We start from the raw sequence: 253,584 nt of genomic DNA, 5'->3' as shown, positions 1-253,584 counted from the left end.
CCGCTGCCCACAAACCTCACAGCTCCTGGTAAGCAGCAGGCTGAAAACTTTCTGAGCACTCGGACAAATGGCTTCAGCTTTTACGAGCATTTCATGAAGCTGCCTAATCCCTTTTCTCAAACCCTTTGATTCCCACACATCCTGTGGCAGCAGGTTCCACAGAATTTGTATAGTGTGGGAAAGTTTTTTATTTTGTTTTAAAACTTAATAGCACATACAATCCTGCCATAGGGAAGGTAGTTGGAGGGGTGCCACTGTTGCTATTTCTCTGCTTGGCTTCTTTACCTATCCGCTAAAGCATTTTTCTTTCTTGTGACATTGAGCTGTGACCTCTTTGGGGTCCCGCTCCACAGTATGTGCTCCTCTGCCTTGGTATGCAATTAGCTAGAGTTGAATGGCTGAACTATCTCTGCTTTTCGGCCAGCTTGGGAGCCAGCCAGAGACCTCTGCCCGACTCCATGGCTGCTGTGACACTGTGGCAACAGGCTGCGATGGGGAGAAAGCTGTGTTAATGGCAAATAGGGTGACCTTATCAGCCAGCCAACAATTACAGGGGCAAGTGGCATCCGGTCAGCATGGCCTCAGTACCGTGGAGGGCTCGGACGTAATGCAAACAAGTCAAGCCTGAAATGATGCAAAGCAGCCTGGGGCTGAATGCCAATCAGTATAAAACACAAATGCATCTCCCCATTTTTATTCCATTGTAAATCATCTGGAATCAATTTAATGCATTTTCAGAGCCATTATAGAATTTTAAATTGTTAGCCTGATAATTTGGAAAAGGGTCATGAGCACTGAACTTTTGTCATGTGGGAGAAAACATGAAAACAACAACAATGCCCCACAAAAATTAGCAAGGAATCATTGTCACTGTCCATATATAAATAGGAAGTGCTCCCCAAATCCTCAGGCTGATGAACTTTGAAGTGCTGTCTTCTTCCATCTTCTAAGAATGGGTACCAGTGTTGGGGTTGGTAGCAGGGCATTTACAGGGTGGACCCCAAATGGTGTGTCCTCGATGGCTGGAAGGTTGGTGTGGCATGTTCGACCTCTGCAGCCACTTCACATCTGTTTAGATCTGCTATTCCTATGCTGAGTTTCTTTCCAAGAGCACATATTCCATCTCACATGTTTGAAAATACACTAGAAAAACAGCCCCCCTGCATCCATCTTCATGGCCAATTGTTGGGAGTGAGCAGTAGTTTGAACAGATGCTCTTTAGGGTTATTTATTTGTAGGTTTTGTTGGTTCTTCCCAACCTTTAAGGTATAGTGACTGCACGTCAGTCACTCTAAGGGACAAAGGGAGAGTGATGCTTCTGGCCTTGCATTCTCTGCTGTGACACACTGCACATTGTCATGAGCTGCCCTACAAAATAACAGCAGGCCGGAAAAGCTGTTTTATTATCTGGGATGACCTAATGTAGGGCTTTCAGGTTCTCTGGTGTTCTCTTGTAAAAATGTAAGTAAGTTCTTTCAAGAAAGAGGAGCCTAGGAGAGGCTCTCTCTAGCTCTTCTGTCCTCAGGCATTTTTGTTGCATTTTACCATATCTCAGCAGAGGGAACAACTCTGGGATTGTCTTCTTTTCTTTGTTTTTCTCTAAAAAAATGATGCTTTGCAGATGTCTATGTCTTGGCAACTCTTTCCAAGTGGAACTGAACCAGCAGCCATCCAAAATGACAGTCTGAAATCCAAGAGTCTCAGATCTGAAGAGAAGGAAAAGCAGCTCTCATAGATACCTGGCACCACTACCTGGCCTTCTTGCCATTTTTTAAAAAAAGAGATGGCATATGTTCTAAATAACTGTGGAGTAGCAGGTACACTCATGTACTAAGGCAGACTGGTCCATGTATGGAGCCAAGACATGCAGGATGTGACTTGAAAGGCTTCCAGGAGCCAAATAGTCATAAGTGTATTCACAAGCCTTAAATCAAACAAAAACTCTTTGTGCAGTGCAGTTAGCCCTGTTTCAAAGAAAATTACTGTTTACTAAGATGCCAGCTAGTCCCATTAAACACAGACTATTCATTGACAGAGCAGTGCAGAAACGAACTCATGTTTATCCATTGCAACAGACCTAGGTAGACAAGGCCAAAAACAAACGTGGACCCAGACTATTTCATCATAACTTTTTCTACTGTAGAATAGGATACCACGTTACCAACTCACTGTAAGAATGAAATAGTCTGCTACTGCACTTTCATCGTACCTAGAACTTGGGTTTTCATGCTCTATTTCTAGCTGGTTGCAATGGCTGTTGCATAGATTGGTGTTACATTGCTCACATACTGATTTGAGGGTTTCATGCTTTCTGCTTGTCTTAAAAACAGAGGGACATCTTGTCTACACTTGCATTGTTCAAGTTAATGCTTACCAACCCAACCTTTCCTAGAGTGGAGTTAAACAGTTAAGTGAGTTTATGATGACAATAAAGACCAACCTTAAAAGATGCTTTTGAAAACAAGCGTTTAATTTTACTAGTTTAACTACAGTGACCTTGTGTTTGGAAGGCATTGCACTCTTAGCCAGCTCAAGGTCACATGAAGTTTTGTTGTGGGTTGCTTTTTTAAGCTTGTCTGTTGTACATTTTATAGAGCAAATGTAAAATATTTTTAGTTTCTACCCTTCTTACCTCACCTCATACATGGGAAGTGATTTCAGAGATGTACACAGTATTCAGTGCAAGGAAGTACATTCTTACATCCTCTCTGTCAGGATGGAGAATATAAAATGACCTCTTCTCAGTGCCCACTGGCTAAATTTCCACTGCAAAGAAGACGAAGCAAAAGTTGCTCTAGAATGAAGGCCCTCAATTTCAAGGAGGACAGTGTTGAGAACCTAATGACACAGCAAAACCAGCTGGAACAAAGAGCTCAAGAACTTAATTGCAGGGAAAGTTTGGAAAGTTGTCACATTTTAAAGTTGAGGATACAAAAATAACTGGGAATTTGCTCCCAAGAAAGGGAGAAGATCATGTAGTGAAGGCTTCAGGCTTAGTTAGAAGGACAGTCACATTAACAAAGGATGACAGAGGAAACAAAAAGACTACAAGCAATGGAAAAAAGAACTGATCAGCAAAGAAAGTTAGGCCTGTGAGAGGTGAGAGATGAAATGAAGACTTATCCAGCTAAGTCAAGTGGTAGAGGAAATCATAACAAACAAAAAAGTTCTACTACATAAATGAGGATGGAACTTGGAAGGAAAAGAACCACCATATAGTGAAAGCAGAGTAGAAACTGAAGGTAGTCTAGATACTGTCTCTAATGCAAAGAGTACTAAGTCTCATTTTCATGGTGGATAGTAAGACTGAACACACTGGATGATAAAATTGGAGACACAGAATTGGAAATGACCACTTCCTAAATAAGATCAAAAAATCAAAGAATAGATTGTGCTCAGATATGTTTCATCCCAGAGAGCAAATAGACTTAAAAGACCAGCCTTGCTTAACCACCACTTCTTCAATGACTGAATTTCATGGAGAGGGAATCATAGGGAAAGTGGAAGTTTGGTTCACTTACTAAGGAAGAAGATGGAAAGGAGAATTAGCAAACAGAGACAACATCAGACAGGCCAAGATAGAAAATGAGGTATGACTAGCAAGGAATATAAAGCATATGAAAAGGTTGTCTTTTAAGGACACCAGGAATAAAGGGAAGGAGCTAGTCTATTAACAAAGAAGGAGTAGGGAAAGGGGAGCTATTAACAGACAAACCTGAGAGGATATGAACTGTAGAGAAATGGCAGAGAAAAAGAATCTAGTATAAATATATAAATACATTGAGCAGCTGTCTCCCCTACGACGTGTTCTCATTTTTTTCCTGCTGCCAGAGAGCACTGATGTTTCTCATTCATTTACTTCTAATTACTGAGATGATCTTCCACTGATGAGATAAATGTAATTCAAGAGGCAGATCTTCCCTTCCTCTTTTCTCAGAGTGTCTCTCCATCATCTAAATCAAAGACACGTGAAAATGTCATCTCTCCTTACCCCACATCATCTCTCCCTACCCCACGGTCTCTAAGTCCCCTTCCCAAGCCCAGAACAAAGTCAGTGAGAGAAGCAGAAGTAGGAACCAAGCTGCCTGACTGCCAGGCTTTTGTCCTGCTCCACCGGACAACAGCACATCCTGCCAAAATATTATGGACTCAGTGGATGGGAAAGAAACAATGGAGAATAAGGTGAGACCATGCTGAGAGATCTAATGTAGGTAGTTGGCAGGGAGCACAGGAGAAGAACAGTTACTGCTAGTATTTGAGGCTGTTGTTTCATGGTGATGAGACATTATCTCTTTCTCTGGCCACTAGTGCAATTGCTCACCTTCACTTGTAAAGAGATAAAAGCCTGCACTTTACTGAACTGTGCTTATTTCTGCAAAGCAAAATCCCCTTTTACTTGTGGTATGGCCTCTATAAGGCACAAGTAAAATGTGGATTGTGCAGATCGCACACACACCAAGTGCTCTCTATCACTAGCTAGAAATAACCCATGTCATCACAACTTTGCTTTTAGTGCAAACTTCCTTGTACAAAGCCTTTCGGAAGCAAGACATCGTTGGCTCTGTGTAAAAGTGTGAATGTGGTCTGGCATAACAGAGGTGGAACCACTCAGAGAGTGATCTGGGACACGCTTGCGCCTTCGTTTCTCTGTGCAGCTATGCTGTATGTAGCAAAGTGCGTAGGTTGGACAGTGCGGTGGTGCCTGGTAGGAACACACTGATAGAAAAGCTACCAGGAAAGAAAAGTACTGTTGGAACAATTCAGACAAAATCTTGTCCAGAACAGGTCAAAATCTGTGAGTAGAAAAGTGCAGTAGGACTCAGCCAAGGGTACTCAGTTTATGGAGCAGTGATACAATAGCACATGCGGGAAGATTTCTGTGCATTGTTCCCCTTGTTTAGCAAACACATCTCCAGATACTACCAATACTGTTATCTGACAAGAGTACTTATCTAAACTCCTTCAATCATTCTTAATGGGCAGGACAAGTTTTCATCAAAAATACTCTCTCAGAATGATGTTTGTTTCCAAAATACAGCCATATTTGGCTGTTTGCACTGTCTCCATCAGCTGGAGCTAGATAAAAGGGCCAGTTGTTTGGCTGGATAATTCAGTTCTCTTTGGAGAGAAGCAACATATGATCCAGAAGGAAGGCAAAGGAAACAGGTTTGCAATCATTTATCTCATGCTTTCTCTTCTCAACGTACATTGTGAGGTGAGGAGACAGGTTAGTCAGCAGTTGAGAAGCTCCAAATAGTTTCTGAGGGACCCAAAGAAGTCACACAATGTATCCCCCTCTGCTCCATGCAGTCAGAGGTAAGAGCTCTGGGTTGGGACCAGTAATGTGAAATGAGGGTGTAGTGTAGGGGAAGGGGATTTCTCATTGTTCTGGTCCCATCCATTTCCAAACTGCAGCCAGGCTAGGTCTCCACTCAGGAGACACTGAATGCTTCTGTTTGTACATTGTTTGGTTTTGATGGAAAGCTATATTTTGTTGCAACTGCATTTTGACTGAAAAATTTGGAGTAGCTCTGGGAAGTACATACATTATTTAAACAGATCAAAAAAATAGCATGCATTCATTCTACAAATACCAGCCCTGTGATGGGCCCGTTTGAAGCAAGCCAGCAACGTAATTCTCTTTTTCTTGTCTCATCCATGCTTTACAGGCAGCGTGGCTTTCCTGATAATTTCCCAGGAGCCAGAGACATCAAATCACAGTTAGTAACTGCAGGGTATTGTTTTCAGCCTCGGTCATTTAGGGCATCTTCAGAATGGGATAGCCTCTAAGAAAGCATGAAAATATGATTTGGTGAGCTTTCTAAGGAATCTCTCAAGGTCAGAATTCAGCAACATGATTTTATGTTAAGTGAATGATTTTGATCATTTATAGTCAATAAGACAGAGTCATTGAAAGGGCAGCTGGTTACCTGGCAGCACCCAGAAGATACTTAGTTTTCTTGAAATTGTTCCTAGACCTCTATCATATCACTAGTATGTCATGATTCATAACATTGCCATATACTCTGCATTTCTGTCCTTATCACAAAAATTCATTATTCAAACAGGATAGTTCAGTCCTGTAAAAAACCTAGTAGTCACCGCACAAATAATTAATACTACAAAGATGCCAACATCATGAAAATCACCTGTCAAAACTAATGTTAAGAAGTGATACCAGCAGAACCCAGTTCTGATTTACTGGTGATTTGCCAACATAGAGACACTTGGTATAAAACAATGTAGAAACTGGAATTCCCTGTTTCTGGAGGAAAAATTTGTGATTTCAAGATTAATTTGGTTTTAAAACAAAACAAAAAACATTTTGATTTTCCCTGTTTAATTTAATGGTGGGATGAAGAGAACAGAAGAGGGGAAATGGTTAGGGTCAGTTGAAAGCCTTTTTTTAGAGTCTGCTATTTTTAATACATAACGTATTTCAAAAATTTAAAGAAAAAAATAATTTGCAAATAGCCTCCCTTACCCACGCGTTACATTCCTAGAACACCACATGGAATATTTCATCATTTTCAAAATAGCTCTTACCTAAGTGGAAGTGTCATCAAGACATGCAGGGTTTCTCAAGTTTTAGTTTCAGTGAAGTAATATTTTCTGATCTCAGAAGATTCTGCTGTCCTGTTTCAAATCAAGAGCTGTGTCTGTAAGGGGCACGGTGTCCTCTGTAGTTCTGTCTCTAAAGTGGGCATCTATGGCAGCGTGAATGCAATATAAACCATGGTCATTCAAGGCTGTGGCTAGTCAGGTCCATAACTGATAACAAACAAATCAACTGGCACGACAGGAAGGTTCGATTTGTCTGAGGCTATTTGCCTTCATCTATTTATCCATGCAATCTGCATGAGTCCTGGAGCTAAGCAAAGTACATTATGTACATGAATGCAATACTTCATGGGCGTGCCTGCTCTCCTGTCTTACTTAGATCTGGTGCAATGGAGGACACGTCAAGTCAGAAGTCAGGACAGAATAAAGACACACTGAGCTCCCTCACGCCAGAAGAGTCTCCTGTCCATCGTACATACATCAGGTTGGAGGAATATGAGCCTGTGGACCTCAGCACCCAGGATCTCATCCTAAAGAAAGCCAGAGAGGTCTGCCAATGCAATATTCAAACTATCATCACCTTCTTCCGTCATCTGTTCCCGGTGTTGGACTGGCTTCCCCGTTACAATGTCAAGACACAGTTGCTTGGGGATGTCATATCTGGGCTGCTGGTGGGGATAGTTGCCATTCCGCAGTCCATCTCATATTCCTTATTAGCGAACCAGGATCCCATCTATGGAATCTACACCAACTTCTTCTGCAGTATCATCTACTTTGCTATGGCCACATCGCGCCATAACTTTGTTGGCACCTTTGGTGTCCTGTGCCTGATGATTGGGCAGTCTGTGAATCGGCACCTTCAGCTAGCAGGGTACAGTGACGACGATGCTGACTCAGTGGCGAATTCCACCTCCTCCGCTAATGGGACAGATGTCTGTGACAGCAGTTGCTATGCCATCACTGTGGCCCTTTCCTTAAGCTTTCTGGTTGGTCTTTACCAGGTACAAATATTCACTACTGTGCTGTTTCCTCTGTTCTTTCTTTGTCTCAGTTCAGACTTGAGTCACAACAAACCTTGCCTGAAATGAGCAGTCTCTGAGACCCTTGAACTGTAGTGATTTAGAAAACCCCAAACACACCTGACATTGTGGTTGTGCTTTCCCCAGATGATAGGCCAGATCCTTAGATGTGTCTGAAACTTGCTTAGGATCAAACTTGGCAAGGGAGGGAAGGTAACTGTGAACCACCTTCCCACCATCCCAGTCCTGGACCTGGGCTGACTCCTGGTGTACTTTAGGGCTGCTCTCCAGTTAGAGCAAGTCCTCTAAGGACTATGTCATCAGAAGGGACTCCTCTAAAGGCCATGCTCCCTGGAAATGTCTCCACTGCCTGGGCCTAGCTGTTAGTAGGCAACTTCAGCCCCTTTCACTGGAACAACAAAAATTCACTGCATCACACAGTTTTTGCCACCAAGTGATACTCATAAGCTGTTTTGATTTAGCTACCCTTGAACTCTCAGCGTTAACTGCAGCCTTGTTTCTTGCAAGGAGACAGTGACAGGGACCTTCAAGTCTTCTCTGTATGGCATTTCTAGACACAGACAAGTCTTCTAGGTCTCTTTATAAGTTTTCCATACCCCAGACTAACTACTTAAGAAAGTCCTCTGTCTCACACTGAATGTTCAGCAGAGTAGCCAGGTATGCTAAAGTGGAAGCCACTGACATAAATTGCTAGTCACTTCTTCCAGCCTTTCTCATGGATGTTAAATGTATGATTGGCTTTCTTTTCAGATCCTGCTGGGGATTTTACAGCTGGGCTTTGTGTCTGTCTACCTGTCAGAACCTCTCCTCAGCGGCTTTGTGACTGGCTCCAGTCTCACCATTATCACTTCCCAGATGAAGTATCTGCTGGGACTGAAAATCTCTCGTCACGAAGGGGTGGGGTCCTTCATCTTGACGTGGGTTGACCTTTTCAGATACATCCAGAACACCAACATCTGTGACCTGGTGACCAGTCTGGTTGCTTTGGCCATCATTGTGCCTGTCAAAGAGATCAATGACCGGTATAAAGACAAGATGAAGGCCCCATTCCCTATAGAGCTGGTGGTGGTCATTGTAGCTACAGTGCTATCGCACTACTTCAACTTTGAAGAGCGATACAATTCTGCTGTTTGCGGGGACATCCCCACTGGTTTCAGGAAACCCACCCTACCAGATATAAAACTGTTTTCCAGCCTAGCCATTGATGCTCTGCCCATTGCTATTATTGGCTTTGCCACGACTGTCTCCCTGGCAGAAATCTTTGGCAAAAAGCACGGCTACGCTGTTCGTGCCAATCAAGAGATGATCGCCATTGGCATGTGCAACTTGATCCCTTCTTTTTTCTACTGCTTTGCCAGCTCTGCAGCCCTGACGAAGACTCTGCTGAAGGAATCCACGGGGACCCAGACGCAGGTCTCTGGCCTGGTCAACTCCTTGGTGCTGCTACTAGTGCTGCTGTGGATTGCTCCACTCTTTTACTCACTACAAACATCCATCCTGGGCGTGATCACTATCGTCAACTTGCGGGGTGGCCTGAGGAAGTTCCGTGACACCCCCCGAATGTGGCAGCTCAGCAAGGTGGACACAGTGGTGTGGTGGACGACCATGCTGGCCTCCACGCTGATCACCACAGAGATTGGGCTCCTTGTGGGTGTCTGCTTTGCTCTGCTCTGCATCATCTTCCGCACACAGAGACCCAGGGCCACGCTCCTGGGCAATGTCAGCAACTCAGAAATCTATGAGGACCAATCCACTTACAAACAGCTCAGCAGTGTTGCCAATATCAAGATCTTCCGCTTTGAGTCATCCCTTTACTATGCCAACAAGGACTATTTCAAGACTATTCTCTATCAGAAAACTGGGGTAAACCCTACTCTGCTGGCTGCTAAGCATCGAAAGGTGGAAGCCCAGGCAAATGCAGACACAGGCAAGAGCAAGAACTTTTTCTTCACCAGGTTTGACTGTCTGAAACCTGCCAAGAAAAGGGCTGAGAAATCTCCAGCAGATGTCTGTCCTCCTTCCATAGATATGCACACCTTAATCATTGACTGTGGGGCTATGCAGTTCATAGATACGGTGGGTTTCTCTGCGCTAAAGGAGATGCATCATGACTATAAGGGTATTGGTGTCCAGGTACTCTTGGCCAACTGCAACCCTTCCATCCGCCACCTGCTCCAGAAGGGAGGCTGGGCTGGCAAAACAGACTGTGGCAGCCAGTTGGCTTTCCACAGTGTCCATGATGCAGTGAAGTTTGCTGAAAGGTGGTACCATGTGCAGCAGGAGAGCAAGGAGAAAAAGGATGCTCTCCTGGACCCTGAAGACCTGAGCTTCCAGTCATCTTTGTAGACTCATGTGTGAAGAATGGTGGATGGGTTTGGTATGTACTTCAGGGCAGTTTTAGGACACTCAGAGCATGCAAAAAAGACTTCAATGAACAGCTAGAAGCAGGCACAGGGTAAAAGGTTTGGGGAAGGTGTAGACTTCAGATTACCAATAGGTAAACAATCTGAGAGGCATTTCAAGATCAGTCATGCAGATAAAAAGCCTAGATAGCTTTTAACCCTTCTCCTGCAGAGGCTGACTGGCATGAATGTGCTAGTCAATGCTGGCCATTCCTTGCTGGAGATCTGCAAAGTGAAAATTTCAAAGTATGGAGGAGCAGGAATAAAAATGCTCTGCGTATCTATCAAGGTAGGAGAAATTTTCTAAGGACCAGAAGAGCCATGGCATGGTTTTCTCCATTGGGGTTGCACAGTCATTGTCTGATTGTCCCATGGTGAAGTTTGAGAGGGGAAATATGGCCCTCTGATACAACCTAAGCAAGCAAGAGGTGTGCTGGGCATGAGAGAGGGTTACAGGAAAGGGGATGAGAGAATGGCAGAAAGTAACAGCTGTGTCAGACTAGTGCTCTCAGCACAGATGGATGCTTCTGAGCTGGAAGGACTTCTGCCTCTCCCGGCCTGACTTTGAAAATTGCCTCCAAAGGGGCATCCCCAATCCCACTTGGCAGTGAGTGAGGGCTGTGCAGCCCTGCTCTTGAACTTGAGTTCACCATTCATAGCCATGGTGTGAGCTGTGCCATCCCCATCCTCTGAGCTGCAGGGTCTGCTCTGCTTAAGTGCCACAGCACGATTCCTGCCACTGGCTGACAAAGCAGTGGGACAACCCTGGTCCAGGGCTGGGGGGGGGGAGGGGATGTCTAAGCTGTGGCCATCCTTTGGGTGAGCCTGCCTGTTGCTGCAGTATGAACCTGTGCCACGAGCGGCTGTGCAAGGCTAAAGTGCCTGTTGCTGGGGCTGGCCACAGGTGCTAGATCATGTAACAAGGGAACAGCGGTACTTTTCCCTAATCCATCAGCCCTCCCAGGGGCAGGCTAGCTTGGAGCTGCATCTGCAAGGGATTTGCCCTCTCCCTGGGAACGTCTGGCTGCTGTTGGAGGCAGGCCTCCTTCACGCCAGTCTTGTGTGTCTACTGCCCAAAGAAGGATTTTTGGAAAGGGCTAGGACAGCAAGAGAGATTGTGCAGCAACATGGGACGCTAGGCTTTCACAAGGAACATTTATAGAAAATGCTCCCTCCAGTGCCTCTCATCGCCCCTTGCATATCATCACTTTTAAAATGAAATACAATAAACCTGCCATCATTTTCCGCAGCCCTGCCTGGTGTTTGCTTCTCTGGTCCTGCACGAACACTTGTCTCCTGTGGTCACTGGGGGGCACGAGTGAGCTGTGCTGCAGAGCCTGGAGCCAGCGCTTCCCTCTCTCTCTCTCCCTTTGCTCTGCCCCATCCCTGTCCCTGTCCCTGTGCCCTGTCCCTGTGCTCTGTGCCTTGTCCCTGTGCTCTGGACCCTGTCCCTGTTAGGTGGAGTTTCCTTCTAGGTGCTCAAACAAGTGATAATCCTAGTGTCAATATACTGCGCAAACCAGAAGAATTAGGGAAAGAGTGGGAGTAGGAAACCCCTCTCATGCTCCAATCTCTTGGAAATTGCATTGGCTGCAAGGCCACTAACCTGCCTCCTGAAAAGTGCAGCAATGGGGCAATTATGGTCTGAGCTTGCTCGAACTGGGGTAAGAAGGAAGCCAATCTGGCAGGTGAGGCAGGAGACCTTCCCTTGGCAACGCTCAGGTCTGGGCTTACCCTGTCCCATGGCTGGCCTGTTAGGCCAGTGGGCAGGATCCCTGCCTTAGCTGTGCAGCGCAGGGCACCAGGCTTGTTTTTAAAAACCACATGCTCACTCCTTCACCTGCCCATGTGCATTCCTTGTTTGCCACCTTTATTTTGGGCTGACCTCTCCCACACATCCATTCTGGAGTCAGAGTGGGGAACAGATCACAGAGGCTCATGCATCTCTCAAACACCCTACAGCATAGAGTCTAACAGTGCCTCAGGGGCCACAAAACAAAAGCAACATCAAAGCATTTTCCTTAAAAAAAAACAAAGCAGTTTCAGAAAGCTGCCATGAGTTTGTTCAGATGATAGTTGTTGTGCAGAAAGTTTGTGTGGCTCAGGGCATTCTGCTTCAGAGGAAAAGAAATGCCTTTCCCTGCTGGTATTCACAGGCATGGATTCACATGACTTGCAGGAGTGAAATTACAGATTCTCTCTAAAGGAAATGTTTCTGAGATCACCTGCTGCTTTTCATAAATTGTAGATCAAGAGCACTTGTGCCATAGTTAGCAATGGCCACAGCTTTCCCAGTGTTTGGCATAAGTTGTGCTACCTTCCAAATACACAGCCCTTCCAGATCATGACTACGGTCAGAGACACAGTGCTGCAAGCAAGACCCTCGCTTAACTCAGCCAGGAGCGAGATGTGGGGATGAACTCAGGGAAGTTGTCCCTGGCATGCAGCAGCCCTGCTGTCAGGGAGGGCTGGAGAACAGCCATGCTTCTTGCCATCCCGCTGATGGAAAGCAGGAGCACCATGCCCGCAGCGCAGCGTGCGAAGTACCGCTACAAGAGCACTGCAAAAGAAAGCAGCAGCGCAGAACCAGACAGGGGACATTTTCTTTTCTGCTCAGCCTGGACAAGCAGAGTCCTACTCGATTCGCGGGGGAGACATCACTCTGTGCTACGAGGCTCTGCAGGATTGCAAAGTACCAGAATAACTTTTCTTTAGTGAACTCCATCTGAAAAAATACCTTATATTTTGCATATTGAATATGTGACTATTCCCCTTGCCTCGTCTAAGAAATGGGGCACCAAAGATGTCCAGCTGAAGGGGACTCTAGTTTTGAGAGCCCAGCGCGAGGAGATTGTTGTGCATAAATATGCATGTGGAAAAGGAAACCTGTTGTTTCTGCTCTGAAAAATTTCTTGCTGTGGTCATAAACTCTTTTAAATGGATTAAAGATTGTAGTATGCCCAGCTGCTTGCCCGTGCTTACTCCTTGCTCGGAGTTAGGTGGTAAGAGTCAGTATGAAAGTAAATGGACTGAAGAGGCCAGTACCAGTCTGGCAGTGCTGAGCGGGTGAGCATGGCCTGGGCATGGGCACAAGCGGGGAGCTCTCGGAGGTGCAGCACCTCTTTCTGAGGCTGGTCTTCCAAGGCCGCAGGAGCATGAGGCAACCCTGCAGGGAGGTTGCATCAGCCATTGAGCCGAAGGGCAAAGGGGCAATTTTTGTGTCTGCGTAGAAGAGAATCGGCAAGTCTTTGTTACCTGTGAGGATCATGAACCTTGTCTCCCCTTTGGAATAGCATTGGCATCGTTTCCCTCACAATATCATTTATGGGGAAAATTATATTGTTTTAGTTAGACTTTAAATACATTTATGATGCCACTGGGTCACAAAGCCACAGCAGGAAATAAAAACAGTGCTGATAATTCATGGGCACAGCCAGGCGCAAGATAGCACAGATGAGATTACTGTCAGAGCAGGGGTTCCCACAGCCATTCATAGTGGGAAACAGTTGTTTATTTAAGCAGTTCCTGCTCAGAGTCCAGAAGAGCTGTGAAAATGCCAAACAGGCACCTGGCAGGTTTTATGGGACACCTTCACTCCAAGCAGAGAACCGCAGGTGCGGGGTGATAGGGGACTGGGAGAAGGAGCTCAGCGAGACCTGAAGCAAATGACCCACAGAAGCTGGTGTTCACCCAGGTTGTTCATAGACTTGAGTCTTTGTTTTCCTGAGAACAGCTCTGCCATTAGTCCCCCTATTCCCATAGCCCCACAGATGTGACAAGGCCTGTGATTTCCTCACAGCACTGATTTCTCTTTGTTCACAGCAGTTCTGGCAACAAGGGCTGGGCAAAGGGGAAAGGGAGCATGGACCTGTCCACCTCTCTCACACTGATCACTTCATGATAAAGGCACAAAAGCAAGTGAAGGGCTAGAAGGGCTGTAAAGCAGCACTGTGTGTTACTAACACAATGATTTATTATTTCAATATCATGGACACAGGATCCACCTACCCCCATCTCCCTACCATTAGCTGAGTAATTTCCTGCTGGTCTTGTGGCAGACGCGAGTCTACAGAATTAGCTCAGCTGAGGAATTAACGAAGCATCCACTCAGCAAAGCTGCAGGGCCAGTGTCATACAGAAGCAGAGGGGCTGATCCTGAAGGTCCCTTATGACTTTACCACCTCAGACTCTGCACTGGGCAGTGAAATCACAAAGCCAGTGGGGCCGGATGGTCCCTGTGCATACTGGGAGGATGAAGGGCTTGAAATAGAGATGATGGACAGCCTTGCCATGGCTGGTAAAGACGAGATGTCTTTAACAAGAGAAACCAGTACCTCTCTGAACAAATAGGAGGTTCATTATGGCAGATGATGATCACACTGAACTTCCAGTGACATGTGGAAAGACTAGATAGCTCGGGATTGTTCTGCACTTTCAGATATATTAAGAAAAATTGCCTTACCAGTCACCCAGAAAAAGAGCAAATGGGCCTTGCTTGTGCCAGGCTGATTTCCTTGGTCAGACAGGTTTCCCCCAGGAGGGACACTGCCCTCCCCGATAGCTGCAGGAGCCCCCGAGCCTTTCTAACTGGGAAGCCGGTTGCCCTGGTATCACAGCAGTAGCACATTCCTGGTGAGCTGTTGTCATCGCTGCCAGAGCAGGGTCAGCTCCAGTGCTCGAGGTGACCATCCTCTCCATTGGAGATCGATGGATTTCCCCATGAAGAAACACAACTGTGTGTAAGGGCTGCGTGATAACCTCCTGCCTTCTCTTATGCAGTCCGAGAGCATCTGGGATTTCTCTGACAATTCTTGCACAGGCTGGTTTCCCAAACCTCCCAACCCATCAGCTCTAGCATCATTTTCCAGCTATGCTGGAACATCCTGGTGACCTGTCCACAGCACTACTCTGTTTCCAGTGACCTCCAGGGTGTATATTTAAGGTGGCTCTAGGATAACTGTCATTTTGATATCAGATCCCGTGAAAAGATGCTGGGTTGTAAATGACACTTGGGAGAGACTGGGAAGAAGGACAAATAACACAGTCCAAAGTTGGCTTATAATCAGTTTCTCAGGAAATCAGGTTGGTCTCACCTCCTGCACCTCCTGGCAGAGGCAGATATGTGTGTGAAGGTACCACCACAACTGTTGTCCCATTCCTGGTGAAGAAAAGCCCCAGGGGAGAGCACAGGGCACTCCTCTGCCCCCTGCACCCAGACTGCAATTGTCCCAGCCACTGCAGGTGCCCAAGGGCCTCTTTCACTACTGGCTCTGGCAAAGCTGCTGGGTAAAAGGCTGTGGCTTATGGAAATGTTCATGGAGAACCGTCTCTACAGCTCTCTTGGAGGATGTGCATTTTGGCAATATCTCAGTCACGGGAGTGTGTAGCACCCATTGGACTGTTCAGTTTACACCTTAGACATGTGGGTGTCTTAGCCACAGGCAATCAGTAGCCTGTGCAGAAGTGCACAAAGAACTTGGCCCTGGAACTGCTCTGACACTCATCAGCCGAACTGGGATCTCTCGTTGTCCCTAGCCTCAGAAAGGGAGCCACCCCATTTCCCTCCCAGCAGGACCCTGTCGGTGCGTCCCTGTTGCCAGACAAACAGGACTGGAGAGGATCTCATGTGCCTTTCTCTAAAGCTTTACTAGGGACTACAAGAAATGCCATGAAAATTAAAGAAAATGTTATCCTTCCTGGTAAGCAGCTCACCTGTTTGTTCGCTTTCTCTCTCTCTCCCCCCTGCCTTGCTCTGGATCTATAACTATTCTAGGAGTGTGACAAATAAAGGATTGCTGTTAAGGCTACATCAGCTGCAGTTGGAGCTGACTGTGCAACTGTTAGTTATGCCTCAGCAGCAGCTGGACAGGTTTAAATCCTTTTGATGCTTTAAAATGCTCCCTCTGGGGAAGTTTAAGGAGTAGAGGTTGTCATGGCTGATGGGTGTTTGCCTCACCTGCTAGAAAGCATACAAGAAACGGATTGCTGCAAGGAGGGTTGTTCCTGTGCCCCCACTGCCCGTTCGTGATAACATGTATTGTTTATATAATGGCAAGAGGTTGCCTCTGCGGATCTATAACTGCAATAAGGCATTTAGCATGTTCCCAGCACTTGACTAGAGCTTACCCCATGTAAGCTCTCCCTAACAGATGAAACCCAGTAGCAAAGAGAAAGCAGCGAGCTGTAGGTGGTGGCATTAGATTTCCTGAAGGATGTTTAGGGCCAGCATTAGTGCTTCACTGGAGTCTGCCCAGTGAAGAAGGAATCACTGCGCAGGGGTTTGGGGGTAGCACAGTCCAGCGGCAGGTGGAAAGCTACAGAGGTGTGTTCAGTGGGACCAGGGACTTTCCTGGGCGCCCTTCTCTCCCGAATGCCTGAGGAGCTTCCCAGGCTGAGCTGGGTGTGTTCCCAACTTCACCTCAGAGTTTGCTGCTCTGATTTGTCCCGTGTTCTACTTCTGCTTGTGTTTCTTAGAAAAAAGTCTCTGCTCTGACACATTCGTGTCAGCTTCTGAATTCTTCCACTCACTGAGCAGGGTGTGTGCACCACTCAGTTTAAATCCTGCTCTAACATTTTCAAAGTCATAGAATAGTCACAGCAGAAACCTTTCCAAATCCACTGGATAAAAATCCCTTCCTTTTTCCACAATTCATCTCTACCCCCAAATATTAAGTGATGCTGTGTGTATGAGTAAATCCTGGTCTTTCAAGTTTCAGTAGAAGATCTATTCTTTGAAATTTTTCTTCCAATTAGGACAAGAATACATCTCCAAATCACTGCACTGGCAGTGGAGTGGAAATGTCTGGGGAGCTCTTGGCTCCACTGAGCAAACCAGACAGTTTTGCAAGTAAAGTTGTTGGTAGTATTTCCATATTTTCAAACAGAAGCTCAAAGGCTAGGAACAGCAAGGGGAAGGGACAAACATCAGCTTTGGAGATGTAAAATTGCCCATTTTGCTTCAATGGGAAGGTGATTGATTTGTTCTTTCCACAGTGTATCTAAGAGAGTGATGTGCTTTTGAAAACAGGACTTTCTGTTCTTTTTAATGATATGGCTGAGTATTCTCTCCATAATCAAGCCATCTAGCACCCCTGGAAACCCTGGAGAAGCAGGAGTGACAGCTGTCCATCAAGCAGCCGCCGAGCTCTCAGCATTTCTGTTCTCTCCTGCTATGCCAGTGGAGTCCATTTACATTAGCAGCAGGAGTAGCACTTCTTATCTCAGGAGCGCCTTGAGCACCGGCAATAAGGGCAGTTGCAAGCTTGATTAACATTAGTGTCTCAAGAAGCAGAGCAGCAGGAAGGGGAAAGCAGTGCTCTCTTGTGTCTGTCAGGGGAGCGGGCGCCGGCAGGAGGTTCCCGCTTCCCTTGTCCTGGCAACATCAGCCTGGGCAGCTGCACCGAGGTGGGTGCTGGAGGCTGTGATGACGTCCAGGGCACAGCCACCTCATCCACTTTTAGACACATAACAGAGATTCCTGCTCTCTTCTTCTCAAACTCTTCTGTCAAGGGAGATGAAAAAGTAATTCAGAGACCTTTGAGGGAACAGAAGAGGTCCAGGGGGACAGGTCTCATCTAGGCATCACCAGTGGGTATGTAGAGAGTAAATAGTGCAGACATCCACCACACTCTGCTGCAGAATCTGCGCACTGGGGCCAGGCCCAGCTCCCGCTGCAGTACAGACTAGCGGCCTACATGAAAAATGCTGACACGTGGATACAAAGGAAGCTCCATATGGAAGAGATGACTTTTACTGGTCTGTGACAGCAGATCAGCTGCAAAGGAAGGATGGATTTATCTCATGTAAGAAGGGCTTTTTCACATAAGAATCTCTTAGCCTTGATTGAATTTCTCCCCAGGCCCTGCAGAGTCTGTCAGTATCACAACAGCTCTTTGCCATGAAGCAAAGGAAGGAAATGCTTGGACATATGGGGAGTTACCAGGAGTCAAGGGGGCCCTGTGGCCCTCCCTGGTCACTCTGAATGGTGCCTGCCATGGGTAAGTCCCATGGGACTGTAAGGACTGTACCTCACCCTGCACATGGGCACTTTTAGAAGTTTAGCCACTGGTAGTCTCACAAGCACAGTTTTACGCAGGCATAAAAACAACTTCTGCGTTATACATACCATGCTAGATGCTTTCCTGAGCACTCAACAACCATTTTCCTGGACAAATTAGCAGCTGATGCATGTAGATAATTGTAACTGCAAACTGGAAGAAGGCCACTTTGGAAACCTAGACATGGGCAAAATTCATCTCACCTTGCTTAGGCTATGCAAATCTAAATAAGAATGCCAGGAACCCTGAGCACCAATGCAGACAAACAATGGGAGCTTCATCCTGCCCCCGAACGGTAGCAAAAGCAGAGAGGGATGCTGGACATGCCCTTGGGGATCCCAGCTGATTATAGAGCTCAGCCCAAGCTGGCTATAATTAGGGAGAGGGAGTCCTTATATATGGAACCCTGCATCCCTGAAATGGGAGGCTGTGCTATCACCCCGCAGCCTGGCTTGTTTATGGCTATCACAGTGCTCCACAGTCACATCCTAGTTCCCATAGTAACTAATGCCACTTCAGAGGGGAAGGAGCTGTTAGCTATTGGGGAGGGAAGAAAAAGGAGTCAGGACAAAAATGAAATGAAGCTAGTGTAACTTCTAAGAGGAAAAATACTCAAGGCAAAATTCTTGCAGTGTCAAGGATATTCACAAGCAGTGAGTAGCTGCCAGTTGCTGTGATCTCCCACAAAACAGTGGCAGAGTGAAGTCAGCCTGTTGCTTTTGGAATCTTTCTGCAGTTCCCATTTTGCTATTGAACTAGCTCTACTCTTTGTTCCTTTTTCATCCTTGCCTGAGATGAATTGGACAGAGTCAATTTGCTCCACTTTGTGGCTGATCATTTTCTTCCTTTTAATCAGAGAGTCCATCAGAGAGGGAAAACTGATCAAATCATCTCCCTTTTAGCCACCACTGTAAGGCCCCATGCTCCCCAGTGAAGGCTCTTTAGTGACAAATAATGCTGTCCTCTGTCATTGCCCAGGAAATGAAAATTCACCACACTCACTTGGTGATGGTCCCTTCTATTTATAAGTTGGAGCTCTGCTTCTTGACATGCCATTAGTCACATTAGAGGCTCACATCTTGCTACTGCTTAAGAGACTTCACAGGGGAAGAAAAATCTGTAGTTCTTCCCCATGCTGGCCTTGAGAAGTTTCTTGGTTTGGTAGCAAACATATCCTTCAGCCTAGGTCAGACAAGGGAGGCACACAGCACTAGTCTGCTGAGATCTGCCCTGCACCAGCCATGGGCCAGCATGCATAGCAGATACCTTCAGGACAGCTTTTCAGAGGCCAAGGCGCACCCCTGCTGTAGAGCTCTGGGTCTCCAGCCTGTGCCAGGGCAGAGGCTACACCTCCCATAAGAGGTCTTCTGGGAAGTGCTACCAAATGTGGCGTGTCCAGGCTGCCTCTGGGAGGGCCTTACCCTGGCTTGAAGGGTCAAACACTGCCTTTTCCCCCAGGATTGCTTAGTTAAGAGGAAAACAGTGTTGCTAGCTTATGGTGTGAAGCTGTCACGACAGCCACAGGCCAGTTCTCAGTTAGATAATGGTGTGTTAGGGGAAGATGAGGGGAAGAGCAACCAACTGAGAAAAGCCCTTGATGTGACAAGAGGCTAGAAAAATAAAAAGCATGGAGAATTAAGGAGCAATAGAGGTCTGGTTAGTGTAGCACAGACAAACCAGTTCATGGCTGGGAGAAAGACGAATACCCATGAGCTGGGAAGCCTGAAGGATCCCAGGTATTAGCTAATGAACTGACTCAGTTTCTAATTTGAATGGACAGGAAGAACCAGAGAAGCCTCTGCCAGAGGGACTGAGACAAGGCAAAGAGGAGGCAGGATGCGGGGAGAGGGGAGGAGAAGGCTGGGCACATGTGCAGCGCAGCACCAGGAAAGGGAAGGCTGTAAATACAGCTCGGTACTGGGAGCACTGTGCTCTGCACTGCCTTCCTGGCAGCTGCCATCTGGCCAGCTAATTAGTGCATGTTATAATGTCCTTTGAGAGTTTGAAGTGCTTAACAGTAATAATAATACCAACAATAATAGGCAAGATGAAATATAATTAAGAAAGTAAACTGTACACGAGATTGGATGCACAATTGCATGATAATCCAGGGGATTCCCCCAGTTTCCTTCCTTAGGGACAAAGCCAAAACTACAAGGTGATGGTCATGGTACACCTGAGCGGGACAGAAGTTTGGAGAGATTTTAGAAGCTCCACCAAACCATGTCGCTCTGATGTATCGTTGTCCTCTCCTCCCTTGCATGCTGTTTGGCCCAAGAGCACCTCCATTTCAAAGAGGATACAATGGAGAAGAATCGATGACCAGACTCCTGACCGTGGGGACCCTCTTACCAGAGCTGGGGAAGCTAGTGAGCATGTTGTTGCCTGGCGGCTATGTTCGCTCTGAGAGTGGCAATCAGTGGGTGACAGTCTGCTGTTGTCCAGGCAGGGGGGTGGCAGATGTGCCCTTTCCGTGTGCAGCTTGGCACAAAATGGGGGAAATTGGGAGAGGTGACTGATGGCTCAAATACCTTGCAGCTGCTGGAAAATCAGGCTCTGGAAGCAAATGAAATTCCACAGGGGACTTAAGGCACAGATAGTGTTGTGAACACAGCTGACTCATGGGGTTTCTGAATATGTTTATCTAGTGAGAATGCAGGTCTCAAAAACTTCTAGGGCAAGCTCTTTTCCTTGGTGCTGTCATCACTGAAAAATGGGAGGAAAATAAATTGATTTTCAGGCCAGAACAGATCACTGTGGTCCTGCAGTCTGATCTCCTGCCTGATGCAGCTCATAGGCTCCTCCTGAATCAGTGGCAGCTTCAGAGCCACAGCTCTGGTGTCAACCAATCTGTCATCAAGGAAAACCTCAGAGATTCTTGGCCTCTAGGAAAGTAAGAAAAGGTTCAAAGCAGGGAAGGGAAAATGGTCAAAGGACGAAGAGGCAGGGAGGGGAACTGACGTAAGCTTCATTTGCTCAGTTTAAAATAATCTGAGAATTAGAGGAGGTGAACTTAGAGGATGAACTTTAAGCTGGACTCTAGTTCCAGCACACTGTTAACCTGCCTGGCTTTGGCACCACACCAGGACACCTCAGTTCTGTCAAGCCTTACCATTTTGAGGCTCTTTGGTGGTTGTCTGAACAGCCCAGCTCCCTGCAGTCATGAAAGCCCAAGAAGATATCTGTTGCATCTTTAAAAAAAAAGTATGTAGCCCTCCATGGAGGAAAGCGCAGAAAAGGTTATCCCTAGAAGCTGCAAAAAGAGAATTCTAACAACAAGAAAAGCTTCATTTTTCTTTATTTTTCTTTCTTTCTTTCCTTCTTTGTTGGTTTAGAAGTGTGTTTCAGCAGGTACAATTGTGGTTTCTTTAGTAGGTACAGACAAGATGAAACGTACTGTAAAATACATGCCAGGCCAGATGACAGCTGAAATTCGCAAAGCAAATAGTAGATAATAGATGTTAAAGCTCAGTAAAGTAAAGGAAAAATAACAGTGGTGAATATTGAAATCTCAAAGTTGTTCTCATTTCAAAACATCTTTGCAATGGAATCTGTTCATCAATTTTCTCTGTTACATTAATTTTTTTTTTAAGAACTTTTAATTGAACTTGTGAAATTCCAACACATGCTGGCCCTCTGTTCCAGGTCAATATTTACTCTAAATGCCTTAGTTGCCAGTGTCTAGTGTCCCCTTTCACTGAGACAAGGCAGATGAGGAAACTCATGTGGCGAGAGCGAGGGGTTGAGGAGCATGGGTGGCGCGAGGGAGGGGGCGGAAGGACAGAGGGTGCCTCGCTGCTTTATTGTATGCTGTTGGGAGGCTGTGGGGCACAAAAGAAAGTTTATTGTGGCTATTTATGTCTGGAGAGCATTTCCTTATTTTGAGAGGAGTTGGTGTGCAAAGAAAAAAGTAAGTAAATATTGTCCCACAAGACTTGCTTTCTAAAGTCTGATGATGACGACTTTCTGGTTAAGATTTTGTGATTTTCTGGTACCACACTTTTCTCGACAGGCTTTTTTGGAGCAATTGAGAGACCCAAAACCTTTGCTGTGCTTGGAGGCACACCGGACAAGCCGTGCAAGCCTACACAGCGCCTGAACTTTGCTTTTGCCTGCTGCCCTGCTCGCCGGCGTCGCTCGCCGGCGTCACCCGCCGGGGAGACCAAGGAGCGCGTCCCCAGTCCCTCCCTCCTCACCGGCCTCTGTGGCAAAAATCATCCTACGGGAATGGGTCAGCAGAAACCCTCCCTCTGGGTCTGCCCGTTGGATGGGTACGTGGGCGGGCGCCAGGCAGTGCCCCTCAGGGCACAGCCCGTCCCACGGGGCCGCTGGCTGCTGGATGGCATCCTTGTTTCACACCGCTGCAAGCTGCCAAGTCTGCCCTAGCCTTGTCTTAGAGCCACTGCAGGAGGCTGGACAGGTGTTTTGAGGAGAATTTATGGTTTTTTTCAGACATGACACAAATGTGGTTGTGGAGGAACCTTGAAGGAAGCCTGAAGGAAGCATAGTGCTGGGAGGATCTGCCATCATGGTGTCCAGGGAATTGCCTGGTCTGCCAGGAGGCTGGGCCTGGGGACCCGAGCCTCCAGCTGTGCTGGACCCATCTCACCAAAGGGATAAGATGAGAGCATTGCACCAGTGGGATCCACTAGCACTCAGCTTGCTCAAACCCTCCCCGCAGCCCTCAGGATGTTGTTGTCCTGGCTAACGACAGAGATGTTGCAGACACCGGAGCTGCCGTGTGTTTGGGCAACCCCCGGTGCTCACCTCTCACCACCATCCTTCCCATCCCCACCCGTGCAGGCCACCCTCCCACGAAAGCACCCGGGTGATTCCTCCCGGCGTCCCCAGGGGAAGGCACCTCTCGCCCTTGTGTGGCGGGAAAGAGGCAGCTCAGCCCGTGCAGCAGCGGGGTCCCGCCGGCGGCACCGGCCCTGCGCAGCAATTGCCCTGGGCGATGCCAAGCGGGTAACATTTGCAGGAAATGAAACTTCCCGCTCTCAGTGCATTGTAAGGAATGGTGGCACACAGCTCACACCTCCATGCGTGGATTGGGAGGAATGAATACATGAAAAGGAAATATTCGGCTGGAGGGCTTGATGCTTTCTTTGCCGTGTGAGCACCTAAGAGCACCTCCCTGGAGTGCGTGGGCAGCTCTGTTAGTAACACTGCTTTTTGACTAGCTGCATAAGCAGCTCTCTCTCAGATGAAGACATACACCTGTTCATGGGCTCTTAAGAGCTGTCAAGATCTCTGTATCTAGTGCAAGCACTCCTGAAGGAAATAAGAACATTAATAGATATTAAAGCATTAGCTTCAAGAGAAGCCCCTGGGAGTGAGCATGTGTTTATATGAATAGGGACTGTTCACTGAATCTTTCAGTACAAGCAGCAGAAAGCACCAAATCAAATAGGCAAGTTACGCGCCAATAAGCCAAGGGGTTCTTCACACGAAGGGTAATTAATGTAGGAGCCCCCCGGTGCAGGATGCAGTGGGTGATAGAAATGTGTTCATAATGCAGCTGGAGAAATTAATAGAAGAGTAATTAACAGACACAACAGTGTCCTCCCTGGCTGAGGAATTTCTTTATCCACATGCCACCGGAGGCCAGAAGAGTGTCCTGGGGAAGCAGTGCTGCTTGCCTGACCTGCATGCCCAGCTGCCCTGTTCTTAATCTCTTCTGTAGGTATCCACAGGTAGCCACTGTAGGAGATCAGGTATATGGTACAGGTTGGACCACTTTTATGTCCCAAGAGATACAATAATTGAGCCATATACTGCCGGGATGCTTTAAGTTGCTGTGGCTGGACTGTGGGCAGTAATTTTTTTTCTTTTTTTTCTCTCTTTTTTTCTCCCCTAGAAAACTATCTTCATGCAAACAGCTCAGTCCACGTGGCCTCCAAGAAGCAGCACAACAGTTCCCGATGGTAAAACTTGTGACTTCTCTCACCTAGCACTTTCTCCTCTGTGCTGTGTGTCCAGCCTGGGCTACTGTGCCTGTAACTTAGTTTAGAGTTTCTGCTGTACTGGGGAAGTTGCACAATGAACTTCTCTTCAAAACTGTGTGAATGTTGTGGTGTATTTAACCAAAAACAGCATGCAATTGCAGAAGGGCGAAGTGAAAATGGCACAGTAATGACCGAATGTTAAATGTGGTACAGCAAGTGAGGTAAATTTATGGTGGGGAAATTCCAGTGTTTGTTTCTTGGAAGTAAAAATATTTAACTGCCTTCTGCATTTATTACACAGACCTGCAAATCCCAGCCATTACTTTCAGTCCTAACAAAACTGGCAGGACTAGCCATGAGTTTGTCTTGTCAGACCCCAGTGAAAAAAAGGGTATCACACCTCTGAGATGGGCAGCTTTAGTTTAACTTTTATTGCACTGACCAGCTGCAAATCACTGAGCATACTGGAAACATAAAAGCAATCACCACGAAGCTTGCAAAACCCCTTCTTAGAGCTGCCAGCCATCACAACTGCTGTGGCACAGGACACTGGTCCTGGGCTCAAGCACTTATTGCACTTGGGTGAACATTTGCTGCAACTGTGCGCTAATCAAGCATGCAATTGCCAGGAAGAGTTTACAAACCACCTGTGGGCTTCAGTCTGTTCTTCCGTCTTTGAACAGCTCTGCTTTTCTCTCTCTCTCTTTCTCTCCCTCCCTCTCTATTTCTTTTCTTTTCTTTGTTTTTTTTTTTTTTTTTTTTTTTTTTTTAAGATTGCTGCTGGGTAATTACCGATGAGAAATAATGCAGCTCTACTAAGCAGGTAAAGGATTTAGGAAATAGGCCTTCCATCTCCAAGAGGGGCCTCAGTTTTCATTCCTGGGAAGGAGAGGGCACCCCTAAGCCATCCTGGGCTGTTGGTTCCCCCTCTCCTCTGAGGCAAACCTCCCACTTGCTAAATTACCATGACTCCAGTTGGCTCCCACCTCCGTGTTGACCTGACCTGACCTGGCTGCATTTCTGAGGCTGTTCAGCCCAAAGTCTGTCTGTGTGATGCCCCTGGACACACTGCTTTCCCTGTTGAGGAAACTCCAGCGACCCTGGAGAAACCCTGTGGGAAAAGCCACCAGCAGCCTGAGGCTTCCATCACCAACCAGAAAGTGAAGATTCCCCAAAGGTTGAAGAGTGGGAAGGAAAAAGTCACTATCTTGGTTTATTTTGGTTTGCATTTTATTAGTACGGTTGCTAACAAGTGGAATCGCCTAACTGCTGCCATGGAAACAGCAGTGTTCGGTCCCTAGCACAGTTTACAGCCATCTGCAACAGAATAATTGCTGGCCTGTTCGGGTAAAATAACCCAAGGCAGTGGAAAAAGACCCACAGTAAAAAAGTTCAAAATGTTAGGAGGCCTTTGGATGGTGTGCTGCACACTTACTGCTGGCCAAGGGGGGAGTAACACTGAAACACTGAAACACTACAGGACATGTCTGTCACATTGAATAATGCGACATATAAATACATGCAAACAGTATCCATAACATCCCATCTAAATAAGACATGCAATGCTAAACTCATGCAAATGAAGCTGGCTCAAATGAGTGTTTGATTCCCAGTGGCTGCAGCACTTTGCACTCAATGATCATGGACATTCACTCCGGCAGGTTTTCAGTTCATGCAAATACCAGGAGCTACAGGCAAGCAGAGATCTTTGTGCACAAAGAAAAGTGTTTGCTAACTGTAATTTACCGTTTGCCACTGGTTAGCCATCATTCTACTGTCTAAAAGGTAGAAGTCATCCAGCCAGGCAGAGACTCAACACTTAGTGGCCTACCTGACCAGGTAGACTACAAAAGGGAATAGTGTGCAAGTGCCTTGCAGGCTGCTGCTCCTGTAAAGTGGGATTTAGAGTGTTTTGGGAGTGGGAAATGGAGCAATGCTGAACTTTCTGCATGCAAACAGTCTGACTGAACACACCAGGCCTGCAAAGCTCTCAACATGAAGCACACACAGAAGCACCTTAAGGACCAGGGATGAGGCAGCATTTACCGAAATGGATGGGGACCAATCCTTGGCTTCACCAGCCTGTGGGCTGGGCATCGAAACCGTGAAAGGCAAGTTCTGTTCCCACTCAGCTGACCGACATGAAAAAGAGCCAAATGCATGTGAGAAATTGCAGGGAATAACCTGATTCACGCTAATCTCCTTGCTGCCGGGGCAGTACTAGTAAACATGTGATTGCTCTGCTGTCAGTATAACTTCGCTCACTGACCTAAATGCGCTGAGACACAATGCGATGTTGTGTGAGTGATGCTGAGATTTCACAGAGCCGCCACATGGAAAGCCACTGGGAAGTCCTGCTGGAGGAAGGTGTCCTTCCCCCTCTTGGCAAAGGCAAGGATGCGACTTGTCAGCTGCTGATGGGAGGCCAGCCCTGACCTCCACCCTTTGGAGGTACTTCACTGCCTTCACTACCCAGCTCCAGAAAGATGTGGATTTCTACATCCTTGCTATCTCTCTTGAAGGCCAGAGAAGGGCTACTATCCCTGTTTAACAAGAACGAAGAGGCTAAACACTGACTTTTTGAAAAGGTATTTGGATGTCTCATTCCCACTATTTTAATAACTTTAAAAAGCCAACGTACATGGCTTGCCTAGATTACAGAAGACATCTATAATATGGCAGAGAACTGTCCCTTGGCTGTCCCCAAGGATGGGCCCACCTCTCCTCTCTGCCTTGCGACAGGGTTGCAGGAACATCAGAAGAGAAATTCCCAGCTTTCCAAGGAATGACAGGACACAGAAAAGCTACAGTCATCAGCAGAGCTTTCCTGAAACATTTCGTTCCTCTTGTTTTGAGCTTTGGGCTAGAAAACACTGTCTAGTCTTAAACTGGGCGATGAAATCTGGGTGTAATACACAAAGCAGCAGAAGAAAATGAGACTGGAAGTCAGGAGGTGGGAGCAAAGGCAGGAGGTAGATATCTTCTGGAGGACTAGAAAAAGGAGACAAAGGAGAGCAGCTTGCTTTTGACTTTGTTCTGAAACTGCTGGAGGTCTTTGCACCCCTCGCTGAAGGCACTGGAGTTCAGGTGGGCTGGGAGTCCATGAGGAGATGAGGGCCCTTGACAGGGTGGTTCAGAGCCAGTGGCTAGCATGGGGCTCGGAGGCCACCTAGCTATTGCTTTCACCAAGGTAGGCTTTGGCTGGAGTGTGCAGTGCTGCGGGGCTGGTGGGGCGGCACTGACTGTGTGCGGAGGCCTGTGCTCCTCCATCGTGGAGGGACATGCAGGTCAGTCCAGCAGGACTTGGGGCAGTGCATGGGCCAGCGTGGAAATGCAGGATGTTTGCCTGAAAATCCCACGGAGGAGCTAGTTTCTCCTCACTGACAGAAAGAGGAGCTCAAATAGCCTCCGAACTTAATTTAAAGGCCTAACATGAATAGTATGCATATCCTCTCTACTCCCCACTTAATTGAAGAGCAGTCCCCATAGCAAGGTTCCTGTATCCATATTTAGGCACTAAGTAAACGACTATGTTTTTCAGAGCGTGGAGCACCTGCACCTCTAGATGAATGTGATATGCCTTGCTGAAGGAAAATTAGGTGACTCATTTAAAAGCTTGAATAACTTAAAGGTGGTGTTACACACCCAGCTTTGACAGCTCGGGCCTCAAAGATCCCAAAAGCTCTTACGGCTCCTATTTGAATTTGTGCTCATTTGTACCTGCATGTGCATTTAAACACCACACAGCTGAGCTTGCACACCCATGGTCTTTCCACTCCTCTTCCCCAGCAGCAAGTGCAGAAGGCTTGCTGGGCCCTGCCGGATACATCCAATGTTCATTCATGTGAACTGACTAATGAAACCCCGTCACTTCTACTGTCCCCCTGTTTGGTGCTCGCTTTCCTCCGAGATCCTCGTCATTGCACTTTACATGTGTGAACATTCAGGGGGAAAGATTTTGAAGCTTCTAGGCTCAAAGGCCAGATGAAAAGACATTTGCTTTCTGAGAGAATTTGCAGTGGGACCCTGACTGTAAACGTTACATTCATCCGCGCAAAGAGGAGAAAAATTACTTGGCTTTAATTTACTTCATCTCCAAAAATATTTAATGAAAGAGGGAAAATAAATGAAGGGGGGCTTGTGGGCATCCTGAGAGCAGAAAGAGAGGTAAAATTAATCATATCAATAATTCATGATGAATGATTCACTCAGCTCTTTTATTCACAGTTGCATATAGTTATCCTTATTCACTCAGAGATGCAGCACTCATGGAAATACATACAGATTATGCATGTAAATTATGAAGCCCAGAGAGGGCTCCTAAGCAACCAGGGTTACAGCTCCAGTACAGTTCTTTTATTATACACAGTCGTACGGACATGGCTTCTTCTCACCTCAGCATTTGCCACTAAGGAGCCTCAGGGCTATTAGGAATTTCATGAACTTTCTAAATAGATGCATGCTATGGCTTGGTTTCTTGTTGCTTGCATTTTCATGGCAAGCTCACCAATGCTGCTTTAGCTGGTAGGAGTAAGGGAGGAGGTCTGTGTAGCCTACCCTTGCAGTAGTCACAGAGGGGGAGCTTATAGGAAGGGCTAAAGAGAGTCTCCTCTCTCTCTTAGCACTGCCTGATGCCTGTGTCCAAAGCACTCCATGCTGCGGGATGGGAGAAGGTCGCGCTATACACAGCAGCCCTTGTCCCCCCCCTCTCAGCTGCATGCAGTTTGGCCCTCCACAGTGAGTCTTCTCCCTTTTGCCAGAATCACTTCTCTGGCTTCAGCTCTGTGGTCCCAGCCTCCTGACTGCAGCATCCAGTGTCTTCTGCAATGGGAGAAGACAAACATCCCACAAGGTTGGGCAAACATCCCACAAGACCATGAAGCTGGCTCCCTTCAACCTCAGAGGAGAAGGCAGGAAGTTAGCTATATTTCTGCCTTCCCAGACAGGTCTCTTTCCTCAAAAACTTCTCTGCGGGAGAAAAGAGCCAAACCAAACTGTAAACTTTTCATTAGAAATAGAATAGGTAAAAGAAAATGATGAAAGCTCCTATCACCCTTCTGAGGCCTGAGGAGAGAGAATTGAGACAGCTCAGCACTCTGAGACCCTCTCCCAGGAGGAACCAGAGGAAATGCCACAGGAAGGCAAGGAGCAGAGGGCACACACCCTCTTCTCCCTTGTGCTGCAGGAGGTGGGAGAAACTCTTTCCCCATCACTCACAGCTCCAGCTTGGGGAACACCATTACACAGCCCTACCATTAACTGTGGTCTCATCTGTGGCATCTTGTTCTTTCAACAGCTCCAGCATCTTCAACTGAAAGGAACTGGATGTGCACATTTGAGAGGAAAACCCAGAATGGACAAAGAGCCAGAACTCTCCTGAAATGGTGGCTGACCACCTCCTTCAGACGTGCTGCCAACAATGTGACAGAGCAACGCCAGCCTGCGAGGACGAACCCATGGGGACAGACGTGGCTTTCCTGGAGGCAGGAGAAGGAGGCAACCAAAGAGGACTGCAGCTCCACCATAGGTCCTGCCTGGTATCTTCACTAGTGGTGCTACAACTGCACAGGCATTTGTCCAGTCGAAGATACCCGTGTTTGCTCAGGCTGAGGATGTTTTATTATCAGCTATCATTTTGCTCTCTCTCATCCTTAAATTTCTGATGGATTGTTTAGTAGTTTCCAGTTCATAGATTGCAAATGGGGAATTTGTCCCCCCCAAAAATTGTCTCCCATAAAAAAGAAAGATAAAACTATCCCCTGATATCAGACTTAGTTAATATTCCATCTTGCCTGACTAGAACCAGGAAAGACTAGTTGATCTTATATATCTCCAGCCATTTATAAGTTGGGGTTGTGTAGTTAGTGGAGAGAGCATTTTTTCCAAAGCACAGCTCAATCCATCCATCTTGGAGGGGATGTCCCACTCTCTGGAGACCCCTCTCTCCCCAGTGGACAACACAGGCCGCCTACCTGGCCCTACACCAGGTCTGCCACCAACTCTCTAGCTAATGCTGACACAGTTGCCCCTTGCTTTGTTTTTTTCATTGGCCCTGATATAATGAATACTTCAAACAATCACGGTGAGAATACCTTTTAATCTTTGTAAAACAATTTTGAGACCCTCAGATGAAGCCTTAAGAAGCAAAGTCTGTACTACGAACAGTCACTGTTACACAGTCAAAAATGAATGCAAATGTTCTCCTTTAAAGCTAAAATTTATACCTGTCTTAAATTGGATTTCAGATTTGTATTTCTATGTAGTGTTATAAATAAAGTATGATGAATAATCACCTCAGCAAAATGTTCTCCTCCTGGCAAAAGCTGGATTAGCACGATGAAGAACAGAAAGGTAAGCAGGCATTCTCCTAACCTACAACAAAGCAATTAACACATGCATACCCACACAGGTACAAAGCCCAAACACACACCAGGTAAGCACAGACCACATATGGGATAGCTGGTCTGAAGTAAACAGAGCAAAAAGCCACTGCACTGAACTGAACACCACAAGAAAAAGTAACACTGCAGTCATAAAAGAAATAAATGTGAGTCCTTAAAAGCATCATTTAAATAGCAGGAATATATCTGAATCCATTCTAAAGCAAATAGATGGGTGCATTAGAGCAGACCTAGAAGTGATACTGGAAATGGGAGAGTTGTTGAGAACTGTCAGAGTCTTGTGTCTACCACAGAGATTATATCCAGACAATGAAGTTGACCTGTCGAGTGGAGAGCTGCTCTTTCCATAGTGACTTGATCAATCTGATGAACCCTTTAGACCACGGGGTCCATTGAAACTGCTGCAACTCAATGCCCCAAGAAGGTTGCTCTTGTGTTTCTGGTTGCATTCAGCTACCCAGCCAACACCAACCCTCTTTTGTATTGCAAACTATGTCTATATGAACAGCTCAACTGATTCTCAGGTTCTAAAAGATGGTGGCATCCAGCCGTAAAGGTTTTCGGCTTGCTTAAAATTTAAGATCAGCTCTTGAAATTCAGGTGCTGGAAATGTTGGCCTAGAACTTCCAGTGGGGCTCTTGACATTCTTCCTCGGGCCATGAGGACATAAGAAGAGCAGGGGCTCTTTTTTCATGTGAAATTCATCTGCTCTGCTGCTTTCTTTCCCTAGAGCAGAGCCATAACCCCTCTAATACCAGGAAGAGATGATGTGGAAGCTGACATTTCCAGAGTAGGGAGGCTAGTCCAGATGACATCTTCTCCTGGACAAGGTCAAGCCATAGGAAGCAGAGAATGATAGGATGAAGACTTTAGCTTATCTTCAGTGGTGGACCAGGGCTTATGGAAGAAACATTTGCAAACTCTAGTTCACTATCATTAGGTAGTGAAGTTTATGTATGGTTGATATAGTAAAAAGCATTTTTTTCCCAGCCCCAGAGCCTGGCCCCTGCCAATCTGCCTTTCTCAGTACATCAAAGTGCTTTGTAAATAGCAAGATTTCATACCAAGTGAATCTATTTCCTGTAATGATGTCACAAGCTCTGTTTTTTTTTCTGAACTCCTGCTGTTTTAAGACACTTCCTATAAGCCTGGTATCTTCCACTTTTAAAACGCCATTGGAAAATCTGGTCTGCATCCTACTGTGGAGTCATAAGGGGAAAGAGAGGTTCACCGCTAACACCAGGATGTTGCTCACTATCCAAAAAGGTTTAAATCATGATTAGTTGGTAATTTGGATGCATATTTACAGTCCTTGACCCCATGTCTGGTTAGGTGTCAGACTATGAGCACTTAAAAGGCCCATCTGTTTAGAAATCACTAGGATAACCTGTCCCAGGATGTGACCCTCTTCTTTTGGATCACCTCAGTTTTGAACCACTTCTCTTCTTATTTCAGGCTCAGCACTTGATCAAGAGTCCAGGAACCTGCATGGAAGTGATGTAGCATTCAGAAAGCTCCCTGAACTAAGTAATGGATCATATAAAGAAAGAAGGTGGTGACAACAGTGAGAAAGAATTCCAGTTTAGGAAGAGATGGTCCCATATCAGCTAATTAATCAGAGGTAGACCCAAATTTTCCTGGTGGTTCACCTCCTCACAACAGCCTCCCTCTCAGAATCCACCAGGATCCAAACCACCAAGAAATCTGAGGTGTTCAGCTTCCAGATCTGGACTTTCCAGCTTAGGTCTGGATGGTAGATCCATCTGGTAGATGTAGTAGCCCAGGGACAGTGCTTACTTCAGAGGTAACCACCAAGTGAGAGAAGAGGGAAACTCACATTTAAATTGGAATAAAAAGAAGGAAGAAATTCTTCCTTAGCAGGGTAGGAGGACTACCTGTTCTATGCAGGTGTAAGCCTAAGAAATATAATTTATTCAGGCTTTCTTTTTAATCAAATCCATCCCACACAACTGCGTAGAGGAGACCATGTTGTGTTCAAAGGGACCGTGCCATTGACTCCAAAAAGTCTCAGCCAAGTTGGTTTTATCTCCCTCTGTCTGTCTTATATCGGTGCCTGAAACTGCAGCCAGTAACCTAAAGCAGCTACAGAGTTACTACTGCAGGGGCAAAGACAGCGAATTCCACTGCATAGTGACTGTGATTCAGTCCTGATGAATCACTCAGACTTTTTTTTTCAACTAGATCTTCAGCTTCATTATTGTTACAGAAGAAAAAAAGGAGGAAGAAAAAAAAGGAAAAAACATCGTTTTTTTCTCCCTCCATAATCCTTCCCAATTTTTCATTTTAAAAATTTAATTAAATCTTTCTAGGCATCCCATTCAGGCTGAACAAACCTCTTGATAATCCTGGAGAGGATCTGCATTAAAGGGAGGTGTGATGTGATACAACCAAAGTGATGACAGCATTAGGGTGCAGCCTGACCTGTTATTGGGGTTCAGAAATATGCAGTGATAAAGGGTCTTGCATTCTGCCTCCTTCATGTACCCAAATCCATTTCCCACTCATGGTTTGCACCCAGTAAAGGAAAGAGAGTGCCAGGATCCTAAGACCAGCGATGAAGAGGAGCAGTTGCATACAACTTCCCTCTGCTAAGGGAATATTTGCATACAGGTATCTTTACCCAAGGGGATCAGTCATGTTCAAGCTTCTGCGAATGACCAGTCATGACACCCTTTGGTCTCCAAGAAAGATCCACCCTTTCCACTCTGCAGACAGCAAACACTTTGCTGCCTGAGGTGATCTGGTTTTGCCTGGGCAGAGAGGTTGGTCTGTATATAGCCAACACTCGCTGTGCAGAATATTACTTTCCTCCAAATATGGGCAATACAGGCACACCAAAGAGTCATAAGGTAAGGAACTGGGTAACAGAAACAGAACAACTAGGACCCACAGCTTGTGTGATGGAGGGGTGTAGCCTGGAGTCACCTGTTAAATGGAGGAGCTGCGCTTGTACCGCAGCAGAACATAAACAAACTGCTGTGGGGACAACACAGGCCATGGCTGATTCCGGCCACTAGGCCTGGAGAGACTGAGCCCTAAAGTGCCAAGTAGCAAGAACTGACCCTCTCACTGCAAGCTCTGGACTTCTGATGTTCAGTTCTCCGAAGCGCATTTCTCTAAAACTGCTGCACAGCCAGTAATGCTGGGACAGGAGGCTTGGGGGAGTTTGCTGCAGTGCTACCAGAAAGAGTTGTTCAACTCTCTTTTCCAACATTCCCTACCGTGGTGGATGTGTGTGAACAGCTTTATTCCTGCTCCACGGTGCTGCATGTCTTTGATCCAGCAAAGCATTTAAATGCCTGCTAAGCACACACACAAACCCATCTGACTTCGGTTTGCCTGGTCGAGTGCAAACTGGAGTAGGTGGTTAGCTCAGGGCTCCATGCTCTGATGTTTTCCCTTCTATTCCATTAGGCTTATTCTTATTCTTATCAGGCTGCTATTTGAGATCCTGACTCAGAACAACTACGAAGGCAAGTGAGCGGCTGCTCTGAGGACTAAGATTTTGTCAGGAAGAGCTACAACTGTTTGTTCCCATGAGCAGAGATCTAGCCAAATAAACATTGATTTAGCATTAAAGCCTGAGGCTGTAATAATGAGTGGTCCAGAAAGCCCATGCTACTGCTATGGGGAAGAGAATGGAGGCAAAACAAATTTGTTTCATGAATGCTTTAACTTCCATTTCAAAACGATCCTTCTCAGCCCCATCCAGACCAACCTGATTCAGTTTGTCCTTGGTGGTGCAAAACTGAGAGAATTCCAACTATCATAAGGGGTTTCTTCATGGATTTAATCCCAGTTTTACTTTTCTTCATGTTATTCTTAATCTGTCTTGCAGTTACTATAGTGATTGACAAAGGCATGCGACAAACAAGATGCCTGGCATCTTTGTAAGGCATGTTTTCATGCAATGGTCTTGTCAGAACCGAAAATACCGCCAAATTTTCAGAGAAGTCAGTGGAAAGATCTCTGCCAAAATACTCAGATCTTTTAAATATGTGTCCTATTACAAACAAGTGATAATAAATTGAGTTTAATATTTTAATATTTTTATTTTCAATATAATTTGAAACCTTATATATCTTTTCAACTAGCAACATATTTGGGATCCTTTTCCCAGCCGGAAGCACCTAAATTGTGATTAGAGGACATGAAATGGATAGCTACAAATCAAATGACTTTCCTGAACTTGTGTGTACAGCTCTGGATCATGCTGTCCCAGGCTAGCTCTCCCGGTGGCGTCCGGCAGGGCGACCCACAATGCCCAGGAGGTGCTACGTGAGCGCAGCAGCCTGCCTGAACTGATGCCGTGAACCTCACTCAACAGCTCCAGTCTCTTGGAGCCAGATCTGCTGACATTTGTGGCCAAAAGAAGTAGCATCAGGCTGGAAAGGCCAAAACGAAGGACTGCCCTGGGGGGTGGGTCACTTTTTGTGAATTATTGATATCAGCAGTGGCTGTTGTGTATGTTTCTTAGGGCACAGTATGGAGCCCATACACTTAGGGAGAGGGAACTGAGGACCTCCAATCTCACACAGACCCAGAGGTACTTCGTGGTGATGGAAGGAATACAGCTAGACCCTGCAGCTGAGCACTGGCAGTTGGAAAAATCTCTCTGCATTTTCAGAAGCAGGTCTGGTCAGAAATCCTCCCTGCAGCTATCAGTACTAGCCTCGGGGGAAGATGTTTACAGACACTTTTCAAGGAAGAGACTGCACAAAAGCACTGTTGCTTGAAACCCTTGTTTCCAACCGTTAAAAACAGAAAGTTCAGATCCAGATGTAGAAGATAAGCATACCTGAAGATGGAGCTGCTCAGATTCTGCTTTTACGCTCAGTCCATTATTGCAATACGTATTTTAAAAATTCAGATGATTCAGATAATGAGTTGGATCCTGGTTTCCACTTCTGCCAAGACCAAAGTTTGTATGGGTCACAGGGCCAGATTTCCAGCTGCCAAAGCTCTAATAATGTCAAAGGAGCAGGGCTGACACTGCAAGTAGAAAATGTGCTCCCAACGTTTCACTGGGCTCCGTTTCTCCCATCCTATTTCCTTGCACAAACAAATCATTGAAAGTGGCTTTTAAAAGCCAGGAGATGGAGAAGCATCTGAAAGTCTGTGCGGGGACGGAGGGAGATTGGCCCTACGCAAAGCGTTCAGAAAAAAAGTTGGAGGACATTTGGCGGGGGAGGCGTCGGAGGGAGAACTGCGGGGCTGCGTGTGCGGTGGGGAGCAGAGGCAGCCCCCGCCGGGGCGGGGAGCTCGGACACGGGCCGGCCGCGCCCGGGAGCTACGGGCCCGAACTTTTTCCGCGGGGCCGGGGCGCCGGGGAGCCGGGGCGCGGGGCGGGCTGGCCGCGCGGGGCGGGGCGGCGGCGGGCGGTCCCTGCGGCGGCGGCCGCGGCCGCGGAGCGGCGCGGAGCGGCCCCCAGCCGGGGGAGCCCGCCCTGCGCCGTCGCCGCGCGCCTCGGCAGGCAGCGCTGCAGCCCGCGGGCGCCGGGCGGAGAGCGCCGGTCGCCGCGCCGCTCCGCGCCCCTCCGCGCCGCACGGAGCCCGCCCTCGCCGCTCGCCAGCGCGGCTCTGCCCCGCCGCCGCCGGGATGAGGAGGCGCGCCTAGGGAGCCGCGCCATGCGCCGCCGGCGCGGGGCTCTCGCACGGCCATGGTAAGGAGGCGCGGACCCCGCGGGGAGGTGCGGGGCGGCCGGCGCCGTCCCGTGCGGGAGCGCGGAGGGTGCCCGCGGGTGGCGGCGCGCGGCGGCCCCGGGAGCCGCGCCGCGGAGGTGCCCGGGGCGCCCCGCCGAGCTCCCCGGCCGCGGGTCGTTGGTGCTGCGCGGTGAACACCAAGGAAGAGCCGGTCTCACTACGCGTGGCTTTGACTTATGTATTACTAATATTACTTATTTCATGCGCGAGATTCTTTTTTTTTTCGAACGGCACCTGTGAAAATGCACGTGCCTAATTTGGTTGTGAATGGCTGTCGTTGTAATTGTGCGTCCAGATGGAGAGAAACGTAGCTGTGCATTTGTATGTGGAATTAAATGGGCTTCTATAAGTGCCCGGAGCTTTGGCACAGAGCCCTGCAATTTTGGGCTGCTGCTTGTGTGGAGGTAGCCGGGGAGAGACAGTCTGATGTATGTGCGATGGTACAGAGAGCTAGGTAGGGAGTCGAGAGGATACCTCCTTACTCATCCGTAGGTTTTGTGTTGGCATTTGGTACCAAAGTGTGTGCCTGCTAGCTTCCATGCCACTGAGTCTGTTCAGCTAATGGCATTTTGCAAACTGCTGAACTGTCAGGAGTTATCCATAGGAAGGTGAAAAACACTGTGCTGGCTGGGACAGAATAGGAGTCTGGCTCCACTGGGAAAGTTTACCAGCAGAGAGGCCTGTCAGGCTTTGCAGGAATAGGAAACTTTGCGTAAGTGAAGGTGCTGGAGGAAGGTGTTTTCCAGGAATGGAGCTATGGGAACTCGGACAAATCTCTGCTCTGACAGTCATGTCCCAGCGTCTGTGGTGCAGAGCTCTCCCTGTCACATCTGAGCTATCCACTCTCTGCCTGTACCAAGTCTGTGTCGCTCACGCTAAGTACTTCATCGTTGCTGAACACTGACCTTGCCCACACTTACTCCGAAGCTGAGGAAAGTTAGCAGGAGTTTTTCTATTCATTTCTAAGGGCTTTGATTCAGGTACTGGGAGAGGGGCCAGTTTGTGGATATGACGCCAGGAGAGAGGGAACTGTGGCTGTAAGTGAAAAACTAGTGTCATTTCCTTGAACCCCCAAGGCATCTTTCCTAGCTCCAAAACAAACTTCCCCCATGGAAACTTCACAGAAGGTTGAGTAATTAAACATTACACAGCTGCAAGTTTCTGCTGTTTCAGAGCAGCTAGGAGGAGATAGTCCTGGTTTATCAGCTGTAAGCCCCTAGACGGCAGTGGCAATTGGCCTAGGCAGTGCATTGAAGGATGTGATGTCATAAGGACTTAATTTCTTTTTAAAATAAAATGCTTTTTGTTTAACAGGAATATCATCTTGTGTTTTTTGAAGGAGAATTATTTTTCTCTACCCTGTGTTATAGTAGTTGACTATTTTTGCTTGGGATAGTTTATGCAGGGTAGAGTTTTTAGGAGGTTGTTAGATTTTGTCATCGTACTGGAGAACGGTGAATAGCCAGGTTCAAGGGTCAGTCTCCAGGAGGGGTATCTGCGGCTGTTGTAGGGAGCTGTGCAGTACCGCTCGTGCAGAAGACATGTGGCGCAGCAGCCTGCAGCAGGTCAGCAGCCCCAGGGTGCTGACCCCTGCCCACATGCAGTGAGGGACGGGTGCCCCGAAGCGTCCCCACCAGGAGGGGGAAACTCCTGGTGGGTGCAAGGAGCAGCACCAGCCTTCCTCTTCTCTGGAAAGATCTTCTCTGTTGCCTTTCTCTGATCCCAGCCTGAGTTCAGCACTGTCAATAGTGCCCAGTAATTCTACTGAAAAACAAACATATGAGTGAACCTATGTGTTTGCTTAAATAATAAGTATTTACACACTAAGGTATGTTTATCTTATTTCCTTAAACAGTCCCCTACTGGGGATAGACATAAATAGTTTAATTTCCCCAGGACTTTGTAAACACTGATTTAAAAGTAACAGGAGCAGTGTACTGACTGCGCTTGTTCACTCATTAAAGCCCTCTAGGAAGTCTCCAAATTGTACATGCAGCTCATCTTCACCAACTGTGTTCCTGTGAGTGCCATCACTGTTTCTCCGCCACCTCCTCCTCCCCTGTGTTCTGCAGCCACCTGTCACGCCTCGAATTTTCCACGTTTGCTCCCCTCTTTCAAGTAGACCCAATCTCCAGGAAATCAGAGTGACAGAACAAAGAGCAAGGTACTCCTCCAGGTAAGGGTGCCTGCCAGCATGGGTGGAAGTCCTTTGGGGCAGGAACAGTCTGTTCAGACCTGTTACAAGGGCTTGCCAAGTGAATTCAACAAGCCATGCATTTGCAGCTGGCAGGGTGTGGTGAGAGGGATGCCAAAGAAGGGCAGATGGGAATTCCCCTCCTCTCCTTTGAGAAGACAACTCAGCGCTCTCACACTTTCCACACTCCTCCACTCCTGACCTGAGCGTGGTCTGAAGGCAGCTTGAGGCAGTGCTGGGGGTGGTGGAGAGGACAAGTGGGGTTTCCTGGCTCCCAGTCCTGTGGTGCATGGGAGGTGGAAGGAAACCAGGAGGCTCGTGGTGAGGATGGAGGTGTCCTCTGGCAGGGACTGACTGCGGTTCCTCCAGTCTCCTTCGTTGCAGAAGCAGCAAATGAAGGGTGTGGAGTGTATACCAAGGAGGTGTGAGAAGGCAACATATTGCCTTGCACATCAAACTGTCACGCTACACAATATGGAAATCTTTGTTGTGGGTTTGTGTTTGAAACCAAAGCTCTCATTAGTTTCTCATTTAGAAACCTGGTTGATTGCTCTAGTAAATGGAGTTTTTCACTCTGAACACTGACTGACTGAGGATGCTGAGGAGCAAGGGGACCCTTTCTGCTTGCCCTGCGCTGATACTCTAAATTTTAGCCCAAGTGAGGTCACCTGGTGGTGGCAACTTCTATCTCCAGGCAACTGTCTTGCAGCTTGTGGCCTACCCTTGCCCCCAGCTGTCTTGTTGTCTGATTCTTCCTCCTTGGTGATGTAGAAAAAAAAAAACCCATGTGGCGTCATATCTCACCAGGCATGAATTACTTCTGGAGTTGGAGAGCAGGGCAGTTCCCTCAGATGTCCAAAGAACTCAACACTGACATATTTTCTGCTACTTCCTCTTATACATGTGTAGGAATAAAATGATAGGAAGGGTAAAATCCACGTTTAGTTTAGGGCCAGCTGCAGCTCTGACGTTGCTGAGATGTGGGCTTACGTGACTGATGGTATTTACATAGACAGGCTGCGTTTAGTTGGGAAGAACCTCTTTGTGGTGCAATTTATGGCAGGGGAAGTACTTCTTGGCTTTCACATTTAATCTGCTTGCACTTCTGTTCCCTGGTGGTCCCTCTTCTCTCTGGTGCATTCTGTTGTGGTGCTGCCTTTTTTCTGAAAAGCTGGTGGTTCTCCTCATGATCTAACTTTTACCTCAGTGCAGAGGGCAGATTACCTCCCACAGGAGCCTTAATGTATGGGGCAGGAGATGGGAAAGGGATGAGCCATATGCTTATTTGCACAGCTAACATGAAACTGAAACCATTTTCAAAGTGCCTGACTTTAATTTGGTCATATGTGTAATTCCATTTGACGTATTGTTATTAGAACAAATAATCTAATTTAGGCCCCTCCTCAACCCCAATGCATTCGAGTGGCTGCAGACACATGGGTTGCAGTGAGAGACACAGGCAGCAATGCGCAGCAGAAAGCTAATTAATCTGTAAGAAGACAAATTAAACTTTGACAATTTTATTTGATTAGGGGAACAATTAGAGAAAATAGCGGGAGGTGCACTCACCCAATGGCTCACATGCTAATGGAGATGGGTGGTAGAGTGGCAGCTGCTCTCCAGGGGCACGAGTCACTCAAGCACGGGCAACATGATGCCGGGGTGCAGCTACAGCCCACTAGAGTCCTATTTTAAGGCAAGGGTGGGAGGATAATAGTGAAAAGCTGGCTGCTGGCCTTCTGTGCTGGGGTTGTTGGTTTTTTTTTTTCCCCCTGCAACCTGGTGCAGATGGGAGTGTTTGTTTATTCACAGATCATCTGGGTTTTACAAAGCCATGACTTGGTTTTGTTCGCTGCAGCAGGGGTTGGACCCAGACCTATTGCACAAAGTCAAGCAGGAAGTACTTTTTCTTCTGGGCTCTCCCTTCTCCTTTCTGAGATCCCTGTCTCTGTTTCACAGTGCTGAGGCAGGGGTTTGGTGCCCTGCCTTCTGTTTAGCACATCCACACCTACTCCACCATACCCGCATCTCCTCCGTCTGGCCCAATCTGCAAAGGTACTCAAACACCCACAGCACTGTTAAAAGTCAATGCGCTCTGCGTAGGCTCAACAACTCTGAAAATCAGGCCTGCATTGTCCCACTCACACATGCATCCTTATTGCCGTCTGCATCCCCCACGCTCCCTCTGCCTCCCTCCCTGATTTGGTGCCTGTCTTTCGATCTTTGGCTGGGCAAGAGTCATGTTCAACGAAACACTGCAAAGCTGAAGCCGCGGCCGGTGACTGCTATTCAGCATTTGTGCTGTAACAACATAAGCAAGCAGCAAGCACCAGAGCTGTTGTCTGCTATGGCAAAGCTGCAGGATGAGAAATCCATCCATCCTTAGAATAAGCAAAGCAGAGGGACCACCAGGGTGATGAAGGGGCATTTGCTCATTCCATCTGCTCAGGCTCAGTTTGCTCAGAATCACATTGCTGTGAGGCTCATTATTTTCTTTTACTTTTTTTCCCCCTTTCAGTTTGAGATGGCGAAGACAAGTTCTGCCCTTATTATAGTTCCCATGGAGACAGATTTGATGTCGTACATTAAAGGGGGTGAGGCAGGCACAGTCAGCTCTTCGTCTGGGCCAGCAGTTCCTGCTGGTTCCTTTGCATGGCATCTCTTCCAGTGGGAACTTCAGCAGCTTGCTTCTCAGCTGACTGGGCTCTTAGAGGGGCAGAGCATTGGGGCTTTGCTGGGTTTAATCGAAAGGCAGTATCACTATTCTGTTCATCCTGGTGTTGGAGGAACATTCCCAACTCTCCAAGCTGCCCCTCACCTTTGGAGCTAAGTTAAAACAAATCAGAAGCACTCAAGAGACAGGGATGTGAGATTTCTAAACTGTACTCATTGGTCCACTACTGTTCTCCTATGCTGCCCTGGTCAGTTCTCTTGCACCCTAAGACCAATTTTTTCCAGCTACATTAAGGATGTGGAAGGTGCCTCCCTTCCTCAGGAAGGAGGGGATTAGAGCTGCTGTCCTCGCAAAGGTCGCAGAGGGCTTGTGGAGGCCCTGCTCATCATTAGTCTTGGTAATGCTCTGGTTCATGTGATGTAGAGTAGGCTCTGTCCTGTGCAGCTGCCCCATGGCAACATGCCAAGTTTTTCTGGGAGAACGGTCAAATCACTTTGCACTTCACATCCAGATGTGACTGAGGCCCAGGGAACCTTGTGAGGTTCTTTGTCTTCAGAAGCAGGAAAATCAAGCAAACAAACAAACAATGTCCTCCTCTCTTACTCTGTGGATGAGGCTGCACAGGCATAGCAGAAGTGCTGACTCTCCTGTTGCCCTGGGGACACCTGTGCTGCAGCTACTCCTGCCTGGAGATTTCCACCTTCACACTTCAAAGTCCATGAAAGGAGTAAACTTTGATGTTATCCCTTTTAGCATCTGAGCAATCACTTCCATGGCATCAATGAAATGCTCACAATATGTCTTCAAATGCAGAAGGGTTGATCTATCAAATGCATTCTTCTGTGAGTCCTTGTTCATCAGGCAAGAAATTGTCCCGATCACAGTGGGTACCTCAACTGAATAAGCATGTGTAAGACTGGGCCCTGAACTCTTAAGCAAATGAAGCAGCAAGGCAAGATCCAGGCTGGTTTCATATGGACCAGAAAAGTTGCCAAAGAATATTCGTGGAAATTTGCTGAAGTACTGGCCTACTTTACTGTGCATCATGGCTACTTTAACATTAGGTCATAACTTCCACTATTAAAGTCTTCCTCAGAGATCTGCCTGAGAGCTCGTGAAGGATGCAGCTGATTTTAGAAGATGAGTGGAATGTAATTCCTTTCTTATGGACCTCCATGGGGATGTTTTCCCTAACATGAAAAATTGTACTGAGCAAAATTTTTCCCATTCAGCAGAGAAGTGAAAGAGGAAATAAAATATGAAAAAACAAAACCAGTCAGCATGTGCCCAGGAAAAATAAGGGAAGGTCACAGCAATGAATATAAATTAGAAGCTAGAACATGTAGGTGTCTGATAAGGGAGGTTAAAGGAGTCAATGAAAGAGTAATGAACGGGAGAGCTAAAGATGAAAAGAAACTGTCTTCCAACACATCGGAAAACAACACAATGCTAAGTCTGGCATAAGTCCTTTGCTAGATGCACATGATATAGTCATAACAGAAAAAGGAAGTTTAATCTAAATAAAATCCAACATATGGGTTATTGTCCACATCGCCCTTCTCACTGTCTGCCTTTGTTATCACCAGACTGCCAGATAAGAAAAGAAAAAGTATTGGCCAGAGATTCAGGTAGCATAAATTGTTACGATGATAATACCTAGATCTTAACCTAGTCCATTTTTTACTCCATGCACTTTATTGAGGTCTGGAGTACCATTACTTCATTCCTTCAGAAAGGATGCTGAAAAAGAGACTCATCTAAATCACCACTCCTGGTTAGTAGCAGAACCAGGAATAAGGCCTTATTCTGCAGGGTCCTACCCACGTGCATACAGGCAAGCGGTGTCTATAATACCAGGTGACATACTCTTACGTCAGTGCAGCTCTGCACTGATTTGTGCCAGCGAAGGATTCTGACCCAATGAGCAATTGCTCCGGAGAGGCACTGATCCATGGAAAAATGGATTCCAAAGTTGAAAGTCTTGCCCCTCTGAAGCCAGTACAATTATCACCAGTTTCATCTATGGCTTTTTAGAGCTATAAAAAGAGTTCTATGATCATCTTATCTACTCTCCTGCCTACACGAGAGACAAACAGAAGAAAAATTAAACTGTAGCTAAGGAAATGTCCATACTATTAATTCCAAATTATCAGAGGAGAATAATAAAAAATAAATAGACCAGTTGTTTTCTTTAATAACAATAATAATTTAAAAAAATCTCCAAACCCTATTTACATCCTTGTGAGGACTTAAAACAGCTATGAGAATTTCCAAACAGCACATATAAAAGTATCTGGAAAGACAGAATAAAAGGGAAAGATTTCAGGCAGTGGTTTGACTCCTTGTGTGCTCTGGGAAACTCCAAGCTCTTCCTAGGAATTTTATTCTGGGGCAGGACAAATATTCTCATTCTAGTGGGTGCAGTGCTGAACGAAGCATGTGTAGGGAGAGAAGAGAGTCAGGACTAGCCTCTGGAGACCCAGATCTGACACTCTTCTGCAAGTTGTATTGTACCTCATTTTATAAGTATGGCCATTCAAATTAGCAGAGTTCCTTGCAAAGTGAGATCCCATTTACTGCACAAAAGATAGGGAATGGGGCTAAACTCCTCTCCTTAGGCTAAGCCCACGATGAGTGGTGCTGGCCTTGGGTGTGCCCAGAAAGATAGCAGGCTCTGAAGGCATACCCTGGTACAGTGCTGCATGGGGATAGAGAGTGTGGAAAGCATTCATGGTCTGTTACAGCAAGCAGCAGAGCTTGCAAAGGCCCTGTGCAAGGCTCCTCAAATGCCTTGCTGAAATGACTTGAGTATCCTTCAGTCTTCCCAGCCAGCCCTGCCAGGGGACTACGCAGGGAAGATTGGTGCTATGCAGGCTGGCAGCCACGTATGTGCAGACAGAGTGGCTTTAATGAGAATTATCAAATAGAAAGTGTCAGAGAAATGCTCCTTGTTGATCCCCACCCAAAGTCAATAAATCCCTTTGACTTGAGAAAGGTTTCTTGTTGCAGCCACCTGCAGCTGTGATGGCAGATTGGCCAAAGGGTAGGTGACAACAGCTTGCGGAGAGGATGGTCTGACCCCGGGGTCTTGGGCATGGCTGGGCCAGGACCTGGGCTCACTACACCCTCACATGGTCTCTCTGAAGCAGAGACAGTGTGTGAAATTAGACTCATTCTACAGCTTGGGGTACGTCAGCATCTGTGGCTATCATGCTGGCACCTTGTCAGAGCATAAGCTTGCTTTGGGAAAGCTATTGAAGGTCGCTGTGTTTCATTGTAGGGAGGAGACAGTGTTTCCAGATGGAAGAGGGAAGCAGAGTAAAAAGACCAGAGTCGAGATGCCCAGTGACTGTACAGATGCAGACAGGACTGTTGTTTGGTGGCATGTTTCAGTTTCAGCTCTTTTTCCCAGACACCATGCATAACTACTGAGGCATCACTGTTGTCTTTCAGCTACCTCTAGCCATGCTGCCTGTAGAGCAGGATGCATTTCACAGGAGATGTGTCCCTGAGCAGTCCTATTCCTCTGCAGAGGAGCTGATGTGATGGGACATGCTGTGCTCGTGCCTACTCCCTGACAGAAGGTGGTCAGGCTAAGCTTTGCAGCCTTCAGCATGCCACAAATCCATGGGATGAAGAGAAGTGATGCTGGCACTGCAGTTTTCTCTTCAGGAGAGAGGCCAGGCCACCCAAGACTGAGGAGAAACTGCAATTCTGGGTGAGGTTTCCCAGCGAAAACTGCAAGAGGAGACAACCTTCAGAGCTGCCCTTCCAGGCAGTGATGCCCTCCCTCCTGCTAGCTGGGTATCTCCTTTCCTTTGTTGGTCTTCCCCATCCCTGGTGCACTTTATACCATCATTCATGCACAGGCTGAGCTCATTTTCACTCCTGCCTGCCCTCCCCGTTGCTGAGCTCATGGAGTCCACCAAGATATGCCAAGTTCTGCTCTTCCTAAGCACACTGCTTGGTACCTTGAGCCCAAGGTGCCTCTGTCAGGATTCATGGAGCAAAATCTGTTTGATACTGCAGTTGAGTTTCTTCCTCTTTCTGATGATCCAAAGGCTTTTGCTGAGAGCATCCGATGAGTCCAGCAGGGAAACCGGCGCTGATCAGTAATAATGAGCCCTTAAATTCCAGGATATCCAGGGCTTTGCAGAGCTGCTGCTGCTGTTGTGCCCTCTAGCTACGTGAGTTACACACTGTAACAAGCAGAGGGACAAAGCCTGTCAAAGACTAGCAAGCTCCTGGGAGCTGGTATTTAACAGCTTGTGTACTGTGGTGAGGGCACTTTCCCTGTGTATGCTGCCAGCCTCCATCAGAACCATACTTGCAGGATGAGAGGGGAGAAGTTGGGGAGAGGACTTGGAATGGTTATTAGTCTCATCTTCCACAAAAGGGAACTATAATCTGTATAACTAGTGCTGGGGGCAGATTTTACCTCCCCTTCTACAGTGGGCAAAAAGTTTAGGAGACAGTGAACAGGTACTGAGTGCCAGACTCTCCTAAATTTATGAAGTATACCCTCATAAGGCAGTTGGAGATCCTTCGGGCTGAGCTGACAAAATGAAAATAATTTGATTGGATATGGAAATGCAGTTACTTATGGAGTGAAAAGCAACAGCTGTGAATGCAGGTTAGTGGGTTACTGATGCGAGGGCCAGGAGAGATCAAACCTTCCCTCCCAGGTCGGCAGGGCTGAGGGACTTTGCCCTGTGCCCCACACGCAGACCAGCAGAGCATCGCGTTCATCCTGGAGCGCCTCCAGCCTTGCCTCAAAACTCCCAGTGACAAAGAACCCCCCTGGGCAGTTGACCACCAGCACTGAATGTACAGATAACCCCGACTGTGACTGACCAGCTGCTGATTCTTCTAGCTGAGGGAGGGGATTTTATTGCCCTCGTCCTGCCTATGCAACTGCTTTTCTGGGTGAAAGATGTCATTGGAGATACAGCACTGGTTACAGCGGTGTGCTGAGGCTCCGGACACAATCATCATGGGAAGCCTGATCAGGAAAGCAGTGCTGGAGAGAAGCCAGGTTCAGGCCGCAGTGCTGGGTGCAGAGAGCAGACATGGAAGCAGAACGAAGTTCAAAGAGCTGTCCCAACCTGAGCTGTCCCAACCTGTCTGTTGATGTAAATATTCAAAGGCTAATTGACTGCAAAGCACCCTGTGGTGGAAACACTGTTCTCTGGAGGTAGATACTGCATTTTCTAGGTGGTCCATCTGGCAGACCTTATGCTATACCATACTCTAAGGAAATCAGCCATGTAACTCCTGCAGAGTTGAAATATTCTAATGAAGGAAGGAATAGGGCAAATTAGCAGAGGTTGGGGAGGTGGCCTGCTTGTGACTTTACATGGCTGCCACATAGAGGGACCTCAACAGGCTATAGAAATTGGCCAACAGGAATCTCATGAAGTTCAACAAAGGTTGCAGAGCCCTGCACCTGGGGAGGAGTAACCCCATGCACCAATACAGGCTGGGGGCTGTCTGGCTGGAAAGCAGCTTTGGAGAAGAGGACCTGGTGGCCCTGGTGGACACCAAGTTGACCATGAGCCAGCAACGTGCCCTTGTGGTAAGGAAGACCAACGGCATCAGGCTGCATTAAGAAGACCATTGCCAGCAGGTTGAGGAATGTGATCCATCCCCTCTGCTCAGCCCAGATGAGAAACATCTGGAGTGCTGGGTTCAGTCCTGGGCTCCCCAGTAGAAGAAGGACATGGACATACTGGAGTGAGTGCAGTGAAGGGCCACAAAGATGGTTAAGGGAGTGGAGCATCTCTCATATGAGGAGAGGCTGAGTGAACTGTTCAGTCTGGAGAAGAGAAGGCTCAGGGGACGTCTTATCAATGTGTAGAAATATCTGATGGGAAGGTGTAAAGAAGAAGGAGCCAGACTCTTCTCATTGTTACCTAGTGACAGGACAAGAGGCAGTGAACTAGACTGAACCGAAATACAGGAAACAAGTTTAAACATAAAAAAAAACCCTATTATACTATGAGGGTGGTCAAACACGAACAGGTTGCTCAGAGAGGTTGTGGAGTCTTCATCCCTGGAGATATTGAAAAACTGACTGGATGTGGTCTTGAACAACCTCCTGTAGCTGACCCTGCTTTGAGCAGGGAGGTTGGACCAGATGATCTCCAGGGGAGCCTGCCAACCTCTGTGATGCTGTGATTCCATGATTCTGTAATAGCAGGCGATGGGGACAGGAAAGCTTGAATTGGCTGGAGGGAGATTTGAACCTCATGGTCTAAGGTGAACGCAGGTTTTCCTTCCAGTATCTGTTACCCATGGCATTATCTTGTCCAGTTTTAAGTGTCTCCAATGGTAGGCTGCCACCATTTGCCTTGAGTCTTCACTCCGTAGGCTCTACCATCTTGCTTATTAGAGCTTTGCCTTCGTATTCCATACAGATATTCACATTTCTGAATCACATCTTTTTTGTGGTTATTGTATTCTTTCTCTTTGATGCTTACCCTTAACTGTATATGGATAGTTACTGGTCATACCTGCCAGGGGGATAAGATTCCGCTTTTCACAATATTGTATGTTTATTCACTTATCTGAATTATTTCTTTTTACACAAAAGTGAGGGGAGTAAGCATTCAGCTTTTTTAAGCTTTTAGCTTTAGCTTTTTCATCTTTAGTCCATAAGTAAACATTTCAAAAGCATCTACGAGATTAGAAGCCTCAAACCTATTTTCTAATGTGCCAGGGTCACACAGAGCCCAAGTTTTACTGAAAGTTGTGTTGAGAGGTTTCGAAAATGCTACAGAAAGCTGTGACAGCCAAAATAGAGGGAGAACTCATTTTCTGTTTTGGTTTACTTTTTTGAACTATAGAAAGTCTTTATAAGAGTTGATCTTAGGGTGGCTTTTGTCAGTTCACCTGTTTTGAAAAGGAACTGATCTAAGCTGAATCTGAGCGGAGTTTTAAACCAAGTTTAGTTAGTACAATTGTACATATGCTAAGCATTAGAAAGCAAAAGATGTTGAGGGACAACTAAAGAAAAACCTGTCTCCATTGAACATGTTCAGGGATTTATTTGGAAGCCAGTGTTTTCTGGGATGAAAACAGAGTTAATTCATTGCTGTCCACTGGAGATGTCCACTGGAGACATGACCCATTCGATGTCTCAGAATGATTTCATGGGTCTGTCCTACCTAACCTTAGGCAAATAACTAAGCTTGTCATTCTGCACTTCCTCTACTGTCAGTGAGGAGAAGTAGGAGAACTTTTATGCCTCAGTTATTTGCTTGAAATTTGGCAGGAAGAGTTTAGGCCTGAGCACATCTGCTCAGCAGCTCCCCAGGAGTGGTGGATGCTGCTCATCCTTACGCAGCTCGCTGAGTGCCTGCAGGACACTGCTGTGCTTGCCTACCCCAGTAGTCATTGAAGGTGCAGTGGAAGCAAGGAGCAGCCTAGGTCGCCTCACAGTTCATCGTAGCATTATGCTATACAGGCATGTGGGACACAGAAAACTTTCTGCGCTTCTGTAAGCTACAGCCCTTTGCACCTAAGTGGCCTATAAGCCTAGAGGGGCAGAAGAGAGAGGAAATCACAGGCTGGATGGGGCAGCTAGCAAGTGATTGAATATTTGAGACTTGCAACGCTCTTCCTAATTCTAGGAGATTTCCATAGGAAACTTTCTTTTTGAGAAAGGAAAATACAGACAATACACTGTGGGATGCTTGTAAGGTCCTGGAAGCTCTTCTCAGTTGGATTTGCTTATGACGTGCCGAGTGCTAGGGGTCTAGGCTTTGCCCTCTGCCCCCACCCCGAGGAGGATGAGTGAGAATCTGAGTAAGAGAAATGGGAACTGTGGCAGAGGAACACACAGTGCAAGCATGTACGTGCCCATTGCTTGAAGCCGTTTGCTGTTGGTGGAAGATGAAGTTCACTTTCTCTCCTTCTCTTTGCTTTCATCCACTTTGTATTCTGAGTTATCCAGGTACTTGGATGGGACATTTGTCATGTCCCACATGGACCTGCTCTTGGGGACAGAGGGAATTGGGCATCTGGTTTTGAAAGTCTTTCAACAGCAGCCAGGGTAAATAATCCACCCTGACTGTTACCACAGGGGCATATCAGAGAAGTGCAGAGTAATCATCTCATTGCTGGTATTAGTTTAATAGCTTTGCTGGTTGGCGGAGATCACAAGAGCTGATGAAAAACTAATTGTCAAGATGTCTTTTATGAGTGTGTGCTTTTCTGTGCACTCAGCTTATCTGCATTATCTTATTGATCATATCCCTTCTGTATTGTAACTCATGAAAGAAAACAGGCCTATCATGTGCTTCTGTTTACATTTAATAAAATAAAGTAAGAATTACTTGCACGATGATGATTAACTAATAACCAGGAAAGAAGGAAATCAGAGGAAGAAGGGAACTTCCTCTCTTTTGCCCATCCAGTTCAGGATTTCCCTGATCTATCAGGCAATTGTTATCACTGAAAGAAGTAACTGCTAGAAGAGAAAAATGAGCTGTTCATGAGAGACCATCATGTGTGGGTGAGACATGGGTGACAGTCCGTAGTGAAGTCAGGGCAAAATGGCTGCAATCATCTGTGGAGAGCTCTGTGGAAGATAAAATTTTAGCTCATGGGAAAAAAAACCCAAAACATAGCAATACCACAGCTACATGCAGCAGGTGCTGAGCTTTAGCATTCGTCTTTCTAGACCCCCTCAGCATCAGAGAGCCTTGACTAGATCCTCCTCTTATATATGCAGCTCTCCCTTGGAATAAGACAGTGTTGTCATGTGTTTCGCAAAGAGGGAACCAAGTGAAGAGGTTTGCACGAGACAAGCAAGGATTTCTAGGGCAGAGCAGAGAATCCAGTTCTGTTCTTCCATGACTAAAGCTAACAACTTAACCCCTGAGACCCTCCTCTGTTCATAGCTGTGACTGTCGTCAGACTCCCAGGGCCCTTCCCTGGGCAGCTGCTGGAGCTTCCCTCCTGAATGCCATGCGTGCAACGGGTCTCTCTTCCTTTTGTCCTCCCTCCTACACATCACAGTGCTCCAACACGGAGTATCTCCTTCCTCCAGGGCTCCCTTGAGCATCAGATCTTGTCCAGCTTTCTCTTAAGCTGTGTTAGCCTCCAATGGCTGTGAGACTGGAGTGTCATTTTTCTTTCTTAAATGAGATTGATCTGATCCCCGGAGGACAGTGCCAAATCCTCTCCTTGTGACATATCTTCCTGCTGTGGTGGAGATGTCACAGCCGCAGGTGTGCTGTGAGCTGCAGGAAGGGCTGCATCCTGCAGAGCCGAAGTCCCTGTCTTCATGGAGGAGAGATGAGGAACAGGAAGAGGATGGAGCATCTCCAGGAGGTGTCAGGTCCTCAGAAGGCATTGCAGAAGGAGAGGTCAGGGTGGGGTAGACATGTGAGAGCAGGTCACCTCGCTGTCCTCCGTTTGTGAAGATAAAATGTGATGGAGCAAGTGTGATCTGGCATTGCAGGGATGGGGCGGAAAGGGGCTGGAGGGAGTGGACAAGCGCCTGCTGAAAGCTCACAGCTGGCACTGACACAGCAGGATCTGTCCAGGCCTTTCTCTGTGACGGAAAGGCAAGTCCCTCTTGGGGTACGGTTACACTGCAGCTGCGGCTCTGACATACCCACACTTGTCTTAGCTCAGGCACTGGTAGCACAGCGGCTGTAGCCATTTACATGAACCCCTTCCCGAGTCTCACAGCTTGCACCAGCTTTATGCTGCTGTGACTGCACTGCTGCAAATTGCTGGCATCCTCTAGAAACACTAATGCAGGGGTGATAGCTGCACGGATATCCCCTCACCTCACCACAGGAAGGAAGACCCATGACACACAGACCTGGGGAAGGGCCTGCACACCCAAAAATGGCTGGGTTTTCCCCAGTGTTCTTTGCTCTCTGCAAACTGTACCATGCTCATATCCTTAGTTCAGGGCTGGATCAGGGCTGTACCAATGCCACCCCGACAGATCCTTAAAAGAGACTGTAGATGCCTATGTGACACTCAGAGCCTCCTATGGAAACAGATCACCGTGACTCTTGAGCTGAGGTGGGCTGTGACAGCACGTTGCTTATTTGCCAGCATTTCCTCAAGACAGACTGCAATTTCTCTGCTTCTGGGGATAGCTCATAATCCCTTTCCAGACTGCTGCCTCAAAAAACTTCAAGGCTTCAATCAGTAACAATAACAGTAAACAATGGTTCCAAGCAGGCTTGTTTTGTAGATAACCTGTGCACTATTCTGGCAGTTGATAGCAGTGAGATAAGCCACCTTTGTGCTGCTGTGCATTGCACAGTTTGCACTCTGGATACGCAGGCAGCTGTTTAGCCTAATCACTCCTCAGAGGCAGGGTGTAAAGATTGCTGCTGCCGGCACTGTGGGAATACACAGCCCACCTCTCTCACCCGGATGGGGTGAGATGATGGGGTGACAACCAAAGGAGCAGGGTGTGACATTGTAAAATCCAGAGCTCTGCTTTTCCGGCAGAGAAAACAGTGCAGGGAGTTTGTATCATACAGATAATGCAAAATAAATAATTGGTGGTTCAGTGATGGATCAGGCCCTACAGTGATGCCAGAAAGAGGGATGTGGACTCTCATCACTAGGGATTTTGCAATTGAATGCAACATGTATCTTGCATGTGATATTTTGGGGGCTATAAACTTGTGCTTTCCTGAGGTGTCAATTTTTAATTTATACAGATGCCTTTGAAATGCTGACATAGGGATTTGGGTTGTCTTTACCTGGAATTGTTGAAAGCATCTTCAACAGTAACAGTTAAAATTTTTATTCTGGAATTATCACAACAGGGAGCCCACAGTGGTGTTTTACACTGTAATGCCATGACAATGGGATGCCAATAAACTGTCATTAAACTCACCATGGTGTCATTGTTTGGCGTATAAAAGCTGGTTGGTAAATATACATTGCATGAAAAAAATCTTGTACTCAGCAAATTGTGCTTCCAATTAACTACATAGGAAACATCAAAGAGAATTAGGGCCATATTAAGATCTAGTCTTTTCAAATTAATATTTTTTTAAAAGAAAGATTTGGGGCAGGCACTTTTTTGGTATAAGAGTTGAAATCATGAAGGTTAATATGTAAAACTGATTAAAAAATAAAAATGTGACTAAGTGTGTTTGCTTTTGAAATGGAATTAGTGTTATTAGTGGAATTAGCTGCCATCCTGCAGTCCTGCTTGTTGAAGCTGAAACCAGCTGAGAAATGTATTAGTCCAACCCTCCCTGCTCACATGGAGGGTGAAAGAGAAGCACATTTGAGTGACTTTCACATTTCAGCTTCTTTTTCACCCCTCCCCTCTCTCTTAAATGAAGATTTCCCTTTTGCTTGAGCTATAGCTCTTGTTCCTTTACATTTTGCCTGTGAGGGCTCAATCCTGCCCCGTGCTCAGGCCTACACTGCCCAGGTTATCGCCCTTTGAGCACGAGACACTGCTGGTGCCTCCCACTGAGGGTGGGGCAGACGCTGGGATAAACTGGTCCTCGGCAGAGCTGGGAAGGACATCTCAGACAATCCCCTTGTTCATATACCATCGAGGTCTGGAGCGGAGCTTATTTCATTTTATTTGAAATTAGTCATCATTCAGGCAAAACTCTTTGGAAGGGGAATGGCAGTCTGGCTGCTAAGGGCCGGATGGGATATCTGCGGGGGCTTTCCCACCTCCCGCCCTCCCAAAAGGGGCAGCAGAAATGCATAAGTCTCTCACTGGGAGAGGAGGCAGCAGTGCTGGGACACCAGTTCATATGAATAAATGGATGGGATATCGCTTCCCAGAGCTCATGTGTGCAGGGACTGCAGATGCAGTGCCTGGGAAAGGAGGCAGGCCGGGCCCCCGCCAGAAGGAGACGCTCCGCAACTGGCCCTGTTCCTCCTCTTCTCCTTCCTCCCATGCGCACGCTCCCTTAGGATGCGGCCCGCATACGCAGTGACTTCCAAGTCCAGGGTTTGGCCTGCAGGGTTTACTTCACTCTACCAGGGCACCGTCCCATTTTTGCTTTAAAGGTAATAGAGACCATAAGGGCACTCAGGCTGCCTTTAAGAGAGGAAGGACCTGGAGTGAGATAAGGCAGGGAAGACTTCAACATGCTGCCTGGTGTCATTAATACTTAACTAGAATGACAGACATTACAATAACTAGGGAAGATGGTAAGTGAAACAACCATGATAGCATATACTGGCAGCAAAATCGCAGAGAGAGAGCAAACGCTGCACCTTGGTGCTGAGAGCTAGAGACTCTATTAACGCCTGATGAGATTAGATAGAAGCAGGAGTGTTGCATGTAGATTGTGGTTTAGGTTATTGTTCTTCAAGATGGTAAATGAAGTAAAATTACATTTGACAAATAAATTTGATCTCAGCTCTTATACCAGCCCTTAAGCAGTGCCTTGGGACTTTGCCAGAAGACCTGTCTCAGGATGTTTTCAGCCTGGTTGTAGACTACACAGGTTATAAAGTGATGAACGAATCTCAAATGTCTGCAGGTCTGGTCAAACCTGGAGGCTTATTTGAAGTGAGGACATGCTGACCGCAGTGTAATCAGGAGACTGCTCAACTAGGGTAAGAGCTGAGCAGAACCATGATGTAATAGAAATTTCTTCTGTATCGGAAAAAGGGTTGGTTGCTTCTGCACAGGGAAACCCAACGCCTTTCCCTTGCAGGTATCCCTTACAGTCACATTTTCCTGTCTTTTAAACAGAATCCTTGGTGAATACTGTGGAAATTAGTAGAAAAAGCACTTCTTTTTGCCCTACAAAGCAGTATGCCTTGAATCCCTAGTTTCCAATGCTGTATCATGTTATCATTCAGTTCCGTAATGTGCTACAATCTATCTCAGGCCTTTATTGAACAGCAGCTATTTACAGCCACCCCTGCAGTTTTTTATCCTGCTCTAATGATGCTGTTCCACACCTCTGAGGACTTGAGCTCCTCTTCCCCTGTCCTTCCCTTCACACCAGCCTTACTCTGCAGTTGCTGTGCTTCACATCCCCACATCTATTACAGCAAGCTCCAGTAATAGCACATGGTTACTACTACTCAGGCATCACTAAGGCACAGTGTACTCCTCCCAACGGCTGATTTATGTCAGTGCAGACGTGGGTCTGCATTGCACTGGTTCTTCTTGGGCTGGAGTGCTATTGGCAGAAGGTAAAGGACCTTTGATTTGTTAGGGTTTTCTGGAGCAAGTGCAAACATTGCTGAGTACCTCTAGAAAAGAGCAAAAGTTAAGGGGAGGAGGCTGTGCAGAGCATGGGCTGTGTGTGGGTGTGCAGGAGGCTCTGAAACCTCCTGGGGAAATGAGCAACTCCTGGGACAATCTCAAGCCTGCAGATCTCCTCAGGATGGTCTGCGAGGGGAAAGCTGTGCCTCCTGAGCACACAGCAGCTTTCTCAGGATCTCATACACTAAATTAGTCTCAGGGAGACTGTCCAGAGGCTCTCTGACTGTGTGTGCTGACTAGCAGGGCTGCAACCATTCAATGTCAAGTGAGAGGAAGACAGGGTACATCATGGCTTGAGCCAGACAGTGCCAAGTTTAGCTTCTCTGCTCAACCTGTGCCTGAACACTTGGGGATTTGGGCAAGGATGCCTGCTTTGTCTTTGTGGGACAGTCTTTTCAACTTTGCTTCAACATCATTTGGGGAAAGAGCTTCTAGTTTCAGGACAGGCCTAGGATCACCTTCTCCAGAGGACAGCACTGGGGACCCGGCTAGCATCTCACATATTTTCAGGTTCCTCCCATTCACAGCCCATAATACCCTGTGTGGATGCTGCGACTCCTGTTGGGTGAAAGGGAATGTGTCCATTAATCACTCTGAGCCAAGTACTGTAAAGTAGAGATACTGAAATTTGCTTGATGGGGAAAGAAATGGGCTTCGAAAACTAATTTCTATTTCAGGTTACTTTGCAATCCTTGTGTAAATTTAATAATTGCATATGTTGAATTTGATCTAACATAGTTCCAGACCTTCCTAGTCCTTTCACCTTCACTTGGTAGCCCTATGGGAAAGATTTTGGAGCCTTTGACTTGGCTGGCAGTTGCTGTGGAGGGTGAGGGAGCCCAGGTACTTCTGTACTGGCTTGCTACTCCCTATGCTGCTTTGGCACTCCTGTTGCCAGCACCTCAGCAGAATTGATTTGGCCAAAGAGGATAGTAAGGAAGAAGCTTGGATGCTGATGATGGCCTACCAGTAACCAAACATCTTCCTGTTAAAAGGCACTTTGAAGATGAGAAGGACTGCGGTCTGTGAGCACTCAGCATTATTTATTATTAGCAAGGATGATAACAGTGGCAGAAGACTGACTGCCTCTCTTTCGCTTATTCGCATTTATCCCCCTCCCAAGAACTCCCTTCCTTTCCTCTGCTGCATCACTGTCTGACAGATAAGCGGTGAAGTATTCTGGGATGTTTGGCTCTGTAACATTTCCCAGGTAGTTCTCTCTCTCCCACAGCCACATCCCCCTTCTTTAGCAAACATCTGATCCTTCACTACTCTTGGGTCCCTGGTCATTTATTATTACAGCTTTTGTTTATTTAAAAACAAAAAAAAAGTAATCAGAGTCCAGATAAAGGAGCCAAAAATAGGGAATCCAAGAGAGATTCAAAGCTCTGTCTTGGCACATGAGAACATTTTTGGGTGATGAAGACTTGAAAAAAAGCCTAGCTAAAAACACCAACAGCAAAAAAAGTACCCCAAAGACATCTGAAAAGAAAAATGGCAAACACAGTGTGCGCTGATTATCATTCTTCACTGAAGCTCAAACCCTAGGCAAAAATAGTGTCAGGCACAGGACGCCGTGCAGCATAGCTAGCACTGAATCAAGTAGCGCGTGCAGCGGCAGACAGCCCCGGGCAGACCTTTCACAGCCTCACGTCGCTGCCTACGGGCCAGACCTCCTTACTCCAGGGGAAAGTTTTCCCTGGCGGGACTGTAAAATGAAATCCCTGACCTTAAGAGCCGCTTTCTGGCAGCCAGAGCCAACTGCGGGCCACTTTCAGGAGGCAGGGGACAGGGAGCAGCATGTCCCAGTGGCGCTGGTGGCTTGGCGTGCCGTGGGCTGGGGCGGCCTGTGGCTCTTGCTAGTGGTGCAGGGCCAGGAGCTACCTCTCGGCATCAGGCCAGCAGCGGAGGGGATAACACCTCCAACAAGCCATTAATGTCAGGTGCGCATTGTCTCCCTGTGGCCCCTCCTTAGTCTCCCAGTCGCTCACAGAAGCCCTCAAAGCCCCTCATCTAACTGCTTGGCAGGACGGTTGCGTGTTTCACAGAGATGGTTTGCAGAGGGCAAAGTTGAGTGTTGTGGTGGTAGGGTCTATGGTACAAATATGAGACATTCCCATAAGTGGTTGGGGTCATTACCGCATGGTCCACTGAGGATGAGATGAGGGAAGAAGAGAGGATGCACTTCAGCTTCCCACTGCAAGACCCATGGGGGCTGAGGAGCCATGACCACTGGGAAGGCACCAGGAGGCTTTCTGCAGGTCCCTGCCTGCCTGCCCCAAGTGGCCTCCTTCCTCCAGGAGTGTCAGCCTGGACCTCTGTGTCTCAGGACACTCCTCCGGCCTGGCACGGGGAGGAGGACACGCACCTCACAGCAGTGGAGCTGCAGGTGGGAGTCTCACCGTTCACAGAGGACGTGGCGTGTGAAGGAGATTTTCTTCTTCCTATTAAACAGTGAAATAAGAGATGGATGGCCGACGCCCCAAAAGAATTTATAATTTAAATCCAAGAGCACTGATAAGGATTGCTATGGAGCATGGAGTGATTTTATTTCCCTCCTTTTACAGCAGCAAGATGGATTATCCATATCTGTTGTGGAGATTTTATGGGGAAAAGTCTTCATCCCTTCTGTTTTCCTCTGGCCATCCGTCTACAATGGCATTCCTTAGGCAGTGAAAACCTAACTAAAGTTTGAATTCCTTTGCCCCTCTGCACTTTTTAAACAACCAGTGAATTAGGATTTCTTCTTGACTTAAGGAAGGCGCGGGCCCCTTATCTGCTCTGCAGCTGTGTTGTTAATACGGGAGACACTGCCAGACTATCTGGAGCCTGTTCTCTTGTAAACTTGTCTCCTCATCTATCTGGCTTTGCCTAGCAATGCAAAGCCATAACAGAAGTCATCAGCAGTGCTCAGAGTGGGCTAGGGAATGGACTGGTCTGGGGAACACTGTCTTCTGAACTCCTACAGTAAACAACTGTATGCAAAGTTACGTCTTAACGTAATAATGTGTGGTAAAGCTGTGGTCCCACAAGAGGACAAGTTCAGACTGAAGATACCGAGTAGCCAGTCAGAAACATAAAGCACCAAGCTGTTGCATACCCTTTCTCAGTCATCTAAGTTTGTCAAAACATTTTTAAATTGAATTGTTTTTGTTCTGGCAAGCTACATGCAGGGTCAGGTATTCTCTGTTCTGCAGCCAGCACAGGGGCTGGGAGAAGCACAGGGCTGGCATGAACGTGGTATCACATGCTCTGGCTATGTAAGGAGAGTGAGATCCTGTGCTCGTATCTCAACACCGAGATGCCATTTGCACTGCCAGGAGTGTACACATCCCATATGAATGAACATGAAGCCATAGTCATATATACAGGCTTGATTATAAGTACAGACACTTTTCCTACCCAGATTTTAAGACCACACTGCATTAGGGTTTCTAGTGAGTGCCTCCCAGCACAAGGCAGACTTCTCTCTGGGGAATCAATGGCATCTGCAGAAATCTGCCACTTCCACAGGCACACTGGATGTGCAATGGCCTCTAGTTACGGTGTGATCCACTCCCCAGTGCCACCAAATCCCATCTCCTCTTCCTTTTCACACCTATGTCTACAAGCAGCTCAGGTGCACTGCAGGCCAATGCACGAAGGTGGGACATGATTTGCTTCCATGAATATAAGGATTTTCACACTGGAGAGCACCTTCAGTTCTCTTCTGACTCCCAGACCATTTATACTGTTTCCCAATGAGGGAACTGGTTCCTGGATAGCACTGCTGTTTCCCTCTCTGTAATTAATAGATGCGACAGGTAATAAGCTTGAATTTGGCCATGAACCATGAAAATTTGCAGGAAGCCATTATGAGCATGTAGCTCTTGGTCACAGGTTTTCATACCCCACGCGGCAGAGATGCATGTGTCTTATGAAAGGAATTGGGTGAAGTGAGTCTGCTGCCTGTCAGCCCCCCCCGCCATGTGGGTCAACCTTATCACACTTCAGTGCCCACATCTCCTGACTCAGAGGTTATGAAGATGGATCTAGTTAAAAAAAAAAAGAAGAAAAACAACCCCAGAAATATATCTCATGAGACTTTCTCTAGGACTTATGCTGTATTTATCACAGGGTAACTCTGTCAGAGATGGATCTTCACATGAAAATTGATGGACCTGATGGCAATGAGCTGTGCTTAGGCAGGACTCTCTGACTGCACAAGAAGAGGATAGAGGATTATTGGTTAGAAAGATGTTGCATGGGAAAGGACCTGAAGGTTGTACTGTGTCATAAGTACAGAGCAAGGAATCAAAAAAACCCCACCAACTAATGCTAAAAAAGAGCAAATATAATAGCAGAAGTCACAGAGGAATGTAATGTGTAGGGCAGGGGAAGGAACCCTTCCTCTTGATTGTCTTTCCAGGTTTGGCAGTTACCTTCAGGAAAGGTGCAGAGCAACTGGAGAGATCTTAGAAGATGCCAACAGAAAAGAACAGAGGTCCGAGGCCCCCGCTCGGGTGAGCCGGGCTCAGTGTCTGTGCGGAGAAGACAAGGCTGAGGGGGGTTCATGGCACTGGTCTTCAGGTACAGAAGTTTCTGCAGGAAGGAGAGTAATAACCTCAGCTGTTTATGGACAATAGGAAAAGAAGTCACAGCAATGAACTGTAGCAAGACAGATTTAGGCTAGACCCTAGAAAAATCCACATGCACACTCCCCTCAGGAGACTGTATGCAGAGATCGTGCAGTCTTGCTCACTGAATGTCATTTACAGAAAGTAAAAATATAGTAGATTCTGATTAAATAAATCCTCAAGGTCTCTCAGCGCTTTCCCCCCCATGAGTTTTCTCTCCACGGCTTAAGAATATGTTTTCCAGCCTGTCTGTAGAGAAATGTGGAACCGAAATAACTGAATGGCAGACCTAGCAGATTTTCTTTGTAGTGTTTTTTTTTACATGAAAAATAGAAACTTCCGCTGGAAAAAGTCTGATTTCAGCATAATTTGTTTTTTGTGAAAAATTCAAGATCACAAACAAAAAACATGGGGAAAAATGGTTTACTTACTGGATCTCCTAAGTTGCGGGTAATGAAAGATTTTGAAGCAAGTATGCATTTGGATGTTCTTTCCTTCAATCAAAAACATGGTTAAATATAACAGAACTGCCACAGGTACAAATGACAGGAGAGGGGATTGTTTCAATTCAGCATTTCCTGCTTCTCTTTACAGAAGCCCTTTAAGCTAGTCGCCATGGGCATTTTTAAATTGTGCATTGTGTAGCAGCAGATACTGCTGCCTTCTTACTGAATGAATCAAGGATGCATATCCCAAATATCTTTTGGTGCTTATTCAATCTCCATTTCCTAAGCAACTTCGCTCTCTGTGTGAACCTGCACTTACCTAGGTGGTAGAGAAACAAAACTAGACAGTGCAGAGCAGTTAATCTTGTTTGCACTGCTCCTTTCATGGTGGGCTTTGGAAAACTCACACTCCTTTCTCCCCTCCGCTGCCTCCTGTCACAAGGCAAGGTTTGAATCGCCGGCTTCCTTAGAGAGCAGTCCTTTGGTGAAAATCGTGGGCTGTAGAAACAGCATTACATGTTAGCCTGGTGCAGGAGGAATCTGGGGAGCAGAGGCTGGGCACTATTTGCTCAGCCAAAATAAATGTCATGATAAATCACTTTCCATTTCTCTCTCTCTCTAGAAGGTGGATTTCTTTTTTTAAGTTCACCATCATTCACTAAATAGTGAGCTTTTATATGAACACTTCTCTGCTTTCTATCGTTAGTGATATATGTGCAGACTCAAGGTTTTGGGTAGTCACCAATCACACCATTTACTCCTTATTGTAATGTCCCAACAGTTTCCCTCCTCTCTCAATATCCCTAGGCAATTAGCAGGAAATTCAGCTGCTGCCTGAATGGACACATTTTCAGCAATCTTCCTTAATTATTTATTTACTGTAAAATAAGCAGCAAAAAAAGTGCAAAATCGGTTCCTCTTCCGAGGATGGATTAGTTCTCTTATCACATCTCAGACTGTCTCTCTCCTACCCTCCCCCCAACTGTATCCCACTTTCTGATGAGCTGTGATAAAAAGCAGGCAGGAAAACATCTGATTGTTGCACATAATCTCCTAGAGTGACAACATTTCAGAGGTAACTAGTGTGACAAAAGCCAAGCTATTCTCAATCAGCATTTGGAGCTGATAGTGTCTTTCCTGCACTGGACAGGCGCCTTGTACTAAGTGGACTGAAACTTCACTTCTGGATCAGACATGGCAGGACCTGATGTAATTCACTGCCATGCAAACAGAAAATTAAATGCCTAGTCTATTACTTTTAATAAAGGAAGATGTGTAACAATGGGGCTGGGATAAGTTGAAGCAGTAGAGGGACTGGATGAGGCAGGGAGAGGGATGGAAACAAGACAGCCAGTTGACAGAGAGTGCAAAGAAAGTAGTGTCTGATGTGCTGACCAGTATCTTCCTCTTTAAACAGATCATTGACTGTCACTGCTTCAGGAAGAAAATACTCTCTGCTGTGAGCACAGGCATCAAAATCTGGCCTCACTGAAAAGGGGCCCCATCAAAGCGAGATCTCACTGACATTTTCTTTTGAGCCTCTGCACAGCAGAACAAACAGTTCACAGGTCTTTGCAGGCATTGAGTTACGCTTGAGGGAGCAACTTCCCCAAGCTTTCCAAAAACAAGGACAGGATGGAAGGAAGAAGTCCGTGTTGCTGAATAGCCTTTACCCAGCTCTGGGCAGCTGAAAGGCTTGGAGGGCTCTCCCCTGCCCAGCTTTCAGCCTAACCTCCCTCACTCACCACTGCCCTGATTTCTCAGCTCTGCTCTGCAGAGAGCTAGCAGCAGCCAAGCAGTATCATACAGACCTGCAGGCTGGTGGCTGGGGGCAGCCCCAGTGCTGCTTTCGATGAACAGTGAGACAGTGCTTGTAATTCATAAAAGCATCTCTGGCTGTCTCCACTGAATGGAGGTGAGCATCAGCTCAAAAGCTCTTTGTTGGGCCCAGAGCTATGTAGAAATAAAAAAGCTATGAAAGCATGATGCATTGCCTGGAGTACAGCTTACCAGTGCTTCAGCCCGTAACTAGGGTCCTCTTCACCTCTCCCCCCCATTTCTTGCTCCTTTTATATTTACGACTAGACCTGAAGAAGGAGAGGTCCTTATTCCCAAGGGAAGGGAGAGTTGCTTCTCTGAATGAAATATGCAATTTGGAGTCAAGCAACTCTGGTTCACCCTCCCAGCTCTGCCAGAGACGCTCTGTGAGGTCTCCGCACCAGCTTCCTTCTCCCTAAATGCATATAGTCCTGACCAGCCTTCTCATGGCTGTTTGGCAAGTCTTGCAGCGTGCTCTGAACTGTAAATTAATAGTTAAGTCTAGCTCTTATCACTTATAAGCTGATTAAAACCATTCCGAAAGAATATTACCTTTGTTATAGATATGCAAAAAGGTAGACGTTTTGATTAGGTGTTCCCTTATCTCTGGTCTCTATTTAACAGGATCATCTGGGCTAGAGACTTACCTTTATTCTGATCTCTGTAACAAAGTCCAAGTGGAACTTTCTGAGAATGTCGTTATTCCCCAGACTGTTCCTAAACCTCAACCAAACCAACAGGTTGTGTTCTTGTAATCTGAGTAGCTGAGAGAACTGCATGAGAAGATATAAAAAGATTTAAAAAGAAAGATGCCCCAGAATGCTGGAGCTCAGACCATTTGGGCCTTTGAAAACCTTTGGTCTGCAACTCTAAGATAGCCATATTGCAAGCCTGTAAATTGCTGGATGACTTATCGCATGCTTTGCAGGTCTTGTGTCATGTGTCTTGTGTGGTTCCCAGGTAAAGGTCGGTGGAGTAATTAATTAAAGCTTCACCACAAGTGATGTAATAACCTTGATGACCCATCATAATGAGTTGCAAAAAATCCTACAAAATGCTTTCTTGCATCAGTAGTGATGTTGGAAAAGATCTCAGGGAAGTGGGCAGGAAGCTTTATTACAAAAGTTCCAATCAGTTATATACAAAGATCCACAAACTTTAAATTTACTAGCAAACTTCAGGCAGTGTGACCTTCCCTGTCCCTTCCCAGCCTCCTGTGTAGACCATATGCTTTTCAGCTTTTTTTATTGTTATTTATCTTTTATCACAGTAGTTTTGAGTCACACTGAGTCTGTAGCAGCTTCCTGAGGTAGAGAAGAATGGTGTGATTGTTTAAAGGCAATTCCACCGCACAGTGACCTGCGAGAAGGTTCAGTTTGCTGCACCACATGGGCAGGGCAGGCAGCTCGTCCTCTGAGAGGCCCAAGGGCCAAGTGCTCCAACACACCAGCGGCAATCAAGAGACATTCCTAAAGCAGCTGAAAACAACACTCCTGTCTTCAGAGCATCTTTCTTTGTTCTGAAAGTCAGTGAAAACCAATTTTGCAAACATAATGAAGTGAAGCATCTAATTCAGTGTGCTGTTACTCAAGGGGCTGTTTTATTCATGAGCATGTCCCCAAAATCTAGAAGTTACATGCACTAGTATGAACTGATTATGCATCTGAAAAATTCATTTGGGAAAGCAATATTTATGCATCTAATCTACATTACCTGCATGCCTTTACTGTTTAGTATTTATTTTCTGGAAAAGTTTAAGGCAACCAGCTTAGTTCCTGTCCAACTGTTTATCATACAAACAGCTGAGCCCTAGTGGCTTGTTAGTATTCATGGATTCTTCTGTTTTTATACCTTCCATGCCCCTGAACATGGAGAATAGACACAACACAATCTGAGCAACCAGTGAATGAAAAACAATGACTATTAATGTTAAAATGAATATAGAGTGCTTTGTATTCATATAAACTTTTGTGATGAATACATAATATTAACAACCACAGTTAGGATAAAAAAATCAATAAATTGGTACCAGCACTCAAAGATCTCTGAGCTAGAATTAATTTCTAAAGGATTTGTAGGGAGGTTACGGCCACAACATTGTCATCTGGATCTCTTGGGCTGGTGGAAATCATCTTAATGCTAATGAAGGAAATAGAATTAATTGATGTAGTGGGAGAATCAGTTTCATAGCTGAAATGTATTTTTTTCTCAAGTGAATCGTTTCTTGAAAAGGCAAGTTAGGACCCAATGAGAAAGTGTGGCATTATTGGAACAGGTGGATTTTAGCGTAAAATCCACTAGTTAATCTAATTTACTAAGCAGAAAGGTATGTGATTATAAATATATGTGCATGGAGGGATCTGGAAGGTTTGCTGAGAGCAAACAGCTCGTGCTGTGCTCAGGGGCACGTGAAGGGGCATGGGAAGAGATTCCAGCACAACTCGGACTTTCCTTGGACCCATCTGGAGAAAATGACAATTCTCATCCTGAAGAGTTTTCCTAGGAATGACAAATAGGGAGGGAAAAAGACAAAATGACAAATGATTAGTTTCAAGTGACCATGAAGGCTTTCTTGATTTAAAAGTCATTTTTACAGATGGTGATTTTATGTTTCCCACTGAGAGATAATAAACTTGTGCCATGAACACATGATGGGCCTTATGTGACCATCTCCTTTTTTTTTTTTTTGAGCTCATAGCATCAGGAATATGCTAAGGAAGAGATGGCAGTTTTTGAAGGGGAGGTGTTTAGTAATAAGCCTGAGAGACATGCGAGAGCATGGTCATTGGAGGACTGCCATTTCCCCCTGCACTTGGCACGCTCTCCATAGAGGATACCTGTTTCTTGACTCTGATGACAACTGAAGGTTGATGTTTCCTGTCCTTCAACGGTGACCAAAGAGCACAAGGAATCAGAGGAGGTTGATACTTTTCTCCCCTCCTGGTTTTGGACAAAAACATTGATTATAGCGGACTCACTAGTGATTTACTTTTGTATAAACAGGAAATAAATCTTAGTTAAAAGCCTGCCATGTAATTGCTATATAGCAATCCTTCCCCCAAATCAAATTTTTGCTGTCCAGGAGATAGAAATTACATTATATTTTATAACAGAAGTTTACAGAGTCTTCTAAAAGCTTCTCAAAGTTAGACAGGTGTTAGTATCCATAACCTTTCCAAAACACATGTTCATTTGCTCACACAATGAGTAAACATTTTAACAGTTACAGCCATCAAAAGGTGTGCTGGTTTTGTTTATAGTCATGTGGTCAGATGGTATTGAACTTGAAAGGACCTTGCTTGATACACCAGAGTGAGTTATGACCACTGTTCGCCTGGAGGGCATGAATTGTATCAGAATCAGACAATAAACCAAGAATTATAAATTCCAGTTGTGCAGTGTGAGAGGGCTTTGGTAGTTTGTTCTGGTATCCCATGCTCTAACACTGGGTGGCAATTTAACACAGAGGTTTACTGCTGCACCTCTGTATTGCAGGAGAAAAAGCTAATTTTGGGTCAAGTGACATACCCATGTGGAACATTCTGAGTTTATCATTTTAGGGGATGAAATCTACCTACCAGCTTCAAGTTTCTCCCAGATGGGTCAGCAGCTGTGAAGCTCTGGGCTGGTGAGCCTCACCAGGGAGCCTCCTCTGTGGCATCTCTAGAAGAAAAGTGGACAGTTCACCTGATGGAGGAACTGCATGCCCCCATCTGCATATGGCCAGAGCCATGAGAGCCATATAGAAGGAGAATCCTGGCATGGCTTGCATGAGGCAATGACAGAGCCTCCCCAGAAGTCCCATTTCTCCCCTTTGGGAAGAGCTGAGCTGTTACTGCTGGCTCCCAGAGCAATGCTGGCCTCAGCAGCCCCAGCCACAAACCAAATTAGCCAGTAGCCTTCCATCAGCGCAGCTCTGCTGACATTCACATGACATAGCCCAGACACGGGAACCACATCTGAACGGCTCAGGAGCCACATGTTGAGCTCAGTTAGCGAGAGGGTGTTAATAAAACTGTTCTGCAGCCATGGCGTACAATTCTCCATTGATGATTATAAGGTCACCATAAGAGACTAAGGCACAGCAGGTGACTTAAGGGAGCTCCAAAATCTGGTGTTATGTTTCATCCTCATGAGAGGATAGGACATTAACTCTTGCTAGTACAGATCTTGTGCAGACCCAGGGTAGAGAAATCCTGATTCCTAATCCCAGCTCTGCTACTGATTTCCTTCTCTAGCCCTAACAAGGACTCTGTGTGTCCAGGTTTTCCGCAGTTCAGTTCAAGTTTCCATAGCTCAATGTGCACCTAGGGCCCCTCAGCACACACCCAGAGCAGCTCAGTGCGCACACAGGGCAACCCATGCAGACGCTTGCAAGGCTTTTTGTTATAAACAGCACTTCTGTCCCTTGCAGGCAGATTCTTTTATAACTTGTACAGCATACAAAACAAGGAAATAGGTTTCTAAAATTCACTTTATAATAATGCTTGTTTAAGCTCTCTGTATTTAAGCTGACTGAAGGTCAAATCAACTGTGCTAACACTCCTATCACTTCCAGAGGGTAGGCAGTGCTCCCCAGATGCCCATCTACAAACAAGCCCCCAGAACCACAGGAATGAACTGTCTCCAGGATAACAGGGGATATCTCAGGGAAGGACATTCTTCTTCAAAAGGCAAAGCAAAAAGCTTTTGTACTGATCATAAAAGGCCTCATCCTGGCACTTCTGGAGTGTGCAGACAGGTATGTGCTGGCAGCAGCTACAACAGTCTGCCAACATCTCTTGCCCCTGAGCTGAGCCTCTGCAGGCTCCAGGAAGGAATTCAGGCCATTGTGCTGAGGGCATCGCAATGCAGACCCTGTGTCATCTCATGTTCAGCGGCAGCTTTCATGACTTGTACCTTCGACACCACAAACTGAGGAAGAAACTCAGTCCTTGCAGGCCCTTGCAAGACATCAGAGGGAGCACAAATGGGTCAATCGCTGCAAAGTTTCAGGTGAGGACCAAGAAGGGGGAGGGTTTGCACCTGTTCTCGGATCACTTCTGAGGGTTAGATTAGCACTTAGATTTCACCCTGCAAGAACTGGCTTCTCTGAGCTCCAGAGTGATGTGCCCAGCCAGCTAGCACAGGTGCCTTATGGCCTTGTCTGTGTGGGTCCCATTCATAATCTTCCCCATGGCAGAGGCCTAGAGGCCAAAATCAGAGCCCTCAATTCTGCCTCACACAAGGAGCATAGCATGATTCAGGAGCAGTAGCAGCTATGGGAACTCAAAGCTTAAGGTCCCGGAGCCCCTTTCATGGGGGACTTGCAGGTTGCCCTAAGAGCTCTTCTCATGTCCCAGTGGATTCGCACAGACAGCTGCCTGCCTGTTTCTCGTTTGGCTGGTTTCTGGAGTCTCAAAGATGCCAAACCTGTATTAAGCACTGTCCCATCCCTAACAAGTTTTGAATGCAAAAAATAAAAAAAAGAGAAGGGGAAATAAGCACAGAATGAATAAATTACTTTCCAAAAGGCGTGGATGACCCACAAGACAGATATATTGTGCCTGTAGTTGTCATAGCAGGTGACGGAAGGCAGAGGATATCTTCTGAAGGAATTTCCCATTTGGTAATTTAGCACCCTTTTGCCAACAGTAGTTCTTGGCCAGACATTTGTAAACATTTTTATTCGTAAGCAGGGTGCACATACAATCTCTCCATTTTTACTCCTTCCCTATGGCTTTTCACGTGGTGTCCCAATTCCACTCCCACTGTTGGCCTAAAGAAGTCCTGGCAGAGGAAGAGTTCTGGTCTTCCTCTAGACTTTCCCACTAGTATCATGCAAACCAAGCCCTAACCAACTTTTTTTTCCAGCCCTGGAAAACATGTCCAGGGACCATGAATAGAAATGCCTCCCAAGCTATTATCTGTCTTTGCTTCAATAACAGTGAAATTGCTTTCTCTGTATCCAGGCTGTATTGTAAACCCTTAAACACTTCTGCAGTTTCAGATAGAAGGAGCCTGGCAGACACATCTGGAATTTGTTTCACAACAAGAATATTTAGTTTTGATTAATGTAGTATGCTGCAGCTTCTTCTTAGAATAAGTAATTTTTTTTTTTGGTTAACTTCATGATAGACTGTTAAAATATGAATAAAAGTTGGTTGTTTCATTAGCAGTGAAGAAAACATAAAAACTCTTTTGCAAACACCCACATAGAAGTTTTTAAAAGCAGTCTCAAAAAACTAAACTACATCTGTGGGCTGCAGCTACTCTTTCTTTACGATCATGTATCCCTATACTCTATAAAGAGAGTACAAAATGACAGGAAATCACAATAGCAACTTTTAAAGCCACTTTTGTGTTATTATAAATAGCTACGCAATTTGCAGATCTATGCTGAATTGTACCCTGCATTGCTGTACTTACTGTACTGCCTTGTATGCGCCTGGAAACAATGAAGAAGAAATGAGAGAAGCTGCAGCATCCTACAGATGTTCTGAACAAAGTGTGAACACCCCTTGGCATCTTCTTACGGGAAGCTTGCCAATTTTTGCTTTTCTATTCCTATGGCATAATTCAGGTTCCCTGCAATTGTTCAGAGCTGGCCACACTTAGACCCCATCTGATGCATATTAAATACAATGAGAGTTCGGCATAACAACTACTGATATCACAGAAGAATTAAGCTCAAACACTTAGGCAGAAATAGGGGATTATTAGTAAAAGTTGAGAAAAGACAACATGAAAAAGAAGAAAACATAACCTCCATGGCCAACAGAGTCTCCTTCCCCACATCAGACTTCTGGCTCAAAATGAATCCTAAAGGGCACTCTATATCATGTTGCTGAGAGACAAATTTGTGGTCTATTCTTAAGCTGGTTTATCTGTTTGTCTTGTTTAAAATCACAGAATTTCAAAACAAAGAGCCTTGTTGATGCTACTTGTGCCCTGATCCCAAACCCCCTACCCAGTATCACAGATCATCCCATCAGCATCTTGCTGAAGTTGATCACGTTGCAACCTCCAAACTCATTTGGCACGCGAGGAATGTACCACGAGTGCAGTTTAGCTCAAGAATAAGGAAGACCTCACTGCCAATAGCTATGGAGTATATATGACTAAATACATATATTTAGATTCTGGATTAAGAAATTTCAGTTTAAGATGAAGATACATGACTTTGATTAACCTTGTTGGCAAGATGCAGAACTCTTTCCTTTTCAATCTGTAGAACATTCATTCCAGTTTTTTGGTGGCTAATATTCCAGCTATCATTACTAAGTTTCACTTGACATGCAAGTCTGACACTGTTTATGCCTTTGACCCGTTGGGTTGCTTTAGTGCCTAAACCAGGTGCTCACTGCTAATCCTTGCCTTGCAAATTCAGAACTTGCTTATAATGAATAGTGTACAATATTCAGTCAAAAATCTGTTGTTCCCATGAGCTTTCTTGCCAGTTAATGTGTTTGCTAGAATATTCATTAAAAGTGAGCCCTAAAACAAAGCATAGAGAGCCAAGAAACATGAGTTTAATAACTACGTGAATGTAGATTTGTGGAATGTTTTTGTAGTATTTACCCCACCGTAGTTTTAAACAGATTGCTAGAAAGGGGAGACAAGGCCGAAATTTCACTATTTCAACTATTTTAAAAACAAAGTACAGTTTGGTTATGATCCTTTTGCAATATATATTCTCCTAAGAGGAAAGGTAGGGGAAGACGGTATTACACACCTATGACTGTGCTAACCCTGAGATGGTTACAGCTGTTGGAAAGTCAGAGATTATTTGTACTTGTGAGTAAAAGATGAAAATTTCAGATTTTCTCATGAGCAGAGGTAATAATGGCAAGATGTTTTCAAATGATTTTTTAAAATTTATTTTTGAAAATTTAAAATGAAATTGAGCGTGGCAGTCCCTGCTGTGGCCACAGAGACGTGGGAGATTGGACCTCTGAGACGTCATGGCCAAATGGAGAACTGGGCAATCTGGGAGCCAGGGTTTTATGGACTCTTAGAGGCAGGAGCTTCAGAGAGGCTGGAAATGAGCTGGAGCTGCCCTTCTCCCCTGGAGACAGTCTGGAAACTCTGTAGTTGAACCCAGTAGGTCGTGGGGCACACTGCCTGGAAGGCATGCTGGGCTGGGCTGCCAGCCTGATTTGGCCAACAATCACCCCAAATGCATATACTGGGATGAAACATCTGGGGTTTGACAATATCAGTGTACCGCCTTGAAAAAAATTGTACTCGGAAAATTCCCAGCCTATTTGCCAGACCTCCGAGGTGCTCGAGATCTTTAGCTGCAGCCAGTCAGTTCGTACTTTCAGCTTCAGAGGATCTCGGCTGAGTTTGCGGTTTGTTGGCTGAGGCAGTGGCTGTCACATTTGCTCAGCACTTATATACATCACTTGCTATTAATGTGTACCACAGCGCTCCCACACCCCGCGGGGACTGACCTGAGCAGCGCTGGCTGGACAGCAGGCAGTTGGTTTTAATGGGAGACTGTTTACAGCATTGACTCAAAGCTGAATGGGAAATTAGTTCTGTAAACATTGCGAGAGCAGAGTGGATATTATTTATTTAGTACAATAATACAACAGCAGTGGGTTAGTCAAACAGTGATTAGCAACAGGTCATGCTATAATTGGCGAGTCTGTTGCAGCTGGCTACCTCTTGCCAAATGCCACCAGTAAGTCAGCAAGTATTTGGGGTAAGTATGGGATTAGTTTGGGAAGCAAGTGCTTTCAGGCGGTTAGGAGTGTTTAGGAAAATGCAGATCTTTTTCTTTGCCTCCCTTTATCAGAGCAATTATCATAACAGAAGGCTCTGAAGTGGCACTTGGTTCTCTGTTAGTTGCACAAAATCTTGAACAAAAGCTCCAAACAGCTCTCTAGAGTGAATAAATCTCATCTGAAAGAGCTTGAAATCTCATAGGGTACAAAAGAGTAACTCTTTTCCCTCCTCTAACAAAATGGGTGAAAAGAAAGTTCTGTTCCTCAAGCACAAGTGTGTATTTTACATGTGGCTTTTTTTTAAATGCTATTTTAAGAATCATCTTTCACAATTCTATTGTCTGAAAATCAGAAGTTTCTCTCGCATAGACAGGCAGTGAGATTTCTGTGCTTCGTAAGTGAAAGGAAGGAAAATCTCAATCAATTAACTGTGTTCACAGGTTTTTACTGAATCTTCCTTGCACTGAATGATTTGCTGTGTTTAAAGAATGAAGGACTGAAAGCGGTGACTAGAGGCAGCAAATAACTACTAGATAAATGCCACACACATCAGTCTGGATGCATTACTCAATCTTCACACTCCTGGATGCTCCTAGAATCCGCCTCATCTTTTCAGCCATAGTTTTCCCCTCCATTAGCCAGACTGTCCCAGGCTGGTTGCCATTCCTGTGCTCCTTTCATCAGCCCAGTTCACAGATTTTGCCTTGCCATTATCTGCAGAGGTTTGCCTCCCAACAGGAGTTTCTTTGGTCGTGCTGTGCTGCTTGACTATGACAAGCTACTAATGTTTTTCCCTGTTGCATCACAGATTTTAAGACGAGAAGGAATCATCTCTAACAGTCACAGGGGTTATAGATTAATTCCTGTTTAAACCAGAGTATTTTAGTTACCAAAAAGAAAAAAAAAAGAATCTTTAATTCAGGATAATGACAGAAAATCTATGAATCTCTAAGTTGTCCCATGATTAATCAGTACAAGTCAAATATGTGCATCTTCCTACTTGTCTGAAGTTGCCCAGCTGCAATGTTCTGCCCCTGGATAGGCCTCTGCTGCCTGAATAGTCTCCTCTCACCAGGGTCCTGTTTCTTGATCAGGTACATGCAGCACATACTCAAGTCATTCTTCAGCCTCTTCTGGAATAAACAAAAGATATTACTATCCATGAACATCCTACAGTAAAAACCTACCTTCCAGGTCTTTCATAAGTCTCATGGCTTTTCTCCTAAGCATTTCCAATTTTCAAATCCTCATGTAATACCAAGTCAAATGCTTTCCTGAAATCAGAGTATATCACAGCAGCTTATTACAGCAGTATTGCTGCTGTTGATCAAACTTAATTTTATTACCAAAAATATCAAGATGGCAGGATTTATTCTTCTTTAATCCACTTTGATTTGTCAAATTCTATTTCCCGTCTTTAATTCTTGATGAATTGTATTCTTTACAAGGCATTTTTTTATTGTGCTGGAGATCAGACTCAGACTGATAGGCTTATAATTACCTAGATTATCCACTTTATTCTTTCAAAATATTGTTACATTTTTTCTCTCAGTCTGATAGTCCAAGTTTACTGAAAATCAAGATCAACCATATGTAAAGTTCTTCACCGAGCTCTCTCAAAATTCTTTTTAAAGAACAAGATGCAATTATCTGGGCTTGCTAATTTTGAAGTGTTTAGCATTAGTAGCTGCTGTCTAACATTTTGTTTAATCTCTGCTGTAATGGAAGAGTTCATCACCACATAATATGGTTTCCAAAAATAGAACAGAAGTGTTTTCTGGCTATGTCTGCTTTTTTCTGAATCATGGTCAGCAATTCTACCATTTTCTAGCTGATCAGCATAACTTCTAATATTTCTTTTCTTCCTAATATACTCAAAATCAGCTTGATCTTCAGTCTACAGATTTTTCCTCAACTGTTGCTGCTGACTTTATAAGTTCAGACCATTTCCTACCTTCTAATATATAACCACAGCTCCCAACTTCCCCTCTCTTCTCTTTATAATAGTTTTTGAAAATGCTACACAGCCGTGACTTGCGACCCATGCCTCCCTACAGGGCTGTTGGCAAGGAGGCTCCTCTGTGCTGCAGGACTGTGACCCCATGGTTATCGCTCTCTACTGTCTACACTCTTCCCTCTGTTTTAGCTCATAGTTTCAGCTTTGTTAAAAACATTAGACATTGTCTAAACTCTTTAATACACACATCTGTCTCAATACATTCCTGTTCTGGCTTTTTTTTTCTATTTATATGTCAGAAACTTAAAGAGCAACTGCCACTCTCACAATTTCTTACTTCAGTGAACATTTCCTCTTAGTCTAGCACCACCATGTCCATGGCCGAATGCACTTGCACTCATCTATTCTGTGCGATTCAGCAGGACGACGGATAACCCACAGAGCCAGCCCTGTACAGCTAACGTTCACACAGGTTTAGCTGCTTGATCTGGGGTGACTTGCCTCATGCTTTGGCTAATCTCATCTGCATAGACACACAGATCCAAAAGACTGCAGCATTGCCAGAAATGAGGGATGAAGCCTTCTATGCTTAGTCTTGCCAGATTTTCAGTTCATTCCTTCCCTTGGGGATCTACTGATCCCCTGCAGGGTTAAGGAGAACGGAGGGAGTAGGAAACCCACCCTTCGCTAGCAACACGGAGCAAGGCAACCGCAGGCAAGCTACGGCCTGCAGTACAGAGTAGAGACCTGACAGAAACCAGCCTGAGATCATTTTTCAGGAACTAGCAGCCTGAAATGGGCAGACTTAGAAAAATGCGCTTGGTCAAAGTACATGTGGTGGTAGAAATAACTGTGCTTTATGAAACAATTGAAAATGAGCCACATGACATCTTGTGCCTGCCAGGTGTCTGATACCAGACAGAGTCAGTGCCTCAACTGCTTGTTTTACTTGGAAAACCTGGCTGATGAGCCCACATAAAGCATGTCCTGGCATTGTTACTTTGGAAATAGCTGTTTGAAAGCAGCTTGCCCTGTGAGGTTATTTATCTTTTTCCTCTTCCCATCAGGAATGCCATAAGGCTTGCAGTTTTAGCCCACCAAAGAATGACCTTGAGGGGCAACCCTCAAGGTCACGTAGCCCCAAGTTCAGTTTGGTTCTTTCCTTTTAGTAACCTGAGAAGGATTCAGTAGCTTGGTAATTTAGTTTAAAAGAAGCTAGGTACCTCAGCTGTGTTTTGGAGGTGCTACACTCAGCACAGTTTGGTAGGGAAAGGTTCTTCCTAAGCATCAGAGAAGCACCAAGTCTAGTTTCTACTCAACCTAAGCTACAGCTCTGACACTACCCTTCCTCCCCACAGCTCCTGGGCTGAGGCTGAGGCTGAGGCTCAGGCCCCCCTCTATAGCTCAGAAGGGCTGAGTGTGACTCACAAGCTCTTGCTCATTGGTCAGGTCACTCATAGCCTCTGCCTGGGAAGATGGATTGGTGAAGACAGCAGTGAGGGGGTTTGGTGGAGATGGTAGCTGAGGCACAGTCTCTCTTCAAGTGCCCCCTCATCCTGGATTGTGGTTGTCAGCACAAGGGCAGCAGCATGGTTGTCAGAGCAGTAGTGCAAAACAGCTTGGTTAGTGGCTGAGTACTGAACCTGCAGCAATTGCTGTAACTGTCTTTTCCTAGGAAAAATTGCATGCTGTGGTTGTTTCCCTCTGATCAGCACCAGAGTAAGTCTCTCTCTGCTTTCCTTTCTCCAGTGTGTAAAGGCCTATAATCTTCTCAAAGTACTCCTGCTACTGCTCTGAAATATTTGGAGCAAACTTTTCCCTAGGTAAGATAAGAACCTATGTGCTGAGAAAGTATTTTAACATGTTCTCTTTCATGTCACCTTCCCCTTTCTAAAAGGTAATTAATTAATTAACCTTTTGACTTTCCCTGGTGATGCTAGCTTCTTAACTAGAAGTGATGATGCCTGAGTTCTTTATATATTTTGTACAGATCTGGAGAAATGCATGGTCTCTTGGGGTTGGGATTGTTTTAGTTTGCTCCTAACTAACTAGTTTTTTAAGTGAGGCAGAGCAGGTTTAAGATGAATATGCTCAGCCAGTTTTCCATCTGCAGAATCTGTCATCTTTTAATGGAGTGTGAAGAAATGGCAGCAGAGGTATGAGTCGGCTGAGTTAGCCACATATATCTGTGGTGCAAGGCTCTGGGGATTTTGTCTGTGCTTCATTTTTAAAATGTCATGTGGAGTTGTGTGGCTTTATGCTGCAGCCCAGGGGTAGCAGGAAACTCCTGGGTCTGGTCTGCTGGAGTCAGGCAAGAAAGTTAATGGGAAAGTGTGAATGAGATGCAATGCACTAAACTGTGCGAGACCAGTGCCCTCACTCAGAGAAATGATCCTGTCAGCAACAGCTTCACACTTATATGAGTTTGCTTGTCTTAACTCCCCAGTGTCGGGGAATTTTTAGTGAGAGCAGTGCTTTGCTTGCACTTATAAATGACCAGGGATTTTCAGACCAGGTTTGTTGGTGCCCCTGGGCAGGATTTGCAGGAGGGGGCAAGTTCTGCACTTCCAGGCTTCCGTGCTGTGGCTTATAAATTTCCCCCTAAGTCTCTGTAAGGTGTCCTCTGCTGCAAATGTATTCACCCATGTGCACCCCAAAACTTTCTGTCGCATGTGCACCCCAAAACTTTCTGTCGGTGCTCAGTTTGGTCAGATAGAAGTAATAGGGGAATTTTTACAGGTGAGATCTGGAGCTTAAGCTAACCCTTTTGCACAGTGGAAGCTGCGGTAGATAACAATAGAGCACAATCATACTGAGCTCATTAGTCATAGCTACACAGAAGTAAGGGCCATAAAATGACACCTAGGCCATAAAATATTCTTACTTCTGAAGTTCAGGGATTGCAGAAGCATAAACACAGTGACTGGTGTGTCACAGCACGAGGCTTTAGAGCAGGAGGTTATTTCCTGCTTGTGTTTCACAAGCTACAAAATCATTTCATGGCATCAATAAAAAAGAAGTAGAGAAATTTTCTTCCAACACCATAAAGTTACAGTCATGCATGACATACAGATGGAGAGTGGTGCATGCCCACCACGCAATGATACATATTGGAATTTGGGTAGTAACTGAAGATAGTGCAAAATACAAGTTACACTCTCCCTCTCATTACGGTACAAATGAATCAGTGCCCACAGTGCGGTGTCAGCCAGGGAGGCCTCTGTTCTGCGAAGTGCAGTGAGGAATCTTTCCTGGCTTTCTCATCCGTTTTGACTCATTATTCCCCTCATTGGCCCAAATGATGCAGTACTATCAAGTGGGTTTTTGCAGGCAGCATGGGAATCTGAATCAGGAAGAAAACAGGCGAGAAAGGCTTGTCTGCACAGCTGGGAGAGCAAAGAATAATAACAAATACTAAAATGCTGTAACTGGGAGTGATTCCAGGTTCTTGTGCCTCTTTCGGTGGCATTTCAGGACTTGGATAGCAGTAGGGAGATGTTTCCTTTCACCGCTTTTTTCCTTGGCTGTCTCAAGGTGGCAAGTGCTAGCGTTCTCATTAGCGGAGCTCAGAACAATACTGCAGTGTATTCCCCTGATAAGACAAATGCCCACGTTAATGTGCTTTTTTTCATGGCTCATCTCCTGTTTGCTTTGGAGCAGGGAGCAGTGTAGCTCTTTAAATAAGAGGCGGGAGCCTGCTGTTGCTTAAGCTGCGGTAGCACTGACAGGTTCCTGTTGAGTCGCACAGTCACTGCACATCGATCCCTGCGCTCAGAGCACCACGCTCGGCGTGGTGTACACGTTAGAAAATGTGCTAACCTCTGCCATGAGACTGTTGGCACTTGTCTCTGAGTAAAGTTCATTTTCAATTGGAGGGTGATATCCTGGCTAATAATTTATTAGAGAATTGGTAAAAGCAAGGTTAGACAAAGTGCAGAATGGCTCTCGGCTGCAGTGAGCTTTGGGTTGCTGTGCATGCACACCTGCTGCTAGACACAGCGGTGTCGAATTAATCAACCTGAGTCCTCTCGCAGGCTGTGATTTCCCTTCAGGATCATCATGCCTATTTCTAGGCTGAAGGATTTCTCTTTTTCCTAACATATATATTGCACATTTCTCCACTGTGTGTTATGTTTAATTGATTGCAATCACAGAAAGCACAATCAGTGCCTTTCTCAGGCACAGATTTCCATACCCTGGGTCTGCGGTGTTGTGCTGAGAACAGAGTAGCTGCAAAGTGTGTATGCTAGGAAGGGCAAATTTACAGTGAATTATGGGGAAATTTTATGACAGGTGAGCAAGAATGAAACATGGTAGCCCTGTACAAATCCCCTTCAGATACACCTATGGCTCTCCCAGAAAGCTACCTGGAAGCCTGTGCTATACTGCCTTTTTTAGTCCTTTGTCGTGATGAGGGAATACTAACATTGTGGCTTGTCCTTATAAGCACAAAACCAATTCTGTGATACTGCCATGGAAATCATGCCCATCTATTTTTTCCATCCTCATTTCTGATGCACTCGCTGAACTCAATCCCCTCTTCTTTCCTTCAGCTACTGATTGATATCTCTTAGTGTATCTTGGTCCTTTTGAGAGACCCATAGTTTCATGCTGGATATTTTTAATGGTTTCCTGCACTGAGGCCGTGATATTGCAGGAAAAGCCTTAGAGCATTTTGATTACCAACTGATAGTAATTGCTAATGGTGAGAGCAGTGGGGTTTGAAATTTCGTAATAATAATGTCACAGTAAATAATGCCTTAAGTTTTATAGCTGTTTTCTCTCCTTGGAGCTTTTATACAAACATGGATTGCTACACACAGAGATGTTGTGAAAATGTCTCTGGACTGGAAGAAAGTCACCCTTGAACAGTCCATAAAAAATTTACTGCTGTATATAAAGAAAATACAAGTTTTGTTTTGCATTTAATCTTACTGTTACTGAAAACTCTAAAATAAATTTTGCTTTCATGTTCCTCAAAAGTATGAAATCATGAAACCAAGGGAAATACGTGATATTTTTTGCTATCACTTGCACACACAGACATGCAAGCAAAAGACAACAATTTTTTCTAGCCCAAGACTGAGAATATAATATGCTTGTAAAAAGAGTTCAATTTGTGAACCTTTGCAATTTAGGAGATGAAAGCATGGCACAAAGTGTCAATTCTGAGCCAGCAGAACTCTTGTAAGGTGTTTGGCAGAGCGTCTCAGAGTATTTCTGTTATATGCTGTCCATGGTGGGACCTCTTAGGCTGGATCTGATCAAAGAGAACAAGCAGGCAGAATTGCATCCACACATCCTTTCCAAAGGAACAGCTGTGAGTTTGGGGATGTATTGTTATTATTTTGGTACCTGAATGTAGACTTTAAACTCTTCTTTTTGAAAGTGCAGAATAACTTAGTGGTAAGGTTGAAAAGGCACGGAGGTAATGGCTGACAGGCTGTGAATGCCAGACTTGACAATGAAGAAAAGCCTGTCTGTCTGCAAATACTCTGGAGCAAGGTGCTCATTTCCTCTGTGACCTGTATGCCGTCTGTGGCTCCTGCGTCAGTGGAATATGAGCCAGTTAAACTTAGCACCTGTGGTTTGGATTTTCGAGCCAGAGACTCTCTCCATGAGTTTAAAGAGTCATTTTGTAAAATAGCCCTTCAGTGAAAGGACTTTCTTATGTCTTTTTTTCTATTTAAAGCTGGACTCTGTTTTCTTTTTCAGATGACATATCAATTCTATCTTTTCATTTTTTCCCATTTAAGCGAAGTGCTGCATTTTAACCTGCTGGAATGACATTCTTTCAAAATCAATTCAGCAATCTATCTCTGGCTGACAAGTGAGGGACTTCTTGGCAACTTTGTCCTTCCTGGGGAGAAAAGAGCCACAGCAATGACAGAGAAGGCAAGAAATGTTATGGGAGGGGGAAAATAGCTGTATCACAAATGGATAGTGGAAATGGAGCTATTTTATCTAGAAGCAGAATAAGTTAGATCACTCTGCTATTTCCTATTCCTCAAGTATTGTCTTGAGCTGGAAGAGGATATTCCCTTGCAACACTTGGAGGGTTTTGGACTGCTCTACAGTGATGAGCATGAAATTATATTTGGATTGAGGTGACTGCCAGTACAAGGTATCAGTTTAATGTAACCTGGAAAGGTCCTGCCCGCTTGACCTCTGTTAACAACTTCTGTTTCTCTGATAATGATGGAGATGAACTACAGTAAAAATCACAATCACAAATAAGAAATGTGAGAGGAATGGGGCAATGGCTCTTTTGTTCAATTCCAGCTTAGATTAAGGAGATGTTCAGAAAGTAAGGAAACTCCTGGAATCACAGATTCAAATGTTAGTAGTAGTCTTTATTTATGTTAGAGTGGTTCCTATGGCCTCAATCAGGAATCACAAATATTAGACAAAAGTTAAATGATTCCCTGTACTTCAAAGAATTTATACTCCAAATTGTGGATATTAACTGTTTCTAGAGGAATGCCTAACAGGCCTTCCAAACATCTGTGGCAGGATCTTCTTATTAGCACACGGCTGGGTGTTCTCCAGCAATAATGGGTGCCTGCAGGACACCTACACTGAAGCTGGCTTGCACCAAGTCATTGTCAGTGCATATCACACTCTGCTCTAAATAGACAAGACTCGGAAAGAATGAAGGAAAAGGGCAATTTTTTACTTTATTTATACCTTTTTACCTTATTTACAAAGAGAAGGGTGAAGTCAGAGAACTGTAGTGGTTAGTCCAATACCTCACAGAGAGCAGGAGGCAGACCCCGAGTTTAGGTGTGGTCCTTCTTTTACAACCTCACCCCTCCTCTGTAGTTCAGTAGTGGAGAAAGAAAGGCATAGTAATATGGATCTGCACGTAAAATGAAATGGCTTTTCAGACTGCTCACTCCAGCTGAGATGCCACTTCATTTAAGGTCTTGCAAATGATGAAGAAGCACAATCTAGCAATGCAGGAAATGGAAGGGTAAGTTTTCAGGAGAATGATTCAACTTTTCTGTTATCATCAGCTCAGCAGTGACAGAAAGTGGAACTAGATAGTGCTTGAGTGGGATGGAAATAAATTAGATGAAGAATGTGTCAGTGTCTCAGTTAGTCAATGCCTTACAAGAAAAATGTCTTGCAAGAATGGTTTAGCTATGGTCATCTGATGGGATGTTTTCATCCTTACCAAGGCTCCCAACAGCAGAATCAACGAGGACCACCAAATAGAGCAGGCGTCTTTGTGGTCAGGTAAGACACGTGGTTAGCTCTGCTGGCTACCAGATCACTGTGGTCTTTGAGAAGTGAATTCTTGATTTATACCTTAAAGTTCCTGAATGAAGTTTCCCCATGAGTCTCTGCAGCTTGGTTGGGAAGACACATTGGTTTATCCATCTGCTCTTTTGGATTTCCCTTCCTTACCCCAGTCACCATGGAGCTGAGGGGAAAAGGTGCGGACGGAGGGTGTCATCTGACAAGGTGACATAGTGATGTACCAGGTGAAGGAGTGAGGTACAAGTGGTGCAGCAGATCTTGTCTGGACAGATGGATGGTTTCTGATTTCCCTGGATGCCATCAACACAGCCTTGCTGAGACATATTACTAGATTGCTTTTCCCAAGTCAGTGCCAGTCTCCTGTGCAGTTAGTGGTGATTAGGACTAGTCATATATGTGTGGTGTAAGTGTCTTGCTCTTTTGTAGTAGCAGTGATCAGCAGAGAACAAAATAAGGTGAGGAATTTGTACCTCACAAGACAAGTCTATGGAGCTGTCCTGTCAAGCTTGATGGAGATGCTATGCCGAAATCTCTTTTCACTAAAAAGTTTTGGGTTTTGCTGAAGTGAAAATATTGCCAAGAGTACTGATTTCAGTCAAGTTTCTTTGGGGGAATAGGTCTTTGCAGAGGTCTTTTTCAGTTTAAGAATTCCAAGTTTGTTTGGTTTTTTTTTAATTCTAAAATTACGTTAAAATATTTTAAGCTCTATTTTTTTCTGATTTCCATGTTATTCCACAGCATTAGCGTGCACTACCATCATTTTCCCATTTCAGTGGAGGTGATGTGACCAACTAAATAATCCTCTTATTTTTTTTAAATATAGAATAAAAGTAATAGAATGTTTTGATGGGTATAGAGATCTGTGTTATAACATAATGATACAGGTTGTGTGTAACTTTAGTGCACATTAAAATGATAAATTTCTGTAGAAAAATAAAGCAAACAAAATGACCCCAAGCTGAATTCTGAAACACAAAATCACTGAAATTTTTCCTTTGTCTTATAGGAGTTATCAAAATTACTTTCTGTGCTGACACTTGAAAGAATGAAACCATTTCATTTCTCTTCACTCTGCCTTAACATAGCCCCTCATAGTACTACTTACCTTAGCCTTGGCCTAGGGTGGCTGGTTACTGATGTCCCTAAGCAAATTACTGTGGTGAACATTTCATTGCAGTTCCTGGTACCAAATCCAAAGAAACACATACGAGAAGACTCGTTTTGAGAAGTATTCAATGGGTGAGGGGAATCAGCCTGCCTCTTCCAGCAGGCTTGCATCTGAGAAAGGAGGCTATGCTAGAAACTAAAAATCAGTTTTATATTAGACATGAGACTGGGACCCCAGCTCCGGTTTCCCAGACATTGCAACTGTGGTGAGTGGGGCAGTTCTCAGCAAGCCCGAGGCAGCAGGACACTGGAGAGGACAGAGGAAGGCCTTGGCTTTCCAGGGTGGTTTCCCTCAGCAGGTACTGTGATGCAGAGACTGCTCAAGAGCCATTGGAAATTAGACTTTCATATGCTGGAAAAGGAGCAACTCTGACGTGGCTGAAGGTGCTTACAGCTCCAGTGTGCCAATAGTCTCTATTGGACACAACAGCAGAGATCTCTCCCTGAACTGCAGAGAAAATACGATGGTCTGCGTGATGTAAGGCTTGAGTTAGGAAGTCTATATTATATTTTAGAGGCAGAGAACAGCTTCTTAATTGAGTATGAGTAATCACTTTAATAACAAAGAATAGCACCAGATCCTCTATGTGAGCCAGATATATTTACAGAACAACTGTTAGGGTTTTTTTTAGTTGATGCTATTGGCATCCCTTTTCTTTCTTTATTGGAACTCCAACTACTGCAAAACTAACCACTGTGTTGTAATGGGGAGAGGAAGAAAAGAGATGATTCAATTGTAAAATCTAGTAAGGAAAAGCCCACAAAAGCTAAATAATGTCATTGTTTTAAGGTCCTTTCATTATATGTTCATTATATGCTTCATCGTGTGGGGAAAGATGAAAGTGCCAGCAGCCCCGAAAACTCTGAAGGTCTCTCTCGTACAGTGATATGATGCTGCTAATCCTGGAGAGCTGTGCAGTGTGGCACTTTAAATGCATTGCTATTTCAGACCTGGTTGTTGCTTGGGTCCATATTTGTGGGAAAAGATAATTATTTGTGGAAAAAATGTTAAAAAGGATTTGAAAAACTTTTTCAGAGTTGCAAAATTTAGGAATATTGGAAAACGAACAAATTTTATGTGAGGTGAGATATTACAAATGTGATGAATGACTCACACACTGTATGGGATGGATGTCATAAACACACATAACAGCACAGCAAGACGTGGTTGTATATTTTTGAACGGAACTCCTAGTTTCAGTAAAGTCCTTAACACCTTCATTTTTTTCTGTTTTGTACCAAACATTATTTCTACCATGTAAGAAAACACTAAAAAGCTGAAGAAAATCTTAACAGAAAACAAAGAAAGTTTCACTGTGTTTTTAAACATCTCATGCTCACTATGACTGAAGGAACAGAAACTTCGGTGCATACATGAGAAATCACATTTTGGTGTGTAAGTAAGAACATAGACTGGTGAGAATTTTGATTATGCTGAAATTATGAATTTTGCTTGTTTCAGAAACTTTCCCAGGAGACTCTTAAATCCCAATACTGAAGCAAGGGGAAGATCAGTTTAATGTCCTTATATTATGTCCAGTAGCTGGTTCTGCTTTACTCTGAATTGTCTTGGTGGGTTCAGACAAGCTCCTTGTGCCTCTGTTTCCTCCACAGTAAAAATAGAAGAAGATGACTTGTCAAAGGATGCTATAAGGCAGAACTAACTAGTGTTCATAAAGTGTGTTGGCCGGCAGAGAAGGGTTGAGATTTCTTGTGTTTTGACTGTGATCTATTGAGTGCTCTGTTTCATGTTTGTTGACATTGTTATTTCAAATTGAAATTGGAGGTCAGTGTGTACGGAGGCAGAGGTGGCTTGATCAGAAACTCTATGCCAGTCACCTTATATTTGCAAAATGAAGTGGTGGTCTTTAAGCTCTCACATTCCAAAGTCCCATTAGAAAGACCATTTGTTGACTTAAACTATAAATAGTTGCCAAGTTCTGTAGGTTTCCACACTTAGATAAAATATCATATAAAACATATGTCTATACATACTGAAGTACTAGTACTGGTAAACATTGAATCAGGCCTGGATAGTGGGTGTTCACTTACAGTGCAAACCTGGCATTACATCCGGAAGTCTGAGTCAACATTATTACAATCTTTTCTTTGAATCCAAGAAACCACAATAACATTACTTTTATTTGCTTTATTATTAATAGTGCCACAGTGATACCATTGTACTTGGCTCTCTACAGACACAACACAAGGGGCAATCAACAGTCTGAAGAGTTGAGAATGTATTTTGAAGATATGATCCGAGAAATTTATCCCTTTTTTTTTTTTTCCACTGGATCAATAGTAGCAAACACGAAAAGTCTTTATTAGCGTGGTATATTCATTTCTTTGGACTCATGATGGAATTCTGATAGAATTAAAAATCCCATTAATATTTATACCACTTAGTGTTACTGAGAGTAAGTACATTTGCTTTAGCCTGAGCTCCAAATCATTAAGTTTTTGTAATTACAGTACTGCTATTAAGTATTCACAAGGCTGCACAATATAGTGTCATAGGAAACCTATTTTAATTTAGTAGTAAGTCAATGTTTTAATTTCATGTAAAAAGAGAAACTAATTTACCAAGCATTCTCACTTGTCTTTTCACATCCAGGTTTTGCAAGCCTTCTTCAGTTGATTGTATTTGAACTATTTTAAATCTTGAAAGCTTGGAAGTTATCATGAACAGTCTTAGTCCTCTACTCAGTTCCAGTACGATTTACACATGTGTATGCTGTTACATATCTTTTTGCATAGGAGCATCTAAGCATAGGCTGGAAGAGGTCACTTATATCACACTACCCAGCTCCTCAGTACCACCAGCACTGCAACATATAATATTTTCATAAACTTCTTTAAAAGTTGGCTCTTGACAAACAAATCTCAGGAATGGTGCTAGTGTTGCTAATTTATGTTGCTTGTGTTTATTTCTAGAACTGACACTATTTCAGCTGTGAGAGTCTTTCACAATGTGTATAGATTCCTCTGAGGACATTGAGATTTTCACTCGCAGGACAAAAGACAGGATCGATGCGTGAATGGTGTTTTTTGGTGTGCCCCTTTCCACACCAGCATTCAGAGCTAATTGGGTGCAGCGTGGTATGCAGTGGGCACAGGGTATGATGCTTTGGATTCAGGTCTCTTGAAATTAATTCTCTAGTAATTCTTTTCTGGTAATCAGAGGGAATGGCCTGCCTCCATATGAGGAGAGACTACACAGACTGGGATTTTTTTACTCAGCAAGTAAAGCAAGATGTCTGCAGAGGACTGTGACAGATACCGTGTTAGATACTGTTTGTATCCTGTGCATTGTTTCTTAAGACTTCTTCCAAAGCAACTGCTCCTGACCACTATAGAAATGAGTACTAGGCCAGAGGAGCCTTTTTTCTGTGCCAGTGTAGCCGTTACTATGGTATTTTTCTAGCTGGCTGCAGCTGAAGCAGTCCTATGGTATCTAAATCCAAGAATTTACATGGAGGGGTCTCTGAAGCAGCAGCTGCGGGAAATTTCAGAAAGCTTTTGGGAGCACGTTGAGCAGCTCATTTGTGGAGAAAGCTTATGTGCTTCCTCTCTAGCTATGTTACACGATGTCGGGTCCCAAAGTAGGAGCATCACATTCGTCCAGCTGTATTTCATCTGATTCTGAACTAGGTCCATAAGACAGGACACAGTGCTGTTCACTGTGGACATGCTGGGGTCAGCTCAGAGAGCTTCACACACATGTCACTGCCTATGCGCAAGTGGCCACAGTCGGCAGGGAATGCTAAAACACCCAGACCTTTCTTTCATGAGCCAGCTAGTCAAGGAGACCAAGGCTTAAACTGTGCTACACTGTGTCATACTTAGGCGAGCATAGGATGGATTAAAGGTTGATCTTGGCTTCCAGGTGAAGACCTGTCTTTGCTCGTGCAAGTGGGAATTTTGTCATTAGTTTCAGTAGAGCCAATGTCCTATCTGGACCTTGAAGTACTCTGTTAGCCCTTTGTTAGGCATGAATGAATCTTGTATACAGTTGCAAATGGGTTGTCTGATATTTCAACTTGATTTCTTGCACCTTAGCATTGTGAGATACAAATATGTCCAAGGAGATGACAAAGAAAACTGTGTCATGAAGATTCTTTGCAAAGGCATGAGTTCATTTTGATGTGTCTACATAATCTGCATTCAAGAGAAGCAAAGCTGGCAAGGGGAAAAACAAAGCGTGTGGGGGTTTCTCACTAGGGTAGGCATGTACAAATGACAGATCCTTTAATTTATAACTGTCCTTTCTAACTCTTTCCACTGCAGGACAAGATCTCTTCTATGGGCATTGAACTCCCAGCTCCCTATGCCTATTGCCTGTGATGGAAGAACTTGATGTTAATGTGAGGTAGGATAAACTGCATTTTGCTTAATGAAATTTGTCTTGACTTTTTAATACCAGAAGTATAGTTAGATGCTTGGGCTATTGCCCTTTCTCTGTAAAGGGAATTAAGCTGCTGACATCAGGCAATTTTCTCTAGTCTTTTCCTTCCTTCCTCTAACGCCACCAGAAAAAATCTTCTACTTCTGACTGTGATGAAAAAAATTCCCCAATATACGTTTCATCATTTGCATTAAAAAATCACAGAAGGAAAATCTTTGAGTTCATCAACACTGAGAGGCACAGAGAAACACTGGCTCAGCCAGTGCCTGAACCACAAATGAATGGGAACACAGCATCTATACCAGGAGGGAGATATGATATCATATTAACCTTGACCTTACATTTTTTCAGTAACATGTGCTATTTGCTCTTGTTGGAGATGGACACTGAGTAGGTCTGACCCAGCATGGATGTCTTTTAAGTGATCTGGTGGATTTTTGTAATTCACTCTGGCAACAGTTGTAGGAGCCAAAACATCATTGTCCTTTTCTTCCTATTTTTGAGTGTCACTATAGTTCGTAGCAGCCCTCATCATGGTCCAGGCAAGGGTGATGGGCAGTACTATGCCCCTGCCCATTTATAGGATGTGATTGCAGGTGTGTGCGCTTCTGCTGTCTTATTCATGTTCCGGCTGCATGTGCCCGTGGTGCTCGATGATGAACAGACACAGAACAAAGAGGCTGCCACCAGCTGTCTCCAGGGATTTTCTGCAAAACTCTAAATAAAATCTCACTCCCAGACAAGCCCATGAAAACTAACAGAGAGTCACAATATTATGAATTAACATCTTTGAAAATTCAGTCTGATGCTTCTGAAAGCTCCTTGGCAACTTTTACTCGTCCTTTGCACATGAAATAGTCCTTAGGCTTGCGGCACCTTACTGCAGCTTAAGTAGACTGTTCTCAGTAAATAAAAAAACAACAAAAAGCTGATACCTAGGAGAATTAGGCTTTGTGAGTGCCTTGCCTCTGTCTGCTCCTAGTTGCAAGGCTTTCCAGTGCACTGTGGAGCCTAAGTGAAATGAGAAGTGCTGGGAGAACGGAGCTGTTTCGCTACCATGGGATGCTTCTCTGCCAGCTCCTCAGGAGCGTGGGCAGTGCAGAGGGGCAGCGAGGGCAGAGCTGAGGAGGGCAACTCTGTTAGGGCCTTTGGCCAACCTGCTGCAGAAAATGCACTTTGCAGCTGCCCTGGGAAAAAGGTTTTCAGAAGCAGTCCCACAAGAGACTGCCTTCTGGAAACTGGTTAGTGCCATCAGCTCATTTGGTCCTACCCTGGGAGAGCAGTGTAAGGATCTCTGCGAAGAGAATTCTGCTTTGGTAAATTACTTCATCTGTCTTCCCACTTAGATTTTAAAAGGCAACATAAAATATTCTTGGGGATCTGACAAATGCTAATCCATGGGAATTTGAAAGCTCTCCTAAACAAATACTGATCCAACATTTCCTAGTTGTTTGATCAAACACTGTGGTCAGATCTCACTTTCATTATACTTCAGGAATGGTTGTATTCCTTTTTTCCTAGTGGTTCTATTTCTAAACTGTAATAACAGTCCTTAATTTTGCATGATTGGTTGTATATATAGTAATTCTATGCATATATTTTTATTTTGACTCCACAGTCTTCCAATATATGAATTTTTGTTTTTAAGCACTTTTGTCTGTCAGCTACAATTAAGTAGCTGTTGTTTCTCCTTTCTATTCCCTGTTTTCAGCTTTTTTGATGTGAAATATTGAACTCTTTTTACTGAAGACAGGGGTTTCCAAATGTTGTTTTTCAGAGTTGCGCAAAGCCACATCATGAGTCAGAGAGATTAAAGCACTCCAGTCCTCACTCACCCTCCCTGAGGGGCTCAGAGATGCTCCAGTGGAAAGTCCACATACGAAGGGGAGCAAAACTCGGGGTAATGGGAGGTACTTTGACAACATGGGGACAACGGCAGGATGGCTAGATGGGGGACAAAACAATTTTGTTTTGAGCTGAGCGCTGTGAAAACAGCATGTTTCTCTTTGGATCAGAAGAACAAGTGTCTCAGTTATCCTAGTGATTTTGATGAGGTGTCCCAGAGGATACTAAACTTTTCTCATGATGAACAGCTTTACATCTCTGTAGCTACCTGAAGCATTGCGGGCAGATTCAACTGTGCAAGTGTTGAAGAGAATGTTTAATTTACATGGAAAAAGGTGGTTACAAATTTTACAAATGCTGCAGTTTGAAGTTAGAGAAACATTATTGGAAAATTTTAGACAGTCTGCTTTGGGACTTGTATTCAGCTGAGGGGTTGGCAGACCTCATTTTCTCTAATTCTAGGGTTGAAAAATAAATGACCTCGCAAGCATTTCGGATTTATATTTTATAGAATTTTTCTGATTTCTTATGACGTGGTGATTATTATTGGACACATTTATTATATGCAGTGGGTTAATGAGACACTGTCAAGTGGTTTGGAATGAAAATTTGAACCCTGCAGTGGATTAGAATATGGAGGAAAACTATTCTCTTTATTGTAGACAACTTTGCAAAAATATTATTTGGACACATCATAAACAAGAGTACGATGGCTCTTCCTGTTGACCAGCTCTAGCACAGCAGACACTTAATGAACACTGTCACCGTATGCTGTTTGCTTCTTATGCCTTCCTGCCAAAGGGCAGGAACTCCTGCAAAATGTCCTCAGCTGAACTCTCAGTGACACAAGCTTTGAGGAAGCTCCCACCCCAGCAGGGGAATTTTAGGTCTCCATTTATTCCCCTGTGAGGAAGATGTATTCTATGATGTGCTGGGTTTATCTATGCTGTAAATCCAGAGAGAAGACCAAGAGAGCACTTTCGTTTGCCCAAAGTGCACCAGCCATCCAGAAGACGGAAGATGTTTGAGTTTTTGACAGGTTTTGCACTAAACATTTGACTTTGGCAGATGTCTCTTCATCCATTTGAAGGTTATAATGCACCACTTTGACTCTTCTGTTTGAAGTCAGACCTGGTGCAAGTGTTTTAGCAAGCAGATTGCTGCAGTTTGTGCTGATGCCAGGATGTTTGCCTGAGGTTATGGTGAACCTGTATGAACTCTTAAAACATGTCTGTAGTTCTCTTTCAGTTTTACTATAATCTGGTCTATTAATCAATTTCATTTTCATACAACAACAGGTATTGTGACAGCCTTGGAGAGAGTGGAAAAAGGCTGACTCTTTTTGGGCGCAAAAGAAAAATGGTACCCGCTGAATATAAGCAGAGATGGCTTTGGTGCAATTTGTTTTACTGCGTCTACACTGGCATTTTGGTTCAGAGCATTACTGTAGTTTTGAGTGGATTCCCCAGTCACAAAGGAGCTTCCTTACACCAAGAACATCCCCTACAGACCTTGCTGAGGAAGCTTAGGAGGGAGGGAGGGTTCTGCGTCTGTTGATCACTTGCTAGTGTAGGTTGCAAACACGCTGTGCACAGAGAGGACTGAGCAACGGCCTTAGTAAATGCTTTTAAAGCCTTCCTAGGCCTTTGGTAAAACTTTCATCATCTCACTGCATACTGTTCCCTCTAGTCAGGACAAATAAGACCCTATCAGCATGCTATTCACTTCGTATCTCGCAAGAACTAAATCTGACTCCTTTATGCTGCTGGGAGCACAGACGAGTGAAATTCTGCGTGCCAGTTTTGGACAGCCTGTTTGGATAGTCTCATATGTTTTCCCCTCTTTGAGCTCCAACATGCACTGTTCATTCATTCTTCCCACTAATATGAATGCTGTTTTGCAAGTCCAATATTACCAGCTCCTTGGCTGCTTGAGTTTTGACTGACCAGGCATCTCAGAGTACTTTTCATGATGCAGCTCTGTGACTCTCTCACCACCCTACAGCTGCAGGGTGCTCAAATGCTTCGTTCAATACACTGCTCAGAAAAGCTCTGCTGACACAGTTTGAAAGCCATTAGCTTAAACATTCAAAAATGCTTTTGCCCTGGCATAGGCAGGCTCCGCTGTTGTTTACAACAGCACAAAAGGCTGGAGGGTTACAGACTAACTATAGGTAATCTGAACGCTTGTCCTTGAAATCTGCAAACCACTGTTCGTGCATGGCTGATGTTTCCATTAGACAAGCACCCTACTGGAGCATTATAAATGTTATCCACACAACTGTGTTTTAGGTGGCTTTTAAAACACTTCTGTTAGCCTTTGGCCCAAGAGGCTGTGCTCTGGACTTGGAGAACCTGATTCCCAGGGTCTCTACTTTGCACATAGACTCTTTGTACAATCTTGGGCAAATTTTCAGGCCTGATTGATTCTCCCTGCTGTGACAACCAGAGTCGCCCACAAGCTCCAGCACTAACAGCCTCTGCTGTTCTTCAGGCCCATAACTGGGAGGGAAGAAATGGAGGAAGAGCTGTCTGTGCATTTACAGCCAGGACAGGGTGAGAGGAACCATGGTTCTGTTGGCTGGAGGTCTTCTCACGTTCCTGAGTGGTGAGGTGAAATCTCTGCTCTCTGAATGAGTTCTTCTCAGTTCTGAGTGTGGTTAAAGCTATGCTGTGTACTTCACACTGTAAAAAAGTTTGTTGCTTCCTCAGGTGTTTGGGAAAGGCTGTTATGCTCTTGAGAAATAAGCTTTTGCAAAATATCACTAAAACGTTCAGTGCAAGTAAATAGCTTTTATATACGCCTTTTTATTGTAGCTGTTGGTGAAGGCAGACTCCTTTTGTTAAATTAACTATGGAAAAACTATGTATTATTTGAGTTTGTCACCACAGTAATTGCTTTTTATTTTTAAGCTGAGCCCCCAAAACAACTGAATTTTAGATTGATGTTAATTGCTTCCAAACTTGGCTTTATCAGCTTTAATTCTCCCATTTTGTTGCTGAAGGTATTTTGTGGCTTGAAATACTCTGAGAAATGTGGGCCCCTCCAGCCATACTGTGTAGCATTCATTAATCTTGTCTTGACTTTGAGAAATGAGAAGCAAGGTGAGGGAACAAGGAATCAAACTGGGCAAATTAGTTGTATTTGTTTGCAAGCAAAGAAAACATTTCATTATTTAATCTAGCTACCATTCCCAGAGCCCCCATAAGGAAGGACAGCGGACCTTAGATATTTCTGACAAACCACCTCCTTGATGATATACCCTCTTGAGTCAGGCTGTGTGTCCAAGTCAGTCCCAATTCTGGAGCCTTGCTGTGTTGCCCCAAGAGGCTTATTACTTCATGGACAGCATGAAGAGGAAGCAGTGCTGTTGATGGCTGGCTCTGGCAGGCATCTGTTACCTAAAACTGGTAAACTGGCAGGATGGCTGGTCATGGAAAGGGGTAGAAAAAGTGCTTGAGTCTCCTCTCTCCATCCAAAGCTGGGGAAAAGCAGGAGCAGTAGTCAGTAGTGGGAGAGTGACAGACTCAAAGTACTTGACCCTTCCCTCACTGAGCAGCTCACAAGGGAGTAGTTGTTCATAAGGAAGCTCTTGCAGAGAGCAGGGAGAAAATGATGAAACTAGCACCCCAGGGGAGGCATCAAGGGGTGCTGCAGGAGAGGAGTCAGTGTGTTCCCAAAGTCACCTCGGTCCCTGTGATCCCTTTGCTTAGGATATTGGCAGCCAGCAATGAAGAGGACTGAGGAGGTCAAGAACTGAGAAGTGAGGCAGGCCAGGCAGAAAACCGAGCTGAATGCAGACGTGGCCATTTAGAGGAGATGGAGGCTGTACTGAATGGTTGGAACAAAATCAGCATCTGATTTAATGACCCAAACTGTAGAAAATAGAAAGCTTTTAGAAGAGAGCTTGTGCGCTCTGCATGCTCTGCCAGTGGTGATTTGTGGAAAGCAAACAGCTTAAGATTCCTCAAAGAGGTTGCAATATAAGTGCTTATTCTTATATACACACAAGCTCTTTTCAAAACCTTTCCATTTTCTACAGCTTGGGTCATTAAAACATTGTTTATTTCAACCTCTCTAATCAAATTTCTGTTGAAGTGGGAAATACCAGGCTAAAATGTCATTTAATAGGACAGAATCAGCTTAGAGCACTCTTCCTTTCTTTTCTTAGTGCCCTTTCTAAGGGGAGATCAAGTCTAATCCTCCTATAATACCTGCTGCATCTGTCCAGAAAGGTATTCACTCATGCATTTCCACAGAGATGGACGCACTGACGTAGCAGATTTTCTGCCAAGTCCTGCCTTCTCTATCTGCGTCCTCCAGATAGTAACAGTGCAGCGATGAGAGGAGCAGTTAAGAGCTGAGTATTTTCATCCCTTGATCTACAAGTGCTACAGTGTCCTCTCCCATGTGTATGTGTTAAGCTGCCATAGACCATGGCCACATTCTCTCTTAAGAATAATGGCAGGCAGAACACGAAGTGCCAGAGAAGAGCAAAATAAAACCCTGTGGGTCCCCTATGAGGCAAAACTTCCAATATGACCATATATAAGCTGTGCCGTTGAAGAAAATGGACTATGTATAAGTAGCCATTTGAAAGCAGGTCAGTCACTGAGGTTTGTGTGGTTTAGCTGCTGTACCTCCAGCTGCGTCCCCTGGGGTGCTGGGGCAGCTGGGCACCAACACAGGAGCCCACCAGCTGGGAGCCCTGAATGCACTTGGCATTTCTGAATTTGCGGCCATAAGCTTCACAGCGCATTTCCCATCGCCTGACATCTGGGACAGGAAGGGGGCTAAGCAGGAGGGCACAAGGAAGGGAGGCGTGGTGTAGAGGTTCGTTTTTTGTGGTTTTGCACTACCTGCTGAAAATCATGGGTAGCCAAATCCCTGTGAAAAGCTCTCTGCACCAAAGTCTCCACAGAGCCCCGACTCTACCCAGCAGGAACAGTAGCTGTTATCAGCCTGGGTACTTTTCATATTGTTGAACTTTCTTCTGTTTCTAGGGAAACAGTTTATAGCACTATATTTATCAGAACATCTTTCCAAACACCTCCGCCAACACTTAATTAATGGAATTTTTAAGCCTGGCTCTAACTTCTGCAAATTAATAGTGGGCTCCCTTACAGCAGCTGTGGAGCAAGTGAGACATACATACTCTCTGTTATATGTTAGAAGGTGCAGATGCAGAGAGGGGCAGCTCCACAATTTGTCTGTTTGCTGAGCTTCCGTGAGGGAGATAAGGCCATAACACACTACTGTGATGTTACACTCCACTTTTATTAGTGTGCCCTGAGGAATCTTTACAGATGAAAATGTCCTTGACAAAGAGCTGGGCTGTAAAAATTAGCTTTTTGGGGACTTTCAGCACAGGCTTTCTTTAGCTCCAGTATCTCTCCACAGAATGGCAGCTAGTAGAGATTTTGAAGAGGGTTTAAAAGGCTGTTATAAGTATAGAAAATTGTCCCAAAGCCTGGCACATCCTGAGGCAGAGCTGGCTATAGGGGTTGGCAAAAATGGGAAGTTGTCCCAGAGAGCAGGAGATTGCCAAAAGCAGAAAAATGGTCTTGACCTCATTGCCCACTGGCCTACCCCAGATAAGGACAGGCAGGCTGGCAGCTGCTGTGGGAGGGGGCTCCAGGGACTTTCCAAGACTCTCCCCTTGACTTTTCAGACTTGACCCTCATCCTCAGACTGGAAAAATTAAATTTGTCTCTATTTTTGGGACTCTCTGAGCCCACCATGCTCAGAGGTCATGAGTGAGGAATCTGGAACTGAAAATTAGGGTGTGTTGAGAGACAGGACTGCGAAGCCAGAGCTGTGGGAGGCACAGGACAGATTAGCAGTGTTTGGGTTAATAGGCCATAGTGAGTCATATTGACAAAGCTGTGTTTAATTATATAGTAGACGTAATGTTATGTATCAAAACTAAGGGGTATTGGCATTGTGGTAGGTGGAAATTTAATGGCTCTTGCTCACCTCTCAGTTAGTTAAAATTCCCTGAGTTGCTTTTGGAAAAGTGTCAGAAGACAATCCTGCGGTCCTGGACAGACATCTATTCCAGGACTGCTGTCTTGGGAATTGGGGCTGCAATGTTGAAAGCTGCAATGAGCTGTTACCAGCTCCAGATCGCTGCTGCAGTGCTGCAGTAGTATATGCAGCTGCAAAAAGAGCCATTCACAGCTTCAGAAAAGGCATTTATAGTATCTCAGATATGAAGGATGCCATGTCAAAGCGTGTTCAGTGCTGTTTGCCTGGCTCTGGATTTAGGGCCTGCTATGGATAGTACAAATGACTGTTGTTAGAGTACTACCTTGGAGCAAAGTGCATCTACTATGCAGACAAGAACTGTACTCTTCATCTTGCCTAGTTCAGTGTTTCCACTATATATTTTACTCCTACTGTACTATGGCAATGAATCATCAATTATATGACTCTCTGATCTGGCAAATAGTTAGAGGTCTGCTGCTGTTACTGCTGTTTAGAATGAACTTTACTCACTATCTGCATTTACTGTCTTGCCCCACCTGTTAACCAAGGAGTTGTCATCATGTGTCCTCTGAGCAGCAGCCTCTGGCTTCTCAAAGTCAGGACATGGTTAGAAGAGGCAGTTGTCTGTTTACAGGCTTTGGCATCTGAGGGACAGAAATCCTGCAAAGCTGGAGCTTTCAGGGAGTGTTTGGCTGTTTGAGAATGAATCCATTGTATAGAAGGTGAAAAAAAGAAGCTTGAGGCACGCTGAAAATGTTGCAAGGCAAGGGGCTCTTCCTCATGCCATGGGAGGTGAAGTGCCTTTCGGCCTGTGAACAGCTAGGGCCACATTTGCAAAAGGACTTACAAAGAGGCATGTTCAGCTCTTGTGCTTGTATACCTCAATACAAAGCAAGCAACTGGAGGCCAAACTACCCCATTTTTAAGCCCATGAATCAGAGGTGGAGGGCCCACCTGTCATAGGTGAATTTTTGCAGTTGGTCTGGTTTCTGCTCTCTTTTCAGTCAGTGTAAATCCAAGTGCATTACAGAAATTAAAGCATATGTATATTAAAAGCATATTAAAGCATAAAGCTTTGTGCAACTTGAGTCTTTCTCAGGATATGGTAACTGGACCATAGGAAGAGTTTGATCCCACACTTGCCAGATGCCTTTCTATCTTCCATACTTGAGGAATAGTAAATCCAGAAGCTTAAAAAAATGTCCTTGCAGAAAAATCCATAGGAACATAATCTCAGCATGCTCCAGTGGTGCTGGAGACAGATGTCCAGCTTGCCAGCTATGTGCTGGAATGGCTGTGATGTAAAGATCAGCAGCTGACCTTTCGGCTGCACGTCAGCATTGCCATAATTTGAGAGAGCGGTAAAGGAGAAAATGCTCTGCTGGCCACTGGTGAGGGATGGGATGGGGTGAGCAGGATGCTTTTAAATATCTGACTATCTATGTGTTGGATCAGAGTGAAAGAGTGAGAGCGAATAAAGCAGAGCCTTCTACTTACCTGGGTACCTAGATTCATGCCTACCCGAGAGCAGTGAAGACATGCCAAAGCTGGTCTGGGGTCACATCTCTCTTCTGCCATCGCTCCCTAGGCTGGGCACTTATGTCAGAGCTCACCTCTGTCGTTCTGTGCATAGGGGTAGTGTATGCCTACCAAGAGTAAACATGGAAACTTTCCTTGCTTTCCAGTGCTCCCAAAGGCTTAATGCACCCAGTATCTGTTTGTCCTACAATGTGAGTTTCACAGCCTGAGTGCTCTCCCCCTGGGAATACTGGGTCACCACTCAAGCATGTGCCAGACAGATGTAAAAGCAGACTCCAACAATTATAATCTTGAGCAGGAGCATGTCCTGGTTCTGAGTTCTTTTAAAAGTCAGTTCCAGAAGTCAAGTACGTGTAAACAAATTACTTCACTGAGTCCCCAGTTCCCCAGCCTAATCTGAAAAATGACCAGAGCTCCCAGTTGGCTCCTAGAGCTCAGATGCTGTTTTTTCCATCTCCTTGTCTCCAGATATGTATCTATTGACATTTAGTTTCTCCTCAACTTTGTATTAAAGGCCAGAACCTAAAAGCATAGATGCTACTTGTTTCCAAAACCTTTCTACAGTGAGACCCACTGGGCTCTGGTGATGAGGCAGCTGGTTGCTCACTGTAATTAGATTAGCATGGAGACTCTCCAGAGCTTGCTGCTCTCTTGAACCTCCTGATTGCTCTGAGGGCTTATCTGAAACATGCTCTTTATCTGCTCAACTGGGAGTGTAATAGGAGAACAAATATATCCCACATAAGGAGAAGATAGGCAGGAAGGACATGGTTCAAGCTAATTTAGACAAGAAATCTCAGGACTGATTTCTCCAAGAGGCAAAGGAGCTGCCCAAAAGCTGTTTGATATATCTGAGCAGATTTAACCAGAGTCTTGGATATTTGGAGCACTAGTGCAAGCAGAGGATGTCAAAGGAGTCCAGATTTTGAGGTACTCTGTGAAAAAGAGACAGAGTGGGAGAGGCAAGGGCCATTCGCTTTCCAGACTTTGCCAGAGAAGCTTCTCTGGAGCTTGTGCATCAAGATATGAAGCCTCCTCCTCACTGGTACAGATCCCTGGAAAATAAACTGTCTTACTTCTTTGGGGATTAAACTGCTTTAGTGGTATTTTGGGCCATGCTGGGGTAGAAGAATTCAGTTTATCTCCGTCTCCAAGCAGCTGGGATGGATTTGGTCCCACTACTGCCATTATTTGCAATTTCCATTTGTATGGGCTGTAATGGGAATGTGATTCTCAGGCAGAGTTGGCAGCTACAATGAAACATGCATTTTTTATTTCTTTATTTCTTGCAGTTCAGCTACTGTTCAGTATGCTTTCCCAAGCTCAGCAGATCTGGGCGTACTCCAATGTAGGCACCTAGTGTTTTTGCATTGCTTATAACTTTTCTTGTAAGCCGCTCTCAGAGCTCTTGTTAATGCTGTCTCCTTGCAGCAATGGGAGGGTCTGTTTAGAATTACTCTAAGGTGATGCCTTATAAAATAGAAGGAGTTTTCGTTGAAGCTAAAAGCTATAAACTGTTTTAGCTAACACTGTCCTGCATCTGAAATGCCTATTAAAGTTTAAATGTCCAGAAAATTAATCACAAAATTGGCTCAACTGCCAACATAAACTAACTTACAGTACTCACCCTCAGTTAAAAGGCACTGTGCCAGCTCTTCAGATGCCCAGTGGCACTATCTTAACTCACTGGTTTTGAACACTTTCTGGTTGGCGGGTTCTGTAAAGTTTCCAATGGCTTTGCAGACACCTAAGCAATGAATTTAAGCCCAATGACAACAGACTTCCCTATTTACCTCTGACTGAGCAATCTGAATAGCTCAATACTTCCAGGGATCTGCAGACCACAGGCTGGAAACCAGTCTCACTGCTCTGAAATGGAACAAATTACCCATGAATACCCATGGTTGTTCATAGCCCTTTGTCTTTTTCGAGCCTTGTGCCTCTTTTCTTGGTCTGTCCCTTCTCCAACACTTCAACAGCAATAGCATTGCATTTGCAGTGTCATTTTCCTAGTGTATCTAAAATGCTGGTTGCAGACACCTCACATTTTACTACTTTATTTTTCTTAGAACTTTATATATAGCCCCCCATGATACAGCTGACGTGCCCAGTCCTCCCTTCCATTGGCTTTTAAACCCTCAATCTGCTCCTGTGTTTCTGATCTATTTTATCACATTTCAGCTCTCCAGATCTTTGCTTCTTTCCAATTTTGTCTAGGCAATAGCAGTTAACTTCTAGCAGGGCTCCTAATTTGTCTTCCATTTTGATACACATCTTACTAGCTTATATTCCAGTCTAAAGGACTTAGCATCTGATGTTGCTCACTCTTGAGTGGGGATCTCATTTATTAAGCAGTGTCATTGTGGAGCTACTGGCTTTATTATCTATGTTTTCCTCTTGCACTTTACTTTTCTTCTTTTCTTTTTTTCTTTTCTTCCTCACAGTTCTTGGAGCAGGTTCCTCAGTCTGTGGCAGAGAAAATTATAGACCTGTGACACTCAGCATATTAGGATGTAATTTATTTGCAAGTGGTCAGTTGTCAAACAAAATTTTAAAATCAATCTGTAGTGAGTGAATTGAGAGAGGCAGCAGCTGCCTCCCATTTATTATCAAACAGCAGTTCCTTAAATTTGCTTTAATTCATGCTTTATGGAGTCAAAAATCTAAAGTTTACTGAATGATCATCTGAAGGTCAGAGAACAATTTGTGAATGGGTAGTCTGCACTGATGACACGAAGTAACCTGTAGGTCATTGCACTCCCTTGCAGAAGAGGTACCTTCATTTGCATTGCTCTGTTCTCCAGGAATGTTTTTTTCTAGGAATTTCCATCAAGGGCTTCTGCAGATGAGCACTGTGAGACACTGCTCCTGGAAGCTTTTGCACATGCTAACCAAAGGAAATCACAACTGAGCAAACACAGAGCTTCTTAGGCAGGACGCAGTGAAATGTGCCAGTAGTGACTCCGGGTGGGATCTGGGTTGCATCTGAGTTGAGTGCCTGCACTTATCATCTACAAAATGGTCCCGACCGCTGCTTTTTCACTTAGGCTTGACTGTCCTGCTGCTTGCCCAGGTTGACATCTTCTCTTTGTTTATTTAAATTGAGACATGTGATGAGGCTTTTGTGGAGAATATTTAGAACATGCACTTAGCTGAGGACATAGAGGGAGGTTTAAATAAAACAAGAGATTTAAGTGCTCCCTTCTCTATTCAAGGACTTTCCATGCCTTTGCTGAGAAAGGACAGCTATCTGGAGCCTAAACATAAAAGCAAGATTCATACATAATTAATTGATGGACACACACTCTGGGGGTGGGAGATTTCTGGCTACAACCTCTGGAATTAGCATTTCCAAACTGATCTTTATGATAAAACACAATTTAAAGTAGCAAAGTAGGAAATGCGTGACCTCTCAAAAAATACTTTCAGCCTTTCCAACTGATTTGTGCTGTGTCAGGATACAGCTAGCTGGTTGGACACTTCAGAAATTGTCACTGGTGCAGGGACTAAAGAAACACCCGATTCCATGGGAAAACCAGTCAGTCAGTCAGTCAAATATTTCAAGGTGCAATCACCAAGAAACACTACCATTCTGTGCCTGAATAAAGCTCATATGTTGTCTTCAAAAAAGAAGTAAAAGTACTTCCCATGATTGTCTTGTAATGAGTGAGGTGTGAACTGATTTCCTTGTGGCTGAAAGCCGAGAGAGGTGACTTAAATAAAATGTATTCCTAAAATCATCGCATTATCTTGTCTCTACCAACTCTTCCGTTAGCCGGAGGAACAAGAAGAACCTCTTTCATTCTCCCTGATTCTTGAAACTGGGAAATTCTCTAGAAAACATTAGAAATTGGGCAGCCAATAGCTGCAGTTGTCTTTCATTGTCCAAGGTGCAAACAAGTAGTGAGAAAAGTAACACAGCCTGGATCTTTTAATATACAGGGTGATGGCAGGGCAGTTCCACCAGCCTTGACTGCCTGCCTCTCATTTAATATTAATTCCCTGAATGCAAACATTGCTTACAAGGCAGAGCAGGACTTTCATGCTTTTTGATTTTATATTCTTGTAGCACACCTGCAGGCCTTCAGTAAAGATGTAAACAAAGTTTTTCCCTGGTTCGAAAATGAGACCTTGGTACTAGAACCTGAGATATCTATGTGCGTGTGCGTGTGTGTAATAGAAAGTAATAGTTGTGATGTTACTTATGTCTCTGTACAAGTGAAATTATTTTACGTGATATCTAAATTACGATACTTTTTGGTCTAAAGTACTTGCTAGACTTTGTCTTCAACATTTATGGGATATAGAAGTGAAATGAATGGCAATTAATGTGAATGCTGCTAGGAAAATAAGTTGTTTCATTAAATCAGATCTCCTGAGCATAGCTGTGTCATATTTGTCACTTGACCGTAGAGCCTGCTCTGTTTAAGACTTACATGTGACGTGCAATAGGCAATAGCCACTTCTCTGGAAAACAGAGGATAATCACATTGTTCAGATAGCATACACACCAAAAGGCAGATTTATTTTCTTGTTTCTTTCATCATCTTCTGTGCTTTATTAAACTGACATATGTGCTTTGGTAGATGCATTGGGCTTACTTCTGAAGAGCAATTCTAATTAGGAAACTGATCAGGACATTTCTGATTAAAGGCATGTTTGATCTTTAGTTTTATTCAGCATTTACAAAGGAGAAATGATTGTTACAGCAGCTCTGCTGCACTTTGTAGTGTATACAGAAAAGGAGTGACATGACTGATGAGAAAGTGTTTGGCACAACGTGGCGCTTAAATTCCTACCCACGCTAAACCAGAAGTTTGATTTTTTCATAGCTTTAGAGTATTTGGTAGCCTCATTAAAACTAGTAGACCCGACATACCCAGAAAGTGTTATTATGTTTATGTGGAAATAAAAGGAGAATATTCAGCCTGAAAAGGGGGTATTGGCAGTTAAGTTTAAAAACTTGGAAGTATATTGTAAGGAGCAAAACCCTGTGCCAAGGTCCTGCAAACTCCAGGTAAATGTGTAGGATTGTCGTGTGTGTTTGTGCAGTGCTTTGCACAGGATATCTCCTATCGTAGTTGTTAGTGGATCCGAAGAGAAGTACCAAGAGTAATAGCAGCAGTTGCACTTCCCTCATGTAAACATCATGATCTTAATCTAATGTTAATTTCATAAATTAATTTTAGCTTATATTTTAGGTGACAGTCTAATGGTTTTTAAGGATTGTACTTACATGCATAAGTGTTACAGCAGTATCCTTTCATATGTGGGTGTAAATTATGTAATACTTCTCTGTTACTTGAGAAAGAGCAGAGCCAGGATGTTCATCCTTCATTTTATAAAAAGCAGAAACAGACCTGACTTCTAGACTCTGGTATAACTTCTCTACAGAGAGAAAGGCTTTAAAATTTAGGCACTGCCCCAAGACTCCCTAGATCTGTGTTCATTTCTGAGTGCTGTCACACATTTCCTGTATGACTTTGCAAACTGCTTTCTCTGTCGAGGCCTCAGACCTTCATCTCCATGATGAAGATCATGATGAAGAACCAATTTTCAGTCCCACATGTGATTTTTATGTAGAAAAGGCAGGAACTTCAGCTGATGTAAACTGAGGAAACTCCGCAAACAGGAAGGAAGCTCATTTTCCCTGGGATCGTTACCCAGAGCCTCTCGTCTCTTGACTGAGCCTGAGTCGTCTCAAAGCCTGAAATGCATGCAGAGCTGGTGCCAGAGCTCCGGGCCGTTGCTCTGACCAACATCCAGCATTATGAAGTCTCCTGAGGAACCACAGGCGGGTGGCATTTCCAGCACACACCTGCTATCCAAATGGAGAGAGCGTTCCTAGCACATACCTGATTGACTACGCATCCCACTCACAGCAATTTTTAAAACATTTAAATAGCCTGTCTTCTTTGCTTGTTCTTGACAATTCATTTTAATCAGTATTATCAGCTATTTAAACACTTAATTCTGTTAAGCACTATAGCATTTGGCCTTTAGGTGGTATGTGGAGTCGGGGTGCAATATCAGTGATGCTATCAGTAATTTTGACCGTGAGGTGCTGGCCTAAAATCCTCATTTCATAGCTTGTGGGAATGCTTCCTAGCAGTGCTGAGCTGGCTGGGTCCCAGCATCAGTCCTTTGCACATAGGAGCAATGATCTGACCAGAGCTACTGTTCTTTGCACTAGTATGGTGGGTTTTAAGTCCCATAGCACCAGTGGAAGCAAGCTGGTTTGCAGAACTCTTCTGAGGTCCAAACTAGCACAAAAGGAAAAAAAAACGCTATTCTCCTCCTCCTGCAATTTATTCAGTAAAAAACAATGCACTCAATTAAGCTAACCATACAACTGAGTTATTTTAATGCATGGAATGGCCTTTGTTTGTGGCTTGTCAATAGTTTAATTAATCTTGATCTGTTTCTAAAATAGAAGTGAAGTACGTAATTGATTTGAATCTGTTAGAAGTGGTCCTGCCATCTGCACAGTCTGAAGTGAAGCAGCACAAGCAGTGTAACATTTATATGCATTAAAAGAAATGATATGCTGCTTGATTAATGCTGACTTCTGATTAATATTTTTAGGTGGCAATAGAAAAGAATATGGTAACAGCTGGAAAACCGTAGATCAAATATTTTTTTCCTTATTGTCATGTTTCTATACAGACACACACGTTGTTAGGTTTATTCATAAAATAACTTAGCTTGATTTTTAAGTGTTTATCAAGCAACCTCTGATATTATGCCTAGAAATAATCAGGGCAGTGGGGAGGAGGGGAGAAAAATTGCACCTTAGTTGCGGTTAAAGACCTACACGAAGTACCATGTCACCAGCAGTAACAGACTGAAAGGCCATGGCTTGGTTGAGAACGAAGTGGACCAACTCCTCCACGCATTCCCTGTACACTTTGAGGCCACTGTTAAATCAAGCAGAAAGCTCTTTTCTAGGCCAGCCTGATAAAATTCATCCCCTGAAATTTTAGTCCTCTTCGGTGAGAATTACACATGCACCTCGTTACGAAGTATGTATTAAGGACCCTGCTATCTCGCTGGGATGCTCCGGACACCTCTGTGAGCAGAGTTATTCCCTCCAGTTTGGAAGTGGCTCTCTGGCCATCCAGGAGTCCTTTTTAATAGCTGCTCTCCTCTACACTCCAAAGAGAAGTCTTTTTTACTGTGCCCTCATTCTCTCTCTTTTGCTCCTGCATAAACCTCACAGATATCATCTCTTGTCTTCTCCTGGCCTGAGCGCCCCATGCTGCCCGTGCCGGCAGGCTCTGCTGAGCTCCCTGATGGGGCCAGAGCCTGGCTGCACACCCGCCTGCCCCCAGCCCAAACCAAGGAGTGTTGGGCCAGTGCCCAGGGCACTCTCAGTGCTGAACTATTTATTAGTGATTTTATCCCACTGCCATGGTGGGGAGGTCATGATGTGACATGCATTAGGAAAACCCAGGGAGCAAGGTATATGGTCTTACCGACATGACTGATCTCTGTGGTTTAATTGCTGCATAAAATATGCAAAAGCACTTGAGGTCATTTAGAAAAGTTGAGGTGTTTACAGGAAAGTAGAAATTGAGCTTGAAAAAATAATTACACTTTTTTTTGATAATAGTAATGACTACACAGACAAGCCTTTTAAATGCCTCCACATGTGGGTTTTAAGCATTCATTCCTCATCAGCTTTTCACCTTTTCCCTTAAGTGATTTCTATATTCCTACTAACCAACAATCATTCTGTCTGAATCTCATTTCCTCATAATAGCAAAGCCATCAATCTCTGCTTTATTAAACAGGGAAGCATGCTTGGTAGCTAAAGCATTCAGATTTGATCAAAGATGTTATGCAAACCATTGATTTTAATTTACAGCAATATCCACTTCTTTCATTATTAACAGCTTTGAATTACTGAGACTGAATAATTAACAAATATTCCTACTTGATGATAGATTATCCAAAAGGCAGATGTACAGAAGCATAATGCAGTTGAACATGCTTCCTGTACCCCCAGTGATGCACATGTCTATTGGACATTCCCCAGCGGAGCAATACAACATGGCATGAAAGAAAAACTCTGGAGAGATCTCACAAGCTCTCTTAAATGCTTCCAAAATTATTATCACATCAAATGCTCCACAGATGAGCATGTGAGGGCATGTTTCTAACCTGCCTATCTTCATTCAGAGCCCTGGGTTGTGGCCAGACAAGTGCAAATGTTGTAGACCAGAGCGCTACCAACTTAAGGGCAACCCTGTTGGTTTACTTCATCTGTGAAATGTGGCCTTAAAACACTTTCCTGTTTCCTGCTGATGATGCCACTTGCCACCTCCTTGTTAAACACAATAGATCAAAATATCTCAGTCTGTGCCTTTTAGAGATTTGCAGGGCTGTGGCCATCTATTGCTGAAGCATCCCTCAGTTTTCAAGCAGGGCAACATCTTGCAAAAAGTGTCTCAGTGCTGGCCTCCTTTGGCATTTCCAGAGATTGTTTTGACCAGTGAAATTCAAAATCTCTGTGCACCAAAGACCCGAAGTGGGGAATTCCCTTTAGTGCCTGTTCAGTTGCACAGATCTTTGCAGCTGAGGGGGCCGAGAGGGGTGGAGGTCTCCATCTCGCCCAGGAAGCCTGTTCATACAGGAAGGTGTCTAGATGCACGAGGAGGGAGTCTAAACTTTCACCTCCTCTTATGGCTGCTGTCCATAAGGGGAACCTTGACACAAATGAAAGGAAATCATCTGGGAGCCTTACAAAAGGAGACTGCCAACACCTACCCTGCAAAGACAGATCTCCCATCCACCCAAAAACACAAGCCTGCACACTGGGTGTCTTTGCTTAGCTGGGTGTCCTCTCCCAGCTGAAACTCAGTGTCAGTCTCCCATGCCAAAGGACCAAACTTGGCAAGTGATGACTTCAGAGTTATAACTTCTTTTCAGCTGTAAGAGTCTTCTCTTCACAGCCTCTGAGAGAAGGGAGTAGAAAATCCTGCAGCTAATAAAGAGGATAGAGGTGTCTGCAGCTATTTCTGTCCCAGCTGCGCAGTGAAAATCATGATTCCTCTCCACCTCCAGAGACCTTTTCTCTGGCATCCCCCAAGCTCCCTCCTCCTCCCAGGCCTGCAGAACAACCTGTATAAATCATGGCAAGGACAGTGTGGACTAAAAAGTCAGCAACACACAGGAAACACCCAGCTTTCCACCTCTGTGTTACATCACCCAGCTGCCTGGCATTTGGATGCTATCATGTCTGTGTAAAGAGCAGCTGAGGGTAAATCTTGACAAAAATGATCCAGCACTAGTCAGGGAGAACTGATGTGAAGAGCTCACCATGCCTACCTCGAGCATCGGAGCCTGGGGATAGGCTCATCTTTCAGGTGGCAATAGCAGGTAGTAGCCTTGATATTTATCTAGGTTTCTAAAAGAGGGAGATGAGCAGACAGTTTAATTCACTCGTGCATTTATTACATGTTGGCTTGATTACTGTGATCCTTTCATGTTTGAGTGCAAAATCATTTTGCCTTTGAGAGCAGAACAACTCTTTAAATTGACGGGTCAAATCAAAATGCTTCACTCCTCTTTAACTCCCTCTGTGGGATTAGACCCCCCCCCCAGGGCGCCCTCACAGCAAGTGCATTTCACTGGGCAGCTCAGCTGCCAGTCTGAGAAACCTCATCCAAGGGGTGGGGAGGGGCAGTGTTTCTCAGCAGGCAGCCTCAAAACCACAGAGCTACCCCCAGGCAAGACCCAGAAGGCTTGGTTGCCAGATCTGCCTCCCAAGGCACTCCCTGGTGGAGCGCCAAGTCCTATCCATGGACCATAACCAGTTCATACCCTCCTGGCAGGGCTTGGGGACAGGGAAGGTGTCTCTCCCCCTCTGTACATGCTACAAAGTAGAGAAAGATGCGAGGTGCTCGAATACCATGGTGATGAGTATTGTTTAGGAAAAGCAGGACAGGCAAAGCTAGATAAAAGAAAATATAAATCTAACTCTCTACCTAGCTCTGTATAAATTAAACCATCATCATCCTCATTATCCCTAAGACAGCATGTATGTGCTGCCATGCTCACTCAGGAGGAAAAGGAACATCTTTTGTATGGAGCTATTCAGCGTAGTTTGACATTTTGTTTCGCAGATGCAGTCATGGAGCAATGTTAGTCTATTATGAAGGCTCCATTTAGACAGGTGCAATTACAGGTCCATAAGGTGCCTTTGATCTTGGCACTCCCATTGTTCCTGGAGGCTTTTCACCCCCCCCCCCACATACCCAGCTAGGTGGCCGGTGGCTGAAACCTGCCTTTGAAATTGTTTCTTTTCCTTTTCCCCCTAAATTTCATGGGGTCTTCTTCTGCTGATGATTATTAATGAAGGCTCTGATGATCAGTTTTGGTCAAAATACTTATGCTTGGCAAGTGTCTAACCTTTCCCAGCTGTGCAAGAGCCAGCTGCACAAGGAGGGCAGACAATGGGCCAAGAGCAGTCTGTGCTGCTCCAACAGGGGAAAATTACCTTGTGCTTCCTGCTCTGCATAATGCACATGGGAAGGGACGGGCTCCCCCCCGGCTGCGCATTCTTTTCCAAAGCGCTTTGCTGCAGTACAGCTTCATGTGTCACCAGCTCCCAGCTTCCTGCCTCCCCAGATCTGAGGAAAAGGACTTCGTTTCTGGAATAAAGGAGATTGTTCAGGTCAGATGTAAGTGGAGATGGAAAGGAGGACAAGTGAGCGTATTTGTGGAGGGGGCAAGTGACAGACTTTTCCTAGGACCAGCCATGTGGCCAGTGACTGATTCTGTAGAGCAGCTTGAGATTCTGGGGCCAAGATAAGGAATTAGATTCCAACTGCCTTTGGTTTTGAGAAAAGAGTTTATCTGCAATTTGGAGTGGCCGCTGGCGACCGAGAAGCGCAGAAATGGATGTCACTTGCTTGGTTTTGAATTTGGCATGTTATTACTAGTCCTAGGAGGAAGGCTGCCCAGAGGGGTACTGGGCATTCAAAAAGCAGAGCAGAGAGAGGGAAGCCAAAGGAATCCACCAAGAGCTATTAAAAACAAACCCTCTGGGTCACAGACCCTTGGAAGATGAGGGGAGCATACAAGGGAAGTATTAGTATATGCATGTAGGCGTTTCATTTCCTGCAGGCCACTATTGGACGTATAATGATGGAGGAGACAGATCCTTTTGATCGATGTGGCTTTTCTTATATTAGATGCGAGAAAGTGTGACTGGACCAATGTAGAAAAATTGCAGGCAGCAATGTCAGTATAATTGCAATAACTGAAGAAACAAAACCGAATCATTTCGGTAGCTGTCCAAGAACTAATGACCCAAGGCTATGGGAAGCAGAGCTCTCAATAAATACCATGAAACCCACGTTTAGTTAAGGCAGAGGCTTGTTGACATTCCTGAATGGATGGAAAAATTTGCTTAGAGCTACCAGCTGCTCAAAAGGCATGTGGATACTTCTTGGGGCCTTAACTGCCCTCGTTGAAGTCATGCTAAGATCAGTAGAGAGCTCTTTCTAATTAAGTGCAAACTCTTTCAGATGCTGAATAAAACCCACCCTTTCCTTCTATCTCAGCATCCATAATTGGCTTGCACAAAAATAAGTGTCTTGTTGAGTGCAAGCCCATGGCTACATCTGACCTCTTCAACATAGCACCAGAAACCTTTCTCCATTAAGCAGGAGGGGATCCACTGACATTAGCACTGAAAACCATTAGGGTAAAAGAAGAACTCATGCCTTTGCCATGTCTGCTGGACCATTCAGCTTAATGCAAGACAAAGCCTGCTTCCTCACTGGGCACCTTTTGCCCTCAGCCACATATACCTCCTCTCCTGGTACGCAGGCAGTATTCCCAGCAAGCCACTTCCAGAAGGATATGTGGCTGACAAAGCTCAAGGACCTTTGCCAGAAAATCCTGCAGGTACACGGGATACACTCCATTGGCCACTCTGCATGAAATTTATGACACTCCTGGTTTGAACAGATGAAATTATGTGGAATTATGTGTGTGTGCTCTCACAGGGGAGAAAGCACTGTACGTGGCATACAGACATACATCTGTGAAGCTAGGATATGCAGTTACCTCTGTCTTATAGCCTAATTGCACTTGCTTTTGAACTTGCATATGTCTGCCTGATGCCTTATGTTTCTATGGAATGGCTGTGAGGCCAAGGCATCTCCTTTCCTCTTTCTTATTTGTTTGTGAGCATCCTCACCCATCTGGGTGAATCTATGCAGCAACATCGAATACATCTCTTTGTAAAACAGTAAAAATTAAGGAACTTCTAAGACACCATTGATGCTAAACATGAGCAGGCCACTTGCCGCCTCACCGCTGTGCAGAACCTCAATAGGCTCAAGCCTGATCCACTAACACAACTGGCAGCGCACAGGAACATCATACTCAAAGTGGCATCCCTTTTAGGTATAAAACGGATGTTCTACAATGCAAGTTTAGAGGGAAGTCAGTCATTAGAAGCTTATTAAAATGGTACAAGTATCAGTGTCAGAACTTCTGCAGAGTTTCTAATCTTTTCTAGCTTTTGCCAAAATCAGGAGAATTCAATGAGCTAAAGTGTAACAATCATCTGGAATGCATTTAGTAAATAAAAAATTACCTTAGAGGAAGTCAAACAAACAAATGAGACTAACACGGAATAACAGTTCAGTATTTCAATTACCTGAACAATCTCACGTTAATCCTGGCTGCTGAATACCAACTCCATACACTGTGAAGAAATTTCCCTGCTGAATCAATGTCAAGTGCTGCTCTTAATGTCAGTTTATCTCTAGTCACACTTGGTAGTAAGAACAAACACCCATTCTCACCTGCCTAATGTAATACTTGAAGTTACACAAGCAGGTGAAAGTTTGGGATGTCTTTTGTTGTGGACGCATAATTTGAAATAGTCTAAAAGGAAAAATTGCTCAAAAAAATTTCACAATAAAACCAATTTTATGAGAAATTGAATGCTGTTTATTGCGTGCTATTTATTGCCTTCCTGTTTTGCAGTCTCCAAAATGGAAAAAAAAAAATCGTAACATTTAGCAAAATATTTTTGGAAAAGCAAACTTAAAATATGTTAAATATTGTATTTTCATGTTATTCTTCCTTTTTCTCTTTTTTCCTCATTAACTGAGAGAAATTATTAATGTCATGGTAGGGGAAACTGCGTATTTCCTTTTAATTTTTTTTTCTTTTCCTGTGTTGAAAAAGTTTCCAACTTTGAAAAAGTTACTAAGTAGAAAAGAAGAAAAAAAATGCCACACTACCTCTTATTCTGTGGCACAGAGTGAAGAGAAGAGGGAACAAGGGAAAAGATTATACAGAAAAAAAGAAAAGAAAATGAAAATATTTCTGTATAGAAAATACCATTATTTATTGGAGTGAAAAGAGAATGAGAACATTTTCATCCAGAGATACTTAAGTGGAAGGGACTTTCAGAAAACAATGCACACCTGTTTAGTTATCTTCAGCACTCTAAAATGAGCTCCTTCTCTGTATTCATCAGTTTATCCACCAGTGGGGCAACATGGGCTGTCACAGATATTGCAGATATTCTCCATGCGTAGCCTTTCTGGTGACGGGTACAGCTCTCACAGCTTTTCCCATAAGTTTGAAATCTGCACTGTTAGATGCTGCTGAGATTTTGGTGGGGACGCTTTGGTGCTGGGATGGGATGGAGGACGTTGCTGTTGTGTATGCTTGAACGTATGCGCCTGCATGACGTCCTTTGCACTGCGGTTGCGGCGGGCAGTTCCCTTCCAGACTCCATTGCATTTTCTTTTTTGTGCTCCCCAGTTCGAGTGAGGGCTTCAGCGTAGCAGAGAAGATCGTGCTGCTCACCTTTATCTCAGCGGTTATACTCATGGCCATCCTGGGGAACCTGCTGGTGATGGTGGCTGTGTGCAGGGACAGGCAGCTCAGGTGAGTCCCCGCAGCACAGCCCAGTCCTCTCCCACAGCAGGGACTTACAGGGGCAGGACCACACAAATTGCCCTGCAAAATACCCTCTGCACGCAGCTGAGGACATACACCGCTGTGATGGAGAACGGTCTCCCTCCTCTGTCCTCTGCAGCTGTTAGCATCATGGCACCACCAGACTTTCTTGCTGTTCTCGATTTGTCTGGATTCAGGTTTATACTATGGGAGCATGATGATTTTAGTATCCATTCTCCACAATTTTAGCATTCCCAAGGTCAAAAACAGATAAATAGTAAAAAATAGAGCCAAGCAGGAATTCTGTGGAGAAGAAGGTCGGCCCCTGTCCCTTTTCTTTTGCTGTTTCAAATTGCCTTTCTAATGAGCCCATCAGTAAAGCACACAGATCAAGAGCCTGCTACAATTAGTATGTCCCACTGCCACAGCTTGGCAGTTGCTCCCCGTGACTTTCAGGGGGTCATCAGCAAAATTCCTGTCTTGGAGTTGCTGCTAACCATGGGATTTGTCAGACAAGCCTCAGGAGCAGAGTGAGCTATTCAACAACCTTCAGACATATTCTGTGTGGGATTTTTAATGGATTTAATTTTATTTTAGTGTTGTGATTTTAAAAGTGCTCTTCAAGTTAAAATTATAGCTTCAGTCTATAGTCTTCTCAGTGTTTTCTGGAAGGATTTTCTCAATTTACAACTTAAAATAAAATCCCCCTCTTCCACTCCCAACTCTCCACAACACCTCCAGTGCATCCCAAAGGCCTTCAGTGAGAAGGCGATGGGCTGCATCTGCATCCCAGCATGCAGGACAGCAACGGGCCAGTGGGTACCATCAGAGGCACCAGCTCCTTATGATCTATCCCAGGTGAGTCTAACAAACACAATACAGCCTGGTGTGGAGAGGCCAGCTTGGCACCCTGGAACAGTATAAAGAGAAAGGCATGATATGCAAGCCAAGTCCTGCCTCTGTGGCTAGTCCCGCTCCTGTTCTGGGGCTAGCTTTGGCACTGCTGCACAGGAACACATGGCATAGTGGAGGCAAGTGCTCCTGGAGCCATGGGGGAAGTGTAGTCTGGCCTTACAAATCCCTTTGGATAGTTGTGTGTCCCTCAGCAATTGCACATGGACCTCAGTGCTCAGGTTTCTTCTGATCCATCCCACACCAGTTCTTTCACTGCTTTTCGACCTTCACCAATAGCCCTCTCTGCTTCCCAGTCCTGCACCTCCACACAGCACATTTTGGCTTATCACCAGCCTCTTTTCAACTATAGTCACTCAGAGAAAAACTGAAGAAAAATGAGTAATCATTAACATGGTGGTAATAAGTTTTATTACACCCTATTGATTTCCTTATACTGCAGTATACCTAATAGTAGCACCGTTACAAAGAGAAAAATACAAGTTATTTGTGTGGGCTTTGGCACAATGGTGAAGGCTACAAGATGATAAGTTTAATGAGATGTGTGCAGTGATTGGGCAGGAGTATGTTAGCCAGATATTTCCTATGCTGGAATCACCACACAGGAACCTTCTTTTCCATCTAACCAGCTTTTGAGCTCTTTCGGACACCAGCAAATGAGCTTTAAATAGACTGCACGTTGCACAGGGAGCCCTGCAAAATGTTCCATAGGAAAAGTCACTTTTTCAGTTGTCTCACACACTCATTTAGAGCATCCTCTGACTTACCTCCCATCACTACACTTGTATCTGACTACCTAGGCCTCCACCACAGGTATTATAGGTGTTGACTCGTACCCAGAAATCTGGGAAAACTTAGTCCTTTACAACATAGACCCAATATTGCCCATTGACTGTAAGTGAAGAAGGTTTCTCTAGAACCACAGTGACCTTTCTTGGCTATAAATTGAAATCTGTTGCTGATTGCTAGAGCCTGCTGAGAGAATCACAACTTAGTGGGATGAAAAAAGAGGAAGGGGCGGCTATAAATTGAAATCTGTTGCTGATTGCTAGAGCCTGCTGAGAGAATCACAACTTAGCGGGATGAAAAAAGAGGAAGGGGCCATGTTTGAGACTCTCTTACTCCTGGAGACAAAGGATGATCCTTCATCCTTTGCCACTCTTTCAGAAGAGGATGGCTTGGAGGAGATGTAGTCTGGCCATTTCCATCGATGGAGCACTAGTAGGACACACAGGGCCTCCAAGCACCGTGCAGTGTCCAAGGAAAACACTTGTGTTTTCTCAACAGATTTAACCCCAATCTGCACGGGAGGAGGAACTCTCTGAGGGCCTACTTTCATGATAAATTTGTACCTGAACTTCTGTTGTCCACCTTTGAAAATGCAAGCTGTGAGGCTGAGCCAGTCAGGAGCTAAATGGCCAAAGTGCCACTTTGCTGATGCCAAGGCCTGTGAGCACCTATTGCCCCTCCTGTGTGAGCAGAGAGATGCATTTATGCAGGGAACGCAGTGGATGTTTGGCACTCAAACTAGGAATGAGCTAGGGGTGACTATGTAAAGTGAGGAGTACATTAGAGAGGACTTTGTAGTGTGACAGAGTGAATTAGACCCAATCACAGGCGGAAATCTCTGTCCACGTATAGAGGATGCTGCTTTGAAACAGTTCAACCATAATTTTATTATCTGTCTTGCAGGAAAATCAAGACCAATTATTTCATTGTTTCACTTGCCTTTGCGGACCTGCTGGTGTCAGTACTGGTGATGCCATTTGGAGCCATTGAGTTGGTTCAGGACAACTGGATCTATGGAGAGATGTTCTGCCTGGTACGAACATCCCTAGATGTTTTGCTCACCACAGCATCAATCTTTCATCTGTGCTGCATTTCACTGGACAGGTATGAATAGAAGAACATAGAAAATAATAGTATAATACTATAATAATTTGTTTTAAGTTTCTTCAGTGTTGTTGCTTATCAACAGTAGCTGAAGGGCAAATATGAACCTGCTGGGTTCTGTATAGCAATAAACCTCTCTTGGTAGCTGTTTTTTGAGGGAGGTCTCTGAAGCCTCATTGGTGTAGGAAGACTTTGAAAAAAACAGGATTTATATTGATAGAGTGAGCAGATTCTCAAACTGGCACAGTTCTTTTTGCATTATTGATCAGATGTGGCACAGTTTCTTCTTCAAAATAAAGAAAAGACATGCTAAAACATGAATCCACAGAAAAGATCGCAACTGTCACAGAAAGAGATGCATCAGGCACAGGATACTGTTTTAGCAGAAGAGCTATCCTCCTTGAAAAAGTCAGGTATTACTCACTGTGAGTGGCTGGAGAGAAGACTTGGCTTTTGACTGGCTTGATGTGCTGTGCCATACCCCAGGTACTGAGACACTAAATTATCTGGATTTCTCTTCTCCAAAAATATTGTATATATCTTATAAGTGCTGTCAGAACTGCTCTTCCTGTTGTTAGCAGCCACATATCCAGATGAAAACTGATATTACTAAAAGATACATTTTGACATATGTTACTAGATTATACAGAGAAAAATAAGAACAGCAACCCCCCAAATTTTAGAAGCTGTTTTTCTGAGACATCCATTTATATATCTACCCTAGTGAAGGCTAATAAGGAAGTAAGTAGAGGTAGTGAAAAAGGTGAATAGGCTTTGTGGGAGATTTAAACATTTTTCTTTTCTTTTAAAATTTTCTTGCAAAATTAAAATGAAGCCAAAATCCTAAAGAATTTATGGCAAACAGTTTTGTTTTATTTCTTGTTTGCACTTTTTCAGGGCAAAGTGCAGAACTCTTCAACTTTTTAACTGTATTTTGCTTTAAAAAACCTTACAGAATAACAACCATTTTCACTGCAAAAATACTTAAAGGAAAACATTTTGAACAGTTATTCTAATAAGCAACATTTAGAGCCTTCAGTTGAGTTCTGTGGAGAGTTTTCAATACCCTTAAAAATACTATTACTTAGTATAACTAACATGGCTAAAATAACCATAATCATTCTCATCATCTTGACAACAGATATTTAAATAGCATCTTTCATTCAAAGATTCTGTACCCAGCTAGACTTCAAAAGATGCTTGATTGATTAAATTCTCCACTGACTGGCAGAATTCCTTTGTTGTGGGAGACAGGGCCACCACCAAATATAATAGTGTATCCAGATAGAAGCTGATGGGTAATGGCTACAGCATATTTACTTATCTGGAAGTTTATACGGCTGGAACATGAATAGGAAACTCATTATCTTAAAAACATTGACCAGTTGCCACTTTGAGCCAATTATCAGTAAAGCAGATGTTAGGCATTGTGCACTGGAAGTAGAATTGTTATATAAAATGTTGGAGTTAGTTAGATTCTCCACGCTCTTAATTAAGCACAGGAGGGTTTTGTAGACAAGGGAATATGGAGGGAAGATACATTTCCTCCCCAGCCCTCGACCCCGGTCCTTGTCAGGCTCAGGGAGCTGCTCCGATGTGGTTCCTGCTGTGCGACAGCCTGACCTGTGGGTCCACCTCCCTCCTGGATGCAGAGGCTGAGGGTGGCGGCAAGCGTTTCTCTCCCTGCTGCCACTATCACAGCAGAGGTGTTGAAGCCATCTTGGTTCTACTGCTGTCAAAATCAATCGTTCAAAGTTAATGTTTTAGGGATGCAGAACAGAGATCACAGTTTTATACAGGAAGATTTTTGTTTTCTAAACAGACCTGAAGCAGAGCCTGTGTATACACAGCTCGTTAGAATGAACTGGAAATGGAAAAAATACCAGAAAAACCTAGAATGAGATTGGTAAGGTTATTCTTTATCAAATGAAACATTCTGAGCAGCGTGTGGACCTGGACAGTCCCTGACAGCACCGTTCCCTAAGTGCTCAACTCTAGATCTGCTTCCCGTCCCATACTCTTTCATCCTCTGATCCTGGGTGACTTGAATTATCTCTGCCAGACACAGAGCTGCCATAGCGAAGGGGTGCATGTCACTGCCTAGAGTAATGCCTTGATTTCTCCCCTGTTTCTCCCCTGTTTCTTGGGCAAAGAGAAATGAGGAGCCGAGACTGCGGAGCTGAACACTGAGTTCCCCCATCCCAGGCCAATGCTTTAATCACTGGACTATTACATAGGAAAGGAGTGGATATTGGGTATATAGGGATCACCACCCCCTTGCTGTGACTGTGCTAGGAGCAGCACTTCCAGGTGTTTTGATCTGTGATTGCTCCCTGAGAAGGGCAAGGAGATAATTTCATCCTTCACTTCTGCACTAGAGATGAGAAGTGAAAATATCCACCATTACATAGGCTGTCTTAAAAGAAACCAGAGCTGTAACTGTGTTTTGGGGGAGACTCAGCCTGTGAGCTTGTTTCCCGTGAGCCCTGAGGAAAGCCAGTGCATTAGGCTTGGGAAAGGCACAGCAGAAGTCTGAGAGAGCTGCTTCTCTCCTTAGGGGCCTGCCCCGGCATGGGACCCAGCGCCAGACTGGACTAGGACCCAGAGGGGATGGGGGCTTTGCCTGAAGGAGTCCCGTATCAGCAATGCTCCACTTGAACAACCAGGCAGCAGCTCGGGCTTCTGGGATAAAATTATCCTAGTTTTGAAGATTTCCACTTGCCAAGTCTGTGTTTAAACCTTTTGCTTGTGCACAAACATTCTTCCTATATCTTCAGGACTGAAAAAAATCTTGTAAAGTACAAGGAAGAATAGACACACACCCACGCACACAAGCTAAAGAGAAACAAAAAACAAACAATCCCCCACACTGATCTGGATGCCAAATTGATTGAAAGAAATCACCCACACGGCTTTGAATTTGAAGGTGTGAGGAGCAGGAGGTCATCTTAGGTGAATGGGTCGCAGCAAAAATAGTCTTTAGAAAATGCTTGTAAACTTTCTCCTCATGAATGCACTGACAGTTAGAACCTGATCTGCACTGCAGAGCTTCAAGAAATGCCAGAATATTTAATATTAGACTAAACAGAAGTAAAATTGCTTGCAAAGGAACAGAGGATGAATTCATTAATGAATCATAAGTGTGCTGAAGACCTGTGCAAGTTCAGGAATGATGAAGTAGCATAGCACTGGCTGGGACACACAAACACAACAGCAATTTTTGACAGCTGGCAAACCTGAATTTGCGAGATGTCAGGTAATTGTCTCCGGACACACAAATGTTCTTTCTCTTTCTCCTGTGTTTTCCATACATATGCTGTTGTTTGTTTTGAGGCAGAGCAAGGGAAAAAGTTCTGTAAGCTGATGACTGAATGCAGCCTGACACAGACAATTATTGCAGCATTTATCCTTTGTTTGGTGCTTTCATGTTAAAGAATGATGCCGCTGCAGAGTAGCTGCGGAGCTGATCTGAATTTTAGGTAATTCACCGGTATTCTGATTTCCTTGTTTCTCTTCTCAAAATGGCTTTCTTAAGTGCTTGTTAGAGCAATGACCACCACAGACAACACCATTACCAGAGCACTAAAAGAAAAATCCCTAAGAGAGGTTGCTGCTCTCCAAAGGCACTTGAATTTTCCATAGAAACTTTTCTCTATCCTCTAATCTCTGCAGGACATATACACCTCACCTTGCCATTACATCTTGCTGTAGAAGCTAGCCTAGGATGCTATTTTGACTCCATGGGTAGTCAGTGGGAGTTTTGCCACTGACATGAAAAAAGCCAGATTTCATCCTGTAGTTCTCAAAAGAAGGCACAATTATGCCTGTGTTTGCTGACAGTGAGTGTCAGCTGAAAGAGAAAGCCAAAGATCTCTCTGTCTCATGTGAAAAGGAGAAACCTAAATCAGCTGTCTGCCTTTCATCACTTTCTGTTTGATAAGATATTTCAGTCTAAATCCGATCTCAATCCCAAGACGCTGGGCTCTTGGCTTCTCCCAGGACCCAAAGCCATATTCAGACTAGCCACTGTGGGGCTTGAGAGAGGTGAAGGTGCCTTCTGTAGCACTGATGTTCATGGGAGCAATGAAAAATTCAGAGTGGTTCTTATCCTGGGCTGCTTGATCCAGGTGCCCAAGACATTTGATGGGTACTCATGTTGGGTACATACAGTGTGAGTCTGGCCAAAGTCCTTTATGCTGCTGGACAGCTGCATGTATGTATGTATAGGTAGTCACCTTCTCTGCTAGTGGGAGGAGAAGACAAAAATCACCAGTTTTCACCACCTACCAGTGGGGCCTGGAGGGTCATACCTGAATTTTGGATACTCAGCACAGCATAAAGACATCAGTACCTTCTGTGACCACATATATACCTTTACTGAGGTGTTCTCGAGCTGTCCTGAACTGTATAAGTGAAAATGTTATGGAGGTGAGCCAGTCCCTAGCTGTCTTCCTTTCTTAGAGCTGTATTTCTTCCTCTGATCGATTGAGGGGATTTACAAAATACAACTGACTGGGACACTAATAGGGTGCTGTAGCCATCATTGAAGTCATTTAACATACAGCTGGATGAAGTCCCTGCGCACAGAAACACTCCTAACCTGACTAGGAATTTCTGTGCTACTTTGTGGTCGCTTTCACATCCCAGAAAATCTGTTAAAGACGACTTTCTTCCTGAATTACCATTGTATATATTACTTTACATTTGTGCAGTGCTGACTCACTGGTATGGTCTAGCAGCCTTCAATAAATTAGAAATACCTTGTATGAAAGCAATTGCTTTCCATCACACAAGCAGCAGACCATGATAACGACAGATGCGAAACCCTGATACCTCTCACCTACTCAGAATACTGTCAGGTCTAAACAGTCACTAAGACCATCGAAGTTAAGAAATTTTCTTATTATGCCTGTTTAATAAACCATTTTCTGATGAAAATGAAACATGAGACCTTTCCCTCCATCTCTCAGAGGAGGCATTTGGTTGGAAGAAGACAAGGAGAATACAGACAGTTTGATTTTTGGCCCTTACCTGGTCCCTAAGAATGCAGCCCAGATGCATATTACACCTTGCCGTGTCCTGCTTCAGCTCACCCGGAGCTAACAGCAGTCCTACTTCACTCCCTGTGTCGTTTTCATAGAGATTACTTCACTTCTGCTGCCATGAAGTTGGCTATTGTTTCAAAGCTCCTCTGCAAGTAGGACAAAAGGGACTTTTAACAGCGTGGGCGGAGAGGAAGATTGGGTGGAGAGGTGGATACAAAATAGTAGATCCATTCTTCTTATAAAAAGAAGGCTGAAAAACACCTTTTAAATCCACCTTTTTCTCCTTTTGAATTTGCCACCCCCTGCTGTGACTATGCTGGGAACGGCAGGTCCAGGTGTGTCCTGATCTGTGGTCACCCCTCGAGAAGGGCAAGGAGATCATTTCAACCTTTGCTTCTGTGATAGAGATGAAAATTGAAAATATCAAACCTCAGTCACATTTTAATAGATTAAGAGTATAAAAAATTTCTAAATTCCGCTATTTCTTAAGCCTTTTGAGAATTCTTTAAATCCTCTTCCCTTTTCAAACTGAACTCAAAATGTTATGTTGTTTCTGGTGCAGATTAAATAAAATGTAGGTACCTGACAGCACAGTGTAAGAGTGATTAATGACTTGACAGAGTAACTAGTCTGTAATCCAGATGAGCAGTGTACCCACACATGCTGTTAATAAAAGGGACTTAACGCGCTAGCAAAGTCAACTATTTTCTAACTGCCATGCTAAAGTTTTAGGGACTTGGACTACAGGCTTTCTGAGCTTACCTGTCACCCACCTGTGCAAATATCGAGATTTGAAAAGGCTTCCAGATAGTTTGATTTTTGCAGTAGTCTGTAGTCATCTCCAAGCAGCTTTTCAGGTCAGCTCACTCTGATGTGAATAAAAGCAACAAGTCTTTTTTTTTCCTCTCTTATCTGCAAATCCCCACAGCTAAGCTTTAAAGGCTGTTGGCAGAAACTTGAATCTCTAGCAAGTTTTTGTTTGATCTGAGGTTGTTTTTATCCCTGGTGAGGACTCCTAAAACAGTTATTAGAGCATAGAGTAGATGGGGAAATAGCGGTGGATAGCCCTGAGAAGACAACAGCAGGTGTATAAGTGCCGGGGTTTCTGTCCAGGACAGGATGACTCAGCCCATCATCTAGCCTTTCTTTATCACTACTACTTCACCAGTCCTGACAAGTGGGTTTTGGAGGAGCACAGACTTTATGTCCTGGCATCTCACTGAGCCTATTTTGTTTTAAGCAGCACTTGACAGCACTGCTTCCTTCACAGTACTTGATTTGGTTTGTGCTAGCTGTTGCCCTTCTGTTCATTCAGACTTTAGGGGGGAGAATGTTTTTCCTAGCGTGTATTTTTTCTGTGATTCATACATCTCCTGCCTTCTGTTTTATTTCAAGGCATACATCTTTTCTTTTTTTTTTTTTTAACTGGGTTGTTGTACAATGCTCAGGATTCAGTTTGAAAAGTCATGCTGTTCAACATTTTCAGAAAGGGTTGCTTGAAAAGACCTTTATCTGATAATACCTTGTATCTAGTTTCATGACTGCCTCTGAAAAAACACATTCAGGCTTTAATTCTCAAAGGTATTTGGCAAGATCTTCAGAAAAATCTCACGAGATCACCAGATGAACTGGAAGAACTGATCTTACCAGTCAGACATAGGGAGCAAAGTACTGCAGAGACTTAGAGATATTCTCAGTCTCATCTCAAAACATATTTTTACAAGGTATCAGAGGTTCCTCAGGGCTCACTGAATCCAAATTTTGCTGTCACTACATTACACTTTTTCATCATTGTTTTGCTGTTCTAATATGAAAGAAATATTTAGCCTCAAATTATTTATTAATTTATTGCATGTTTTATGCATATCTATGCATTCTTTGTGCCTATGCAATAAATTATGCTGCATATAGAGCAAGAAACTGTGATAGAGTCTTCAAATACTGTTAACCTGTCAGGAATAGCAATTTTCTCTTCCAAGATAGAGTTTTGCAATGCAATTATGTCTCAAAATGCTGGGAAAAAAACAGAGAAACACACAGGTCCTAAGTGTTTGTAGGCTTGGGCTGAGCAAGACTCGAATGAAGAGTGGTCCAGGCCAGAGATTTCTGCCAACAGCTGCGCCTACCTAAATGCAAGGACTGTTGGCTTACTTATCCTGGAGTCAGACAGGGAGAGAGAGAGAGATGTCCCAGGCAGTCGGTGTTCAAAATGTGTATGGCTTTCTTGGTGAAGGCCAACACTTCCAGTCGGACTGGGAAGTGCGGTGGAACTGGTGTGGTTCCTGAGGAGCAGGTGGGACATTCCCCTCCCGGTGAGCATGGAGAAGTGGTGACCCTGCATCCTTACAGCCAAGGTCCCTGAATGCTCACCAGAAGGAGCCCCGAGCACAGAGGACACGGTGCCAGTTTCATGTAGGGGTGATAAAACGCCCTTTCTTTTCTCCTCAGCTAAGGGAAGAGGTCACAAAACATTTCACTGCACACAAATTGACAAGACCAACAGCTGGTTTCTCAGCAGGTGTAGAGGGAGGTGAAACACTGGAGGAGTTCAAGCACAAACCACACACTGTGAGCGGGCAAAACGCACCTCCTGCGCCTCTGTCTCTCGGCACACTGCACTACTTCACGGCTTCCTCTGTCCTCGGCTGCGTCGCAGCCAGCTAAGCTCCCCTCCAAACCTGTGCTTCTGATGGGCATTAGGAACACTGTTTGCCTGCAGTGTTAAAAACATTTGCAGATTTGCTATATGACATACACATAACAGACCTAGCTGTGTGTTTGTATATTCAGAACTAATCCTAATAGAATTCAAACACAACCACATAATCATTGATAAATAAAGGCTAAAGCAAAGCAGATGTATCCAAAGAGTGTTGGAGCACGAGAGTGACAGATGCTCATTGTGCCATTTACAAACATTAATTAACATTAATGTACTGTTCAGCTATCAAATTAGCACAATCCCTTGAGACAAATGATGTTTTAGAGCCTTAAAATTCCTAACGAGCTGAGAACCCTGCACTGTGCAGCGGAATTCCTCCTGTAAGGAGTCCCTTTCGCTGAGGGAGGTGGATTTTTGCCATTTCAGGAACGTGGCTATGAGAGCATTCACCCAGGGGCATGGTTCCCTGCTCGCCGTGTCTGCTCCCCTGCTTTTTCAGATGCTCTATCATACAGCTCTCTGTCTTCATTTATCTTTGCACTGTTCTATGGGTGACAAAGCTGAGGCAGAGGAAGATCAGCTGGCCGGCCCAGGAAGGACATTTCTGTCGCACTGGGGCTAGAAGCCGGGAGCTCCTGTTTTCCCAGCAGCTGGGACATATTGTCTTTCTCAAGGACAGGGAGAAAGCAGCTGCATCCAACGGTGCTTTGTGAAACATCTGGTAGCTGGCTAGCAGCGGAAGTGTTATTAGTGGAGAGACTTACTAGGTTTAAATATGTATCAGTCAGTAATGATTAGGCACTCAGCAACCTGATTATATGATACAAATTCCAGCTTTCATTTTGCACCAGGCCATAAATCCCCTGTACCCTTTTCAGCTAAAAAGGCATCTTGTCTCCTACAGCACCCACTTGCTTAAATAGTGCAGCACAGCACCAGCAGGGAAGGGGAGCTGAACAAGGATAAACTGAGACCCTGTCCCGAGGCAGAGACACGACACACAATGGCAGCATAGTCCATGTCAGCACTCTGCTCTGTGCCGCTTCTCAGCAAAAAAACTAACACAGGATTTGCAGACTTCAGGTCTGAGAGTCTTAAGAAAAATAATAGAGCAGATGGTCATGACACAGCCTGAGGGAAGCACTGTCCTTTAGTAATCTTTACAAACCCTCTAGAAATATGATAATTTATTTTGCCACTGTTGCTGCCAATAAGCCCCCCTCCACACGCACCAACCCACGTAGGGACCATGAAGGAGTCTTCTATCTCCATTTGGCAACATACATTTGTTTGTATTACTAGCTAAATTTATCCAGTTCCAATTAACTGTTCTCTTTAGCATTTTTCTCTGTGTAATTATCTCAACACCAGCAGGCCATTGTTTTTCTTATAAGAATTAATTTTGTTAGATATAATAATTTTAAGACATTTTTATTCTTGACCAGCAATGCATAACCTTGGTTTATTTGGCACAGTTAGAGACCATAGCTTATTTGCTTTGTGGAGAAAAGGAAAAGGGAAAGAGTTGTTCTCTCCAAGGAATGTAACAATCTGGTTATTTGGAGGCCAGATTCTAGTTTCAGTGAAATATCAGCAAAGCCAGTAGTGCAGTTTTGATTTTACACAGGCACAAATAAGCTGAGACTCTAGTTCCTTAGACTTCATAAGATTGTCAGGAGTCAGCTGAAGACTTTGATGCAGTCAGGTTTTATTGAGGGAGAGGACAAGTGTGTAGAACCATGTTCAAATTTGTTTTTGTGGAGCACACCAGCATAGAGCTCCAAAAAGACAAGTAAGAGGGTTTTCCAATGTAGCAAAATTATTATATAACATCAGTCCTGCAAGAAGAAGGAGCTTCTGTCTTCTGAAATAAAATCTCTCATCTAAAATAAAAGTACCCATCACTCACAAGAGTTTTCCAGCAGTACAGTTCAGTACAGAAGCAGAAGGCAGGATGTGTATTGCATCATCTATTCTGCTTTAGGTAACGGGGAAGTTAACATTTTCAGAGAAATGCACAAACATGGATTTTTATTTGATAATAGTAAGATTTAATATTTAATTAAACTTGGACACAATATTAATCGTGTATATGTATTACATTTTATATTAATCCATCACGTTGTATGAGTATGTAACGGATATTCTTCATGAGCACAGGAAAACAACTCTAGCTTGAAAGGAAGCAGAACCATAATAGCATAAGAAAATGTCTTTATTTCAGCCTTTGACTAGAAGTATTGATAATCTTAGAGATGTAATTACTTTTCTCTTAGTGAACAAATAGCTGTTTAAATGCCCAAACCATCACATACATCAAATCGTCAGCTGCTGCAAAAATTGGTGTGACTTCAACGACTTCTGTTAACATACACAAATTTCTATTATCTGACTCTCTGGGCCATTGAATAGAAGTCCTGCTGAGCTATGGAAAAGCAGAGTGCATACTTCTCTGCCTCACTCGCCATCAGCAAAATTGTCACCCACATTCTGATTACAGAACTTTATTACGGATAACGATGTAGAGGCAGAAGGAGCCCAGCTCGGCTTTCTGAATACAAGGGAAGTGCATGGTAGCAGCAGCTAGGGGAAAAAAAAATCTTTTGACACGTAAGTGGAGGAAAATTGCTGCCGAATCACTGGGAGGGAAGAAATACGAGAGCTTAAGATGTCATTTTTACGGGCATAATTTTTACTCTAATGATCTTTAATAGCATGTACAAGTCAGTGTAATGCTGTCAGCTGCAGCAGAGATAGAAGTACAGAAATGTAATAACTTGAACTGCTTGGAAGAATTGTTTTCCTGCTGTTGTTAATTAGCAACATATTGTGTTTTTCCTTTACTGTTTTGCTGATTCAACTGGTGAAAAGGTAACCGGACTCTTGGTCTTCCTCTCTCATTTATTTATTGAATTTCTACTTTTGCCCTTTCAGCAAATAAATGCAGTCTCTTGACACTTGCAGTAACTTGCTATCAGGTATTTCACAGGAATCTTATGATGTCCAGCACTGGATAGCACCTTCCAGAAGCTCTTTCTCAGATAATAAACAAATTAACACTCCAGATATATCTCCCCAGTGTTTGGAGTCACAAGAGCTGTTGCACATAATGCAAAGAGAAGCACCATCTGTCCTAATAAGTAGTTACCGAAAATACCTGTTTGAATTCAAAGGTCAGCTTATTTCCCAGGAGAAAGAAATGTAGAGAACAGGGGGAAATCCAAACTCAATAAGCTCTAGTAAACACAAGACAAGGTTATACAAACACATTGTGGCTGTTGTGAGATAGGTAGTTATCATAAGAACGCAGAAATATTTATTCTATTCTCTGAAGTCATTAAGATATTGCAGTTGGTTCATGATGATCCTTGTCTCATAGACTCAGAATAATTTAGTTTGGAAAGGACCTCTGGAGGTGTCTGAGCCAACCCTTTGCTCAAAGCAGGGCCAAACTCAGTGTTAAATCCATCTTCAGTTGGATCAGGTTGCTCAGGGTCATATCCACTTGATTTTTGAATATCTTCAAGGACGGAGGCCCTCTCTTCATCGCTTCAGTGGAATGGGAGAGCATTTACACTGAGCACTCATATGAGTCTTGATCCAGTCAAAGCAAGGACCAAAACTAAGTACTTCCTCTTACTGTAAATTGTTCAGATTCTTACTCTCCCTTGTGCTGCCAGAGTGATGCTAGGATCATGTCAGTAAAAAACAGGAACCAGCTTCACCGATTATCATGGTTGTTAGCATTAACACCACAAAGGGAACATTTCAGATAATTCTGTAAAAGAATAGTCATTGTCAAATACACAATGTCTTTGAAAGTGAAACTTTTCAGAAGAACATGCTGATTTTCATGCATACATGTATACACAAAACCAGGAGAGAATGTGGAAATGATCAAAGTGAAATAGCTCAATTCAACATTTTTCCCCTGTGACATTTTGAGACTTCTGTTTTAATGAGATTTTTAAAAAATGCTTTCTTTTGACATTTCAATTTTATTTCAACCCTTTGTGTGGAATGTGCAATCTTATTTTAGAAAAATAAAGCAATTCAGTTGACTCCACATGATTTAAAAAGAAATCATCAGTAAAATCTGGAAATTTTTAGATGTTTCTGCCTTTTTAGCACAGGCTAACATTTTCAGTTCCCAGTCAGGTCTTGACGTAATAAACTGTGCAACTCAAGGACATTTTATATATACAATGTGTGTGCATTTGTATATCTCTTATTTTAATGTGCTACTGGCACTTTAGAAATTCTCACAGGCTACTCCCTTAGGTTAGTGGTTCAGTTTTAGTGGATCTTTGCTAATTTAACTATCATAAGTCATTTAATCATAAATCTGTAACTTATGATCCTACTGACCTCATAAGACAGATGTTTATAGGCATTCTGCAGTGAGACTGCCTTCCCTCTCTCCACTTACACATAAGTCTTGATGCAAGACATTACACAAAAAACTCTCTTTGACAGAGATCATTCATTCCCATTAGAGAAAATATTTTACAGTTTTATTTTTAGAAGACCTGAAAGTCTCCTTCAGTGATGGGCTTTCTCTCGCTCTCTCCTTGCAGGTACTATGCCATCTGCTGCCAGCCGCTGGTTTATAGGAACAAGATGACTCCACTGCGCATTGCTGTAATGCTTGGAGGGTGCTGGGTAATCCCGACATTTATTTCTTTCCTCCCTATAATGCAAGGCTGGAATAGCATTGGCATCATTGATCTGGTGAGTAACCAAAGAGACCCATCAAACTCATAACAAGTATATTCTGCGCTGTGCATTCTTCTTTAAAAAACAACATTCAAAGACTGATCTGGAAAGGAGCAAAGAAACACTAAAGGAGAAATTTCTTGTTAGTGATGTAGAGGGGCTGCTGAATTTCTGGAAGATGTCTTTAAGAGGGTTTGAAAGGACTCTGTCCTGGGAAGATTTTCACAAAGACAGTGGTGACTCTGGGCAAGGATTTTATCTGTGTAAAGAATTTTACCTGATGAACCTGTGGTGACATTGTTTTGTAGCAAGAATACCTTCAGAAAACCCCTTTTTCTCCCAGTTATGTCCCCTGTTCCCCCAGCTCACATAAAACACCCCCTTTTTTCACTGCTGTCTCTGTTTCTGACACAAGTAATTGATCATGGCATGGCCTAGAGACTTGGCCCAGCCTCCTACCCCCAGGCTCCCGAGGCTCCCTGCAGCCTGGCCCCTTCACCATACCTTTCCTCTGGCTCTTCTCTAATGTACCTACAAGTCTTGGATGGATAAAATTTGTGTATCCTTGGTATAAAATCATGTCCTGATGAACACAGCAGAAAGCACAGCAAAAGCTGTGTTACTGCCCTTTGCTTTCTGTCTGAACTGGGCTGTTAGGCCAGTTTTCAATAGCCAGGTTGAAGCCCTCTCCAGCGTTCTGGGACTGCGGCGTGGGCTGTGACTTTGTCCTCAAACCCGGGCAACAGCAGCACTGGAGGGTCCACAGGGCTAAGCAGAGGCAGGAGAGGTAGCAGATGGGCAAGACCGGCACACCAGGGGACAGAGGGCACAGCTGAGATGGAAACAGAGGGTAGTGGAGGGAGTGTACAGCAAGCAGGCTGCTGTTTTGGGGGAGCAGTGATGATCTCCCTCTCCTGTTCTTTGCCCTTGCCCTTCCTTCCCCAGATTCAGCAAAGGCAGTTCAACAAGGCTTCCAACTCCACTTACTGCATCTTCATGGTCAACAAGCCATACGCCATTACCTGCTCAGTGGTGGCCTTCTACATTCCCTTCCTTCTGATGGTGCTGGCCTACTACCGCATCTACGTCACTGCCAGGGAGCACGCCCGGCAGATCCGAGTGCTCCAGCGCGCAGGGGCCCCCGCAGAAGGCCGGCAGCACCACCCAGACCAGCACAGCACGCACCGCATGAAGACTGAGACCAAAGCTGCCAAGACCCTGTGCATCATCATGGGGTGCTTCTGCCTGTGCTGGGCCCCCTTCTTTATCACAAACATAGTGGACCCTTTCATAAACTACACCGTGCCAGGAAAGGTGTGGACAGCTTTCCTGTGGCTGGGCTACATCAATTCAGGGTTGAACCCCTTCCTGTACGCCTTCCTGAACAAGTCTTTCAGACGTGCCTTCCTCATCATCTTGTGCTGTGGTGATGAGCGATACCGAAGGCCTTCCATCTTGGGGCAGACGGTCCCTTGTTCCACCACCACAATAAATGGATCGACTCATGTGCTAAGGTGAGTGTTTCTCAGACACTGCAGAATACCTTCAGTCACTAGAAAGAGTACTTTTCATGAGTTTTCTTGAAGCACTGATTTCTTTTTGCATTTGAGCTATTTGAAGGATTAACTGTTCAAAAAGGGGGGTAAGAGAAGCACCTGGACATCCTTTGGCTGCTCAGAAAACCTGGGTTTGTAGATATCAAATATGTGTTGGTGTGCACAGCTTCTCCAGAAGTATATTCAGGAAACAGTTTGGAGAATACAGAAAATCACATATGCATTTCGGCAAGTGCTGCTGTTTTGTCTGAGATGAAAACTTCACCCCATAGGGAGCTGCCTACTCCATTTTCTCTAGCAAAGGGATCATCACAGCCTCATCCACTTCTCAGGTGCTGCCTCTGTAACCCCACCAGCCATTGCTACAGCCTCTGAACTAATGAAAGGAGGAGGACTAAATTCCCCAAATGCCCTGATCTTTGCTGTGGCACTTTATTGGCTGTCTGGGAGGATGGGTAGTTACTGTTTTGTTTTATTAGCTAAATGGTTTAGCTTAGAAAATGCCTAGGTGTCCTGCCTTTTGCCATAAATGAGTCAAAGCCTCTGGATTCTCTGAATGTCACTCTGAACTTCCACCCCAGTGCAGATGGGAGGGCACAGTTCTGCTGGGACTTGAGCCTGGTTGATGCAGCATGTCACAGCTCTCGTCAGGAATGGCAAATGGTGAAGGGCAGATGTCTACTCCCTGAGCTTGTGCCAGGGTTGTCAGAGGGTCATCAAGACCTGAGAGCCCAGAGAGGTGGGAGTCATAGGCTGGTGTGGGGAAAAATCAGACTGAGGCTTTTGTGCCTGCCAGCAGCTCCGGGCTCCAGCCGGGTTTCAGGCTGGACGAGTCTACGTCGGGGTTGAGCCTCCCAGGGGAAGTGCTGCCTTCTCCTGTGCAAGGCAGCAGCAGCTGGTCCAGCCCTGCGGGAGCCAGATGGGCACTAAGAGATGCCGGTCCACAGTCTGGCAGTTTTAAGTCCAGGCAGTTTGAACCGCTCATGCACACATATATGCTGATCACTGCCTTTCATTTGGTGTGACATGGGTTATTGCAAGAGGAGAGTGCACACATGCCATGCACTGCTGGGTGCCTGGGGCCACAGGCAGAGGAGCTGGGAGAGCTGTGCTGCACGAGACACCCTCTCCTGTCTGCTTCCCCGCAGAGCGCAGAGGTGGGTGGCACAGCATCTGGGGAAGGGAGGGAAGAGCAATTATCCCCCGCATTATCAGAACAAACCGCATTCTCTGAAAAAACCACAGGTGTCTTTCTACATAGCTGTCTAGAAGAGATTCAGTTCTTTTTGTAAACAGATTCATGGCTGTTCACATACAAATAAGGGCTTGGCAACCAGATTTGTGTTCAGAGCTGACCCAGGCTCTGAAGGCTAGATCAAATGCTGAACACTTCCCAGCTGGGCCGGGTCTCCTGGTTCCCCAGGCTCCTTTCTGTTCTGGCTTTGCAATAGTCCTGGGCCACGTAACAGATCGGACAGAGGGCAAGGCCCATCACAACACCAACACAGACCTTTCAAGTTTTTTAAGCCATGAAGAACATTACAGCACATATATCTTCTGCTGATTGGAAGCTGTGTTTGGGGCTACAATCCCAGTGCCCTCTTTCTGTGATGGATGCATGGCAGGGTGCCACTCTGAGCCTGTGTTTATATCAGAGCCGTGTTCCCAGGCACAAGCCAAATGTTTCTCCACTTCGGTTAGGAGGATTTAGAGAGCAGCCACACTGTCCCTGGCAATGCATTTTCCGAAGCAGCTCTCCAGCCCTTAGCAAGCGAGCCAATAACTCTCACTGCGGTGGGAGCGCTGTCAATGTGTCACTGCGAGGGCAGGAGGAGGGGAAGCGCCGCGCTCTTCTGGGTGATTCACCCTGGGAGGCTCAGTGTTTTCAAGACTGTTCGCTTCTGAGGTTGGCCAGTGGGTGTATGAGGCCAGCCCAGGGCCTAACCAGGAAGAAGGCATCTATTTTGGAGAGTAAGTACAGAAACAAGACACTTTTTGTTAAGCTTACAAGTCTATGGGGTGCCTTTACCCTTAAGTAAGGATTTGAGATTCAGAAGGGAGAGACCGTGTTGGCACAGAAGGTGAATTGCTTCAGTCCATATTGGTGTTTGACCTCCAAGTGTTGCAAACGGCAATGCTGGTGCCTCCTCGTGTCCATGTTATCTCGCTGCTTTTGCACAGTGCTGTGCCAGAGCACTAAGTGCTAGGCTATCTCGCTGTAAGCCTAAGCCAGTGGGACCTCATGGTCCTACCGGTGCCATGTGGGAATTGCAGGATCAGTCAGCACGACCTTGGGAACACGGGGTAGTGGAGATGTGCTCTAGAGCGAGTGTCCAAGAAAGCTCTGCATGCCTTGAGTAGGGCTGAACTGCCGGTGGTTTCCTTGATTCTCTGCTGAGCATTCTGTCAGCTGACAAACTCCTCATTTTGAAACTCTTTTTAGACACATTGATTTCCCTATGGCCAAAGCAAAGGCAAAGAGCTGTCTTGCTCCCAGAGCTAGAAGTGGCCACAGCCTCAGCTGCCCCAGGCAGCTGGGGAGGCTCCGGTGGGCTACAGTAAAGGGTGGATCCCATCATGTAGCTGAGATCAGGTTTTTCTCATTTCCAATTCCTCTCTCCCCTTTGTTCCACTCTGCTCCCACATACAACTCCTCCACAGAAATAAGTAGCAAGTCTGAGGACTGTCTGTCCAGTTCTTCTGTGTCCCTGTAAGCCTGTCAGTCGAGATGTGACAAACATTACAAGATGACCCATAAGAACTAAATCTGCGCAGGTCCTCTTGTCCACTTCTAGCTTTTATGAGTTCCCTTATGCATCAGAGTGAGTTGCATCTCTTCAACATATTACAAAGTCAAATCGAATCTCCTGCCTTTCCATACCACTCCAGTTCTGCACAACAAAAATTAGGCACTTGTTTCCCATTGCAGGCTTCCCCTCCTCTCTGGATGCCAGAGAGGAGCTGAAAAGGAATTCAGCTCTGTGCATCATTTGCATCATCTGCAATTATTTTCTTTTTTTTTACTCAGTTTTGTAACTGATGAGAAAAGCATGATATATTTCCCTGGTGCAGATTATGCACTAACGATGATAAAGGTTTGGGGATTAAAGGAACACTGACTAACTGTAGTCTTTGGACAGCTAACATCACTTGAAGAATTTTTATTTTTTCAGTGCTTCTCTCTTAAGGACACAACATTTTGAACTCAACAAGGATGGAAGAGAAATTCAGTGAGGCAGGTTCTCTCAAGTTATAATGTATATTTTCTTTAGTAGCTTGGAAATACAAGGGGGTTGTGCCCAGCAGCTGAACACTGAAATCTTCCTGTATGGGTTGGTTTCCCAGTAGCCCAACTGAGAAGCTGTTCAGGGGCTGGGCCTGGTCCACACACTTCTTTTCTAGCCTGAGAGTTGTTTCTTCCTGGCCAAGAACTTCTGCAAATGGGGATGTCGGGCAATGGGAGCATGATGCCTGCTTTTTGTATTCGGCAGGGTGAGCAGTAAAGAGAAGAACAGAACCAGAAAAAAGAGAAGAACATAATTCAGCACCTTGTGCTGAATCTAGGGCAAAGTTCCTCCTCCAAAAACCGCAGAGAACTGCAAGTTTGTATTAAACTGACATGCCTTATTTAGCCTCAAAGAGAGTAGGAGTGATTCAGGCAGTAAGACTGGGATTTCTAATCCATGTCTATTTCCAGTCTTGAGAAGATCTGAACTTTCCTTCAGCTCTAACCATCTGAACTGCTCTATTTTTGATTACAATCAAGTCACCAGTGCATTCGCAAATGCAAAGAATATGTTTGCCATTATTAAAGATAAAATTCAGGCTCTTGGTCTAGGATGTGTCTGACTTGTAAGAGTGTCTTCCAGGGAAAAAAGCCATTTCTTCTTTTTCTCTTCTGGTAACATTAGTGTCAAAATGTTCTGACATTCCCATTTTGGGGTTTTTCACATTTATATTAGGAATGGGAAAAAAAGAAGAGGAAAAAGCAGAGTGCGATAAAACACGGCAGTGAGAAGAAGCAGACTCCCTCACTACACACAGAGTGAGAGACCAGTTGGGAGACAGTTCTCATTCTTTCTTTAATTTATTTTTCAAGTGATCTGTGAAGACTGTGGTCTTCTGGATGACCCAGGCAGGGAGAGACATTTTGACAACGTACCTGGGGCCAGATGCAGCCACAATGCTGATGGGGTGAGGGAGCAGCCTGCACAGTAGCTCAGCTGTTTAACCGTCATGTGAGGCAGATGTGAGCCTTCCTAATCCCCTGGCAGCCACCCCACTCTCTGCCTAAATCATGAACCGGAAGATGGGGTGAGGATTTCCTAACATCCATTTTGTTCTTGAACTCTTCATCAGCTGCTGTGAGAGACTTCCATTACCTGGGCTGGGTAAGAGGTGGCACAAAGCATGTTTTGAAGATGTCATGAACAGCCATGAGACCAGATTTAGTTAGAACTGGATCTGTGTGTACTATGGGGAAGAATATTAGAATTAAATATTCAATCAGCTTTGGAAAAGAATTTTGATTTTCCTGTTTTTGGAGTTTGCATTCTGCAAGTGCAGGAACTGCCAGAATACTTTTTTTCCCCAGGATGTTCACCTATTTCAATTCTGAAGTATATCATCAATTGCAAAATTCAGGCAGGACACATGCAAACAGTGAATTGAAGTCTGCAGGTGTGGCTGCAATCAGAAATTCATGCCCTTTTCATTTTTCAATGGCTGAGATTGTAACTCACATGTCATATACAAGGGTTTATTTCTCTGGTTGCAGCACAAATTGAGTAATTCATTATAAATATTTGCCGTTCATAGTTCTAATAACCTATAGTTTGGAATATTATTCATTGAAAGGGTTTGGGAATTACTTTGAATAATGAGTGGATAGGAGAACTTACAATGACCACTCAACTCATGTATGGGAAAATTTAGTACAATAACTCACAGCAATACATATGGGTTTCTGGATGACTGTAGCATGTGTTCAGGAGTGCTATGAGCCACAAGACTGAAAGCAAAATGGCATAATCATCTGAAAAATGCCGTCTTCCCCTTTAAACATATTGCTTGCATATCTTTTGCCTTGCATAGATATTTATTCAACACAAAACAACAAGCTCATGGCTTTTATGAGTCATTAAACTATCCTACATCACAAGTGGATTTGAACCTAAGTCAGCATTGTTTGAATTCTTGGATAAAACAAGTTCTGAAATTTTGCCACAGTGAAGATGACTTTGGGTAAAATAGAATTGAGCAATGATCAGAGTAGACAAACTCTGGAACATTTGGGTCAAGGAGGTCACTTTGGTATATTCCCCATTTCCTCTCAAAAGTACACTGTTCAGCACAGCACAGTCTATCAGTCTCTTCTGGGAAGGCTATAGTGAGTGGTTTATTTACTCATTTTCCATCACAGGGAGGCCTTCTCAGGCAGGATTGATGTTAATTTTATTTCTCCAAAATAAAACACACCCCAATTTTCCTTTTATAAGAGCCAAGAGAAACAAAGGAAAAAAAAGCATGCAGCTTGAGGGGGCTGGAAGTTCATCATCTTCATAAATACGAAAATAAATAAATAACCCAATCAACCACACCTGTCAGCACACTGAAAGTACATAAAACGCTGGGAGAACTGCATGGTAAATCATTGTGCGTAGCCACTACCCAACACCACCACACTGCTGTGGGGTCCTATAGGTCCCTACAGAGAACATAAATAATTGCGTCAGTAAATCTTCTGAACTCCAGCAAGCTCTGGTGCTTCCTTGCTGCTAGTTGAATAGACAATGTAGCATCTCAGCTCTTTAGTATTTAGAAGTGTAACAGTTTAATGGCTTACAGCTCTGTTGGAATAAAAATAAATCCATCCTGGCTGTAGGGAAGAGAAAGCCACAGCTGCCGCAGAGCAAAGAGGAACTGTGCGCTTACTGGTGATCCTTCCCCTGACGGGAGTGCACTGGGGGCTGGTCCTGCCCCATGATACAGACCTTGGAAGGGCGCGTTACATCTGGTTTGATCCTTTGCATATCTGCTTCCAGCTGTGCCCACGCGGGCAGCCATTCCCAGTGCATGTATACATTGAAATGGCCGGTGTAATCTGAGCAGCGACCCTTCGTCGTGCTGGCTGTGCCTGGTGGTGGGGGTCTCCCAAGGGCACCCTGTGCACCCACCACCCGGCTCCGCACAGCCGGGCCCTCAGTCGCCAGCTTGCTCCAGGCAGGATTTGCCATATGGGACTGGCAGGAGGGGCTGGACTGGAGGGGGATTTGAGCCTGCTTTTAGCTTTGTGTTGCCAGATTGTCTTGGCTTTTGCACACCAGAGCCATCCCTTGCTGTCTCCCAAGCTGAAAGCTTTCCCAGCACGGGCTGTTCATTGGCAAGGACATGTTTAGCTTTGGACTAGGGACTTGTGCTTTGAGTCTTGCCTTTGTTATCACACTCATGCACGGGAAAAACAGGTGGTCCCTGGCACTGATGGAGGAACTCGGAGAAAGGAGGGACCATGGCAGTGGGCTCAGGGGAAGAGTCCTGGCATGAGCAGGAGGGCTTCTCAGCCCACTCCGATGGAAATCCACATTTAAATAACATTGGAGAGATGCCTGAGGCCAGGTCATCCATTGCTAGCTAACACTAAATGTTTATCTCCCCTCTGTTTTCTCTCTTTCCCTCTCTCACACACACTCGCAGAAAAAACTAATCATGTAAACCAGGGGAAAGTTATTTCTGGAGAGCAGAATATGAAGTGTACAGCCTGTCTGAGCAGGAAGGTGTGACACTCCTGCTCTGAGAGTTGTGCCGCTTGAAATAGGATGGTGTGTGGACTCCTAGGAAGAACTTGAGATTTATCTCCAGCGTGCAACAGCAACAGGCCAGGCTGGGAAGGAAGGACTTCCTTGCCTCTTTAAAAAGATATATGAAAATGAGATATTTCGGTATATGCACAGCTTTGCTTGGACAAACATGCTAAATGATCTGATCTTCAGCTGGTCCAGAGATGAAAGATGATGGCTTGGATTCAAACTCTGCATCTCCTGATTAGTAGTACATACCTTCAGCTATAAAAGCCAACCATTTGCATTCCTCAGTCATTCTTTAGCTAGGCTGCCTGAAGGCCCCACCAAATTAGCTGAATGGGCAAAATCCAACATTTATTGGTTCTCCCAGAGTTTCTGAAAGTTTTTTTTCCTTTTGCTTTCGAGAAGAAATAGACAAGCAATAGGTAGGTACCTGGGTGCACAATACTCACAAACAGAACTGGCAAGGGAAGAATTCCAGAAAAGGTGTTTGAATGAAAGAAAAAATGTTAGCTTGGCTTGTTTTGACCAAATTTCAAAACAAAGTGGATGTGAATCTTCACTGATTCAGTTTTTAAATACAAAGGATGCAGGGCTTTGATTTACTATTGAATTTTTATTTTACCACTAACTATGGCATGAGTAACCTTCAGAATTTTTTTCCCTTCACCCAAACAGATTTTTCTGTATATATCCTATGATTTTCTTATCACCAAAGTACTATTTGGAAGAGAATTTTAGTGGCAGAATATCACTGCCCAAAGCTATACAGTTACTTACTGCAAAATCAAGTCACTAGGGCTAAAATTTCTGACTAGCAAGAGCTGCCTGGGAATTTTACTGATCCTGCAAGTTGGATCAGAGCTTTGTCTTGTATTATCATCTTCTTCACTAGCAAGGTCATTGGCTGCGAGATGGATCATTTGGACTTAATCTGCTGTTTCCTTCATTGCCTCATTTCTTGATGTTTTACACTGGATTTCCATAGGTCATCTTGGATGTACCTATGGAAATAGAAGGATGTATTTTGCCATACTTGTGAGACCTGGAGCAAGTACAGGCCACTAGGCTTTAAGGATGGATATTGTATTTTCTCCAGCAGTCACCTTATTGATAGGATCCAATAGATAGGAAATTTACCTGTTTACAGAGTAAACATCAGATAAACCACATTCCCACTAAGTTCTTTTCAGGGAATTTCTGAGCAAAGGACTGGGAAACATGACAAATTATGACATTTTCTCCATTCCCTGTAATTTTTGCTTTTTTATATAATCTCACTTTTTGACAGGAGTTTAGAGGAAATTCCATGAACCCATTGAGAGACCTGAATGGGTTTTATTTTCAGAGAAACTGATGAAATATGGTCAACATGCAGCTAATGTTTTTGTACTTGTTCGGGCTGAGTTTTTGATTTTTGCCCTTGATGGTGGGGATTTATTTTGTTTCATCTTAGCAAATAGAGGCAAACCTCATGTACATGCTCCTGTGATTAAATTAGTCTGGTTACCGGGACTGCAGGCAGCTACCCTCAATGGAGCAAACCCTGCAGGTGCATTATCATATTGCCCTGCAGTGGCTGGAGGACCATGAAGGAACCTACTCTTCTGCACTCTGTCCTTAGGGACCTTCCAGTGACTAGCAAGAGGCACAACTGAAAAGAGAAGCTAAGGAAAACTCCATTTAATAGACATAAGTCTGTTGGTGGACTTTAAATTGCAGTAGTATTGTTTTTCATCAGCATCAGGTGCATGGATAAGTTTTGTCAACATCACTGGTTGGCATCGGGCAGCCCTTATTACCAGTCTTGTACACTTTCCCCATTACAAGTCTGCAAGCACAGAATCAGGTATGGCTGAAAGTGTATCCTGCAAAGCATGAGCTCAAGATCTATTTTACAATCTGATAGTTTCAGCTCAAGTATCATTTCCCTCTGTTGACAGAAATCACACTGCGCAGCTTTGGTACGGGGGGTGGCTTGTTTAGTCTAGCAAAATGGAGCCCAAGAAGGGATCTGGTTGCTGCCTACAAATACATTGCGGGGGTAAAGACTGGGAAGGGAGGACAGTGATTTAAACTAAGGGATAACACTGTCACAAGAACAAATGGATATAAACTGCCCAGGAATAAATTTAGGCATGGAAGTGGAACAAAGTTTCCAAGCATCATCGCAGTGATGCTTTGAAACAATCTCTTAGTAAGAGTAGAAGTGGGGAAAATCTAAATTCTGCCAGAGACGAAGGTTGGTAGAGTTACAGAAGGGATGATATGGCATGTCTGTGAAAGCAGGGAACTGCCTCAGGACCCCACAAAGTCCCACTTTATCCTTAATTCTGACCCTTGTGGAAATCAAGAGCAGACCTGAATGGCTTCTGGTCTAATCTATACCTGACCACTCTACATAAATGCAACTTTCTTCCCCAGCCTGTTGATTCTCCATCCGTCAAGGAACAGAGAGAGAAAGAGAAATTGTCTCCATTTCCCAGAGGAGCTCACAGACCAGGTTCCTGTGCTTTCTACCTCAGTTTCCTAGCAGGGTTCTCAAGGGAGGGCAGAGGTTGATGTCAAATACTACCTGCAAGATGGCAAATGGGCTTTTCAAAGTCATAACCTTGTGGATCAGTTTATTATCCTGAGATCGCCACTGACTTGTGCCCAGAGTCAGGATTTGGCATAAAATCACACCCAAATGTAAATGGGAAGGAAGGAGTCTGTCCTTAAGTGATACAGTGACCTTCCAGACTGCTTGATATAGGATCTGATGCAAATAATCTGAAAAGACAGGGTAATGTACTTACCACTGGTAACCATGAGATTATGAAAAATAGATCTCAGTTCAGCAAACTGATTTGATTTATTTTATGAGATTGCAATCTGCAAGAAGTGTGACACATTTTACTTGGTATCTACATCAGCATGGTGTATATTAAATAGATCATCCCCATAGTTTCTAAGTCTTTATAAAATTACCATCTTCTAGCAGCTGTATTTCTAGTGAATATTCTTAAGGAATAGGTCTTGGCCCTAAGCTGTTTAATTTTAATCTCCTCTCTAGAGGAAAACAGAATAATAATTGATAAAATATACAGATACCACAAGATTACAGGAATAATAATAATGAGAAAGAGCACCACAGGGTTAATGTGCTTTCTGAATTGCTTGAGTACATGGAAATCTAGTAAACAGCCAGTCTGAAATAGGCTTCGATCCTGAACATAAGCTCCCATTAGATATTGTGCTTAAAAGGTGAATGTGGCCCTTCCTGCAGATATCTGGGACTCCTGTGTGGGAGCTGGGATTCAGTCCTGCCGCCTTTGCATCCAGCACTGGTAGGGTTGGCAGTGGAGTACCACATTTCAGAGGGAAAAACATGAAAAGGATTTAGAGAAGAACAAATAAAGATTTGGAAAAGAGGCCATAACAAAGTATTCCTGGAATGTAAGCTATTTATCTTATACTAGAGAAGGTAAAGAGATCAATATCTACTGAGGCACAGAAATCTAATGCACGTATAGCAAGAGCAGGAGCTGGACAAATTTGCATTAGAAACAAAGCATTCATTTTTAACAGTGAAAATCATAAGCCATGACAAAAGTTTGTCATATAACCAGTTTTCTGTCACTAGAAATTAAGATTCAAGACTGGCTTTCTTTGTAATGATCCCTCTAGTCCGAGAATAGGTATTGAACACAAAGCAAGAGTGAATTTAGGGAAAACTAGATGATCACAACAGTCTCTTTGGTTGAGTAATCTGGCCTCCAGAAATGGGATGTGCCATGCCTCTTTACTTAATACGCTGTTCTGTTTTAATAGCATTGAGGGTAGCCAGCCAGGAGCAAGTTTACCATTTGGTAGGTGCTGTACAACTTCCGAACAGGAAAACAGCCCAAACTCCAAGCAACTGTGCCTGGGTATAACCTGAGACAAGTGGTGACAGCCTGGGAGCAGAGGCATGCTGCAAGGCACGCTGAGCTGCTAGCTGGACAGAGGTCTAAGCTGACCAGCACTCTTAGCAGTATGAGGTTTTGTAAGCCAAAGGATTTTATAGCAAGCCCACAGTGAGTTCACTGAGTGATGAATGAAAGAACGGAGAAAATGTCTTCTACATCTGTCTCTGAAGTATTAGCAGAGAGAGCACACATATATTGGTTTGCATTCAGTTCAGCATGAAGGCTCTCAGTGACCTTAAAATAACCTCCATTAAGCTCCTAAATATATTTCTTTTGTGCCTTTGTTCTTATTTCCTGACCTCTCTGATGTGGATATTTGGTGGTATGGACATTACATGCAGACCTCTAATCTCATTCTGCCATTTAAACCAAGACTGGACAAAATAGTTAAAATTAGTTCAGGGAACAATCTTGCACTAGGGAAAATACTCAGAGAGGGGAATTAGAGTGTAACAGTTGTTAGGTCTTTCTTTTTGCTAATGGTGTTAATCTTAGTCAAGAGACAATTCAGTTTTCATTTAAGTTTCATTAGCTGCAATTCTGGAAAGGTATTCTATAAAAATATATGAGATCATTAGACTTGAAAACAAATAGAAAAGAGTTTTGTAATTTCTTGGGGGAGCTTTCTTGTGATTTTTTATGAAGCTTTGCCAATATTTGCAATCAAACTTTTGTTCCAAATTCCCCAGCACAGATTTACAACTTGGCATCAGTCATCTCTGCAGTAACAGACTTCTAGTGTAACAATCACAAATACCTAGATTGCTACTTGTGAGGGATCACAAGGCAGGACACAGAGAGCTATAAATATCATAACGTGTGTGGTAGCTCTAACAGGAGATATGGCCTGAATCAGGAAGTGCAGGGTGAGGTTGTACAATCTGTTATGCAGAACGTAAGAACAGAGGAGCCTGGGGATCTGGGAATTTAGATGTTCAACAGCAAAAGCTATCACCACAAAAATAAGAGAGTTGCACACACGGCAAAGGAGTTGGCCATGTGTTCTGTGCAGCATCAAAGCACCTACAAGCTAAAGATGAGACATCATCATCTGCACAACTGCCTTGTCCTTCCTTTCCCTTCATCTGAAGAAAGTTGCATGTATTTCTGTTTAACTTCTACAAATACATGTATGCACTAGCATATGCATATATATGCACCGTGATCGTTTATGACATTTAAAGTTCTTCCAGGCAGCTGATGTGCTCCTCACAGAGGCTAAAATCCTGGACAAAAATACTTGCAATGATCAGAGCACACATACCGTGCAGGAAAGTGTGCATGGACATGCAGGTGGCACAGCAGCCTGCACCTGTAAAAGGGCTGTTCAATGCTGCAGGGAGGGCTCTCTTCCTTTTCCATGAGGCTTCCTGCTGCTTCTCCTTGCTGGACATCCTGCTCTCTCCTTTCACGAATGTCATTACTGAGCCCTGCATCGCCCACCTTCTGAGCTCCTTCAGCGGCTTTCTTCTCACCTTTAAACCAGGAGAGTTAAAAAGGAAAGCGGGGAAGAAAGAATAGAGAGCCAAGCCCACTGCTATATCCAGTCTAATTGCTTCAGTTAGTGAAAAAGATTAAGAAAAATGCCTGCTTGTAACAGAAAAAAAAATCCGGTAAGGTGCAATACACACACACTTGCAGCTGAGTGTAAACAGGAGCCTGCACCAGTGGAGGTTTCAGCCTCTGTTGCTTAGCAGTGACACCAGACACATCTCACAGGCTTCTCCTGTCATCCTGAAATGTCATCCTGAGGGGGATGGAGCAAAAGCTGCTGAGAGAGTTGCTGGGCCACTTTCGCACTGAACTGCCTTTGGGCTGTCATGGTGTGTAAACACTGCACTGGGGAGGCTGCGCCACGTGTGTCATTAGTACGAGCAGCTTCCCACATCATTTGAAAAACAAACATCAGAAAAAGAATCACCCAGGACAAGATCTTCAAAAACGGAAGGGAGACTCCAGCACAGTTTGGAAAATACAGAGCATGATTTGCACCATTAATTGAAGCCAGAAAAATTGCAGGGGGAAGAGGGAAGCTGGTGGCTAGAAATGGTAGTAGAGAATCTCTCTAAACTGTGCTCAGTGTCTAAGATATAGTCCCTGCTTTGCTCCTGTCACGGTCTCGGGGAAGGTAAAGCATGTCTGCAATTACAGAAGCAAAAAACCACGAGCATTACAGCATACAATGTTCCTCCAGTTTGTGCAGGGGCAGTCTTATTTTTTTATTGTGGGTTTTTTCTAAAGTTATTGCTGAATCCTTTCTTTTATTTGTAAATGTAATAGGTTCTTTATTGAAATCAGGCTATCCCCAAAGTAGGAAGTCAAGACACTGTTTTCTTTTCTGTCGGCTTTGTCATCTTGGGTAAGGTCCCTTCTCCCACCCTTTCCCTGTTTTTTTCTTTCCTAGTGGCGTGGGCTAAATTTAAAAGCTGAACAGTTCTTAGTTTTTTCTTTTTTTCTTTTTTTTTTTTTTTTTAACTTCAAGTTCTTCTGCAAAAAGATAACATGGGTAGGAGCAAGTCTAGGGGAAGGGAGTGCAATGACCTTGGCTTCCCTTCCCTCCTGTACATCACACTGGCTTTCTGAGACAATGAAACTCTGGTGGCATCATGGTGGCCTCTGTGCACACACCTCTTCCATTCCCTGGTCCTCACTAACTAGATATCCTATCCAAGCCCCTGAAACCTTGGGCCAAGCAGACTGTATGTACCAGTATATACCAGCTCCTAGTGAGACACCTGCACTTGGGTAAGCTGATGCCAGCATCTGCCCTGTGTCTGAGGAGATGGGTACTTTCCTTTGGCCACAGTATACCTGTATTGCCATTGATGAGTCAGGACACTCTGCTGAAACCTGGTATGCAGCACAAAAACTGTTTCACCAGAGGAAACGGAGAATTTCTGATAAGAGGAAAGCTTCTTGTAATTGCACTGAATGAAATCGAGATATTTATCTCATTTCCTACAGAGGAGAGAAGGGATTAGGGTTTTATAATACCACAGTTTCCTTCAATTTTACTAAAGTAATCTCTTTCAGTATGTCTGTATATTGGAAAAAGAGATTAGAGCTAAGATAAACTCCTTTTTGTTATTTGGCCTAATACAAGATTCACGATCGGAACTTCAACTCTGCATCACTTTGCTTCTGGTAGGGAAGCCAAGGTATTGAAGGGCACCTTGAGCTTGGAAGCAATTGAAATATCAACTCATTCTTGTCTATTTTTAACTGCATGATGTGTGCTTTGGGTAATGAAGACAATCGATGTATTCTGGTGGGGCAGGATCCCTATTAAGGCTTTCCTTCTGGTCTGAGATTTACCTTTGCTGCTTATTGCCCTGACTTATATCTCCCTAGAGAATACTGAGGTCCTAATTAAGTAGCTCCCCATTTGCTGTTTGACCCTTATTATTTGTGGGTTTCTTGGAAAGCCCTTTCTGCGGGAGACGATGGGGATTTTGTGCTACATGTGCCATTTGGGGAAACTGGGTTCAGTCCAGTAACTCCTGAAACTGCCTGACTTCCTGAGTCCTGTACTCAGTTTTTCTATATACAACAGGTATATCACCAGTAAAAACTTTATAAGCAGACTTCTGGCTCAGCCCAGTTACTCTCTGCAAGGCATCAATTAATCCATCTATTGTTTATGAAAAATGTAAAGCAATTTGGTTTACAGAAGTTTGCAGAGAATCAGCTGCCAATAGCCTCTCCAGTGCTGTTGGAAGACAGTGATGGAAGGGTGAGGTGCCTTTATGAAAAGCAGAAGATAAGAGAGGGAAAGAAGCAACAGGAATAGCTAGTCCTGCAGCAGTTCAGTATTTATTCTGTGTGCAATTATTTTGAGTTTCACTTCACTGTCTCTTTGATTCAAATGGAAACTTTAAGTAACTTACATTAATTGTTGTCTTTTCCAATTAAACCTCTCTGGTCTTTGACACGCATGACTGTTTCTTATTCCTCTCCACTTTGTGCAGCCAGCTTGCATAATGAACATCATGTCCCCAGTATTTTGGAACTGCTGGCCTGGAATAGAAATGTGATTTCCACATGGAGCCCTGGAAAGCCCTGACAGCGCTCTCTCAAGGGCTTTCTAAATACATCCCTCCAGATGAATCCTTAGCAGCTTCTCCAGTTCTCCCATCTGCTTTCCTCCTGTCCAGCCTCTGTGGAGGCAAAGCTCAGCATTCACTGTGCATCCCTCCTTCATTCATTAGCCTGGGGAGGAGGCCACAGCTTTCCTGGAAGCTTTCTTTCTGCTCTCCTGCAAAATACAGCGTAAGGAAACAGCAAGGGAATGCATGACAAAAATAGGAAACTCATCTATCTCATGGGGCTCTACAGTAAAAATGGGCTAGATTTCCACACATTTACTTTTTCATCCTTCTAGGTCTCCTGACAGTAAAGGCAAGCAGATTCTGTTCTGCACAAAGCTATTTGAATTGTATTTTTAATTGGTTTGGAGGCTTTGATGAGAAAGCAGGACATTATCTGTTGGGAAAAACACTAATCTGATTTCACTTGAGTCCTTATCAATACCAAGTACTGCTGTTGGATGGCCTAATTTAATCCCAGCCCAACTTCCTGAATCAACATTATGATGCTAGATATTTACTCAGGTTTATCCACCTAAAGTGGAAAACTTCCGTTTGAAAATGAAAACATCTGTTGAAAAATGAATTCTCTCTCATGTAATGATATTTATCTGGACTTCTCAACAGCAATGAATCCTGTATGAGGAACACAACTTTTATAACAATCTGAATACCTGGGGCTGGGAGTGGTGTGGTAAGATGGATAAAGATGCATGCAGGTTTTCTGCCTTCCATCTCTAATTAGCAGTGCATTCCCCACTTCTAACAGAAGCTGGGTACCATCGACACAGAGGTGCATTAGGTATGTGTATTGCCAGATATAACAGTGTTTTCTCCCTGCTGCAATGCAGCTTAATAGCTTCTCCCATTACATGGCAAGGCACAGAGCTATTGAAACCATATCACTTAAACAATTAACATTTATGTAAATACATACATGTCTTTTAATACATATTCACATTTTGAATGTGACTCAAAATCCGTTGGGACTCTCTCCATTCATTTCGGAGACCAAATTAGGGGCTTAAACTGGTTTTGGTAGCTGAATAAATTCTATTTTGGGTAATGACTTACCATCTACCTACTCCTCCTCTGTTTCAACTGTGTACAAGAGTTTTTGCTATCTTTCAGCCTAGACCTTTGCACAGCTTTGCTGTATGCTGTATGAAGCACTGTTTCCCTTCCCTCCAGAGACATCTACCTTTCATCAGAGTGATTTTAGACAATGCATATCAGTATTTACAAAGAGCTCCACAATTATTGTTACATTGTTATATAACATTATGGGAGTGGACTTCCTTATCTCTAAAACTCAGAGCTAGCCATTTAAGTGCATTTTAATTTTAGGTTAACTTTTTTCTTTTCATTTTTTAAATCATCCACTTCCTTCCTGACTGCTGTAGGAGAAGCTTTCCAAGTGCCTCTTGGACAATGATAGCGATTTTTGAAAAGCTTTTAATTTAGCTAGATGCCATAAGGAGATATCTTGAGAATATTTCACAAGCCATTCCTCAAGCTTTCCTTCCTAGCATAAGAAAAATGTAGCCATGGTGAATAGTAATCAGAGAGCTGGCACCTTATAACACGGAGAGTGTTATAAGGCATGTGTTTACAGAGGTAATGAAATGAAAGCAATTACAGAGAGTAAAAAAACCCAGCCAACCAACCAAACAGGCCAATACAGTGAAAGTTCCATGATGTTCAAGAACTCTATATTTTTATATTTATATCAGGGAAATGCATAAATCTGGTCAATCTCCCACCACCACCCAGGCTTCTTCCTGGAAACACAGGTTTACAGCTTCTCAAACTTTTTCTGCTGTGAGTTCTCCTGCGTCAGACTTTCCCTCCTCTTTCTTCTCAGTCCCATCTTATCATGAGCTGCCTCATCATACCCGTACCATGTTTTCTTCTGATTTTGTCTCCATCAACTAATAAAAAGCAGAACTTGTCATTTTGTTTAAGAGTACTAGAAGTTTTTGTTGCTGTTGTTGTTTTAATAGAATCAGAAAAGCCTTATATTGAGCATATAGTAGCATTATATGCTATTTGCCTTTAAGGTAAAATCTGGCATCCTTCTGTGGTTACTGTATGTGACATTATACTATGGCCTTCCTGTGCCGGGGTTGGCACACAAGGTAGACACATCTCACAATATCAGTGACTGTTGCTTGACGCATGGATTAGCATGGGTTTATCTGCTGCTTTCTCAACATATTCTGCCATCTCTTTTTGGTGCTGTTGCTTGACATCTTGGTTTTGAGGAGGTTTATTTTAGCATAGTTGATTGTGAGCCCCACTAGATTTTCTCATTTTTCCAGAGTGTCAGTCTTAGTTTATAAATTCTGGTGGAGGGCAGGGCCAAGAATAGGAAGTATTTTTTAGCACAACACCTCCTGCAAAGTGTCAGTCTCCTAGGTCACCTGCCCATGTTTAAGTTGTCTAGACACATTATTTTGCAAATATGACAACGGTGAACAGCAGCTGAGGGAATGCAGGGTCGGCCCTGAACCTCTGTCTAGCTATTCTCCTTGTTGCAGCACACTGTGTGGATCTACTCACCCTCTGTGATATTGGCAGCTTTAGGTGGATCTGCACATGGCTGAAGAATGGTCTGCCACATGTGCCCATGCAGACTACCAAATGCCTTTGGAAAGTCAAGGAAATTGAGGTAAATGGGGTTCTGCCGCTCCATGAAATCTTCTGTGATGGGCGTTAATGTGCATATCAGATCTCTGGGCCATGAGTCCAGAATGATTGTATTTAGACATTGCGTGCACTGCCTCTTTCACTCTTTGTAAACTCACACTGTAGAAAAGCTTTCCAGTTGCTGTAGTTAAAACTGCTACAAAGGCCTTCAGGACATCTGGTAGAGAGAAGAGGCCTGTTTTTTGCTAGACATTTTGGACAGCTCTTTGGTATTCTCAGGAAGGTGCCAAGGGCTTTCAGCATGTCTGCTGCAATTTAATTGCCTTTTGCCGTTTTGTCACTTTTGGGATCCTTGACTGTTGCCTGTATTTTTGATTGGATGTATTGTTGGGCAGGTGTTAGTGCCAGCTTGTCTGGTTCACACGCTTCATCAAATTCAGATATAGGCATCATTTAACCTGCTGTGAACCTATCTGCAGCACTCATCCACTTGTGTTTTCAGCTCTTAGTCAGCTGTAAGCATCTTTCCATCTTTTACTGAAAATTTTAAAACAGAAAATTGGTCATTTTCAAGTTTTTAGAGCTGTTTATTTGGCATCACAAACATTAAAGTTGCTGCTAAAATCTGCTATTCAGTATGCATTTACATGTTAAACAGATGACCTTATTTGTGAATTGATGCATATGTGGTTTTGTCTTGTTTTTGCCACCAGTAAAGATTCAGTACTTCCTTATGTATGCCTTTGGGAGTGCATAACGTCTTGCAAATACTAGATCAACCATTAGACACAGCTCAGTATGTCTATTACTATATTAGCTGATGATTTCCAGTCTTCACTTTTCCATTATGCTGTTCTTTGGTTATTGCAAGCTACTCCAGCATTAATATCATCCATCACAGAAGACAGCATTTTTTAAATCCAGGTAAGCACATTCAGGAGTCAGTTTTAGAACTCATCTTTGTTCTTGTTGCTATGTTGTGCTTTATGATTGACATCTTGATGAATGTGATTTATAATCTGGCATATCTGATGCCTCCATTGATTGGGACCCTATATAGCAAGCTTGCTACAAACGGTCATTCTCCCTCTGACTGTTTGTCTTCATTTAATCCTGATGAAATGACATTATTTCTCTTACTTTAAGAGATCATTAAACTGCACTTCTTGCCTTTTGCTCACTGATGACAATATGTTGTCATCTCCTTTGAGATATACAAGGTCCTGAACATCTCAAGCCTTGCTCTTACATTGCAGGGATAAACCTGGATATAGTTTTTTATCACTAATCTCAGACCCTCTGAAATCTTATAAAATATGAAGGCTCCTAGTGAAATCAGTCTTCAAATTACAGGTTTTGTAATCAGACAAGTAATGATATCTTAATACACAAAATTAATAACTCATGGCTGGGGAATGCTGTGGCTTAAGTTACATTAATGGTTCTGAACTGTGTCAGAGTCCTGAGACTTTTGCCCAATTGAATCACCTTATGGCCTGGCTGGATTTTCCTCTTTGATTCTCCAGTTTACCTTCAGAAAGGCTTTACCACAACTCTTCCCTCCAGCCAGAGGGAAAGGTGAAAAGCCTTTTGGTGAGCCTTCTAGTTTTCATTATTTTGGGATAGGGTGAAAGAAAACCCAAAGTGAAATGAACAAAGCCTGAGCACCAGCTTCAAAGGGCTTCCCAGAGGTACTGGAAATTTTCCATCTCAGGTGCATGAAGATGCAGCTCATCATTTTCTTCTTCCAGCCATGTGCTGGGTCCAGCTGTCATAGGGACAATCCTTTAGTGCACTGTGTAAGTCAATATTTATTCAAGATGAAGGGACAAAGCCTCTTCAGTAAACCCATCTGTTCACAGCGGTTCTCTTTGTTGTAATAAGTAACGACCAGTAACCGACCAGGCTGGCAAACAAGCTGGATAAACAGTTTTCTCAAGTGGTGGCTACCACAACACATTGTTTCTGAAAAGTCAGTTAAGAAAATCGGAGCTTATGATGATCCAAGGTGAAATGTGGCCTAGCATTTTTAAATTTCTCTGAGTTCATCTTTTGTAAGAAAATGCTGAGATTTTACTATCCACCTCACTGCAGCTCTTTGCAGCATCAGCATGGAAGTCACTCAAAAGGACGCCACAGCAGGCAACACAGAGGACTTTGATGCTGCTCCTCCCTTCATTAGAGAAAGGAGAAATTCTCCCCTTGCCACTTGCACTGTGCTAGAGGCTTCCCCATGCTGCAGGGGTTACAGCAGTGCAAAGCAGAGCATTGAGCTGCCTTCAAAGTGTCCCCCGCACAGTGGGCATGTCACGCTGACCCACCACCCAGTGTGCTGCCCTGATGCTCAGGGCACCCCCCTGAGACAACTGCAGTGCTACAGACTGGGAGAGGGCTCCTCAGATCCAGAGCCCTCCAGAGGTTTGGAAGCACACCCTACATAAGTCAAGGATGACTCATATTTGACCACTGGTGCAAATATGGAGGGGCAATGACAAAATTATCTAACCCAGCTCCAACTTGATCAAAATCATTCACAACCCACAACTGTGCCACCTATTTTCAAATTTAGACAGACAAAACAGATTCCTTGCCCTCTGTAGTGCATTAGAAATATTAGAAAATCATTTCATGATTTCTAATAGCTGTAAGTGTTCAAGTTTTTCTTTAAAAATCCCTTTAATTTCTCCTGTTACACCCTATTGATTGGTTTACCAAGTATTCTCTCACTTCTGATGTTTATATACTTTGCATCTAGTATCTAAAGTCTACATAAGTGATTAGTACAAAACAAGTTAAACTCCCTCTATGTTATGAATTCATGTTTGAATTAAACCTATAAATTCTACTTCAAAACCATAGCCTATGAACTCCTCAAGAGATAAATGAAGCATAGAAAACATTGCTAGCACACTTGGCATCAAGTGCAATTTATTGCACTGCAAGATGCTGGAAAAAGGCAACATGGGGTATAGTCTTTGTGCAGCTAGAGTGAACTTTTCTAGTAATTTCAGCTATCCTATATGAATTTAAATTCTCACTGGCCAGAGGCAGCAAATTAGCAGAAACAGCATAACAAATCCAAGTGTGAAGGGTAATCAGGAGTGCTGACCTCCACACCACAAAGCACAGAGCTTTCCTGAGCGATGCTGCGAGGTCGTAATCATGCCCTGGCAGGAGTTTGCTGGTGGTCTGGAGTCCCGAGCAAAGAGGTTTGAGACAAGGGCAGACTGATTTGTTCGGATTAAAGGAAATGATGTCTTCTGGAAGCTCAAGTGCATTCCTTTTTTCAGTAACAAAGGATAAATCAATAGTGGGACACACTTGCCAGTCTCTGTGGAGGAACATACATTTGTTTTTTCCTGAAAGATCATTCTGAAGAAGTGATAGCATGTAAATATCTGGTCATAAAAAGGAGGGTTATTTCTTCTACAGATGTGATATACTTGGAGTAAAGCAATGTTCAGCATTTCCTACTGAAAACGTTCATAAATTAACTCTCAGATGCAGGGACATTCTTACCCTGGAGGAGAACTGGAGTAGGTATCATCAGACAGAGGAGGCTGAAATTGCTTGAATCTAGTGCCTTCACTGTAGAAGGTGCAGGGATTTTTGAGAGCCAGAACAGCTTTAGAATTTTCCTTTCTTCCTAACAGTTTATCCTGTTATATATAAGTGAGGAGGTAACTAGATGATAGGCTAAGACTGATATTTTCTTCCTTTCTTAATCAGGGGAGGAAGACAGGGTAGCTTTGGTGTTGAAAAACCAGAAACTCAGTAAAACTGTCTGTGCTTCCACCTATAGCAGAAGTAGGGACTCGTGCTGTGGAGCCTTCAGCTCCATGGTAAATGAAGTGGCAAGGACCACCAAGTACCACCGGTCAAATGAAATTTTGCACAACAGAGCAACTCTATCCTTCAAATACAGTTGAACTGTATTACTTTTCTTTGCTTGAATAGTTCTGTGCTAGAAAGGAAGAACACTGTTTTGGTCCATCCTGCATTCATTCTTTTTTCTGAAGCTTATTTCCACTTACAAAAGTCAAAATAACCATCTTGCTTTGTTAAAGCTTTCTCAGAAGTGACTGAGTCAGAAGTTTCAGAGTCAACTGAATTACTTAAGCAAGGCTGTTGATTTTGTCCAACACTGAAGAACCCAACAGCAGTCTTTGAAGAGATATTCTTGCAGACTTTAACAGAAGGGTTGTTAGTCTGTTGATTTGTGTTATTCCATAGACCTATCAAATAGAGTGCAGTACTTCTGTAAGTAAAAAAAGCACATGGTACTAAAGAGCATTTGGCTTTACCTACAAAGCATTATTAAAGACCTGGAAAGACTATGAAACAGCATTACCTTACTTATATGAACACTTTGGTTCACAGTATAAGCCAATATTTGTTAAGATGTTGTGGCAGCAGCCTTTATTATCTGTAGCAGCTCCGTTAAATAATGATATTAACTGTAGCCCAGCTATGTGACTCCACTTTGAGGCTTATGCAGGTAGCTGAATCATCTGCAAGTGCTATTTTCTCTACTGTGATTTCAGACCAGCTGTGTTGGCTTTTAGGATCTTTGACTCAGTCAGTTCCAGTTCAAAAGATGCTCTTCCAGGGCAGCTCTTGATCCTTTCTGAAGCTTTTATCCATGATTTCATTCAATCCTGTGGGGAGTCAGTGCTGTAAATGGTGGTCCACTGGTCACTGACCTGGATGTCAGCTTGCCTGTGCCTGGATGCAGGCTGGAGCTCACATGGCCTTCAGCAGCCACCAGGTGTTAGCACTGGCATGGCCTTTGCAAGGGCATCAGACTGCATTTTCATACATATTTCCCAGACACCTTGCAGGCAGGTACAAGAGATGTTCAGGGCTGAAAGGAGGCTAGAAGCAGCAACATGCAACAGTAAAACATTTAGTCAGGAGAGGAGTCGAAGCAAACAGCACTCTCTTGGAGGAATAAAGAGGAAAAAATAGCTTTAGAAACACTACTGAGAATAACCCTCTCCAGTGTTACCACTCCCCAGTTCCACTTTCCAAAACCACTTTCCAAATCATCTAACACAACTATGATTGTTAGACTGAATTTAACTTATCTATCTTCATGTACAGCCACTCACATGAAAGAAGTGGTTTACATCCTCTTACATACTATCTTTTTTCCTCCATTTTTGTTTTTTGCTTAGGTATGTCACATCATATAACGTGACATTCGTAGGATTATTATAGTGCTCTGAAACCCTCACATCCCTCAGAATACCAAGAAACTGCAGAAATTTCCCTAGCCTCAAAAGAATTTAGCACATTTTAGACAGGTGGCCCTTTTTCACTACTGAAATCAAACCACTTTTGGAAAGACATAACAGCTGTTTGTGTGTAAACCAAAGCAATACACTGGGTTTTGACAGAGGAATGGTAGGAAAGCATCATATATAGTTTTTGGAAGAAATGCAAGGATGCAGTGTTGTTACCAGAAATGGAATGGAGACAAACAGGTGAACTTGAGCATTTGTACAAAAAAGGAAAAAAATGGTAATATATTAAGGTTATTTATGGATAATTTTACCACTAATTGATCTAGAAGTTGCCTGATAGCCCACAATAACAGTAACAGCTTACATTTATATATGATTTATTCAACAAGATTCATGACCTATGGCACATTTGTGACAAGTTTTATAGCACCATAGTTAGTGTTTACTAGCATTGAAAACAGTATTTGAGACAAGAACCACACAAACCAACTACTTCGTAGTCAAGAGAGCAATCACAAATGACACTAGTGTTACTGAGAGATCTTCAAAGAGCTTAGTTTCATACTATCCAAAACACAGCACATGGCAGTGGCACATTGCTGTCAGTGTAGAATATGGGAACATTTGTTGAGCTCCACCTAAGCAGGAGTGTCACATCCACCTCCCCAACTGCTTGATGCACTTTCTGTTGTACCTTGGTGTGCCTGGAGCTCTGCTTTATGCACAGCCTCATTTAGTTTGCAAGATCACGTAGGAGGAAAGATGCTCTCTGCAGGGTACGAGAGGGGGTTCCATGAAATATGACCCAAAGAACTTATGGAAATGGTGCACTTCAATTACACATCTTTCTGTTTTGGAAAAACTTTTCTCTTAAGAGATTTTTAAACAAGCCTATAAAAAGCCTTTAGAACAAGTTGTAGGGTAAATTAAACCTGTGTGAACCCATGCACAGGAGAAAGATGTTTTTAAGGAAATTACTTCAGAAGATTTATAAAATTGTGTATGCTTACTTTGGGCTTGTTATTTTCAGGTTAATTAATGGTTGAGCAGTACCTACTATTGTGCTTTTCTAGAGCTGTTCTTCCTTGTGTTACATTTGCAGTCAGTGGGCACACGCACAGTTTTACAAGCAAATATTTCAGAGCTCCCCAGACAAAATGCACAGGCTCAGATTTTTCCATTGGCCTCCAGTATAGTCCTAAGTGCTTGGCTTTTGGAGGCAATCAGATCCACAGTGATCTTCAAAATCCATGCAAGTTTTTAACTAAAAATACATATAACTGGAAGCACCAGTGAGGCTGGACAGAGGCTCACCTTTAGGATATCTCAAATATCAAACATAAGATTTCTATATTAAGGGATAACTCTGAGTTACAGACTCCTAACATAAGGAAAAGTATCTAATTCAGATAAATTTTTAGAGGCATGAAATTTAAGTTCTTCGCCTATCCTAATTCTCAGCTGTTGTTCTTGGAAATGTCCCTATAACAACCTGAATATATGGGTGGGAATACTTACCCTAAGACCAGAAGTCTTGCAGTAGGGTGGTGTTCACCCCACTGCAGCGAGATTTCAGCTCACTGCTCCTCTTAATTCCACAAAGCTTCCCTTTTGGGCTGGTGTTGGAGGACCACAGTCTACTTCTGTGGTCCTCATGAGTTATTTGTAAAAGGAGTCTTACAGGAAGAAAAAGGTCTGAAGAGGATCATGCTGTGTGTAAGGGAGGACAGGCAGCTGAACACAAACAGGACAGCTCAACACAGCTGTGGGTCAGAGACACAGCAAGTTCACTCCTGTCCATGAATGAAGAAACAAAAGGAACATTAAGCAGAAATAAAGTGACCTCTGTTTGACATGGTGTGGTCACAGGATATGGTGTAGTCAGTTCTGAAGTGCCCAGACCAGGAATGTGAAAAAACTAGAAAATTCAGAGAAAATAAAGCACCCAAAGTAACTGAAATATTTGAAAGCCTACCTTACCATAAGAAATTCAAGGATGATCTCTTTAGTGTCTACAAGGAAGCTGATCTTTAATCATAGCTTCCAGAAGACAGTCAAAGACAATCTTCAGTATAAAGGCAGTGAAAAGAGGATACTGTGACTGAAAGCTGAAACTAGAACATTTTTAGTGAAAATAAGACAAATTTCTAACAGTGATGGCCATTAGTCACTAAATTACTAAATATTATTAAATTATGCACAGCATTTCTATTACTTATATTTTAAAAAATTAAAGATTAGATCCCCCCCCCCCCCCCAAGGATGCAACAAGCACAAACATTTAGGGATTTCTTACTGCCTGTGCTAAGCAGGAGAGCAGCCTAGATGAACAGAACAGTAGCATTAAAATCTATGGTGAGGACCAAGGTCTGTCTGCAAGTCTCCAAACATCTTGCCAATGGGAAACAAACGAACAAGTCAAACCCAAGGAAATCCCAGTTTATAAGAAGGCCTAAAAATCCCTCAACTTCTCTACATGAGAACTGTTACTGTTTACACAGAAGTTGTTCGTCACTGTTGGTATTTTATTGGGCTCTTGTCAGCTAATCAGGAGAAAAAATACAAGACTAAGAACAGGAAGTACAGGTGTTAAGTACATCACGAGGCACTGGTAATTCCCTGGTAGACTTCAGAGGATCCATGAGGAGCAGCAGTACATTTTTCACAGCCAACAGCACTATGTTTTTAAACTTTGTACTGGGTGCTGGCTAGTAGCCAGGTGCAGTTGAAACTTTAGTAAAAATTAAACAGTAACTGCCATATACTTGCACTGCAATCTGACAGGTTCAAAGAGCTCAACGACTGCTTCTCACACATGTATTTAAAAAAGAAAAACACACATAGACATCCAACATGCTAGAACTGCCAGGGACCTATAGCAGGACCACATTTCCTCCATAAATCAAATTTCTTAGGACTTGACCTTTAATTTCCACCCATGATACATTACAGGACCTAAATATAAAACCTTACTCCTTAGACTTTTGTTTAGAAGATGCAGGCTGCTTCCTCAAAAGATCCTCTGTTGGGTCCGAATGTGCTGGCGTTGATGATGAAACTAGCAGGAGGGAGGCTCCATGTAGCTGCCGGATCCCATCCTAGACCAAAACTGGAGAGCTTTAGAAGACAGGCTTAGCAAAGCATTTCTACTGCAGAACATATCAATGAGAAGGCAAAAGGATACTCTTGGAAAGGAAGGAGGAAATACTGAAGGATTCCCAAAATGTTTATAGGGGAAAAAAAGAAAAAGGAGCCTACTCAATGCCTCATACAGTTCTAACCCAGTTACCACAATTACTATAAAATGATGTTTCCTTTCCTTTGGTGGGAGGTTTGGGGATGCGTCTGGAACTCTGACACTGTTGAAACATTTTCTTGGTGTTTAATGTCAGGCTAGCTGGGGAGCGTTTTCCTATTAACCATCTCTGTGTTTCTTTCCTTTCTCCCCTTACTTTCTCACTGTGTGTCTTTCCTCCTTTCTGCACTAAAAGTGGCTGTTCCTCTATCTCCAAGCTCCTCCTGCTGTTCTGCAATAGACCTGTTCCTGTCTAACCATGACACATGCTCTGTAAGTCCTTTCTTTTATTACTGTAGGGTATGTGCGTGTGTGTGTGTTCAGTATTCATTGTAACGCATTTTAAAGCCTCCCTTAAGGTATGGCTTACAATTTGCAGGGGTAGAGGCAGAAGCTGCAGCTGAATGCACATGTTTTGCCCCAGGACATTGAGAGCATGAGTCCCTGAATGCAGGAAGCTGCAGACAGTGGCATGCAGCAAGAATGCTGCCTTTTGGCAACAGTTGTTCTCCCTCCAAGGATCTGCAATAGTGCAGGATCTCACTGGTAGGTAGCACACAGGAGAATATAACAAGACGTAGGGGACAGTAATAAGCTGGTATTGATTTCAAATTGAGTTGCACAGCACCATATATCAAACACTATTTGGGGCAGAAGAGCTTCCTATAGCTGGGCTGGACCACCTCTGACCCACACGTAAAGCATACAAGACTTAATTCCTAGAGTTTAGATACAGCCATAGGAGGTTCACATACAGACAAAGAAGCTGGAAGGCTCCAATTATTTCAGTGCCTTTCTTCCTTGAGTCGGTTATCCTCTCTGACAGCTCCTAGGCTTCCTCTTCCCTAAGCTAGTGCATAGGGTTTTCAGCTAGGTTCTAGCCACAGCAGGACAAGCATCATAGGACTGCTTCAGGGACTAGGCACTTTCAGACATGCAGCTCCAGTTAGCTCAAAATCAAAAACCAAAATAGCAGGAAGTATCAAATTGGCTTCCTACTTAAGGTGGTTCTGGAAAGGGTGTAGGGAAAAGGAGCAGAGCTCATTTTTGGAGCAGGAGCATCCTGATGGTCATAACAAAAGCCTCCCTATCTTGAAACTGGAATGATGTTGATATGGAAGAATTAAGCCCACCTGACAAATCAGAAGAGTTAATGCTTGACCAGCCTTTTACATCTTCCATCAAGATAAACACAGAAGGTGTGGCCCTTTACACAGCATCACAAACCCACAGCTATTCCAGCCTCTCAGCATTGCTGATCCCTCCATCCTGCTCTCCTGATCATGCCTTCCAGGTCCAGCTGATGGGCCCCACAGATCCTGAGGAGATTGCACCTCCCAGTGCCCACCCAGAGACCAAGAGATCCTGACAGACTTGTGGCAGGCAGGCAGGCTTCTCCTATTCCCTTCAGTGCTTTTGTTTGCTCTTCATTAGGACACTCAGATATCTGAAAGACACACAGCAGATTTTAACAGTTGCTTTAGTACAACAGAGTTCAAATGGAGGATGCAGTTTCTGTTTCTGCCATCTGTAATTTTCTCTAACCAAGTTCCCTGGATAGGCTGCAGCATATGCAGAGCCAGAGCCAGGATCAGGCTGCAATCTGCTCCCTGTATTGGGTCTCAGCCTACTTTCAAATTTTTCACTTCAAAATTCCCAGGGAAATCACTGTCAGGGAACTGACACCATCCCTTCAAAGGCCATAAAAAATCCTCAGCAACAAGGGGCTGCAGAACAGCCTTTTTGAATGCAGTTAGTGAAAGCCACATAAGCTACCAGATAAGCAGACTAATGCAAAGCAGGAAACTCAGGCACAGAGAGGGGCTCCCTAACTAAATAGGACATGTAATGTGATCTCAGCATTCAAGAAAAAAAATAATGACTTCCAGCATCCTCTAGTTCTTGTCCATCAACTGAAGCTTGAAGAATTAGCAGCAGAAACCTGGGTATTTATTGGACTATCCCATGGGCTCATATCCAGGTACAAAGCTGCCCATTGATCTCAGTTCCTCAAAGGATAGGTATTGTGGGACAACTCAGAGTCAACAGGGAGGTTTCCAGATCCTAACCTTTAGTTCTTGCCTTCCCATTATGCTTCAGATGCATACATCTGTCCCAGCACCTGCATTCCCATGCCAAGAACATATCCCTCTGCTCATGGTAACTTTCCTAGGCCTTTTCACAGGAAGAGCCAGGGGGAAGGTGGCAGCCCTCAGCAGTGACCATCAGCACAGCACAGCTCCCTCTCAAGCCAGGACAGCATCACCCCCAGCTGCACCTCAATTTTTCCCCTCAGAGGTCACAACTAGTAGCTCTGGATTTCAGCCCAGAGGCCAGGGCACATTCAGCTTCTTCCCCAGCCATTTACAACTACACAGGCAGAAAGAGAGGGAGCACAGTTTTTCATTTGAAAAAGAGGCAAGCCAAAGGGAAGTATTTTGAAGAGCCCAGGTACAACCTCTTGCCTTTTCAGCCATAAGGCCCCCAAATCCCAAAACCCACAAAGATCACCTGCTCCAGAATACATCAGTGAAAACCAGATGAGCACAGCTACCAGCCTTCTCCTAACTGTCTTTTATAACATCTTTCTATCACTTGTTCAACACCAACCTGGATAACCAAGCACTAAAAGAGCTCCTTCAATCACCACCTCCACTCCAGCATCTAGGACTACTCCTCTCCCACTCTTGTGCTTTTATTTCTTTCCCTCAGCAAGGCAGCACTTGCTGCTAATGAGTCTCATTAGCAACCCTGCTGCCCTGCCCATCTTCGTGAGTGTTCTGCAGGTACAGCTTTCTCCTTTAACCCTTTCCTGGCCAGACTCCATATACAAGCACCCTGTAGCCACAATTCAGCTATGAAAAAGACCCTGCTCTGCAGTATTGAAGGACACCATAACCAGGCAGCATTTCAGTTCAAGGAGACCTCCATTGCTGATAAGCTCTGTCACTGAGGATTACCATCTTAAAACACACTCCTTCACCTGAGCCAGTAGATAGGATGTGCTGGTTGTCTTTTTAAACTTACATTTGCATGCCAACTGGGGGACATGCACAGAAAGCACAGCATCTCAGGCCATCTGACGCTCTCACCTGCGTCCTGTGCTCACGAATCCCCTTTGTGAGGTTTTACCGTGAATGAGGTGCAGAAGGCAGTTCAGCCTGGTCCTCCTCAGCATCTTCTGGTGCTGACGCACCACTCAGTATTGCAGTATTTACACAGTCACTGGCTTAGGAGATGGCACTCAACTCACTTTCCTTTTCCTAAGCAGGGGCACTAGCCACAGGAGTTAAAAGGTCATCCTGCCTTGTGTGCCTTTTTTAAATACTTGTGCAGGATGGGAAAAACCCCAACAGAAAATATGAACAGGAATATGTACCCAGAAGCTGTTACTCATCTGGAAGTGATGGGTCATGCTGGGATGGGGGAGAAATAAATTCAACTCCTTCCGGGAAAAGGGACCTGTAGGCTGATCTCCTCCAGCCCTTTCTCCTCACTAAGCTGATGCCAATGTCAGCATGTCTGAGCTGACAGGAGCAGGCTGGGAAGGCAAGACTGACTCAGGAACCTAGATTAGGAGTCTAGCGCAGTTTATGCACAAAGTAGGCTCATAGCTCTTCTGACCTGCCAGGATACAGTTGTTTCTTTGCATTTAGGTATCTAAGGGACTGTATTGAGACTGCATATTAAGACAGGGGCTGAGCAGGGAGCTTGAGGGTCTAAATTTTAGACATGTGTCTAGAGTGTCCATTAGTCCTTCAGTTCTTTGTGTTAGGTGTTTGTGAGATGACCTCATGTGAGTTTTTGTGTCTGCTTCCCTCCCTCTGACAAATTTTACACTGCCATTTTTCTATCATATGGTCACACGCCCTTATCCCTACAGAAACACTCCTGGGTATTTCTGTCACCTAATTGTACTTCATCATCACTGCAGTTCTTCCAACAAGCTCAACAGAGCAGAGTAAGCAAAAGCTGAAGATAGTCTACAGTCTCCACTTTCATCTGCTGCTATCTCTGTTTTACAGTGAAGTAATTAACTCTGCGTGAAACAATCCAAACTAATTGCGGAACTGACAGATCTTGTGACCCATTAACGCTTGAACATAACACCTTTCCACAGGCTACAATAGTTTCATGTTGCCCGTGTGTTTTTAGGGAAATGTGTGGATCTAAGGTTACAGAAACAAAACAACTGCCTTGAAAAGAAAACAGAAAAGAAAATACAGGATTGCTATGAATTTTTTTTGCAAGAGGGATCTTTATGTTTAATTACTGTCTTATCCATGCTTATGCTTTTACCTTTTTGCTTGAAAACTGTCCTCTGTGAACAGAGACCCTCCATCTCTCTGGCCTTCTCTTTCATCCACAAGGAACTGGACTTTGTTTGGGGAAATCTCAGAGTGAGAAGAGGCGGGTGAGAGCTGCAGAAAAACTCTTGATCAGATTCTTTGGCCTAAGAGAGTTGTAAATATGCATATATTTAAGCACAAGATGTTTGCAGCTCCTGGATTTCAGCTCCAAAGGAGGACCAGATTGGGGTCCAGAGGACCTCATAAAACATCTAGAACAGTCTAACGCATCCTCTAATTTGTGTTGAATGCTCACAGCTACCTCTTCTCTGAGGACACTAGTGTGGCCAAGGATGGCCAGGACATAGTCATGCCCAATCCCACAGCTGCTACTGGTGAAACTGTGAAGGAAGCAGAGGCAGAAGAGCAAGAAAAATAACTCTGCTGCTAATGACTGCCCTGAGCAGGGAATTCCCATGGGAGTAGAAGCTTTTCATGACACCAGAAGGCTAGGATCTTACTTTGTTTTTCCAGAACTGCTGGACATATCCTGCTCCCATTGGCAAAGTAGAAGCGTTGTGACCATATTGCCTGTTCTCACATATTGGTCCTAATCAGGAATAGCTTCACAGAAGTCAATGCAAGCACTGAATCAGGTGCAGGATTTGTCAGTGCAAAACTAGTTCCTCTTAGCCATTGTGCATTACTGTTCCCTTCTGCTAGGCTTCCTCTACACAAAAAACATTGTGCGTGATTCCTAGTATCCAGCAACTGGCAAAGCAAATTTAGTCTGCTTCCTTCCAGTCCTGAGTGACAGTGAGCCCAAGGTAACAGCTTGCTCCAAGAAAATATCTGGCAGTGTTTTGGGAAATCCAGCAAATGGTACTCCTGGATTTCCTGCCTTCCCTTCAGTAACTGGGCAATTGGAAAGCCAGTTAAACTTGGCTCTCACTTGCTCTGCTAGTCATAGAGAGGAAAATCTTGATTTTCCATTATTTAGTCAATTGTATCTATGCTAAATAGTTATGAAATGTTACCAACCTGGTCTGGCAGGATTTTACACTCTCTTGGTCGAAGTGAAAAAAATATCCCTGAAGGACAGGACAATAAAGAAAGTAGCTCAGTTTTGGAAAGCAACAGGGAGCAAGGACAAAAAAAAGCAAAATGCCACTGGGATAAGCCAGTTCACACTTGCGTAAATCAGCACAGTCCATTGCCTTTTCTATTGCTTTACCTAACTAACAGCAATGAAGGATCGGACCCCATGGCTTGGCAGGCTACTTCACTGGATAGACTCCTGCTATCCTTGTTGTGAGATGTGCAGAGCTGTATTTCACAATTTGACATTGATAAAGCCAGCATTTATTTATCGCAGCCTTTAAAGTCACCACTTCTTTGATTAGGGCCTGCAAAGAAAAACAAGCAGATTGCCAAAGCAGTCTCTGAATCAAATGATTCATTCAGAAGTAAATTTAGCTGTTCCAAAACATGGAATTATGATGAACTGAGAAATGCTGACAAGATGGGATGATGGAGTTAGTTAAGAATGGTAGTTTGGTTTGGGGGCTGCTTGCCTTTGTCATGTGAATTGCTCCATTTCTTTTGTTGTCATTTAGGAGGTGGGTGGCTTAGCCTCAGTGTCACTGGTGAGAGATAATTAGAATTTCATCAGGCAGTAATTTCACATGCACAGGAGAATATATAGTTTTAGGGCTAAGGGTTATGTTATGGTTACCTCACAGAAGCAGGTAATGTGCTGTCTGAGCCTCATGGGGGTTTGGTTGACACATACAAAAGATGGTTTTTGTCATTTCTGTAATTTCAAAATGTTCAATTTTTATCTGAAATGCTTTCCATAGCATTTTATATTTTGTTACAAATGTACTTAGAAATGGAAAATCATTTTGAACCAAGATCTGAGCCTTTACTTTTTTTGTTTTGAAAATGCCAAAATGATTCATTCTGAAAATATCACATTTTCAGGGTGGGGGGAAGAATTTTGATATGAGGGGTAACTTTTCTCCATAGATCAGTTCAGTTTCACAAAATGGCTTTTTTCACTGAAAATCTCCCCACCTGCTCTCCAGGCTGACTTTGTTCCCCATCCTTTCTCCAAGAGAGTTCATTTGTGAATCAGGGCAGAGATCTGTGAGCATCCTGACAGAACAAACCTGCTCTACGATATTTTGGTTACTACTATTCAGCAGCTAAAAACGCTTTTACTAGGTCATTTGGCTAGGAAACTATGCTTTATGGGGTCCCCAAATGGAAGTCCGGAGAGATAGTGAAAGGGAGGAATTTTCCAATGTTAAGCAATTGCTGAACTGTGAGCATTGGCTACAGAGACAGAACAGCACAAACACACCCTACACTTCTGGTCCCTGATACCATCTTTACAAAGTTTTGACAGCACATACTTCCTGAAATACTAGAGAAAGCAGAGCCATGGCTCCAGAAAATCCTACAGTCAAAAAGGAGAATTGACTGTGTTTCTGAACAACAACTTCATAACAAAATACCTCAGCTTGCTTAATAATATTCCCTTCATGGACCAAGTAAATTCAAAGTGTTGCCAAGTCTTTAAAATGAAACTGCCACTTAGAAAATTCATGTTTAAAACTATCCAGAGGTTTTCTCTGAGGAGGGTTGTCCTTTAGACCCCTTCATATTATACTATGAACAGAAAATGAAGTACTTGATATTTCTATAAGATAAATGGACACTCTAAATGCTATTCTAGCCTTTGCATTAACCTCGCTTTAAATATCTGAGTTACCAATGATGCCATCCTGAATTGTTGAACCAAAGATAAAAAATATACAGGGTAGGGACACTGTGTAGCTGAGGATGCAGCACTTGGGGAGGGTGTGTAGCTACTGCTAATGAGAGACTTGAGAGGTGGTGGGGATTTCCAGTGATAGGGCTGGTGTAGGACACATCTCAGAGCTGTGCTGGAGCTGTAGTGTCCAGCCTAGCTGTCCTGAAAGCCAAAGTCAATACCCAAAAGATGTTGTCCCTCCTCTGCTTCCTTCTCATGGACATGGCACAGACCAGAGCATGTCAGGAGTCTTCTGGCTGACCCAATGGGCCACTCTCACTGACCATCGGTTATATCAGCCTCAGGGCCAATTTAACATAGGCTAGAGACAGAAGCAGGATGATAAAACTGCTTGCTGTTCTTCTGTTTCTCTTTTTGTCCTTGTTTATGTCCCCTAGTTGATTTTGTCACAGCTATTATTGATGAGGTACTCAATGAGGCTGCAGATAAGTTATCTGAGATCCTGCCTGGTCTTTTTGAGGCTTAAAAGCACTGAGAGGAAAGCTCTTTGTGCCTGTCGTAGGAACACAGCTGATTCAAACACTTCAAGTTTAAAAATCAGACAGCATAAAAAGTATTTCTAATTTGTAGCACAAAACCTTTTCCCACAATCATCCTTGGAGACCGCAGGTAGGACACAACTGCCAGGGAGCAGGACAAGCTCCCTTTTGTCCTTCTTCCTCTTTTAGTGATCCATTAGTGTGATGAGGATAATCTCTGGTGGTAGTTATGGCTGTAGTCACAGGGCAATTGTCTTGGGAAAATGCTTTAGCAACACAAATGAGGGCCTGCACAATTTTCCAAAATGCAAATATTTCAATTTTGAAGACTACTCTCAAAGAGCAACTGCAAATATCCAGCTGAGAATTGGCTTCCAGCTGGAAAGGGCAGTAATAATTATCAGCACTTCATTTCAAGCAGTCCACTGGGATCAATTGGAAAGTGCGTATCTGGTAATTTACTCTGTAGGTGTAGTGTGCACGTTGAGCCATGCAGATTTCCAGGAGAAATTAATGCCCAAATATTGTGCTGCATTTACGCACCATGCTAGTCCAGGAGAGGAGTGCAGTACACTTCCATTACAACATCCTGACATTAATTAAAAGCGAGGGGAAGATAATGTGCCAAAACACAGGACGAGTCAGGAAACAGAGGAAGGTTTCCCCTCTTTTCCCTGTTAAACTGCAGAGTAAAAGTGGAAACTGGTGTGTGTGCATGTGCGTATGCGTGTTTATGTCACTACTTTTCATCTGCACCATCGTGACACGCTCCTGAGCATCTGCCAGCAATAGCTTGCAGACGGCTGGTGCTTTCCCCAACTGCCAGCTGTAGTAACAACAGCAGAAGACTGTGCAGGCTGTATCTCTTTGTCACCCTTTTCTCCAGGCAACCAGAACAGGAACTAGAAGGGTGATTTTCCTTTAAGATGGCAGGGATTTATCAACCAAAATCATGTCTCCATTCTCATTTATTTCACTTTAGTACCCAGGAGTTGCCTTGTGTTTTAGCTGGAAAGTTGAGCACTGTAGAAGAGCAGGGCAAAGAACTTGTGCTGCCGCAGAACCGCTTCCCGGGGATCAGACCTGCTGCACCATGGTGCAGATGGCAGCGCCATTTCCAGAGCTATAAACAGTATCATTGTCATAGCTCTTTGAATGGTACTGCCATATGTACCGGAAAACCAGCATTTATGCTTGTAAGGGCTTTGGGCCAGCTGGATTATCTCCCCATTTGGATGAAGTCGATTCCTGAAGTATGAATGAAAGCTTCATGCTGCTCTGGAGTAATTCCCCCTCAAAACTTATTCTTGAGTCTCCAAGGATCATCATGTTCTCATCTGTCTTCTACCCAGCAAAAAACAAGTGTCCTGCATGTGGAGAGATTGTAAACCTCCCCTGCTCAGTTCAAGAAGCAGCAGAAAGTTCATGGAAATTTTGATAGCAAATTAGTCATGCTCTGCATGTTTTTCTTTAGCAAGTAATGTACTTTTATGGTAAAGTATATTTCAGTGTGTGTATATGTCTGTGAGGGTGGATGGGTGGAGAGAGAGCGCTCCTCTTAAACAATCAACCTTTGGAAGCTGTATACCTACCCTGGTTGCCAATACAGTTCACACCGTGCCCTCCTCCATTTGTATTGCTGAAGGAATAGCAGGAGCAAAGTGAGAAAAACAGGATGACAAAGGGTGCCACAAGTGAAAAACCAGCTAGAAGATGTTAGAACTTGTTGCATGCAGAGCAGCACTTGAGGAGTCTGAGTGCAGCCTGGCAGAGAGTAAATATTTTAACAAAGACTGAGTTTCCAGGCGTGTGTAGGCAGCTAGAGAAATTTAACAGCAGAGCTTTCATTTTCTAATGATGTATTTGTCTCTTTCTGCAAATGGTTTGTAACAGTACTTGACTACAAATGCAGTTCCAGCCTAGCAGCATAGCTTGAGATGGCAGAACCAAGTCTTGCAATCATACACGGTCCAGCTTCTGAAAACTGGAAATAAGGATTTGAGTGCTGCTGGGGAAACCTCCCTAACCCCCCCCAACCCAGCTCCTCCCTGAACTTTGAGTGACTTTGGGACTGATGTAAAATATGCAGCCTATTCTCTTCCTCCTGGTGATCACAAATCGCTGCTGGATAACAGGCACAACAGCGGGGAAGAGGCTGCCGCAGATCAGGTGGTAGAATACAGGAAAGCTTTAGTTCTGGTAGGGGAGAGGACAAAAGAAAACAAACTAGTGGTAGCACATAGTCCAGTCATAGCCGTCTGTAGGAATAAGTTGTTGGGTGAGTAGATGCGAGCAGAAACAGTTTTACTGGGCTGAAAATTACTGCTTCTTCTGCCTGAGAATACGTGACAACGTGGTATCAGGAGCTCTGTTCCTTCTGCACGCCAAAGGACCCATTAGACCTTGGAAATCGCTTTCTTTTTTCTTGTGTGAGTTTGCAAATCCTAGGCCACTGCCTCCTGGAAACCCGTGTGGGTAATTCTGCAGAAGAGAAAGGTGAATCACAGGTAAACATGTATGAGGGGCTTGGGTGTGTGGAAAAGAGCAGAGTATTTGGATCCATGGGGACTGGGATCCAGTCTCAGTGCCCTCAGCACATCGCCAGGGCATCGCCACTGACGTTTGTGATTGTGGAGGGGACACAGCACCTCTCCGGAGGGGCGCAGGGGCACAAACTGTGTTCCCGTGCCACACAGTTTGTGCCACAAGAAACCCTGGAGAACGTAAATCCTCACTCCATTCTGCACTGCCCGTATGCATTAACCAGGATCACGGATGGCGATCTCTGGACAGCCTGGCATCAGCAGTATAGTACATTTTTGTGCAATTCTGACACTTTACCAGAAAATCCAGTTGAAACCGAGTGGCAGGTTTAAGCACTGTACCAGTGCTGGTTATCCACAGGCCACAGATTGCAGTCAGAGTTGCTGGAGTTTGGTACGTTTTTTAAAATAATTTCTCACCTTTCATGGGCAGATTTCTCTCACTGCTGGGAGCAGAGCAGAGTCCAGGGGTGCAGGGGAGTTGGGATCACGCTGCTGCGGGAGCTCAGAGCCTGCAGCGTGCTCGTGGGAGTCCTCTGGTGCTGGCAGCTAAGCGCTGGGACATTGCTGCTGCTCACCTTGGTCCTTGCTGGGAAGGTTTTGTTGTAGTGTTCAATTGTCTGCTGACCCTGCTTCTTTTGGCAAGGAGAAGGGGGAAACATTCAACTCTGGACTTTGCTGAGAAAAGAAACCAATATGGTTTCTGTAAAGGTATGCAAGCAAGAAATAATCTTTGCCAGAAAATCGCCAGTTCCTGCATTTCTGTTTCCCTTTGTACGGGGGATTATCTGAGCCTCCCTTGGAGAAAACTGGACTTTGTTTTCACCAGCTTCCCCACTGGCAGGCGGTAGGGAAGGGAATGTCATGTTTGCAGTGATGCCATCTCACACACTGAAGCGATTTTCCAGGAGCAATGATCTTGCGCGGGGCAGATTCTGTTCTCAAACCAGCTTACACTGGTATACCAGCTTTTTCTGGGGAGTTAGTCAATTTTGTGAAACGGATCAGCCCATAACACAATATAGCCAAGGATGCAGAGAGGAGCCAGTACTCAGGGAGTACACGTTTATGGAACAAGAGTAAACTCTCCTGGGCTGCAGCCAAGTCTTTCAGCTGACAAGTGCCAGATATCTCTGCTCAGTATTAATCTCTTTTTTGCCTCAGAAGAGCCCACAGGGATTTGAGACCCACAGAACCAGGCAATGTGCTTCTGATTCTGTGTATATAATATCAGCAATAGATGACGATGACTAATGAGTCCAGGCATTTGTGACAAACATGCAGCTTGTTTGGCCACCCCTATAGAGACATATGCTGAGAACTAATTAATTCTCTTAGTTGCTGGATTAAACTATTGTGCAAAACATCCCATCAAACAGAGAACATTATATGGTATGTTACTGTAATTAAATAAAGAGATAACTGAGCTTGAGAGATGCCCGCAACACTTAATTAGGATTAATTAAGCAGGATGATTTACAGCTGGAGGAGATGAAACTGAGCAATTCAAAACTGGCTAGACAAAGCAGCTGCGACATGCTGCATCCATGAAGGCACATACCAGGAACATGTTGTTCAGTAAGACGGCTGCAGCAGCCTCACTAGCCGAGTTTATTTAATGAAGCTGTGTTTAGCCCCTGGAACACACCCATTTTTTGGCCAAACACAGACGCAACTATTAGCCAGCTAGAAGTTAAGAGCTTGGCAACTGGAGACTTGGAAAGGCAGATAAAGTACTGCCAAAATATAAACAAAATTTCCTTTCCAAGCCCTTCTTGAGACAGCAGATAGATTAGCATGTTCCTTATTTCTCTGATTTTTTACTCTGATAGCAACACAGTTTATCTGTGTAACTGAATTATTACTCCTTGGGCACACAAGCTGTATAAAATGGTTGGAAGAAATTAGCATATCTTGGACTACTCAGAATGAACAGATAATTCAATAGCGTCAATGGGTCTCATTACAGGAGCAGTTGTTTCTCCCATAAAAAGACAGAAACTTAGTTGTTCTGGGTCAGACTAAAAGGAAAAAAAAAAGTAAAAGTAAGCTAGAGGTTCTTTTTACAAGAACTGAGGAATCCCCATCCAGAAGTCCCCATGTGACCTGTTACACTGTCACACCGCCTGTGTCGGAGCTATGCTGCGCTTGCGCAGTACCTTGCGTCAGGGCATGTCCCGTGTCCCAGGCGCATCCCAGGCTTGGCGCCGCAGGCAGTTTTCGGCAGCTATTTCTTGGGTCTCCTGATACATTTTTTTTTTTCAGCTTCTGGTTTTACAAGCCTAATGCCTATATGATAGATTATCTGAACAGAGAGGCTGTCTGGATAGAAGTAGGTTCAAGAAGAGAAGAATAAAAGTGTCAGCTCCAGTATTGTTTCTGAGCTACTGACAAATCCAAAGCCAGACAGAGTGTTATATTTTGTGAATGGACAATGAGCCAGGTTCCTTATAATGACTTTCAGCAGAAAATACAGAAGAAATTACCTAAAGGTAGGATACATTTTTTTTTGCATATCTATTTGACTGTTGCTTGGGTGAAATACATCAAGTTACTGCCCCTTTTTTGGGTCAGTGTCTTGGGCATGCCAAATTCTTCACATTCTTGTGCCTTTCCATAGTGGTGACTATAAGGGAGAGCCAGCAATGATCTCCTGATCCTCTTTTAGTTCTTGTTTTTCCCCTTACTTTACTGTAGTTTACACAGCCTAGAGTTTTTAAGTCAGCTGGGCTATTTGTGATCTTAGGAGTCAACAAGCCATATGCCATGAGAAAAGGTAAACTGAGCTATGTGAAAGGTGCACTAGGCTCGTGTCATGCTGTCTCTCAGCACCTTCAAAACTCCAAGGCCCCTCCCCTCACTTCAGTGTAATTGTTTTTATTTATTTTTGTCCAGAGAATACTAGAATTTAGAAAGGGATAGGTGAGGTATATCTCCTCCTTCAGACCAGCACTAGCATGGATAATACTCTACTCTGTATTTGTTAGTGTCCAAAATAACAAATGTTCCCTTATTTTCTTGTTCCACAAAATAATATTAAGTTTATATTTTCCATGTGTTCATATCTAACCTAATCTATTTCCCTTTCCTTCTCTCACACTCCAGTCATTTGTGGTCTCATGCTTCCCTTTCACCTCCTAAAGTGAGCAACAGGAGCAGAACCGCAAAGCTTTCAGGCTGAAGTCTAGCTCCAAAACAAGAACATTGAACCAAGAGCTCAGGGCTGATATTCTCCGTATCACAAGGGATGTTTGGGAACATTTGATTTGACTGCTGAATATGGTTGAAATCATACTTCTCAAATGTGCTCATTAGCTAAGGACTTGGCAAATCCTCCCAAGATAATATGAGTTTCAGGTAATAGTTTTAAGATAGCACAATTCTGGATGGAAAACAGTGCTACAATTCACAGACCCAAAGGTAAATATTTGGGTTTGGTCACATATAAATAAGTGATAACAAGCACAAGCAAAGGGCTTGGAGGTTCACTGTGTGAAAACCACATGCCTTGGCAAAATCAGAGGTCTCTGCTCTAGAATAAATTGTTTCACATTTAAAAATAAATAATACTGACAGACCATTCTAAACAGCAACAGAAATACAACTAAAGGATTTAGGATGAGCATTGATCAAATAAGAAAGAACAAATGTCTGTAAAGTACAGCACAGCTCTTACTGTTTCTTTTATAAGGCCTAGAACCATCCTCACGTTTTTATAGAATCAGGGACAAGTTTACATAAAAAGGGGACAAAAACCCATTATATATTGTATGTGTAGCAAAATCGTCTAGGTGTGTGATATTTTGCTAAATTATTGGGCAAAGTACACCTTAGGTTGCTTCAATGTAATGCAAAGAAATGTAGGTATGAAACTGGGTTTATTTCTTAAGAGGATCGACAGATGATTGTTGTAATCGAGACAAAACTTAAGTCAGTTATATTTGAAACCTGTTGGCTAAAATGCAATTTTCTGTTCTATTTGCTACATGTATCTGCTTTGCTTTTCCTCAAGAATGGGAACAAACATAAATCTGAGCAACATTTATTTACCAAGGCAGAGGCTAAGACAGAGATTTATGGAATAAGTTGCCTCCTCTGAAGCAGAAAATACAGAGACCCAAAGGCAACCAAGGAAGGGGATATCACAACCTTGAAAAGTTTCAACTTACTTGTTTGCTTTTGCACTTTAAATTTGAAGGCGATATATAAAGCAGTGGATATGTAGGGGCTGCCAGTCTTGTGTGCTCTGAAAGAATACGCATATCCAGAGAAAAAGGGAAAGAAATCTCAAAATATCAAAAGTAGCCCAGTGTTAACAGCACGTATATGCAAATATATTTACACACACCGGTACAGACATGAAGACACACACACAGAAGGTGATATTCCACTAGCTTATTGTATATTAAGACTCAGAAGGGCTCCAGTTCAGCAGGTTCGATGATGTGTTCCAATAACTGTACAGCACAGGACATCAGGTCCATAGGTTCAAGGGCTGGGGTCACCAGTGAGAGATTCATTATGTGAAAGGAGAAAGAAATCACCTAATCTGCAATTAGCCTGGTTTAGGGAAAAGAGCTCTGCCTGAAGGAGTCAACCTAAAAGGCTGTGTGTGCAGATATTCCCACTGCAGTGGCCAATGGGACAAAAAGGCAAATTTGATCTCTCAAGAAGGTTTTATAAGCCTTTATCTGAATCATCCCAGCACGTTTTCATGGCTTTGTGTGCATGCAGTACCAATATTTTCTCTTTAAACATCCTCCTCCAGCACCAACAGCCTCTGAAATCCCATTAGTTGCAAAGACAGGAGCAGATCTCAGCCAGGTAAGCAGATGTCCTCAGTGAAAATGCATCACGGATATGATCAAGGTCCCACCCAGGAAAGCAAACCTGAACAACACAATCTCAATTGCTTAGCCTGAAAGACCTAAAACAGCATAAACTGAGGAAAAACACAGATGGGGTTTTGCTTACCTTATGTCTGTTTTGAGTTTTACATTTTAGACATTCTTTATTTAAATAAGAAACTGGTATTTCTTGTGCTGGATAGATAATAAGGAATGTTCTTAAGTATGCTATTAGCAATTCTTATGTAGATAGAAGCTTTATTTGGGGATCAAAGGGAATTTTTGCACCTGAGGCTCAATGCGACATCCACTCTTATTTCCAGCAGGCTGTGCTTCAGTTATTGTGCCTTGTGAACTTACTCCTGCTGTGGAGAATTTTTGTATCTGTGCTAAAAAGTGATTTATGAAATTTTGAAAAAGGTGATCTTGCAGAATAGAATTTGCCAGTTGGAAGATTTGGTGGCTTTTGGCTTATCTGTTCCGTTAGAAGTAAAGCAGCCTCTTCATTCAGAATTTGTATAATATTTAAAACATACAATGAATATTGCCACAGCACAAGTGACAAGTATATGTATTATCTGTTTTGACAGTTAGCATTCAGATTTAGGTACCATGTACTATTGCAGTTGTTCTCTGTCATGTGCATATGTAAATATGACATGTTACTTGAATGCCAATGAAAATGTGTATTCCATAGACACATTCCAGCAAACTCCAGAGCTTCACAGAACACTTAAGGGGCTCAGACATGACAGAGTCAATCCAAAGACTCAATATTCATAAAATATATTTTAGATTGTTTTCTGACAGCATTTCACTTTCTGTCAGATAGAATAATTGAATAGTTTCACCTGAAGCCTAATTTCCCAAACTTGCATTCCTGCAAAACTGAAAACTTTAATAGTGTCAGCAGGGGAAAGAATATGACTTTTCCTGCAATTATTGTATGCATTTTTCCTAGCTAGTTGCCAGATATTTTGATTGCACCAGTTACCTCATCCTATGACCAAAATCAATGCACTGATCAATACAGCCCGTAAATATCATGCTACAAGGAATTTGTATAATAGAGGATCTGAAAAGCAATTGTCTATGGCTCTTTTCTTTATGAAACCCACCAGAGAATGAATGTAGTTCTCCCATTGTGCTCTCTAGTTTCTTGGATTCCTCCCTACCCCACCCCCCCCCCCAAAAAAAAAAAAAAAAAAAAACCATAGTCTTTGCAGTCATGCTCTTTTCTCTTTAGATTTTTCCTCTTCTGACTTTTGGAGAAGAGCCCTTGGGCATGGTGTATTCAAACATTCATACTGAGCTTGGCATTTTTCATCTGGATATTTTAAGAAGAGATGAGGGTCTGCTTTTTATAATACTCAACCAAGAAAACTTTTCCTTAGGTTATTTTTGCTCATGGCAGTTCACAGGGTCTCTTACTTCAGAGGGGAGAAGAGGCTGGCATCACACATATACGATCCTCGCTAGAAGGTGTTCAGGAATAGTCCTATTGAGATCAGAAAGGCTGCAGTCAGATAACAGACTATCATCACAGGATGTTTGTGAATACAGCTAACAGAAAATGGGGACTTAGCAACCTCTGAATCATGCTGAAATGAAGAGCCATCAAGGCACCTCCTGTCCTTCTCAGCACATTCCTGAAGACTATCTAACGAGTCAAATAGCACTTGGCAGGGAAGGGGGATGAGCAAATGAAGCCTCATACTTCCTGAAGAACAACATAGGAATGAAAACACAGCCACTATGCAATATGTAGTTATTGGCTTATTTCGGTATCAGTTTTGTCCAAGCTGAAAATGAGGAGCATCTTCCTATGAATGTGATGGGGGGGACAAATGCTTGTAAGTGAGGCATTTATGAGAGGAGCAGAATAGCGATGGGGAGCACAGAGGGTCTGCTGCCCTTAGTGGACCGAGGGAAAATGAAGTGTGCGTTATGAAACCAAGATTGTACACAGAAGAATATGGAGATTTTACTCAAATTAAGCACCCATTCCAATGTCACTGTCTGTGGTACGACATTTAATTCTGATAAGATGCTTACAAAATAAGACCAGCTATGATCGCAGTTAAAAAATGTTGTATTAATATTTTTTCTAATGTGTGGTATAAACTTTTACCAGTTCACACCTAGAAGTCTGTAACATAGATGCAGCCTGAAGCCAGGAATGTGCTAGTTAATGCATATCATAGAAATATTAATTAAGAAACCTTAAGGAGGGGAGAGGAAAGAAAAAAGGCAACATCCTATTCAAGACAACACTGTGAAAAATGTGCACTGACAGGATGCAAGGAAGGACATTTTCTAAGTGAAGAAGCAAACAATTTTTACATTGAAGTGGCTGAGGAGGAGGATCAGCAACTGCTTTAGCCAAAGAAATTTTATCCTAAGTTCATGAGATACACTACAGCTTAACCTAAAATGCAGTAAATACTAGTTGAAATGCTAAGGGTGCCAGCAAGGATCTTTGTTATCAATCATAGTCTTAATGCTGTATTTAAGTTTTGTGTCTTTCTTCCATTACTGAAAAAAAACGATTTTCAGATCTGACCATCAGAATGCAAAGATGCCTTAAGATATGAGCAGCTTCTTAACATCACTTTCACGATATCCAGAGGTTACCAGGATATACCAGGATATACACCATAGACATTACACAGGCATGTGCATAAACTGGCCTTACAAAATGCAAGAAAGGATGATACTTCTCCTGATGACCAGGAAAACCTTACTGGCAGGCAGTAGAGTAGGAGGGAACATGCCTGAGCCTCAGCTGCTGTGAGGAAATTTGTGATAGTTTGCCGTTCAGAAACAAAGTTAAACTAGTGCTGAGATTAACTATGTGCGTATGCTAGACTTTTGTTATAAAACACATAGTTCTTTATAAAAGGTCTTGTTTTGACACAAAAAAGTTCCACTTTTGCACACACAAAATAGATGCATGAAATGATGAAGATTTTTTTGCCAGAAGATTTCGACAAACTGGGATTGTCATTTTCCACCAGATAGTTTTACTAGAGAGAAACTACACATTTCCCAAATAGCTGTAATTAGACTGTGGCACAAGTTAGAAGGCTAATATCTGACTTTCAGGCCAAAAAGGTGCTAGTCTGTCCCTATCAGCCTTATAGAAAGTCTTAACGTTTGATGGAACAAATCTAGCCCTCAGTGTCAGGGCTCTTGACTGATGGTCTTTGGCCTGCAAACTGTTTGGGAATTGTGATGTCCCCATTGCGTAAGAAAACAGCTCCAATTGCTTTTGTCACCATTTCATTCCATAGCTTTGACAAATGGCTTGTATTTTTTCTAGTAGATGAAAGATCTAATTATGCCAGTTGCAAGGTCTCCATTTATGAACAACATTCATTATCTTCCATCTGAATTTTCTTAATTGATCTTCCTTGTACTTTAGTAATTAAAACACCTTACTTAAAAAAATAAGAAGCCTATTATGAGCTATTCCACCTGTAGGTAGTTATAAATTCCTCTTAATGTGATGCTGTATGTTTCTAACACAACTGAGCACTTCCAAAGACCTATTAGTACTCTCCTAATTATCAGCATTGTGCCTCTTATGAATGCTGCAATAATTATGGCACATAGATGAACTGTAGGCCAAAATCTGGAGGTAATTAGAGCGCATAATGTAACACCAAACTTAGCCTTAATGAGACAAAAATGGAAATACAGAGTCAACATGAGAAAAAGGGGAAAGTGCCTACCTTCTGTAGCATAGCACTGAATGGCCTGTCTCTCTCATTTGCTTCTTTTTCCTGGTGTTTATAATTAAAAAATGAACTTAGATCATTGAACACAAGTAGTTTTTTCATCAATTTTAAAGTTAGCTTAGTTTCTCCCTGTCAGTGCCCAAGTTTCTATTTCTCTTCTGGATACATCAACTATTATAACACTATTAAAATATTGTGAATCTGTGCTTGAAAAAGCAAAATCTCTGGACTGACATCCATCATCTTAATTACTGTATGGATCCTGTTTTTTCATCATCAGTCTTTGCCACATCTGTGTTCATAATATCCAAAGCCTTTTGCTAAAGTTGAGCAGAACATCCTGTAATGGAAGATAGGGAACCTGATAAATATCATTCAGATCAAACATCTGAAAGAGAAAAGTACATAAAAAGCCTGAGAAAAAGAGATATCTTTAAGATGGAACTTAGGACAAGACTAAGAAAGATGACTATCAGCAAAGCCAGTGAATGGTGATGTCTATTAGCATATAGAGTAGTCTCTTGAGGGAAATGTTGTAGAACCACCCTTTCTGATAACTAAAATTGCATGCAGTATAGCCCTGTATCAGCAGAGAGGTGGTTTGGAGAAGCCAGTAATCTCTCTACTGTCTCTAATGCCTCCATTGGGCTGTTAGAATGAGGAAAAAGTGTTTTCCAGCCTGAGTGCCTGGGACCCTCACGGGTGATGTGTCCCTCCATCCCCGCTTCCCTCTGACACCAGATCCAAGGCTTTCTCCTAAGATTGTCTCAGCAGCTCTCAATAAAAAAGCAAATTATTTTTAAAATACTACAACATATGTTGATATTTTGCAATATTCAAGCTCAGCCATCAAGCTGAGCGGTCTTTGATACCAAACAGGGGGCGGTGGTGTTGGGTAGCATAGTCTTTCTGGTTAAGACCCACTTGGACGCCTCCACAGTGATGCTTGGTACCTGGAGCTGGAGGGCAAGATCAGGCTGGTAAAGCCTAGGCATGTGAGCCATCTTCATCAGCAGCTCGAGGTTAGCAGAGGACTCCCAGAGGCAGCACTCACTTGCACAGCCAGAGTCGGGTGTTTTTCTGTGTAGGAGTGCCTGAGATTCTTATCCTCTCACCCAGGAAGAGGTGAGATGCAAACTGCTAATCTTTTTAGAGAGGAGGGGCGTGACCTGTTTGTGATGTGCCAGGGGAACATGGCAGCTATTATTCTAACAGAATCAAAACTGTTAGTAATATAATGAGGCTGATTATTTTTAAGTGAGTTTTGTGGTTTGAAAACTGACACTGTTGACAGCTCCGGAAGGCACAAGCGCCTGTTTATACATGAAAAGGAGAATGGGATTAGGCAAGGAGCCACTGGAGCACAGCGGCAGCAGCAATGAAAGTTTATCATCTACTTGAGGAACAGAAACTTTGTTCTCATTTGAACATTGTTTCTTAGGTGAGACTGACAGCAGAGGACAAGGTTGACAACAATGACAGTGCATTTTGGATACGTGAATATTTGGCTTATTTAAGGTCCAGCTGATCCCTGTCGGCTCACATCAGCAAGCCCACCCAGGTACCAGTAGTTCAGTGATCCTGACTCACAGAGGAGACTTGGTAATCATCTCCCAAAGTATTAACTTTCTCCGCTGTGACACTGTTTTATGTCAAACAATTCAAAATGTTCAGCTGTGTGCTGCACTGAGGACTTAGTTTATAAGACAGAAGCTAGGAAATGTGCAGGCAGGTCAACCACGAACAAACATCAGATGAACGTTCGGAGCAATCTCCACTGAAGGCAATGGAAAATAAACCTGTTCAGTGTGGGTCAGGGCCAACAAGCACAGTGGCCAGTTTCAACAGTTTCCTTTGTCTGAAATAATATCAAGTAAAACTGAGATGTGAAAGCCACGACAGGACATCCATATTACGTGGTCAGTAGAAGAGGGGTGAGCTGCAGGTCCACGTGGCTCCGTGCAAAGGGAGCTCAGCAGCAGAGGGTGCAGGCCAGCCCTGAGCTCAGCGGTGCTGTGCTGGGTAGCGCTGCAGGGTGACCACTGCACCATGGGGGGCTTTACCCACAGGCTAAATACCTGTGAGTGGCCAAGTGAGCGTTAGAGGTGTTTGTTGTCCTATTAGTCACCAAAATCAATGTGAGCCAAAAGCTATCTGATTTTTGCTGCCTGCACACCACACGTACAAATGATACACAGGCATGCAAATACATTGTGTTTTTGCAACAGATGGTCTTTTTTTCTCTTCCCCCAGAACACTGACTTTTGAAATAAGTTGTGGCTATGGTTCAGGTGGGAACTCTTCTGTGAATGCCTGGCAATAACGCCATAGACATTTTCGAGTCTTGGAAAAAAAACAAGAAAGAGCTGCTAAAAGATTCAGAGCACAGGTGGAAGCTAGTCACTGTGACTCCATGCAGTGAGAAACAGGAGGCTCCAAATCATATTCAATCATCTCTTTTTTTCTATTTAGCCAGCCTGAGGACATCATCAAGGTCAGTGAAGCAGAGGCAGGATATTCCCAGGCTGTGAGGGTGTGGAGGATTTAGTGGAGGAAAGAAATTGTTCAATAAACAGAATACCTCTTCTACAGCTGTAAATTGTGTTGTCCTGGAAAGTATTTGCTACATTTTTAAATTGAAACGAACTATTTTTATGCAAGTGATTAACTATTGCTACTCAAGCGCCCAAAACTTGAACAAAGTTTTGACTTAATTGTACCAGACGCTATTCGTGTCTGTAATGACACATCGTTTGTTCCCAGGAAACTAAAATCTAAAGACAAGGCATACAGAGGAGGTAGTATTGTCCCTGCTTTATATAGAAATATAAGGCTCAGAGGAATTGTGTGGTTTGCCCATGAGCAAACAGGAATTTCTGGAAAAGCCACCTCTGCATTCTTGAGGTGTCTTAAATCCCTGGTCATCTTCTGTAAATAATTTCTTAATAAAAGTCACTGAACAACTTAGTGGGTCTTTATTATTATTAGCACCTGTTCAGTATTTGTCTATCTGGTTAGCATTGAAATAGTTGTAGTCATGTTCCTGTTTTTAACTTTTGATGTCTATAAAGAATGTAATTATCATCTTAAGAGTTCATTATTCAGTTGCAAAATGAGTGTTTATAATATCATGCAAAAGGTTTTAACTGCTACCCAGATATAATGGCATACAAAAATGTGTTCTTTCAGCTCTATTTTTCTTTTCAGTTTGAATCATTGCTTCCTTGCTGACCTACGCAAAATGCCTTGACTGACTCAGGTCAGACTCCTTATTAGTTATCTTTGTTAATCTCTCTCCCATCTATTTCTTGTGTCAAGCAGAAGATTGTGTTTAGCAACCTGCCAGGGAGACCATGATTTTCTTCATTCATGGAATGATAGTCTTTTGAATAAAGGAGTAGTGTGATGTGCTTAGCTGTGGAAGTTAAATTAACTTTAATGGGTTTCCATAATTTTTCTTAGACCAAATCCATTAATAAAACCTGGCAATAAAAAGAATAAAAGAAGGAGAACATAATGAACTGCTGCAGTTCCGAGGAAACAAACTGATTAGGTCAAATTCAGTAAATGCTTTCAGTGAAAGAAAAAGAAGAGAAACAAGATACTTGAGTGTTTTGACATTATATTTCAAAACCATATTTCAGTTTATTATTTGCCTACACTTTCAAATGGATTTAAACATCCTCCTAATAAAATATTCTCCTACTGTAAACACAAAAATAAATGAACTGGAAGGTATTTTTATCTTGTTTTGCTGGAAGAAAAGTATAAAACATTTCTATTTTATGTTAACCCAAATCAGTATTCCTTCCTGTCTGTAATTACAGTCACATGTCCAATGTGCATTATTTGTACACTTCTACTTTTGGAGATAAGGACATCCTTCATGTAGCTCCAACGAGTTTCCTAGAGCTGTACCAGGAATGTCATTGACCCATGTCTAATTGAGACAGCCTGGGAACACATCTTCAGACTGCAGTGAATTAAAGCAAGTAAAAGCCAAAGCTGGTCTGTAAGAGTGAGAGAACAGGAGAGCTTCAACTAATACAAACATCCTCCAAAAATGATGGAACAAAGAGAAAAGGAAGGAGAGAAACAGACGTATTGATAGATGCTTTCTTTGTTTTCCATGACTTGACAGATGCAAAGTAAGTATTTTTTTTTTTCCCAGTGGTATTTTTCTCTCACTCAAATGCTTTGGTTATGAGAGAGCCATCTGCTAATTTTAAGACTGAGGATGCATGTAGAAGGCTTACAAAATGTACCAGAGGCTGGATTATGTGGGCTGGAGACAGCTTTTTTAAGAACCTCTAACTCAAATTTAGTAAAGAATGATGAGTACTTACTTCCAGCTGACAAGGTCTGAACAGCATTATTTGATTTAAAGACAATTAAGATATTCAGCATAACTGCTCAAGAATGGAAAAAAAAATAAACACTTGTCAAGAGATAGAGACAAATTTGTATTTACATTTGACTACAAAGAACTTTAAAATCAACACTGCTGTCAGATCCATCTAAATAATTTTGCTATCCAAACGTTTTCCTGAGATATGCATGTTCACCCTTCAGCTGCAATGGAAAAATTGCACTTGATATTTCTCTGGATTTTACCCAAGTTTTCGCAGTGGATTGCATCATCTGTACAGGAGGAATGGCCCACGGATATTTACTCCTGTTTATTTTTAAAAATCTAATCAAATAATAAGTCTACGACAGGCCAACTATGCCTTTAAATTTGGCTAGAGCTTTTTAGGAATTTAGAAATGTTTTCTGTTTGGGGAAAGACTGATGTTGCCTAAAGCATCGAATCCACTGTCTAGGTGGGTTTTACACAGAAATAACAGATGATCTTTCCCCAAGATCAGAATAAAAGACACTGGTCAGAGGAAGGCAAAGGAAGTTCCCTACTTTGAGGCTTGTTGCAGAGTGCGAACTTCATTTCCTTCACCATGCTACTGTGTTTTCCTGGCCCTTGCTACAAGGGGGACAGACAGATACTGACCGTGTTTGATGGGCTGTTTCTGTGCCAGAGCTCCAATAGGTGGTTTAGTGAATCGTCTACCCTGACCTCTTTAATCAGATAATCATGCCGTATCTTTAGGGGCTCTGCAGCCTGTCAGCTTGCAATGAAGAGAAATGGTCATAGGAGGGGAGGATGGAGACGCTCGTCTGCCATCCAAACTAAGCTCCCAACCAGAGCAGAAGCAGCCTTAGTGACGGCTTCCCCACCATCATGCCCTGGCTCGTCTGGCTTAAATTCTGCTTCCTCCAGCCTGCTTGAGCGCGTAACCATTCACTTGAGAGCACGTGAGAGACAAACGCAGAGTGCGTCTCAGTGGAGTTACAGGAATATACTTGAAATTTGAGGGAATTCACTTCGAGCAGTTCTCACTGTATTTTCCCAGTTTACACACTCTTTTTAAATTCATTGGTATCCCATCTGTTTAGAAAAGAAATTCTCTCTGCATTTGCCACTAGGTAGAAAAAGCAGATCACAGGATAGTCACGGTTAGGTGCTGAGACACCTACCTGTATTGAACTCACCTTTGGCAACATGCTGGCCTGCTCCAGGTTGAAGGAGGTTAATCAGACACAGAACAAGGATGATGTAATATTAGCTTAAATCTTATTGTTCAGAAACCTTGCAAGCGTCTTGCTCATCTCCAAAAAAAGAAGAAATGAAAAACCTGCAGAGAAACAACAGGAGCTATTCATCCTAGAAGTGTTAAATATATTGCTAGTTTTGCAGCATGGAATATGAAATCAGTTTAAGTTGTTCTGCAGGGTTGATACATATCAACAAGAAGACAGAATGAGTTTGTAATTTACTGCTCACTTTTGCCCCAGGGATTGTGTTCCGTAGGTGGGGGGGGGGGGAGGTTCCTAACTTGCTATAATGATTTTCTACTGATGGCCAAATGTGGAAGTTCAATCTAGTGGCTGCAAGCATGAGTCATTCAGCCCAGAGAGTAGAGTTACTAGAAGCTTTTAATTTCATGGAGTCTGCAAACTTTTAATTATGAAAGAGGGACAACTCTTCACTGACCTTTTAAAAACTAAACATGTGGCTATATTAAAATCAAATGTTTCATGAAGATACATTTAATTTGGATTATATACTATATATGTTCATTTTTCATCAGAAAGTGGAAATTAAACAATGTATTTCATTCATATTTAATTTTGATGTTTTGTGTATTTTAGATAAAAAACACATTTTTTTTTGCCTCTATCAAAATGAAAAATGTCACAGACTAACATAACAAATTCCAGAGATTCTTGGTTTCTGACGCTTTTCTCAATTTTCTGATTGTCTACCAAGATTTCTCCATTTTCCAAAAAGTCAAAAGCATCTTTTCAGGGAGAAAATAGCACTGCTATATTTACCTTTAGCTCCTGCAGCCCTAGAGGGCTCTCCTACGTTGCAGGTGCTTTCCTGCTGTTCTGAAACACATTCTCAAAGTTTATTCATGGCCCACTTGTGATTCAGGATGATCTGTGTGATCTCTCTTGGGTCCCTCCATCATAGATATGGTTATGTCATGATACCAACCAGAAACCATGCTGCACTTACTATGTCTCTGTCATCTACAGACAGTCATTTACTGTGGATTAGCGACTGCCAGAAAATACTGAATTAAAAGGCTATTTTCTTCCTGTTCCTGAAACAGAATAAAGTAAGCAGATGCTTCGCTGTCTGGAGTAACTAACAGACACAGTCATCTTAAGCTGTTTTCTCTCTCTCTCCCTCTCTCTTATGATGCATTTATGAATTATGCTGCTTGCATTTATAATTACGGGGCTGAGCAGATGGTGGAAGGCTTATTTCAGAATGGTGTGTTCATCAAAATAACCTACTCTGGTCTGCCAAGTGATTGTTAGCTGTAATCCCAATGCGATGTAGAAGAGGGTTATTTATTCTTTCTCTAAGTCCATCTAAAAGAAATGGAGCTTTGAAATGGACACCATTGGGTGTGAAGCCACAATAAGGATGCTGTATATATTCCAGATGGGAAAGCACTGAAGAGATCTGAAGCTGTGCCAGCCCCTTGAGAAAAATGCAGGGAAAGAGAAATTTTGGACTAGCACAGTTTTGAACTTTAAGAGAGATTTCAGTTCTTTATTCGCCCTCAGAGCTAAATTCCACTAAAATGTGGCTCCAGGCAGCTAAGATTTATACTCAGAATCTCTTTCTATGGCGTATCTGCACTAGGTAGCTGGGTTCAATAATGGTAGTTTCCATTATTAAAGATGGGATCCTCTGCTCAGGCAAGACCTAAATGTTCCATTTATGACATTTTGCTGCCTTTCACATCTACATGGTAACATTTTGTCTCTCTCTAGTCACAGTGACTGCCTCCTGGGTGCATCTGGGAATAACAAGAGATTTCATGATAAAATTGGGAGTGGTCATCCACCCCTTGGCCTTCCTTCTTTGAAAGCTTATTCAACTAGCTTCACTTTACCAGCTTCATCATCTTGCAAGGTGCATAATGGATATGCAGACAATTCTTTGCACTTCAACGCTATTAATGTATTTTATTTCTGAGATCTCCTGCCATGCTTTTTTCACATCAGGCCATCAGGATCTGTTCTGAACACAGATGATAGTGGAGATATAGTTTCAACCTTTCTTTCTTGGGAACAAAGGCGTCTCTATTTCTCCAAGTCTGGCCATTACCCAGGCACCTCTTCCCTTGTGCATACTTCCCACCTGGGCTACTTTGAGATGCCCAATTGCAAGTGGCAGACCTTCTTCAGCAGGAACTCTGAGGGCTGTCCTGAGGTGAGCTGTTCAGAAACACTATTTACAGCTCTCCTGTGGCTGAAAGCTTTGCTCTTCTGCACCAGAGCAATCGGCATCACTTGCACCCCACAGCTGTGGCATAACCACAGGGTCCACCAGAATTTCACAGGAAATAGTGGAGAAGGACATGTGAAGGAGTGCTATCCACGTGTCTGAGCCCACTGGGGGCAGAACTTGAGGTGGGAGGAATCGGAGAGCAGCAGCAAAGTTGATGGTGCTCATATGAATAACTGGAAATATTAATGTTTTCTGGGTTGCTCAGAAAACATTTTCATGAGAGCTGGCCAGGAAAGCTTTGGAAAAATAGTTCCTCATCTGAAGTGCCACTTGGTATAAATCACTTTGGGGCCACTCGGCTGGAGTGGTGGAGAGCTGAGGCTGTGTGAAAGGCTAGAGAGAGGACGTGTCTCCCAATGCCGTAATTCCCTCTCATATTTAGAGCATTTCTATCTCATCTTTTGCCCTGCCCCCTGCCTTGCAACCACCATTACAGCCTTCAAAGATGCAAACTGGCTATGCAAAGACTCTTACTGAGAGGTTTCTGGGGTCCTCAGTGGAGTTCCTAGTTACAAATGAGGAAATAAAATTATTGTGAAATATTTCATTTCACTATTTCATTTAGAGTGCAGGCAATTAACAACAGGAAGAAGGAGAAAACCAAAGAGAAAGACAGGTAGATCAGTGCTCACTCATATAAAATTGCCAATAACACACTGGTTAGGTTAGTCACCTTGACGGAAGGCAGAAAAAGGCCTAAACATGAATTTGAGTCTGCTTTTTTTTTTTCTATCCTGAGAAATTGCAGACCTGCTCCAGATCAGAAACAGGGAAAATATTTACAACTGTGAAAACTTTTGAACAATGGGAAAAGCATTTTCTATGCCACTCTGATTTTAGCTTGAAACTCATTATTTTTGAGCTAGTGAGTAAGTCTTTATAATAGCATGTTTCTCTGATACTCTGTTCTCCCTTAAACTTCTACTCCAATCTTCTGTTAAACCTCCTAGTTGAAAACTAAATTAGCCTATACATTTTTTCAGGGCACGCATTGTCTTGCGGTGGAGCTAGCCAGTGCTCAGCTCAACAGGATTTCCGTTTTGGTTTGGGAGAGGTGTTCAGCTTTTGCATACAGCTGGGTCTTTATTGATCCTGTGAGGTTTTGTAGCTCCTCAAAACTTTTTCTGTGACTTCTTTAGTGTTGGGATAATTTTTGGTTTACCAGTGATGCAAAAATAGGATGAACATCTCATGCAAGCTCAAATCAGTTCAATCAAAAATTAATCCCTCTGAGTGCAATGAAACATTTTGCTTGATCAGTGTTACACAATATATTTTGATTTTGTTGAAATTTAATTCTAGATTGAATTTGAAATTAATTAAGGCAATTGACAAAAAATATTAATAAAGGACATTTCCCAACAAAGACAAACTGAAGCACCTTTAAATGAAAATTTCACTTCTTGACATTCTTACAGAGTTATTGCTTTTATATATATATATTTTAAAAGACAAACTCAGAGAAACTGGCATGAATTAAGGCAACTTTTCAGTGCCACAGAAGCTGCACATTTATTTCTTTTCTTGCCAAAAAGTTAGCAACTTATCCAAAATTATTGAGAAATTCACAGTTAACACTGTGCTCCTTCAGCCGGCTCTGCCATGCCTGAATTCTCTCCATTAGTCCAATAGGGAGCCAATAATGAAGCACTGGCAACAAAACCCGAATCCCAGTGAATGGATGTCTAAGGACCACAGTTCTGTTTCAGGTAGGGGTCATTTTACTGAATTGTGTCACTGTGATTGGGGTCAGTAAGAGGATGTTGCAGGCTAACACATCTGTAAACCCCAGCAGTTGCAGCGGGGTAGAGTGTATTACAGGCTTCAAGCAACTTAATATGAGCTGCTAGGAGCAAGGCTTATTTCACAGAATTTGAAATGAGGTTTTTACCTCCCATTCTTGCATTACCAGGGAGTACTTAAAAACTCAGTGGTGAAGGTGCTCTCAGGCCCCGGCCTGGCTACCTGGGGCAGCACCGAGCTTGCCAGGCTATGTGGCCTGAGCTGGCAAGGGTAAGGCTCAAGCTGAGACAGCCTCCTCCCTGTGTTTAAGTGTTGCCACTTAAGTCGTTTGGCTCATCCTGGACCAAAGCACAAGCGAGACCCAGCAGGTAGATGGGGGCGAGTGAGGAGTATGTGTCCTCAGTTAAGTCCTGAGCTATCATGGCAGGACAGATACGATCTTAGAAGTATATAACATGTATGTACCCATCTACCTACTTCTGCAGTAACATTAATCTCTCCATGTGTGCATGCGTGTACAATCTCTTCTCTACCTGGTGATAAGGTTTCCTTCGTTTTCCAGGGTGGAGGGAAAGTGGAGTTCAGGTGGCAAGGGCTCCAGGGAAGAGAATTAACAATCCCAAAACCTACCACACAAAAACACATGCTTCCTAGTCCAGAGACAGTTGCAAAACCTCACATGCGTCTCCAGTGACTGTCAGGACAACAGGAACCACCTCTGCCAATTCAAAGCAGAAGAAATTAGTGTAAGCAGGTGTGTTGGGAAAAGACTGCTAAACAAAGAGCAAAGACAGTTGCACCATCTACCATAGGCTTACGGTGCCTCTGGTTTCCTCCATTAATCTACCTTCAGCCCAGCTGAAAGCTTTGACATGTTTGGACAGTTGTCGGCATTTATTTTTTTTAATTTTTCTCTGCTACTGTTATGAACCTCCAGGTAAAACTATTTCTCCTCATCAAGGTTAAAAGGACAGAAACTGCTGAGGCAACATTAAGCCCAATGTTTAATCAAAGGCTTGGAAAGTGCAGAAGACATCTGCTGCACAGGTCCTTTAGTCCATTAGTGAATCAGCTCTAGCTAAGCAGGGCTGCCTTTGCTCTCTGTTCATTGGTTGGTTTGTTTTCAATGTGCAATATCTACTAATGTGAACCAAACCCTTGCAGGTTTTTGGTAGAGCGGCCCTCTGTCCTTTGCAGTAGCCAGTGGGATTAACTGCCTGCAGGATTATAAACTTGAGTTTGCAAGGAGCTTAGAGAACAGGAATGGATATGAGTGCTCGGTGGAAGGACTGTGGTTGAAAACCAGGGGAGTAGTTCATGGCTGTCATACCATGTTTCCGCTGGGATAAAATGGCTGCAGAACTGCAGCTTTGCTTCCCAGGCAGCTCTGCTGGCATCAAGAAGCCCTGGGTGGGTATACTTAGTGTTGGCAGCTGTACACAGAGTCTCAAGCATAAAGGTGTAGGAGGGCAGATGTCCTTCAATTCCCCAAGCCGTTCCTTGCTGTCCAAAGGACCCCGTGCACCATCTCCAGACAGCAAGGTCCCTTCTGGAAACTGAGCTCATGGCTGTGAGGTCTGATAGAGGGGTGGCACGAACTTGTCACCAGGTTGTTATTTCCCCTACTCCTGGGCCATATTCAGCATGAGGAAAAGGATGCAGTTAGCCTTTGTGTTCAGAACCAGGAACTCTGACCCAAAATTGCACTTCTTTCTGCCTTTATGTCTTCATTCTCCTGGTTAACACACTGCTAGCTTCATTGCGTGGCTGCAGCAGCTTTCCAAGTGGGTTTCTTCCAGGCAGCAAATCCTGTCTCTGCTTCTTATGGTTTGGCAGACACAGGTATCATCGGGGGACCCTCCAAATAGCGACAGAGCTGAGCTCCAGGGGCTTTGCTCATCAGAAGGAGAGGGCTAAGCAGGACCTCAGACTCAGTGGAAATGGTGACTGTCTTGCATTACAGTTAGGGAAGTCAAAGACCAGCAAATTTTTGGCTTTGCTTCCATAATGAATTGCACAAGTCGGTGTGGGGGATAGATCTACAGGGAACAAAAGTGAGATAACTACAAACTGCCACTGCATCCCATTGGTGGTTTCTCCCCAGCTCTTGTTGAGTTCCCAGGATAATGCTGCAGCTTCTTGTTCTGGTCATGGGCCTGAGGGTAAAACCACACAGCTCCCCTCTGCTGTGCTGAGAGCTAATCCAACCAGTTAATTAAAGAGGACTGTCAGAAACAGCATGAGATACAGAAGCAATTATCTCCAAACTGGTCATCATCACAATTAAAGTACCATTTGGCAAGTATGTGAATAGCCTGCAGCAGGGTCCCTTTATAGGTAGCAGTGCCTTTTCTTTACGGGGCTTTATTGCTGGGTGGTGGTGTTCATGCTCAGAGTAAAGCTGTCAAGTGACAGCAACACTCCTCTTCCAGGTCTGGGAGGAGGCAAATGCAGAGGGACAGACAGAACAGGATGCTATTTGTAATCGATCTGGGTAGCCTAAAATGCCATTGAAGAAACTCATTGTCAGTAGGAGAGCTGAGCAACTAATTTGCTGCAGATAATTTATTTAATGCATTTAAGCCTTTTTTTTTTCAGCTCACAGATCATGACTTCCTCAGATGTATTCATTACTCAAACCTACTTGACAAGTATCTCTTGAAACACTTAGCCCACATGCTCAGAGTCCAAGTGTTGTTTTCTGCTTGCAGTTGGTAAGATAAATCCTGCAGTGCTTGGCTGGGTGCAGGTACACTAGTGTTGGTGAGGTAAAACTCACTTTGGAACTTGCTTCCTGTAGATACTGATGCCTGAAAAATTAATTGTATTTGCAGAGAGCAGATCAGTTAAGACAGTGGTGTGAAAAAGCAGCACTTTTATAATCCTGTCCTTTACCTGACACTGAACTGGTGCCATGTAACTGACAGCTAGCTTTGAACCTTCATTTGAAGGGAGAAACTAGAGAACATGGAAACAAATCACTGCAACACAAAATCCCACCAGTGGAGGACTCCTTTAACAGTTTACTGGAGGTCTTAATAAGATTCTTGGAAACCATGTGCCCATGCATGCCCATCACACCCTCGGTGTAGGCTTCACACCCCACATACGTATGCTCTTTCCTCCTCTCCTATCAGTCCTCTTTCCCCACAGGTAAACAGCTGGAAGTGCTGTGCTAACTGCTAGAGGCTTCAGACAATTGCTTTCTGCCACGAGAGATTTGGGGACATCTTCTGGACTTCTCTTTAGCTTACATGCATCTTTGTAACAAATGCACCACCTGCTAAATTGCTGATCTTGCACAACTGTTCTCTGATTACTACAAAAGAAGAAGAAAGGTCTGACTGGATATCCTCTTATGAAATCAGCTTTCAGTGCCTGTTTGTTCTGCTTCTGAGCAAGCCGTGAGTTGCTCTGAAATATGTCTGCCTTGTTCTCCGAGCAAGGGGTCTTTGGGATTTCATCCTCTGTGTTGCCATTTGTAGCAGAGATACTGTCTTGCTATAGGTTTCCTTGGTGGATCACCTCACAAAAACGTGCCATGTCTCACTTGGTATATAAAATTAAAGTTACCATATGATTTGTATGCTTCATAGTCATCTACTTGGAGTGTCTGTTCAGTGTTGGATGCAAAACGTCTTTTATTGTTTCTTATATCAAGTCTGTATCTTGCCAGTAGAACTAGTGTGCCTTTTTAGAAAGTTTTATGATCATTATTTAAAGTGATAGAGTGCTGAGGTATGATGTTTCAATGGATATATCTGCACATAGTGACCTGTATTAAGATGACCAAGCCTGACGATGTTGAAAAACAGTGTCTCGTATGCTGGAAAGCAAATTTCCCCAGGAATATTCACGAAGATAAACATAGATGGGCAGTGCAGTTTATATGCTAGCTTTCCTTCTGAGTCCATGATCTACTGAAACTAGTGGACAGATCATTTGTAGGTTATTCAGATTATCTGCTTCAGACATCTCAGTTGCATTGTATAAGCACCTTACTGTAGGATCCTAAGTACCGAGTGTACTCAGAGATATGTATCCACTTAAAACCCCAAGTAAAATAATGTCAAAGTAACAATCTTTGAATATATATAAAACAGGATTTCCTGACATTTTTTTCTAATGATTATACAAACATATCCTAAGGTTCAAGCTACTACTCTCCCTTCTGCAAACAGCAGGAGAACTGATACATTCTTTTATTTTCTTAGGCTTTTTTAAAAATCTTTATTGGGATGCAGATATTTCAGATATGTTTTGGATGTTTGATATGAAGGGAAATAATATAGCTGAGTCAGTATAAGACTCAGGAGAGGAAAGTCTTAACACAGACCTTATTTTCTTACATGATTTCTCTGAGATGTATTTGGACTAAGGAAAAATATGTTGTTCCAGTTACTTTTGCAGCTCCCTGCTTCTGGACCAACTCAGAGGATGGTTCAGCTTTACTGTAAATTAAATGGACTGCAAAGGGAGAGTACTTGGCTTGCAGGGATTTTGCAAGCAAGGTTGATTAGACGTGAAATGCTGGAAAGATGTGCAAAATAGTTTGACTCCAGTTAGCTGGAATTTTGCCTATCACCTTAGACCTGCATATTCCTACTAAGCATTGCACACCACTTTGTAGCACAGGAATGAAGCTGGATGTCATCAGCAAACTAAATCAACGGATCTTTTCAGAAAGCCAGGCTGAGACAGGCAACAGGAAATGAGCTGGTAGATGAGGCACAGGATAAGAGAGAATGTGGAGTTCATTATAATTGAATTCTGCTTTTCCATTTATGACCCAAAGCCAGGAAAATATCAGAAAGGTATATACATGCCATGATGCCTCCACAGGACATTAAACCTGGAGAGCACTGACCTGAGAAGACATACAAAGATTGGCACTAAACCCAGCTCTAGCATAGACAGTGACTACTTTTTTAGTAAGTGGAAATGTCCTGAAATGTTGATCTTTGTCTCATGATAATTAGCATTCATTTTGCAAGTTGGTCTCAAGTGATTCTCTAAATGTTGCATTGAAGATATTAACTGAAGTGTTTTCAGCTTAGTCCATTCACAGATGACCAGTGTTTCTTAGTTCATTGATCTGGTTTTCTGTCGTTACCAGCTGCACCTTAGATAAAAGAAAAACAGCAGGTTCTTGTTTTTCAGGGATTGTCTTGAATGAATCAAATTGAATATTTATTTTCCTGTCATGGGGCAAAGTAGGGATTCACATTTTGATTAATGTAGAATCTGGATATTTGGAATCTTCTTAAGATGTACTTCTGGGTTTTCAAGAACTTTTAGATAAGCCTGACCTTTTAACTGGCACTAATTAATCTTTATGTTTTTCCACTGCCAGGTACACTGTTTTACATAATGGGCATCATCAGGAACATGAGAAGCTTCCCATCCACAATGACCCAGAATCCCAAGAGTCCTGTTTCTAATCAAGATCCTAGAAGAGGAATGGCCCAGTGAAAGAACAGATTCCTTTCAGGATCCCTAAAGGATTCCTGGACAGCAGGACTTTTATTCAAACTCATTCATCTGCATTTTCATGGTGCCTCCTGCACTGACTTCATGTGAATGCCCAACCGTGTGCATGTGTAGATCGATGGGAGCACAGGAAGGTATACAATGAGCAGAATGACTGAGGAGACACTTCTGTATCTGCAAGGACATCAGGACTATATTACTGCATCAAAACTTTACTGTTGGTGCTCTCCAGGAGTGAGCAGATTTCTGTCAATGTAAAGAAACAACACAGATACAAGCCACCACAGGGACTCCTGTTACTCCTTTCCAGCTGCTGTCTTTGTACAAGCCACCTCTTTGTCCTGTGACACCAGTATCATGACCTTAAAGATTTCAAGTCCTGGCTTGAAGCCCTAACATTAAATGAGAATAAATGCCTGTTTTATCTGCTCAAGGTCCTACTCACCTGTGACTGGATGTTGCCAGGAAAGAAACAGCACTACATTTAGATAATAAAGAGGAAATATTTGCCTTTTTGATTATCGTTACTGGTAAAAGGTTAGCACAGCTTTCTTTGTAAATGCTTTTATTGTGTTTCCTGGGCAAGTTCATTGGTGGAAGTTCACTGGCAGAAGTTCATTGGCCTGAAGAGCTGAAGCGTGGCCTACACAGACGTTTCACAACTAACAGAGACTGCAGGGCCCAGCAAGTGCTGCTTGAACTCCAGCCCAAGTGTTAGAAGACAGTGGCCATCCTCTGCCATTTGCAGCCAGTGGACTGGATGCAGCCCTCAAAACCCAGGGAACCTGCCAGCGCAGTCCTCATCTGAGCGAACTTTGGGCATTCTTATCGAGGAGAAAGGTTGGTCAAGAGACAGGGTCAGTCTGTAATAGTTCACTAAGTGCCATCTTGAAAAATATATCATCTAAAAAGCTTTTCTAGCTCCATTAGGAAGATGGACTCCTACTTATGTTTTCCATCTTTATTTTTATATTTGTTTCTGTTCTCTTCCAACTCCGAGGCAAGAAGTTTCAGAACTTTCAAATATTACTGTATGCACCCGATTGTAAAAATCTCAGTCTCTAGCTGCTTCTTGCATGTAGATGTTGCTACGTTCCTTGTGAGCATCTTTCACCTTTGCATGTTAGTGGTAGACAAGGCTGTAGGCTTAGCAACTTTGGGAGAATTATTTTCACGCAGTGGGAAATATGCAGGATCAAGACTATAAACCTCTGCCCTTTCTCGATGAAGATCTAACCCAGAGATGCCACCCTGAGCCTAAAAAACAAAATTGTACTTTGTTACATTGTGTAATCATGTACAGATATTTTTAATGTAAAGAAAAAGTGACATTATTTATTATTATTTTTTATCAAGAATGTGTGTTTTTTTCATTAAAAGCTTCTAGACCCAGGAGCTTAACATATATATATATATTATTTAGTAATGTTTCTGTTGCTATGTGACAGGTATTTACTGTAAACAAACAAACAAACCCTAGTTTGAACAAGCAAAAATGTTGCTCAGTATGAAAAAATTTTGTGCAGAAGAACTTCCATGCCATGATGTCTGACTTCTTTAAAATATTCCTTCCACTCAGAATAGAGTCATCGATAAGGCTTCTCATACTTTTCCTTTAGGATTCAACAGAACACTGCACAGAAACAGCTCTAATTAGGAGGACTCAGGCACTTATTAATGTAGAAAATCCCTAGCAGTTAGAAAGAGACAAAGAACTGATGTTTGAGAACATAGGTGTTGATGGAAAGAATACAAGGTGTTCTAAAAGAGAGGGTGAGATACAGAGTTTGAGGCAATTCTTGGTTCTGTAATGACCTGTTCTTACAGGGTTGTGTTTCCAGAAAAACTCCATATTAGCTCAACTCTATAGCTACTACTAAAACAGACTTCAGTGGGTGAAAAAAATAGGGCATTGTTGAGAGCTTTGGAAAAAATCCATCCAAAGCTGCATCAGTCGTATGATTTACACCTCTATGGAATTGCTCATATGGATTTTGTTTGGATTTGGGTATGAAAGACTGCAAAACAAGTTGTCTTAGTTTCATCCCAAGCATCAAATTTCTTAAAGAAAATCCTAACAAAGCTTTTCTCTGTCCCCATTAAAAGGCATCAAAATGTTGGTGAAGATTTCTGTTAGTGATGTACAACCAGCAGCATGGGGATGCAATATAATGGTTTTCCTTTGTTTCCACTGTTGTTCTTGAAGGGTTTTTTTTCCTATATTTTAATGTGCTTTAGTAATATATCTCTTCTTAATTTAAAATGAACTTCTCAACACTGAATTTTATTCATGAGAGATGTTCGGAAGGGTCTGTCAAGGGGATCCTTAGCTCACCAGCCAAAATGGTCAACAGCTCTCATACAAAAAGAGATCCAGTCCCAGAACCATATTTGCAAATGTTCATGTTCTGTGTCATCTCTGGCTAATGGTTGGTCAGACCCAACTAACTTGTCATGAGCAATCTGGCGGCTATTGCTCAGTAAGTCAATAATTGCAGCAATGCTTCTGTGAACCCAGCAAATGATATTGTCCGTCATCAACGAGTTAGCATTTCTATAGAAAAGAAGCTGTCTCATGGAAAGAACCTGTACTCAGTTTCCTTCCTTCTCCAACAGTAGCTGCTCCAGCAGCCTCTGAGTTCATCTTCCCATTGACCATTCTGGCTAGTGGTTCTGGAATCTCTGCCTGTGCTGAATAAGATGTGTTGCATTGGCTGTTTCTAAAAGTAAAAATTCCTCTATGTAAATTAAACTCTGGCTCATGCTCATTTCTTTTACGGTTTTCACTCAAAACATAACATTCTGCCAGGTAATATGTTATGCCTGCTTTGCAATACACTCAAATAGCTATTACAGCAAGGGAGAATCTGGCTGCAGTGCTTTGAAAATACTGAATGACTCTTGGGTTATCATACATAGTCCTAACATTTCTTTATCTGCCAGAACAATCCTGCCTCCTGCACCAAGTGTTCCAGCACCTCCCTCTTTCTCTTCACATTTCTTAGATTGCTACTGAGCCCTCTTTCTCCTTGCCTAGGCTGTGTCCACTTCACCTCTCACTTTATCTTATACTGACATTTCATTGGTATCAGCAGGACTCTCAAGACAGGCATTTGTGAATGAGGAGTCAGATAAAATTTTGTGTTGCTCTGTCTGTTTCTCTGATTATACCAGTGGATTTGACTGAAGAAGGAGGTTCCTTTCTTCCCTCCTTTTCCTCTCTTTCCTCCTGTCTCACAGAACCACTCTAATAACTATTCTATTTCCTTACATAAATACACTAGTACTCATCAGCAAATTATTGCACTGCCACATTTATATTCTAGTGACATTTTACATTCTTTGCATGCAGTTAAGCTTGATGTTTACTGTAGCTGTTTTCTTGGATTACAACTGATTACACTTTTTTCCTGGCCAGAGATAAAGTGCTAGCAGAACAGCTAGCTAATAAGAAATTGGCTGGCTGGGCCTTTGCTAAACCATCTTCAGAAGGCTGATCTGTTAACACAGTTGTATTTCCAAATTTTTCTAGGCTCCAGAGGAAACATTTCTGAGCTCTTGCATGATATTTGTTAGCAGTTTGTGCCTAGACATGCAAATCCAAAGACTCATTGAGGTTACTTGGGATGAAAGAGGGAAGCAGAGGAACAGGTTAACTACTCTCAGAGGCAGATGAAAAACCTGTGGGCCAATTTCCTTTAAGTGGGCCTTAGAGAGTGCAAGGGTGAACAACATCATGAGAAAAGCCATCTTTTCTACTGAGGAGCTTTCCACGTCTCCACTATTCTGTTTACTCAGAGAGAAAGTAAGTTGGAGTCATGCTGTAAGTGAAATTCAGAGGCATAACAAACACGTCACCAATGGAAAGCTGTGCCCACAAAACGGAAGCTCCAAGGAAGAGTGCAGAAGAAGCCACACATAATTAGCTGATTATCAAGACTGTCTGGAGGGATGTGAAGCAATAACTGGATGATATGTGCTCTGTAAATGTCAGTGCTTGAGGCAGTCAGCAGCTGTGTTGCTTAGTGAGATGCAGGGAGATATGGCTGCAGCCCAAGTGTACAAGCAGGTCATGCTCATAATCACCATGCAGAGAGATGAATCCTTATGGGGAAATGTCCCTTCTACATTTATCCTTCACAGTTCTTTCAACACTGAATATATTTTCAGTTTTCAGTCTTGGAGAGGGCAACGAATTAGAAAAAAGGAGAAATAGTATCTTGGTAGAACAATTAGAAAAATACTTTCAATAAATTCTCAAAATCTTTTTCATTTAGTTCAGAAGCCTAGAATGTGACCTCCTTCTACTGAAGAATCTGATGCCTGTCTAAGCACAAAAGTAAATGAAAACATTTACCAAAGTGGCTTAAAAATGAAGGCAATAGCTTCCATTTGCGTTACACTGCAGTACATTGCCTTTGTGTCTATACTCCAGTTGAAATGTATTAGCACAGCTGAGAATGGGGTCACAGAGGAAACAGAAAGACAGTGATGGAGCTGAAGGGTATTTGTAGAGATGTGTGGGAAGCCTTACTCACTTCTTGCCCACCTAGTGCCTGACTTCAATCTACATTTTCCACATGCAGTTTGTTTGAAGACTAAAATTCCCCCAGATCTCAGTATAGGAGTGTATGCCTGAAAGGGAAAGAGTGTACCTGGAGTGCACATGCAGAGGATTTGCGTGGGGGGGAGAAAAAAAAAAAAATAACACACTGAAAACCCCTTTCTCACTGTCCTGTTCTCTATGCACTGTTTTCTAGTCAGAAGCAGCAATTCTCAGCTTATCAGACACATGCAGACAATAGCATGCATACAACCATTGTTTGCCTACAGAGATACTGCCATGCTAATAAGCTTCATTTATTCCTATTATAATCATAAACAGTAATAACGAAGACAATTCACTTGCAACCATAGGAGCCTACACCTCAGCCTAACATGCTTACTTGAAGAGGTCACAGGTTTGAGGGTCACCCTGATGCTGGTCCAGCTTACAAAGTGACTGCAATTGAAGTAGAGTCATGTGAGCAATGAAAGCCATTACTAGGGTCACCTTGATTTTAAGCAGTGTGAATCCCTGGCTTCAGAGAGTCTCCTTCTCCTTCGGCCAACTCAGGTCCTCCATGAGTCTCTGTTGGAACAAAGGACACTTCAGGGAGAGCGTACATTGGAAGTGTGTGAGGTAACCACTCAAAATTTGAATATGAGTCAGAGCTGAGAGGGCTAAATGATACTCACCTTGCCTTGGACCTCAGCACACTTCAAACTGGCTTTTGTTCTGTGCTGCCTTTTACAGTCCCCTAAATGGAATCAAGGGCTCCAGAACGATCAGCAATAAATACTGTATTAGCTGTACTTAAATGCTTTTGTTCCTTTCAAAATACCTCTCAATTTAGGTATTACAAAAAACTAATATTTGATCTAAAGAACATCTGACTGAAGGATTGTGGCTATTATAATGAAATACACGCAGAACTGGCCCTGCTTAGTAAAGATGTGGAAGAAACAAAGGGTATTTAAGGTATTTATTGGTGTCAGCCTGACTTAATAGTGTCCAACAGAACTAACTAATTGGTTCCAAATCTTGTCCATTTTATTCCTAGTATAGATGAAAAATAGATAATGATGACAAAAAAATAATGATTTCTCAGAGCAGTTAGCCCACATACAGCAGACTGAGTCATTCTGAAGAGTATTCCTCACCTGGCTTTATAAATCCTAGAGCCAAGGAGAGCATTTTCATTCTGTAACTGTCAACTGTAAATCCTTCGATAGTTTAGGATCCAATCTTTTCCTCTGCATTAGATTTTCTGAGCCATCTCTGAGTATTATCATGCCAAAAGGCACTAAATCTGTTGGTTTTTTCTACTGAACTACATAAAAATATACAAAAGCTTTTAGTTATTTCATTTTTAAAAATATTTTAAATCTCTCTGAAGCCCAAATAATCACTTCCATTCACTCAGCATGTTATAACCACTTACCTTAACTTAGGAGCTTTCTTATCTCATAAAAAAAACAGACATAATTTAACTAGAATTTACCCAGTTAAAACTTTAATGGATCTGAGTTCTACCACTTCTCGTGAAAGCTTCCTTTGCTGAACTGTAATTGCCTATGCTATTAGACTTCCTACCAAATATATGCTCATAACTTAAAACATTTTGAAGATTTGGTAGATCTTACTAATGTATTTTAGCATACACTATTTGCTTTGTCAATTTACAGATTTTTGTCATTTTTTAACAATTTTTATTGACCTTTTAAAGTTCTTGAAATTAATCAGAAAAGAAAATCAAACTCTATATATCTTCCTTGGACCACATCAGAACAGGAACACAATGTCAGCTGAAGGTCTCTACACAGCAGCAGTAGTGCCAGGGTCTGTACTCTCTTAGAAATGCTGTGAAGCAGACTTTTCAGTCCTCTGGGACAAGAGGGACATTTATTTCCTTGCTGAGTAAGGAAATTTATTTCCTTGCTTGGCTTCCACTTCCTTGAAGACTTCTTTCAAGTCAAGACTTAGGGAGACCCTAAGTGGAGACCTTAAGCTGCTGAGGGCTGTGCTTGAGCTAGGCAGTGATCCAGAGTATGAGAACTAAATCCTTGCCCAGCAACCTCAGTGATGAATTTGTTTTCATTTCTTACAGTTGCATCCCACCTGCCAAACAGGGCTCTTGACATAATGTATATAAACCATATCAACAGTCATCTTCATGTCAATAATCTCCAAAATGCAACCCCTTTCAAGGGCATCCCTCTCTTTGTAAAAAACAGAAAACATAAGGAGAGTCTAAAGCATTATTGCAACTAGCATGGTACTAGTAACTGAAAAACTGCTATTAATTCAAGGGTTACTTTAAGGACTACATAGATCAAAACAGACAGATATGAAAGACCACACAGATTAATACAAACAGATATGTCTACTTAGTGCCAATTTCCATGACCCTGTTGGGACACTACTACACTCAGCCATTATTCTTTCTGAAAGAGCTGATTCACTCATTGCCACCTTTAGAGCCCTAGCAAGGGGTCCAAGATCACTACCTTCTCACAAGAGTTCAAGCTGCAAACACCTGCGCTCCGCTTGCAGTAGTCTAAAACACCCAAGAGAGGAGTCATCTACCTCATCAGTCCTTCAGCATACAGTGCTGAGAGCCGTTAAGAGCTATTACACTGGCCCATTATGCTAGAGAGTGCATGGCAGAGGACAGCAGCTCTCAGTTCCTTGAGCACAGGAAACACTGTGTTCACATTAGGCACTATTCATTTATTTCCCAGTCAACAGAGTCAATGAGAAAGGGCAGAAAACAACTCAGGGAGGAAATTCTTTTAATTCCTTCTTAGCTTCTCTGTGCGTGCAGAAGCACTTCACGGCTCTGAAGAAGCCACAGCCTCCCTGAGAGCCTACAATGAACTTCTGCAATGCCAGCACTTCCTCCCTGTGGACAATGTTACCTGGTACCACAACTCATTTCCCATTTCGAACTACCACTTTTTTTTTTTTTTTTTTGTCCTTTGCTAGAAGAGGCACGTTTAAACCAGTGACCTCCAGCTTGCTTCCTTGCTTGCCCAAATACTGAGTTGGAAAGAGCAGTATAGTTCAACTTTAACATCAAACACATGATTTTAGTCTCTTTTCACTCCTGGAGGAGGGAGTGATCAAGAGATGAATACAGAGATGGAGCTACCTCAGGAAATATTCCCTAAGAGAAATCCACCTCAGTTACTGAGCAATCCACTGGGAAACATGATCTTACATTATGAAAACCTAGTGAAAACATTCCTGCTGATTTTTATGATGAAAGTGCAGCCCTTATCTAATATGCCCTAAAAGATGACCCCTGCCCTGCCTGCTCCCTCTGCAAATGAACAGAAGCTGCCAAAGTGGGACCAGCCTTATCACCTCTCACCCTCAGACTCTTATCTGCAGACCTCTAGTTCAGCAACAGATTTCATAGCTTGTCCAGGGAGTATAATTATATGTGGCAGATAAACCCTGCCACCTCTCGCTTCTGTACCAGACCTCCAACAAACAACTTCTGTTCTTTGCAACTCTACTTGTAAAGGCTCAGATCTGAACTTTAGACCACCACGGGAGATATTTGCTGAAGAACAAACTGACCTCTCCTATGCCTCTGATTTTGATCCATCAGTCTGTGGAAACAGAGATGTTTTCACAGCCCATTCTGTTGCAGTCCTGAGTAATTTCTTACAAATAGCTGCTCTCAGAAATGTGTTCTCCAAGCATCTTCCTTACCAGAAGTAATCCTATTTTTCAGGTAGCTCTTCTTCAGAATAGCCTATCCCTGAAAAGTGGGGACTGGTTTTTTTTGGGGGGGGGTTGGTTTTTTGGTTTTTTTTTTTTTTAATGAAGCACTTCAGAACAATAAATCATTGTACTGAGAGCTCCCAGCTGAAGGTTTCTTCTAGGAGGAAGCAAGGTTTTGGGATACCTCCAAGAGTTAAGTGCTTTTTTTGTTGCTTTGCTAACAGGTTGCACATTTCAACTTCTTGCCCCACCCTTCTCTGGAAGACTGTGATATAGCTGTACTGGCTAAACCAAGGTAAGCCTCTGTAGTTTAGGTTGGGTAGTTCCCAACACTGAAATGTTTCCTCACCCCTTATCACAAACAATGTCTTAGCTTCTATGCATGGCTAATGCTCTCACACTAAATGGAGTGTTTCCTGCTTAGATAACACCTTTGGAGACATCATACTATGGGAAGCACAATTTCTTCCCCACAAACACAAAGCTAGTGGTTTTGTTCTGTAACAGCGCTTTGCAATAGAGAAAGCTTATCTCAACTAGAAAGAACCATTAATGAGCTGCAGGAAACTCTCCGGTTGTTGGGGCCATAGTTTGAGTTTTGGCTGTCATGTTACCACATGCAGCACACATGGGTTCATGCACAAATATCCCATTCTCCTCATGACAAGAGATTAAACTTTAATTGTTTGGACTGGCAACTGAGAACAAAAATCATGGGCAAGGGAATGAGTCCACAGCTGCTTCTAACAAACTGAACCTTCCTGAAGAACCATAGTCAGACCAGAGATAGAATTCCTATCCTCATCAACGTCTTATAGTTTTTTTTTCAAATAAAAACATGCTTTCAAGAATCTTTTTTTAACCCAAATATTGATTTTGTTTACCTTTGTCCTAAAATTGGTGAAACATGACATACCAAAGTGAAAATCAGCATACTGCCCATCTCTGAGAGCCAGCGTTCTGTGCTCTTCTCTCCACAGGACCCACATCACAAGCATGCTCTCTGCTTTATTTACCTTATACACTCTTTATTTAGATTACATTTCTCAGGTACTTGAGCAACTCACAGCCATGACCACCTCATCCTTTCTAAGGATATGCTGTTACCCTCACTTGCTGTGGGAAAGTGAGGCACAAAGCAGCTCTGTGACTTGCCTGCAGTGGCACAAGCTGTCTCAGACTCACTTTCCCATTAATGGAGATCTAGTCAATACCTGTATTTGATCAGCTGAATCATACCCCAGCAGTGCTTATTTCTCCTCACGGACTGTCAGAGGAGGTCTCTGTGATTAGCCACATGCATCTGCACTATAGGCATACAAATTTAATAGAGGTATATCCCACACAGAAGACCCTTAAGTCAGTGCTGACCTAAGGAAGGCAATCCTTCCCACTTAAAGCTTTCCCTTAAGCCACTGTGGCAGACCAATGAATGATTTTTTTTGCCTTAAACATTTCTTGGTGCATGGGGTGCAGGCAGGCCATAACCATGAACAAGCCATCTGTCCCTGGCAGAAACAGGACTGGGCTGCTGCAACCCCCCGGAGATGGTCTCCCTGCAACCACCCGGGACACACCGAGCCTGCACTGAATGAGACCACAATCAGGCAGAGACTTTGGGATCTGGACTGTAAATTATTGTCCGTTTTTAGCGCAACTTCTGTGAAACTTGCTTGGCATGAGTGGCTGAATTTGCTGGAGCCTTGGGCCGCACTCCCTAGTTCAGTGAGAAAAGGGCCCCAGAGCTGGTGCAGGCGGGAACGATAAGGGAGTTACCAGCAATTTGCATCTGAAACAGTGCTAATTGCTGGAGTTACCAACTCTTTGTCAGGACCTTGAGAGACAATAGCAGAACCCGAGGAATGGAGATACACCTGTGGAAGAAACTGCAGCAAAAAACAGCCTGCCTAGGAACAACGATGAGATCCAATAAGGAGCAGGAGACCCCAGACCCAGAAAATTACTATTGGTCCAAACTACCGCGTGAGGGGTGGAGAGCTTAGATTGGAAAGTATAATTGTCCAGGGATTTCTTTGTTCGGGGTCCCTCTTCGGAGGTACCCAACTCGAGCTGTGTGAAGAGGACCCACCTACCACCAGACAGAAGCGCCCCCCCACCCCCACCGCTGAGACTCCCAAAGGAAGAGGACCAACGGGACAACACTGGATCCACAGGTGGTGATATCTTCTCTCCCCCCCTCTTTTCCCCCCCCCTTTTTCCCCCCCTCTTTTCCCCCCCCCCTCTTTTGTTGAATCTGTTTGAAACATGTGGCACAGGACTTGTCTAGCTAGCTGATCCTATTTGACCAAATGCCTTATCTTTGTGTTAATAAATCTTAAAACTGGTTGGCTGGTGTCGTTTCATCTTAATTCAGTCCAAGGGCATCACGAACTTGGTTGTTTGGTCCTAAGGGGAGGGAGGTCATCCTGAACGACTCCCTTCGGGCCGCGACAGCCACACACAAGCAAAATTCATGGAGGAAGTAGGGGACAAAACTTATTCCATGTCACAGTTTCCTTTGTCATTTTCCTTACCTATCAGATTTAACGTTTGCAAAGCTGTCTTTGAACTCCAGCAAACAGCTTGCTTTGATATTCAGATGCAGTTATCATTGTTTGTTAAGTGGGCTGTAAATGGATTTCATAGTTCATTCCAAAGCTGTCACTCACTAGCACAGTAAAGCTAAAAGTCCTACCTGGAGTTTTCCGTTGTGGAAAGATGAACAGAGCAGGATCGCTCAGCCATCTTACCTGCCATGACAGCAGCCGCCTCCTCCTGCTGTAGACCAAAAGAGAGGTGTCAGATTGGACCTCAGCAGGATGAGGCAAGTCTGTCACATACAGGGAGAAAGCATCTGGGCTACTTCCTGAAGAAAGTTTAGAAACTAGGTAGAATCTTTTCTTGGCCTCCAGGGTTTGATGTGGCAATTGAACAACAGACTGTCCCAAAAGGAAATAAAAGGGAGGGACGAGGGAAGCTCAGACAAAAAAAGATCATATCCTTTTACAACCTAGATATACAACCTTTTGGTCGCAAATGAAGCAGCAAACTAGAATTTCTCAAGCCTAATATATCTACATCAGCTTCTATAAATCTGCCATAGCTCTTCATGTGGTATATGTGACCTTTTGGAGATATATGCAGGGCCTAAGAAAATGGAATGGACATAAAGCATCATCATCTTTTACAGATACTACAATATTAATTTTAAGAGATTGTTAAAATACTTGGTTGTTTGCTCAATATTTAGGATATATGTCATACTTTTAAACATCTAAATACACCCTATTGTACCTTTTGTGACCTCCTAGAATCCAGTTGCTCAAGCATCAAAAAAGGGAATGGAAATGATTGATTTCCACTTAGGTTACCTACAGCTCTGGTGGAAGGGAGCTTATTTATTTCAGCTGTTCTTTGCTGATCTTAGAAGCTCAATAAGAGGTTATGAACCCACGTCATGAAAAGAAAACTTGCATCTCTCACCATCAAGGAAATGGAAAGTGTTTCTGAAAGAAAAAAGAAAATCAAGTTCCATCTAAAGTGAGAGCAAGACAGCAATTCTTGACTTGAATGACTTCTCATGCTAAGCCTCTCCTTGCCCAAAGTAGCCAACAGATTTATGCCAGAATTTCAGAAAACTAAAGCATCTGAAAATTCACAAGAGGTTTTGCTTTATACAGTAAGGTGCTCCTGAAACAGACTTTGCATAGGAAGCCACCTTCCAAGAAACTGGACTGGAGCAGGGGCCAGGTCACATAAAGACAAAATTAATAGGAGAAGGCTAGCTTTTACACACTGAAGCACCATCCTAACCTACCGAAGTGACCCTAACCTCAGCTGTTCCAGAGGCACACAAGAGCCACGCAGCGCCAACAAAAACGCGCTCCCGGTCCTCCTGCCAGCTTTCTGATTCCGAAATGGGAATTACAAGAGCAGTGGCTTCTTCCACAGCCCTCTCCGCTGCGGAAAGGAGGACAGACGCGAGGAAGGGGAGCAGTCCCCGCGCAGCGTTACTGCACAGCGGCCCCTGCGCTGCAGCTCCTGGCGGCTCTGCCGCTCCATGCCTGCAGCTGCTGGGGCCAGAAGCTGCCGGCCAAGAGAGGGAGTAGGAGCAGCATGTGAATGAAGCTGAATCAAGCTCATGTTCACTACCAGCTTTCAGTTCCCTAGATTTGCAGATGGTATTTGTATGATCTGGTTAGCCCTCTTCAACTGACAAAATTAAAAACAACTTGCAAAAGAAAACACCCATGATTACTACACTGCCAAACAGCAAATTTGGGCTGGTGTCACAACAAGCTTTGCTAGCACCGATTCTTAGCTCAGTGACTCAAGAATCCACAACTAAAGAAGCCAGAAATGACAACTCCAGTTTTTCATTCTTCATTGTGGAAAACAAATCAAAACATTTTTAGCCCTTAAAATCAGGATAGCCTTTCAGTGTGAGGTGATGCAGTAACGAACATGTGTGCTTACCTTTGGCAGAACACCACTGCAACTAAACACTGGCAAACAAGTTATTTTTTGCACAGCAGCTCCTGCTGACATGAACTATACCCATTCATGTACTAGTAATAACACTTTACAAGTGGTATGTTAAAACTACTGTAATGTTCAATGGCTTATAATAAGAAATACTGAATACAAAAAGTACATAATTGATATAAAGACTTCAGAAGGCTAAAGCTGGAGATACCAGATGGAAGTCTGGTGCACTATTCTAGAAATGCAATATATTTTCCTATACATGCTGTATTAAAGACGGCAAACAAGTGTTTCCATGACTCAGCTTATTTGAAACACCTCTAGGATGGGTCACAAAAACTGTTATTTTTGTCTGAATCTCACTGTATTAGCTGTGATTAAATGTACTTGTTAGGACTAAATATTAGCTTTGATCTTGCATTAAAGGAAGTGTCTTAGCAGCATTCACATTATCTGATGAAGTATACCTAGCACTCTACATCCTGCTAAGGAGTAGAGAGAACACACTAACTAGTCACATGTGGAGGAAAAAAAATGCTACTTTACCAAATCTCTTTCTGCTTCCACTAGATACCACTGTCTTCCTCCTATCTTCTTCCTATACTTCAAGTGTCAGATACCCTCAAGAATTTCTGCAGAGGGACAAATGCAAAGAGAACTAGCATTGGCTTTGCTACATCAAACAGTTTTGCCTCTTCAATTTTACAGAGCTAAAAAAAATTCCTGTTAGGCCCATTTATACCAAAGCAGTTAAACTGTTGTAACACTGTGGTTCAAAAAAAGTGAAATCGGAACAGTGATGTGTAAAATTGTATAACAGTATAAACTAATCTACTCTAGAGCTTTTACTACAGTAAGTTAGTAAACAATGCCATTTGTTATACTGATAACTCTGCAAACTTAAAAAAACATTAAGGATCGATAAGGCCATAGCCGATGGTATGGCACATCTAAAGGTGCATCTGTGACGGCACAGCTGCGTGCACAGAGCAGACATTGTTTCACAGCAAGGCAAGCTAGTCTTTAGGGAGTCTCATGCTCCCACAGGGCAGTTACTAACAGCACCCAGGCTAGCTAGTTTAATACTAACTTCTGCATCTTTATACTGTACTGATAACACTCCTGTGACTAGTGTGGATTCATCTCTTGCATTTTAAAGATATGAAGGTTACAATACACAGTAAGATAATCAATCTTCAATTGAAAAAGAGGGTTATGATTTGTTACATTATAAGCAGAATGTTAAAGAAAAAAAGTAGTATTTGCCAGTCTAGGAAGGATTTCAGAGTCATATATATATATTCACTTCGGTTTGCCATGCTGACATTTGCCTGAACACATCAAATCCCTATCAGCAGGACTTCTGTAGGGCACAGAGTATGCACCACTTTTATACTGGACTTGCAGCAAATTCTGGGCATGCACACAAAACATGTACAGATGCTGAAGGAACCAGAGGCATTTTCTGTTTACAATAAAAACCAATGTTCAGGGCAAAGAGCACCAGTATTTACTGATTGTATAGAAAATCTGCATTCATGAGTGAGCATGAATCAGCCTGAAAGCTGAGTCAGATGAATCCTGTGCTTTTCCCAGTTGCTGCCATGTCAGTAATTACACATCCTCTTTCCTTCCCATCTCATGTGAAAAATCAGTTTTGAGCCAGATAATACATGCAGATTTATGTTAAAGGGGTGGAAGCAACATTTAGCAACTTTTCTTATTACAAGAGTCAAATACACTACTCAAATGAAATAGATAGTGGTAGAAAATGCTTTAGAAAATATTTTAATTCCCAGCTGCTAAGTTTTCTCCCCAAAAAATATTTCCATGAAGCCTGGAAGATTCCAGAGACCACTAACTCTTTTTTTTCCCCTAGCTTTTGGCATTCTTTGCAACAGCCGTAGAACAGTTCTCTCCTTTTGAAAAATGCACACAAGACACAAAGATTGTGCTCAACAGGTTTACTCAGACTGGACTCTTAAATGCTCAAGAAAAAGGCACAGATTAAAAGAGACTGACTCTTTTGAACACAGCAAATGGGGTTTTGTTTATAAGAAAAAAATACTGCTATGAATTGTATGGGCTGAAAAATTCAAATATTTCTCCCTGTTCCTAATTATTGGCCTTCATTAAAATGGAATTAAATTAAATTGTATAAACATATGAAATAAAGTCTCAGTATTAGGAAGTTTTTCTTTTGTTTCCTCTATGTACAAACCTTAGTATACAATTTTTACTTTTCATTATACATTTACTACATACTCTTTTCCAAACCGAGTCAGGGCAACTGCAAAGTATATGTTTCAAGAAACCACATTGCAGTCAGAAAGAATCCACCTGCTTTCCTTGCCAGCAGTGCCAATCAGAATTTAGGAAGAGATGACTGGTTTTGTGGGAGATCCACTCAAATGTAATCATCTTCTACTGGTTCACCGTTGACATCACAGTAATGGATGAAGATAGCCACAACACGCTGGAATACACCTTTTTTCATCTGGCGCAGTTCAGAGATCTCTTCTCCTATTGTCTCCATACAGATGTCTGCAGACAGCTGTCCCTTCCTCCGGGGAGCATAAATAGTAGCTGTGGAAGGCACAAGACAACAAAAATTACAGTCTTTCCTAGAAAGAAACTCACAAATGAATCTGTTTTGCAGTAAAGGAGCTGGTCTTTGAAAACAAAGCAAATAAATAGCATGAAGGTATGTCAGATAAGTCAGGTAAGTAAGAACACATATCCATTTTTTCTAATTCAGGCTATGCACTAAGCCACAATCACCGACGCTGAGTCAATGTCAAAAAAAATCATATAAGTATATAAGCAAGAGAGACTTCTTCCCCATCCTCTTGAGCTTCATTCACTCAAACTGGAGGTAGGTAAGCACATCTGCAAGCATGGCTATCAAAAGTCTGTACAATTTAACAAACACCTCTGATCAAAAGAGATTCCACAATCTTTCTAGTTAAGTACTGGAAAAAACTTTATCCCTGCTACGAACAAAGCTAATCATTTCCCACTCGAGCCCTAGCAACTGCCCACTACAATATTTTCAAGAAAAGCTCCTTACACTCTGAACCCTAGGCCTAGGTCTTTTCTGTTCCAGAGTATTCAAACACAGTTCTTTGCTCTTTTCTCCCAAGATTCCATGAAATTCACTCCTCTCTGCTGGACTCTCCTCAGCTTGCCTTAATAACACTTCTAAAAGCAAAACCAGAGGCAGTACTCCAACTGTGTATTGACCAGAAATGCCAGTAAACTCCGGAGACCACAAATTGTTGGGAATACACATGGGTACACTGGATGCCAAAATGTGCATGTCTCAACATTAGTTTTATGTGTTTTAGATACACTCCTTCCAGCTAAAACAGTCAACTTTATCTTCCTTCCTGTCCACACTATGAAATACCACTGCACAGGATTTATTTTGCTAAGACTACTTGCATGCTAATTCTCCCAACTGCAAGTTGGTAAGGATCATTCCTGTGACTGTGACTGAAAGTCATCACAATTTTAGGCTAAGCATTCGACTGGCTCTGATTTTGTCAGCACTAAGCACCTCCAGATGATCACTGCAGTACTACAGTCCTCTCCTCTGATAGCCCCTGCTCGCTGTCCAGCTCTCAGCATTGTTATAAGTAGTTATTTATCAAACATAGCATAAGAACTAGAAAGCTGAAAAATAAAAGGAACATATTGTCAGCTTGGAACCAAGCAACAAGTTGAAGTTCTTTGAATGTGTCAAAGAGTACTCACTTCTCTCATCATCCTCAAAATCGTATCTGGCATAGCTATTTGGCTCTGCTGTTCTAAGTGACCTCAACCACGGGAAATCAGTAATCATGGAGTAAGGGGCTCCATCCACAATGCCTAGAAGACAGACAGGATGAGGATACAAGGAAGATGATGTCAGTCCTGCAGCATCAGCACTCTTCATTAAGTAAGCTTCACTGTTATCACACAGGTCCTCACTTTAATGCAAAAAGCAAAAAAACAAAAAAACAAAAACAAAAAAAACCACCACACACTTTCTCACTTCAATTCCCCCACTCTATACCAAAGGTCTTCCATTTCCCTCACAAGAATAATTATTTATGTCTCTCGCAACTTGATGGAATCTGAGTCATTTATCTTGGCAAGAGACAGATATCAGCCTTCAAATCCCTACAAATGCTCACCTTCTAGAGTGTAAATATCTCTTCCCCAAGGGTATTTAGTGTATTTCTTCAGATCTTCATCAGTTCGTGTAGCTTCAGGGAAGAACTCATATTTAATAAGCTCTCTAGAGACAAGGAGGAAGACATTAGAGCCAGTAGCGATAAGAAATGTGAAGAGGTGAAGGAAAAGAAACAAGCGGGAAATTCTATTACACAGCCTTCCCTTTAATGAGCCTGAATCCATAGAAACGCTCTTCTACGACCCTCACACAACCTCAGTATGCAATCCCTTACTCTTGAGAGTAACCACAGAGAACAGGTAAGGTTAGGCAAGAAACCAATTAAGCTATCTTTTATGCATAGGCTTTCTGAAGGAACAATCCACCACAGCTGCAACTAAGCAAAACTTTTTTAAAAAATTCTTCTTTAATCACTATAATAAAAGAATCATGAGAACAGAAACACTGTTTTAATGTAGTTGGATATGAGCCACTGTATACAATTCGCTGTTCCCGGGAATTTTTGCTCTTCACTAAGGAGCTGAAATTGATTACACATCTTTCTCCAAAACTAACCTCATTTCTTGGAGCCAGTCTTTCTCTATTTTAATAAGTGAAATTGTTTTCTGATTTGAAGACACTCCTCAACCATCCTGACTACCTCAACACTCAACTATGTTACTGTAGTATGGAATAGAGCTGTAGAATTTTACAGTATTTTTCACATGGTTAGGTTTATTTAATATACAAGTTTTATGTTAGATGCACCTTGATATTGAAATTCTACCACCCCAGCCCACCATTTAGAATTCAACCCCTGCAGCCAATGAACCAAGCCTTTTATTTGGCTAACAGAATACAGCAAGTCTACAGCTGCTAACTGTACCTTCTGAATCAGGATTCAGTACCTTTTCTGTATAGCTACTGAAAGACAAGTACTCACTGGTTAATATTTGCTATTGTGTCCATCCAACTCCGAATGCGCACCTTGTTGCGGACATTAGGTGGGTTACTGAATTCATGAATTATGCAAATGTGGTATGGATAAGGACCACTAAATATCTTTTGCTCTAGAGTCAATGTGTCAACCTGTAGAAGAAGGCAGACAAAGACTTGCAACCAAGAGAAAGGAAAGGATGGAGTTTTAGAGTCAAGAGCAGATATCTACCAAAACTCTCAAATTCTGGGGCAAAATGTCCAGAGAAAGCAAATTTTAGGCAGCATACATAACCAAATACACAACTGAACAGATTTAAAACTTCCCTAGTACAGCTTTGCCAAAGAATCCTAATTTGGACAGTGGAATTTGCTGGGAAACTGCAATTTTTCTGATGCATTTCGCAATTCTGTAACATGTAAATAAACTTTCACAAAATTACATTATGGCCTCAACTATGTTCATTCTCTCAGAATTTGTCTCTGGCTTAGGATTATTATTTTTAATAGCTTTGGCACTGGCCTCCCAGAGCTAAAGCAAAAGATCTAGTTTTAAAGAAAAGCTAGCTTTTATACTAAATGCCTCTCCAACAAGGGAGAACTGAAACTAAGCCACAGAAAGCATTACTTTGCATGACAGAAGCAGCACTACAGAATAATACAGGACACTAGCTAGACAAAGTCAACAAAGCATTCTGGATCTTACGTTAAGTTCTCTTATTATTTGTCAAATGACCTCAACAAGTGACTAAATGTTAATGCTCACTTCTCCTACATGTAATCTGGGGGCGGAAAGGGTGGCTCCCAGTGCCACAACTGCCTTGCAACACTGGCTAGCATTAATCAAAAGAGGATGCAGCTTTCAGTAAAGTAGTATTCAAAACACTGTGCTGTTATTAAATCTGGAAAGACATGTTTCAAAGATTTCAGATAACTATTCCTATGCCATGTTTGTGATTAGACACAAATACGAACTGCATCAGCAGCATCTAGGTTCTTACAGTTACCTTTAGTTATTTAATTTTGAATTCATTCAATACAGCATGAATTTTTACAGTATCTTCTAATGCAATGAATATTGGAGATTATAACATAAAGTCTTAAAATTCATTATCATCCAAGTTCCAGATTCTGCAGGAGAAGCCTTCATGGGATATGGCATCAATAAATGAGTTTCCCTGAGTTATGTTACTGTAACATTTACATTTTCTGCATTAAATGAAAAATGTATAAAGCCAAAAGAAGTGAAAGAATATTTGCAGTACTTCAGATGTATTCATGATTAAATGAGAGCTGCTTGTGTACCTGCTGCATTGGACGAAGATAAATGATCCGATTCCTTTCTGGTGGCATTCTGAGAATCTGATCCAGAACCTGATCCATGTTTAGCTTCTTGCACTGGGCATAGTCGAACCGATTGACAACTGGTGCATTTTCTACTTTTAAGTGCTTCAGTACACGGCACCTTGTAGCTATAAATCAGCAAATAAAATCATTACAGTACAGTGAAATATAATACAGAAAAGACCTGAAGAGGCTCCTTTCAGAGATTTTCAAAGCAGACTGTTTCAAAAGAAGAAAAAACAGTAATGCAAGTAAAAGACAACTAATGAACTAGTTTGGATAGCTGGCAACTGAAATATATTGAAAAAATACACTAACTGTTCATTTCTTCCACATTATGATCAAAGTTCTCATTTATGAACCTCTAAGAGGAGTCCTTTCAAGAAGCTCTGTTAAGTTTAATCTGACCAACAGCAAGATTTTTCCCTTTGCTTCTCTTTTAAAAGCCCCTTGAAATAGTTTGTGGACCCCCACAATTAAAAGCCACCAGCTTAAAAATCAGATCAAATGCAGAGTACTGTGAAGCCACATGATATAAAGATAGCTGTTTCCTTTCTAGTAACCCATGTCCACACCATCAAAATTTAGTTGAAAATAAATGTATGTTCCAAGAAGTACTTTGGAATATAAAAAGGAAGAATTCCATCATTCTCTGCTAAGTCTTCATATGAGATATCTCAATTCAGAAGAGGATGTGCTACTAAGCATAGATATTGCAGGAAACAATAAATGACCCAATGCTTCAAAACGGAACCAGTCATACACTTTGGAACACAAATCTAAGACAGCTTAAATGCCATAATTTAAAATAGATTTTTATCATGTCAAGAAGACATAATTCTGTCAGTTAAATAATCTCCGTAGAGAGCAGGAAGAAATAAGAGAACAAACAAGGTGCTCCAAAACTCATTTCATCAACTTCCAATTACTGTATTACAGCCCTTCAATAACTGTCTCTACCTTCATAACTGCCATATAACTTCATCTGCTGATTTTTCAGATATTAATCTTTATTAAATCAGTTACAGCTTATAAGGAAGGTGACACTGAAACTGAGAAGCACTAATACTTGGTGTTCTAAGCATCAGTCTGATGAATACAAAATAAGCAGTGGACTGACTTTAATTCTTCCAGAAACTTTTAATGATCCCAGATGGAGAGAAGATATCAAATGTTTAAAGAAACAGAGTAGAAAGCCTTGATAGGCTATGTGTCTTGATGACATTAACTACATACCATGTATGAACATCATTTTCGGGCAGTCTTTCAGTACCAAGTCTGTTATTCCACAGTTAGTCAAGGTGATTCCAACAAGGTTTTTAGATTTCAAAGTCAGTACCTGGTGAAAGTTAAAAAACATCTATGAGAGGGTAAAACAAAGGGAAAAGCTAAATTTAAAGAGGTACTGCCAACAATGAAAACAACTGCTGTTAGAAACATTAGAAGGATATTAATGGGATACTAACTGATATACTACAAATCCTGTTCACAACAGGTATTTGAGATGACTAGGCTATTGCTGGCAGTGAGACAAAAAGGCTACCTGCTGACTGGCAACATCACAAAACTGAAAAGAACAACTTCACAAGAAAAAAAGTCGTATCAAAAAGCACATTTTTATCAAAAAACAAATCCTAATTACCACCTGTCAGGAACTTCTACCAAACTCTACCATTCCAATTCTATTTTTCAACAACAATGAGAAGGAGAAAAAAAAGGCAACTCAGGATAATGACTCTGTTTCAATACAAATAAAGGTATGGCACAGAGAATCAGTTTGAACTTCACCACTGTGCCTCAGAGGAATACCTCATAGACAGAGCTGGAAATGAAATGTGTAACTTTTTCAAACCCCCATGTCCACTATCTGTGTTAGAAAAATAAAACAACTGTCAAGCTTTACAACAAGATGCATAAGCAGAATAGTGTTCTTTCAAAAATGGCACATTTTAACAAGACAAATCATATACCCAGAAATGTCTTTTATGCTAATTATAAAAACTGTAATGCATCCTAATAACCAGAGAAAAATTATGGGCTACATTCACAAAAGCTATCTAAAACTAGTGAGGATAAGTTCTTTCACTTGACAGAAAGAAAAAGAAATACAAGTAGGCTCCTCTGCAGCAGGATTCAGAAGAGAAGCCTAATTTAGATATTCTGAGTTGCAGTATGAAGGAATCTCTTGCTCAGCTGGAATGAGAGCTGTGGGTAAACACCCTCACTACAGTGGAACTAGACTTTGTGATTTCTCCTTCCGTGACTGATCTTCACTGCAGAAGAATTAACTCAAGTTATTTACACACACAGAGAACCTCCACCCTGCAATTCAACATATGAGCTGCTATGTCATAACCGCACTCACAGTTAACAGGCAATTACATTTTTTTTTAAACAAACAAACAAAAAAACCCACACCAGTAGCCTATGCTGTGCTTTCAAAAGCAAATGCCAAAGAATAAAAGCTTTCCTCTGCGCATCAAGAAGGGCACTGTGGAAAGCCAAGACTTGATGCATCAGTGTTAGCCACAAACATATGACAAACCTCAGTAAGTACAGTTTTAGTTTGTACTTTGCTCTTCTTGGGCCAAAGTATTGCTACACCTGAGACAGGAATTTCCTGCATAAGGATAGGACCAAAGAAAGCAGCAACATCAGTTGTAACTCAGCTAGCTCCACATCAAACACAAGCTTGTAGCATATCATTGTTCAGGAACTCCTGCAGCTGAGAAATCTGTAGCAGAAGAAGAAAAAGGCCTTACTTGAACATGATCATCCTCAATAACTGGGTCACTCGTGCTTGTGGACTTGTCAGCTGTCCTTTTCCGCTTCGTAGTTTGTCGCGCCTTTGGCTTGGCCACCTCTGGAAACAGAAAAACAGTATCTTTCATCTGTTGACATTCCAGTAAAACAATAGAGGCATTTCCCAGCTAACAATTCCAATAAGACCATGTATTTGTTAAATAAATTAAATCAAAATACCTGTCTTGAAAACAATTGTGCATCTTTTCTAATACAAAAATGCATTTTCAGATTTGTCGTCAAAATCATTCACGTTGAGTAAAGGAGGGAGGGTGGTTAATAGATTAAAGCACAGGAATGCTGAAACTACTAGTCCAACATCACTCAGCAAGACAGATGCAGAGCCAAGAAAGGAACAGATGCTGGATTGTTAGGTCACACTTGGTCCTCTACAACAAACAAAACACTCTTTGACAAATACAAGAACCAAAATAGCTGTAATGTTTTAAATAATAGAAATAATCTTCTTCAAAGTCTGCTTGCTGCAACTGTCGCTAAGTTTCTCCTGATGTTGTAAAGGATGCACAGGTTTAAAAAACTCTGAGGTTCCCAAGCTGCTTCTCACTGTTTAGTGCACCAGTGACATGAAATTCTTGCCGTATTTTAAAAGACAAGCTTTTGAAAAGAAACGGTAATAGATCAATTCTTACATTAGAAAAAAAATTAGAATTTTCTGTAATTAACAGAACTAAAATGAGCTATTTTATTAAAAGTGAAACTTCAACTTTTTCTTTTAAACAGATGGCATTTTTATAGATTCACAATCAAAATAAAAATGCAAAATATTAGAGACAACATAATAACTACTTTGTGCTATGCTACCAATAATATTAAAGATTATCTGTTTCCTATGCAACATCAAAATCCACCCATGCATGTAAACTATTAATTACAGCTGACATTCACTAGGCCTGTGAAAGTGCAGAATTTAGGCTCCTCCTTTAGGGAATCTACAGTTTGGAAAATGTAAAGTAGCCAATCTGTGGTACATATGCATCATCAACATTAGGGTTTTTTTTGACAATTCCTAAAATAGCTAGGAAGTATTTCACTATCTGTAGATATGATGTTGGAGAAACATTTCAATTTAGTCTTGAATGGTTCAAGGCACACACCTACATCAAGAAATATTTACAGAAAGTTTAAGACAATATGCTTTTTAACATGTAAAAAGCTTGCTTCACTGCAGATGAGAACTAGAAGTCTAAGCAAAAAAACAATAAGAAAAAGTATACCTTGTATTTTTACTGAGGTATCACGCACTTCATTAGCCCTTTAGCCAGCTAGTCTGTGGTAACACCTAAAATTTCACTTCAATATTTCACCTGTTCCACTGCTTCATATGAATGTATAATTTGAAGAAAAATAATTACCTCTATCAAACATAGCTTTGTTATAGAAGCCAGAAATCAATGTCATTTATGCCAGAATAATAGAAAACAGTGATATTCAAGGCACATTTTTAGACTATATGTGGAAAAAATATTTCCAATTCTGTAACAAAGTATTTGCAAGTTTTACTCTAATTGTAAACAACTAGTATATTCTGTTCTAGAGAGGAAAGAGCATTATAGTGGCCAGGCAGAAGAAACTTCACTGTTTTCTGTATGAAGCAACTATTTACAAGATCAAGATGATGCATCAAATCTCATATCCTGCTTCAAGCATCAGCTAATACTTGATGTTTCAAAGAGGAAAAAACTGCATGAAGATGTACATGTAATTCTGTGGAGCTGGTAAAAAAAAAAAAAAAAAAAAAAAGTTCTGCCTTGAGTAGACAAATCAGCTTAAGGCTAAATATAGGAAATACCGAAAAATTTTTCTTCATGAACAAAACAGATCTTGCTCCCGACTAACAACATGAAGACAGAGCTACTCTCAGGATACTCTAATTTAATACCTAGATCTGACTTACTAGCAACAAAAAAAATGAAGTGAGTGGATGAGGATAAAGTCTTTTCTTCTGTTTTCAGTAGATTACTAGTCATTATGAGGTAAGCAAGAAAGTACATATTTTAAATTTAATAGAAAGACCATGTCATCAATCTGAGATGCATTTAGCTACGGAACAGCTTCCTAGGTGATTTAAGTTTCATTAACACTTGGGAAATTGAGATAAAGTGGAAAGACACTAGGAAGTACTGTGTTTGAATCATTCCATTTTAACAGATATGAAACTGATTACTTCAGTCTTTTCTACCTCCAACACATGCAGCTCTGTAACTAGCATGTTTAATTTTTCAGTTTCATTTTACTTGCCAGATAGTCTCAGCAAAGGATCCTGGATATACAAAGTAATTGTGAAATGTGCTATGCCAGACTAAGATGATTATTTTGGCAAGCAAGTATACTAGGAAGAAACAGAAGATGTCAGCAACTTCGCCTCTCACATCTATTTTCCCTGTCAACATTTCTGGCTTCATTACAGCCATTCAGAACTTTTTGTTAGTTTTATTGTTTCTATCTTGTTTTATATGATGTGAAATACAACTCTAATAAAAAGACAATTTTCAACCAGTTTGATGGTCATGCCTTACACACTCAGAAGTAGAATCCAATATGCAGGTGCACAAGCTTCTGCAGTATTACAGCTCAATTATAATTATGTCTTTCTTTAATAATTGATACTTTGTCAGCAAATAACTTCTGCCCTCTTGCTAAGATCTGAGCATACCTGCTCTCTTCTTCCTTTTCTAAAGGGAGAATTTTAATAGGGGAGACAGCCTTATGTTTGAATGAATAATAACCTTCACAGGAAGAGAGACGCTCTCAAAAGAAGTTGCATTTGGTCATCAAATGAGCAAATCAAACACCATTTAGTATGCAGGGGTAATGCACGCACACACATATATTTGCACAGAGAAAGAAGTCATTGGCACTCTTTACAGAGAGATTCATTAATTTACTTAGCATGGCAGTGAAGTCAGATGTTTTTGTTCCATCAATATACTTACCCTTTAATTAATCAATAACATTAATGTTTAACTTCATTATTACCTGTGGGTGTTGCTTTTATTGAACAGTTTCATGCCAATACAGCAGTTTACTCAGAAATGAACATATGCTTATGGGTCATACCTGACTCTGACACCAGAGGGACACGGGACAGCTTGCTTCTAGCTCTTGTTAGTGGCCGGCGTGGATACTCTTCTTTGTACTCCCGCTCATAACTCCTTGGCTGTGAGCCAGCGCTTTCCTGCTCACTCGCAGGCCCACAAGCATTCCCACTAGTCCTCTCATCACTCATCTCTACTGGAGACCCACAGTTTGGCAGAGTCCTAAGTGCAAAATCCGACCCAGCGCTGTTTGGTCCACTTCTGCAGGCTCCACTTGTGGATGGGCATTCCCCATCACAACACCCACTAGTCCTCCGTTGTGTGTCCTGAGGCTTATAGCAGGAGCACCTGGAACAAACAGAGCTCTCCTCAGTCTCTCTCTCACTGGAACCTTCACTCTTACATGGCGAGCAGACACACTGCCTGGACTCATCTGCAATCGCTGGACTGGTGCCAACAGAGTGGCTATTAGCTGTCTGCGCACAGTCAGGTCTAGGAGAAGCAGCACTGCAGGAGTTGGATGTTCCCGTTGATCCTGTAGCATTACTGCAACCTGGGTAAGAATCTTTGCTTTTGTTTCTTTCAGGCATGTCACTTGCTGCTTTCATGTCTGCTTTAATCTGCTCACTTGTTACTTGACAGCCTTTCTCACAGCTGCTTTCCTCAGTATGGAACTGCTTTGTCTGGCCCACTTGGCTGGCACTACACCTCTTCCGCAAGGGCGTCTTGCCTTTACCACTCACTGTTAATGAAAGAGTAAGCATGAGAGAACAATGGGAAAACCTAATACACAGCTGAAATAAATGCTGAGTGCTACTCTGCTAGCGGCTACTTAAAACAAGAGGCAGCCTAGAGACCAGTGACAAATCTTATGGGCACCGTTTTCATATCCCAACTCTTTCCGATGCTGTGGGAATTAAAGATCATTCCAACACTTCCTGAATCTCTATGATGTCTTGAAGCTATTTTTGTAGTAATGTACTGCTGTATGTGCCAGTAAATGAGATACATATTCACCAGAGAGGCTAATACTTCCACACAGCAGCTCACTGGTTAAAAAGGTCAAAGCACAAAAACATGAAATGAAAAACACACTGAAAATAGGCTTTCATTTTCTTAAATATGAGGAACAAATCTAAGGAATTAAGTAGTAACATAGATGTGACTGAACCTTGTTTGCATCAGCAACCCTTATCTCTAGTTCTGGATATGAAAAATGGTGTGAATAGGTAGTATTAGTCTCACCTTACAGTTGAATTAAAAAAAACATACTGAATAGTGTCCAAATCATGATCAGAACTTAAACATCTACTCTGTCTTAATCCACTCATCCAATTAGACTAAGCATTAGCCAGTTAGCCTAAAAAACATTAGAAGCACTAAAAAGTTTCCAAAATTAGCTTTTAGCTATTACAGGTTATTTCAACCCCAAACAAGAACTGACCTCACCTTTATAGAACAGCACTCTACAAGTTTCCAAGCTGAAACCACCAGTCTTGAAGTGTACCAAAATGACAGGGGGGCTGATGTGTAGGGAATATGCTAGTTACAAACAGAAATCTACTTGTTTCGTTACAGCTTTGATTTGCCCTAGGCTTTGCAGAAATAAAACTAGTATTAGGCAGGAATTTTATGTTAACTGCTTAGCTAAATACTCATTAAGGCTTAATACCACGTGTACTTTATCTGTCAATTATTTAGAATTTATAATTCAACCTTGACTTCCTCCTCAGTTGCGTATGTTACTTAGAATACAAACCACAAGAAATAGCAAGCCATCTGTGTTCTTGGAAAGGCAGCACTTCCTAGGGCATCAGATACAGGAGTCAGACTTGGTATCACAGATGTGCAGCTTATAGCTGTAAATTCTACAAGACAGAAAGCCTTCTCCTGTCTCTACAGTCGTCATACTATTATGATGCCCCAGGCCTCTAACTCTAAAGGATGTCCCTGAGTGAGCGTTGCTTGACAGTGAAGGCGACAGAGTACCAGACACGACACTGAATTCTAACCAACTTCCAAAGTTCCCATCAACAAAGTGTCCTCTTTGGGACACTCCTGCAGAGCATGCATAAACCTAAAGATGACCAGATCCCCTCATGCATTTGCCCCAGAGGTCACATTTTGTATTAGCAGCAATGCTTTGACAGATGGATCACAGACAACATAATTGCAAATCTGGCTTCACAGACTGCATACACTTGCAAATACAGAGCAGCTGCAGGTACAGTAGTGCAGTGCCACCATTTTTCATTTGCTTCCCTACACTGACTACGTGATCAGAGTGCTTAGAAGGATGAGCCCCTACATGTCCATTCTAGCTTTATAACAGGGAGGAGGAAGTTGGGGCAAACAAATAACCATGCATTATACAAGGCTGGAAATAGAAATCAAGCTAGATTGTTTTCTAATTGGAAAACTGAAGCTTAACAATAAATTCTGCCCAGCAGCACCCAGCCCTTACCCAACTCTTTCACACCTGAAGGCTCTCTGGTTTCCACTGGATCTCTAGCTTTCTCTTCTCCATCTGAGTAATTCTGTGCAATGCTGCTAGTGATACAGGCTCTTGAAGTCCCCACGTTTTCTTCCTCATCCTCACTGTCTGAATCATGGACAGTAATAGGTGCTGCTTTTACAACAGGCTGAATGCCACTTGGTCCTGAAAACAGTAGAAAAGTGCCAACAGCTCATATAAAAAAAGCCAAGCATATATTAGAGCACTGAAGAACTAAGAACTGCTTGGAAAAGTGACAAAAAGAGATCAATTTGGTTGAATTTAGCCACGATTTTAATTTAGCCATCCTTTCTGTGGATGCCTCATTAAAACCAAAAATTATAGCACTCTAGCTTGCAGGGGGAATAAGGTGTTAATGTAAGACAAAATGTAGGCTATAATGTTTCTCTGTTTCAGAACATCTAAAAGTTCTTCTACAATAGTAAAAGTAACTGCAGAACTATTATAACCAGTCCCCGAAACCTCCAGCAAAGATACAGCAAAGTTGGTCAGGACAACTGCAATTATCCTTCACCCACAAAAGTAGGTAAGATCCTCTCTCAACAACCAGTAAAGGTGGACAGGAAAAGGGCCCAGAAAATTCATCAATCCTTCCCCTGATAGCATGAGTTGTCACCTTGAATACAAGTGTGCTTTATTAATTAACACTCTTGCCTATAACCAAAAGCATGAGCCAATCACAATGATATACCTGCCTGCAAATAATGCAAGAAATGAATGTGAAGTAAAATAACCTTTTCAGGAGCTATCTTGAGAAAGTGAACAGATCCAGCATATCTGTATGTCACTTAGTGTTGCTGGCGTATCTACTAGGCAAACATGTTGTCCAGCAAATGGTAGATATAAAAGAAATCAAGACTGCTTAATGGGTGTCACTAATACAAATTAAATGAACACTAAAACAAGCTGTTCTGGCTTGAATGCAACCAAAAAGAGATTCCATAAGTTATAGCGGAAGAAGTGAGGCCATTAACAACAACATCAGAACAAGAAAAGCTTATTCTGATATTTTGAGGCTCTTGTTAAACTCAACACAAGAACAAGCCTTTAAAACCAAGATCTTTTGCTCCACATGCAGAAGAAAACGGGAGATTTTAAAAGCAGTTTTAAAGTAGAATAAAATTCCTTTGCAGCAGTAGACTGTGCTAGCAGCATATTTCAAATACACCAGATATCCCTGCTGAAGAAAACCATTCAAAAATCAGACTTACACTGAAGAATTCAACCCCTCAAGAAGGGGATACTGAAAAGTAATTTCCTTCCAAAACTGAAATTACCTGCTTGCTCTTCATCGACCTCCATAGGAACAACAGCCTGGCTTTGAGCAGGGACCTCATTCTGGCCTTGCGCAACAGCCACCCCTTCTTCCTGTGCTACCTCCTCCATCTCATTCAGTGCTGAAAAGATTGAGATAAGGTCAAGAAGAGGAAATGGAAGGAACACAGCCCATAAGCATAGCAGAGATTCAACTGGTACCCACAGAGACATAGAAGAGACACCAAAAAATAAGTAACAGCTGCCTTGATTCCTTCAAGGAGTCTCAAAGGATGCACATTAAAGCTTCTCTCAGACTTGTTCTACATATTCTCCTTCGCTAAGGCCCCAGCCTAACTTTTGAGTTTACTTCTCCCGGAAGTTCCACTCCTCAAAAGCCTTGTTTTACTGCAGTAAGCAGTATATCCATGATTTCCATATTCATTCCTTCAAAGGACTGCTGGTAAAGCTTAAAAATATACCACTGGACACTGTGATGCACTCCCAGCCCCAGAGATGCCTAGAAAACCACTTGCATAGACCAGTATAATACTGAAATCAGTAACACCTGTACCACAGTAAGTTACTGATGGAAAGTGTAATATGTATTTTATCTAGTAGCTAATACAGGCAAAGATGCTTTTATCATACATACAGATATCAGATGTGCAGACAGCTTTCAGAAAAGCTTAAAGTTACATACCAAGAACTGTAAGAGTAATAAGTTTTCAATGTATATTCATACCTTCTCTAGGACCCCATGTAAATTGCAATGCCAAGTAAAAGCACTCCCTGCAAAGGTTCAGAGATCAGTAGTTACCCTCAGCTGCGATTTGCTGTTCTTCAGCCTGCCCATCTTGCCGCAGCTCATTCTCCTCATTCTGGTCATTTGGGTGTTGGTGATTGTTGTGGTGGATGTTGGGATTATTGTTGTTCTGGTGGTTATTGTTGTTGTCATTGTCATTGTTAGAGTTCTGATTACTGACCAAGGCAGATGAGACACCGATCCCTGTGCCTGCACTTAGGCCAACACGAGCACAACCCTGAAACAAAGAACAACTATATCAATTTGGAAACACTGGTACTTACCTACACAACATATTCTAAAGCCAACAAAAGAGGCATTGTGTCAGTATTATCTAGGATGGCAGAACAACATGCACACATTGGACAAAAGACTAATTCTAATATTTGCTTATGCTACACATTGCAGAGATCCGTCCAAGCCTGGCAACCCCAAAAAACTCCCCCCTCTGTCAAACTCCTATGAAATGAAACTCCATAAAGCATATGTAATCTCACTTTATTAAATGTGATTTCATATGCTATGGGATCATAGTAGATCAACACAGATAGGAGATTATATACAATCTTCCCAGAACACAGTGGCCTCAAGACAGAATCAATGAGGAAAAAAAGCAGTTTTCTACGCAACCAGTATTCATTACAACAACTGTTAGGAAGACTTGTGTGTTACAGCACAGGAAGAGAAGAGGCAATGTGAAGAAATAAGATTCCTAAGCTTTGAAAGCACTCAAACATGGGAAGAGTACCCCTTTTTCACCAGCTACGAAATCTTAAGTCCTTAGCATTGTGAATAGGTCCCTAAGCATGAAAAAGAAATCATATAAAAAGCAACAGTAAAATCATACAGCAGCAGAGACCTCAACAGAAACAGAGACCATTCTGGTCTTATTTTCTCATCATATATTCATTCACGATCATACCTCACCACTGCTCCTGTCAAGAAAAGGAATTGCAATGCTCTCCCTAACATACTATATTGATAGTATATGTAAACTTGATCATTTACTTGCCAAACTATTTAACTAATTACAACTTTAAAAAGCATGTATAACAGAATTTCAGTAAATTTTAGATGAGCTGCTAACATTAAAATGCAAAACCTTATCCTGAAAGGCTCACCTTAGGAGGTTCACGGAACATCTGGTCAAGAGAAATAAATTCTAAGCTTGGCAATAACTCAATGAACTGACTGAAAGAATCTAGTTTTATCGCATGGCATCGCACCAAGGTGAGGTCAACCAGCCGGGTCCATCTTGAATGATCTGCGGAAGAGGAAAAGATGCATTTCTTGGAAGATTCCTACCTCACCTATTTTCCATTATAACCTTTCCAGATTTGAGACTGGGCATCTTTGGTATCTCCACTCCGACAGTTATCAGCATCATTATGGTTCCAAACCCTACATTATCTCTTACACTTGCTGATAATAAGCAGTAGCATGGGAAAAAAATACCTATTATGTCTTTTTCCATGTCCCACCAGTTTTTAAATTTTAATCAAGGAAACAAGTTAATTCTGTGGATGTCTAAATTTGTTACACTATGTTACCCTGCATACAGTTCCTATGAGCAATGTCACATGCCATTCTATTATATTATTCAATGATTACACAATATGAATTTGTATTTTCATGTTTACTTTATAACATGATCGTATCCAAGTGACAAGAACCCCATTCTCTTTCTCACTGATCTCTAATACTTTTATCATCTCTCAAAAAAGGAAAATAAAATCAAATAGGCCACACACAGTTTACAATCTTCTTAAATGCTGATGTTTGTAGGTCTGGTAATGAGAAGTATTAACTACTTAAAATACACATATCAGAAGTGGGATAAACTGCCATTTTTGTCATGTCTTGTTATACTTTTAATTAAAAAAGATTTCTTCCCCATGTATCAGTGCAAATAAACACGTCTACATTTATATATGGAAATTCCATACACAAAGCATGCATGTAGTCAATAAATCTTGCAGTCCTGTGCAAGTACATTTCACCACCTCAAGCTTCCCTTTTAAAATCTAGCTGTTATGCTTTTTCACTGCGTAGTTTAAAAGGCTGAATTTAAAAATCTCAAGTTTTATGTGAGCTATTCACACAATCTCTAAAATTTCAAAAGTGTACTATACCTGTGATCCAATTATTTGGGTTGTGTAGATGTGGACAGTTGTAAATGACCAGATACTTGATGCAAGAAAACACTTCATTTACAGCTTTCATACCAATGTCTGTAATAATTCCTGGATTTTCAACCACATCAGCCAAGCCGTACTTCACCAAGTCCCCATTCGTCATTTTACCTATGGAAAAAACAGCAGCAAATACAGCAATAAATTTCACTAACTTGCCTTTTACAGCATGATTTTCTAATTCCATATTTAACCCAGTTTGGACTAAACAGATCAGATTATTACTTCAGCTCAGTAAAGTTGACACTTTCCCGGTTTCAGTGAGAGTTTCAAAAAGTGAAGGAGAAAAAACACATATATGTATATATATGGCTGTATAAGATCTGAAGCCTCAATAAGTGCATATTTATGTTCTTTTATGTTCATTTATGTTCTTTTTAATCACTCAGAAAATAATTAAAAACATAAGTTTATTTTATCCTAGTATTTGCCAAATAATTTAGTGACTTTAAAAAAAAAAAAAGTCATACACTGTAGTAAAAACTCATCAACATATCCTAGATGAAGAGTTTCAAACTGTGGGAATTCCAGCTCAGCCATCTTCAGAGCAGAAAAGACACCATCTTTGGTCAAGGAAGGCTGGATCCGCACTTCATGCAACCTGAGAGCAATCAAGCATGGTTCATATTAAAAAGTGCACCAAATCACAATTACTACAGAGGCCACTCAAGAAGAGGCTCTCTGGTAGCACAATAAAAATATTCTTTTAACAATAGCAGGATTAAGAGGATACTTGTATCTTTATGGCACTATTTGGCAGTTACGTGGCAGTTATGTAGCAGTATCAGTCACTGAGCTTACTATGATACTAACAGCATTGAACTCTTCTGACAGAAGCCCGAGAACAAGGCTTATGACACGCAGTGAATCAGCAGCAGACAGAACTCCAATTATTTTTCTAACCACACAATATTCTTGTCATATAAAGTTTACAAGTACTTTACTCCTTAAACTTTTAAAGGTTGCTCTGCTTCTTCATGCTCTTGGACTTCATTACTAAGATAATTATTTTGACAAAGGAGAAGAGGGAAAAGAAAGATCTGAAGGCCCATACCTTCGTGCAGCAGTTATGATGAGGTAGCCAAGATCCACTTCAAGGGCATTCTTGCAAGCTCCCAGAACTATAGTGTGCAAATTCCTAAAACCACCTGACAAACAAAAGCCATTCTTTTACTTTAGTCACAGATCACAACCTTAAACTTTATAAATTTCTCCAGTGTCGTCACCGGAAGTGGATTAGTGACAAAACACACACCTTTTTTAGCAAAACAATATAAAACATATTTCCACCCACCTCCCTCAAACCCTGCCAGTTCCATTCACCAAATGCAATTGGAAAGGTTAACTTACTAGTCAAGAGATAATTCCAGGCAAAAGATTAAAACAATACTCAGTACAGAGTTATATTTAGCACACTACAGATTATTCCAACCTGATACCTTTAAAATAATAACTAAGAAAGGATATGCTACGGAAAAAAAAGCTAAGCCTAATAATAAGGGTGTTTTTTTTTTTTTTTGGAATACAGGAGGACAGACATTTTCATACCTGATCTCCAGCTGTCTTCTACCACATGCTGGATAAGTCCTCCAAGAAAAGGAACACGAACAAGTTCTAAATGCTCCAAATTTCGGGCAGAAGCCAAGCCCGTCACTAAGGGTACATACTTCAAAGAATTTGTGGGTCCTACAAAGGACAGACCAATACAAAGAAAGTTGCTCATTTAACAAAACTGAACATAACATGTTAAGTCAAAGATGCCCATATAAATCTATCTGGATCAGAAAGTCAACAGAAACATGCAGCACCAAAAACAGTACAGGAGAGGAACACATTTCCATCAAACATCATGAACAAAACAATGACTTCTTTTGGAATATTGCATAACAAAAAAAACAAAGACTAAGATTTCCATTTGCAGATTTAACAGAATTAGTAGATCTTCTACATGCTAAAACATTCCCTCCGCAAATGAATTCCTCTCTCTTACCTGCACAATTCCTCATGACAAAAGTGCGTAAGCTGATACAAAGGAAATCTTTAAAAGGTTGTGGTTTGGTGAGTCTCACCCACTTCAGATAAAGGTGCCTCAACATTGGGATACAAGGAATTTCAGGGACATTCACTCCTAATAACATATAAACAAAATAAGTTCAAATCACATACCATTTTAAACAAGCTTTCAAGTATAAACTCCAGGATAAGTTTCTCAGGATTAATTACCTTGGCTTTAAAAGAGATGTTTCCTTTGCTACTGGACATATGGGAAAGTCGTAACCTTTTTAAACACGAGTTCTTTACCTCAGTTTGTCAACACAGTTTATCAGCATTTGCGCTTTGGACCTATTATATATATGGTAACTAATAATTCAAAAATGCCACACATCAAATACCCTCCCTTGAAAAGAATGACAATCCCACAGAATTTCAAAGCCTTTAAGTTCATTTGCATTTAAGCCAACTAGTTTACCATTAAACACTTACCTACTAAGTGCAAAGTCTGAATTTTAGCTCCTATAGGAATTTTCAGTTTGTTCTCAGAAGTTCATTTGCATTTAAGCCAACTAGTTTACCATTAAACACTTACCTACTAAGTGCAAAGTCTGAATTTTAGCTCCTATAGGAATTTTCAGTTTGTTCTCAGGAGGGATTGGAAAAGCACCATTACGATTACGGAACTTCCCTAATATATGAACTTGTGGCATGTATGTCCAAATAGCTTCCACCAGCTCCAGATGAGAGGTCTCAACACCCTAGATATAAGCAAGCAAAGCAAAAGCTCTAATACCGGTTTAAGCAACAGTATCCTCTTAACCATGTGAACTTCTCAGTAATGCACAGAATGTAATGCAGTACAACATTTAAGTTTGCAAAATACTTGTCTTTTCAAAAGCAGAAGAATCAGAATTAGTTCACTGCTGGGCTTAAGACCACCTGTGATTCTCACTGCTGCAACTAAAAACAGCACTTATTTGAAAATTAGTTGTACATTTGCAGATGTGGCCACAATTAACTGCTACTCTGCACAGCCAGGTCTGAATACAAAAAGCCCTATAAGCATACTAACAATGGGTCCCTGCTACATATTTCTTCTGCACTGAGGATCATATCAGCTGTTGAAGGATGTTCTCTTGAGTCTGACCACTCACCAGCAGATTTGGACAGGCCTGCAAAGCCTCTAAAACTCCAGGAATGCTGAAAGCTTCATGGCCACGGACTCTGCGTCTTTCAAGATACCTGGGATGAAGACCATAAAGTTGTTCAATGTCTGGCATCTTCCTCAGCAGCGTTAGGAAACTGGAATCAGTGAAACCTAAGATGACAACAAGAGATTCAGTATTTGTGTGACAGCGGGTAGCTAGCTGTAAAGGGAAAGCCACATATGTTGTTTTCATTGTATAGCAGTACAAATTCTACAATGTCAGAAGATATATTCAGTGAAGCAACAGTTTGTCTTCCGTCTCCAGATTCTAAAATTATGACCTACATACTCTTCTGCCTTGAATTTTGCAGGCTTGCTATGTGTGTTGTCCAGGGCAGTTACATGGTTACAGAGTTAGCTATATGCTCTCCCTTGTCAGATGAAGCACCTTTACAAGCTGTCAGACTCTGTGTGCCTCTGTCTTTCCTGGAATTCCATCTATCAACTATCTGGCTCAGAAATGCCCAACTGGTTCAGTTATCTGCAGTTCTTCACTATTCACCACAGCTCACAATTCCCAAAGAAATGAGACAATTTCTTAAAACAAAATATTGTTTTATTCTAACATGACACAAGACAAGGCTTTTAAAGCAGTAATTATGATAAGATAAATGTAAGTATAGATAGGTCTAGCCATCTACCTGATATCAGACCTAATAAATATAACTTTGCAGAGCCTCTAATTCTTAGAATTCACTCATTTTATCTCTCTCCCCCAACACAAACCCCAGCAGTGTATTTTAAATCCAACAGAAATCCTAATACTCACAGGGTTGACCTAGGTTGCCAAATTTATCTATTGATCTGAAGATGGCTTGAGGTGTGACATCAAAACTTATTTATTCTTACATTGTTAAGTGTTGGCAGATGAGTTGCTCTCTCATTCCATTGTATTTTTTCCTGCCTGCATGCAAACAGCCTCTTCTTGGATTAACCCTTGGATTAACTCCCTTACAATAATCAGACAAACACAGATTGTATTTACAGATTGCTACAGAGAATCCCCATTTCTGCTACAGCAACATTCAATATATACATATATATTTATATATACATACACGTATATACAGACATATAATATTTCCAAACCACTTAAGGAAGCCACCCAAATCTCACAAAAGTCAAAAGGAATTAAATATCTAACTCTTTGCTGCTTTTGAAAATTTACCCTACATGTGTCAGTATAAATAATGGTAAAGTATAGCCAGCTTTGCTCAATACCAGATTAATGCCATATCTTAAGTGAGTGCATTACTCACCAGTGGGCATGTATTCCCACCAGCGGCCTGCACATAAATCCACCACCTTCACCACTCGCAGATACAGAGTGACTGCTTCCTTCAGCTTCCGGGACAGACATTCCATGCACATGATATCCTGCAAGGGAAGGTACCTTTGGGAGAGGAAAAAACACCCCTTTGATTTATCAAAAGCAGATCCTTTTCAACTTCTTCCAAACTAAAGAATACCCCAAGAATGACTACATGAAGTCAGACATTTCTAACACCCAACAGATTAATTCAAACAGAATTTCCAGACACAACTCTAGTAAAGTGTGAAATCTGGCTATGCAGAAGGACCTAGCAATTTTTGATACAGAATATAGGACATTCAAGTTCCAAAAATAAAGAAACTTAAACTCAGGAGTTGCTTTAGTTCTCTAATAAGTACTTCAGACCAAAACAGTCACATTTGCCACAATGGTTTCTACACAGTATAATTAAAAGTATTTTCATTTTCTAGTACATACTGTACTCAATTTACAGATGCTCTGGGGGAGCTATTGCTTTTAAAAAACTTCTCAGTAAGACACTATGTCTTGAATATAATTGGCATGGGAGAAGGACCATCTTGGAGAAGGATGGGGCTGCAGGGAAGATTCATCATCAAGATGAATCATCAAGATTCACTCATCCAGATGCTTTACTGTATGCACTATGAATTGGATGCAGCAACTTCAAAATACATTTCTCAGTCACTACATCTGCACAGAAATCAATAATTAAAACACTTGCTATCACACATCAGTGAACAAAATTAAATCATATTGTCCTTTATTTCTTCGTGCCACCATTAATGACATTCCCATCAGTTAATTTTCGAAGAGGTCAAATGAATCCTGGAAGTGAAAGACTCTTTCTCACCCTTTTTTGTCCACCACTTTATACCTTCTACATATACACTTTCTGAATATTATGTGACAAGCATCAGTGCAGGAAAAAAATCAGTACAGAGGAAAAAACAGAAAACGACATAACGATAAACAATAAATCAATTTCTTATAAGCTTCTCACCTAAAGATGTGGCAAAGCACTTCATGAGAGAGCTGGTTCATGTAATCTTTTGGCTCATCAGCTTTGGTAGACTCAGAGCCTTCCCTGTTCACTGAGCATGGTTTCACATTTTTCCGTCTGGGACCCATATTTGCAATGATTTCTGATGAAAGGAAATGTTCACAATGTTATGCAAAATCAGTGCAACTGAGAAAGAACAGAAAAGGAACAGAGAGTAAAGGAGAACAGACCAATTAAGCTTAGTGTACAAACCCCCCCCCCCAAAACAGCAAAACCTGTCAATAAAGAATAACTCTAGTACAGCTAAACTGAATTAGCTAAGAAACATTTTACGAGGAAGTTACAATGTGCCTCATGCGTGAGGTGTCAGACTAACTTGCCAAATGAATTAGATAAACCAAAAAGTCCCCCTGGACTAAAGGAGATTGATAAAGGGGAAGATTGCCACAGGTTTAATCAGAGATCACTTCTTTACATTTAAGAGAATAAAATGTCTTCAGAGGTGCCATATACTAGTTCATCAAGACAAATCACAGCAAAAGCTGTGCTGAGACTAAATTAGCAAGCAAATACCAACCAGACACGTTCCAGTGACATAGAAAGCACATAGCCCATTTCTACCAGAAACAGAAGTATGTATGTTTATATTTATTTATTTAAGAAAAAACAGACTCCTATCAACCTTTCCTGAAAAATGTCCTATTAAAAGTCCTCAAACTAGCTCTCCTTAGAGGTAAGAATACTAAATGAAATACTCAGGTTGCTTAATTAAAGATCAAAGTTCCAGAAAAACTGAAAGATCTTGCCTCAGCAGCTATGGGCAGATTAACGTATTCTGTCTATATTGTTCCAACAGCATAATACTGCGACAAATGGACTGTAATAAAAATGATATGTTTTGCTATTCAAAAACAGACAAATAGATTATAAGAAGTAACAAATAAAAAAAATGAACAAACAAACAAACTTAATGCTAACATTAAAACAGCTGAGTTAACATCTCATGCAGACAAATGGCATGAGAAATGTCTTCACTACTGCTATTTAGCTAAGGAATGCTTTTTGGTAAGTAGGGTAAAGCATCATTAATTCAGTAAACCTGTTTAACAGGTTAACACCAAAATTCAGTGGATGAGGGAAAATAAAAAACAACAGATTTTGGAAAAGCTTCAGTTTTTAAAACTTCAAATCATAGATGCTTCTGTTACAGCATTTACGGTGATGTAAATATAGCAATATTTGCTTCACATTATGCAAAAACGGCACCTGAGCAAAGTAGCTCTCAAAAATGAAATGAAAAATTTTGCTTTCTCCAACACATATGATTTATATGCTGGCACAAAACTTGAAATATTAATAGCTCCATTGTGATCAAATTATTGAAAAACATGTGCTTTCACACACTTTTGTATATATTTTAAATTAACAATTGTGTGTTGCCATAATTAATTTCATTTAAAATGGTGGCATTAAAATAACTAGCTCAGCTCCTTCTTCAAGTGAACAGCATGAAACGCATCTCTACTCCTTTGGGCTGGTTGAGACTTCACCAGACAAATATAGAGACACTAATTTGCTGGCTGTATGTACTTAAGAGTTTGGGACTTCTTTGTAATATTACACTTTATTACTTCCAAGATGGATACTGCAATATTGTTCAACTACACAAAGCCTGAAGTTGACTTAAAACTACTTACGAGACTAGGTTTTGATAAAAAACAAATATTGTATTGATTCCAAGCAAATAGCACCTTATCACTTAATTTTGAGCAGAGAGCAGCACACAACATAAACTCTAGACTAATGCATATATAAAGTATATATACATGTATATATGTGTGTGTGTGTGTATATATATATATATATATATATGTAGATAGATAGATAGTACAGCGTTAAAAGGTAAAAAGACCATGTGATAGAAGGTAAGAGGAAATTAAGATTTAAATAAATAGACTAGCATATAGGGGGGGGAAAAAAAGAAAGAAAGAAAGAAAGAAAGAAAGAAAATCCAGTAAGGTTTAAAGGCAATGAGCACAGCTCTCCCTGGGGGTCTGGACTGTAATTTAGTTGGGATCCCTCAACTCTTACCACTAAGAAAAGGTGGAAAAGAAAGATTTCATCTCTCTTACAGCTGTAGTCTCTGAAAAACACATACTCCTCAAGATCCTATTTGAACTAATGCACGTACCCTTAACGCCTCATTCTACATTACCAGAATGACCCCACTAGAAACAAGCACGAAAATACCTCTGCTATTTAATAAAGCTGGAGAAACAGTTTTGCTCTCCCCAGCTAAAATAATCCACGAGACTCCTCACACGAACGTTATCTCCTTGACTAGGAGCCACTGCGCTGAACTCAATAGGCTTAGAGAGCCAGGGGGGGAAAAGCCCTCGGGAGAAAACAGCCCTCGGGAAAAGCCGGCCTGCGAGGCGGGCCGTCGCCGGGGTCTCGGGCGCTCCTCGGCAGCAAAGGCCGCCCAAGGCGCTGCGGGAACACCGGCAGAGCGGCCAGGACGGCCGAGCTTGTGGGCGTTTGCTTTAAAAAGGAGCTGGGGGTTATTTGTGCCGAGGTAAGTGAGCAGCTTAATTAAGGGCTCCTCGGAGCCCTCTCCCCTCGCGGCCCCCCGCGCCTCGCTCCCGGCCGCGCCCCGCTGCCGCCGCAGGGCCCGGGCCAGCCGCCAGTCGCAGCTCCTCTCGCCAAACGCGGTTGCTCCCGGGCAGCGCCGCTTTCCTCGGGGGCTGTCACACCGCGGGGCCGGCCCTCGCCGCCCCCGGGCCCGCGCCCGGGGGATGGGGAGGAACGGGACACCGGCGCCTCTTCGCCGCACCAGGCCCGTCGGCCGCGGGAGGACGGGGACCGGCACGGGCCGGGAGGCGCCGCAGCCCCCGGCGCAGGGCCCTGGCCATGCCTCCGCCCGCCCTGCCCCGACCCCCCCTCCACCCCTTACCTGCCCTCAGCGCCGCCCTGTTATTGTGGCCGCGGGGGGAGGGATAACCCCGGCAGCGCTTCCTGCCGCCCCCTTCCGCCAGCGCCAGCGCCGCCGCGCTTCCGGCACCAGCGCGAGGAGGCAGCGGCGCCCCGCCCCGCCGCCATCTTGGCGTGGCCGCCGCTGGGCGGAGCGTTCCCGCCGACATCTTGGGTGCGGCGTCTCATCCGCCATGTTTGGTGCGTCGCCCGGGGGCCGCCCTGCTGGTGGTGGCCGCGGTGCTCGTCGCCTGCCTGCCGGCCGCCAGCGCGCCCCAAGCCAGGCCCCGGGGAGTATTTAGGCGCCTAACAGCCAGGGACGGGGGAACCGGCTGCAGCTTTTGGAGGGAAGGAGCAGGCGAGCCTGACGGGGCCGAGCTGGGCTGGTGTGACGACAGCGTCGCCCTGAGGTGCTGGCTCAGCCCCAGGCTGCAGCAGGGCTGCGGAGTTCCCACGCACGCCTGCGGCCATTGGGAGTAGCAAAAATTACACTCCAGTGACTGTTCTGTATGAAACTACAAAGTGATATGCTCTTTGCCGAGGTTTTAATGTGACCTTGGGGGTTCTGCTAGTTGCTTCCAGCAAAGCAGAAGTGGAATTTATGGTATTTTAATCAGTCTGTTTGGATTGATCCCAGTGGAAATTAGAGTTTACTTAAAATCTTGGAGGTGCGTTTCACACAAACCCCAAGGAGTTGAGCAACAAAGCCCATTTATAATTGAACAGACTCATGTTTGTGGTTTATTTTTCATGTGAAGGCCCAAGTGAGAAAAGTCAGTTACTAATACAATCATCTTTCCAGAAAAATCTGTAATGGTCTGTGGTGAAAGATGAAGCAACAAAATAAATCTTTCTAGTTCCACTGTGTGGAATCATTAAAATAAGTCGCAGAGAAACTATTAGGAATCCCAGGTGTACACAAAGCACTGGGAACATCTTTTGGGGGGATCATACTGCAAATCTTATTCACGCCTTAAACCCATTATTTCATTCATAGTTCTAAAACAACTGCAATGAACTAAATGCCCTGTCTCCGTACAGTAAAATATTCCAGACAGACACCTTGTAATCCCTCAGAGATTACACTGCTCACATTTTGCCTTTGTTTTATGTTTCATGGTACAGTACCCCCCAGCTTCTCTGGGCAACTGGAAAAGAATTTAGCCATTGCGACTAGATAGAGAACACCACCTTGCACATTAAAACCTCTTCTAAGGAAGTTTTTACATTAAACTAAAAGAGTTGACATATATGTATAATTGACTGCCAGAAACACTTATGTATATGTCTGATAATATATTAGTGTTATTGCTCCAGTGCCAACCCATTCTTACATAGTCAACCACATCAACAGTCAATATAGAAACTTCTTGTTTGACCTTTGTAGTCTCATTTTTCAAATAAACCAAAACAGACCAATGTATTCATAATGTTGGTGGTAGGTAAACCTTCACAATGATGAGGAAACACACTCTGTGGTCCAAAGCACAGGAGTCTGGGAGTAAGTGAAGACCACACTGCATGAGATTTGTGACCTCACTGCTGGGTAAAAGCATAGAGTGACATTCACATTTACTTTGGGGTTACTCTTATTTATCCCAACTGTGAAATGGCTTCAGGGAATGCTCCTGTTTAGCTTTTCCTCTTGGATGTTAGAAGCAATTCTCATGGTTAGAGTCAAATAACTGCTCTGTCCAAGTGTTATCTTTGTTCACGCCTCTGCTAGCTTTAGCATCATCACAGCTGCCTCTGGAGAAGACAGCAGGGGCATCTATTATTTAATGTCTCATGCAAGCTTACCACAGCCTGCCTGCCGTGTAGAGTGGTGTATTCCATTCATGTAAGATTCTTTCTTTACAAAAAATTGCAAAAGAAAGCCGCATAGCAGAGGGCAGCAGAAGGATGACCCAGTAACAGGAATGCATGCAGGACTGACTGATTTTGAGGTAGCTGAAAGAGAGGAATTGGTGCCGCTAAGGCTATTGCTGAACACAAAACAATTTTTAACGGCTATGCAAAACACAGGGAGAGGCTCTCTTCTTGGCAATCAGTATAGGTTTTAAGCCTGTCAACATCACCATCCAGAAGTTTAGACCCCAAACCATAAAGAAAGGAGGCAAATGATGTCTCCTCAGAAAAGAAGCCAAATAGAAGAGTAGTTCATTTAACAGCAGGATGTAGGTCCAATAATGCTTGTTCCCTCCCCAACCCCAAGGACATTTAGAAGCAATAAGATGTCAAAAAGACACAGAAGAGGCTTAATTGAAATAAGGAATTTGGGCAGGACAGTTTTTGTTTTACTGTTAAACTAGTGGATAAATAAACAATCAAAGTATGTGACTGGTTAGGTGGTTACAAAACACAATAGAAACAGAAACACCCTTTTTTCTTTTGAAAGAAACCCAGTAACTTCCTATCACACAACAATTATATGTGGTTCATTGTTAGAGCTGAAGATAGTTTGTTGGTCCTGCTTCCTCTTTTCTCCAGTGCTATATTTGATGATTTGTAGTTTGAGGCACTCAAGGCTATTCAAACAAGAACCTGAAGCAAAGCCATTAGAAACCAGAGATACAGGGCATCCATTAAGAGAATATATAATAAAAATAACATTGTTATCATCTTAATCAGGAATCCTGATTATTTCAGTAACAAGTATTATTCAATCACAAAAATAATAGACCTGAGGGAATTAATGTATTCCCTAGAGGGAGAGTCTACTATCTATGGACTCTCCATACTTACTATGGTCTCCTACAAGATGTTTCAAAGCTTTAATCCACTGAGAGAGCAAACACTTTGTCCTAACTAATGTCAACATTGGGCACTGACAGCTTATATATGGCTAACAAAAGTTTGTTAACATTTCAAAATTTAAAGACTCTAAGGGAGCAATTGATTGAGTGCCCTTCTAGCTCCAAATAGAAACTGCAAGCTGAAAAAATCTTCTAGACCCTGCACATTTAAATATATCAATAGTCCCAAATTAACAATTTATGTATCTCTTTTCTTGTACCTATGCCTATCAATATTTTTCCTAGACACTATCTTAGTATACCCTAAGTACCAACATATAAATACCTTTTTTCTAGAAGAGGGTCTCTTTCCGTATTTATAAGAAAAGTAGTACCTAACGTGTCTCACCAGCATTACTGAGTCAGCAGTTAATATTTTGCTTCTCTCTCCACAGCTGATACTTGATAAAAGCTAATCAAAGAGATTCTGACATACAGGGTTCCTCTCATACCTGAGTAATGTTTTCATCAGGGTTTAAATATCTACTCCCACATTTTCCTGCCTTTTTCACATAGGAATGTACTTTTTTAACAAGGTTAGGCTTTAGAAGAATTAGTTCTATTTTCTGAAGTTATGCACATCCCGCTCTTTCATCCTGAAGAAACTTAATAACATTTTATAAAATCTTTGGCACTAGTGTAGCACTGCTATTGTAAAAATAGCTACTCCTCATTGCTAACACTTCCTGTTGTTGGCCTGCTTCATTGAAATGACACCATACTGCCTGTATCCATGTCTGGCTGCTGCAGCTCACACCTGCACTGGCCCTGTGTTTGGTAAAGAGACATAATTCAAACATTTAGTTTCATAATACCTGAACTTAGTTCAGGAAGGATTCTGGGGATACGTGTCTGTTCCCCTTGAAGATTATGGACAAAGTGGTCTCAGTTTGGACAATTATATACCTGTTTGCAGTAGTTTGAAGTTATCAGATCCAGAGTGCTCTTGGTAATCAGGGAGGTTTGCAAAGTAATGATATCACTTCTCATATATATTAACTATGGAAGCCCTGGCAGATTGTGTGCCACTAGGGTGTTTTGGCTGCAGAGTGGAACAGTCTCTGTCTTCCCTGACTATAAGCGACACAGGGCTGTCTTCTCTTGCCCTAGTTGATGAGCGCTTTTGTGATTTTCTCTAACCGAGAAAGAGATAGTTCGGTTACCCAGCGATCAGGTTTAGCAAAGCTATATAACATGCTTTTGTTTGTTTCAGAACATGAAGGCATTGCTTATAAATTTATATAAACTAGAAGTTGTTTAATTTCACACAAGTGACAAGGCAGTTTGTGTCAGTCTGTGGGAGGATTACAGGGAGCCCTTTGGGGCAGAATGTGCCAGCAGCGATGAGAGGTGCAATCTGCTACCAGTCACCAAATGCACCTCTGCCTGCCTTTAGGATGGTGCAGAGTCTGTTAAAACAAGAGGCCTAAGAGATGACAGGGAAGCCGTGCTGTAAGACAGTATTGCAAAACACAAACCTCTTCCAGAAATAGCATCAAATGTTAAGGCAAGCAGCAGGGGGAAGGCAGCAGGCACAGGTGAGATACTCTGTGATTCCTCCTCATTTACAAAGGGAGCAAAGGAAGCCTTGTCCTCCCTTTAGTTTTGAGAGTTTTTTCATGCTCAGACAGGAAAACTACAATAAGGGTTGGAGTCAGAAGAGAGCTATAATTGAATGGGGAGGTGGGAGGTGCGAGGCAATCTCCTGTCCTCCGACAGGTAGTGGGGTTAGGGCTGGGGCAGGGAGTGGAGGGCCTTCGGAGCTGGAATCCCACCAGGGTCCTGCTCACTGCGGGAGCTGGTTGAGGGCTGCAGCCAGGACGAGCTTGGCACAGGGAAGGAACTTGTTTTGTCTTTCCTCTGTTAGGAACAGTGCAAGCCCTTCCCTAAAAAAATCCTTAAGCCCTGCTGTAAAGTCGTAGTGAAGTATAATCTCTGGAAGTAACTGCAGCCTTGCTCCTTGCAATGATGGGCTTGTCCACTGCAGGGGTGGAAACCAGCCACAGAGACAAGAATCTGAGAGTGAATACAGCCACAGAGACAAATCTGTCCCTCTTCTGTTTTGCTCTCTGTCACATGCAATCGTCTTTCAGCTGTGTTCAGAAAGGGAAGAGTTGTGCTGGTGTGAGGCAGGAGCCGGAGACGTGCCGTGGTTCTCCCAGGAGGTGGCACTTCAGTGGCGTGAATGTGATAACGGCCTTTCCCATGCCCACATGCCACCTCTCTGCCTTCAGGCTGCTGCTTGGGGGAAGCTCGAAAGTGCATGATCACAGCTTGGCCAAATTAGCAGAAAGTGTATGTGACATGCCCCTCTCTCAGGCTGCTGTTCTTCAAGGAGACATCATTAACCTTTGCTAAAGCTCTTGTGCCTGTGACTGATGTATTGTGACTTCCTATTATGTCTGGGAATATCTAGGCCTAACAAGGGAAAAGCTTCATTATTAGTGATCATTGTGACTGTCTTGTGCTGGAATTTTAATGTCCAGTTAAGGAGGGAAATGAAAATTTTTAGTTCGTTCCAGTTTCTCACATTTTTTAAATATGTATCTCTATACGTTTGATTCTGTCTCAATAGTTTGACATGTGTCATGTCCCACAGAAAGTGAAAAATATCCCTTTAAGGACAGTTGTTAAATTAATTCTTGTGTAACTCATGGTGTATGTAACTTGAATACAAACCTTTGCATTACTAGAAACTCTCCAACCATTTGCTTACTGTAAGATAAAAGTTGAAAAGCATGCTGCGTGCCTATGTGTTATTCAGGGATGGATAGATGCACACAGTTTGGATTACTATTTGAATTTGACCATGCCTCCTTTTGATTGATTCCAGAGGAAGATTATTACTGCCTCAGTTTCCCCATTCCTTAAGGGATTGAATCCCAGAACCCAAGTGTTACCAAATTTTAATTATTTTAATTATGCTCTATTTATCTTCTGCAAAACAGAGACTAAAATTTTGCTTTTTTATTTATTTATTTTTTCTTAAGGAAGCCCCTAATATTTGCAGCTGAGGAAAAGGAAAATAACAGGCAAAAATATGTATGGAGTTTATTCAGGCATCAGTCCAAAAATCCAAAAGTCAGGCACACTAGCACAAATAGGCCTGGTAAGTTCGCAGAATGAACTCTGAAGAACATCTTACTTTCATTTAATATTGTCTATTTTATTTTTCACTGATGGTTCCCTCAGTTCACTTAGAGAAAAAAGTGAGACTGCAATAAGAGTTGTCACAGAGATAGATGAAGTAGGAAAACCTAAATAGAACAGCAAAAAATTAGAGATAATGAACTCCATGCCACAGACAATGGTTGACTTAACCTTTTGGGGGAATTTTGCTAGGCAGGCCTATGTGTCTCACATTTCTTGACAATCATCATGATTTTTTGTTTTGTTTTGTATTGTTTTCTATGACAGATACATGTTTTTCTCCATGTGGCTTGTTACACTCAGAAGAGGCCACTGTATCTTGTAAGTGAGTATTTAGAATCCTATAACCATGTTTTTAAGAAAGAAAATTCCATATTTCCTCAGTCACTGGTTTATTTTTCTACTTCTCAGTTAAAACACTAAATGCGTGTTGATTGCTGATGTAGCAGATATAGATGTGGCTTTGGCACTCTGGTGTTCTGCACTGTAATTTTTAATGCCTTGGAGAAGGAGGACAAAATATCCTTGTAGATAGAGGCATGTGGATTTACCTTTGGGGGAAATTCCCTTTCATGCTTTATGTCACTGTTGAGTCTTATTTTCTACAAAAAAAGTACCTCTGCAAAATAAAACTTTTAAATTGCATATTCTCACCCACTTGTCTATATCTGTCTCTTCTCAGTTTTCTGAGGTTGTACTCCTTAAGAATAATAAGATAAGAACTTCCTTGGGAGAAGAACTTCCTTTTTCATTCTGGCTTTATGATATATCAAGCAGAATGTGAAAACTAGTCCATAAAAAGGACTCCTAGATGCTACAATAAAATAACTAAAATAGCATAACATAGTATCACCAATGTCCGAGCACAAGAATGAATTAGGTGACATCAAACTGTCAGTTGAGGCAGGTATTTTACCATTAGTCCCCTTTTGTGCCCAATACTTACTATATGTACTTTATTTAGCAATGTTTCAGTGTTAGTATCCACAGCCCCTGGGATTTCCTCCTGCATGCGTCCTGCACCTGCATTTACTTAGGCTGGCAATGAGCTAGTGCCCATGGCTGTACTCCTCGTACCAAACTATGGAAGTAGCCTGTTGACATCACCACAACTGGGCGCTGTACTTTTAACAGCTCAGAAGAAAACAATGAACCCAGTGTTGTCGCTCCACCCAATCCATGTTTGTCGCCATCTGTATCGCAGGATTGCACCCTGGTGTGTAAGCCACAAGTTTACCCTAAAATGATTGAGGTACTCAGCCTAGTTGTTCCACAATATTAGCTTTGTGTGTTGTTCAAAATGCATATATTATTAGTAGCAATAAGGCATTAGCTGCAGCAAGACATATGTTTGAAGTAACAGGTTGTCATAGCTTAATGAGCTGATGAGCCAATTAAAGGAGCTACATAAAAGATTTCCATTTACTGATTGGGAAAGTAGGCCTCAGCAGATTTTTGCACACAGATTTGCCACTGTGTTGAGAACTCCCTTAGATGAGAATAATTTACAAGAGTTTTTATACTCCTCTTCTCCATTACAAAGCAAAATCAGGGCCAGAGAGATTACGTGATCTGCCCACAGTCATGCAGAAAGTCTGTGGCTTGAAGAGGGACAGCCATGTTTCCCTATTTTTCACTACTGCAATCCTTCATATTTATCCCTCTCTCAATATTTGAAATACCTATTGAAGTGTTTCAGCTCACCAGAGTTTCTAGGAATAACCTCAATTATCTAAGAAGAATAGTTTCTTGTCAAACAAAACTATGAAAATGGTACTGTTAGCAGTTCCTGTAGCATAATATATTTGAAAAGAATGGTCTTCTTTATCATATATAAGAGTTTATTCTCCTGAAAAATAGGTTTGTCATTGTATAGAAAATGTATTGGCTCTTTTGGCACACATTTTTATGGTATTCTGTATATAACATAGTTCATGCTAAGGTAAGGAAAGATGCTATGTATATAAACTATACAGCAGCTATGCTTACCTTCTTGTCACATTCTCCCTTATGTTTTAAACCAAGATGACTCCATTTTCCCTAAAAAAGAGGAAAGCCTTAAAATGATACAAAGTGTCATTTTGCTTCTTTTTCTTAAATTCTTTTCAATTAAGCAGAAGATCAGGGACATTGCAGTTCTGACACAGCAACATGCAGTGCCAGTTTATAGCAGACAATAGAATTGTGAGAGTAGCATTGTTTAATCTACAGGATTTTTTACAACAATTTTGCTGTTGTGGAAGATGGTAAGAAACAGCTTTCAGCACACAGTCAAACTCAGTGGTGCTGAAAATCAAGAAATATATTTAGCGCTTTAGAGATGGATCATTTGTTCAGATTTAGGTGACATTTTTGAGAGGCAATCAATATGGAGTGCCACAGAAACTTCAGAGTTCATCTGAAAGGCATTATTGTGCCATTGCCAGTGTCGCACATGTTTAACATAAGGGTTATTGCACCTCCATTTCTCATATTAGCTACTTCTGCAGAAGTAACCTTTGATTTTGGAAAACAGTGAGTTTACTCAGCAGTGTACTGCACAGATACAACATTTATTAATGATGATCACATTTATTAATGTGACCATAATCAGTTTAGCACCATTTCCCAGTTTATCCATTCCCTTTGCCAGAGGCTTTGCTTTTAATTCTCTTCCGTCTGTGTGTTCTGTTGGAGGCAACTGAGGAATGTTCTAAAGGAAAAGATTGCCATGAAAATGCCAATTTAATAAAACAAGCATTTAGTAGAAATGCACTTTTCTTTGAAAAATAATTGGCATTTTTTTATTACAAGTAAATCAAAACCTCCATTTCCATAGAGTTATGGCATGTGTTGTGTGTTTCATTCTGTTTTATTATATCCTGGATTTTTTCATGCCCTTAACTGTTCAGGTTTTAACCAGCTGTGCTATCTCCACATAGAGGGAGCTATCTGAACTGTATCTACTTGTCTACTCTATGTGTTGGCTTCTGTAAGATGCCATGTTTCTAAATACTATCATGACTCTACACACAGCAGCATTTTTGTTCTTATATTAAGCAGCTCTTTTCAAGGCATAGTCAAAATACTGCCTTTTCAAGTTGCTTAACATCCAGTAAGTGTAATAGCATTAGAGTTATGCAACTTGAAAAAGTATTAATTTTTATTAACTTTTATAACTTTTAACAGAACTGAACCAAAAGAATTATACAACACCTCCTAAAGATTTTGTGCTACAGCTTTCATGTTTCATAATATTTTCCCACTTCAGATGTACCAGGGGAAAGATTCTTTGAGCCTACTTGCTTCCAGGCCAGGCAGATTTTCCAGACAAACTGACTGCCAATGCTGTCTTCCCCCTGTGTCCAAGATGACTGTCATTTTCCATCTTACCTTGTGGCTGCAATTCCAGGTGCTTGTTAATTTTAATTCACCACGGTACAGCATTTTTCAACAGTCAGTGAAAGAGAAAGGTGGTTATTAGGATAGAAGAACGTGTTCTGTAATGTGTTCTGAAAAATATAGATTCTTTCTCTTTTTGTAGTTATCATGTATATATGACTGATTTTGCTAGAGCAGGGTAGCTCCATCACATTTCCCAGCTCTGGGAAACAGGCTTTGTAGGGTACTCTCTGTGCAGTGGAAGCCAAACTGTCCATCACATGCTCAGCTTTACCTTTCTCATGCATCACCTTGCTGCTTCACATGAATGTTAGTTTACCCTTGAAACATAAAAAAAAGAGTTTCAAAAAGAATGAGATTCAACAAAAATCAAAACTATCTGATCACTCTTAATTTAAAGTGAACACACACAGGCTGCATAGTGAGAGATCCTGGACTGAGACAGATGCATTCATATTTATGGTATCTCTGACAACATATGTTTTGGCGCGCTTTCATCCTGTAACACAGCTGTGGTCATTGCTAAGATATATTTACCTTCCACCTTGCCGCACAGAGAACACGTGTTGCTACGTGTCACACAATTAGTTACACAGATGGGATTGTATTCTTTCATACAGGAACAGGGTTTGTCTTCTGATGATCTGGCACAAGCACTGCATTCATTCTTCAAACGTGTAAATATGTAACTTTTCAAATTATGGGCAAAGGGATGAATTAAGAGTAAATGTTGATCTATGTTATTTTATGATTGTATCAGAATTGTTCTCTAGCAAGTTATTGTAGAATCATAGAAATGCTGGTTGGAAAAAATCTCTTGAGATCAGATAGTCCAACGTCCCTTTCAAAGCAGGATTCTCTAATGCTGAATATTGCATCTCGTTTTACACAGACTGGTAAGCAATATTTTGGGGTAAACCACTGCTCTTATCCCAGATCTCAGCAAAAATAAAAGACAATGAACTGGTGGTATTACTGTCCTGCATTATGGGGTTTGATTGTTGTGCCTTTAGTCATAACCAAGACAGCTACAATCGACACTGGCAAAACTGCGGTTTGCGCTAAGAGAAAGCTTTGGTCGTAGTGTGATTCCTATTGAAATATTTAGGGAGAATGAATACTAATAAACAAGACAAGTTGGACTAACCAAATTTTGCTGTTCACTGACCATTCCTAGGACAAAAATCCAGATACATAGCATATATTCACATGAATTCCTGTGGTGAAAATCAAATTCATTAATAGAAGAAAAGATTCCAAAGAAATCCAGTTTCCTGCACTAAACTGTGGAGTTTTATGTAACATCAAACATAATTATAGTCACAAGGTTTGTGAATTATATTTTAGGTGTTATGTTCCCTTGAAATAAGATTATCTGCAATATGTAGTTCTCTAGCATGCAGAACTGGAAAAAAGAGATTTGTTTTTCAGTTCCCTCCTCCACTTCTTTTCGCCCTAGAATCTGAAACTTAAAACAAGGTAACTGAAAAAATAAACTTTTAAGATGTCTGCTTTTGATACATGGCTGAAATAAAGCATACTAGAATTTTGCTAAGTGTTAAGAGCTTTACTGGTATTTTGGTGGTGACATTTCTTTTACTAGCTTTGTTTGCAACCACACATTACAGTCTCATAGAGTAAGAGTGTGGAGTTCCTCATGGCATTTGTAACAAAGTTCTATGTGCCATTGACCAAATCCTTTAATAGTGAAGAGGAACACAAGGTAATCACACAGATTACAGGACGTTACTCACGTGAGAAAGAAGAAAGAAACATCAGCAAGAAAAGCAGGACCTCTGTTATCTTCCTGGGGGAGATACTTGGTGAGCACTAGTCTCACCAGTCTCTTCCTATAAATGCAGTAGAAAAAGAGCCTATATTTATATAGAGCAACATGTTCTAAACTCTGAGAAATCATGGCAAAAGACACCACTTCCTCTTGAGGCACATTCTAGTCCACCAGGAATGCCAAATTATTTTTCAGTATCCTTTTAGATCCCTTTCAGTATCCCTTTCCTATCTTTGTTTCACTAAATTGTTTTGTCTTTCCATCCAAGTGGGGAAATGCTTACGTCCCAGTGCATCTGGTGAACTTGTACATCTGGTGGGAATTTTCAACTACAGCATCCATAAAGGAGGTTGCAACCTCTTTAGTCATTCTTGTAGGTTTCCTTGCACCTTGTATCAGATCCAGAGGAAGCCAGAGAAACCCAGAATATTTTACATTTTTAATCTTGGCCATTGATAGCAGTGGAACTGTCATTATATACCAAATATTTTCAAATAAGATAGCCATCACTTTTGCAAGTGATGTTTACAATTATCTTTCACAGCCCCAAATCAATCCCTTATTTAAAGACACAAGTTAGAGAAGTGTCATGTCACTTGTTCTGGGTCCAAAGCAACATATCATTTTTGATCAGCAGTTCTAGATAATCTGGATTTTGTCTACATGAGTTTGACCTTCAATTTCCCATAACATGAAAAATGCAGCTGTGAAAGTGGCAATGAAGAGCATGAATGAGAAAGCTTTTCAGAGGAAACACAGGCACGTCGATTTGTACTGACCTTCCTGAGTGGGGGGATCTGAAGTCCCTGCTCAGAATCTGAAAACACTGTGAAAAGGCAGGTACAATCTTTTAAAAAATGGATATGAAGAAAGCAGAGGAATGGTCAATTCTGGTATAATTTCATCCGGAAACAGAATATACCTGGCATAAACAGAGTGGAAAGGACAAGGAAATCAAATCAAGCAGGCTAGTAGGGGAGCACCTGAGCAGGACATAAGTCTGATTATCTTGGGTCTTGGCAAACCCTCCCAGGGACCTCAACATATACAAAGTTTAGAATTTTGAACAAAACAACAAAATAATTTTCTAATATATCACAGAAACTTAGAAAAGACTGTCCTGGGGCTGTCTACCTTCTGAAAGAAAAAGCTTGCGTCTTTTTGGGGGTGTTTTCCTGTAGAATAGTAAAAACACGTAAGAATCCTGAATCTTGCAACTAGCAGAAATATTTCTACGCGTGATGTGTGTACTTGATACAGTGCTTGCAGAGGCTGCCAGAACATGAATGACCGCTTTATTTGCATCATTACTGGCTGCTGTTTGAAGCATAGCACTTAGTTGCAGAGGTTTACAGTTAACATAAAATGCCCTAGAGTATCGACTGAAAGTGAATGATTACAGCAGTGATCTAACCTTCAAAAAAACTATAAAGAATCCTGCATTCAAACAGACAAGTATCCAAAACTCAGCAAATTGCCACTGGGAGAAAGGAATGTTATGAAAAATTTAATTACCCAGGAAAATTGTGTGTTTTCCTAAGAGCTCCCTTTTCATTCAATGATCAGATAATTCCTCGATGTTTCATTTTATCTCTCCTGTTCAGAAAATGGTACAAGGTTTTATTTCCTTCATGCTGAACAAATCCAATATCAAATCATCTATGAAAATATGTTCTCATGAGCAGAGGTGCTATTGCCATCATGCCTAAATGTTTTACATGCATCAGTGAATCAACCTTTACAATACATGTTTAAGACTAGGTAGTATTTTTTCCCTGTTTTACAAGCAAATAATGTGGGCGGATTAAGATCAAATTGTTGAAAATGTCTTCTGATTATATTCTCTGGGTTTGAGACACTGAAGGTATACTTTTCCCCAATAATCAGCATTATTAATCAATTCAGAAATACTGAACAACTGTAGTAGCTGAAAGCACTCACCAAGCATGAGAAAACCTTTGAGCAATTTAGTATAAACAGCCTAAGCAGTATCACACTTGTTCTAGGGCAGGGTTAGAATCCAGCTCTCCTGGATGACCAGGCACTGATATTACCATAATGAAGCCAGTTGAATGTGAATTATGTTCCATTACAATTCAACAGTTAGTCATCTGGTATTATCTTTTAATGAGAGACGTGGGATTCTGGTTTGATCTAAGGAATGCTTTATGCAATAGCAACTCTAAGGTACAGCTGGCAATTCTTCCTGTTGCTTGTGATGCCTTTAAGGAGCTAATTGCTAGTGTAGGAGTAAGCAGACTTGGATTTTGGTTCTGGCTCAGCCGTACAGCTGTGATATCTATGAGGCTTTGATCGAAGTGGCTACATTCCCCCTCCACACTTTGCCTTCTAGGCAAGACCTGCTACATTAAGCATGTAGAGGACCTAGCACCAGTGGTCCTCATCTTCTGTGCTTACATACTACAACGACAGTAACAACAATGTCTGAAAATACAGTTTGGGCTTTATGGACAGGTCAAGTACCTTTATTATAATGCTGGCATTTTTTTTCCAGGAATCCATTGTGTCTAGTGCTTCCAAGCCATATGATTTTCAGACCTGTATTTCATTATCTCTTGTCATAGAGATGAAAAAGAAAACATCATAACACCTTACTGTTAAACTCCTTCCTTCTCCTCCACAGCTATCTAGCTACATCAATGATATATAAGTACCATTTCGGTGTAGAGTTATGAAAATTCTAAAACTCTATGGGTGCAAGGAGCTCAGTTTTATTTTTGCATTCTGTGCCAGTATCTGGCTACCACTATTTTATTTTCTAGCAATCAGGATCTGAGAGTGCTTCCTCGGATCACTCAAGCTACATACATTTTTCCTTCCCCATATTTCTGTTGTTGCTCCGTCACATAAACTTGACCATCCAGATTGTCTGGCTGCTTCAGCATTTTCTTCAGATGACATTAATAGCAATTTTCAAATGATGTTCTTTGCTCTGGTATGTGGCACAAGCCGCCATGCTTCTCAGTGTTGTCTGCAGCTATGGGCCACCACAAGATGCTAGCAGGAGTTGATATATTAGACAATATTGCTTTCCAGTTGCTCTTCTTTACTGTCTTATGTCAGAAATGATCTGAAAAGAGTTAAAGTCCAGGTGGGCTGTGGTGGATATTTATACTGTCTATTTTAGGACTCTAATTTACAGGGCTGTAAATCACCCCTGTGGGTCTGCATTGGCTACATAGGAAACTTAGGATCTTAGATTTGGTCCACAAACACTCTGTCAGTTAGATATCTGAATATACTAAAGCAAGTGGTGGGAATATCCACTTTGGCTTTAACACACTACACTAGAAGACAAAGAATAACCCCAAGTGTCTGCTGGTTCTTCTAACATTGCGATGAGTGTTTCAAATACTGGTTTGGCTTTGTTTTCTCAATTTGGTCTTTCTCAGTCAAGACACATTCAGGGCAAGATGACCTGTTGTGAGACTCTCTTCTGTTGACTGTGTGTTTGGTGCAAAACCACAAGCCTTTGAGCTATGAGAAACTTTTACAATGTTACCTCTCTCATTTGCATTCCTGCTGCCTAATTGTTAGGGACTGGTTTCCAGACAAACAGAATGCATGGCAGTGTCAGCTTTAGTTTGTGTTCTAGAATAGGTAGAAGCATTTTTTGCCAACGTCCTCCATTAATTCCTCTCATTCAGTACTAAGAATTAGGATCCTTACCTTTCTCAGCTTGCCTGTTTTTACAGGAAACAATAATAGCTGATGAGCAATAAAATTTCACACTGGTAGATTTTTGGCTACCACTAGTTTATCTTTAGTTTCGGTACCTGCCTGCCTCCTTTCCTCCTACATGCCTTATGCATGTCCTAATCTGAAAGATAGTAGGTAGAGCAATCTGACTAGCATCTTTCACGAGTCCATGCACACAGTCCTTAAGTCTTGCTGTTCTTGTGCCCAAGGTCATGGGCGCTACTAGTTCTAACCAACAGTTTCTCCTTACCTTAGTATGGATTTACCATCTGTGTCTTTACCAGCAGCATATCCAATTAATGCTGGAAGTACTAACATGAACAGTCTAACTAAGGAGGAATGAAGAAATGCACAAAAAGTGCCTGAATAGTTTGGAGTAGTTTTGGAGGCGATCCAATGAGGGATTTTTATTGCAATGCCCTCCTAAGTCACATGTCTTATCTGCAACTTCAAAACATGACAACTTCACTAAATTCTCCAAGATTTTCAAAAAATATTTCAGTAGTAGGTAATGTCCCTATCTTTTGCCAGAGAGAAAAATGAAGCAACTCTAATGTCAATTTACATCAGTATTTTCATACAATGTGCCACCATTTTGGTGTTCTGCATCATTTATCCACCAAAGTTCACTCTGGGTTGAAACAAGAGTGGGAACATAGCCGTGTAAACCTCTAATTAAGTCCATGTGTCTTTGTGCATATTAGAATTTCAAGGATTTCCAGCCCCTTTTTTTTCATCAAGAAGATAAAAAGATGCCATCTGGACCTAGCCCTTTGTTAGTGACTCTATCAGTATGCAGGATTCCTGAGTGCATAGCTTAGCTGAATTTATGGAGTTCTCCCCATGAAACAGCTAGCGGAAAGGAAGGAGACAGTATGGTCAATGTGTATTTCACTCCAGGTTTTCTCAGCTAACAAATGGGTCCTTAGAAATTGGCAAAAATTAGATTGCTCTGATTTATGCACTAAGCTAAGCCTGAGGCAGAGAACCAGGAGAATAAATTGAAAAGTGCTCCTTAGCTTCCTGGTTTAAAATCTTCAGATATATCATCAGAACATAGTTCATGGCAAGGTAAACTTCCCACAGTCAGAAAATATTGAAAATGCAATGGCTAAATAAAGAAATGCATATGATGGAAACCTGCTTGCTGTCTGTTGAGGCTCCTTTGTCTTTTTCTTTTTTCTTTTTCTTTTTTTTTTTTTTTTTTTTTTTCCTGTATGAAATGAGCATTTGGTTTGGTGGAAAAGGGGTGTTATTAACTAACCCTTCGTTAACAAAGGTTCTAGTGCAAAGATGAAGAATGTAAATATGAATTGTTCTACCAGCTCTTCTGGAATAACATTAATAAGGTGACATTCTAGGGAACTATGGATTGCTATTCATGAACTGTGAATGAACTGTGAATTTTCTGTTACATGTGGCAGTCCTTTATTATGATTTCATTATCAAACAGAAGAATCTGGATGCTGAAGATAAACCCCTTCACCACTTCTCCTCCCCACCCACACCACCCAAACAATTAAAGACTGAGGAGTTTATTAAGAGAGATACACCAAGAAGAAACACAATCTGGGAGATACCAGGAAGGTAGTCACCACACTTCTCACCCTAGAAGCTTTCTGTTCCGCATGTGAGCAACTTGTGTGAGCCTGTATTCAGAGTACTAGTCCATCCTTTGATACATGAAGATATTAGTTAGTTGTGACTTCAGTGACAAAGAGTAGAAGGCTGTGTCCTATGCAGGAACCCTTCATCCATCTTCATTAGTCTGCATGTTTAAGTTTCCAATTTTATCCTGACATTTTGCTAGGACTTTCTTTGGTCATTATCAGCATCAGTTCAATTCCAAAAGCCTCTTCTCCTCTACAGGGAGCAAGGGTGATGTTCTCAGCTCTGCCAGGGAAAAGTACACATACTAACACAATGTACTAAGATATCCTCTTGATTCTGTTACAGCCTGCAGTCTGCCTGATATTACAGTAAAACAGTCAGGCAGGGGAGTGGCTAGCCAATTTGTCGTCTTGCCTGCAAAGACAAGGACATGCGTTTCTTTCCTCATTTTCCTTCTTTTGAAGTATCAGTCTTATTCCAGCCCAGCTGATACTTATGTTCCAGTTCCAAAATTTTCTTCCTGTGTAAGCCCAGTAAACCTAGTCATTCATAAGCTTTAATTCTTGAAAATGTATTCCCTGATTGGCTATTTAATTATAAAAGACATAATCCAGCTTTGCAATAAGAGATAATAACTATGTAAGAGCAAAATAGAAATTTCTTCAGGTCTGAAAGAAGCCGGTTTGTCAGAACTGAAAGGAGTCATTAATGAACACGTTTAAATGGACAGGATTTAACAGAGACACTGCTATGAAGCTTACACAGTCTTACAGTTTAGCAGGTTTGTTTCATTTGAAGGAAAAAGAACCAGATTGCAGGGTAAATGCCAATAATGTGGGGCCATCTTGTGTATATTCTTAGTATTACAACTTTGTCCTTGGTAATTTGACTTTCTTAGCCTGGCTAAACTCTATAATTATTTTCTGTTATGTGGAAATAGGTCATTTATGAATAATGAATGCAATAAACTTGTTCTCTAGAAAGAGAACCATGGGCGTAAAACACATCAACGTTTATTTTAATAAACATGCAAACTAAGAAGCTAAACAACATAAATGAATCAGAATTGTACAAAGTTAGAAGAAAAATGACAATTTAAAATGTAGCTATAAATCCTAGAGCTGGAAGAGTCGAAGCATTACCGAGGAAAACTGAAGACCTTGAAAAGAAGTACTTGCAAAGGTTTCTGCGTAAATGAGAGGAAACACTTCACTAACGAGCGAAGCTGAGACAATGCCTATACTGGCTTCTGTTGAATAAAATCAGTTGGGAATGCTAGAAAATTTGAACTGTCACTGTGGAGGTAAATTAACTGATTAAGCACTCACATGAAAACCAGCTAGCTGCAGAAACAGAGATGCTCATGAGAATCCTAAGAAGAGTGTTTTGCAGGAAGGACAGAAGTGTCAATCCCAATACTATGGAGCAGCGAGAAGCATCAAAAGACAGAGTACAGCTGAAAAGGCTAGTTCTTGCTTTGTGTGCTGTCATCAGAACAGGCAGGATGAGTGAAATTAAATTAAGAGATCATGATATGGCAGTGTAAAGCTGTTCTCAGCATTCTGCTCTGTCACCCAGAATCCGTTCAGCATGCACCTGCTTGCTTCATGTGTAAAGCACCTCTGCTTCTCCTGCAAAGAAAAGAAGGATATAGACATTACAGACAGTAAGCTTAATATTATGAACTAAAATCTTCCTGAAGTCCTCAAGACAACAACTTGCTAACAGAGAAGGCCCTATAAACAGAAAGAAAACAGCAGAAAGGAAGACACTGACTTGTAAAAGATTTTCTTTTAAAAATTATGTATTTTATTCCACAGGAAAATTTTTCTGATAATTCCAATACCATTTTTGAATTCTTACATGACCTGAATTGGGTCAGGTGCCTTGTTAGCAAGATTTTGCTCATTGGACTCTTCTCTTTACTGTTCAAGCTTTACAATTCCTGCTAGAATAGGAAGTTACTTACAGAAATAGCAAGGTCATTTGTTTAGATCAATTGGACCTTACTATTGAGAGAAGTGGTTAGTCTATAGAAATTAAACAAAGAAGCAGCAGAGTAGAGACCCTGAAAAAAATGACAGCACTTAGGTTGAATGGAAATACCAACAAACCCAGCTAATCACAGATTTTGGCTTATTCAGGAGTAATTACTTAGTACTGTACTTACAGAACTGCTTTGCAGAAAGAACATTTGTTGTTATAGGTTTTCCCATCAGAGCCGCAAAAAGGTTGATAGAGCCTTTCACAGTAAATAGGTCTTCTTGCCTGTAAACTCTTGTATTCACTGCAGTCTACCTGCAAATACAGTATCATTTGCCTTTGAATCCATCTTTCTTACATTCTCTGTTCTTACATTCTCACCTACAGAAATAAGGGACATATGAAATTTTTGGACAAGCTTGTTAGCTGCTGTAGAGCAGCACAGTCAGCAGGGCTCCAGCATCTACTCTGGCTGAATCTAGGTCTCTCAGAAAAGAAATATTCCTTCTGATAGAGGTGTACATGACGCTAGCAATGTCGCGTGATGAGTACCTTCTGGACTTTGCTGTCTGCCTGAACAAAAATAGAATCACTGTAAAAAATATAGCCCCTTTTCATCTACCAAAAAGCAGAGTCCTCATAGTTTTTTCTACTGGATCATAATTGTCAGTAAATTCTAGTTTTCAAAGATGTGAAGGGTTTCTGTCTCTTTATCACACACGTAGTAGCTCCTGCCACTTTTTACAGTGGTGAAAGGATCTACCCCAACAAAATTAAGACAAATGCCATGTAGGCATTAGCCTGAAAAGGAATTGTTGAAATACCCTCTTCTGATAGTGGAATCACTTTATATACACTTCATATCACTTTATATATACACTCATATATAAAAATGGGAATATGAACTAATAAAAGAAATGACTGAAAGAGCTCCTGTACAGCTTTTGAAACTCACTCTTTTTCTGTCAAGTGACTACCCTTCCAGGTCTTTGACAAACAAGGAGTTCCTTGTGCAGTTCACATATCCGCTTTAATCCGCTGTTTGTCATCTTTGAAAGCCTGAGTTTGCCTGCCTACAATATCAGCTCTTCTTTTAGGTGCCATTGTAGTAACTAAGATCTGTTAAGCTCTTTTTGCTTCCAGTTGCTACGTGTGCATCTTGAACAATTTGAAGTGTGATAGTCTTTGGAGGGACGCTATGACTGGAGCTTTTCCTTTCTGAAGATCTATCCAAAATATGTAGTATAAATATATGTAGTTAAGACACAGCCTAGCTTTGCAGTTCTCCTGTTAGGGTCTTTTCTTTTTCCGCTCTATTCCACCTCTTACTGGAGGCAGGAGTATTATTTCAAGCAAAAACTTGAATTTATGGCAACTTATATGAATGTTTATATGCCTGTCACTGTCCAGGGCCTGCATGTGGGCAGAGGGTGTCCCCACTCTGTGTGTAGTCACCTCCATCAGCAGCCCAGACCCTGTGACACGGCTGCAGCGCAGCCTGAGAGAGCTGACTTAGTGGTCTCCACTGGCAAAAGGGTCATTAGCCAATCACTCTTTTAAGTATTATGGGCTCAGACATGGTGTCCCATAAGAAAAGCTCATAGGACATTAGTTAAGCTAGATTTTCCTTCATTTGGTCCTTTCTTTCTCCTCCAAAGCCCAGGCCTGGGTGCTCACACCTTTCATATAATGTGGCTGGAAAGCAGGAGGCAGCACACCCAGCCCCAATCGCAAAAGCAGGTCAGAGACCTGACACAGCTGTCAGGTTTCCACAGCATAGACCAGCAGAGGCAGTGGCATGGGAGGAAATCTCTGTAGCTTACAATTTATCGTTTTAAAACTAGTCAAACACCTACCTGTGGGAGACAAGGGCCTTCTAATAAAAAGCTAGAGACCAGGCGAATTTGCCCCATATATACATGTCACCATTGGTAAAACGGGGCATCTATTTGGTTTGACACAGAGAATGGAACGGGCTCTTCCTGCACAACAGTGTATGTCTTAGTGTATGTTCAGGCATCAGAAGTTGTGTATGTTGTGCTAGTGTGGAACTAATTGTGTGCGTGAACTTCTACACCTTTCTGCTGTCCCCTGGACTCCCCAAGGAGTCACTGAAGAGACTTATCTCTGCTCAAAATCAGTAAGCATTTTTATTGCTCAGTATCACATTTCTTTCAGAGGTTGACTCCAGTGTGGATATTCCAGCACAGGGAAAAATTAAAATCTCTAGGGACACGGTTTAGGATCTGAAAGTCACCAAGGAAGCCTTGTAGTGTCTTCACCAGACAAGTATCAAATGTCTTGATTTCTCCCACTTAAAATTTCCCCTTGCCCAGTTTCTTACACTGTCTAACCACATACTGCATTACATGTAGTAGCATCTGCAAGTTCTCATGGCAACTATGAGGAAACCACATATCTCAAACTCAGGGATTTCTCTCTGATTTCTGTAGCATTTACTTAGTGTTTAATAAGTCTTTTCTGACCTCATGGATCATCAGCACTGTTGTTACAAACTATTTGTCTTTATACAGAAACAAAGGGGGAAATGACTCACCTCATCCTTTTTGGCAGCATCTGGAACAAAAAACAGAATAACAAAAGATAAAATTAAAAAAAATCATTGACGGACATTCAGTTTGCTACTGGGATGGTTTCTTTAGTACCTTCTAGCAGCACCAAGCTCTTACCTCCTTGAAAGTAAATACTGATATCATTTTTCAGTATTTAATAAAATACATGTGTCAGGACCTATTAAACAAGTGAACCTTATTGCATTGTTTACATTAGAAATCCATATCAGCAGCTAGAACAGCCTTTGTTGTTAGAGCAAATGGAGTCTATTGTTCCCCTTTTCATCACAGAAAGATTAAAGATGCAGGAGTCAATATTATGTTCAATGGCCAGTCTGTTCAGGATGGACTAGTTGTTGAGCATGACAGGATTTTAATTCCCAATGCTATCAAAAATCATATATAGCTACAAGCAAGTCACATGGTCCTTTATACCTTGATTTTCTGTCTGTAACAAAGATAATATCGTCATTGAAATATAATACCAAATATATAGATTATGATGATACTGAAATTCAGATTGTGATATCACTTTAAAAAGTGTTTTCCCATGTCAATCCATATGGATTCTAAACTATTTGGTAGAGGAATTAGATCCTATTTGTATACCCATGGTATCTAATACAATGGATGGCTGATCTTAGGTGGGGCTTCAAAGACCTGCTCCAGAGAGCTAATCAATGATAATTACAGCTCTCAGAGAGTAATCAAATAACAGTAGCACGTCTCCATTACTCCATTATGGTGACACATTCATTACTGTCTTTAGGAATGTATTTTGTTTTTCTCCTGTTCTGTAAAAGACATTCTATATCTTCCAAAGGATAAAAGTTAGTGGACAGATGCTTCTGTACAGAAGGAGCAGGAAGGAAATGGAGTGTGATATAAAGGCCTATACAGCTATAGCATTTGTCTTTCTGGCTAAATACAGTTGTTTTAGATCTTTGAAGCTTTCTATTGAAACTCGCTTTCATGGAGCTGCTCGTATCTTGTGATCAAATAGAGTCATCAAAGATAAAAAGACTAGCATAAATAACCCACCATGTCAAGTTTCAGTCCATGTCACCAGAATTTTGACTGAGTTTTCATCATCCTGGAATTGGATCAGATTTAGCCCACCTCCACAAAACTATTTAGATGTTAGTTTTCTCTGGTAACCTTTTAGTACCAACCGTGTTTGGGGGAGTAAAAGCAAAAAAGATCTGGTTCAAAAAGTATTGATCCATAAAGTTATGAAGCAGACAAAATAAACTAGAAAATTCAAGAGAGAGATTCACTGGAGTTGTCTTAGAAAGCAAGAGTTTCTTTTGCTGGAGTTACTGAAACATTATTTGAAAGAACAGTCTCCATCAAAAACATTGTTTCATTAAAATTGACATTTTCCAAAATAAAAAAAATTACCAAATGAAGGGTCAAGAAATTCCTCCCAGCTCCATATTTTATCATAAAGCAACCTGCATCCTCCTACATCTCAAATCTGTCTCCAGCGCAGCAAACTAACATCATGAAGAGGTTATTCACAGCCAAGTTATGTGGCCAGTGCATAATTGGCTAACTCCTGCTTGCTTAGTGTGGCAGGAGAAGGGCCTCATCAAGTCCAAGTTCTCTGCTCAGATGGGAGAAAAAATGATTAAGTAAAAATCTGATTTAATTCTGAGGCTTTACAGTTTTTCTTGTTTTTCTGTAATACTTTTTAGTTTCAATGCAAAATGCAACCCTGATTTGCACTACCAACAAGGAAGAGGTTTCATCAATTCAAGTTGACGGCTTTAAAGCTGGTGAACTACTGCTTACTAAATAGTGCACAAGCATAAAATTTCACATGCTAAGCTGCCACCAAAGCCCAGCAACTACTGCTTGCCGTCTTACAAGACTGAGCGGCTTCCGGCATTTGAACATTAGAACTATAACATATCATGGAGTAAAAAAGGTTACTCACTTGCTAAGCAAAGAACTGCTAGGGTGAGGAGCACAAAAATGCCTGTTATCTTCATAGCAGACATAGGTTCTTGACCTGTTCCACAGCCCGTCTGTGCTCTAAGTGTCCCACTGCACTTCACTTCTTGAATGTATATTCATGTATCTGTGAGTGTATATATATATGTATATGTATGTACACAAAGAGCAGGCACCCTGATGATGAAATCCGCCTCATCGAAGGTAATTGGAAGAAGGTGTTGCCCGTGGGTAGTGTCAGTAAGAATGTCTTCTTTACAGCATGAAGGTCATAAGTACAGGGCCGAGAGTCATAGCGTGGATTGCGTTGATAAAGGAGATGTATTGTGCTTTGGCTAATCCTGTCGCCTAATTAGCTGTTCCATCTCCACAAGTTAAAGGAGTGACTCAGTAAGGTGGTTACTTATTGCTGATCTGTTGTTGCCATATTGACTCTTACAGCTGAGTATAATTCCCAGGGGGAAAAAAATCACCACTGGATACATTCAAAAAGATTCATAGTAGTATAACTTAAATGCTTAATTCCTATTTTCTTCAAATTTCGGAGACTCTTGTCACTAGTTGTGCATAGAGGTGATGGCCTTCCTAAGCTCTTGAAGGCTGGTGAATATTTCCACTGAAAATAGCAAATGCTATGCATGGAAGTAATTGAATTCCAGAGAGCTGGTCAGTTTGGCCGTGCACTGAATCCTTTCAAACTGCTTTGTGGGAGTAGTTTCATAGCTGCTTGGAAAAGTCTATGTATTGCCTATATACTCTCTTTGAATGTTCTGCTTTAAAAGTTCCAGTCACCAGTTTGGGGAGCAGAAGCAATGCTTTGTGAAGGAAGGAGCATAGATACTGCATTGCACTGCCTATCACAGAGAAGTGATGAGTTCACAGCCATTCTGCATCCAGCTGAGTTAGTGCCTAGTTTGCTGCCATGGTGATATGGAGAAGATTCCTCTGCCTTAGCATATTTCTTCACTATTTTCAATGCAACGAATATCATATCATGTGGTATTTTTTAAACAAATCCAACATACCAGTGTATATTAGTGACTTAAACAATCAATAGGCATAATTCCCTGACTTTCATAATTTACATCATGGATAGAGTGACAATGGAAAACTCAGATCTGAGTCTTAGGTTTAATAAAGCTGAAAGAAAGGTGGAGTTTTAAGCCCACATTTGTATTTGAACCAACCCTTCTAAAACTCCCTTCTTTTTAGTGATTTGGATTGCGGTCACCTTCCCTACATTGCAAGATAACCTGGGACTTTTTCCCCATCCCGGGGTTAGGGTGCTACATGCTAATTTCACTAAGACAGAGGAACTGAATATCTTTATGTAAAAGATTGTAATAGGTCAAGTAGACCTTCAGTTGTGGTAACTCCTGTTCCTATGTGAAGAGTGAGGGAGATACCAATCATTTTCTCTCTAAGGAATGTGGGCAATGAATAAATGGTTAATTTCTCATCACTTAGTGGAGCAAATAAATAAATGCCATCAACTTCCAGTTCCACATTAAGATAGGAGGAAAAAAGAATAGGTAAAGATCTGGTTTCAGTTGGAGGCCTGCAGGTTTTTTTTTTTTTTTTTTTTTTTCCAATGCCCTTACTTCAGAGATTCCATCTCAAGTTTTTCTACCTTCTTGATTGGGAGATTTGTGCATATTCCTGTGAGGCGGAGTTCACAAAAGACAGGCTGTTACTTAAGCTGTGACTGGTTTGGATTCTGCTGCTCTGTGCTGTCAGTCAATTTTTTCCTTTTTTTTTTGTTTTTTTTTGTTTTTTTGTTTTTTTGTTTTTTTCTAGAAAGCCCTAGGCTTTTCTAAAGAGCCTGAAATAGAATGTATCTAAACTCATGGAGAATATTCAAGAAACGTTCATTGGTTGATAGTGACAATTACCAATATTAGGCAACAAAAGCAAAGCTGCCAAAAACCCAGAAGGTACTCCTGGTCTGAATAGCTTTTGGCAAACTTCAGACTCTTGAGGACATCATGAAACTATAAAATTGCAGCTTGACAGAACATGCAGCTTCCTTGACAGTGGTATGAGGAAACCTTCCACTTTGGTTACATTTTCTTGCCTAATTGGTGCTATGGAGTGTACTGTCTGATGCAACCACAGAATCCATTCCATCACTCTAAGGGAAAAAATCAGAACTGGCGTAGTAAGATTTTCTGACGACAAGTAAAGAAAGAAAGACAGTACATCTGGGGGTTGGAGGTGGCTAATGAGGCAGGCAAATTTTCGATCAGATTTTTCTTAGCATTTGAAGACTATCTTACGGTAGATAGAATTCCTGATGCCAATTCTATGTCCCATATGAGCAGACCCATGGTGTGAATCTTTTCTTCCTGGTAATGCTTAGGTGTTTTGATTAGGGCTTCAGAGTCAAATTAACATTTGTTTTCTGAGCAATGGACCTTAAGCTTTGTAGGGCTTGTCCAGACCATTCAGATAAGGAGGGATACAGTTCTGATGAGAAAGTGTGCCATATTGTCGGGCAGGTAAATAGTAGAACACTGGAAGAGAGGCAGGGCAGTGGCTCAGCCAAAGTTCTGGAGTTTTTTGCATTTTGAAACATAAAGCCTGTCTTAAAGCTTTGAGAAAAATGCCATACACAGAATGCAAGATAGCATCTATTTCACTTTCTGAAATGATGTTATACTCAGATGCAAAATCTTGAAATAAAGTTCTGTAAAAATTAATGCCACAGTGTTTATTGCAACTCCAGTTTAAAAGGATACCTAAATACCTCAGTACCATATGACTAGCTTTAAGAATAGAAAGAATTCACATCAACAAACTAGAAAAGACATTCACTGGCTGACTGAGATAATGTTTCACCTGAGGCACCTTTCTGAGGCACCTGTCCAAACTTGCAGAGGCTTGTTCGCCCTGATAATCTTCATAAGGAGCTGGTCTGACCACTTAAGAATTGTCATCCTCAGGCAGGCCAAAGGTTCAGCTAGGTCAGAGTTCTGCCTCCAAAAATATTCAGTGGCAGATTAATAGAGAATAGAGAGTGATTCCTCTCTTGGTGGACAAGTTAAACATGAGTTGACAGTGTGCCCCTATGGGGAAGAAGTCCAACCACTTACTGGGCTGTATGAGTAAAAGTGTAGCCGTCAACTCAAAGGAAAGTATAATTTGCCCCTATTCAGCACTGATGAGGCCACATTTGGAGTGTTCTGTCTAGTTCTGCTTCCCAACAGAAGAAAGACACTGACATACTGGTGCAAGTCCAGTGAAGAGCCACCAAGACGGTTAAAGGGCTGGAACATATGACATACAAGGAGAGATTGAGAGAAGTGGGTTTGTTCAGTTTTAAGAAAAGAAGGCAAAGAGAAGGTGTTACTCTTGTCTTCAGCTACTTAACAGAACGGTATAGAGAAGACAGAGACAGCTGCTTCTCAGAGCTGCACAAGGAAAGGAGGAGAGGGAATGAGTGCAAATTGCAACAAGAGAAATTCCAATTAGATGTAAGGAAAACAGATTTCACAATGAGAGTATTCAAATATTGGAATAAGTTGTCCAGAGAAGTTATGGAAACTCCATTTTAAGAGACAGTCAAAAATTGACCTGCTATAAATTGGCCCTGGCTTGGAGGGCAGGGTGGTAGAAGACCTCCAGTGATCCATTCCAGCCTACATTATTCTATGATACTATGATTCGCTTGGTTAAATGTTAAGCATTGCAGGCAGTCAGCTGTTTAGGGATTTTGTGGCATATTAAACTTGTCCTTAAGAGTTAACATTTCTAGTTTTGATGAAGCAGGCATGGAGAACAGAGTAGGAAGTTGGATTGATTTTAGCTACTTAAAAAAAAAGCTACTTATTTGTTGAAAAGCATGTGTTCAGATCTATTTAGTAATACCTGCTATAACTTCCTGGAGTTAGATAAGTAGGCCTCCTTACCAAACTAAAACTAATTTAGCCCTGTTTGGATTAAAAATTATGAGTGAAATTTTGACCTCATTGGCAGAACACATACAAGTTTCCATTGGGCAGGGAGGTAATGTTTTCAATACATATATGTTAACTGTGGCCAAAGAATAGCCTCTTTGATTGTTTTCTATTTTTATTATTGAATCTTTTCTTTTCCCAACTTTATATCTCTCCAAGTTGTTATTTTGAAGAAGAAAAAGTAATTACTTGATGAACAAATGCTTATTCCCTTTAATGACCCTGTTAAAGATAAAGATAAATATGTAGTGCATATTTTTCTGGGAGTGAGGACATATGTCACAACTATTGATATATTGATTTTACTTTGGAGCTCTAAAAAGTAAGCCAAAATACGACACCAAATATGTTGCTGCAGCAAGTCATTAGTTAAATGCTTGTTTTGTTCTGTGTGGAAAGATGTTATCTGGCTGCATTCCAGAAAGTATTGATGTGCTGGAGCTTGTTCCCATTCATATGATGAAGTGCCTCACATTGAGGACATCAACAGTGCTGAAAAAATTGCGGGCGGGCTGGCTAAAAAACGAATTCTAATGCAACCATATATATATATATATCTGGGAAGACTGTACAAGCCAAGATATGTATTGATATCATCAAGTGGGAATTCTGACCTCTTAGTGATCCCAGTTCACATTTCTATGTAACCCACTTCACAGACTCCTTCATTTTTATTGCGTGTGGGCGGTTAGGGTTGTCCACCCATGTGCAATTACTGGATCAAACTTTAAAGTCTTGCTCAATGGAAGATTTGAGAATGAAGTGATGTATTTCTTAAGGAATAAAACTGCGCCAAAGTATTTGAGTATTTGCCTGGAGGAAGGTGAGTTTCTCAGCTTCCACACCTTAAGAAAGATCAAAGGACTCTTCCTCTAAAATTGCACATATCAAGCTGGGACGGATCCCAGTTGCAAGTTTCATATGTTACTTTAGAAAGTTAAAAAACAATCTGCAGAGGCTAGAGCTAATTGTTTTTATTTTCTTCGTATCTTCTGGTACTTTTAAGATAAATTACAAGGCTGTGATACTTACTATTGCACAACTAGCGTGTGAATCCCTTTGACTTACTTACTTAGTGTTATACCATTTATATATGACTGGATTCTTCCTTTATAGATGTATGCGAAATAGGCACTAACAGCTTAACACTGAGCATTGAATGAATCGAACAGTGAGCATTGAATAGGACTTATTTTAAATTGCCTTCTATTTTGTATTTTAAAATGCAATTTTCAGGTGTTCAGCACTTCTTACGCTCTGGCACCCTGAAGTCAGTCAAGCTGAAATGTTTGAGGAAAGGTTTATTTTAAGGTTGTGTTATGTCTCAGGACAAGGTTAGAGGAAATGCATTGATTTTCCCTGTGTTTAAAATATTTTGGCTTTTGTAAATGAGAACCTGTAACTTACGGAGAAGGGAGAGAGGATGTTGTTATAATCAGCATAGAAGGAGGGGTGGATGGGGAGCATATGGGCCTGAGATCTTCATACACATTTTCTCACAGAACTCCTAATTAAACCTAAGCCTTTTTTTCCCTTTTACTGAGCAAATGCTTGCTTACCCATCTCTACTGGCTGATGTACACAGAGGATAGCAGACTCCTACTGCAACCTATTAGTGCCTCGTTTAGCACATCAACTATTTGTAAAGCATTCTTTTAGATGAGAAGCACCCACAGAAAGCCCTGGAGGGAATTAGTCAGTCTCTGTTTAGTGCAGATTTAGGGAGGCGTGGTAGGTAAAACCTAAAGCCACATGCTGAATGATGAATGTGCATAGAAAGCTGGGAAGAGGTGCCACCCTGAGAATGGTGG

At 42.6% G+C, this 253,584-nt stretch overlaps 4 protein-coding genes across 12 annotated transcripts; 2 read left to right on the top strand and 2 right to left on the bottom strand.

The window, feature by feature from the left end:
* The first annotated feature begins 6,876 nt into the window (after nucleotides 1-6,876).
* LOC112994358 (sulfate transporter-like) lies at nucleotides 6,877-10,766 on the top strand. Its single transcript, XM_026118649.2, has 2 exons — nucleotides 6,877-7,562; nucleotides 8,352-10,766. Exons 1-2 carry the CDS (start codon nucleotides 6,888-6,890, stop codon nucleotides 9,945-9,947), a joined length of 2,271 nt encoding a protein of 756 aa, XP_025974434.2. The 5' UTR covers nucleotides 6,877-6,887; the 3' UTR covers nucleotides 9,948-10,766.
* A 25,188-nt stretch (nucleotides 10,767-35,954) lies between these two features.
* HTR4 (5-hydroxytryptamine receptor 4) lies at nucleotides 35,955-187,325 on the top strand. 2 transcript variants are annotated; one of them, XR_010391729.1, is made up of 8 exons: nucleotides 35,955-36,092; nucleotides 84,503-84,584; nucleotides 107,790-107,915; nucleotides 110,532-110,732; nucleotides 123,017-123,170; nucleotides 124,101-124,669; nucleotides 182,237-182,487; nucleotides 184,437-184,501. XR_010391729.1 is itself a non-coding variant. In XM_064520874.1 (7 exons), the coding sequence occupies exons 2-7, from the start codon at nucleotides 84,559-84,561 to the stop codon at nucleotides 184,522-184,524; spliced, it is 1,164 nt and encodes a 387-aa protein (XP_064376944.1). In that variant the 5' UTR covers nucleotides 35,955-36,092; nucleotides 84,503-84,558; the 3' UTR covers nucleotides 184,525-187,325. The 2 variants fall into 2 exon arrangements, 1 of the variants encoding a protein (XP_064376944.1); XM_064520874.1 differs by lacking the exon at nucleotides 182,237-182,487 and having other exon boundaries at nucleotides 184,437-187,325.
* Nucleotides 187,326-199,282: 11,957 nt separating this feature from the next.
* On the bottom strand, nucleotides 199,283-224,975 carry FBXO38 (F-box protein 38). 8 transcript variants are annotated; one of them, XM_064520866.1, is made up of 22 exons: nucleotides 224,843-224,975; nucleotides 221,890-222,031; nucleotides 220,855-220,988; nucleotides 219,543-219,706; nucleotides 218,981-219,146; nucleotides 218,384-218,521; nucleotides 217,942-218,079; nucleotides 217,448-217,541; nucleotides 216,864-216,994; nucleotides 216,334-216,504; nucleotides 215,323-215,465; nucleotides 214,217-214,439; nucleotides 213,420-213,539; nucleotides 212,092-212,286; nucleotides 209,650-210,369; nucleotides 206,532-206,632; nucleotides 205,006-205,108; nucleotides 203,731-203,897; nucleotides 202,433-202,578; nucleotides 201,512-201,615; nucleotides 201,090-201,203; nucleotides 199,283-199,919 (listed from the first exon to the last, which is right to left on the bottom strand). In XM_064520866.1, exons 2-22 carry the CDS (start codon nucleotides 222,015-222,017, stop codon nucleotides 199,741-199,743), a joined length of 3,579 nt encoding a protein of 1,192 aa, XP_064376936.1. In that variant the 5' UTR covers nucleotides 222,018-222,031; nucleotides 224,843-224,975; the 3' UTR covers nucleotides 199,283-199,740. The 8 variants fall into 8 exon arrangements, with proteins under 8 accessions (XP_064376936.1, XP_064376939.1, XP_064376937.1 ...); XM_064520869.1 differs by having other exon boundaries at nucleotides 212,107-212,286; XM_064520867.1 differs by lacking the exon at nucleotides 224,843-224,975 and adding an exon at nucleotides 224,140-224,831.
* Nucleotides 224,976-242,298: 17,323 nt separating this feature from the next.
* On the bottom strand, nucleotides 242,299-247,933 carry LOC112994365 (ovomucoid-like). The gene is made up of 4 exons (XM_026118657.2): nucleotides 247,801-247,933; nucleotides 245,846-245,865; nucleotides 243,476-243,603; nucleotides 242,299-242,936 (listed from the first exon to the last, which is right to left on the bottom strand). The coding sequence occupies exons 1-4, from the start codon at nucleotides 247,862-247,864 to the stop codon at nucleotides 242,891-242,893; spliced, it is 258 nt and encodes an 85-aa protein (XP_025974442.1). The 5' UTR covers nucleotides 247,865-247,933; the 3' UTR covers nucleotides 242,299-242,890.
* Between the last annotated feature and the right edge of the window lie 5,651 nt (nucleotides 247,934-253,584).

Source organism: Dromaius novaehollandiae, chromosome 15, assembly GCF_036370855.1.
Source record: "Dromaius novaehollandiae isolate bDroNov1 chromosome 15, bDroNov1.hap1, whole genome shotgun sequence".
In the NCBI taxonomy this organism is placed as follows: Eukaryota; Metazoa; Chordata; class Aves; order Casuariiformes; family Dromaiidae; genus Dromaius; species Dromaius novaehollandiae.
The sequence above is the reverse complement of the archived record's forward strand: the minus strand, read 5'-3'. Positions and strand labels throughout refer to the sequence as shown.

Coding starts and splice junctions, on each gene's coding strand:
- LOC112994358 (XM_026118649.2), top strand. CDS start 6,888: ATGTACATGAATGCAATACTTCATGGGCGTGCCTGCTCTCCTGTCTTA. Junction 7,563..8,351: donor TTCTGGTTGGTCTTTACCAG/GTACAAATATTC, acceptor CTTTCTTTTCAG/ATCCTGCTGGGGATTTTACA.
- HTR4 (XM_064520874.1), top strand. CDS start 84,559: ATGGAAGAACTTGATGTTAATGTGAG. Junction 84,585..107,789: donor GAACTTGATGTTAATGTGAG/GTAGGATAAACT, acceptor TGTGCTCCCCAG/TTCGAGTGAGGGCTTCAGCG. Junction 123,171..124,100: donor GCATTGGCATCATTGATCTG/GTGAGTAACCAA, acceptor TTCCTTCCCCAG/ATTCAGCAAAGGCAGTTCAA.
- LOC112994365 (XM_026118657.2), bottom strand. CDS start 247,864: ATGTCTGCTATGAAGATAACAGGCATTTTTGTGCTCCTCACCCTAGCA. Junction 245,866..247,800: donor AGCAGTTCTTTGCTTAGCAA/GTGAGTAACCTT, acceptor TTTTTGTTCCAG/ATGCTGCCAAAAAGGATGAG. Junction 242,937..243,475: donor TCTTTCTGCAAAGCAGTTCT/GTAAGTACAGTA, acceptor TTTTCTTTGCAG/GAGAAGCAGAGGTGCTTTAC.
- FBXO38 (XM_064520866.1), bottom strand. CDS start 222,017: ATGGGTCCCAGACGGAAAAATGTGAAACCATGCTCAGTGAACAGGGAA. Junction 219,147..219,542: donor AGGCCTGTCCAAATCTGCTG/GTGAGTGGTCAG, acceptor GCTTATATCTAG/GGTGTTGAGACCTCTCATCT. Junction 205,109..206,531: donor TTGAGGATGATCATGTTCAA/GTAAGGCCTTTT, acceptor AACTTTCACCAG/GTACTGACTTTGAAATCTAA.